At 47.6% G+C, this 251,141-nt stretch overlaps 1 protein-coding gene across 6 annotated transcripts; it reads right to left on the reverse strand.

Annotated features, from left to right (window-relative positions):
- Positions 1 to 3,488: 3,488 nt before the first annotated feature.
- Positions 3,489 to 225,816, reverse strand: TTLL11 (tubulin tyrosine ligase like 11). Of its 6 annotated transcripts, none has more exons than XM_069474610.1 (10): positions 225,585 to 225,659; positions 225,144 to 225,530; positions 184,851 to 184,947; positions 178,160 to 178,293; positions 142,884 to 143,459; positions 131,087 to 131,182; positions 130,198 to 130,313; positions 45,219 to 45,470; positions 35,976 to 36,082; positions 3,489 to 4,405 (listed from the first exon to the last, which is right to left on the reverse strand). In XM_069474610.1, exons 1-10 carry the CDS (start codon positions 225,657 to 225,659, stop codon positions 4,113 to 4,115), a joined length of 2,133 nt encoding a protein of 710 aa, XP_069330711.1. In that variant the 3' UTR covers positions 3,489 to 4,112. The 6 variants fall into 6 exon arrangements, with proteins under 6 accessions (XP_069330711.1, XP_069330713.1, XP_069330714.1 ...); XM_069474611.1 differs by lacking the exon at positions 3,489 to 4,405 and adding an exon at positions 31,803 to 32,052 and having other exon boundaries at positions 225,585 to 225,816; XM_069474612.1 differs by lacking the exon at positions 225,585 to 225,659 and having other exon boundaries at positions 225,144 to 225,581.
- Positions 225,817 to 251,141: the final 25,325 nt, after the last annotated feature.

Here is a 251,141-nt window from a genome sequence, read left to right on the forward strand (position 1 = left end):
GGGAAAGTGGGTCAGACAGCCCCAAGCCATGTACCCAGACCCCACGTACGAGCTGAGCAAACTCCAGCATCTCTGGGAAGAGGGTGTCATGTTGGGGCAGTGGGACGCTGCTGGGAGCGCTGGGGCACCGTGTGGAGCCGTCACCGAGCTGAGAGAGGAGGGTGCGATCTGGACCCTTTCACCAGCCTCAAGGCCTCGGTAAGCCACTCCGGGCATCAGCTCCCCATCTGTGAAGACAGAGTGAGGACAGTGCTCCTGCTGCCCAGGGTCGTTGGGAGGACGGAGGAGAGGACAGCCACTGCAGGGGGAGGCGTTTAGATGCCCGTGACTCATCAGCCGTCCTCAGGCTACAAGGAGAGCGAGTGTGGCGCTGTCCCCTTGCCCGGGGCCTGCCGGACGTTCCTATTATGTCAACAAGCACCTGCTGGGCCCCTGCTCTGTGTCCGAGGGGCCCACGTGGATCCAGCACACACGTGACCCTGAAAGAACTCACAGCCGGTGAGAGCAAATGCTGTGACCCCACCGGCAAGCATGACAGCAAGGGAACTTTCCAGGTTCTCAGAAGTATACGGAGGGAGCTGCTCATTCCTTTTGGGGATTGCCGTGGGAACATTCGAGCTGGACCTCGAAAGCTATCTGCTTGCCACTGGACAGAGGGAGACCGGTGCAGGCAGAGGGGACAGCAAGGCAAGGCTGGGGGCTCAGAGCAGGTCTGCGCCCCAGGGCCCTCCTGCCGTGGCAGGAAGTAGCACATCCTCTTCCTGTCTGAGGACAACACATTCAAAGAGCCCCCGGAGCACGGGGCGGGCTTGGGGCTCAGGGGGTACCGTAGAGCAGAGCCTGACCCTGGGGTGTGGGGCCAGGCGTGGGTTTTGGGATGGAAGGAAAGGAAGGGACTTGATGATGAGGGGCCTTGCTGACAGTTGCTTTCAGTAGAGGTTGGTGTGGCGCTTTGGCTCGCCAAGCTCCCCCCGGGTGGATGGGGAAGGAGGGTGGCTTGGAGGGGTGAGAGGCGGGGAGGCAGGTGAAGCCCTGGCCAGAGGTGGTGAGGGGGAGGCTGGGGCTGCATCCTGAGGGCCCCTTTAAGGAACGGGCTGATCCCGCAGCAGAGCACGGAGACTTCGCTCTGCACGGAGCTCCCTGGCTGTTTCCTCTCCTCTGGGCGGAGGGAACCACCTGCTTTTGCTGTCACTTCAATTGCTCTCTATAAAGTGAGTGGCCAATTACCAAAGGGGGGAAAGGCAGTGGGACTTCCTGTTGGGTACCAAGCAGTGGGGATGGGTCTCTTCTCACCGTGATCACGAAGTGGCCTCTAAATTCTTTCTGTGCAACAGCAAGAGTGTTGGGGGAAGAAAGGCCCCATGTGTCACTACTGGCCTCTCATAAAATGGCAGCCTGGTTCCCCAACATGCACCGCCGAGGCTCTGTGTCCTGCAGGGTATGGGGGCTGCTCAGGGCCCTGTCTGCAGAGGAGGGGGCTCCCCCTAGGGCGGAGGGACACCACGCCTGCCTCCAGATGACAGGACGGGGTGGGAGAGGACCTTCCCCGCCGTGAGAGCTGACATTTCTATATCACCCCAAACAACGTGGCTGGAATTCAACCTCTTGATACATACATATATTTTAAAGTTCAGCATGCTTGGTTGGTTTTAACCTGAAAGTTGCACTCCATTGTGGCCAGTGAGGACTTTCTGAAGACCAAGAAATGGTGTAAAGTTGGAGCTCTGCTTAAAAGACTCTTTGTTGGCTGCTCCCGGCTGGCACGTGTGCCCAGACACATTTCCTTGGGTCTTTCGCTGTGAAATCCATTTGTTCTGCCAAAAGGGGCTGGAAGAGCAGGACTGGGGGCTGCAAACTTTGTTTCTCACCGAGGACCACTTAGGAACACCGATTGCTCTGGCCCATGCCACCAGATGTGACAGTGAGCAGAGCCCTGTAGGACCCCGGACAGCCCCAAGCAGGGTGGGCCTGCCGGGGGTCTGTTCTGGGAGCTGGATTCATGCTCACCCAGCGACATGGGGTCGACAGACAGACCTGGATCGAGTCCTGACTACGTGACCTCCCAGGCCTTGCTGTCCCCATCTGAAGATGAGAACAGCGTTAGGAAGCTGCGAGGGCACCTCTAACAAGCCCCCTTGCAGGTCAGGAGGCTCATCCTGCCCTTCCCGTCTTAGGCCGCCCGTCCTGCTTTCTGCTTGGGAAAATACAGTCCTTACAGGTGTCTGCTGTCACTGAACAGCCTCGGTTCCAGGGCCCCTCCTAACTGGGGAAGGGCAGTGGCTGTGGGGCTCTGCCCGCGGCCTGGCAGGGCAGGGGCACCGCGTGGCAGCCGCACAGGTTTACTCCCCGAGGGACTAGGCTTCTGGCAGGAAGGAGGGTTGGGTGAGGATTAGCAGAGGGGACCTTGCTCTAAAATAGTTAGCCAACAGGTGGAGCGATCTTGGATTAACTACCTTCTCTTTGGGTTTAAAAATACTCCAGGGAGGGCACCGTCGAGCAATTCATTCGGACAGACACCTTTCAAGTCCTTATTATGCGCCAGGCTCTGTGCTGGGCCTTGAGTCAACTGCTCTCTCCAGTCTGCGTGAGGGGGACTTGGATCCGGAGACAGGACAGGGGGTTGGAGGGAAGGAAGGAGAAGACAGAGGTGCAAGTGTCTGAGACACACTTCTGCCTCCCACGCCCCTCCCCTTGCCCTGCCCGGAGGGCATCTCTGAGTCCTACTGTGTGCCAGGCACTGCTCGAGTGCCTCAGAGACATTCGTCCTTGTCACTCAGAGCATGATGATCCGCTCTTCCCTTCAAAGGGACCCTCCAGGAAAGGGCCACATGGACCCCCAAACCCAGCAACGCTCTGGAGAGCTTGGGTTTGCGAGGCCCTGTCCTCAGTGGGCCCTGGACCCTGCCTCGCCCGCAGCCATTTCCAAACTCAGATTCAGCTGCCTCTGAGGCCTCCCCTCCGAGCAGGGGCTGCTGGGGACACAGATGGAGACGAGGAAAAGGTCTCATGGAAGGGAGAAGGTGGGCTCCCCCCTTCCTGACACCAGGTCTAACACCAGAGCTTTGGATATGCGCACTCCTGCTTGCTGCTGTTCTCACCCACGTCTTACTTCCTCCCCTCTGAAGCCCTCTCCCCTCACCTGGGGCCCAGCATAGTGCTGGGCACTCAGGGCCTCTGGCACTGCTTGTTGTGGACTGGCTGACCACATGGCCAGCACGCTACCTATGCAGAGGTCCACTCAGACCCTCTGGTCAGGGAGGCTGAAGATGAGATTCTTTTCTTTCTTTCTTTCTTTTTTTTTTTTTAAGACTAGTCAAGTGTAGTAGTGAGAAGGGGGAAAGTAGTAGAACAAGGAGTTCAATCTGTAACTGTGAACAATCAAGTGAGATAACTCACTACGTTCGGACCAGCCTGAAGATGAGATTCTTGCTTTGAGGTCAAGGTCAAACAAAATCAAACAATAAGATCTCTGAGGCTTCTGCCGGCTCTGAGGCTCTAGGAGCCTTATTTAGTTACTTCTTAATTAATTATTTCTTAATTAATAACAAACCAAACACCGCAGCAACAGGCAAGCTAATGAAGTAAGTGAGGCTAATCTGTTAACTACATCCATGTAGCACATGATTGGGACAGGAGGTTCTCGCACATCTGTGCGATCTTTCCACTTCCTTGTCATGGAAAGGGTGGTAGGAAATAGACATGATATTCTCGGGGGCCTTTAGCCAGTAAGCTCTCTGGGGCCGCGACAGACCCAACGCTTGGCTTCCTCTGCCCAGCCCCGGGCTGGCACTGCTTGTGCCCACGCCCCAAACACGGCAGATTTGCCCCCGTCGGTGCTTCCCATGAGCCCAGAATAGAAGGTGCCATCTGTCACTGTTTAGATGTCATATGTCCACTGATGACTCGCAAACAGGGCGGATCACCCCGAGGCGCTGGGAGGAGGGCAGGCGGGAGCCAGGCGGCCTGGCGAAGCACAGCTCGGCAGGACAAGGACGGTTACCAGGGGTCCCAGCCAGGAAGCTCCGTGGCCAGCTGGTCCCCCACAGGCCGGCCGCCCGCGCTCTCTTCAGCCCTGGAGGGCTCTGTCTTCTTCTGGGAGGACGGAGTGGCCCTCAGGACAGAGTGTGTCTGGGATAGGAGAGCTTGCTGGCGTAGCTCATGGGGGGTAGCACGTTGCCTCCCACCGGCTGGGCCGAGGCCGAGGGCTCCTGGGGAGTGTTGCCGTGAGGGGACCGGCCCTCAAACGGGCCGCTCCGGCCACACACCAGGCGCTTCTCATCCAGCAGGGACAGGTGGTATTCGCACAGGTCGATCAGCGAGGCCACCTGCTCGTGGAGTGGCAGCGTCTTGAACTTCCTCTGAGCCAGGAAGAAGAAAGCCTCCACGAAGGCCTGCAGACACATCCCTGCGAACAGAGAGACCAGGTGAGGGTGCGCACGAGCTGCCCCGGGAAGGCCTGACCCCGAGCCGGCCGTGCCGCTCACCTCTGCGTCCACTCTGGGGACTCACAGAGCGCCCGCCAGGCCCGGGCACCGGCCGGGCATGTTACAGCCGTGTCCAGATTCGATGCCCTGAACAGCCCTGTCGAGTAGGTTCAATTAACCCTATTTTACTGTCTCGGAGAAGTAGAGTAGAAAGTGGTGGGGATGGCATTTAAACATGGCCCAAACCCTCATCCCTCAGCACCATGAGGAAATGTCCCGTTAAAACCCAGCTCCCCAACTTTTACTAATATGAGAAGGGGACAAACTTACAGTGAGGTTCTATATTGTGACAAAGGTGTTGGTTACATAGGGGTGTGCCTTTGTCAAAGCTCAAATTGTATGTTAAAGTTCATGCATTTTGCTGTATGTAAATTTGACCTTGAAAAGTAAAATAAACCCACCCTCTTCTTTCTGGCCAAAATCCTACGCTGGATCGGATGAGCAGCAGTCCCCATGGTGCCCGGGAACGCTCTCCCCTGCTCTGCCTCGTAAGCTCCTGCTCATCTTTGGGATCTGAGCTCAGAATCTCGCGTTCTGTAAAACCCTCCCTGATCCCCAGATTAGATCCGGCCCCTGACACAGGCTTCCAGCACTTTCTTTGCAGGGCCTGCTGCAGCTCCTCAGGGGTGTGTGGTCTCCATCGTCCCTGCTGGACTAGGAGCCCCAGCTCCTCACTGCACCCCCAGGGCCAGGTAAACAGAAGGTGCTCAGTGTAGACATGATGACCACATGAGTGAGTGAGTGAGTGAATGAATGGCTTGATGCTAGGCACTTCACAGACATCGCCGCTAATCCTCACAATACCGTTGCGAGGTCAACATTAACATGCCCCTTCTTATAGATGAGGAAACTGACGCTCAGAGAGGTTGAGTGACTTCCCTAAGGTCGCACAGCCAGAGAATACTGGCCTGGAAATTGAAACTCTGGCTGCTGAGATTTTTAACTAAGTTGTGCTAGCCAAAAGGCTCTGAGTCTTCCCAATGTCCAAGCAAAAGTGAAGCCTGAGATCTAAACCTATGGGACTCCCTGGGCTCCTTGGGGAAGGTGACACTAAGGCCAGACCAAAGGCCACATGGCAGTTTAGATGGGGCTGGCTCTGACTTTGCTAATCCACACCTTCCCTTCACTTGCTCCTGGTCCTGCGGGCAGAGGCCTGGCCTGGAGTGTGTAGATACAGCGTCATCTGTGGGCCCTGGGATCCCAGGGGAACTTGAGCCAAGCAAAGGAGTTGTTTTGTGTCTCCTTCCAAGCCCACCAGAGCGTTTTAGCTCGGCTCCTCTGCACTCAGGATGTCCTGCAAGTCCCCTGCCCCGTTTGGTCCTGACAGGAGGAGCTGATAAGGAGCGCAGTGACCCTGCTGTAGAACCTTTTCAGTGTAAACAGACAAAGACACGGGGACATGGGGGCCGCAGTCTAACTCAGGAGACAGACGTTTCCTAATCACGGAGTCTGGGCCGGTGCTTTCCCAGGCCGTGCGCGTGTGCGTGTGCATGCGCCGTGTGTGTGCATGTGCTGGCGTGTGTGTGTGTGTGTGTGTGTGTGATGGTCAGGTGGGAGGGTCAGATACGCAGAGGGGAACAGACCGGGATCTAAATCCAGAGAAACCCAGTCCAGCCTCCACCTGCCAACTGTGTGGTCCACAGTGCTGCTCTAAGTGCAGTCGGCCGGCAGGGCCAAGCCCACGAACTGTGTCCCTGGGACCTGACAAGATAAGGAGCCTGGGCCAGAATGTAAACCACCCTCTCATCAATCACACTGTTAGCTCTGCTGACAGTGCTCTGCAGCAAGCCCTTCTCTATAAGGCCAGTGGCCGGTGCTGTTTACACCCGGCTCGAGCCTCTTGTCCAGACCGTAAGCGGCAGTCTGCGAGAGGCACCTTCGCGCGGCTCTGACCCCCACAGCCCCCCGACACGACGTGCACTCCAGCCACCGCCAGCCTGTTAAAACTCAGATGCTAGGGCCCACGACACTGCGTTTCTTTTAAATTTTTTTTTTCTTTTTTCCTCTTTTTAGCTTTTGAATAAGATGGTTTGAGACACTGCATTTCTAGAGCTTCCTGGTGGTGCTAATGCCACACGTTGAGTAGCAAGGATCTCGCAATTCACTGCAGGTTTTTACTCAACAAATATCCATTTTGGCCCCTTAGTTGGAGGCAGACTGTGATTAGAGATACAATGCACAGAAAAAATACAATGAGGACCTCGTTGGAGAAAAACCATAGCCAAATCATTGGAAGACGACATTCTAAAATGAGAAGTGGGATTTAAATGGGTTATGCTTAATTTTTTTTGCTTGTCTGCATTTTCTGATTTTCTATAGTAAACATGCATTTAAATTTCAATTTAAAAATATGCGATGGAAAATTCTAGTGCATGGAAAGAGGTGGTAGAGGGCTGCCGCTTTTAATCATGAACCCTTTGCTACTATTTGAATTTTAAGCCAGGTACACATACTACTTTGAAAAAAAGGCAAACTTTCTGTATATATACTCTGCTTTGATAAAAAGTTTACACACACGCACACACACACACACAGAGAAGAGGGAGTGAAGGGGAGGACACTGCTCCAGGCGCTCTGATCCTCTCTCTGATTTCCATTGTGCAGATGAGAAAACTGAGGCCCTCGGGCCCCACACTGGTAAGTGGCGGGGCTGGGATTCGAACCCAGGCCTAGTGTGCTGCTGCTTCTGCACCTTATTTTTGGAACCCCCTCCGAGCATCCCTGCCAGGAGGGTGAGAACACAGGGGTGAAAGACAGAAAGGCTTAGGTGGAAATGGTAGAACCTGCCGGAAACGCTGAAGCCATCGATGTGGAGGGTCTGAGGGGTTGGGGACATTTCAGTGGGGCTTCCAGACTGGGGAGGGCTTTGATGGGCGGAGGTGCGCTGGGGGTGGTGGCTGGGCCCAGGGCAGGGACGAGCAGGGTAGGGAGGTACGTGCAGCCCACGGCACCTGCGGCAGGACGGGCTGGGGAGGAGCCGGATGGGCTGCAGTCGACCCCCCCTGAGTCAGGCTCAGAGCCCTGCCAACTTAGAACCCTGGGGCTCCACGACCAGCACAGCCACCGTCACCTGGGCCCGAGATCCCTTGTCTCGAATTTTTATTTTACCAAAGTAGAGCCACCCACCTCGAGTCACAGTCGGTAACTAATGGAAACAGGACTAGACCCCAGCTCTCCCAACTGGAGCTCAGGGCAGCCTCAAACTGCATCCTTCTCTCCAAGAAACAAAAAATCCCAAACACAAGCACTTCTCTGGCGGGGTTTGGGGAAAAGGGCTGTCTCCACTGGCCTGTAGCCCTGTATACTTCGCTAACCCCACTGAGCAAACCCAGCAAGTCTGGCCTGGGAGGAGGGGGTGCCCCAAACTGCACTCCACGAGCACATGGGCCTCTGCCGCCTACAACGGCCCATTCTAAGGGGCTGTGCGTTTGAGCTGGACTAGAGATTGGCTTTGGTCCTCGTTTCATCAAGGTGGCCCAGGCAATGGTGGCCTGACCCAGGTCAATATTCAGAGACCTTAACCTTTTTAAGGCTTTGAGGCAGTGGGAGGAGGAGGAGAACGGGAGAGAGTCAGTGAGCTCAAAACACCCCAAGCTGTGCGCCGGCCACGGCTGCCTGCCGGGTTTCCACCCGCCAGGCCAGCTCGGCCCAGGGCAAGTGCCCCGGCCGGGGCTCCAGCCTCTCCCAGAGCGCCCACAAGCCGTTGATGTGTTCCATCAGGCAGGACCCGGCCTTCCTCCTTCCTTACTGTTACTCATTGTAAAATATAACGAGAACATTAGCAGGAAGGGTGGCAAAGCTCATGCACTGTCCTCCCTCTGGAACTCACGTGTCCTCACGGACTGAGGACCCCCTTCCACCCGCTCTGTCCACAGGAAGATGTGTTGTCAGAACTTCATTTTGCTTAAAATTATACCATACAGATTTTCATATGTTGCTATGCAGGCTTCGTAGCCATTATTTTGATGGCTGCATAACAGTCCGTCACATTGTTGCCTTCTACGTGGTCTCGCCACCCTGCTCTGCTCAACACTAAGACTATTTACATTCGCTCACTGTCACTGAGAACATTACAATGAACACTTGGTTTATTATTATTCTTATTACTGATTTACTTATTCCCTCACAATAAAACCCTTGGAATCAACAACCCTTGGTGGTGGTTTTAATGTAAGGTTGGCTTGGTAATTATTATAATTTCTTGTTAAAAATATTGAGGCCTTACAGGGCACCCAATAGACAGCGCACGTCCATGGACCACTCACACTCCTCAGGGGGAGGACAGCCACCCAGTCCCCTCGCCATGGGGGGCGGCTGCTCACCAGTCAAACAAAAGTGTAAAGTAATGATAACAGCGCGGTAGTGATGAAATTGTTACCGACTTTTTTTTTTTTTTTGAGACAGAGTCTTGCTCTGTTGCCCAGGCTAGAGTGAGTGCCATGGCGTCAGCCTAGCTCACAGCAACCTCAAACTCCTGGGCTCAAGCAATCCTTCTGCCTCAGCCTCCCAAGTAGCTGGGACTACAGGCATGTGCCACCATGCCCGGCTCATTTTTTCTATATATATTTTTAGTTGTCCATATAATTTCTTTCTATTTTTAGTAGAGACGGGATCTCGCTCTTGCTCAGGCTGGTCTCGAACTCCTGACCTCCAGCGATCCACCCGCCTCGGCCTCCCAGAGTGCTAGGATTACAGGCGTGAGCCACCACGCCCGGCCGTTACCGACTTTTGAAAAGCAATTTGGCAAAAGTTTTTTAGGAGCCATTCAAGTGTTTATATTACTGAAAACAGTGATTGCAATCTTAGGAATTTACTCTAACAAAATATTCCTTCCAAAGGATAACACGGTGTACACAATGACATTATTCATTGCAAGCTAATTTACATAATCAGCAGGGGGCGGGGTTAGTGCTAGACTTATAGGGCATTTTTATTAATATATCCTTTATCCTTTTCTGTATTTTCCAAATAAGACAATGCATGCTCACTGTTGATAATAATTCAGAAATATAGATATTATTTTAAAAATACCCACAACCCAGTGCCTGAGGTCGCTGGGTCTGGGAAGCACATCGTGACCCCTCCCCAGGTGGAGTTAATCTCCCTTGCTTGGCGCTTCCTCGCTTCCTCTTGCTTCTTGTCATACACTGGGATCAATCCATGGGCACGTGGCTGTCTCCCCGTGGGACTCTGTGCTCCTGGAGGCAGGGACCACGTCCCAGTCCTCCCTACAATCCCAGGCCCCGGCACAGCCCGGCTCACAGCAGGAACCAATAAAATAAAGATCCACTTAATCTGCTTGAGAGGACCGTGACCCTTTCAACAATCGTGTGATGCAGGTGTTACTATTCCCATTTTACAGCTGAGGCCCCAGGTAGCCAAGGGGCAAGAGAAAAGGGCAACCGATAGAAACTCTCAGAAGATTTGCAAACTTACGAAAACAAAATGATCCAGACCAGAGGCTCTCAGACTTCGAGACCCCTGGAGAGCTTGCTGAAATACAGATTCAGGGCCCACCCCGGAGTTTCTGATTCGGAGTCGGAGGTGGGGCCTGAGAACGTGCATTTCTAATAAGACCCCCAGGTGAGTCTGAGACCGTTGTTCCAGGAACCCCACTTTGAGAACCCTGCCCCGGCCCCCCTTCTCTCCACTCTGAGTGCTGTCTGTATAGACTTCACTCTGGAAGTCCATCTGCAAAAACAGGCCTGTTTGCAAAAGGACCTGCCCCCAAACTGGGAGAAGCTTGACTTTGGGCTAAAAACATCTACATTCTGATTGAGAGCAAACCAACCGGTTATTTTAAAAAGGCTAACGATGGAGCTGAAAAACCGTGGAATTGTTCCAACTGTGCATTAAGTCCTCTCTTAGTGTCTGAGAAACCACCCAGCCCCGGATTCTTGCAGCGTCGGGAGCAAGGGAGCCCCGCGCCCCCTCCCCGGCCCTGCCCTTCCCTGTCTGCACTGAGGCAGACCCGAAAGGTTCTAGGAAGCAGCCCACAGGGGTCACTGTGGCTGCCTGTGGCGACCAAGTGGTAGGGGGCACATGTGAAAGAGAACGGGAAGATCCGTCTACAGGCTACTGCACTAGTCCCAGCAGGAGCTGACAGGGTGGCTTGGCCCAGCATGGTAGTGACGGGGGTGGTGAGGGACGATCAGATTCTGGATCGGGTTTGAGGGCAGTGCGACGTGATCTGAGATCTGAGATCTGCCCAAGGATGGCATGTCGGGGGCAGGGCACGTCAGGAGTCTCATGAAGGAAGGCCTCTGACACCAGGCCGAGGGGACAGGCCTTCCCCCGAGGCCAGTGGTTTTCAAACGTTTTATGCATAAAATGATCTGGGCACCTTGTCAGAAATGCAGGTTCCTCTTCCCTCCCCCTGGAGACTCTGTCTGCTGGCTGTGAGGCCCCAGAAACCGCACTGGTAACAGCAGCGCTGGGGCTCCGGCACCAGTGGGTGGTCGGGAAACTTGGACTGCACATTCCAACTTGGCCAACGCTTGCTGGGCACTGGAGGCGGCGGTGGAGCACAGAGGTTAAGAGAACGGTCTTTGGGAAACCCAGGCCTGGGCCAGCCCTGCTGTTGGGTGATCAAGGGCCTTTGGGGACACACAGAACAAGCGTTGTTCTCCGAAATCCCACTGCTCACTCGCTGCCCCATGTCTTAGTCTGCTTGGGGCTGCCATAATGAAATGCCATAGCCCAGGGGACTTACATAAGAAGAATTTACTTTCATAGTCCTGGAGGCTGGAAGTCCATCACCAGAGAGCCAGCGTGGTCGGGTTCCGGTGAGGGCTCTCTTCCCAGCTTGCAGATGGCCACCTTCTCACTGTGTCCTCACATGGCACAGAGAGAGAAAGCAAGATGTCTGGCATCCCTTATGAGGACACTAATCCTATTAGATATAAGGGCCCCACCCTTATGAACTTATTTAACTTTAACTACTTCCTTAGGGGCCCCATCTCCAAATACAGCCACACTGAGGGATTAGGGTTTCAACATAGAAATTTTAGAGGGGATACAATTCAGTCCATAGCACCCCCAAACCCTCAGTTCAGCACAGGTGCACCTAGAACTTGGGGACACTCTCCTACCATGACTTAAGTCCCTGAGATGTCCTGAGCCATTTAGAAAAACATATAAGAAACTCTACCCCTCTTCTCGACTCCTCCACCAGCCGCCTGGAACACCCCCCACCGCTCTGACCGGGAGTTGGAAGGATCTTTGGTAACACTGCTTTGATGACCTGTTACCGTAAAAAGTAATGAAAGTCAACAATAATAGTTCATCTCTATTGAGCCCTCGTTATGTGCGAGGCCCCAGGCTAAGGGCTGCCTGTGCATTATTTAACTTAATCATATAAAACCTTATGAAGCAGGTGTTAGGGCCAATCCCATTTGACATTTCAAGAGACTGGCCAAAGTCTCGTGGCTGGTGGATGGCAGACCCCAAGGACCATTCTCTTAACTTCTGTACTCCATCGCTGCTTCGAGCGTCTTCAAAGACATGGCCAAGTTGGCGGGCTAATTCCAGTCATTTAGAACTAAGAAACAATTCCGGCCTTTTGAGGAAGGAGGGAGGGAGCCTCCTCTCTCTCTGCTGGATTGTCAACGAGAAGACGCGGTCAGACCCGCTGGTCTTTGCGGACAGACTTTCCCTCCCTGCCTCGGACACCCAAACATAAGCTTGAGTGTTTTTTGAAACTTCATTTAGGTTGATGGATGTCACTGGAGAAAGCAGCCTTTGAAATATTCCAGTGGCAGCCAGCCACACGTCTCTCACCTGAGACTGTCGCTCGGATGTTGAGATGTGGCCCCCGACCGGCTGTGGCCTCATTCTGTCAATCGGCTGGGCGACAGTGGCCCACTGGCTCCTTCTGGCCCGAAGTCCTCTGCTATGCGCTCCCAGGGAGGAAGCCCTGCTCTCAGGCCTTAATGGAAGGACTGGCGGCTGCTCTCCAGTAATCTCCCCATCTATTCTGGGGCTTAGGGTGGAAGCAGGAATAATACCTTCCGTGCGCACAGCGCTTTCCAATTTACAAAGAATATCCGCTTTCTCCTTTCGTTCGCAGTCATGTTCAGATGAGGACATTAGAACACGTTTCCCTCATTTACCGTTGAGGAACGCAGCCCCAGGGAGGCCAAGGAGCTGGTCAAGGTCACCCTCTGAGTGGACAAGGCAGCGTTTACACCCGTGCCTGTCTGACTCTCAAGCCCACGTCCTTTTTCCTACATTACGCTTTCTTAACATCTGACACTTACGTATTATTTTACAGTTTACAGAGCACATTTGCATGTATGATATAATTAAATTCAAATCATGGTCGACAGCCAGGGATATCATCCTAGACTGAATATGAGATTTTCTCCCCCTACCACCCCCCGAAAAATACCTGAGCTTCCTTGCTAGTAAGTAATTCTATTTCAAGGGATTGGTGTGCTAGGACCGCTCCTCGCCGAGGCCTTCTCTCTCCCCAGCCTCTAAATCTCTTTCTTATTACTCACCTAGAATAGATGTTTCTGTCTCACAGTGAGATTCTAAATGTGTGAGTGTACAAGTTTTCTGTTTGGAATCATTGGAAGGAAATAAAGCTGAATGATCTCCACCAGAATTAGCTTAGTGCTTCCTGCCCGCGCGGTGCAAACCGGCCCCAGAAGAGCGATCTGTGAGGGCGGCGCAGCTCCTGGGCGGTTAATCACAGCAGCCTCAGCCTTCTCGCCACGCAGAGGGCCCCTTGCAGCCCGGCTCGCTGTCTGCTGCATGACCATGGCCTCTCCAGGCCGAGGGCTGGGGCCTCAAAGGACTCCACAAACGGGAGTTCGAACCTAGGCATTTCCTCCAAAAGTTGGCTCTGTTAATAGTGACGGGGGCTCGACTGAGCTGGTCCAGATCCCACTCTGCCACTCACTAGCTGTCAAGGCATATCCTGTCTCTGGGTCTCAGTTTTTTCATCTGTAAAGTGGGGCAGTAATATCTGCCCTGAGTGGCTTTCGTAAGGTACCACCCAGAAAAAGCCCAATATGGTGATTAAAAATTGGCTGTGCTCCTGCTTCCCACCATCTCTCCACTTGGACCTCTGCCCTGTCCCCTGGCTTCTTGGAGTGCCAGCACAACATCGTTTCCATTTCCTTATTGCAGCGGCCGATCACTTGTCTCCTCACCAGACTGATTTTCACGAGGCCAGGGAGCCAGTAGGGCTGGAATCTACAAGGGTCTCTGCCCCTATGTACTGCGTGGCTTTGAGCAGGTCACCTCCCCTCTGTGGGCCTCACTTTTCCCGTCTGTGAAATGAGAGGCCACACTGGGTGACTGCTCAGGATTCTAGAAGTATGGGGAGTGATGGTAGCTTCTGGATGTTTTAAACAGTGGTAATAACTAAAATCATAAACCACATTTATTGAGGACTTTCTGCACTCGAGGACTCCCACTGGGCACCTTCTATGTCCCATGGCCACTCTAAGAGGCTGGGACTGCTAATATTCACAGTGTGCAGAGGACAGTGCTGAACTCCCGGAGGCCCAAGCACTTGCCCAAGGTCACACTCCAACTGCTCAAGGTCACACTGCTGGGATTCCCGCCACTGCTCTACACCGGTTCTCCCTCAGACAGGATGGAAAGCTCCTGGTAGCCCCTCTTTTAAGGAAAGAAGGAAAGAAAGCCTCCCCCTCCCCCAGCTGAGGACCAGAGGCTGCACACGCACAGTCATTGTCTCTAAGCATCACAGCAACAACAAGTCACCATCACCTTTGTCCTTGGCTGGATGGAAAAATTAATAAGCGTCAGGACTAAACCATAAATAGACCTTGCAGACAAATCATTACCCTTAGAAGCCCACAGCACCCAAATAACAAACACAATCAAAGACGAAAGCAACGATTCCATCATTTCATTAATCACAGGTCACACCGCTGGCCGGTGCTCAGTGGCCTGAGGTCCCGGTCCAGTCCCATCCAACGTCACCCCTGATGCCACCACGACACAGACACAAGTTCCTGAGTCACCGTCTGGGCAGATGGGGCCACAGTTCTGGTCACCGCTTCTTGCGATTGCTTCGTGCTATTCCAGACATTTCTCATGAGATTAATGGCTGCAGTGGAACCTTCTGGGGCTCAACAATCATCCCTCAGCAAGAGGGCAAAACCTCCAGCGTAAAAAGGACGCGGAGATACGCAATGCAGCCCCCGCAGGACGGGAACGGCACTGAGAGGAATCAGTAAGACGGTCCGTACGGCACACGCTTCGTGTCGGGCCCTGCGGCGAGGGCGCTGTGCACCTCTTATTTAATCCTCAAAACAAGGTCTGGGTGGGGGATGCTTTTATGACCTCTGCCCCCCATTTTGCCCTTCGGTTGTTCGCCTGTGTTTAACGACATGGCGAAGCTTTGCTTTGGTTCTGTCTGTGAGTTGGGTGTGGGCAGGTAAAGCCCTGGCCCAGGGCCCACAGACGGGAGCTGGTGGGGGGACTGGAACCCAGGCTCGGTGAACCCGCCTTTCAGCACGCCGCCTGCAGGCAGCAGGTTTGCCCAGAGAGGCAGGGAAGAAGCCACAAGGTGCCAATGAGCAGAAAAAGCGTGATTCCTGGTCCTGTCCCTCTGGCTTCCGGGGGCTGCCCTGTGAGATTCTGAAGGGCATGGGTAGCCCTCCCTGACATTGCTGACCCCGCCTGGCTGTCTCCAGCGATGGGGTGCTCATTACCGCCCCAGGAGGCCCCTTCTTGCTGCTGTGCGCTCTCTGCTCTGGCCTGTGCCTAGGAGCCGAAATGTGCAAAATCTCCCACCGGTCCCACGTTAACTCAGAGCAAATCTACCTCTTCTTCCCCGTGACGGCCTTTCCCTATGAGGATTCTTAAGACAGTGACCATTCCACCGACTCTGGGGGACCCTCCCATCATGGGGGTGCAGAGCCGAGCAAGCCTCATCTGACCCGGGGCTGGGGAAGTGGGGAAGGGAGAGGGGCGCCCGACGTGACAGAGGGTGCGCAACCGGGAGTGGGTAGGGTTAGGACCGAGAGGAAGAAGCGAGTCATGGCCTGGAGAGGCAGGAAGGGTACAGAGAGCCCACGCGCCCACGGTGAGAGACACGCAGACAGAGGCCACGTGTGACATCGTACAGGAGGTGGACTTTGGCTGCCTGAGCCTTGAGCTTAAGTCTGCTTACAATACTGAACAAAAAAGCTTGGAAGATGATTAACACCCAGCTTCAGCAGGAGGCAGTTCTGCTTTCTTTAACAGGACGTGGCAAGCAGTGGAGCAGGGTCCGCCCGCCCCAGTTGAAGCCAGCACGAGCTGGTTACTGCCAAGATGAAGCCCGAAGGTGACCACTCATAGACCTTTTGTCTCATTTTAATGCTAAAAATTATGCCCAAGGGTGGAGATTTAGCATGTTAATGAGACATGTGATGTATGAAGACGCATGATCGCCAGATGGGCAACTGCCAAAACTACTCCGCCTCTGCATGCTGTGATTTCAATGCTCGTGTCAAACTTTCGCTACCCTTTGAAAGTTCCCGGCCCTTTGTTTGGAGAGCCAGTCTGGTTGCTCCTTGACCAGCACTGTCTCCCTTTTGTTCTAGCAAAAGCCCCCACCATAAAGCCTTGCCTGTATACATTCCTTTTTCGCTCTTGTGCCAATTTCTATTGACTTGGGGACCAAGAACCATGAGGTAGGTAACATGTGCGTATAATGGAAGTGACAGTCCAGCTGTCCTCTGCCCTGTGTCCTCCAATTCCTGTGCACTAGAAGTGCACAGCGCTTGCAATATCAGGCGTGGATGCACAAAAGTGAAATATATGCATCTCTGTGTGTGTCAATATCCGTATAATTTTGCACACACAGGGGGCCTTATTATACGTATTGTTCACACTTAAAACATTTTAAGCATATCTTGACACCTCTCCATATCAGCATATATGAATCTCTACTGTTTACAGACTATAGGATTCCATTGTATGGATGTACCGTGAGTTTTTAACATCCTTCCCTTACTGATGGACACTTAGGATGTTCTCTTTCTTTCTTTCTTTCTTTCTTTCTTTTCTTTTCTTTTCTTTTCTTTTCTTTTTTCTTTCTTTGATGTTATGAATGATGCTGTAATGAGCATCTTTGTACACATATCAGTACACACTGGAATGAGCAATCACTTCTTTCCAGTGGAACTTCCGGGTGAGCAGTATGTACGTTTTGATAGCTTTTGCCAAACAGTCTCGGGGTTGGATCTTGAAACGTCAGCAGGAGTTTGCTAGTCCGAGCTAGGGAGGAAGATCTTTCTGGGGACAGAAACCAGGTGGTGCAAAATCTTAGTTCTCTGCAACGGCTTTCCTTGCTGCAGGGAACAGAGCCGGTGCTGCGGGCTGGCCTGGCCTGGGAGCCAGAGAGAGGACAGGGAGGTGGTCTGGGGTTGGGGCCTGCAGTGCTCCCAGCGTGTCGGCTTCTCCCCTGCTCCTCAATGCTGCCATCTGCCATCAAGCAGCCCTGGCATCTTGCGTGGTTGAGAAGCCTGCCCAACACCGCGACTCTCCTGCCACCATGCTCTCTCTCTGCTCCCTGCTCAGCCAGACTGCCCCAGAGGGATGTCAGCCAAGGCACTGGCTCCACAGCCTCCCCTCCAGCTCCTGAGAGAGGACCTCTGTCCCCTGCGTCTCCTCCTAAGTGGCTCTTGCCTACAGCCTGGCACCTTCCATTCTTGTCTCTGCTCTGAGTTCTGAGCTCTCTCTGCAGCGTCTGGCTGCGTGGAAGCTTCCCTCCTTGAGTCGCCTCTCCCCACTTCTGTTACAAGCCACTCTCCTCCTTCTCTTTGCATTTTTCTGGAAACTCCTGGCTCAGGCTCCAGGTCTTTTCTGCTGGCTCCTGCCCGCTTTACCTGGCGCAGGGCCCGCAGGGTGTGCAAGCTCTCCTCTCTCTCCTAGTCATTGACTCCCTAGGCTTACACACCTTCAGTGAATCCAAGCCCTCCAAACTGCCATCTCCAGGCCAGCCTGCTTCCTCGCCACTGGGATGTCTCATTAGCATCTCAAAGAGCCTGTTAAAAATGAATCTCTTGGTCTTCCCTTCCCAGTTCTTCTCCTCCAGCCTCACCCATTTCAATAAATGGTATCTCCACCCACCCAGTTGCTCCAGCCAGAAGCCTGGGAACTTTGCTCCAGTCCCCGCCTCCCTCCAGCACCCCCACCTTCCCCAGGATGGTAACCCCTGCGCCCCCTCCCCTCACTGCCTCCACAATTGCCCCGTTCAGACACGGCATCCAGAATGACCTTTTAGAAACACCAACACCAATCAAACCACGCAGTCCCGTCCCTGCCCCCCTTTAAGCTTTAAACTCTTCAAGGACATCCACAAGGAAGCCCACATTCCTCACCCTGCTCTGAGGGCGCTGCAGGGTCTAGCCCCCGCCTGCCTCTGCAGCTGCCTGCATGCCCTTGTTCCTGTCACCCTGATGGCTTTCATGTCCCAGAACCTGCCACACACGTCCCCTCCTACCCCAGGCCTTGTCACTAGCCTCTGCCTGGAACAGCCTCTGTCCCCCATGGGTAAGCTGAGACTCCGCTCAAACATTTCTTCTCCTGACAGCACCCTGACCCACCTCCTAAGATAAACCTCTTAGTTCATTAAAACTTAGTTATTTTATTTCACAGAATTCATCACAACATCTGATCACAGGTTTATTTCTGTGTTTAACGTCTGTCTTTGCTACCAGACGTCACCGGTGTGAGGGCTCTGGTGTTCTATTGGTCCCTGCACATCCGTCCCCGACACGTCTCCCCCCATGCCTGGCATGTGGTAGGCGCTCATTGAACATTTGTTGATCCACATAGGGTGGAAAGAACCCAGGCCTGATATCAGACAGGCCCAAGTTCAAATCCAGGGTCTGCCTCTTACGTGCTGCTGGGTGACCTTGGCCAGCTCACTGCAGGTCTGGGAGCCTCAGCTTCCCCCGACCCTGCCGGGGGGATTCAGTGATAGAACGCAGATGTAAGGGACCCAGCCTGGTGTCTGGCATGTGGAAGACACCCTGTAAAAGTGACCTTCTTTCCTGATTGTCTTTAAGTCAACAGAGGGGCCAAGCTTGGCAGAATAAACAGTCTGCTCCATAGCAGCTTGGAATTCCTGTTCCATTTCAGTTGTCCTTTGTTTCCCAAAGATGAGCAAATTGGGGGAAGTCGGACCTCCCTAACTCACCCACCAAAGGCATCCCCAAGTCCGTCCAACAGTTAACTGGCTGGGCCTTCCGGAATCTACAAAAGACCAAAGCCTCAGCCTTGGGCGGGGAGGGGTCCCCACTCGCCAAGCAGACTGAGCCCTGTCCTCAGCGAGAGGCCCCTCTGAGGAGCTCTTCAGAGCTGGCCTGTCACTTGGAGAGGTGACAGGAGGCAGATCAGTGTCAAAAATAAGACAGAGCAGTGGGTTTCAACTTGACTCACATTAAGAATGTCACATTAGAGCACAAATGAGAGAGAAGAGAAATGCTCTTTTATGCTGGAGTTTATTTTTGTCACTTTGTCAGAGAGAAATTGTAGCCCTGAGGGCATTGGAGCAGCACAGAATTACCCAAAACATTAACATGCAAATTGCCTTCCTTAGAGAAGGTAATTTTATTAGTGCACGAAAATGTTTCTTTCACTGTACTCATGCCTAGGAGCACGGCTGTCTGGGGGCCAGTTAGGGCGACTGATAGTGGAGATTTAGGGGGAGTGATGAACTTGATTGGGATTCCATTATCTCCTCCGCTTGGGACCGCCATGTATCCTCGGATGCACGGAGCATGGCACACTGTGACGCTACGGCTGGCTACTGACTGTGGTCAGCGTGGAGAGGGCAAGTGACTTGTTCAAGATCATGTAGCTTCAGTGGCAGGAGAGGTAGAGCTGACGTCATGTATCCTGTGTCTCAGGTAACCAGGTGAGCAACAGGGACCATCAGTTCCCGGAAGTAGCCGCTCCGAGAATGAAGAGCCCAGGGAGATTCCACCTGCCTAATTGTTCCCTCCCTCCCTCGCTGGCTCGCTCATTCACTGTGCTGGCCCTGGGTTCCAAACAGGAATCAGACACTGGCGTGAGGCACTCAGCCTCCACCGGGGGCTGGCGGAGAGAGAATACAGACATCTGCAAATACTTCCGATCCACCCAGGTACGACTGCGGGAGGGGTGTGCCCAGAACTGACAAAGGACAGAAGAGAGCATGGCTGTGTGGCAGGGAGGGCAGGGAGAAGGGTCTGGAAGCTTCACAAAGGAGGGTCTCGAGTGTGGGCATCATGAGGGCAGTCGAGGCAGGGAAGGGCATTATAGGCCTGGAGACACGTGGGCAGAGGCCCAGAGACCGGAGCACGCTGGCCTGGACCTGAGCAGCCCGTTGTGCCAGGTGCACAGGCATGTGTGTGAAGAGCGGGGTCAGAATGGGGCTGGGGCTGCAGAGGATGGAGATGACACTTTCAAGGACAGTCTCAAAGGCTTAAGAGTTCAGGTGTCCCCTGCAGGGCCTGGCCGGGATAGAACCACATCCTCCATGAGATTTTATAATAGCAGGGAGGGGTTTCCCAGGCCTTAAGGTGCCGGATGACAGGAGGTTGCCTGAGGCTGTGCTTATGTAAGGCTTCCTCCTCCCCCCGCAGATGTGATCAGTGGGGAAGCGTGGGCAGAGACACCCACCTGCTGCCGAGCAGAAAGCACCTCGGTCATGTAAGGTCTCGCCAAACAGCTGAGGGGAGCGCCCTTTCCAAAGAGGCTCCTGGGCCTCCCAGGCTGAGCACACCACCCCTTGCCCTGGGCTGGCTGGCAGCTGCCTCATACGGCCCATGCGGGGCACGAAGAACCGTTACCACGGCCCCAGGAGCTGTCTTTTAGGGAAGCTGAAGGGAAAACGTGGCTTCTGTTGACATTTCGGGCCAGACAGTTCTTTGTCGTGGGGGCTGTCCTGTGCATTACAGGATGTTTAGCAGCGTCCCTGGCCTCTACCCACTAGATGCCAGTATAGCAATGCCACTCCCCTAGCCATGACAACTAAACATGCCTCCAGTCGTGGCCGAATGTCCCCTGGGAGGCAAAATTGCCCCTAGCTGAGAACCACGGGTCCATCTAGACCTCACTCAGGGAAGACTCCTTAGAGGTCAAGGTTGCCCGACTCCAGAAGTGTCTCGAGTCTTCCAGCAAGATGCAAAGCACCAAAGAATACGTGTCTGCCTTCTTTCGACTCCCATGGGGCAAAGGACAGGGTAGGTTTCATCACTTACTTGTGGATTGACTATCTCAAGAAAAAATTGTGTCTAAATTATTCCTAAAAAGATCTGGAAAAAAGAGTAGGCTGGGGAAGTAGAAAGCCAATAGACAGCAGGTGGTTCTTCCAATAACATGCTAGGGCCTCAGGGGCCTTCATCTGTGTTGCAAGAGATGCTCTCCAAGGCCCCTTCTCATTTTAAACACTATCTTTCTATGGCAGTAAGAGGAATACGCACTGAGGATGTTCCCCATGATTCTGAAGGTGGCTGGTGAAAGACGGCGAACAAGGGCTGGACGAGGCTCTGTCTTGGCTAACCTGGCCACTTTCTTGATGACAAAGAACCAGTCAGGTGGCTCGTGAGATTCTCACTGCTTTCTTGGGTTAATTGAGTAAGCCCAGATTTAACCAAGGATTCCATGGAAATCTCTGAAAGGGCCTCTACGGTGAATACTTCCAGAATGCTTGTGATTGGTGCAGTTTCTCAAAGGCCATCCGAATCTGAAGAGCGTCAACTGAAGAACCATGAGGTTCTTAAATTTGCAAAGGAGAGCTTTATTCTATAAAGGGTTGCAGCCTGCAGGCTGGGAAGCGGAGCCTCCAGCAGAAGCTGAGAGCACTTGGAGGGAGGGAAAAATGAGACAGGGACTTATGCTGAACAGGCTGGCTAAGTGTACATATTCAGCAGCCTCTAGGAGGAGCTATGAATATTCACAAGGGGTGGTGCACACATGCGTAGTAAGCAGACACGCATGTTACATGTGGTCCATGTTCTCCTCGGGGTGGAGACTGAACATACCAGTGTATCACAGTAAGGCCCTGCATGTCAGAAGGTGAAGCAGAGGACAGGAAGGCACTCCGTGTGCATCCACCGTAGACTTGCCAGAACCACTCCCTGGCTGGTGATCTCTTATCAGGAAGGAATGCTGGTCAGTTGTGTCAAAACCACAAAAAGGGAGGAGCAGCATTAGGCAGCTGGTTGAAATCAGTGGTGAAGTTGATTTTTGAAAGGGCTTGTTTCTATTTCACTCTCAGGAAAGGAAGTCCAGTGGTGGGTAGTGAGGGGTAGGGTAGTACAAGGCACATCTGACCTCCTATGCCATCATGGCTTGGGGACTCGGGTTTTAAAGTTTCTCTGGGGTCCCCTTGGCCAAGAGGGGTGTCTGTTCATTTGGTTGGGGGGCTTAGGATTTTATTTTTATTTCTCAAGACAAAGAATTTTGGCTCTACCACTCACTAGCTGGGTGACCTTGGGTACATTACTTAACTTCTCTGAGCCTCAACTTTCTTCTTTGTAACCTGGAATACAAAGCTTTACTTTTAGGATTGGCAGGAAATGTATAAAATGCTTACAGAGGACTTCAGTTTCAGCTCCAACATGTAAAGAGCTTAGAAGTCATCACTCCCATCCTCACAACAAGAAAAAAAAAAGCTGAGCAAACTGAAAATCAATGACTTTTCTTAGATCCATTAAAGTACTGAGGTCACGGGGCAAACTGCCACCCTGAAAACCGGAGAGACAGGAAAATGCAGAGAATCACAGTTGTGCTCAGCTTACCTTTCTCAAGAGAAAGATTGGAAAAAATGTCCTCGTGCTTCAGGCAGTGGTGGGAGAAAGCAACCATTTGGAATATGGCTCGAGCACTTTCTTAACAAGGCCTGCCCACGGGGAAACTACTTTAGCAGAGGTTGAGCTGAGCTGGGCGTGGGCAATTAGATAACTCCAGCCTTTCTAGCCTTTGCAGAAAGGGATAGAGGCTTCCTCACACAAGGGGAGGAGAAAAGGGCTAAGAAACACTTCTGAAAGTCACAACCCACTGACTCAAGGCCACTAAGAGACTGAGATTTAATCTTAAGACCATATTAATAGAATGTCTTCTCTCCCAGCACCTTACCACCACATCGACAGGGCTCCTGTGTGATAACAGTGGGTTACAGCTGAGCTGCAGGACAAAGGTTCCATTTAAGGAGGAGTTTTTAGGGAAACCCAAAGACAACAGGGGGAGAAAATAAAACCAAGGAAATTAGAGGAAACCTAAGCCTCTGGCATCATAACTACAGGAAACATTAAACACAGCCCAGCTCTTAGCAAGATAAATATACAACCTCACACTAAAAGCCTGAAGACCTCAGTTCCTATTACCAGATACTTCATGGCTGACTTTCAACAAAAAATGACAAGGCCTGCTGAAAGGCAAGAAAAAACACAGTGTGAAGAGACAAAGCAAACATCATTACCAGGCTCAGGTAGGACACGGATGTTGGGAATATCTGATGGGGAATACAAAATAATGATGATTACTATGTTAAGGGCCCTAATGGAAAAACTAGGAAGAATATATGGGAATGTAAGAAGAGAGATGGAAACTCTGAGAAAGAATCAGAAACAAATGCTAGAAATAAAAAAAACCCACCATAGAATCAGAAACAAATGCTAGAAATAAAAAAAACCCACCATAACAGAAATGAAGAATACCTTCAGTAGGCTCATCAGTGGACTAGATACAGCCAAAGAAAGAATCAGTGAGCTTGAAAATATGTCAATAGAAATTTCCCAAACTGAAATGCGAAGAGAAATAAGAATGAAAAAAAATAAAGGAGACTATCCAGGAATAGTGGGACAATGACAAAAGATATAACATTCGTGTAATGAGACTACCAGAAGGAGAAGAAAGAAGGTAGCAGAAGATATATTTGAAGTAATAATAGCTGAGAATTTTCCAAAATTAATAACAGACATCAAAACCACAGATCCAGGACACTCAGAGAACACTATGCAGGACAAATACCAAAGAACGACACCTAGGTACATCATATTTACATTACAGAAAACTAGAGACAAAGAGAACATCTTGAAGGAAGCCAGATGGAAAAGAATACTTTACCTATAGAGTATCAGAATAAGAATTATGCTGGCCACCTCACCTAAAACCACCAAGCAAGAAGAGAGTTAAGTGAAATATTTAAAGTATTGAAAAAAAGAAACCCTACCAACCTAGAATTTTGTATCCGGTGAAATTATCCTTCAAAAATGAAGGGAAAATATTCTCTCAGACCAAAAAAAAAAAATCAAAAGGGATTTGTTGCCAGTAGACTTGCTTTGTAAGAAATGTTAAAAGAAGTTTTTCAGAGAGAAGAAAAATGATGTAAGTCAGAGACTCAGATCTCATAAAGAAAGGAAGAGCATGAGAGAAGAAATAACTGAAGATAAACGTTTTTTTTTTTTGTTCTTAATTGGTCTAATAGATAATTGTTCAAGGTAATAATAGCAACAATATATTGGGTGATTATAGCCTCGGGGTGAGTGAAATAAAGACAGCAAGGTTATAAGGATGGGAGGGAGGAATTCAAGCTCTCCCCTATAAGGTACCTGCACTATCTGTGAAGTAGCATAGTGTTATTTGAAAATGGACTCAGCTGGAAATGCGTATTGCAAACTCTAGGATAATGACCATTTTTTAAATAAAAAGAAGTATAATTGATATGCTAAAAGAAGAGAGAAAATGGATTCATATAAAGTGCTTTGTTAAAACCAGAGAAAGCAGAAAAAGAGAAGTAAAAAAAGAAATGAAGAAAAAGTGCGATGAACAGAAAACAATTACAGACATGTGGTTAGCAATCCAATTATATCAATAATTACGTTAAATGTGAATGGCTTAAATATAGCAATTAAAAAAACCAGAGACCGTTGAGAGGATAAAAAACAAGACTCAACTATGGTTATAAGAAACCCACTTTAAACATAAAAACATAGATAAAAACTAAAGGGATAAACATATACCATGCTAACACTAACTTTAAGAAAGCTGGAGTAGCTATATTAATCTCAGAAAGAGTGGACTGCAGAACAAGGAAAATTATCAGCATAAAGGTGGTAATAAAGATAAAGGGGTCAATCCACCAAGGAGACATAACAATCCCTAACATGTATGAGCCTAATGATAGAATGTCAAAATAATGTGAGACAAAACTGATAGAACTGAAAAGAAAAATAGATAAATCTACTCTTGTAACTGGAGACTTTAACATCCCACTATCAGTAATTGACAGATCCAGCAGGCAGAAAACTGGTAAGGATACAATTGAACTGAACAGCACCATCAATCAACCGGATCTAACTGACGTGTGTAAAATACTTTATCCAACAAGAGCAGAATATACACTTGTCTTCACGGGGAACATTCACCAAGACAGACTACATCCCAGGCCATAAAATACACCTTAGCAAATTTAAAAGAATAGAAATTGTACAAAGCATGCTTTCAGACCACCAAAGAATTAAATTAAAATTCAATAATAGAAAGATAGTTGGGAAGTCCCCATATATTTGGAGATTAAGTAGCACATGTCTAAAAAACATATGGGCCAAAAAAGAAATCTCAAGAGAAATTTAAAAATATTTTGAACTAAGTGAAAATTAAAATGGAACTTGTTGAAATTTGTGGGATGCAGTGAAAGGAGTGCTTAGAGGGAAACGTAAAGCACTGAATGCATATATTAAGGCAAGAAGAAAGATCTAAAATCAATAATCTAAGCTTCCATTTTCAGAAACTAGGAAAAGAGCAAATTAAATCCCAAATAAGCAGAAGAAAAGAAATAAAAATTAGAACACAAATTAATGAAATTAAAAACAGGAAATCAATAGAGAAAGTCAATGAAACCAAAAGCTGGTCCTTTGAAAAGATCAAAAAATTGATAAACCTCTTTCTAGGCTAACTAAAAAAAGAGAGAGAGAGCAAGAGAGAGGTATTACTAGATTACCAATTAGTAATTACAAATTACTAATATCAGAAATGAGAGATGATCACTACTGATCCCATGGACATTAAAAGGATAATAAAGGAATATTATGAATAAGTGTATGCCCACAGATTTGATTAGATGAAATGTACCAATTCCTTGAATGACACAATTTACCAAAACACACAAAAGGAAAAATACACAATCTGGAGATAAGGAGAGGAAAAAAAAAGAAAAGAAAAGAAAAGAAAAACAGATGGTCTGAATAGGCCTATATCGATTAAAGAAATTGAATGATAATTAATAACTTTCTAAAAAAGAAAGCACAGGCCCTGATAGGTTCACTGGTGAATTCTATCAAATATTTAAGAAAGAAATGATACAAATTCTCTACAATCTCTTCCAGAATATAGAAGCAGAGGAAATACTTCCTAACTCATTCTATGAGGCTAAAATTACCCTAATACCAAAACCAGGTAATGACATTACCAGAAAGAAAAACTACATACCAATATCTCTCATTACCATAGATGCAAAAATCCTCAACAAAATATCATCAAATCAAATCCAACAATGTATAAAAAGAATTATACACCATGACCAATGGGATTTATTCCAGGTATGCAAGGCTGCTTTAACATTCAAAAATCAATTAATCACATCAACAGGCTAAACAAGAAAAGTCATATGATCATGCTGATAGATTAGGAAAAGCATTTGACAAAATCCAATACCCATTCATGATTTTAAAAAGCTTTCAGGCCAGGTGCAGTGGCCCACACCTATAATCTCAGCACTTTGGGAGGCCGAGGTGGGAGGATCACTTGAGGCCAGCAGTTCAAAACCAGCCTGGGTAACATAGCAAAAACTCATCTCTACCAAAAAAAAAAAAAAAAAAGTAAATAAAGTAAAATAAAATAAAAGCTTTCAGCAAACTAGGAAGAGAGGGAAACTTCCTTGATTTGATAAAGAATATCTACAAATAACCTATAGCTTGATGGTGAGAAACTAGATGATTTCCTCCTAAGATCAGGAACAAAGCAAGAATGTCTCCTTTCACTATTCCTGTTCAACATCCTACTGGAAATCCTAGTTAATGCAATATGATAAGAAAATGAAATGGAAGGTATACAGACTGGGAAGGAAGAAATAAAACTTTTTTCTCAGATGACATGACTGTCAACGTAGACAATCTCAATGAATTAAGAGAGAAACATCTGGAAGTAATTAGTGACTATAGTCACTTACAGGTTGTAGGATAAAAAGTTAGTATAGAAAAGTCAATTGTTTTCCTATGTAGTAGTAATGAACAATTGGAATTTGAAATTAAAAACCTAACACCATTTACATTAGCACCACAATAAGATAAAATATTTAGATGTAAACTAACAGAATATGATCATATGATCTATATGAGGAAAACTACAAAATTTGCATGAAAGAAATAAATACTACAAAATTACAAAAGAAATAAATACTACAAAACTACAAAATTTGCATGAAAAAATAAATAAATGAAGAGATATTTCATGTTCATGGCTAGGAAGATCAATATCATTAAGATGCCAGTTCTTCACAACTTTGTGTATGGACTCAACACAATCCAAAGGAAAATCCCAGCAAGTTATTTTATGGATATTGACAAACTGATTCTGAAATTTATTTGGAAAGACAAAAGACCAGAATAGCTAATGTAATACTGAAGAAGAAGACAAAGTCAAAGGACTGACACTCACTACCCAACTTCAAAATTTACTATAAAGCTGTAGTAAACAAAACAGCATGGTATTAGTGAAAGAATAGATAATTAGACTGATGTAACAGAATAGAGAGCCTGGACAGAGCCCCCCAAAATATAGTCAACTGATCTTTGATGAAGGAGCAAATGCAATTCAAAATTCAATGTGAGGATAGCCTTTTCAACAAATGGTGATGGAACAATTGGACATCAATATGCAAAATAAATAAATTAAAATCTAAACACAGACCTTACACCTTTCACAAAAGTAGGACTGCAAACTAGTGCAACCCCTGTGGAAAGCATTATGGAGGTATCTTAAACAGATTCAAGTAGACCTGCCATTTGATCCAGCAATCCCATTATTGGGCATATACCCAAAGGAAAAAAGGTCATTCTGTAACAAAGACACATGTACCCGAATGTTTATAGCAGCACAATTCACAATAGCAAAGATGTGGAAACAACCCAAATGCCCATCAATACATGATTGGGTTAGTAATCTGTGGTATATGTATACCATGGAATATTACTCAGCTATAAGAAATAATGAAGATATGACATCTCTATGGTTCTCCTGGAGAGAGTTGGAACCCATTATATTAAGTGAAGTATCCCAAGAATTGAAAAACAAGCATCACATGTACTCACCAGAAAATTGGTTTCCCTGATCATCACCTAAATACACATCTGGGAACGACACCAATCGGATATCAGACTGAGGTGGGGGGTGGGGGAGGGGATGGGTGTATGCCTACACAATGAGTGCATTGCGCACCGTTTGGGGAATGGTAACGCTTGAAGGTGCTGACTCAGGAAGGGGGGGTGGGGAAGGGAGGGATATATACCTACATGATGGGTGCAATGCGCACTACCTGGGGAACAGCTACGCCTGGAGCTCTGACTTGGGGGGAAAGGCGGTACATGGGCAACGTATGTAACCTGCAATTCTGTATCCCCCATAACAATAAGATGAAATAAAAAAAAAGTTAACTAAAAATGGATCATAGACCTAAGCATAAAATATAAAACTATAAAATTTCTAGACAGCAACATAGGCAAAAATCTAGGTGACCTTTGGTTTGGCCATGAAATTTTAGATACAACACCAAATGCAAGATCCATGAAAGAAAAAATTGTTAAGTTGGACCTTACTAAAGCTAAAAACTTCTGCTCTGAGAAAGATATTATTAAGAAAATGAAGAGATAGGCCACCAACTAGGAGAAAATATTTGCAAAATATGTATCTGATAAAGAACTTGCCTCCAAAATATGCAAAGAACTCTTAAAACATAACAATAAGAAAACAAATAACCCAAGTAACAAATGGGCAAAAGATCTAAACAGATACCTCAGCAAACAAGACATACTGCCCTGATGATAAATAAGCATACGAAAAGATTCTCAACATAAAATGCCTTCAGGGAATTGCAAATTAAAACAACAAAGTAGCACTACACACCTGTTAGAATGGCTAACCCCAAAAAACTGACTATACCAAGTGTTGACGATGATGAACTCTCATTAATTACTGGTGGGAATGCGAAATGGTGCTGCTACTTTGGAAGACGGTTGGGCAGTTTCTTACCAAGCTAAACACAGCCTTACTATACATATTACTTAGATTCTCCAGAGAGACAGAGAGACAGAACCAATAGGACACACACACACACACACACACACACACACACAGTTGTCCCTCAGTATCTGGAAGGAATTGGTTCCAGGAACCCCCATGGATAGCAAATTCTGTGGATGCTCAAGTCCCTGATATAAAATGGCATAGTATTTGCATATAACCCATGTAGTCTTTTCATATATTAAAACTTTAAATTATCTCTAGGTTACTTAAAATATTAATATTTAATACAAGGTCTGCTAGGCAACAAGTGCAAGGAAAGGGAAGGTCTACTTAAAAAATAATTCAGATTTTTCTCTTTTGTCTGTGTTTGGGGAGTGGAGCCAGACAATGGGCAGAGATCCTGTTCTCTCCACCCTCGAGGTGACTGAGGATGAGGAAGGACAGGTGCCTGCCCGACAAAGGGGCCGCAGGTACGAGCGCACGTCACCTGGCGGCACTCCCAGGGGAGAAGTCGGCACGTGGAATGCAGCCTGCACGTCAGCAGGCCCCGGAGACGGGTGTCTGGGCGAGGGAGGGGGAGGACGAGATGGCATTTCTATTGGCTCACTTGCTTTTATTAAAAATAATTCCGACGCCGACTATTCCGTAAGCGTGTGGGGCACCCATCCAGAGAGGCCCATCTGACTGCGAGACAATTTCAAGGCTGAAGAACGTCGTTTGTGCCCGACACCCCGAGTGAGGCGCAGTGTGAAGCTGGCCTACTTATCCTTGGCCTCCCGTCTCAGAGGGGAGGGGGCGATCAATGTTTATGTATACGAGAGGCTTCGCTAAACATTCCAAATAAAAATACTTTTAAATATTTCAGCACATCGTTAACCAAACACATTTCAGAGGGGCTCACTCCGGCTGATGACAGTGCAGGCGTCAGATGACTCGCTTTAGTCGACTGAGGGGACCTGGTGGGAGACGGCAGTGAGACCCAGACACCCACAGGATCAGCAGGCTGTCGGGTCTGACACGTATGGGTTTGCAGAGCACCTACTGTATGCCACGCACAGTGCTGGGACTCATGAGGGTTCCCAGCTCTGTCTTGGGGAGCTCGATCTAAGGCCAGGGGCAGACACTGCCCCTCACTGCAGTGTGTGAGGAGTGCTGTGGTCGCGGGCAGCACGGGGGGCTGTTGGAGCAGGTGAGAGGGCACCGGGCCCAGCCGAGCACCGAGGAGGCTCCTTGGGGACGAGGCCCAGGCAGTGGCGCACGAGGGGAGGGGTTTCTGCAGAAGGCAAGGGCCCGGGGTGGTGGTGGGGGAGGACCTCCGGAGGTGGCCGGCTAGTGTGAGGCTAGTGGTGGCGGAGGACACAGAGGGGACAGGGGACCTGCCTCTATGGCCCTCATCTTTCAGCTGCTCTCCCCTGGGGGTGGGGCCGTGACGCTGCAGGCAGCTGATGTCCCGGCTTCCCACAGCGCTGCAAGTCCTACTGCCCTCCCCGGCCCCACAGGTGCCCAACCCCGTCCCCGTTTTTGCAGGGTGGGATGGCAAGGGCCTGGCACTCTGTCGGCACTGAAGGAGAGTCCTGTCTCTGTCCCCAGCACCTACAGAGCACCTGGCAGGAGGTGCCCAGGAAGCATTTCCTGGGAAAGGAGCGCCGTGAGAGCAATGTGATCACTACAGTGACATTTAGATGCCCCACTCACTGAGCATTTCCTGTGGGCAGACACTGCTCTGAGCACTCTCCATGCTTTGTTTCCTTTCATCCACACCCGGGTTTTTATGAGGCAGGTACCACTATTATCTCCACTTAATGGATGATGAACTTGAGGCTCAGAGGCAGTTACACAACTCGCTTGCGGTCACAGAGCTAGCACGTTATCAAGCCCAGATTTAAAACCAGGTTTGTGTGATTCCAGAGCCCTGGCTTTGAGTCTATTGCCAGCAAACTGAGGCAGTCCCGGGCGGGGACGGGGGTGGGGGCGGGGGGGATGTAACCCAAGAATTCAGCAGGCAGTGGGAGAAATGCTTCTTATTTCGGTCAGAGAGTATGCAGCAAATATCAGACATTAAACTATGCCATTCTCAGATTTCCCTCTCCACACAAGGGTGTTTGTGTGTGTGTGTGTGTGTGTGTGTGTGAGCTCTCATGGGAAGGGGAGGTGAGAAGGGATCCCCAATCCATTTTTTCTTCCCTTGCAATCATGTTTCTGTTGGTTACTGGGAGGGACCTTTAGCTTACATCTTAAAGCAGCAAAACATCTGGCTGCGAAATAAACAAAGGTTCAGAAGCCCCCAGAGATGCGACTCATGTTAGATGGACAAGATGTCCAGGTGCCAGGCTCAGATGTTCCCTTTGCAAGTAAAATGTTTGTCTCTTATAGCTGGTGCCAGTGATACCGCCTTTTCCTGCCTAATCTTGAAGCTCTCCTCCTCTCTTACCATGGAGATGTGAAATTCCACTGTGGAAAGAGTCCAGGGCAAAGTCTCCATGACAAGAAGGAGCTTGTGAGTGCAATTTACATGAAATAAATGCATCTTCACGACAAATTTGTTTCTTCATTTGATTCTGGGCAATAAGAGGGCTGTGACATCCCAGTTTTGCTGATAACATCCTCATTTAGATTTCTGTGTTCTGCTGGAAATTCTAGAATTGGAAATTAAGATCCTTAATTTAAAAAAAAAATGACAATTACATTGGCATGCTGGAGAGCATAAGTCTGCATATTACTAAATTCCAGCAAGCTCCTGAGCAGTCGTTGACACTCTAGCAGGGAGGAGGCAAGCCTATTCAGGGAACCACGAGCACAGGGTGCAGATGAGGGTTCCTTGTGTGGGGAGAGGCGGGGGATGGCGGTATTGGGGGAGAGCCAGCTGCAGGTCATTGCCACGTCCTAACTTTGGTTTTGGGTGGTGAGTTTGCGGATGCTCATTCCATTATTACAAACAGCTGATTTAAAAAGCTAACTAAAATTAGGCTATGCATGGACCATGATGGAAATGTCCCATGAACCGGGATGATGGTTAATCCAATACTATGCACCTGAGGTCCAAGAAAAAACAGAACAAACAATCAAAATCAAACCTATTTAAAGAGATGATTTGAGATTTTGATTTCATAATGTGCATGCTTTTTCTCACCAGTTTTGATTTTTTTCCTCACTAATCTTTTCAAGCACCATTTTTCCTCTCCATCTCAATGGTCGGGTCTCCACGTGTGGGTTATTTTTGTTCATAAAGATCTCAAGCATCGGGGATCTGGTTAAGGCCTCTGGTGGGCACCAAGGTCTCATTCAGGCAGAAGGAAGGTCCGGCCAGCTTCAGGAGAGGGGAGGATGCCTTAGCACTTTGACGCAGCTGGTGCTGGGTGTGGGTGATCCAATGGGCTGGCGTTTTGCACTGGGCATTCAGGGGAGGGAAGGGAGACCCTGCCAATGAGGCCACCTCTGCTGGGAGCCGTGGTTCTCACACTCAGAGCTGAGGACGTAAGGCATCTTTTACAGTAACACTTGGCTACTCATCACTCACTGGGAACTGAGCGAAACGCCTTTGCGTGTTCCGGGGCCCATGTGCTAAACCCTGGAGGATACGGAACACACAGTGGGTGCCTTTTCTGGGTCAGACACCATGCTACATGTGTGTTCTCTCTTCACCCTCAGAAAAACCCTCCTCTGTTCCTTCCCCCATGGTCATAACATTGCAATTGTCCACTGTGCGTGTATTCCTTTGTGTGCATGAGGGACACTGGGTATCAAGGGAAGGAAGGGCAGTGGGCTCTGAAGTCAGACTGGTCTTGGTTCAAATCCCAGGTTTCCCACTGCGATACTTGACACGTCTGTTTAATTCACCCCTTTAAGCTCAGGTCTCTCATCTGCCGAATGGGAATGACGACACTTATCTCACAGGATTGTGTGAGAAGTAGATGAGATAATCCATAACAAGCACTTTTAAAGTTTCTGTTGCAGAGTAAATGCTCTCTATTTTTGTCTTAAGAGAGTAGGATCTGTAAATAATTTATCTTCATATCCCTGCAGGGCCCAATACCCGGTAACACATTCATTAGCCATTTGTTGAATGAATGAAAGAACGGATGGCTGAGTGCATGCTCTTAGAACATGAGCACCCGTGTCCTTCCACTCTTCACAGCCTTCGTTCTGGTCAACCCCACGGCAGGGCCGGCACGGGGCAAGCTGTCTCTCTCCGCACGGCTCTCACAGCCCGGCCAGGACTTAACTGGATCTGAGGGCCTGAGAATCCCTTGGCTCCATGCCGTGGAGGGAAGGCAAGAAGACCCTCTGGTCTTTCTGCTGACACTTGCCAAAAGGAAGAAGAACCACTCAACCGCAAACCTCTTCTTTTGCTGCCCAAAGCTTCCCGGATGGTCCTAAGAAGGTGGCTGGCCCCAGAGGAGGCTCCTGAGACCGGGGGCACAGGCTCCCTATGCCTGGCTTTAATGCCTAGGCCACTTCCCAGCGCCCCCAGACCCTGTTATTTCCTCCCAGGAGGGGTGGAAATTTCAACGATGAGGGAAGGGAGACAGGGCCTGGGGCAGGCACCCCCTCCACTCTAGTTCTGTCTTCCCAGCAGGTCCTGTGCTGGGTGAGTTGATTTTTCACCTCCCTGTTGCTACTGTCTCCCTGACACCAGCCTCATGAGCCCCAGCTCCTGGAGAGCCCCTCACTCAAGCCAACAAGCACCGCTGGGTGTGACCCTGCACTGGGGACATCACCCAGGGAGGAGGCAGTGGGCTTCAGTGCAAATCTTGCCTTTGCTACTCACTGACTACGGGATTTTAGACAAGAGCTTTTGCTCTTGGAACCTCGTGATTCTCATCTGTAAAATGGGACACTATTACCCACCTCCAAGGCCTAGTGTGAGAATTAGCAGTGATATGCGCACATACAACGTCATCTCAAAGGCCACGACCTACCAGAGGCTATCGCTCCCTCTACTCAGGGGCTGATGTATGGCGAAAGGCCTGGTAGATCCCAAGCCCTGGATCCGCTCACCGATATGTGCTAAAAATAAGTATTTTTCTCATTTCCTTAGCTTGGTCAGCAGGATGGAGAGACCCTGGCAGACCCCAGAAAACCTCGCTGGAGCCCAAATTGTGGGCAGCCCCCGTGGATCCCGCTTACGGGCAGCAATTTAAGAGGCAAACAAAACATGACAAGCTACTCAGAATTAACAATGGGCCAGATGGTAATGCTAGTTGGAAGCAATAAAACATGATGAATAGCTTCCTGCTGCTGCACTGATCAATTTCACTATTTAATAATTCCGCCGCCACCCCACCCCCTCTCTCGGCCCCCTCCCCGGGATCCTGCGATGCCTCCCGCATTCAGCTCACAGAGCAAACGTGTCTTCACTTTCTGAAGGCATCAGCAAAAAGTGCCGCCGCTCGATTGTCACACGAGCACACTCAGTCCTCGAAATGATAATTAATCTGCTTACTTCTCCCGAAGACGCCCCATCTCACGCCTCTCCCGGTTGCCGGGGAAGGCTGTAACGGAGCTGCCAACTGCAGACGCCACAGACGCGAGCACCTTGTTGACTCAGTGACTGTTGGTATTCCCTGAGTTTCGCTTTGGAATTAAAGAAAGCGGAGCATCAGGGCGCTCGGTGGTCATCTTGCTCCGGGGTCAATTAGAAGGAGAAAGCAACCCGGAAGGGGGGCCGGGCTGGGTTGGTGTCGGAGCCTTATCTACCAGCCATGTCTCTGAGCCTCAGTTTCCTCCTCCGGACAATGGAGATAATCTCACCTCCTCTAGGAGGATTCTGGCCAGTGCTGCCCATGGCAGGTGCCTGGCAGTGTGCTTGGCATATAGGAAACAGCCAACAACTGGCAGCCAGTGACATCATTAACCAAACACGAAGCCACACAGTGAACGGGGCCTAAGAGCTGGCGCCCTGCAGGAAGGGCCTGCTGCGTCTCTGTGGTCGAGAAGTTTCTAGCCCACGGGGGTGTGGGGCAGGATCTGCCAGGCCAGTCCCAGCTGTCAGAACCCCCCCGCCAGGGTCTGCCCAAGTGGTGTCCACTAATAAGAGTAACTGCCCTGCGCTGTCAGCGAGGACTCCAAGGACCTCAGGGCAGCCCTGGGGAGCAGGTGCTGCGGGTGCCATTTTACAGGCGAGGGACTGGAGATGGGAGGTGAAATGATTTTTCAGGCTGACACCGGATCACTCAACCTCTGCCCCACCAAATTGCAGGAGCAAGCTGCTCCCCCAGGAGCCCCTCATTCCGGGCGCCCCATCCGCAGGGAGGCCACCGCGTGCAGGGCGAGGCAGGGCGCCAGGGTGCTGCGGGCTCACGGTTCCTGTGCAATCTCCGTCACCTGAGCTGCGGTTTACTCGTCTGTGAAATGAGACTCGGTGCCTACTGCACTGGTTCATGGGGACGGTTAATGAGACAACATGCATGAAAGGACGTGGCAGTTTTGTGATGAGCTGTACAAATGCTGGTTACGGCTATTACAATTTTTTAGAAAAACACCCTCTGTGAGGAAAAAGACCAGAAACTCCTCCTGCCGAAGGTGGATTCTTCTAACAGAATCCTTCACTACAGAACCCAGAGGCTCAAGATCCAATTCTCTTGCGCGGCATTCAAGGCTGTGCCGGCTCCTGGAACCCCGTCTCTGCCCCTTCCCACTTCCGTTTTTGCTCCAGCCCATCTGAACTCCTCGGGGTGGCATGAGCCCAGCAGCCTGTCACATGTGACCATGCCAAGGCCGGGCAACACCCTGCCACGAGTCCGTCCATCCCCGTCCTGTCCACCAGCTTACTGGGCACACCTGATGAGGAGTCCTCCCTCCGTGGGGTTCTCTGACAGCTCCTCTGAGCTTCCCTCCACCCTACCCCGCGTCACACTGCCCGGCGCAGGTTTCTCATCTGCCTCCCAGCTCTACGGTGACTTCCTTCAGGGTGAGAGCCAAGCACTGCGCGCTCCAGCCTGCCCAAGGCCTGGAAATGTGGGCCGAGGGATGAGCGAATGAATGGGTATCTCCAGCGTGGACGAATCAAGGCCTTAAGCAGACACAAGGGAGGCTAATGGTGGAATTAGAATTTGGCAGCAGACTGTGCCCCGGTTATTAAATCCAGCTCGATCCCTGGAACGCCGTCTAGATCTGATAGACTCATCTTCCTCCTGTCCCCACCTGGACCCTTGACAAGAAGAAGCAGAAAATGTACCACCCATGCCTTGGGGACCCCCACGGGCTACGGCGAAGGTGGCCGTCAGGTACCTGAGTCCCGCTGGTCCAGGGCCATGGAGTTCCACCTCCGCGTGATGTCGATGTAGAGGATGTCCACGGCGGCCATGGACAGGCTGCTGCTGCTGAGCCTGCAGTTCCTGCCGGAGATGGGAGGGACACGTGTCACTGCGAGACCCAACCCTGTCCTGTCTGTCTCTCCTCCGTGCTGCTATGGACTGGATGTTTGTGTCCCCCTAGAGTTCACAGGTTGAGACCCCAGCGCCCCAGTGTGATGGTGTTAGGAGGTGGGGCCTTGGGGAGGTGAGCAGGTCATGTGGGTGGAGCCCTGGTGAGTGGGGTTAGTGCCCTCATAAGGAGAGACATGGGGAGCTTTCTTCCTCTCCCTGCTCTCCACCACGTGGGGATGCAAGGAGAAGGCGGCGGCTGCAAACCAGTGTGGCCCTCCAGACGCCGGATCTACCAGCACCTGGATCTCAGCCTTCCCGGCCTGCGGAACTGTGAGAAATAAATGTTTGTTCTTAAGCTGCCCAGTCTGTGCCACCTTTGTTCTGGCAGCCTGAGCTGAGACGATGTGTTCCCTGTGTGGAGCGCCCTCCCTTCCCGCAGCTGGAACTACTGAAGGGCGTGTGGCAGGGAACAGGGAGGAGAGAAGGCTGGAAATGTGCATGAGGTTCGGTCCCGTGGGTTCCAGCAAGTTCGGCCGTTTGTTTAGTTAGGAGTCAACGGGCCGGAAAGAGCCAGGACTTTAGGAGAGCAGGTCTCGAGTTGCATTCTGGCTCTGCCACTTGGAAGCTGTGTGGCCCTGGTTAAACCAGTTCACCTTTCCGAGTCTCAGTGGCCGCACCTATAAAACAGGTGGTCTTTATTAAAGTCACTGCGTGTCAGCTTGGCCTTACACAGCAACGTAGGTCCCTGCCTGCTCCAAAAGGGACAGAGAACGCCATATGTCAAAAAATACACCCTGTGTATGCGGCTTCACCTTTCTATCCATCAGTCCCCGGGAGGAGGGGGCAAGCTGGGCCTGCCAGTGTCCAGGTGGCTGACTGTGCCACGCTCAGGTGACCCGATGATGACAGCGCATCACCAGCACAGGCTGAAGCCGTTGCTGCTGTCGAGAAGCAATTTCCCACTGGAAATGCTCCCAGATGAGTCCCTGAGGCCGAATCTACAGACAGGGTCTCAAGGCCTCTGCACTTTACCCATCTTCATCTGTACCTGAAGGCTTCACATAAGCCCGGAATCAGCCACACTAAGCCCACGATTTATAGAGCAGAACAGCCCCTTTGTGTGGGCTGACACAGCAGCACTGGAGAGGTTCCCCGTGCTCATTCCTGACTTCAGAGGAGTCACCTGGAAGTGACAGGAGCCGGGGCAGGCCCCAAGCTTCAGCTGCTCTGCTTGTTTAGGTGCAGGGAGGCCACAGTGACCAGGTTTTCAGTCTGATGTCAGCACTGCTGCTCCCTGTCCAAGCCGTAGATGGGGTGCGGGGTGCTTAGAATCTTCCTCTTGCTTCCACTGCCCTTTTTATTTGCTCTAGAATGTGGGGCGGCATCTGGCAAACTGAAATGAGTATGATTTGGGCAGCAGAGAGATCGGGATTTAAATTCTGACTCTGCTACTTTCTCTAGTTGCGTGTGGGCAATTTCCTTAAACCTCCCGTGCCCTTATTTCCTGGTCTCTAAAATGAAGATAATGATACCTGCCCACACGGTTGTTGAGGGAGTAAGCACACGCCACGGCCCTGGCGTGGTGCCTGCTCCCAGGAGGCCCACTGCAGTTGTCGATTCCCTTCCTGACCTCTCCTCCTCTTTTCCCTTTTCCTCTTCTAGAACCATCTCACCCTGGAGGCTGCCTGAAGCCAACGTTTCAGTGATGACCATGATGACCCTGCCCATTCTGGAGAGACGGAGCTCACCAGGCAGGCTGGACGTGCCCTGGGCATCCTGAAAACTAGACCTCGGGGCCAGCTGTCAGGTTGGCTGAACTACATTCAATGCTGCTTTCAACTTCTCAGATGAATCCACATCCATCGCCCCAGCTGATGATGAAGTGGTTCTTTGATTTCCCATTTGTCATTATCCTGTGTGTGAATAGCTCCGTTAGGAACCGGACAGGGGAGGGGTTGATTGGCAAGCAGGGTTTGGGCATTCAGAGGCTCCTCTCCAAGCCCATGCACACCCCTAACGACGGTGGCTGGGCGTGTGCCCGGCAGGTGCCCAGACGAGGCTGGTGGTCCGTCTGTATAATTCCAGCACACTGGCCCGTCCTCCCTCCTCCCTTCCCTCCTTCCTGCCGTATTTCCCAGGCACATCCTGCCTCCTCCTGGGCTCCTGCTCCATATTTCAATCACAGTCACTGTGGCAGACTTCAAAGCACATCAGTGCACAGTTATTGAGTCCCCGTAACAACATGTCAGTGGACGCAGAGGTTTTCACGTCACCTGTCACCAACATGGCTATCTCTACTGGGTTCTGCTGGGGACGATGTTGCAGTCTCTCCCGAGGTATTCTCACAGCCCACGCTGCTAATTTCCCCAGCTTCATTAGGAATGGCCACAGGTGTTCTCTAATTATCGTATCAGTGTCCTCTGGACTCCCTGCTTCCCCACAAGACGGGAGCAGTCTGCCCGCCTTGCTCTGTGGGTTAATGGAGTATAAAAAGGAAAACCAAACTGACCACTGGAATATAGTGATTTTTCCTCTGACAGGTAGAAAATAGAAGTGTCAAACCTTTAGCAGGAACTGTAATTTACGAAAGAGAATTCTCCATTTATCCCCTTTCCAAGGTAGCTCGGCCTCCCTAGTGGTGCCTGCAAATCCGGTTGATTGCAACATCTGCTACTGGGATGGAGGAAGGATCCATGCTGGCTGCAGTCGACAGGAAAGGCTTCAGAAGAATTTTGATTCTGCAGGCATTTCTTGGGCACCATCTGTATGCCAGGCCTTTTCCTTCTCATCAGCTTTCTGGGGCTTTATAAGCACTCTACGAGGGAGGTATTCCTTGTCCCATTTCTATGAAGGGTAAGTTGAGGCTCAAGAGAAGGGACGTGACTTGCCCAAGATCACACAGTTGGGATTCACTTCCAGTGCTTCCCTGGAGGATAGAGTAGTGGGTTTGGGAGCTGCGGGGAGGTGGCCTGGTCCAGGGCCGCAGGAGGAATTCAGCCAGTGGGGTTGGAGCCTCCAGAATGCTCGGGTTGGGAGCTTTGGGATAGCGGGCTGGGGGTAAGGCAACCAGGACCACTCGGAAATAAGTTTTCCCAGGTTCGTTCCCGTGGTCACCAAACATTCTCAATCAACCCAAACAGGGAATGACTCCAACAATCAAGACATCAAGACTTTGGAATGAAATTTTCAGCCATCTATCCACTCAATACAGAATTTATTTTGTGCTCACTCTGTGTAGGTGTATTCTAGGCCCATGAGCAAGGCAGAGCTGAATGGGTCTTGGATACGGCTCTCAGAAAGTCTAAGGGACCTCAGAGTCTGGGGTAAAGCTGTGAAGCTTTGGTACCTCTTAATCATTGGGAACAGTTTCCTCTTATGCCCTGGGATGCACTTCTTCAAATGACTAATGAATGGAAGGATGGCTTCTTTAGTGGAAGAGAAGTCCAAGAAATACGGTAACACGAGAAGCCAGAAAAATTCCTAGGAAAGGATAGGCTAGAAACATACATGGACAAAACAAGTTCTCAGAGTCAAATGCACATGAGTTTGAATCTTGGTTTTGCCCTGTGACCTTGCACAACTCACGAAAGCTCTCTGCATCTAAATTGCCTCACGTGTGCAGTTTGAATAAGGCTCCTCACCATGCAAGGCTCTTTTAAGGACCAGCCCAGTGCCTGGCCCACACGGGGAAGTGGCAAGTGACAGTTCCCGTTCTTCCTCTCGGATATAGAACCGGTTTGAAGAAGTGTCTTTTTTCTTCCCCCCAGAATCAAAGGAATTTGGGCACATATGATGGGAGAGAATCACAAACCATTCAAGTTCATTAGGAGCCCAAGTAGAGAAAGATTTGAAATGATCATCCTTATTTCCTCGTAACTCCCGACATCTCACGGGAAGCTTAGGCACCGAGTTTTTCCACTCCATAAAATCCTATTTATAGAATTTCTTTTGTGTTCATCCTTCTCTGTGCAGAACAGAAGCTTATTTTTCCTGGAGAGGTGTCTATAAGGTGAAAGTTAAAAAATGATCAATAGTTATTTTAAAAACACAGACTAAACATCCAGGGGGAGGAAGACAACTCCAGGTTGCAATGTATGGATTTTAAAGGCCACTGATATCCGTGGCAGAGACTCTCACGGTATCGCTGGGCAGGGATCATCCCAGAAGGGCGAGATTTTTGAAGTCACTGAGGAGTTAACAACAGAGTGGGAAGCAAGGCCCCTTACACCACTCTTCTAGAACATTCTAACACATCATGTTTCCTCTCCGAGACTGAAACCCCCTGCAGTTACCCACGGTGAAGCATATTAATAGCTCCTTCTGATAAAAGGGACTTGAAGGGAAAAAAAGAAAGAGAGAGAAAGCCATTCTCTAATTCAAAAGGAGACCCAGGATGGGAAGACACGAAGTGGAATAGCCCCGCAGGAAGCAGATGGTCTAGATGCAGAGGAACTGCTACATTTCCTGGAAACAAACCCGGCTTTGGTGAACTGTTTAATTCCCGGGCTGCCGTAACAGCAAACGTGCATATGCACACGGATGTCAGGCTACGTTTGCAAAAAGTGTCCTGAGCGAGTCACTTAGGATGCCCGCAGATTAGTAATACATTGCAAGACGAATAAGAAAAATGCATTTCCCTCAAAGAAAGCTGTCAAGCTGAAGACTCAATCAGATAATTTCTATTTCTTAGAGAAAGAGATGCCTCCACACCCCGGCAATTATTATAGAATAAAATTTCTAAAAAGAAAGAAAAGAGAGGTACTTAATTCACGGTAATATGTGCTACTATTATGTGCCTCCTGAGGAAACGACATGGAAAGCTGGTTAGATAGAGTTAAGTCTAGACAAGAGGACAACAGTTCATTACTTCTCACTTCTTGGTGAAAAAAGAAAAATAGAATATGGCCAGGCTGGCATTAGCATAATTCACTCCGAAAACTGCTGATCTGTGCAGCACGTTATGAGCTACGGACACAGAAAATAAATTCAACTGGGGTGTTTATTATTTCCTTCCCTCTAGTTCTCGTCCAGGAACTCGGAGAGAAGGAGTGGGCAGAACAGATGAAAAGCCAAGTTCAACTTCTGCCGTTTGTGTGGGAGCACTGAGAGGAATGTGCGTCTCACCAGCGACCATGTCTTTTTCAAAGTGCTCCTGAGAAGGGCACTTGGTTCGATTTAACATATGGCATAAATATTATTAATTCATAATGAAGCAAAATTTAAAGCAAAGCGGAAAGGAGAGAGAGAGAATAGTTGTTAGCGAGGGAAAATGCGTGCTGTTAAATTTAGCTGGCAAGACTGAACATACTCAGACAAATCTCAAAGCAGAGAATGTCATCTTTTGCAATTAGGTTGCTGTTGGGGTTTCTTGGTACGTTTTAAAAGGAAAAATCTATTAACAGTTGTGCAATATTTTCTCCATTTCTTCCTGCGTCCTTAAGTACTACGGACATGTGCAGGGACGGGGGTCACTGTCTGAGTCTGGGCTCTGGCTGCCGGGTCCCCACCTGAAGACATGGTTCCTCGGACTCACGCTCACACAGATTAGGAATGATGGCTGCGGGACCTAAGAGTCTCTAATGTCACAAAGATTGGGTTTTCATGCAGATGCCCTTAATTATAGAGAGCAAAAGGACGGAAAGTCATAAAGCGTATCACATGCAGACCGATTTGTAGCGATATTTTTTACATCCCCCACTTCTAGTCCGAGAGCGTTTTAAGGATCTTCTCTTTGCTAGGATCTTCCTCAGTCCTGTTTTCAGGAGTGTGTATAGCTGTGGCAGTCCTCCTGGGAGGACTCATACCAGAGGTCACCCACCAACGGTCTCTCTGAGCAGGCATACTTTGACGGAATCCATGGTGTTTAAAATTATTTTTTGAATTGCTAACATTTATATAGGTGCATTGAGATTTTTAGACAAAAATTGGTATCTCTCTAGCTTCTCTTGAAAACTCAAAAGCTCCGGGGACACTGAGTCCCAGCAGCCCCACCTTTGGACAGGAGACGCGGTCTCCAGCCCTGCCTTCCTGGACCTTGTACATCCAGGCCTCTGCACTCGTTTATGCTTCCTGTCTGCCCACAGGCACTTATCTCCCGCTCTCACTTACGTTTTGATAGGATTTTATTAGGAGGAAAAAGGAACCATTTAAGTCTCTATCATCAATTTAGCCTGGATGCTAAACCTTTTCTGCCTTCTAAACATGGGCCACGCACGCAATCCATTCTCAGGCTCTCCCCGCCTCCTGGACTGCGTGTCCCTCCCTTTCCTGCCTGGCAAACTCCCACTTCTACCAGTCCACGCCCTGCCTCCTCTGGGGGGGCCTGCCTTGATCCCAACGGGCGAACGAAGCACCCCCCATTGTGTCCTTGGAGCACTCTGAACACAGCCCTGCCGGGGAGCCTGTGAGCCGCTGCCCCTCGACTCTGCCAAAGGATAGCATTTAATCATTTGTTCACTGTGAGCTGTTAGACTGAGAGTCCCTTGAGGGCAGGCTGGGTTCCATTATTTATCTTCGAGTGTCCTGTGGCTACCAGGTGCTCTGGAAGAGCTGTTAGGTTGAACCACACACAGTCATTTACAGCATAAGGTCGAGACAGGACAGATCTCACAGGGCCCAGGTTGCTGCAGCTCCCAAGATGTCACCTACGTGAAGCCAAGCCACCCCTTCATTCTCTCTGGTCTTGAGTTGAGTCTTCCGTGCAATGGTGCAGAGGCTGGGAGGGCCCAGAAAGCTCCTGCCTTTGCTCCAGAAGGCCTGGGCCCCAGATGTGTTATGCTGAGAAAAGCAGCCCAGCTTGCTCAACCTCATCATTCCCCAGGGTCCCCAAATGCTTCCACGGTGCAAGTGCCCTCACGACCTGGGGCCTCTCCCCCAAGCTGTTTCCTTAGTTTACAAGGTCCAAGAATCATAAAGCGGCAGAGACTGCCTACCTATCTTTTCCCTTCCTCCTGTCTTTCACTAAAATAGGATAACACTATGCACAGTTATTTCCTGGCTTCCCGTGCAGATGGTGGTAGCCAATAAAATGGAAGGAGAAGTCACTGGATACAGCTTCAGGGAAAGCCTTTTAAAGGGATCTAATTCATCTGGTGAAGGACTTTGTTCTTCCTGCCTTCTTCCTTCTTCTTTCTTGGAACTCAGTCATGATGGCTGGAATCTGAGCAGCCATCTTGTGACATAAGACAACCCTGAAGTTGGAAGCACATTCTTAGGATGGATGAGCAAAAAGACGGTAAGTGGGACATTGATCATATTGTGGAGTCATTAAGCACCCCTAGAACCCCCACTGGGAAAGTTTCTGTTATAGGAGAGAAAATTGCTCTCACCATTTAAGCCATTTGTAGCTGTGTATCTATTTCTGAAAGTCAAATGTACTTCCTAAATGAGTCAGAGGGTGTCATGTTAGGCAGTCTTTTCAGTGCAAATGATAACATGTTCTTGTTGACTTTTTAAAAAATTCCCGCTGCCTAATGGAAATAATGATGACAAGGCTTCCACTGAACAAGCAGCTCCCGTGACCCAGGCATTGGGGCAGGTGCTTAATGACATATTATCCCAACCTCACAGCAAGCCTGCAAGGCAGGAACGACTATTCCTATTTCACAGAAGAGGGAACTGAGACTCGGGGAAGATAAGGGATTTGCCCAAAGCCACACGGATGTTAAATAATGTGCTTGGCCCTGAAGCCAGACCTGTCTGACCCCGAAGCCTGTGCTCTTTCCACTGGACGCTTTCCTCCCCCGCCCTGCCTGCCCCCCGAAACTAAAACAAAGCCCTTCTCAAAATCACCGTGCCAGGACTGCTTCGGGTTTACTGAAATGGCAACAAGTCCTGCCAATACTCCTGGTGACCAGCCTATCAGGAATAGCAGAAGGCTAGAGCTAGAATTGATACAACTTATTTGGAGAAAGCCTTTGACAAAAACGGTTTCCAACTCAAGACTTCTAATAATTTGTTTTAGAGAATAAAACTGTGAAAAGTGTGATTTTGAGGTGCAAGGTAAGGTAGAAATATTAAAACCAATGATGAGAAAAACAACAGCAACATGGAGTGCTAGCAGGTATGTTCTTTGAGGTGTATGTGCTGCAAGTAATTGCTGATGTCGCCTATTCACACTTGTTAAAGAGATCTAGAGTCATTTGCTTAACACACACTTAATGGAAATCTACTTTGTTCCAGACCCCCTGCAAGACCATATGTGTGTGTGTGTGTGTGTGTGTAAATTTTATATAAGTATATATAAAGTTTCACGGAATTCTTTTAACCTTGTAAGAAGAAAATAACATTTGTTGATCACTTACTGCATGCTAGATGTTTCTATGCAATCTTAACTAACCTCACACACACTATCAAAGGGCAGGGCAGATTCATCCCCATTTTGCAGGAGGAAGTCACTGAGTTTCGGGGTGCTCACTAACTCACGCTGGGGTTACTTGCCTTAGAAGCTCGCAAGGGCTTCTGCATTGCCCCAAAGTGCCCCACAGGGTGGAGGCAGATTAAAGAGTAACCTCAGGAAACCAAGTGGCAATTTCTTACCTTGCAGGCAGCAGCAAAAATATAATTTCTTTGTTACCTCATGTTTTATCTTTGAAATTCATGCAAATTTGCACTATATACTCTCCAATATAACCGTGTTATTTTTATATTAGAACAAATGTATTAAAATATTTATCAGCTGAATTATTTAAGTATTCCCTTCTGCAATTGACACTTTGGAAAGATGTGCCTTGTTTCTCGGCTGTGGCTGTCAGCACACAGCCATGTGCCACGGGAGAGCCTTAGCTGAAGCCACACGAGGTCTGCCTGACTCCAAGGGCAATTATTAATATGCATTTTAAGGACCTAGTTCAAAGCAGCACAGAATTGGTTTTGAACCATAACAAAGTTGTGAATGCTGTCACGTCCATAATGTTCATTAGTTCATTCGACAAACAAGAATCTCCTATGTGCCAGGCCCAGTGCCAGCCACTAGGCCAGTCCAGCCTGGGTACTGACCCAGCACGGCAGGCTCTCCCAGGCCAGGGAGATCCGACCAGCCGGATGGGGGCAGGACTCCCCCCTGCCCAAGCCCAAGCCCAAGCCGGAGGGCGCTGGTCTCACTGACCTTATGAAGGTGCGAAAGCCTGTTGGTCCCAACTTCATGGATCCCTTGATTCCCAGGAACCGGATGAACAAGTTTGCCATCCTGTCCACCAGGCGCAGGTAGTTGAACTGCTTTGCGTACTTGGGGAACACCTGCTTGAGGCAGATGGAGGGCAGGTGGGCTTCGGGATTGGCGGTGCCGTCGGGGGCGCTGGTAGCCTCCCTGTCCAAAGGCCCTTCCTTTCCGGCCAGTGGCTTTTCCAGCTGCTGAGACCTGCAGACACAAGGAATTAATGATATCGCACTTTTCCCTGCACGTTCTCGTTTGCTCGAGTTTACAGCAACCTCAGTGGGCAGGTTATCTTTATTTTACAGACCAGAAAACTGACCTGAGAGAAGTGACCCCCCCAGGCTCGCACAGCTAGCGTGTAACAAAGCCAGGACTTGAACCCAGGCCAGAGCCAGGACTGGGAACTTCCGCTTCCTCCGCCCTACCACCCTCCTTTTCCAACATGGAAAACTTCCTCTACTGTACTCGTGCTTCAGGAGAATACTCTATTATGTAGCAGTCTGGGTTTTATTTCAGACTCTTACTTATGGGTAGTAATTGAATAATTAAGAAATATAAAAATCTCATTGAGGCCTGGCAAGAAGCCACAGCACAGTTCAATGAACAATTTGCAAAGATGCATCGGTACCCAATTCCAGGAATAGGAACAATTATGTTTCTGGCTTAACTGTTTTCTTATTTGGAATTCGTGCAAGGAAAAAAATGATCATAGTGTTGTGATTCCTTAGTCTGGACATCCTACTCTGAAATGCTTCTGATCTTGAAGAAACTAGCAGTTAATAACCCTCAAATATCCACCTCCAGCTCGGAAAGTTCTTCTCACCTCAGACTTACATATCATTTCCCCTCCCCCTAAATCTGTGTTCCCCATCTCCTTGAATGTCACCACCATCTGTCAGTTTCCCAGGCAGGAAAAAATAGAATAAATGGCGACTCCTCCTCCCGCTCTGCTTGCACGACTTGTTCTGTCTCCTAAGTCCTGAAGCCCACACCTTGCCTGGGCCTTGTCAACTCTCGCCTGTAGGGTGGCAACAGGTCCTCCGGCCTCCAGCTTTGCCCTTCCATAAATCCGTCTTCCACACTGGCACCCGAGTCACCTCTGCTAAGCCAGCCTGGCCGGGTCACTCACTTGCTAAAATCCCTGAGGACTCCCAAGACCGTGCTGCTCATTCTGGCACTCAAGGCCCTTCCTGATTTCGTCTGAGGCCTCCTCGATTCCAACCACTGCCCCGGCCAGGTGCACTGGGCCCTCCCACCTTGCTGCCCACTGGCCTGCCCTGGGCCCAGAGACTCAGTGCCGCCTGGACACCCAGCTCCCTCCTACTCAAGGTCTCTCTCTGCACCTGCAGTTCAGCTCCCTCTCCCGGCTCCGGTCCTGTCCAGAGCTGAGGCCGGGTGTAACCCTCTCCCACCAGTTGTGTCCATTCCCGGGCATGTGATACACAGTCAATAAACACTGCCCAACTGACTGATTGACCCAGGAAAATTAGAACGATGTCCCAAGCTACTCATTGGTACCAAGGCCACTCTCTTCTCCTGATTAAATGGCCTCGTGCCCAGTGCTCGCACTCCCAAGCAAGCACGCCATCGGTGCCTGGGGCGGGGGCATCTTGGTGCCTTTGTACCTGCTACCGCTGGGACCCAGGTGCCTGGCACACGTCTGCTGCACTTGCAAAGCCAGCCGAGATTCTCCGTGACTTCCATACCCCGTTCCCGTTCCTTGGACTTGCTTCCTTGTCCCCTTGTCATGCCTGCACTGCACTGGTGTCCACACCATCTCTCACTATTTTGCAAGCTCATTGAAGGCATGGGCCACATCTTAGTCAACTCCTGTTTTTGTAGGACCTGGCACATATTAAGTGCTTGGGAATGTTTCATTGAATCTGTTGAATTGGAAAAGTTTGCTCTTCATAGCAACATAAGCCTCAAAATATCAAGGTTATGATGCTCTGTACCCTGTGAGCCCTTTCGAACGTGAAAGAAGTTCAACAGCAAGACGTGCTGGACAGCACTGCCCACGTGGGCCTCTCTTCATAGCAGCCCGGGGAGCCCGGCCTGGGAAAGAGAATGCCCTGGTGTGAACAAAAAGTCACAGCTCCTTCTAACTAGGTCCCGATGCTGGTCTCAGAGCAAGGACAGGCAGAGGGCAGAACCAGAGACGCACCGAGGAAAATCTCTTTTTAGGTTCAACAGTGTGGAGGGTCCTGGGGAGAGAAACGTCCCCTCCTACGAAGAGGAAGGTCCTCATTCCTCGGGAGAGGCGACTGTTCCCACAGGGCTGCGGTTTTCCTTCAGCTCAAATGATTTTGTCATCATCACCTTGAACTTAAGGCAGTAAATAAAAGTCAGGTGGTTACTTTTCAGATGAAATGGAAGTTTTCCCCATTAAGGTTATAGGAAGGAAGATGAGAAAAAAGCGACACTCTTCCCAGAAATTAGCTCTTAAATTACTGGGTAAGTGGCAATCACTGCCTTCATAAGCGCTCGGCGAGTTTTCGTTAAAGGGAAGATTTGAAAATGTACAGTTTGAATACACTCAGTGACAATGGAAACAGCTCGGAAGACTCTTCAATCAGCAGAATTGTCCCACATGTGTGATCTCGTTTGCTCTTCACGCCACTCTGTCACCAGGCTGTTGTCACACCCCTGCTCCCGGTGAAGCACCCAGGCCCAGAAAGGCGCTGCCCCTCCTTGCTCCAGCGGGACCGGAAATCTCTGTCGGTTCTTCCGGTCCGGTGTTTTCTGTCGCAACACCTCTTGCTCCAAGAGCACCTCGTGGTTCACACTGGGGGCTACAGAGTCCTAAGTGCTACTATTTATTTCTTATTTTAAAGACTGTTTTAGATTATAATAGTAATTCATGCTCTTGTAGACATTTTGGGACGTGTATAAAGGAATTAAAATCATTCGTAATCCCACAACTTGGAAAAAAATTAACATTTTGATTTCTTGTCTATATTTATAAAGTTAGGATCACATTACATGTATTTTCTTTTCTTTCTTTACGTATTTTTAAGGGGGTACAGTGTTTTTATTACATGAATATCTTGCATAATGCTTAAGTCAGGGCTTTTGGTGTGCCCGTTGCCAGAATAGTGTTCATTGGACCCAAAAGGTAAATTTTTGTCCTACACCCACCTTCTTGCCCTCCCTGCTTCTCGGTTTCTCACGTCCTCTATGTCACTTTGCACATTACATGTGTTTTTCTTTTTATACCTTTCATCACAAGTATCTTCCCATGGTATTAAATATGTTTTCGTGAGTGTAATTTCTCATGACATGTAATACTCTGTATTAAGCCTGAACCATAATGTAATTAACGATTCCCCCTCAGTTAGACATTCACTGTCACATGGCCTGTCATTTAACTAAATAGTCCAGTGATCAGTCCCCTGAGCGACGTGCTTCCTCTCAGAAGCAGACGCCGTTACAGCTAGAGGTGGCTTTGGAGATTGTTCTCTCCAATGATGTCATTTATTATCTTATTGTAGTATAATATAATAGTGAAGATAAAAGGCACCATTGTAAAGTATGCAACTCAGTGGTGTTTAGTACTTTCACATTATTGTGTAACCATCACTGCTATGTAGTTCCAAGATAAAAGGCACCATTGTAAAGTATGCAACTCAGTGGTGTTTAGTACTTTCACATTATTGTGTAACCATCACTGCTATGTAGTTCCAGAACGTTTTCACAGTGATGTCATTGTAGAGAAGAAATGTAAACCCAGATAGACAGGGACATCGGTGTCAGTGGGTCACTTAATCAACACATCGTCCAGGGTGGTGGCCTTCACTAGGGTTGCCCTGGTCATGGGGACCCCACCACCTCCAGGACCCCTCAGACTGGACAGGTGTTCCCGCTGTCAGCCCAGGATGTCCTTCCCCAGTGTTCACCTCCCGCCCCCAAGGGCCACGGCGAGCAAGCGTGCTTTCTCTTCCACGTGACAGCCCTTCACATTTCTTTCAAAGGTTGCTGTGTTGACGGGACGACTACCATTTCCCGTCCTTCCTGAATCCCAATTAATAACCTCAAGATGCAAAGGGCCTTCAAAGCCACAGATATCATTTTCATGGACTTAACCACAAAGTCAGGGGGAAGCGGTTTTACTCAGCTGGAAGAAGGCACTAAAGATATAGCTGAGATATAAGGGGAAATAAAACAATGAGAAATGGTATCTTTGCTGGAGATAATTCTAATTATCACGTTGAGATCTAAGCCATCACAAATACTGTAAAATCCTGTTTTTACTTAATGGCATTTTAATGGAAATGTCAGGCCTATGAAATAAAAGTGACTGGTAAAGAAAATATAAATCAAGCTTACTAGCCCTTGGGATAATTTTTTTAAAAATTGAATTTAGTGTATCCTTGGTTTATTAAATAGGGGAAAAATTCCAAAATGTTTTATCTGTTAACATTCTTCAAATAAAATGGAATTCTTTTTTAATTAAAACTTGTGAAAAGCCACCTATCTCTATTTTGTCTAGGAAGCTTACTTTTAAAAAAATCACCATTTGTCAGGGACCAACCATATGCCAAGCATGGTGCCAAGCAACTTATCTATATTATCTCATTTATTTTTCATAACAATTCCATGAGGTAGGCAGGCACTACTCCCATTTTACAGATTAGGACACTGAGGCCCAGAGAGGCTTAAATACTTGCCCAAGTTCACTCAATCAATAGTGGAATCAGGACTTATACTTGGGATTGTCTTACAACACACCCCATGCTTAGTGAGAATTCCCAGAAATTAACAAAGTAGAGAGGTAGATCTAGCAAGGTCAAATTCTAGTTTCAGAGAAGTTGCTTGAGTTAACTTCCATCTCTAGTTGAGCATTCCTTCGATCATTTATTCATTCGTGAAACATTTTCCAAGCACTTACAAGCCCCAGGGGCCTTGGATACAAAGGTGAGGTGGACACAGTCCCTGCCAGCCAGAAGCATGTGACCAAGTGGCAGAAGACAAGACCTACACATACACAGTGACCTAGTGTGTGGTGACCAGAGTGCCAGCACGGGTCCAGGTTGTATGGGACCCTGAATGTCAGAGAAGGGTGTTTGGATTCGGTAATGTAGGGGGTCGAGGAGAATGGGGTGGATTTTGCGGAGAAGAGCAGCACGATTAGAACCATGGTGAAGACAAATAAATCTGCCAGCGGTGTGTATTCCGAACCGAGAGGGAAAGAGTGGATGAGATTAGGAAGCTATTAGAATGATCTAGGTCAACAATTCCGAAAGTGTGGTCCCCAGCGGCATCAGTGTCCCCTGAGAACTTGTTAGAAACGCACATTCTTGGATCCTGCCCCAGACCTACTGACTCAGAAACACCGTGAGCCGGCCGGGCGGACTGTTTCTGCCGGCCCTGCGGGCGACTGTGATGCAGGTTAAAGTCTAAAAATCACCGTCTCGGTGACAGAGAATGAGCCCTAAACTAGGGCAGTTGTAGTGGGCCCAGCGGCAGGCAGCTGACGCAAGAGATGCTCTGTACACACAGACGTGGCAACTGCTGCCTGCAAGTGAGGGACAAAGGGGAGAGAACACCCTGGTGCATGTTCCCGGGCAACCGCTTGGCCTGGCAGGAGAGCCCTGTGGCGGTGGAGCTGCGGGGCAAAGGGACGCCAGCAGGTCCTTTCCCCACTGGTGGGCCAAGACATGTCCCCCTTTCAAATGCACACGTACCACGTCAGCATTCCTGAAGAAAATGCTAACCATGCACCAAAGAAGTCCCTTAAATTAGCCCTGCTGCTCACTTAAGGAGTCAGATGAAGTCGCTAAAAATAAGCGTAACTACCACATAGGCCAGCTCTGTCACTTGACACATCTCTGCCATCAGAGGCCCCGTGTGCCTGATGGGCGGGCGATGCTGTGCACTTCGAAGGGAGGGCGGTGGGCTACAAGGCAGGTGGGGCGTGGGCTTCCAGACCCACGAGGAGAAGGACGTCGCGAGGGACCTCTGTCTGACGGTCAAGTCCCTCTCACGCAGACCTGTGCGCGGTCTATTCCCACCTCTTCCCCTCCACGCAACGACCCTTCCTCCGTGAGAACCCTTCCCCGGCTACCTCCACCTCCCTTTCTTCCACGGCAAGATGCAACATCACCGGCAACAAAACACAAGGGTGAAGACACGGATAGCCTGTACTACGCGACAGGAGCGACAGTTTCAACAAATTCGATCTTGATGATATCCTGTGAAGTAGGTGCCATTATTATTCGCAGGTGAGGAAACCGAGGCACAAGGATACAAACCAGCATGTTGTGGATCCAGGACAGAAACCCAGGCAGGCGGGCTCCGGAGTCCTGGTTTCCAACCACTGCGTTACGCAGCCTCCGCACACGGGGCGCTGTGAGGCACTGAGGACCTCCAGGGTCGGGCAGATTATCTGTAACATCTGCTCTGACCCTAGCAATAATCCTATGAATCAGGTATTGTAAGTGGCCCCATTTTACTGATAAGAAAAATGAGCTTCGGAGGTTACCCTGCTTTCCAAAGGTCACTCGCTGTTAAATTTAAACCCAGACTGTCTGAGTTCCAAGCCCAGGCACTTGCCGCTCTATCACACCCAGCTCCGCGTGGTTATGCCGCTTCTCTGAGCTCATTTCCTCCTCCCTGGCAATGGAGCGAAGTCTCTGACTCTATGCGGTAATGTGAGGCTTACGCAGGAGACTAGATGAGAGCCTAAGCCTAGCACGAAACAGTTGTGTTGTTTAGGATTAAAACAGCCTTTCTTCAAAGTGTCAGGACGAATCTGCTCGAGGGGCTTGTAACTGTCCTCAATGTGACTTCCCAGGAGGGGACAGTGCTCACCTGGCTGCTCCGTTTTGTCTGCCAAACAAATCAATCTGTTACTTTACAGTTACCGGGCCCCATGAATTGCTGACTCGTAACATAATGTATGAATTAACAAAGGACCCCGTGGCAACAACAGCAGTCTAGGTCTCTGTCCCTGCTTGAGGATGAATTCCCAGAGCTGCCAGGCCTTGGGTTGCTGTGGGAACATTTCCCCCCCTGGGCCAGGCAACAAATTAACAAAAGGACAAACATAAGGACTTACTCTACTGCCCCAGCTCCTGCAGACCCCGAACTCAGGCTATTTCAGAGCAGGAAAAGGCCTTTTGGGGTCACTGGGCTCAGCCCTCTCATTTTACGGATGGGGAAACTGACAGCTCATTTTATAAAGACCTCCCAATACGCTTCTTTTCCAACAGGGCTCTCTGCCCTGTGCCCCTGAGCACAGAGCAAGTGTCTTTGCCAGCGTCCCTCTTGCTTGCTGCGCCTTGCACCGGGGTCAGAGTCAATGAAACGTTTTGTGCATGCAGAGCAGCCAGGGAGGGCTGTGGGCCTGCTGCTCCAGGGGGTCTGGGTCGGGGGACTGGGGGTAGATCCAGGCACGGTTGTCATCCCAGCTCTGCCACTTGCAAGCTGTGTGACCTCAGGCAAGTCATAAGCTTTAGTTTCCTCTAATATACAACGGTGATAATAATGGTACTTAACCTATAGGACCGATGTGAAGATTAACGGAGGAAATGGACACACGGCAATTAGCACAGCGCCTCCATCCCTGTTAGCCACTTTTGTCATAATGGCCGACATCTTTATCTCAGAGCGTCACCATCTCAAGGGGCTCATGCCCAGTCACCAGCCCTCAGCGGGAGAAGTGGGCACTCGGGAGAATGTGGGGCTTCTGCCCCAGGCCCACCCTGCGCCCAGACACTGGATTGTGCTCCTCCTCGGGGACCCTTCACTTTCCAAGGGCAAATCTGCCTTTGGAGGCAGAGTCCTTTGCCCGCTGTGCGGCACCCACAGGGGTGATGGAAGAGGCAGGCCCGCTTCTCCTGCCTGCCTGTCCAGAGCTTTTAAGATAGAAAAAGAAAGAAGAAGATGGAAAAATAACCCTACACCACTACTGAGCTGAATCTCAGAGAGGCTGAAATTCTGAGTGGGGAGCTTTAGACTCTTCCAGCCACTTGGGCGGGACGGGTGGAGGGTGCTTTTTGCCCAAGGGCTCGGCAGTCCCTCCTTAACCAGCCGAGCAGTGGGCGCCATCTTTCTATGGATAGGGATTTGGCTGGTGCTTAGCTTTTCTCTGGAACCCAGAGAAAGATTTTTCACACGATAAGCCCTGCCTGCCCCGCTGCCCACGGCACGCTGGACGAGGCCCCCGCCCTTGGGTGGGCGCTTGGGGCCTGCGCGGCCTGGTTGCCTCGTCTTCTGCATCCATACCCCTCCCGCCCTTCAGAAAAGCTCGCTCCCAAATCATCCACTTGAAAAACCCTCATCCTTCAAATCTTAGATGCTGTATCACCCTTTCCAAAATGCTTTCCACAGCTCTTAGAGACAGAGTCAGCCATTCCTTTCTACGTAAACTTTCAGACTTTGTATATTGTCATCATCACCATCACTGGGAAACTTACTGAGAAATTGATCTACGTTCTGCACGATGCCACAGCCACAGCACACACTATTTTCCTTCATAGTAGTTATCACACTTAAATGGCTGTTTGCATAGCAGTCTGCTGAATGCTTGATTCTGTTTCTAGACAGAAAGTCCCAGAAAAGCAGGCACCACTATTGCTTAACTTATGGTGATATCTGTAGCCCCAACACTTCTCCTGGCACACAGTAGGTGCTCAAAATACCTGGCAATGAATATGGGTCGTTATTGCCAGGAATTCTCACAACAATCCAATCCCTTGAGTTTACATCTGAGGATACTGAAGCTTAGAGAGGTTAAGTCGGTTACCGAAGTGATAGGCTGGGATCGGGGCCTCGGTGGTCTGCGTCCAGAGGCCACATTTTAACCCTTGTACTGCCGTACCCCTCTCCTCCTGGTTGCCGGGATGAATCTGTCTTCCTCTTTTTCTCCCGCAGGAAGAGCCCATCTATACTCTGGGAGAACAAAGATTTCCTAATGGCAACAGCAAGAGATTGTCTATGTGACAATTGTAATCAGTGGTTGTATTAGCCTCTGTTTTACCACCTCCAAAATTAGCAGAAAAGGCCAACTTGAGCTTTCATTATATAGCTCTGCTAATGAAGGGATCCTTTTAATTACATACTCAGCGCGTATCTGCAACACAAAGCATTTTAGTGTTTAAACACAGTTCTGCACCAAAGTATAGGGCTGTGTGAATACAGACAATAAGTGGGGGGAAAACCATGTGTAGAAGTTATTCTTCGCCTAGACTGTAATTTCTTTTTGGCATCCAGTTTCCTCCAAGCCCAGTTCATTTTCCACGGTAATCCTGATTCTCCTCCGTGCACCGAGACCCAGTGAGCCCTCATCCGGTAATTCGGCATATCCCAGGCCACATCCTCCCACGTCAGATTTCAGATGAAGTCCGCTCGCTTTGTTAATTTCACTCCTCACCGACTGATTTGCCTGGAGGGCTCCCCCCACCCAGCCGTGCTGGCGCAACAGGAGGGGAACACAAAACCAGCTTCACTCCACGCTTGCCAGGAGCTCACGGCATTTGCATCCCACTCACCAAAGCAATTTCTTGTGCTCCGTTCTGTATGGGATTTACACTAATGTGGGTGAGCCCCTGTGGGGCTGATCCCACGGACTTTTCTTGGGCAAGGAGGCCTTGACTTTGCATTTGTAATTTGGTCATGAAAAAAGGCAGGTAACTCTTATCAAGCCTCTTCTAGGGGCCAGGAACTCTACCATGCATTAGTTATCCCAGTCAAACCACAGAGACCTTAAGATGGGGATGCTAACATTCACTCTAGGCCAGAATGCCTGGATTGGGATCCTGTCCCTGTCCCTAACTAGCTGGTAATCTTGGAAAAGTCTCCTAACCTGCTTGTGCCTACATGTCTTTATCCATATAATGGGGATTGGTAACTCTACCTAAGTCCCAGCATTGTTGTGAGAATTAAATGGGCTAATACACATAGAACATTCGGAAGCTTACCCGGCATGTGGTAAGCAGGCAGTAAGTGTTAGCTGTTGTTGTTTAACAAACAAAGCTAAGCTCAGGTTAAATACAGCACTCAAGGTCACACACCTCCCGAACAATATCGTCTGACACTTAAGACCCTGGTCTTTCCAGGCTTCCGGGGAGGCTAGGTCAAGGGGGTTCTCTGCTGCTTCGCTGCTAGGAGACCGCAGTCAGAGCCCTGGCCCACGGGGCGTGACCTAGAGAAAGTCGTTCTGTGTGCGTGATGCCCTCGGCCTCAGGACGAGCACACTGGCTTCTGCGTCCACTGCTCCAAACATGCCGCTCTCTCAGGGGTGACTAAGTACCTCCTAATTGCCACTAATCTTGTTAATCTTTCTCCAGTTCTGCTTCGTCATAGCATTCAGTGCCCCTGACCATTCTCTTCCTGAAACTCTCATTTCCTGGCTTCTGCACCCACGCACTCTCCTGGGCTTTTTCCACCCTCTGTTTTTCTTCCTCTGAGGACCCTGAGTGGCAGGTGGCCCTCTAAGCCTCCATCCTTGACCTGATTCCTGCCCTGCAGTCCTCCTGGGCGATGTCTCCCAGATCCTCGCCTTGGGCCGCATCCCTGCGTCTGGGGTGCGTCTGTCCCGCCCACCCCTTCCCGGACAGCCAGGTCTAATCCTGTTTTATCCTTCAAAGCTCACTTTAGATGCCAGCCCGTGAGCCTTCCCTGATCCTTCCCACTCAGAAATGCTCTCTTCCCGATTCCCCACAGTACCTCATTGTGGAATTTATCATTTTCTAAATTTGCATTACAGCCATTTAAGTGCGTGGCTTCTTTCTGCTGATAGACTGTGAGCTGGCCAGAAATAGAATCCATTTTTGTTCCTCTCACAGTGCTCTGCATCGAATAGGTGATGCCAAAAAAGACGTGCTGATAAATGACCGTGTAAGAAAAGCATTCTTTAAGTCAGATAATGTGAAGCATTTGAGGTAATTTTGCCTGAAGACAAGAACATGGGCAGGGTGACCTCTGGGTGTCATTTTCAGCGTAAGGGTCTATAAAACCATCTTTGGGGATAATACAACAATCGTCATTTATGGAAATAAGAGTCAGGGTCATCCTGGTCCTGCCCCTTACTGACTGCAGGGCCTTAGGAAGCTGCATGACACTCGGCCTCCATTTCTCTTCTGTAAAATGGACAGGGACAACAGAATCCACCCCCAAGGGGTGTTGACGGAGGCAATGGGATGGCAGAAACAGGGGCTGACACCCTGGCTGGAGCACAGGAAGCGGGTAAGCCTCGTTCGACACGTTTACTGAGTGCCCGCTCCGCAGTCGGGGATGTGGGGCAGCTCAGGCCCGGTCTCCTCCAGGAAGATCGCTCTGCCTTCCCCAGCCCCTGACATTCTGTGCCTCAAAGAACTTTGGTCCTCACAAAATTAGATTAAAAAAAATTTGACTAATAAATTAGGCAGGCATATTAGCAATCAGGTCCAGAGAGAAGGTCTAACTTCTTTCTGTATGTAATTTGAATTCCCCTAACATAGACTTGTTGTCAAAATCCATTAAAGTATTTAATTTCTCCTGTCATTGCACAATTCCCCAAGCAGACATCCACATAGTTTGCCGTGGTGTTTCTCACAGAAGTACTAAACGCTTAGTTTCAAGGTACATTTTTTAGATGATGTCTCCCTGATGGCCCCAGAGACTCTGGAGAGACTGTGGAAGTTCAAGTGCAAGGTTAAGGCAGGGGCGGCAGAGTGGCAGGAGTTGTAGGGACTATGAATCAAGCAGGCCTGGGTTTTAGCTCCAACACTGCCACTTACTAGCTGAGTGACCTTGGGGAAGGTCCTTACCCTCTCTGGGCATCAGTTTCCTCATTTGCAAAGTGGTGACAATACCAAACCCACAGAGAGTCAGTGGGTAAGAAGGGGAATGCCAAATGTAAAGAACCTAGTGGTAAGCCAGACGTATGACTGGTCCTCAACACATGACAGCTTAAAAACCTCAGAGATCTGGAGACACACAGACGGGGGTCTAGAGGCTAGGCCCCTACTCACTGCCCCCCCCCCCCAAAGGGACAGCCCTAAGGAGCAGTGTGCTCATCGTGACACTATGACCAGATCCACTGTGTCCTGACTCTTCACATAGCCTCTCCCAAGACCCATTCAAATAAATTGATACCCTACTTGACCGACTTACCCGGTGGGGGCCAAAGGTTTCCATGCCAACAGGAATGTGGTGGGTACCCCACCGGCCAAGAAACAAAACAAGAGAGTCTGTCATTTAGTTTCCCTACTAACAAGCGCAGAGCTGAAAGTCAGAACTTGCCTCTTCCTTGGTTGTCATGGCAACATCTACTGACCTACCCTGTCCTGCCAGACACACATGCAGGTGGGCGGGAGGGAGGGAGGGGGTGTGGGTGGGCGAAGGGGACTTGTGGGAGGTGATGAGGGGCAGCAGAAACACTCCACAACGTTCAGGAGAGAAGTACAAAAACACCTGTTTTTACAAAAAACAAAAAGCCACTGGCAAACGTACACCCCTTGCCAGGGGATGGAGAAATTCCAGTTTTTGTTGAATAGTTCCTTTGGTGATTATGAAGAGATTTAGAGCCTATTGAAAAGGCCCGTTCAGACCTGGAGAGAGAGCAATTATTATGTCCTCAGCCACGACACAGAGAGAGGGGACGCTCTGCTTTCGCCTCTCCGGTCTTGCTCAGCATTTGGGGAAATGTGGCTGATGCAGACACCTGCTGTTCCTTGCCGTGGCCCCAGGCACAATCTGCAGAGCAATTTCCCATCCCTGATCTAACAACCCGAGCAACGGCTTGGGAAGAACAAAGCAGTGTGCCCATTTTGCAGGCAGGAAAATGGAGTGCTGCAATCATGAACCAATGAGTACTTGGCTTTTGTTTTCTCTTTTCCAGTTTGCTCTCTGCCCACAAAACGCTTAACCTGGGACGGCACTTGAATTTGCCCAAACGGATTCAATTCTTTCCCACACTCTTAGGCTCCGTGTAGCTTTTGAAAGTCACCTTCTAAGTGCAATGCCTGCCAGACAAATCCACCCAGATGTCCCACCTGCGTCTCAGTGAGTGCAACATTCCAGGTTGAACACAATTTGTCCCCCGAACCTGCTTCTTACTATTTCCATGTTGTTATTGGAAACTTCGTCCTCCCAGTGAGCCAAGTTCAAAATCCTGAAGTCAGCTTTGCTTCTCCCTCTTTCCCACCCTGGTTTCTGGGGACCTGTACATAAGACCTCTGTTGTCCCTTTTCCATTCAGAGGCTCCGATTGATTCAGATATTTCGGGGCGTCCTAGCCTGTGGAAGGCAGCGAGCACAGTGGTTAACCACAAAGGCGGTGGGTTAGGGTGCTGGGCCCTCGCTGATTGTGCGCCTGCATGCTGAGCCCATTCTCTCGTTTGATCCTCACCGCAACCCTTTCAGGTTATTATTATTCTTAATATGATCCCCAGTTTCCATTTGAGACTGTGTCTCTATGAGACACAGAAGAGTGACATAATTTGCCCAAGGTCACTCAGCTTAGAAGTGGCAAAGCTGGATTAGCAACCTGGATTGGCTCAACTCAAGAGCTCTCGTTCATAACCAACACGCAAAGCTCCTTCCACCCAGCCTGAGTTTCTTAAGCACAGCGGCCGCTTGCTTCCCGTCTGCGTCTCAGCACCGACACCGGGTCGCCTCACAGCGCTGCCCACTGCTACCTGACCACGGAGCCCCTCGGAGAGTCTTAGCTCGTAGCTGGGCAGCCTCGGTTCCACTCCCCACTGAGACCCTGGTCTCACGACGTGACTGGGGAGAAACAGCTAGAGAACGGCTGGACGGCTGCAGTGGGCTCAACGGTGTCCCTCCCCCCAAATATGTCCAAGTCTCAACCCGCAAAACCTGCGAGTGTGACCTTATTTAGAAAAAGAGTCTTTGCGGGTATAATCAAGTTCAGGATCTTGAAACTATCCTGGATTTAGAGAGGGCCCTAAATCTAGTGACAGGTGTCCTTACAAAGAGACAGGCAGGGGAAGTCTGGCTGCAGACAAACACAGAGGCGGCCACGTGGAGACAAGAGCAGAGATTAGAGTGATGCTGACATAAGCCAAGAAATGCCTGGAGCCACCCAAAGCTGAAAGAGGCCAGGGGGGATTATCCTCTAGAGCTCTAGGAGGGAGCACGGCCCTGCCGACACCTCGATTTCAGACTCCTGGCCTCCTCGGCAGTGAGAGAATAAACATAGTTTGGGTCACTTGTTGGGCATCCCCAGAAAACTAACACAAGGTCTCAGTTTCCTCATCTCTGGAATGGGTACCCTCAGGGGGTTGCTGTGAGATAAAGTTCCTGAAAGCAACTAGAATAGTGCCTAGTGCACAGGGCGCCCCCAATAAATGCTGGTCGAACTGAACTGAAATATTCTGAGTCGCTGTCTTGGAAACTCATCTTGGCACACCTGGCTGACTGCCCCGGTCTACACCATCAGGCTTGTAAAATGTTTAACTTCAGAACCCAGGAGCCAGAAGGAGGAGCCACAAGGAGTATCTCCTCTGAGCCCAGACGCATGGGATGATCGGGCAGCCCGCGGAGACACTTGTGTCCTTGTGAGGCTGGTGACTAAGTGCTGGCCCATCTCCAGCCTGTCACGGTGGGTTTCACAAAACATCTGTTTCAGGAACAAGCCTGTTGTTTCAGGCAGGCTCTGGAGATAATAGTATGTTTTTCCTATACACAGCCATGACATGTTCACTGAAGCTGAATATTTCTAAATGTGACCAATTTCTTAAGTGGCAAAAACCCATCAAACTCTTCAAGAACATGTATTGCATGTGGGGGGCGCAAGTGGCTCCCTGTGTCGCTGCAGACCTGAACATGGGCTGCGGCTTGCAAGGAAGTGGTCAGGGCTGGGTGGGGGCCGGGGGTAGCGATTTCTCTGCCATTGGTCCCTCTGAAGGTTGTGCTTAATTCTGCAAGGGAGTCAGGGCCCCAGGCTTCCTGCACATGCACGGCAGCAGTGGTTGAGGGGTGTCCTGCGATTTCGCTTCCCCGAGTTAATCGACTTCGGTTGGCTACTGAGAATTTGACTCCACACGCTGCGCCAGTGCCCATATCAATGAACCTCGGATCCGAATGTGGGTTTGCCGGCCTTCGCTCAATTCCGGCCTGAGATAAGAAAGCTGGAGCGCGGCGTCCCGTGTGAGATGAGCAGACTGTGCCTTGGCATGAGATAGAGAGAGGGCCAGAAGGCAGACCGAAATGCAGAGGGAGCCAGGACACTTTCCCTGTCGTCCCACAGGCGAGGGGAAACTTGGCCTGATGAAGCAGATTCCTCAAGAGCCTCCACGCAGGAAGGTTGTAGGACCAAGCACAAAGGTCGGCCTCTCTCCTTCCTCCTGGGGGTAAGAAAGTGAGCAGAGGGGCTCGTACCCCTCCTGCACACAGATCGCGTCTGCTGGCTAGTGTGCTCCTTGGGAGTCAGGCCTGAACTGCTCGGGGGCACTCAGGGAGCGCAGCCACCCAGCGAGGCTCGAGTGAGTCACGCTTCCTGGCACCCACCTCCCAGTTACCCTGGAGCTGGCCTGGCCATTGGAGCCTCCGCTCCTAATCCCTGCTGTACTCACGCAGGGGGCCACTGGCCTGCAGCCTTCGCCTCCATCCTCACTCCAATCCCCCGCATCCTGGGCTGTGCCTGGGCCTAGCCGGGTCCCAGCATGCCATGGAGTCAAGCCCATCCCGGCTGACCGAGAAGGTTCCAAGGCCAAGTCTATATATATAGCACAGAAGGTGGTGACTCTGGTCCAGCTTCCCCCAATCATCCCATGCCCTGCCGACTGCTTCCAGAGAGCACCGGGGCAGAGGAGTCAACACATTCAGAAAGGAAATAGCTTCACGTGTAGACAGCAGCAAGTTCAAGGTCCTCATTCTGTATGTAGACAAGCTCTGCAGATGGGAAGTGACTTGCCCAGGGTTTCCTGGCACTTAGGTGTTAGCGCTCAGGAGAGAACCCAGGTGTCTTAACTCCTCATACAGTTTGCTGTGACACCACCCTTGGCTCTTCCTTGGGCCAATATCAGCTCTTTGCAGACAGGGGCTGTGTCTGATTCATTTCTGACTCTCCGGCAGCCACCTGGGGCCAGGCCCAGAGTGGGGGCTCAGTAAATGTTAGACTTGGCTGGACCAGCCTCCTATGCAAAACGAATAAATCAGACACAGACGCATTACTGAAGCCAGCACAAGGGTATAATTTCAGGGTCTTCAAACACCTCAGCCACCAGCAGGCAGGGTACTGTTTCTGCCTGTAAAGTGGCACGGAAGTGGAGAAGGCTGTCACATCACTGTGTTAGCTTTTCCCTGCATAGCTGTGATCCTGTGTCCCCACAACTGCAGCTGCTATTTACTGGAGGCCGTGGCACACAGACCTTGCCTGGGGACCTTGGACACGGGGCCTCTTTAGCCCTACCCTCACCCCTGCCAGGCAGGAATTACCAGCCTCTCTTGACAGGTGGAAACGGAGGCTTGGCCAGGTGGAGTGGTTTGCCCGAGGCCACGTAGCTCGCAATCCTGGAGTGTGGGTTTTAATCCAGGTCCGTGCTGTTTTACCTAAGTCGGGTTGTTCTGGCACACAAACAAGGAAAATAACGAACGCGCCTCGAGTTTACTCCGTGGCAGCTGCATGGATTCATTTAACCCTCACAACAACCCTGTGAGGTCTCATCTCACTTTACAGTGGACAGCAACCTCGCCCAGAGATGCAAAGTAACTTTCCCCGGGACCCAGGCCGGTCTGGAAGGCAGGGAACGGCGAGAGACAGAGCGAGCTCAGGCAGGAGGCTGAAGAGGAGCTTTGCAGTAGGGCTGGACTTGCTAGGTATGTGACTTCGGGCAAATTACTTGGAAAAAATTTTTAAACTTTTTGGTATAATATACATAGCACAGAATTTACCATTTTAACTATTTTGAAGTGTACAGTTCAGCAGCATCATGTAAATTCGTTGTTGTACAACCATCGCCACCATCCATCTCCTGAACTTTTTTCATCTTCCCCAGCTGAAACTCTGCCCCCTGACCCCCCCTGGCACCCACCGTTCTACTAGTACCTTCTGTCTCTATAAATTTGACTGTTCTAGGTGCCTCACGGAAGTGGAATCACACAGTGTTTGTCTTTTTGTGAGTGGCTTGTTGCACTCAGCACAATGTCCACACGGTTCATCCACGTTGTGGCAGGTGTTGGAACCTCCTTCCCTTCCAAGGCTGCGTAACATTCCACTGTGTCCAGTACCACATCCTGTGTGTCACTCAGCCGTCGATGGACGCTGGGGGGATCCACCTCTCAGCTACTGTGAACGATGCTGCCATGACCGTGGGTGTACACGGGCCAACTGCTTGCAAACTCTTCATCTTCTACCCCAGACCTGGGCCTCGGCTTTGTCCCGACTCAGAGGAGAGAGTCTTCACCCACCCAGTGTCTGGGCCAGAGAGCAGAGAGATTAATTCTCCCTCTCCCCTCACAGGAGTTGAGCCAGCCAGGTCCTGCCCCTCCTGTCACTGCCGTTCACCCATATCTTTGCCATCACCTGTCACCTCATCGTTGGGTCACCTAAATTCCAACAGCCTTTTCGTCAGCTTCCTGGTTTGCAATCTCCCCTTCCAACACATCCTCCATGCCACAGCCAAAGGGCAGCTCTGCCCTGTCACCCTTGGCCTGAAACCCATCCCTGGCTCACTCCCTCGTTTCCTCCAAGTGCGTGTCCAAATGTCCCCTTCTCAGACAGGCCTCCCCGACCACTCTGCTCACAGTTGCAGCCCACACCCTGCACCACCCTGCACGGCCCCTGCCCGCCTCACTCTTCTCCGCAGCACTCAGCACGCTGACCTTAGTATGGTTTCACTCATTCACTTTGCCGACTGCCCGGCTCCTGCCTTCCCACCCTCCGACCCCCACAAAGAATGTCAGTTCACAAAAGGAAGGGATTTTGGACAGCTGTGTTCACGGCGGACTCATCAGTCCTGGCACATAGTAAGTGCTCAGTAAATACTGGTTGTGTGCATGAATGGCTGGCTCCTCCTTGCCTGCAGGATAAAGTCTAAACTTTAGACCTTAAGCCCTTCCATGCTCTGCTCTGGGTCCCTCTGCAGCCCCATCTCCGACCACATTCTCGTTTGAGCTCCAGCCAGAATGCACTGCTCACCAAGGCCTCCTGTTGCCTGTGGACAAAGCCCCTGGGCCTTTGCACATGCTGCTGCCTCTGCCTGGAATGGCGTTCCTCTCACCTTGCCCCACCCCTCTGCTGTCTGGGGCAGCAACCTTCGCTGTTTTCACCTCTTTCAAAGCCCTTTTCCCACTGTGTTATGACAGCCTTTTAGCTGGTCTGTGGCCATTCTGAACTGCCAGCTCCACGAGGGCAGGGCCGTTTTGCTCACTGCTGGATTCTCTGTGCTGTGCACTGAGCGCACTGCAGATGCACAGGAAATGTCTGTCGCAAAGCATGAGCCGAACTCGTGGGTCTCGGCTGCTTCATCTTGGAACAACGGCAGGGCGGCTCCTGCGGGGATAACCTACGACGTGTGCAATGTCTGCCACCGTGCCTGGCACGGGGCGGGCACTTAACACCTGGCAGCTCAGTGTTAGCCTCTGACGCCATGGCGGGCTCGCAAGCATTCGAGGAGGACCTGCTTCCTTTGTTTAGAAGCCACCGGCTGAAGTCCTCCCATAATTTGTCATCTCTGGGGGCCATGCCTGTAAGTGTCCACCCCAGAAGAGAATTCCTGTCCTTTCCTGTCTTAGCCGTCACATTTTGGCAGCACGTCCACCGAGCACAGAAAACGCCCAAGTTCGCTTTCTTCTCAGAACTGACTGTATTTATCATCACCATGTCACAGGATTGAGACCTTCTAGTGACCTCAGGGACCAACTGTCCGTCCCTCATGTCACACCTGAGGACACAGGTTCAGAGAGGTTGGCTGTTGCTCACGGTCACACAGCTGGTTAGGAATTTCATTTTCTCTTTCCTTAATGCAGATTTTTTATTCTCTCAGGTTGAATCTGTTAGGCCCTAAAGGATTTTGCTTTAGTCTAGAACTCTCACTTGGGCTAAATCCTGACCGCTGTCTTCACTATACGAATAGTTGAAGACAGGATACATTTTTAACTTTCATACCCTTTCAGCCAGCGGCATCAAGTGCATTTCAGATGTTAGAAACCCTCACTGGGGCACCGTCTCTGCCATTCAAACATAAGAAATAGACGTGACTGGACCCTGGACAAGTGGCCTGCCGTCAGCAGAGGGACAGCAATGTCTGCGATGGCCACTGCCACTCTCCGTGGAAGAGGAGCTCCTCCATGGAGACTACCTCTGCCTGCCCGAAAGTGGGTCCCCTTTGCGTGGGCACAGGGGTGCTGTCGTGGCTGCCCTGAGTGGAGGGGGCAGTGGCGGGAGCAATGCTGAGTCTGGAGCTCGGGCTGCAGAAGCAGCAGGGAGGCAAGTGAGAGGTGGCCCCAGCTGGACGAGAACCCAGAACTCCCCTCCCCAGGACGGGAGCTGTGAGTCATTGGCCACCACCTACAGACTAATTCACAACCTCTGGTCCCAGAGGAAGCCATTAGCCCTAATTATTATTATTAGGCGTAATGACTAATTAGTAAAAATAGCTACCATTTCCTGAGTGCCAACTTATGCCTGATACTTAATGCATATTATTTCTTTTTTTCCTCTTGTGCCTTAAAGTTTATTTACTATTTTCCTAATTATAAAGTCAATATATGTTTATGGGGAAAAAAGTTCAAAGATATGAAAAAGCAGAAAAAGTAAAAAAAAATTCAGTTTGTTCCACCACTTGCCTGTAGCTACTGCTAGCATATGGGTGTTTTCTTTCCAGAGTTTCTTCCCTGTCTCCCTATCCTTCTCCACACGTGTGTGTGGGTGCGTGTGCACATGGCACGTGGGATCTAACATCGCTGTGACCACACTTTTACAAAAGATTGCTTCTAACCCTTGCAACGATCCTATGAGTTGGGTATTATTATCTCCATTTTACAGATGAGGAACCCGAGGCTCAGAGAGGATGAATAATTTGTCCAAAGTCACACAGCAGGTGAATGGCTGGACGGGAATTCATATCGAGTGAAATCGTATCCTTTCCCCGACTGCTACGCTCCTCCCTACTCAGTAAGGGAGAACTGGGGACCCTCTCAATCACACCCCTCCTCCTGCCGCCCACTCCTCTGCCCGTGCCCGCTGGACCTCGCGGTCGAGGGGTGCGGCCACAGGTAAAGGAGACGAAGGTTATCCCAGCTACGTCCACTCTACTGGCCAGTACCTGACCACGGAAAGCTTCGAAAGCTTAAGCTTCGACGAAGACATGCTGTCAGAAACTGGAGGGAATCTGGGTTTTCTGTCCATACAGATATCTGGAAAGCTGAAATCAGAAAGCATAAGGAAGTAGTTTTTGCAAGCTGTTTTGCACGAGACGAACACAAGTAACTTCTACATAGCAACTGTGGGTGGCAGGAGAGGCCTGGGGGGCCCAGCCCACATGGCTGGTAAAGGGCTGGGACACCACCAGCCACACCCGTGGGCAGGGAGCAACACACACCTGGAGTCAGTGTTTTGTTGAGGGTTTGAGCAAAGCCGTAAGTACTAAACGTCTTTGCACTGGCACCAAACAGTTGAACATGTGACGCCTCCTCCATGCCAAGCACTGGGCACAGAGGATGTAAAATAAATAAGACAGTGTCCCTGCCCGCAAGGAGCTTACAGTCTGCACGGGAGACACCTAAGAGAATTACACAAATTACACAAGGACATAGTAAGGGCTGAGACAGAGATACAGAAACATTTTTTTGAAAAAAGTCAAGGTCAGATTTCGAAAACCCTTAAGATGGGAAAATTTGCAGTCTACAAGAAAAGTCAGGGGCAGGGCAGGAGGAGGTGGGACCAAGGACAGAAGCAAACTGATCAAAGTCCTTTTGCAGAAGTCCTGTGTTCATCACAGTGAAACAACGAAGACAGAGGACTAAATACAGATATGTCTTTATCTCACTTATCTTAAAGTTAGTAACAACAAGTTGCCACACTTCGCTCCCTAGATGGTTTTCAGGATCTTTCTTCCTTGCAGTTTGAATAAGACGTCTGGGATAGGTTTCGCTGTGCTGCAGGCAGTGTTCACAGTGAACCTCACTGTGTGAGTGTGTTTGTGTATGAGAGCGTGGGTGTGTGTTTGTGTGATTGTGTGTTGGTGTGTCCATGTGTGTTTGTGTGTGTGTATGTGTTTGTGGTTTTGTGAGTTTGTGAGTGTGTGTGCTCCACTATCTAAAGGTTCAGTATCTCTAACTGAATAACCAGTTGTTGGCCTCCACCTCTGGATCCTACTAGAGACAGAGCTGGGAATGCCAGGAATGCTCCTGCCTGCGTCCAGTTCTGTCGAGAGGGGCACTTTCTAGAACCGCCCCCACCAGCCCCTCAGCCTGGTCAGTCACCTTCCTCCTGACTCGCCTGGAGGTCAGTCCCACAGCCCAGTCTGCGGTCCCCCACTCTCCCCATCTCGCCCACGGTCTTGCTACCCAGCCGGCAGAGCAGCCCGTGCAAAGGACCAGAGGCACCAACCAGCCGCCAGGTGCAGACCACCTGAGTCAGCCGTGGGTCTCCGCCTTCCGGCTGCCTCAGCTCCACAGAGCCAGTGTCAACCAAGCAACCAGTCCACAGACTTCACCCGGGCCATATTAATTTGAGTTTGCCCTAACAGTATGGAGCGAATAGACTTATTAAGGAAACTGGAATAACTAAGAATGTCAGACTTCCACACACGCACAGGAAAAAAATCACAGGGGGTCTTTTATGACTGACACCCTCAGAGAGGCCATGTGCTTAGAGTAGTTTTCTTTCCATTAATGAAAAATAAATACTGGTTTTTAACTTAGCTATTATCCGTTGAGTGCTTTTAGTCCCTACAGCAACCCTGCGAGGCAGGAAACTGAGGCCCAGAGAGGGTAAGCACCTCACTTGAGATCACACAGCCAGCACGTGTAGAGCTGGGGTTCAAGCCTGAGCAGCCTGAGCTGGCTCTGCCCTGTGCCCTCCTCCAGCCCCCTAACTGCGGTCCTTCCTTAGGCCCAGTCTCAGGCTCCTCTTTCTCTATCCTCTCTCCAGATGCTCAGCCTTGTCACTACTTCAGCCATCACCTCTATGATGACTCCAAAGTGATCTTTCTAGTTTCCCTTCTCACCAGGCTTCCAGCCAACACTTTACAAATCCCTGCAGAACGCTACCTCTTGGCCACCCCCACATCCCCCATGCCCATTTCCTGGCTGTTCCCCCCAGACACACACACTTCCAACCTAAGCCTCCAGCTGGCCCCAGAACTCTGCTGCATCCTCACTGCAGGGGAGACCTAAGGGCCACCCCTTGGAGGAACTTTCTCTGCCCACACCTCTGCTCTGACCCCAGCCCTGGGTGCCCAGCTCGGCCTGTGTCCCCTCACTTCGCTGGATAGCTTCCCCATCAAATGGGTGGTTTTCCTCCTTCTCTTCTCTCCCCTCCTCTTTCTCCCTCCCTTTCTCCCTCCCTTTCTTCCACTCAGAAAGCCGCCGCCACCCCCAACCCCGCTGTCCCCGAGAGAAGAACTGGGAAAGGTACAAAGGGAGAGAGGGTGACTAAGAAGAAAGGAGGCTCGGGAGCCCTGTTCTCCAGCGAGGGACCGTGAGGCCCTATTGCTGCATCTTTGGGCCCTAAAGAGGGAATGCGGGGGCTTCAGGCAGACAGAGGAGACGGAGGTAACGCCCACCCCGGCTGCAGTGGGGTGGAAGAGGTGGCCGCGGTGGATTAGGGAGCCAGGGCAGGAAACCACGGGCCCACAGGGGCTGACGGCCCTCACAGGTGGGGCTGTCCTGGAAGAGAACATGGCTGGCAGCGTGGGTGCTCTGGCCACTCGGGGGCCTGGCTGTCCTGTCATGGAGCAACCCACACTCAAGTGCTCAGTGGCGTTTGTGTCCTCCGAGGGGTCACACCCAGCAGGCTGAGTGGGCATGGCACTTACTGGGAGAGGGTCACTCCACCTGCAGTGGCAGCTAAAGTTTAGATGTCACTCGACACGTCCATGTGTGTCACTGAAGAACGTGGGGAGATGCGTGCCTGGCCAGCTGCTGGGCAGGGAAGGGGCCATATACAGCTTCTCCTTGTCCCCGTGCCCGCCCCTTCCGTGGGTGCCCCTCCTCCTTGCCCAGCCCCTGACAGCCTGGGGAAACCTGACAATCTTGGCCCGGCACAGGGCCCCTCTCCTGCCCCAGCAGCCCCTGTGCTCTGTCGGGGGGATGTGCCATGTGAAAGGGCTGCTGGCATCACCTCCGCCCAGGCCCCTCTCGCCCAGGCCCTCTGCTGTGCCCTCCTGGCCCCCTTGCTGTTCTGTGAGCTGGCTGGGCACAGTCTGGTCCCAAGGCCTCTGCACTTGCTGGTCCTCCCCGGAGAACTCCTGCGCTCTCACTCGCTCCCTCTCTCCCTGACCCCTAACGTCCTCTGTGCCCTCCCCTGCTTTGTTCCACTCCCCGCAGGACTTATGATCTCTTAACTCATTCTATATTTTTAATTTTTTTCCTCCATTTTCTCCCTCCTTCTATCCCGCCACCACTAGAAGCTAAGTTCCTTCTGAAATTTGGGGTTTTGTCTATTTTGTTCACTGATGCCTTCCCAGAGACTAAATACGGTGCCAAGTGTGAATTACATGCTCAGCAAATATATGCTGAACAAATAAATTACTCTTCTAAATGTCTGTTAGAAGTTTTATGTTGTATCTTATTTAATCCTACCACTAACCCTATGAGGTGGCACAATTTCTGCCCTCCTCCCCGCCTCCCGTATGGAGGAAGAAACGGAAGCCCGTGAGTGACATGAATAGCCCAAGTTCATACACCCAGTGAGTGGGATTCGAACCCAGGACAGGCCATCTCTAATGCCTGTGTTTATGACACTCTCCACATCACACAAGTACCTCCTAATAGCCCCAGGAACCTCTTGCCCTAAATTTAGCATTTTACTAGGGCATCTTGCCTTTACTGGGGGTCTGTCACTCATTGTTCTCAAGGGTCTTTATTTCACCTCTTCTCTTGAGGATAAGTTCACAGGGTATACAGTTCTAAGTTTTCAGTTATTTCTTCTGAGCACTCAAACAGATGTCACTGACTTCTAGATTCTATTGTTTCTGTCGAAAAGTCAGTTGTCAGTCTAATTATCAACATGCTGCAGCACGTAATCTGTCTGTATCTCTGGCTGCTTTTATGATCTTTTCTTTGTCTTTGGTATTTATTTATTTTGCTTGGGATTCAGTGGGATTTTTGAAGCTGATAACTGATATCTTTCATTTCTAATTTTCATTAGAAAATTCTTAGCCTTAATTTCTTTGAATATCAACTGGCTGTATTCTTTCCAACATCTCTTTCTGGGACTCCTATGGAATGTATGTTAGCCTTTCTCACTCTAACCTCCATATTTTCAGTCTCCCATTTTATTTTCCATCTCATTAGTTACCTGTGCTAAATTCTGGGTAATTTCTTCAAATGTATTTTTCAGTTGTCTATCAGTTCTCTAATTTCTTTTCAGCTGGGTCTAATCTGCTATTAAACCCATCTACTGAGTTTCTTTCTTCCTTTTTCTTTTTTTATAGAGATGAGGTCTTGCTATGTTGCCCAGGCTGATCTCAAACTCCTGGCTTCAAGCGATCCTCCCACCTCCACCTCCCAGGTAGCTGTGACTATAGGCATGAGCCACCACATCTGATCTGAGTTTCTATTTTAATCATAATAGTTTTCATTTCTAAAAGTCTTATTTCTTTTTTTTAAATCACCTTACTCTTTTTTTTTAAACAGACTTTGCTAACTTGGTTTTATTTCTGATATTCTCTTGTTTCTTTAAAGATATTAAGTACACTTATCCTACATTTAATACATATATATAAATTTTAATATTTATAGTCATTGTGGGACTAATTCTAAATTTTATTGTTTCTCCTTATTCTTGCTTATGTAGCCCATTTTCCTGTGGGTTTTTTCCTTTATGATTATTTTCTTTTTATTTTGAACCCCTGTTCTCTGGATCTTCATTGTAGGACTTCTTTGAATCCGAGGTTTGCAGTTCATTCTATCAGAGAAAACTGTATTTGCTTTTGCCATGTGTCTGGAAACACCAACAATTTAGAACAGCTTTAAACTAAATTACGAGTATTCTGTTTTTCAAGTCACACAGATAAAGTGAATTCCAACCCCAAACTCCCATACGGGATTGGGCTTATGGACGCTTAAGGAAGACACTGTCTTCCCTTCCCCTAGAGCCAAGGCCAAGACTGGCAAGTCTCCCTATCTTGCCCCATGGGGTGGGTTTCTCCTAGTTCACCCACTACGGAGGGGACCTCTTAGTGGTCCTGGTCTTATGTGGGAGTTTCCAATCTAATTTCTCTTACTGTTTGGGCTCTGGGCTCTCTCTCCCGTCTCCACATGTTGGGCCCAAGCTCTAGGTCACCAGGAGTGCCAGATGCCTGCAGGAAAAGCCCCAGTTCCAGCACTTGCTTACCCCTCTGAAATTACGCTTTCTCATTGCTGCTGGCTTCTGAGAGCTTCCCTGCCAGCTCGTCCATACATGTAAAAAACCCTTTTTTTATACTTATCCAGCATGTACTAGGAGAGTCTCTCCAGATATCTAGTCTGTAATGTTGTTAGAAACAGAAAATCTATGGTGTGATTAAACAAAAAATTACTTTTATTGTTTTTCCTTCTTTATAAAAATAATACATATTCTCTATAGGGAAAAAAATTGAAATCATAGATAATCAAATAAGATGAAAATAAAAACCGTTTCTCAGCCTACAGCCCAGAAATAACCAGTTAACATTTTGGTGCATATACTTCCTTATTTGTACAAAATGGGTCTTCTGTGTTTGCTGTTTTGAAAGTTTTTTCCCCCACTCAAACTATAAGGAATCTCTTTCCCTGGACTTCACTCTTCTTTAAAAACATCATTTTAAGCTACCGGAGTGTCCACAGATGGAGACGCTATTTGAATAAAAGTCTGCCTGACTCCTGAGTGCTTACTTTTTCTATTGTTCTGAGCGAGGCATTTCCCTCCAAGCATTAGCTAGAGCACTGTAGTTAGGAAGCTTGGAGGAAAGAATGTTTCTCACAGTCTGTTTCCATTCCCTGCGTCCCATCCTAGGCTTAGCGTGTCTTTAATTGTGTGCAGCTGGGTTTATGCTTCATCTTTTTAGCCTGGAGTTCCTACTGAGTTGTTTTTTTTTTAAAGGCCCTTAATGGGATGTTGACTGCTCTATCTCACTCTCCTTTTTAGCTCCTGTACTCTGAGCTTGAGTTGAGTCCATGCTTCTTCTCTGGCACAGATGGGAGTTGAACAGCAGACCCAGGGCCACAGGGCTGGGCAGTGGCGTGGTCTCAGCCGTGCCAGGCATGCTCTTTGGACTTCTATTAACGTTTCTTCACTGTACCATGTGTAGGGTCACTCCAGAGCCCTCTCTGTATGGACATTCAGTAAGTGTTTTGTCTCAAGGGGTCAAAGGTTGTCAGACAGAGGGACGTCTGTTGGTTCTGCACTATAGACTATATCATCCACCACTACTCTTGACCAGGGTGAGCCCAGCTGCCTGGGGGCTTTCCTATGGCGACTATAACCATATTTCCCTAACCAGAAGTTCAGACACGGGGTCCGATGACCTCCGTCCAAAGGGAACAACCACGACAGGCCCACTTACAGAGGGCCTCCTACGTACCCGAAACCGCGCTGCATGCTTTGCATACATTATCTCTAATTCTCACACCAGCCCTGCGATGTAAAATAAAACCCTATTATAAAGGATTAAAGGACTAAGGATTGAAGAGATTAGCTTCGACATCACACAACAAGTGGCTGGGAGAGTCAGCGCTGGACCCCAGTCTCACTCTTTCCTGCTATGTTGCCTCTTCCTTTTGGGTTCAGACATAGGTGTACTCCGAGGGGATGTGAAAAACACTCAGGTAAATCTTCAGCAGCCTCCAGGGCTTGGCTGACAAGTACCTACAATAAGTATGACACAGCTGAATGGCATTAGTGAAAACTGGGTTCAAATCCCGACTCTGCCACTTAGATGCTGTGTGACTTTGGGCACGTCACTCAACTCTTCTGGTTCTTTGTTTTCTTATCCTTAAAATGAGGCTAATATCTCCCTTGTAAGGTTGTTGTGAGGATTAGGTGAGATTTTAAACACATATGCATGTGAGAGGTGTACACACAAACACGCATCGCCTAGGTACAAACAATGGCTTGTGTAGGGCAGCCACCACCCTCTCTGGGACTGCCGTGACTATAGCCATAAATCAGTCACAAAGAGTAAATTCGATGGTGCAATTGAAAGGATTAGGTAAATGTAAAGCATTTAAAGGAAATACTGAAGTATATTTTTTCTTCTGTGCTTCAAATGGATTGATATTTATCCTGTTACTTTATAGCTAAGGGGTTGCAGGTTTTCCCAGCACAGCTCAGCGATACCAAATACAACGTGGGTTAAATATACCGGCCAACTTAGCTTCACACAGAGACTAAATCTGACCAGGGAACATAAATTGCTTTAATTCCCACATGCATGATAGAGTTCTCTCGGGAAACAGTATTTTCAACAGTATTTTCTCTTCGCAGAAAATACTAGCAACTAAAAGTACTTCTCCGTTTAATAATGATCATCTCGGGGACATCTGCGGTGGCTTGGCTTTTAGATATTCTTACACATTTAACGTGCTGCCCATCTACAGCTACACCAGCCGGCCTCCCAGCTGGAGTTCTGCAGCGTCCCAAGGCCTCCACCCGCCAACTCAGCCCTGACCAAGCCTTGAGCCAGTCCTGACCTAGCAGGTGGAACCTCAGTCACCTTAGCCCTGGTGGTGTTTTTCTGCCATAAGCCTGGAATCCTCATGCCTAAGAGAAACCTCAGACTCTAGCAGCCACAGACCCCATCCTCGGGGAGGAGACTCAATTCCATCCAGCTGGGCTTCTGCCTCCATGCCTGTTTGGTACCTATTTCCCACTAGGGAGACTATCTGACCTTGATCTCTGCCTATTTGACTGGGTCCCCCCGCCAAGTCCTCGTTCGCTTCTTCTACCAGGGCGGCAGGTGCTATTCCCCAGACGCCTCCATGCGATCTGTGAGTGACAGGTGCTAGCTGGGAGTAACCTGAGCTCCTGAAACCGTGAGGCCAGCAGTGCCTAGGTGCCTGTGTTGACCATGTCTGGGCTTCCATGCTCCTCCTGCCCTCTTGGGCCCACGGCTATGGACCCCCCGCGCCCAAATTCAAGTTTGGTTTGTCATATTCTTTCACTTTGAAAAATTCTTCTAACTTTCTGTCTCATGTTCCCCAAGGCCCTCAAACTTCAGAACATGCTGCCGTATGCTGCACATTCCTACCTAGTGGTCCAAGATGTGGGCATTCCTCTAATATGATGGTCTTAATATTATAATATCATCTTTCTTTGTAGAAGGCACAAAAATATAGAAATAGGCAAGAGAAGAAAACTCTCACATGTAATCTCACTATCGAGAGATTATCAACTTTTACTAGATTAGTAAATTACTTTCCAGTCCTTTTCTATGCATATAATATTTTCACATAGTTGAAATCATACTATACATACAATTTTATAACCTGCTTTTACATGTAACATTTATTACAAGCATTTTGCCAGATTCATGATTTTGGATTATATATTTGGTGCAAATTCCTAGAAGTAAAATTTCTGAGTCAACAGATATTAACATTTTTAAGCCCCTTGATATATAATCTGGCTTTAGTCTATGACCTTGTAAGTTGTCAAGGAATAAATTCATCGTCACCAATTCAAAGCTTTTCCATCTATAATCTTTTGTTTGCCAGAAAGTTAACTACCGAGGTCATGATAAAATAGGGTGATATATTTTTCTTCCAATTTCAACACAAATATGGGTTTAAAAATATTTCACATAGGAGTATGTGAGGCTAGAAGTAATGAGATTAAGCAATATTTTCAAATGGCCTGCAATCACTTTCTTAATAACAGGAAGTAGTCATCGAGATTTGTATCTCTAATTATTTTTTTTAGACTCTTCTTCTCAAAGCCATGAATCTGAGTCTGAGTCAGCAACCTAAACAGCCAGAATTGGAAGCAGTGAACTCTATTTCTGAGTTTCTTGTGTAGAATGTGAACTTCGGATGTCAGCTGCTTGGAATCCATTTATGTAATAAATTTTTTACAATATCTGTCTTCACCGTGAACCCTCCCCCAATTCCTCCAGGCAGAATTAATCACCCTTCCTTCCCCAGCTCATCCCCAGGGCCTCGCTTAACACTTGCTTTGGTCTTTATCATAGCTGAATTATTTGTTCAAGTCTCCCACTAGGCTGGGAGCTCCTGGAAGGCAAAACCTAGTGTGGTTCCCCAGACTTAGCACAGAGATCAACACATAACAAGCACGTAGAAGCAAGAGGAGGATTGTTTTCCAACTTGCCAGTAAGCACAGGGGCTGTGTCTTGCTGGGAATCTGACCTGGGCCGAGTCTGAAAGGGGAAGGTGAATGCCGGCCCAGAGGCTGTACAAAGAGCAATGATTAGAAGACAGCGTTACTTCCAAAATTTCAGTGGTTCCAAAGTGAAAGAAAAATTCTTTCACTATTTCACAGATGTCCATGGAGTGCCTTCCAGGGAGCAGGCCTTGTGCAGGTGATGGGGTCCACATAGAAGTAAGAAGCTCTATCCGCTTTCCCGGAGCTCATGGAGGAATCACCACCATCACCACCACAACAAAATATGGAGGTTTCAGTTATCCTATTAAAAAGGGTATCCATGGATGAGAGAAAACAAGCACGCGAAACCAGATAGGATAAGAGACAGAGTCTGGTCTTCCACTGATCAGAGAGACCAGCCTTCGTCCATGATCTGCAACTCATTCAAGAGTCCGTCAAGCAATCACCACGTCAGCCATCTGCCATGTGTACGTCACGTGCTCACTCATTTCCACTGGGTAGCAGCCTGCCAGAGATAAGTGAGACCTTTGAAAAATCTTATACATACAACTTTCTTGGGGGATTCTCACACCTATGGTGGCTTGCCATGAAAAATGTATTACTTCTAACTAAATGGATATTTAAAACTCTGTTATACATAGTTGGGGGGAAAAGTGGCTAAGGCCCCAGGATTAAAGATTCACTAAGAAAAAGTGTGGAGTGGTGGGAAGTTTTGGAGTTCCCCAGCCGGGATAAATTCCCCCCTCCACTGATCATCCATTATACAGCCTTGGTAAGTTACTTGGCCTTTCTGAAGCTCAGTATTCTCAACTGTAAAATGGGGACAATAGTAGCTACCTCCTAAAGAAGAAAGAAGGAGAAGGAGAGAGAGAGCAGAGATGAGGGCTGTGCAGCTTTGACACAGATATTTAGCACCCAAACAAAGGCATGTGTGATGCATAAGAGAAGTGGGAGGAACCTTCTTCTCGTGGGTGGACGAATGAGCAGGAAGCATCAGGCGACTCCAGAGTCCAGTCCCTGATCCACCCCAAACCAGCCGTGAGACCGAGGGAATCCCATTCCCCTCTAACAACCTCAATTTCCCCATCTGTAAAATGGACAGGTTGGAACAGATGACCTTGGGGCTCCTCCCAGTTCTGACATTTCATCAGACCTCTTTGCTCTCCCTTCTTCTAAAGTGTGTGAACTGGGGGGTGGGGGGCACAGCGAGTCAGGTACGAGCAGTGCCAACGTGGCTTCGAACACGACTCATTCAGGCCTTCCCGTCTCCAGGCTAGAAAGCTGCCAGCCTGGCCCACCAGGCAGAACACTCAGTGTTTATGAAAGATCCTGCCACAGGCTGGTGTTTCACGAGCAATGAAAAGAGATCCAGCTCTGATCTTGACAGTGCTGTACTAGGAATTCAGAAAATATTGAATAACTAATGAAGTCATTTTTCAATTCAACAGTGGTTTTCTCTACTTATCTCTTCATTTGTTTGTCCAGCCAGTTGGTTGATTTCTTCAACTCGTCAGAGCACCTATTATGAGAAACATAAGACAAGTTGCTCGTCTTCTAGGAGCTGGTGATCTAGCCCTCTCTCCTGGCCTTGTAGACGCCTGTCTTCTCCCTCTGTCTTCACATCATCTCTCTATGTGCATCTGCGTCCAAATATTCTCTCCTTATAAGGACACTGGTCTTACTGGATTAGGGCCCACTCTAATGACCTCATTTTAACTTGATTACCTCTGTAAAGACCCTACCTCCAAATAAGGTCACGTTCTGAGTCACTGGGTGTTAGGCGCTTGGCATATGAATTTGGGGGACACAACTCAACCCCTTACAGCTAGTCAACTTATTCATTCATTCCTTCATTCGTTCACGTGTGTTCATTCATGCTCCCGACTGGAATTAAGCAGCTACATTCTAGGCATTGTGTTGGGTACTAGAGAGACAAAGCAGAACAAGGCAGAGGTGGCCACGGAACATGTCACACTTGGCGGAGGCATCACACACATAGACAGGTCACCTAGTGCAATGCAAGTGTAGACCTAGAGGTGGGCGCAGGCGCAATGGAGAGTCCGGGCAAGTTTCCACAGCTAACGTGAGGCAATGGTGCTAGGGCCAAGAGGTGAAAGACTTGGGCAGAGCTGTGAAGGCTCCAGGAGAGAAGAGAGGTGTGCCTGGATTCCAGGCCAAGGAAGCTGCAGGTGGGAACAAAGGGGAGTGTGGAAGTAAAGGCCACTATTCCAGAACTCAAGGAATGTGGATGGAGCCAAGATGCGGTTTGCACCCGTCACCTCACTGCATCCTCAAAGCAACGCTGTAAGGTACGCAAGGCAGAAATTATCACCTCCATGTACAGACAAGGAAACTGAGGCCCAAAAACGGGTAGCTAATTTGTTCACACGATACGGCGATTGAGTGTAAAACCAGAGCTAGAACTGTGGTGTCCTGCACTTTGCAGATACTGAGCACTAGTTCAACAATAGGTGTCTTGGGGAAAACCAGTCTATTTGGTTTTTGCAAATGGCCTTGGGTGAGTCTCTTATATTCTGATTCCTCTCGTGAGGTACATCTGCGATCATTTAGCTATTACTTGGGCCACAGGATGTTACTTTTCTGCAGTGAGCAGCCTGGCTTGATTTCAAATACTCTTCCTCGTAACAATTCTTTAACACTCTGCTACTAGAGAAAACATCCCTGTATTTTGTGAATGCTTTAGAAACTTTCCAGTTCCTTCACAGTTTTCTCTGTCAGCTGAGCGTAACGGTTGAGAACACGGTGGTGCATCACTACAGCTTCCAATCAAACGCCAATTCTAGCTCTCTCCAGCAGCTGTTTTCTGTAGCACACATTTATCATTAAAACAAAGGGTTCTGGGCTTACGGGGAAAGTGACATCTGAGCTGTCAAGACAGCTGAAAATGTTTGGGAAAACACTTTTTTTTTTTTTTTTTTGAGATAATGCATGCTTTGTATTAATGGGTAGGTGCAATTTCAAAAATTTCTTTCCTGTAAATTAACATATTTTGGGTTACATAGGAAAAAGCCTGGAAATCTTTGATTGTCTCAAATATAATTATTATTTTGACTAATAAGTCAGCTTTGCAATAGTAAAAAGGCAAATCACCAAATGTAACTATGTGGTTTATAAATTTCTTTGTATTTTTGAAGGATATAGGCTGGGTTTTGTTAAATGAGAGAGCCAATAATCATGCAGAGATTTTTCTAATGGGTGGGGAGGCTGGTTTTTCAACACTGGTACAGGTTCTAATTGGCGCATGACTGTTTATAACAATAACGATGATGATCACACGCTATATTTGAATAAACGCCAAGACTTTACAAAGTTTGTCCACTCCTGCCATGTCCCGGGTCCTCAGGACAGCCCTGGGAGGAAGGCAGCATAAAGGACGTCACCCCACTGTACAGATGGGACATCAGAGCAGGGACACGGCAAACAGTTACAAGCTTCCACTACGTGACAGGCCCCGGCCTGCCCGGGTGCTCAGAGCTGAATTAGAGGAGCCGCCTCTGCTCCCGGGGGTTATGTGAGGTTGCAGGCAGGTGGATGGAGCAGGGCTGGGCCTCTCACCAAGGGCCTTTTCAACTCTACCACTGGATTCATCTCAAATCTGAAGCTCTCTTAAAGTCAGTGATGGAATTTCCTTTCGGAAGAGGCACCTTCCCAACTGGAGGCCATGCGGCGCCAGCTAGGCCTCTGTGGCCAACCTGAGGAATCATCCAGAACACTTCAAATCCGGGTCCTCTGAGGATGCACAGGCACAGGAAGAGATGCCCCATCCTTGTGATTCTCCTTCCCCGCCCGTCCTCCCTGTCCAAGAAAGCCACCCGCGTCATGATCCTCCAAACACGAAACGTCTCTACGTGCCTCTCTGCCTTTGCATGTCTGACCCTCTGCCCCATAGACCGTGTGCCATTAAGACCTAGCTCAGAGTACACCACTCCCTTCTTGGTGTCACTTCTACATCTTGTACACACTTCCACTGCTGAGCCTGCCAGCCTAAATTGTGTCTGTCTCAATCCCCTACTGGATCCCCGTGAGCATCTTGAAAGTGAGAGGTGTCTTCCCTGACTTTCTAGATGGCTCCGCACTTAGTCCAGAGTCTGGCACATGGCAGACATTCAACAACTATTTCTTAAACACACAAATAATATTAAGCATTCAATGAGCACCTAGAATGTGATGAGTTCCAGGCACTAAGATGACCTCTAATCCTCACAATAACCCTAAGGCAAAGGCATTATTTTCCTCATTTTACAGATTAGGAACCTGAGGCTCGGAGAAATTGAGACTTACCCGAGATCAGATGAATTTCCCTCAAGGCAGTCGCTCCTGCAAAGTTTGATAAAGGACGCGGTGAGCTCTGACTGCCATGCTCACTCTCCACTCACCCGTGCTGCCCCAGACAGAGGCGAAGCGAAGGCGGTTTGGGTTTAGAAGTCTCCCGGTGACTTGCCGTCTACACCTCCCTTTGTGTTTGCTTTATCTATCATAAGAGCACTTCCCACAGCAGGGATCCGAATGACAAGACATTAGGCGCCTTGCTTTTGGTAATCTTGACCTGGAGTTTCACTTTTTAAAATCAGGCTGGTTGCTTCCGAAAATGGTCAAAGACCAAATCTTACCGAGACTAATTATTTCTCTAAAAGGTACAGCCCCATCCGCTGGTGAACAGAAGACCAGGAGGCAGAGTTAAATTACATAGTCCATCACTGTCCCCGGCGCAGTCATCTCTGCCACTCTGTCAGTGTAGGAATTTACAGCAGATATTATCTCTTTGAAGGGGTTCAAGTCCTAGAAAATACAAGCTAAATTTTAAATAGAATTTTAATTTTAATGAAAGCTTCAGGGAATGCTGTTTATGTTGCTTATCTTTCATACCTGGTGATTAAGTTAATTTATGCTTAATGGAAAAGGATATTTCTAATCCCCAGACAGGCTCAACATCTGTCTAGGACTGAGATTTCGGAAGCCTTCAGCTGTTTGCGATGGATGCAATGAAACCAGGACGCGGCTGCACTGACACCTGAAGGCTATGTGCACGGAGGACTGGGGACGTCCTGTCTCTGCCCAGTGCTTGTGCTGAAATCAAATTAAAGGCCCAAGCATTTCATTCTGTCAGCCCTTAAAAATCCTGCCTCCTGCTCTTTCCCGGTATTCCCTGGACAGGGCTGGGGAGAGGAAGCCAAGCTGTAGGGCTGTGGATCTAGCATCACACTTAGTGAAGCCTCACAGTTCTTGAGCCCCGGTGACAGCCATGGGCCACACTAGTTCTCATGAGCAGTTACCATCCCCACTTCACAAGGGGGGAAACTAAGGCTCAGAAATATGGAATAGCTTACCCAGGTGACACGGCTCGGAAGTAATGAAGCAAGTATTTGACACTAAGATAGTCTGCTGTTGCTCTTTCCCCATGGTGTAGGCAGGAGTCGACTGGCCTTTGGATCTAACCAACTTGACATCTGTTTTTGTAAATAAAGTTTTATTGGAACACAGGCACGACTATTTGTTGATGGGCTGTATGCAGCCAATTTCACACAGCGACAGCAGAATTGAGTAGATGACACAGAGACAGCATGGCTGGCAGAGCCTAAGATATGTCCTACCAGGTCTACTACAGGCAAAGTTTGCCAGCCCCAGGTACAGGGCCTACACCACCCAAGGACATTACCTGAGTACATATTACCTACGAGGCCTGGGTTGGGCCAGGGGCATGGACTTAAGGTAAAAGATACAGTCCCCAGTTTCAAGGAACTTAACATCTATAGGCAGGGCCTTGGAATAAAATGGGAAGCCCAAGTGTTTACTATCCCTGTTGCCTGCCGGGTAACAGAGCCAGGGTCCTGCTCTGCTCTCCCACTCCGTAGCAGATCACTGGGGCCCTCCTGGGAGTTCCCCATGAAGAGCCTCAAGAGCACCCACCAACCAGCACCAGCCTCCGTCATCATGCAACATGCTCCTGTCCTTGTCCTCCCGCACAGACTCCCATTCCCACCGCCCACCAAGCTTCTTGGAGAAGCCTCACTTCTGAGCTGGGCCATTTGGAGAACCCCATGCCAGAGGGTCACTCTTCCTGCTCCCTAGGGTTCCAGACCTCAAATGGAGCACGATTCATTCCATGGAGCAATGGGGAGGGCACTGCGGCTGGGAGCCTGGGCCCCTTGCAGTTCCTGGGGTCCTGCTCGTGCCAAGTGTCTCGCAGGTCCTCTTGCCCAGATTCACCCGCTTCTGCCTCTGATCCCTTCTCATCAGGGGCTCAAAACAGCACCAGGGACCCAGGACAGGAACACATGCCATTTCATCTCGTTCCCTCCCCAGCAGATGCTCTTCCAGTGACCAAAACCTTTCTCCATAGACAGTACTGGTGGGGGTGGTGGGAGGGGAAGGCTGGTCAGTGATTTTGCACCAGCAACCCCTGGACATGAGATTAGGTTCACCCATCACAGTGAAATAAAAAAAAGTAAATAAAGGTGTGTGTGTGAGCACACACATGCCATGTGTGAACGTGTGTGAGGCCATTCTTTTGTGAAATGCTGAAAGTACTAAGTGAAACCATACGCAATTGCAGATATTAGACTATTGTGACATACAAAAATGCCATTTCACATGGTTTGAGCCTAATAATTTGCACTTGATTTTAAAAAATGTCCTCACATGGAAAAATAAAATATTGGCTATTTTTTCAAGTTATCTTCACAATTTGTTTTTGGTTTGGGTTTTTTTTGTTGTTGTTGTTGTTTGTTTGTTTTTTAACATTTATTGGCTTATAAAGTCTGAAAGTCTAAAAATTACTTATCTTATACAAGCAGCAGCTGGCCTCAAAACACCCTCATAAACTTTGGCAGTGTCTATCAAAATTTAAAATTACCTATTCCTTGACCCAGCTATTTTATTTCTAAGAGACTGTCCTGCAGATATATTGGCCTGTGGAGACAAAGACACATGTACGTGTACACACGCACAAGTACCCCTCCCACCTACACACACACACACACACACACACACACACATACGGCGAGGGGGTTCCTGGCAGCACTGTTTGAAATGTGGGAAAGTGGGAATAACTTAAGTCCCTATTGTCAAGGGATTGGTTATAAAAATTATGGTAAGGCCCCAAACTGGAATGGCATGCAGGCCACAGAAATGACAATGTCCACATCTGGATCTACGGGCAGGGACAGCAGTCCTTACTGTGCCAACAGACACGTACTATAGTCCATAGTATGAGCCCATTTTTATAAAAATTAATGCAACAAAACCAATTTTCCCCTCTTTGCAGGTTTCAATATCACACAAGACGGTTCGGAAGGATGAAGGCAAATTGTTTATAGCGGTCGTCACGGGGGAGTGGGGTTAGGGTTGAGGGGCAGGCTGAGAGGGAAGATTTGCTTTTCAATTTATAGACTTTATAAATTGTTTGAATTATTTACAAGGAAGATGTATTACTACTTCTATAATTCTTAAAACAAAACAATAAAGAAAAAAAGCCTTGATATATTGTGGCTATTTGTGCAAAGTAAAATGAAAGAGAATACAGAAAAAGAAAAAAATTCATTTTGATTCTGGAGTTCAGGGGAGGCTTTCAGAGGAAGCACTTTCTGAGCTGACTCTTAAAAGATGATCAGAAAGAAGGATAGAGCCAGGTGCTGTGGCGCCTGTACGTAGACCCAGCTACCCAGGGGTTGGATGCGGGACGATCACTTGAGCCCAGGAGTTTGAGGCTACAGTGCACTACGATCGTGCCTGTGAATAGCCACTGCCCTCCAGACTGGGCAACATAGCCAGACCCTGTCTCAAAAAAAAAAGGAAAAAAGAAACAAAGACGAATGGGGTAATGGCACCCAGCTTGAAGAACTCGTGAGCTCATATGAGGATGGCTGACCATGTTAGAGCTTGATTTGTAGCTGACGACAGTCAGACGGTTGAAAACATTGTTATGAAGCTTAATCTTCAGTTAAGATTCTTATTGCTTTGCTCAGACAAACCTCATTTCTCTCCAGGTAAACGTCTCTTACTTGGAACCCAGGCAGGTTTATTCGAGGGTTGGGAAGCTGTTGCGGGCATGATTGATGGCACATCCAAGACTCCTTCCCTTTTCCTAACAGAACTTAAGTTCTGTCTAAGTAGTCACACTCTTCCTCAAGGCCACATGCTTTAGGAGAGGCCGACCCCAGCCCAGGGCCCAGCCTCACCGGTGGGTTCTGATTGGCCTAAGCCAGCGTGGTGGGCCCATTCCCCTTGATAATATTGGTTAATGTGTAGGACTGTGACCCAATTCTGGCTCATGTGATGTGATGGTAAATCTACTAGGGTATCTTCACTCTTTAAAGATACACTTTAAACGGTCTCCTTTCCAAGCTTGAGATGTTACTATTTTGGGATATGATACCTGAAACTGCTGCAGCCATCCTGTGACTATGATGGGACCAAGCCTGAGGACAAAGCCACCATGCTGAGGATGGAAGAATAAAGGGGTAGAAGGCACCCAGGTGCTTAATGATGTCATCAAGCTGCTAAACTAACCAACTTTAGGACTACTTTAGCTTTTGGCATCTTTTTATGGGAGATAATACATTTTCTTATTATTAATGCCTAAATAAGTTGGATTTTTAGTTACCTGAAGCCAAAAGCATTCCAACTAATTCAGAAACATTCTTTCCAGTGACAAGACCCAATCATGTGTTTATTCAAACAAATATTTCCCATTGCATGTCATAAGTCAACTTTAGCCTCAGTAAATATACCTGTGTTTAAAATCCACTAGAACTGATGGTTGTGCAGCACTGGGGATGCACTTAGTGACACCAGAGTGTGTGCTTTAAAATCATGAAAATGGCAAATTTTATGTTATGTATTAATATATTTTATCACAATAAAAAAAAAAAGAAGAGTGAGAGAGAAAAGCAACCCATGGCACCCAGTGAAGTGGACATAAATTAGGGGTAAGAATGAGTATAATCTCTAACTCTTAAATTTAAATTTCTCATTGCTCTACAGGAAATAAATTGCACTTAAAAATCCACTAGAATTAAGTGAAGTCCACATAATAGAATAATACGGGGTCATTCAAAAAGACTAGCATACGTGTCCACTTCGGGCCATGATAGAGTGACGTGACACTCCTGCCCTAAATAACTATAAAACTAGGCAAATCTTTTGAGGAAAGTGTTATTAAGCATTGGACAGCAGGCAGCACCGGCTGTGATCCTTGCAAAAAGGGAAACGTGGAGTGAGCCTCGGTTTACCTGGCTTTCAGCCTGTAGGCTCTGCATGGACCACGGGCCAGGGACGTGGAGAGCATCAGACTCGCCGCCGAGCTGCTGAGGCAGAGATCGCACGGGCAGGTGTTGGGGTGTCTGGAATTCGCCAAGCAGGTTGCCGGAGACAAGTGAGTCTGTGTGTGGTGGGGAGACGCCTCACACCCTAGCAGGCCACGCATGTGCAGGGCGAGACTCACGAGGCCTGACAGAGAGAGGTCACTACAGGGCAGAGCACTGACAGCAGAGACCAGAAGTCACAGAGGGACAGGAAATATTAGAGTGACGGTGGGCAGATCTCTATGCCGCGGGCACATGTGCTCCACAAGGGTAGCAATTGCCATCTGTTGTCATGCCTGATGCACCCCCAGATTCCAAAATAATGCCATGCACATAGCAGATGTTTAATACTTATTTGTTGAATGAATGAATGAATGACTGGTGCCACCCAAGCTAGCATTAGGGACAATGCAGAGGCTGTCCCAGGAGCTCAGATGGGGGAGGGAGTTGGCTCCAGAGGTTTCAAGGCCAAGCCACTTGGGAGTGGAGACACACTATCAGGGATAATTTTCAAAATGCATTTATTCATTCATTTCATTTCTTCTATTATCCATCTTGTTCCCTAAAAGGACATGAAATTATAGTCAAATGCTAGAAATAACCCAAGCCATCAATCATATTATAGAATGTAGAAATAAACTGTGGCACATTCATAAGATATAATTGCATACAACAATGAAAATAAATGAATGTCTACTAAACCCAACAACACAGATGAATTATCACCAACACAACGGTGAGTGTGAAAAGCCGGATACAAAAGAACACTTCCTGTACAACAGTATTAATATGCAAAGTTCAAAAACAGGCAAAAATAGCACATGGTGCTAGAGATCAGGATGGTGGCTACTTGTGGAGAGCACTGAGGGGGTACGTGTGGGCTTTTGGGGGCCTGGCAATGTTCCATTTCTCGTCCTGGATTTGGCTACCCCAGGGTGTTCACTCTATGACAACTCATTGAGCAGGACACATGAATTATACACTTTTCTCTAGAACGTAATGTGTTAATAAAAAAAATAAATGTCAATTAAACTAGCATATTTTACAAAGATCAGAAATTAGACTGAATGATGGAGAAAGTGGGTGCTCATTTCATTAATCATAAATCTGAGTGCCCATTTTTGTGTTTTTAAATAAAGCATTTTAAATGCTTTAAAACAGATCCACATGGAAATAGGAGTAGGGAAGGAGGTGAACAGATCAGGAAGACAAGGCTGAGGATCACTAAACACAAAGAGACGTGTGCCGTTGGGGCTGCTGGGGACATGAACTTGGCTTCAGTCTTCGTGAGAGCCAAAGGAAAGGAGGAAACAGAACAGTTAAAAGATTCACTTTGTCCACGGATGTTATAACACAGAAGACACATCAGCGGCTCAAGAGAAGCCCAGCTCGTCCTGCAACTGAGGTGCAGGAGAAATTTCTCCTGTGGGGAGACAGCAAGTGACGTAGAGCATCATGTCCTCAAGAATAGCCTAACAAGGACACTGACAGCAATGACAATGACGATAACAATAACAGCTAACACTTTAATACTATTTAACTACGTGCCAAACGCTGTTTTAAGTTCTTCACACGTATGATGGTGAATTTAAAATCAATATTTCCCATGACGTCTCCCATTTCAGGGGAGCACAAAAGCAGAGTCAGGAAAGGAGGCTGGAATGGTGCCATACAATCGCAAAGCTCGCTGATGGTTTGGCTTGATCCAATGACCTAAACCAGGTAAACCCCCTGTCCTTCCAGTAAACTCTGATGGATGTCACTAGGAGCAAATCACTGGGTAGTTGATAGCCTACCTTGCAATTTTAGACCTAAGCTATTTTCTTTGATAGTTCATCATACCAAAGGTAGGGCTGACATCCTTTCTAAAGTTGAGGGACCTAGCAAGGCTCGTACCTAAATTGATGGCCACCCCACCTCCACGGGAGGGGGCTGTGGTAGAATCTGCGGACAAGGTCAAAATTTCCCTCTGGAAACTGCTCTGTGTCTGCTCAGACACAGAGACAAGGAGCTCAGATCATAGCCCCAAGTTTTTACCACCAAATATGGCGTGATCATTTCAGTCTCCTGAATGCTATGAACATATGGAGTAGCTTCCACTGCGGGAGAGGAATCATTCCCAAAGAGAATGTGAACCACATAGGACCTAGGACCCCTTTTCCTGGGGAAGCTAAGGAGAGAGAAACAGCACCCAGCTCATGTGCAAACTGCCTGCAATGAATCCTGGTGCTTTTGCATTACTTTGACTTCTGCCAACAAATTTCTAATAATCTTAAAATTAATTAATAAACTTAACTTTTATTAACAGAGGGGTTTACCAAAGGGTAAATTAAGAGGGGCTAACTTGTTTTGAGTCCTTCACTCATTCAAATATTTACTGACCAATAGGAGGGAGATCCTAGTGGGAGACCCTTGCTGATGGTTTGCAAAGAGAGGGGTGAATCAGAGAACGTATCTTTCCTTCAGGGAGTTGAGTCTAATTCACTGGTTTACTAACTAGTTTCTTCTTTCCTTGATTCGACAAACATGAATTTCACACCTTTTTTGTGCCAAGAACTATTTATATCACAAGGCAGGTTGGCAGAGGCACAAGGAACGTCCTGAGGGCGCTTAGATGCAGGAGCCATTAATATGGTGGGGGCAGGGGGAGATGATCTGAGAGAGCTTCAAGAAAGAGGTGACATCAGAGTGTGACCTGGAAGCATCATGAGATTTGTTTTACAAAAAGGCTCGCCATGAGATTCCTCCAAGTAACAATTTTTTCCCTATTGCCTTTCAGTTACCCCCGGACTGATTTACGCCCCTCTTGGAAGCACAGCTGTTGTGTAAATTAAACCTCTGCAATCCCTCCCCAGCGCTGCGTCCCCCTTAGGAGAAATTCTGGCACCTGCTGATTTATTTCTGTGTACTTTTTCAGCACCTTGAGAGTTTCGGCTTTAGTAATCACAAGTTATGAGTCACTCCAGTTGGGAAGAGCTAGACAACGAGGGAGGGGGATTGGAAACAGAATGGGAACAAAGCAGACGGAGGGGGAGGGTAGCGAATCCTGCACGGAAGCCTGGGGCCGGAGGAAGGGAGTGATTCCCAGCTCTAGATGTCCATAGCTGCCTCCTCAGTTAGAGGGAAGAAGAGCTTAGGACGGGATAAGGGAGGCTGATGGTGCGCCCCGGAGAGCTCTTCTCTGAGCCCATGGAGGAACCAGGAAGCCTGACACCGGCACAGTCTGAGTTCTTTTCATCTGCGTTTCAAGGATGATGAGATAACATCTGTAAGGAGTTCAGCACGCTATCTGGCAAACAGCCTTCTCAACATCAGCAGCTGCTGCTGCTCTTCCCCTCCTGCTTTCGGAGGAAATTTCAGGAATCAACCTGTTAGGTTGAACCAGCTGAGTTGGGACAACTCTGTTATTTGTACAAAACAATGCATTGCTGGCCTTTAGGAAATTTCTTTAGACCCCAAGAATCTCCTCTGCTTTTTGTCCTCCTCTGCTTTCATGTGATTGATGCTCTTTTTAAAAGATTGAAAATAAGCATGCTGTTGTCCCATGATTTCTGTGCCTTTGTGAGCATTTATACCTATCAACTCTGGCCCTGGTACCAAGGAACCACCTCGAGTTGTCACTGTTGAGTTTTTAATGTGGCATTTCTCACTAGAGTCCCTGAAGGAATTCTTGGGGTCTGGGAGTTCTCAAGTCTGTGAAATGCTACAATAATAGATTGGCCACCACCTTGGGAGCAGGCTGACCTTGGGCCAGAGGAGACATAAAGCACGCTGTGACACTCCAGTGGCCCTGCAGTCAGTAGAAAGACCCTATGTGTTAACCACAAATGTGACACTCAGTAAGCCTAGAGTGGATTTGTTTTCTCTCTAGGAAGAAGTGACTCCAATTCTGGAAACCCTCTAGCAGCCCCTGCTGTCACCTGTGATAGTGACAGGGAAAGGGCCCCTCTCAGCATGGCTAGGAGGGGATCCAGTCCTGAAGTTAGTGCCCAGACAGGTCCCCATCACCCTCTCCTGTGGGAGCGTGGCAAGCAGGGACTGTAATCCCCTCTGCCTGGTCATATCCCAATAAGGTTTTTCGGGGAAAAGTGTCAATATTTATTTTGAGTGCAGGCGAATGCGTGTGTGCGTGTGTATGTGTGTATCAAACTTCGAAATCCTAATCATTAAATGGACAAGGGATATAAGCAGATAATTTCCAAGTATTACAAAATGAAACATAAACAGTAAACATAAATGGTTATGTGGAAACATGTTCATCCTCATTAATGACCAAAGTCATGTACATTTCAAAACCACCATACACATCCTAAGGTAGCAATTATTTTTGTAAAGGAAACACCTAATGCTTTGCCAGGGAAGAGGAACACACACACATTAGTGGCAGCAAAGATAACAGTTGTAACCCTTCAGAAAAGCAAAATGGCACTTTGCACCAAGATCTTTAAAGATATTCATTCCCCTTGACTCAGTAATTCCAGAGCTGGGTTTTATTTAAAGAAGAACAAAATTGAGCAGCACATAAATGTCCGATGATGGGGGAAAATTATGGTACAACTGCGCCCCAGGTTATTGTCTATTCACTAAGAATGATTATGAGGACTGCATAGCAATGTGGGGAAGTTTATGCCATGAAGTCACTTAAAAGCCAGTAGAATTCGGAAAGCTCATACATTACAAGAAAACATTAAAGCCATATCTGCAGATAGACGGGGTCTAGAGCAGCCTTAAAATTGTTGGTGGAAGTTGGAGAATTTTTTTCAAAATTTTGTTTATAGCATTACCAGTGGAACTTTTAAAATACTTTACTGTTGTTTTTTCCAAAACTGCAAATGGAGTCCTTTAGAAACAGGCGAAATCAATGCTTATTGAGACATCGTCTAAGCCAGGCATTGTTCTAGGTGCTTTGTGACAGTCTCCACCCTTTAATGCTCTCAACAACCTTAGCTGTCAGGCACTTCATTTCACAGGTGCAGAAGCCGGGGTTCGGGGAGAGTAAGTGGCTTTCTCTGCACATAGAGGCTACAAGACACAAAGGTTCCAGCCTTGGTCTGTCTGGCTCTAGCCTGAGCTTTCTTTCCAACATCACTCTGCCTCTCCTTAGCTCTCGGGGAAGTGACACTCTAGTTTTCATCCTCAAATGAAAGAATTCCTCCTTTAGTGGCATTTGCTTTTGCACTAGAGAAATAATTGGCTTTCCACAAAGTCTTCCCAGACACCCCCAGCTGGCGTTAACCTCCATCTCTCTCATGTTCCTGGCACACAGCACAGTGCCTGGCACATAGTAGGTGCTCAGCATGTAGTGATGCCATTAGATTGGAGACGAGGCTGATTCCGTCTAACCAAATGCCGTATCACCAGCACCGGCACAGTGCTCGTTTACAACGGAGGGCAGAGAACGGGGTCAAAGCCCATAGCCCTGGTTGGCTCCACTTCCTGAGTTCTGTACACTGCATCATGTCATGTGCTGGTTGGTTTGTTTTAATCCTAATGTAGATGAAGAGTTAGGAGATGTTAAGAAGCCTTTAAGAGGAAAATGCAGAAGACTTGGCCACGAGAGGCAAGGGGGAAGGGGCAGGTGAGAGTCCTGTGGATGAAGACAAGAAGCTTGAACATGAAGAGAAGATGACAGGTGCAGAGAACAGCTTTGGGAGAGCCTTGATGAAAAGGCAGGGATCAGAGTGAAATTGGGCACTTCCAGAAAGAGAAGAGAAAAAAACAGGCCCAGGCAATTTCCCGCAGAAATACCTGTGGGGATAAGAAGCATTTTTTTTTTTTTTAAACCTGAGCAAAAATCATCAAGCCCAGCTACTTTTATCATCTAAAATTCGTTCCAGAGATTTCCTCCAGCTTGTAAGAAACATCTTAACTCTCCCTGAAATAGTCATTTGTCACAAGGGGCTGGAAGCTAGCCAAAATGTCTGTAAGCAACTGTGGGGGTTCTATATAATAAAACAAATTGAAAAATATTGATTTTGTTTCTTTTCAACCTGTTTTAATCCAACTCTATCGTCTTATTACAAGAATTTTCTCTCATCACGGCAAGGAGAACAGGCTCGGCTGCGGGAGAGGAGGGAGGAGGCGCCGGCCAGTCGCTCTTCATTTCTCCTCTGAAAGGCTCTTTTTCTAGATCTCTGATATCACCACGGAATTTAGCCCCGCTCTTCCACCATGACATTTCTGAAGGGAAGACCGAGGTGCCGAGGAACATGACAAACAGAGGATATGTGCTTTATTCCTAAAGCTGAAGCTTAGGAAAAAAATTTAAAAACCCAGAGAAAGTGACCCCATGTCACTCGGGTGCTATGACACCGCCTTCTGGCTCCTCAGAGCCCACGAGGTGAACCCCGGACTCCCGCCGCCTGGCTCCATGGACTCCCCAGCCTTCCTGCTCCCCTGCCCACCCTGGGTCCTGATGATGTCCCTCACTGTCCCTGGTCACATCGGGCCTGTTCATGACTCCGGGCCTTTGCTCGTGCCCTCCCCGCTGCCTGGGAGTCGCTCTTGCCTCAGCCTCTCATAAACACCTTCTTATCCTTCAAATCCATGTGTTCTCTCCTCCGCCAAGCCCTCTGGACTCTCCCAGGCAGGGTGACGGGGCTTCCTGTGCCACGACTCTTCACAGCCCCCACAGTCAACTCCCGGCTAGACCGCGTGCGCCTCAGGGGCAGGGACCAGCCTTTTGAACCCTCTCTGTGCGCAGAGCCTGGTCCTGTGCCTGGGACAGTGCTCAGGGCAGGTTTGGGGAAGAACGGATGGGGGGCAGCTCCCCACGCCCCTCTCCCACCCTCTCCCTCTGTTCCAGAACATCACCCATCGCGGGGAGAGCGCTGGCGTCCAGACCCTCTAATCTCAGGATGAAAGGCTCAGGCCGGCTCTTTAGAAGATAAAGCATTCATCTTTCCTTCCCACTCTTCTTGTGCCACGGGAGCTCTGAAAATCCTGCCGCGCCAATCTCTTCCAGGTTCTGTGTTCCTCTCAAAAGATACCAGTTTACCCACGTGAAGGCTCTGAGGTTATTTAGTCTCTCGAGGGTTTTTTTTAATCTCTGGAGCCAAAAGAGGATCCTGACACACACTTTGAAGTTTCCCTTCACACGGTGCCTGCCAGGAAGTAGCCACACTGTTTTAGATGTGAAGGGTCTCTGCGCAGAGGGGCCGGGTCTGGGGTGCACAGCCAGGACTGGCCCTGGGTGGGGGAACCTAGGGTCCCCCTGCGCTGCTCACAGACTGTTCCCAACATGCCAGGCATCGGGGCAAAGGGTGCCAGGTGCTTCAAAACTCTCGCTGCTACCCATGTGCCATGCCCACGGGGCCGCCTGGTCCCCGTGGACCCAGGCTTTGTTTAGAATCTGAAAATAACTCCTCCCTTCTCTTGTCCAGTGCCACCAGGTTTACTAAGGAGTTATTCACATTCATTAATTCCTTTCTTTCTCAGAACAACATCAAGATGGGCACAGTGGCAGGTGCCAGGCGCTGGGAAGGACACGTCACAGCCCTCCGAGGTGGGGCTCTTCCCGGCCCTGTGGCACGGACTAGGTCCGAGGAGGAGAGCAGCGTGTGCCATGGCTCGGAGCGGGTCAGCGCAGCGCGGGCCTTCAGGGCCAGCCCTCTGCCAACCGGGCCGTCCCATCTCTCCCCCGTCACATGCTGACACAACATCTCCTTTTGGTCATTCTTTCTACTCGGAGTGGGAGCAGGAGCTCCAGTATCAGACAGACCTGGCTATGGATTCTGCCAATTTAGCTGTATTTTGGCACCCACTTGTCTTCATCCTTTTGGGCTGTTACAACAGAAAATCGTAGACTAGGGGGCTCATAAACAACAGAAATTTATTTCTCCTGCTTCTGGAGGCTGGAAGTCCGAGATCACAGTGCCAGCACAGTCGGCTCTGAGGGGGGCCCTCCTGTAGCTGCAGACCGCTGCCTTCTCCTCGTACCCTCACGTGGGGGAAAGACAGCGAGAGAGTTCTCTGGAGCCCCTTGTATAAGGGCACTCACCCCATTCATGAGGCTCCACCCTTGTGACCTAATCACCCCCCAAAGGCTCCGCACCCTCAGACCAGCACTTTGGGGGTTAGGATATAGACATATAAATCCCAGGGGGACACAAACATTCAGGAATAACTACTTCATGTCTCTAAACATGTCTCCTCGCCCATCAAATGGAGAAATAATAGTAGCAGTGTTGTAAAAATCAATTGCAATAGTGCTTACAAAGCTCTCAGCACAGCGTCTGACGCACAGCACACGCTCTGTGTCTGTATCTATGTAGATGGATAGATGGATGTTTTTATTACCATTACCCTCTCCTAGGCTTTTCATTTTCCCCTGGAATTTGATCTTCATGGTTACTATTTTTGTTCAACAAATATCAGCAACATAATCCTCTACAAACTGCCTCTCCCTGAACTATGCGCCAGCTTTTTGGATCAGTAAATCCTATGAGTGTCAGGCACTCCCAGGTAAAGGCATCTAGGGAGATAGGAGACCCACTTTCTTTGGCCCCCAGGAAGGTGAAACGAGTATGTAAACTGATAAATAATTTTGAAATAAAATAGTAAATATGACAAGAGAAGAGCGCAGAAAGTGGGCGTTTTTGTTTGAGGGAGGAAGGCAGGGAAGACCTCTGGGAGACGTTGTCCCATATAGGATGTTGACAGAGGACCAGGAGTTAGCTGGGCAAAGAGAGGGCCTTCGGGGTGTCCTGAACAGAAGGAAGAGCAGCCACAGTGCTGGGTACTATTCGGTAACACACACAGATCGCTGGGAGGCAGGAGATGGTGGCAAGACCTGGTCATGAAGGATCTTGTATGTTACACGTTATTGGGTTTGGATCTTGCCTAGGAGGCCAATAACCCTCAAACTTCAGTGTGTTTAAGAAATCGGCATAGGAGCTTGTGAAGATGCATATTCCCAACCTCGAGCCCAGAGACTACGGTATTACGCAGCCAGGTGATTTCAGTGGAGGTGCTCCTCCAGGACCGCAATCGTAAATCGCAGAGGTGATGGAGCACCACGGGAGGGGGCGGTTGTAGACAGAACTGGGGGACACAAGGTCATGTCTGTGATTTTGATAAATCAAGAATTCTGTTTCAGAACCACCTCTCAGTCAGCCCCTCCTTGGTAAGGGGTACGGCTTCTAGAAAATCTGATGCTGTCCTTAGTCATTTGTTCATTCATTTCAACAGCTTTATTGGGGTGTCATTGTTATTTAAAAACCTGCACCTATGTAGTGTACGCAATTTGATGGGCCTGGACATACGCACAGAACCATGAAAACCATCTCCACCATCAAGTTAATGCCCATCACCTCCAAAGTTTCCTCCTGCTCCCTTGGGCTTTTTTTTAATGCTATTGATTTATAGTCATGATAGATTATTTTTAAAACTTTTATTTAATTTTGTGTACACACATAACATACATTTGCCACACTGGTATAAAATGGCTCATTTCTTCTCATTTGGACAAAAAATAATCTTCAGCCTACCAGAGACAGGTAAAACTGTAATTTTAAGTAGAACACTCAGTTTTAGACAACTTCAACTTCAAAATATGGCCTTCAAATATGAAGTGAGCCCCAAAGGCCCCAGAACTGCAGAAACTTTCCATAAAAGTCACACATTTTCTTTTAGAAGAGCCAAGGGCATTCGTAGCTCCTCTGTCTGTCAAGGAATATATATGAAAAATGTGGTGGGGGGGGCGGCCCAAACTTTAACAGACACTAGAGCATGCTGAGGCCACCTGGGGGGGCCCCGGAATAGGAGCTCATTTATTCGTTCCTTAAATAGTTTTCTGTGCTCACTCTGTGCTGGTCCTGTGCTGAGAGCGGACACGACACAGGAAAGGCCTCAAGGACAAAAATTCGTTATGACACAAGGGACAAGAAGGAGGCTGACTGGACCAGGAGGCCTGAGGCAGATTCCTGGGTCCCTCACTCTGCCCCTCTCGAGCTGCGTGACCCCCAGACTGGCCACTTTGCTCCTTGGGCATTTGTGGAATAAGGGACGAATCACAGCTCCATACGGTCCTAGGGTTTGATGTTCAGAACAAACCTAAATCATTAAGAGAAAATTTAACATCTGCTGAGTTGAGAAAACAAATATGTGTAAGCTTTTGGAAAGATTTCCAATTTTAAGTGACTAAACTTCTAAATTTTGGTGATTGGTGGAAGAAGTGCCTGTCATTCAAAAAGAATTCAGTTACAGGGGATATTGCAGTCTCCAAAGACAGCAGGCAAAATGACAGGTCAATAAATAGCAAATCACAGACTTTGAGAGCTTGGGGAGTTCCTTAAAGATGACCCAGTTGAATTCCATCATCTGAGCAAACAGAGGTCCAGGAAAACAAAGTCTGACCAGGCAGCAGGTTAGAAGCAAAAGAGAACCGAGCAACGCTCCCAGCCATACCGGAACAAGACCCCCAGCTGCACTGTGTTCCTGTGATTTGTAGATTATGGGGTAAAACATGCAGTATCAGTAACTGGGCCCGAGGGGAGAGAAAAGGGCATTGCATTCTTCAAGGCACTTGACCTGTGACTATTCGCGCTCTCTTTTCCACAAATAGTTTGGGCAGTAAGGGAGTAGCCCAAGCCATCATTTGCCTGGGGAAAATACAGAGACAAATTGGTTCATTTTCTCAGTTACACAATTACTGACACTATGTCCCACATCTTAAGACATGCCATCAAATGACAAAGTCTAATGGCTGGTGAAGAATTAAGCTCCATCCCACGTCATTCAGCACCGGAGAATGCTGGCCTTGCAGATCAGCCACAGCAGGGACAAGAAACGGCTCACCTAGGGCAAGCCAGCCAGCCGGCCACAGTGCCGCAGTCCTGGGCCAAGGATTAGGGGGACGCGGCTGTCCCAGGTCTGCCACTCAGCCAGGTGGCTCTGGTGGTCACCATACCTCTCTACGCTTTGACCTTTGCATCTCACACTATCCACACCTCACAGGGCAGTTGTGAGGAAAAATGTTTAAATGCAAATATCCTAGCAGAGTGTGCTGCATAATAAGTGCCCATTTACGGTTTTTAGTGGATGGGAGTCGTTAATGCTCCAAGTGTCCCAATCCCACGCTGCCCTCCTTCCTCGTAACTGGATCTCTGCTCTGCTGTCCGCGGTGAGGAGGTGCGAGCCACTCGAGCAAGGCGGCGCTGCCAGTGGGTTGGAATCCATCTAATTACTCGTTTCACTTTATTCTACCATTAATTGGTAACACGGCAAGGTTCAAAGCCCTAATGATTAGCATTAGCTCCCCCTGCTCAGTCAGGCCAGCTATCTTCCCAGTCCACCTGGCTCAGCCATTCACGGGGAAATTGCCTGAGCGGCAGCTGTCCCATTTGTCAGAGGCGGAGCGCGCGGTAATGACCTAATGCGCTCGGGGCAGGGAGCGCGTGCTAATGGCACCAGGCCACCGACTTCCTCAGAGCCCCTCGCGGGCATGCAGACCTCTCCCGGATGGAAGGCAAGGAGGAAGCTAAGTGGCGGAAAGGTTAAAATTAGCTGGGCTGCGACTAGACTTCTCACTGGAGCAGCCGTGATACAGTGTCCAGTTTCTTCCTCCCACACCTTCTCGAGAACCTCTGCCTTCCCACACTGCAAGCATCGGCGGGCCCCATTTCAGATAGAACGAAAATGCCCATAACTATTTGGACGACTCGGTGAACGTTGGACACAGACCTTGTGAGACACTAGAGGATCCCCCGGGAAGGCCTTGTCCCAGCCAGCTGGCTTTCCAGAGGGCGCCCACTGGTCCCTCCCCGCTCTCAGCAGAGAAGTTTGGGTACCAACCATAGTTCCTCTCTCCTCCTCCTCCTAATTTATGCCTTTCTCAATGATGTCAGCACGTTCTGACTTCTCTGTGAATTCTTGCAGAATTTATTGTTGAACCACCCGAATCAGACTTGATAATAGATCGTCTCTTTCAGGAAGGCTACCCCCGAGTTCGTCACCACTTCCATCCTCACCCACCACCCCCCCACGCCTGCCCTGCAGCCTCAGGGCATCCTGCTCCATTCTCACCCACTGGACAGCCAATGTCCTGCATATTGACCTTTGGGCTCTAGTGGGCTGTAAATTCTATTTAGCTCCATTACAAGCCTATGAGCTCTTGAGAGTTGACATTTAGACACTCTCCTCATCTGCCTCCACCACACCCCAGGACGTAGCAAGAGCCTGGCAGAGGTGGAGCATTTAATATGTATACATATACCTGTATGTGTATTTAAATAAATATATAGACACACACAGATGTATATTATATATATATATATATATATATATATATATACACACATATAACACAATATCATTCTGTATTGGACTGAAGGTTCTGGTGGATTTAAACATTTTGTTTCTAAGAACACTGTGTTCTTCTTTGGAGACACAGGCTGTGTTTTGTCCTGGGTCTGCAGCCCTCCTTGCTAGCAAGCACAGCCTGGGTACATAACAGGTTCTCCAGGTGCACTTGGATTATAGGGTCTTAGCGTAGGATGAGCTTTCTCGAATATCCAGCCCATTCATTTCACAAATGGGAAAACTAGGTCCGGGGAGGAAAAGAGGCTTGTCCAGGATCATTAGCAGCCAGGAGAAGCCTCATTCCCAGACCTCCTCAGCCGACAGCGCAGACAGCCTGTGCTATTGCAAAGGCTTTCTTAACAGTTCAAAAAGAAAATCTCATCAAACCTTTCCCAGTAGTACGGCAGGCTGATAGATCTAGATAACCCACTTTTTTTTTTTTTTCTTTTTTGCAAAGGCAAATCGAATAATAAGGCTAATTCCCATTGATCCTGAGGCTAGGTGAGGCTTGAGTTTAGATTTCAAGAGGTTGGCGCTCAGAGAAAAGATGATATACCATTAAGATGGGAAGTTTGGCAGATACAAAAAAATAAGTATACACTTCAGGGATTTCCAACTATGAGAGAGAGGAAAATCGGCCTCATTAATGACAAAATGCTTTTCTTCCTGAGCTGAAAAAAAACCACAGAGTAAATTATACCCAATCCTATAAAGAGGCATGTGAGAACCCTCTTAAAAATGTATGAAATTTCAAGGAAAAGATTGATCAACTGGCTCCCTGAGCATTGAAAGTGTCGGTTAGTTTTTCCTCTCTCTTGTGTTGGACAGGTGGTGATTAATACAACAGACAGCAGAGGAGGCGGGACTTGTACAATAGGTACAAAGGGGGAAAAGATCAAGGAGGGACATAATGAGCATTTAAATCTGAAGGTAGAGAACATGCACGAAATATATCAACACGGAGCCTACCTGCAGAAGGGGGAAGTGAGCGTGGATGTGACAGGTACGGGGAGAGGGAAGGCTTTCCTGGGCTGCGACGGTAAGAGTGAGGAGAGGCGAGTAAGAGAATGTTGCGGAATGGGGAGCAAATGGGTTTTCAGCAGAAGAAACTGCGTGTGCAAAGGCCTGGAGGCAGAAGGGAATCGGGCTGGAATAACGGATGGAATAACAGAGAAGGCAGTTTGGGGGAGTTCTGGGAACGTTCGGAGTGATATGAGATGAGGCTGTCTCTACCGTCTTGATCAGTGGGACTCAAAGGCTTTAGGCTCAAGAGTCCTTTATACTCTTGTAATCTATCAATTTCCAAAACAGAGAACTTGAAAAAATATTAATTCATTAAAAATAATAATAAATCCATTATGTGTTAATACAAATAACCTATATTTGAGAAAAAAATATTTTTCCCAAAACAATAAAAAATAGTGAAGAGTCACACTGTTTAACATTTTTGCAAATCTCTTTAATGTCTGGCTTAATGGAGAGAGTTGGATTCTCATATCTGTTTCTGCATTCATTCAGTCTGCTGAGATATGCTGGGGAGTGAAATACGTGAAGAAAAGCTGGCATACGTGAAATCTGGCCAAGGGATGCCTCCTTCAAGGCTAGCTGCGATGTGGAAGCTGAAACTGTGCCAATAAGTTTGTGCTTTCCCATGTCAACATCCATTGGTCTAGCTTGCACTTTGAATGAATCTCTTACCCATGAAAAACCTTATGACATCATGTGGAAAATACTGGTTTATACAGATCTTCTAAAAGTTGTGCATTTCGTTATGCAACATCAGAAAATCACATTCATTAATATCACCACTGAGGTCAATGGAAAAGTCTTTAAATATTGTGCAGCTGTCAAGCTCATGGTGCCAAATACAAGTCTTCTAAAATTCTGATTTTTGCTTAAAAGTTCAAATTTTATCACTGGCAGCAAATGTTGTTGGCTATTTTCCTTAAAGTGAGAAGCTCACCTCTTTCGGTTTCAAGAAAATGGCTGCAAATGCCCAAACGTGAATAACTATAGTTTGTCCGCCAATCATTCTTCCCACAAAAATACTTTCCAATCGTTCCAGGACAAAAGGGGCTCATTCCACCTGCAACCCAGACACTCACGATACCGCGTCGGGCTTCAGGGGCCGCAGAAGTGCTTTCGCCTACTTGCCGTTTTGTCACAAAGAATATTAAAAAGAAGTGTATTCAAGAGCTGAGGTTTAATTAAATTACTCTTATTATTTTTTTACTGTTTCATCAAGGACCTTCTTAAGTGAATCTGGTTTTTTGTTTGTTTTGAACTGCGAGAGAGTACGTGGCAGTGAAGAAGACGATGACTGCTGGTACACTCGGTGTCACTGTCTTAAGCAGTAGCAAGGAGCTAGCAGTTTTACTCGTCACTGCTTTTGCATGATCAGTGCAAAAGTCAATACAATGAAAAAGGCAAATAACGTATAAGCATTTCTATGATGAAAATAGTTTTGACCCCACAAGTGCATTGACAAGCTGTTGGGGAACCCTGGGGGTCCAAGGACCACACTTTGAGAACCACTGGCCTAGATGAGATCGCCTTGTAAGACATTTAAAAACTTTATCTTTGTCTTAAGGGGAAATGAAAAGCCACTGAAGTGTTTTTACCAGGAACTTCATCCAATTAGATCTGAGTTTTGAAAAGATCACTCTGGCTGCTGCAAGGAGAATAAAATGGATGGAGGGAAGAGCAGGTGAGGAGAAAACAGTTACGAGATTTTTAGAGCTATCCGGACTGGAAGGAGGGTGACCTGGACAAGGCTGGCAAAGAGGGAGAGAATGACAGAATCGGGAGATCTTTAGGAACTGAACTCAAGAGACTCACTGGAGTTCATGGAAAACCATGGTTCCTGGCTTAGGTACCTGGATGCACTATGGGAAGCGCTCGAGGACATAACGTGTGTCCCGCACAGACCACAGTGTCTCTCACTCAGCGATCACCCGCTGCCCAGGCCTGGGCAGAGCACAGTCTCAACAGGTCTCCAGGCACGCTGACTTTCCATTGGCCACTTCTGCAAAAACCAGCCTTCGGTCGTAACCTGTATAACACGGTCTAGAAGCGACTGGCTGAGCCTGAGCTAATTAGCACCAAGAAACAATACGAAACACGAAGCGTGGTTTGGCCAACTCAGTTAGATCCTCCCTGCTTGGAGAACGGCAGATGGGAGGATGGAAAGAGGAGGACACAGGACGGTAGAGCATGACAAAAGAATCTCAAACATCCAGCTCTTAGGACATGTACTTCCCACCAAGCCGAAAGAATCAAACTACATTCAATCATTAAAGGCTGACAAGAGGGTGTATAATGAAGACCATTTATGTCAAGTTGGATTGTGGAAAGAAAAGAGACAAGGTTCCACTTCTTTTCTGACCTTGAGGACCCAGACAACCCGTTTCTAAGGACCCCAGCTCCAGCACGTGCCTGTACGCAGGGGTCCCACTGGCACTAGGTCCTCATGCAGGTGCCGGGGGAGGCCCTGGCTCCCTCCTTTCCTTGCCAGAGCAGGCTCGTGGTAGAAACTTGGAATATACAGAAAAGCTTAAAGAAAAAATTAAACTTATCTGTAATCTTACAGGTCAGAGATCATCATGCTTAATATTTTGACGTGTTTCCTTCCAATATATTCTATGCACATAAACCATGCCTTTTAAAATAAAATTGGGGCTACATGCAAATAGTTTTGAAAAATTTTGCCATATCACCATATAGGCTTTGAAAACAGAATAGTAACACTTAAATATTATTGTTAAATGATATTTACAATCCTTTCTCTGCTCCCTCCTTATCTGATACAGACTGCTTCTCTGGGTCTTCTATATAGTTTAAAATTCCTGCAATGACACTTCTAAATGCAGTCAAGAATTTGGGTTTAAACCATCCCAGAGAATGACATTCTTTTCCATTATGGTGTTTTACATTTATCAAAGCCCTTTTACATATATTAATAAAAACCAACATATTTACCATATTTTACTAAATGTTCCCACATGCTCCTGTAACAACACCTGTCAAATGGTAACGATAATCTATCTCATAAAGCACTTGTGAGGATCAAATGGAGAAATGGATGTGAATAATAATGACAGCTATTTTTGTTTGAGTCTATGTGCCAGATACTGTGCTAAGCATTTTATATCACATGTACTCAGATGAATTCTATGAAGTGGATGCTATTATTATCCCTCTTAAAGTGAAGAAGTTAACTTGGGCTTTCAAAAATTAAATAACTTGCTAACTTGCTTATAGTGATTGATAATAGATGGGGCCAGAATTAGAATCCGGATTCATCTGACTCCAAATCCTGGGCTTGGACGCTCGCCCTTATTGCTTTGCTGTGCAGTGGCTTGCAGACAGCAAGCCCTAACTGTATTCACCAAACAATGAGCTCTTGGAGTCCAGAGACTCCCCTTCCCCCCCATGCTACTATATTGGCATGCAGTAGTTGCCTAATAAATGTTTGGTGACCTGATGGCTATGTAAATCAATGGAAGCAAAAGAAAGAGAGTTGGTATGAAAAGAGAGTTGGTATGTTACAGATGTCCCTCTCTAACAAAAGACAAGGCAAACCACAAAATCCTGAAATAAGAATATTCAAAATAACTAAAATTTAAAAGAAAGAACGCCAAATCCTAAGGGAAGAAACATGACTAAGAAAGAAAAAAATAAATTTAAGGAAAGAACTGAAAGAGAATATCTAGAAATAAATCCAGTAAAGTATGAAAAAATAATACATCATTGCCAAGGTTTATCCTAGGATGTCAAGGATGGTAAAAAAAAAATAACCTGATAAAAGATATCTACCAAAAGCCACAGCTGACATCATACTCAATGGTAAAATGCCAAAAGCATTTCCTCTCAAATCAGGAACATGACAAGCATGTCCACAGTCATTAGGGCAATGAGACATACAAAAAGAAATAAAGGGTGTAAGGATTAAAAAGGAAGAAATAAAACTACCATTCTGAGCAAACAAAAACTAAGACTATATAAAACTGAAAACTTCTATTTATCAAAAGGCAAACTAAAACAAGGTAAAAAAAAATTTACAGTCTAAGAGACCATGTATATAACCCATATAACCATCAAAGGGTTTTGTCTAAGATAAGTAGAGCATTTCTAAAAATAAGACATTCTGACAAATTTTCTTTCTTTTTTTTTTTTTTTGAGACAGAGTCTCACTCTGTTGTCCGGGCTAGAGTGAGTGCCGTGGCGTCAGTCTAGCTCACAGCAACCTCAAACTCCTGGGCTCAAGCGATCCTACTGCCTCAGCCTCCCGAGTAGCTGGGACTACAGGCATGCACCACCATGCCCGGCTAATTTTTTGTATATATATATATTTTAGTTGTCCATATAATTTCTTTCTATTTTTAGTAGAGACGGGGTCTCGCTCTTGCTCAGGCTGGTCTCGAACTCCTGACCTCGAGCGATCCACCAGCCTCGGCCTCCCAGAGTGCTAGGATTACAGGCGTGAGCCACCGCGCCCGGCCGACAAATTTTCTTAGAGCATTTCTGCTCTAAGAAAACAGAAATGGCAAAGAACATGAACAGGTAATTCATACAGGAAGAAATCCAAATGGCCAATAAATCTATGAAAAGACAGTCAACCTCATTAATGATCACAGGCATGCAAATTAAAACAATAGGGCACCATTTAATATGCATCAGATCGACAAACATTAATCCATTTCATAACCAGGTGTTGGCAAGAATGTTGGAAATGGACATGCTCACATAAACTGTGGGAGTGTAAGTACAGTCACTCTGGGAAGGAATTTATCAATATTCATTCTTTCAGTAAATGTTTATTGCATATTTTAACAAGGCCCTGTTCTAGGTGCAAGGGATATGGCAGCAAAACAAACAGATAAAGTCTGATATGAGAAGATAACCAGTAAAATAGAAGATGCTCATTTTCCACTGTAGGTGTTGCTCCCAGAGAAACCCTCGTGCGTATGCGTGAGAGACACACTAGGGCACTGCTCGTAATTGCAAAGATGAAGAACAACCCGGCTTTTCCTTAGTAAGAGTAAATGCATAAGGAGGAAATAGATAAATAAGCTGTAGTTTATCCCATGAAATGTTACGCAACAGTTAAAATAAATAATATGAATCCAGCATAGATCCAAATATATCATACTGTATAAATATCAGAAACATGATGTTAAGCAAAAAGGCTGGTTGTGAAAGGATTTATACACATTATTATATCATTTATATAAAAACCGATATATAAAATAACCACACATTTTCTTGATAAATATACACATTGATAGTAAAAGTTAAAGACATTGTGATTCCTCTGGGGGCGGGGGGCGGGTGGAGAAGGAATGCTATGTCTGTAGATGATTTCTTTAAAAAAAAAAGAGAGAGCGAGCCACAGTAAACAAGGCAAAAACTGTTCTCACCTGCAGAATTTTGGTGGGGCGCATATAAATATTCATTATATTGTTTTCTGCAGGTTTGAAATGTTTCATAATAATTTTTTTAATTTTTATAAATTTTTTTGAATTTAGTAAAAGCAAAAACAAGTCAGAGTTTCAGCCCTGAGCGCCGAGGAAGGCACTGGCGCTCAGCGTCCCTGCCTCCTGCACCCAGCCCAGCCTGCAGGCGCACTGGCAGCTCTGCAAAGCGTTGCATCCACAGGATGCTCTGCATTTGCTCAACAAGGAGAGATTAAAGGGAGCAGAAGGCTGCAGGGTGCAGGGAAGTTAGCTAGAATGAGGCTGGGGGAGGGTTGTGGGGATGGGAGGCGAGTGAATCTCTCCTACTACCTGAAAAGGTGGCTTGTCAAGAAGGGAGAAATGCTTCCCTCCTCCTCCGTTCCAAGTGGCCTGGCGTGCCTTCCTTCATTACTGGAACCTGACAACCGGGCTTATTCTTAGGTATTTCAATGGCACAGGTCAAATATTTATCTAGTCTCTCAAAGCACAGCTTACAAGCAAAGGGCTTGTAATAGCTATGTTATATTTTTTTGAACGTGTATTTGACTGATAGTCATAAATCCTCTTTCTGGATTATAAAAAATTGTATGCTTATGGGAAACCTGCTGGCTCTTCCCTGGCCCCTCTTTCTCTAAGAATCCGTCTCTCCCTCCCTTGAGTTCTACCTGCCTGTGATCTACCACCTCCTCTCTCTTTCTTGCATTATCCCTCTCCTTCGCTCGCCTACACCTAATCAGGAGAGGTAAAATACTTCTCAAAACTGTCCCCAAAGATCAGTGCCTTAGTTCAGGTCTCCTCGGCTCTCCCCTGGGACCAATGTAACGTTTTTCCTTCCTGGCTTCCCGTCCAGATCGGCTGTCTCCCCTTTTCTTCCTGGTGTCCTTAAGGCCCACCCCGAAGGTTACCGTCTCTGGGCAGAGTGAGTCACCTTCTCCGCTGAGCTCTGATAGTGCCTTGGACTACACCATTTGTCACCCTGCGTTGACATCATTGGTCCCACTTCTATCTCCAGTTGCAGACCCTGAGCTGCCTGAGGACAGGGACCATTTCTTAGTCCACTCTAAAACTCTGTCTCTAGCTCACTGCAGGACACAGAGCAGTCTCCATAAAACATGTGCTGATCTCTTCTTTTTCTAGTTCGTATAAACTGGAAATATAATTTTAATTAGATTACCAGCTTCTTCAAACATGCTTCAACTCTAATTAAACAAAGAGGTCTGTATCCACCATCCAGCCCAGAAAGGTCGGCTACAGCTAACAGGAAAGAGGCAGGCTCCTCAGAACTCCGGTTGCTGCAGGAACAGGCTATATTTGGGAGCCAATTAATTTCACAATGTTGAAAACGAATGCATTTAAGATTCTGCTGTTCACATCCATTTTTCTCCATTAAAATATTTTAAACCTTGCCGTGCCTGTCATCATCTTACCCAGACCATCCCTAAGAGCTTTCATGCGAGGGGGACCTCAGAATCACTGGATATAACCCGCGGCTTACTCTTCACCTTCTAAAATTGCAGTCAATTTTAAGAAACTTTCAAGTCAAGCCACATCCATCACAAAAGTGAGCCCTGAATACCAGAGCATGCCTTTTGCACTGGCTTCTAGGTGAAGTAGAGGTGGGAGCTGCTTTCATCCTCCGCCCTCTTCCTGGGCTCTGCACACTCTCCCCAGTGGACTTCACCCTCTGCAATGACCTCGACTACTGCTGATGCACTATTGGCTGTGAAATCGACGATGATGATGGCAGCGGTGATGGTAATGGCCAACATTTACTGAGCACTGACATGTACCTTAAAGGCTTCTTTTCTTCCCAGGAAATCTATTCTTCCTGCTACATTCACATAAACCATTTCATTGTCAACCCCATCATCCTCGAGTCCCTCAACTTCTTCACTCCTCAGACCCTGGTGATCCCCTAGGAGCAATGGTCTCTCTGGTCAGCTCCCTTCTCCCCAGCTCCACTGCCTGTTGCCTTTGCTCAGAGAGCTCAGTTCTGGTCTGCCAGCTGGCCCTGAAGCCATCTGGTTCTCACTGATCCTGCCATCCTTGGGGCTGTCCCCCAGGGGTATTTGTGTGGCACAGATCAGCAACTCCTTTGCGTTCCCTGTCTCTACCCAGTCGCACAGGCCCCAATCCTGGGAATATCCTCCATTCCTCTCTCCCTGCCCTCCCCCATCACACCCAGCAGGAGTCCTGCCACCCCATCTCCAAACACACCCTCAACCTGCCCGCCCCCTCCTCTATGCCCACTTCTGCAGAGCTCCTCCAAACCACAGCCACACCACACCTCCCCCAGACTCCCGCAATAACCAGGAAGTCCCCCTGCTGCCATCCCATCCTTCTCCTGTCCAGTCTCCACAGAGCAGCTGAAAAGCAACTCATGTCACCAGGATACCCACTGGGCGAACCGGAACAAAATCTATGCTCCTGCTCTTGCCTCGATGACTCAGCCCTTCATGTCTGGTGGACTTTGAATGCACTTCAAAAGTGTCATCCTGCCTTAGCAGCTCTGCACCAGCTGCTCCTGGTGCCAGGGACACTTCCCCCAGCTCCTTGCATGACGACCTCCTCTTTGACACTCAGGTCTCAACGCCAATGTCACTTCTGCAGAGAGGCCACCTCTGACAGTCCATTCTCAAATAGTTCCCTGGGCACTGTCACATCATCTTAGCACCTTGCACAACCTGAGCCCTTCTTGTTTGCTCATTTGCTCACTTGTGTATGGTCCGTCTCCCCCTGCTAGAGTACCAGCTGTTGGGGAGTGGGCCCTTGTCCATCTTTTTTCTGCTGTGACCCCTGTTCCTCGAAGAGGGCCTGGCACACAGCAGTTGCTCAATACATGTTTGTTGAATGTTGAATGAGTAAGTAGGGATGTTACCCTCCAGTTAAAAACGCTCCATGCCTCCCACCATGGCAGAGTCTGGTCTGAACTCTGAGCCTGACACTCAGGCCCTCACGGTCGGATTCCAACCTGCCAAAATTACTCTCCTACTACTCGCTTCCTCCCCACACTTCTGATCTTTCTTGCCTGTATACAGTGTGTGCTTTCGCACTTTCATGCCTCTGCAAATGTCATTCTCGCTGCCTGATGCCTTCCCTTTCTCTGCCTGATGAGCTTCTCTCATCCTGCCAGATGCAGCTCTAGCATCCTCTCATTCAAGAAGGTGTGCCCAAGTGCTCCCGTATCCTTTCATGCCTGTGGGTCGGACCTGGGATGGTGTACAGCAGACCTTTGGCATGGGCAGTCCTGAAGGTCACGTGGCATGTATGAATAGAGACAATAATCCCGATTATGTGACTGTCACCAGGGTGAAATGAGAGACAAATTTAAAACACCTTGCATGACCTTGGATCACCTCTCCTGAGAGGCAGGTTTGAATTAACGAGTCATTTAGTGAATGAGCCCAGCTGACCAATGAATATGTACATAACAGTAGGTAGTCAATTTAAGGATTCCCAAAGGTCTCTGGTGTCCCTCATGACTGTCAAGGGCCAACTGTATTATAATCATTTATGTATCTTTTTCTCCCTTCTCAAAAACAGGGATTGAGTAGCTCGACTCTTAGGTGTACAGACCATGACAGATACTAAGTTAAAGGTGTGTTGAATGAATAAATGAAATAAGACCCATGTGGATGGATTCTATGATACAGGAAAGACTCACCACTTTCTCCAATTACCTCACCTCCTTGTTGATGCCCAAATTATTTTACCAGGAGACAAATATCTTTTCTTTTATGATGGAAGATAATTGCAAAATCACAAATTGCCACATTTCACAGATCTTCGTGGTGGCTCAAGAATGATCGAAATAGTAAAGGTTAAACCTGCAGATGCCCAGGAGCCAGAGTTTGTATCTATTTGTTGCAGTGTCTGTCCCCCTTCTATAGAGAGAGCACTTCAAGGAAAAGACGATGTCTCATCGCCTACGTCATCACCCCGTCTCCGTGCTTACTAACATTGTCGCACTTTCTTTCTACTCGATCTTTTCTTTCTCTGTGCACTTGAGTAAGGACGACCTGCCTGCTTGGGAATGCAGCTCTGTGCGAATGGACCACATAGGTCAGCTCCACAGCTCTAACTCTGCCCTGGAGAAGCACCACGTACACGGGAGATGCTCAGGAAATGGGTGTGGAATACACGAGTGAATGATTCTGTAAGCCTGCCTGTTTTCCCTTTAGGTCTGATCAAAGCATAAGATTTAATCCTTGTGTTATGAATACCTAACAGTGAAACGGTTAAAAAAAAAAAAACACATTAATGCGATGTTTACAAATCTCTAATCAAAAGTGATTCTAGGCTGGGCACAGGGGCTCACGCCTGTAATCCTAGTACTCTGGGGAGGCCGAGGCGGGAGGATCGTTTGAGCTCAGGAGTTCGAGACCAGCCTGAACAAGAGCAAGACCCCGTCTCTACTAAAAAAGAAAAAATAGAAAGAAACTAGCTGGACAACTAAAAATATATAGAAAAATTAGCCAGGCATGGTGGCGCATGCCTGTAGTCCCAGCTACTTGGGAGGCTGAGGCAGGAGGATCGCTTGAGCCCAGGAGTTTGAGGTTGCTGTGAGTTGATGCCACGGCACTCTAGCCCAGGCAACAGAGGGAGACTCTGTCTCAAAAAAGAAAAAAAAAAGTGAGTCCATACAATTACCATTTTCCTGGAGGGAAGAATGGACTACGACCAAATTAATGAAATGGTAAATATAACCTAGGAAGGCTGGTTACACCATAATTAATCACTGGAAAACCAAACTCCTGCCCTTGGGGTAATTTTAGAATTTGGGACTTCCCTAGTATAGTAAGGAAATGTTGAATTTATTCCTTTAAGTGAACTCAAGTGGGGAGTGACAGTAGTGGTATTTCATATATATCTATAATATACTTAAGCTATATTTTAAAATTATTTTCATTATTTTCCAGATGCTATTTAACTAAAATACAAATTCCTATGTCATAAAACACGGTCAATTAAACACAGGCGAATGGAGAGCAACGAACACGTGACAGTGAAGACGTTGCAGAAGAGAACAAAGACAGGGCCAGTCTGGAGCTGAGCTGGTTTGAGTTCCAGCCTGACCCACACTGGCCGTGTGGCCTTGGGCAGTGACTCTGTTATCCGAGACCATATTTCCTCTGCTGGAAAAACCGTATTTGCAAAGATCCTGTGAGAATTCAACAAGACAATAATATTTGCGAAGCACCCACACTGCTCCGGGCGCCGTAAATAGTAACAGTAACGTGTAACAACAAAAGTCATCTCAGAAAAATGTGGCATCAGCAAAGAACCGGATATGCTTGTTTTCAGAGTGAAAAAAAAATACCATCAGGGTTTCTTCATTGAATAAACTAGTAATTTTAGCAGCACAATCTGGAGGCCTGGGTTTAACAAGCAGCTAATTAGAAACTGGCCCTCCCCAAGCTCTGAGTGACACCTGCTTTTAAACTGCACACACAGAAGGGGGGTCAGGTGCAAGGGACAGTCGCTGGCCAGGCTCTCGCTGGAAAATACAGCTGAAAACAAACCCCAGGTGATCTCTTCTCTGGGGGTTACATGGGTTAATAATACGAACAAAGGAGGTCTTCGGTGGTCCGGCACCACGTGCACCCAGCATCAGACCACTCCTGCCAGGATGGGCTGTGAGACTAATGAAAGCGATAATTGCAAGTCAATTATGCAAACGGCAAGGGCAGGAGCAGGAGACTCAGCGGACGTTCTGAAGGATGAGGGATTTGATCTGATCTGATGAGTGGTTCCATCAGCCACCACAGTGATTTTCTTGCCCGGCCACTGAGTGCCACTGCCACTCCTGCCCTAAAGTGTCCCCGGGTCCTCCCCTGTGCGGGGGACAAATCTAAAGCTCCTTGGCCTGGCATTCAAGGCCTTTTACAATCCAAACCACCACTAATCCTTCCAGGCTCAATCTCTCTGTTCTTATGCCACCCCCTCCGTCCATATCAACCTGCTCACAATTTCCTAAACTCACCCTAACTTTAATGTTTCCATTCAGGACAGCATTGGAGAGAGAATGTATTTTAAAAGTCAATGTCTAAGTCATTTAAAGAAAGTGGCCCACAATTTAAGCATGACTAAGTCTTGCCACGGGAACTGAGTCTCCCTGTGAAATTTCTGGAAATTACAAAAAAAAAAAAATTCCACTTAGTTGGAAAGTCACCCTTTCAGTAAGTTTATCCCTCTAAGTCACAGCCCTGAACAGAGAAGTAAGCTAGAAACACCTCCCACCCACCCATCCCTTCATCCGTCTTTCAAATAAATCAAAAGCCCCGTGTGCCAGCCCTGTGCCAAATGCCAGGGGCACAGAGGTCTGAGTTGTCCCGGGGGCTGTGGCCAACCTCCCGGGAGGCAACAAGGGCTGCATGGAGATGGCTCGGAGCTGGGCTTTGACAGATGCGGCATTGCTAGACGGAAAATGGCTGAGCGTTCTGGGCAGGGGGAAGTGTACGTGCCAAGGCAAAGGGACATGAAAGAGCATGTCTTACGTGGTGGTCTCGACACGCTGGCAATAGGGTCGGGAGGGAGTGGGGGTAGAATCCTAGAATTCTTTGCTCCTGAGCCCCCCGCAGAGCCTCCTCAGTTTCCATCTGACATACACAAAGGTGCAAAACACACCCACAAGCCCTTTGGTTTTGCCACAGTTCATGGCCCACTAGGAAGAGCAAGACAAAGCCGGTGGGGCTTACAGAGGCGGAGGCTTTGACGACAGCAGTGATGCCAGAGGGCCAGCCTTTAAGATTCAGGAAGATAGAACAGTTCCTGTGCAAAGAGCAGCTACCAGGCTGCAGTAGGAGGCCAAGAGGCTACAGAGGGCAGGGAAGGCTATTTAGTAACCCCTGCCATGTGCCACTGAGTTTGGAGGTGACAGGCACACCAGCCATCCGCAGGCATCTGTCAGGACTAGCGGTTCTCAAACTTGGCCTGCACGTTTGACTCACCTGCACACGGGGGAGAGGTGTGTTTTGCTTTTTTAAAACTCTACTCAGGCTCCACCCCCAGAAATTCTGGTTTAATTGGTCTGAAGGAGAGCCCAGTTCCTCCTTGGTGCGAATGTGCAGCCAAGCCTGAGGACCTCTGTTCCAGGTGTTTGCCAGGGTCCCCCACCCAGCCTGCCTCATTCATCACGTCACCTGCTTGGCCCCTGCAGCACTTGAGTTTGGGACCCCTGACCTTTGCCACCTGATCTGGTCGCCACCATTGCCCTTGGTGCAGTCCTTTTGACCTCAGTTTATATAAAGAAACTCAGGTTAAGTATCCTGTCCCAGGTAGCTCAGTGCTCAAGTGGGAAAATAAGGACCGGGGCCAGGTGTGCCCAGGTCTAACAGCCGTGTCCTCTCCACAATGCTACGCTGCTGCCTTGCAGTGGTGAGCTCAAGCTGCCCTTAAATATTAAGGAATCCTTTGAGCTGGTTGTTAAAAAACCATTGACAGCTTGAAATCAGTTGTGGTAGGAATATTTACACCATGGAAATAGCTCGATACTACAAATCAGGAGGTGTTTTGTTTTGTTTTGTTTTATGTTTTGAAAGCCAGTTTACCGGCATACCTCTTAATTTTGATGCGCCAAAAAAAGAGAAAAAAATGTCAAATTATGTTCCTTCAATTTCAGGAAGCAGGTGTATGATGCATTTTAGAAAGATTTCAGCTCCAAACAGTTAACATTGAAAGACTTTCTTGAATTTAGAGAGATAAACCTCAAGCATGTGGAAAATATACATCTGTGATTTTTAATAAGACGCCACATGGGGACAGGTGCATTTTGCATGCTGCTATTGGCTGGGTGCATTTGACTTAAAATCACTTAGTGACAGCGAAAAAGAAAAATACAAGTGTGGAACAAGGGCTCAGGAGGTGCTCCCTGTCTCAGCCACTGGGAACATAATAGAAAATGTTCTCTGAAACAAGCCGCCTGGCAGCCTCTCTCTGCCGTAGGTGCCTCGATGCGTTGAGTTTCAATAGAAGGCTGGACGTGGGCCTCCTATTACAGAATAACAGGAGAGACTAACAGAAGTTACTCCCTCCCCCCTACAACCCCGGGATCTCCAGGACCACCACCGAGCTCAGCTTTAAGTGGTCCCCACTGAACAAAGAACTGTGACATTTCTCCTCCCAGCATGGGTCCTCTGTCAGCACAGCTCGATAGCTATAAAGCCCAGTTATGCTGGTATGGTGCTTTTAGAGGATTGAAGGAGATTGTAAATTGAAAAGGAATAAAGAAAACTACCATTTACTGAGTGCCTACTCTACAACCAGGCACTAGCTAGACACGCTCAGACCTGGCGCTAGAACTGACATTCATGGCACGACTGTTACATGGCAAGCCCTACCCCAGGCCCTTAGCTACATTATCTCATTTAACCCTCTCAATAACCCTACGAAGTAGCTACTGTTACTTCTGTTTTACAGAGGAGAGCATGAGGCATAGGGAGCTGAAGGTTAAACACAACTAGCACGTGGCAGTGCCGGGACCAGAACCAGAGCGATGACCCTGGGGCCATTGTGTCCTGAGAAATGGAAATACTCCTGGTTGCTGGGGAATCGTCACTCACTCATCTCTGCTCTTTGTTTATTCAACCTTTGTCAAAAACCTCACTGGGCACCTCAATATCACAGTGACAGAGAAAATGGTCTCTATGTATGTTTCTGTAATTGGCAAATTAGAGTAATTATATGCAGTAGTTCATGGAGTAATATCTACCATGTCTGAGAACTTGGAAAGTCACTTGATGGTGGTGGTGACCATGTGCCGTTCTCCGAGCTCTTCCACATACCAGGCACTGGACTAAAAATGCATTTAAAACGGATCCTTGACAATAACTGGATGCGGTAGGTATTGTTCCCATTTATAGATATAGAAACTGAGACTTGAAGAACAACTTGCTCAAGGTCACAGAGCTAGAAAGTGGCAGAACCAGGATCTGGGGCTCCAAAGTCCACGTCCCTAACTCTAGTTGCCGAGCCGTGGGCTGCAGCAATGCTTGGGAGCAGGTCAGGACGTCCTGAACGGGTCTGTCTCGGGGCTACTGAGCAGTGAGTGAAGCCCCGTGTTCTGAGTTCACACTGCCTGCATACGTTTAGTGCAGACACAACACAGTACAGGAGGAAGAACACGACCGGACGCAGGGTGACTCCCTTGGGCACAAGTGGACCCAAATGGGAACGTGTCTTCCCCTTTCTAGGGCTAAGCATTTCTCACCAAGAGCATGGCTGCCCCAGAAGTGTGGAACCTCAGAGATAAGAATGGCCCCCAGGCCAGTGGGGCCGGTTTCCCCCCCAACGCTGGCATCACCATTATCACCCTGAGTCACACGCTCTGTCTTTTGGGGCCATCTCACCAGATTGTGTTTAGGATTAAATGAGCTATAAGGAAAGTGCTTAACCCGATGACTACCAGGTTAGTTAATAGCAATTAACATACTTAATCCCTCTCTCATTCATCCACTCAATACCTTGTAAGTTGGAGCCTACTATGTACTAGGCTTGAGTCCATAAGACCCACATTCAAGTATCAGGGCCAGTTTTGGAGGAAAATCAATGATTCATTCATTCATTCATTCATTCAACAAACATTTACTATTATGTGATGGCACTAAGCTAAAAACTCTAGGGAATCCAAGACAAATTAGCTGGATGACTAAGACACGTTCACCAGTAACTACAGTGAAATGACAATGAGCATGATAACTACTAATAACTATTAGTGTGATGGCTCATAGTTTACAAAGCACTTTTGCACTTGTAATTGGATCTTTGCAAGAAATGGAGATTCAGATGAGTCAAGTGCCCTGCCTGGGGTCGCACAGCAAGCACACAAGTCTGATTCAAATCCAGGTCCCTGAGGCCAAAGCCAGGCTCTCTCTCCTCTACCCTCGGCCTTCCCCAATCTGCCTGGGCCCGTCAGTCCATCCTGAGACAGTCTTGTTCCACTTTTAGAAAAGCTGGATTATTAGAAAGTTTTTGCTAATATATATCCAAAAATCTGTCTTCTGGTAAATTCTGTTACTCTTAGCACTTCCCTGCGAGCCATATTGCATGAAAGGACCCCTCCTCTGAGGGAACCTCCCATATGTCGGAGCAGCTGGAGTCTGCCTCAGCCCGTCCCTGGCCCAGGCAGCACGTCTGGGGGTCAGTTCCGCTTCTGACGGAGCTTCCGACCCTTCCCCAGCCTGATCTGTCCGTGTCCATCTAGTCAGCCTCTCCTCATCCTCCCCGACTTAGTGGCAGTTACCTTTTCCTGGGCGCCTTCCAGCGACTCCTCGGCTAAAACTGGACTATGTCCCCTCCCACATGCTCCACACTCGCCAAACGGGGCTGGCGTCACCTGTGTGTCACTCCCAGGCCATGGCGGGTCAGTGGTCACCGTCACACCTCAGGCCTTCTTCCTGAATGCTCGGCGGTGCCAGGCCTGCTCACTACCTCAGCCACGCGAGGTGGGCCCTGTTATTGAATGACCCGCTCCTCCTGCGCCTGGCAAAGGTTCATGAATTTTTTCAGAATTGAACAGAATTGCAATGTAGTCACGTCCTCAAAACCTAGTGTCACGAATGTGGTTTCTCTGCCCAGAGCAGGGGCAGAGTGTGACCTGAGGACAGAGCGTGCGCGGGGGTCTGTCAGAGGACCTCGCCCCTCATGGCCGCGCTCCAGCGCTCACTGCGCAAGGGAGAGGGAGAAATGTTATTTTAAAAACTGGGCCGGGGCTACATATTAGTAGTAATAACTGCCAGGAAAAGGGCAACTCTGCTGTTTAATACCAAATGCCAACGGCAGGACAGCTGCCAGGGCCAGGCAGACCCTCCTCCAGGCTTTGGGAAGCTTGTCACCTGGGATCCAGTGAAGCGAAGACAACGTGGGCTCTGGAATGAGCCGAACCTCGTTCAGACCCTGACCCTGCCCAGGTCCCAGAGTGAAATGAACACAGCAGGGCCTCACAGGGACATGGTAAAAGTTAAACCCAAAAGTACTTGGCCACGGTAACCCTCAGCAAGTGTGCTGATGATGAGGAGGACGGGAGGAGGAGGAAGGGCAGAGGGAAACCACTGCACCCCTCAGCTGCTTCTCCCGTACACTTCAAGGGCTGCCTCTGGCAAACCCAGCTGTCCCTTGAAGCCTGACGGTGGAGTATCGGCTGCAAACGCTCCCGGCCGGTGTCAAATCCCCACTAATGATTTCTCAGCATAAATTAAATGGAGTGAATACTTCCTAATGGCTGCTACAGAATTACATGACAGCTTCCAGGAGAATCTACAAAAATAGCTAGAATCAGAGGCATGGTCATTCTGAGGCCTGCAAGTTTCTCATTAATTTAATTTCTACTCTCCCTCTGGCTTGTGGATCTTCTTTGTAAGAGGCGACAGAAAAGAGATATATAACAAGCCACCAGCTACTCCTTGCCTATTTAGATGAGCCTAAACTGGGAAGGCTAACAGCACGGTATAGCAAGTAGAATTCAGATTGCACTAAAGCCACCACCACAAATAATAATTTTTCTTTATATAAATCTGTATAATTTACCAAGGATATTTGTATATACTATCTTGTTTGACCTTCTATTATTTATCGAGCACTTACCATGTGCCTAGCATTTGAATGTATTATCTCACTTAATTTTTACAACAACAGATTAGATCTCTAGTTCACAGGTGAAGATTAACAAAGTGAAAAGGAATTCCTCTGGGATTGCAGAGCCTGAAAGTGGAGGACTGGGATCCGAACCCAGGTCTGTCAGACCCCAGAGCTTATCCTTTTCAGCTGTTGTTATTCTGCTTCTGTTTGGGAAGGAGGCACCTTTTCCAAACCCCAGTGGTTCTTCCAGTGAAAAGAATACCGTGAACTGTACCCTCCCTGTGCCCCTGGGGAAACAGAGGCTTTTTCTCATTGGTGAGTTTGGAGGGAGGAACTGCCCAAAGGCGGTTCAGCCCCTTCCTCTCCCTGCACTGGGAGCATGTTCCCAGCAGGTCCCATCTTCCTGCCTGGGGGTGGGGACCTGCCTGAGAGTCCCTCTGGACTCAGCCTCAGGAAGCTCATTTGCCCACAGGCTTGACACATTCCCCAACATCACCTTTTGCACAATGAGGTGATATCTTGGCCCTTATCCTGTCGGTTCCTTCGTCTCATTTTCAGTAAGGCAGAACCTGGGTAGCAGGGAGGACTGTTGGCCTCCTTCCAGCATTCTAAGATCGCGATACCCATTTTACAGATAAAGCTTAGAAAGAGCCAGGGCTCTTTCCTAAAGAAAGGAGAGCTTAAACGTGGGCAGATTTGTGATCAATATCCCACTACATTATTGCACTATATGAGTACAATTCCTTTAACTCAGATTAGTACACATGGTTTAAGGGGGAGAAACATGGGGAAATGGAGTGATACCACCAGGAATGACTCAAACATAAAGCAAACTAAAAGAGAAAACACAACTTCAAATGAGCACATCCTAAATCAAGAAGAGGCTACGCCCCCACCAGTTCTGGGATCTGAACCTGAAGTACTGTATAGGGTGACTCGAATGCCAATGAGAGCCCAGAAGAGAAAATTAAGCAAATCATTTCCCGACGACCAAGAAAGTGCCAAGAACCTATTTATGGAGACCACCACCCTTCCCCACAAAACGCCCCACAAAAAATAAACAAACCAAATAACCCAACAAACCCTTATGTGGTTTATAATAAAGCTTGCAAACTCAGCACACTTTTTGGCACCATCTACAGTTTGGAACCCATCCAGAGAGTTACCTTTTGCTGGAGTTCTACCAAAATGGCCACTAAATGACAGGCCTGAGATGTATTACTATTGTCAGTAGTTGAGTTAACAGAATATTAGGACAAAAAGAGTTTTCAGCGGTCAAGCCCAAGCCCCTTGCTGAACAGGTGAAGACAGCTGTGCGGAAGGGCCGTGCTGAGTTACCTGGGCACCACCAGACCAAACACAGCCCCTGGCCACCGCGAGTGGGAATGAAGCAAGTCAGTGGCAGAGCCGGGGCTGGGACCCAGGTCCCCCAGCACTAGTATTCCTTCCTTTTCTTACGGTGCACTGCCCACAGCGACACTTGTCTGTTCACTGATGCCATGTAGTCACACTATTATGTTATTGCAGGCCAAGTCAACAGGCTTCCAAGGCCAGAGGAAAGATTTCTCACAAATGAACAACTGGTAGGATGGTGCAAACATTCAAACCATGGCAGACACGGGGCCATGTCTACCACAGCTAAACACAGAGATGAGCCCCATTCGATCCCCTAATTGCAAGCACTGGTTCGCCAAAGATGCTAGCAATGAACTTGGGCAGAGGATGAATTCAAAACCTTGTAATGTCACCCATAGGAAGCACCCAGATTATACAAATACCAAAAAATGGTCTTCTGTATCTAGAACTATTTGTAGAAACACAATCCTGTTTCTCTTGTTCAAACTCATTAGCGTTCATGACCAGGACTGAAGTGTCTCTTCCCAATGCAGGGGAGAAGCAACCATTCTGGTTGGAAGCAAGAGGCTGGATGGCGAGAGACTGTCAAGAACACATTTAGTGCAAGCACATATACACCCGGTGATCAACACGACTTCCAATTAAGCTGCCCTCAAACATCTGGCACCTAATACTCGGGGGTTTAAAAGCAACTGGCAAAACTTGCAGAGTCTAAGGGTTTTTACAGGATGAAATCTTCCTTTTTATTTTTTATATTTCTCTTTTTAAAGGGAATAAATCACAGGCACTTACAAAGTCGCAGCACTTTTGCACCAGAGCAGTCTCTAGAGATGAACAAACCAAACCACAGCCCAGGCAAGTGTGGGCACTTGCCCAAGGTCAAACTCAGAGCGTGGTGGCAGCGGGGCTGATACTTAGCCCAGGACCTCCACTTCCGGCCAGGTCGTCTCCCATGGTCAGAGCTGCCTTTCCGGGGAAGACTGCTCACACTTAAGGTCCTCATACCCATGGCAGACGAAGAGGAGAAGTTCATGAACATCTGTGGAGCCCATTTTCAATGTGTGGCACAAATTGAAAAATGTTTTACATCAGGGATTATCTTAATTAAACTATTTATATGAGCACTGTTGATTTACTTCAGTCTTGCTGAACTTCATTAAGCTTTCCATTTACTCATATAAATTCTTTTTTTTTTTTTGAGACAGAGTCTCATTCTGTTGCCTAGGCTAGAGTGAGTGCCGTGGCGTCAGCCTAGCTCACAGCAACCTCAAACTCCTGGGCTCAAGGGATCCTCCTGCCTCAGCCTCCCGAGTAGCTGGGACTACAGGCATGCACCACCATGCCCGGCTAATTTTTTCTATATATATTTTTAGCTGTCCATATAATTTCTTTCTATTTTTAGTAGAGATGGGGTCTCGCTCTTACTCAGGCTGGTCTCGAACTCCTGAGCTCAAACGATCCGCCCACCTCGGCCTCCCAGAGTGCTAGGATTACAGGCGTGAGCCACCGCGCCCGGCCTACTCATATAAATTCTTATTTAAAAAAATAAAACACAAATAATTTGCAGGGTAGAAAACTGTATATTTTAATATGTATCCATCTGTAAGAATTGTATTAATGTTAATAATAATAATTGTTACTTCTTGAACTTCAATGTGCTCAGCAATGTGACAGGGACTTAATATTCTATGATAGCAACTATAGGGATAATTATAAAATAACTACCACTTGTTAAATGCTTATCACATTCAGGTAGCACACTGTGTTGCTAAGTATTGTAATTCATCTAATGATCACAATAATCCTGTTAAGGACATTTTACAGATTAAACAACTGAGGCTTTGAGAAGTTAAGTAACTGCCCCAGATTTCACAGAGAGCAAGAGGGAGAGTCAAGATTCAAACCCAGGCCCCTGGGCTTTCGAGCCCTTGGCCTTCTCCACCATACAAGGTTACATCCGCATTTATAAAAGTACTGCTTCGAGTTCCATTTCCAACAAGGACATTTATAGATCCAAGGACAAACTACATGGTGCAAAGATGATCCGTTCCCTATAAATGTCTTGGACTTCTCCATGGTTTGGAACAAAGTAACTCTGCTACCAAATTCCCAGAGGAAAAATAGAGCTCACAGCATCGGGGTAATCAGATAATGCCGAAATATGAAATGGTTCAGAACTACAATGAAATTTGGGAGTGAAATATAATTTGTCTATTGTTCCATTTTCAAATATTCATGAGGCAAGGAAGCATTTCCATATTCAATAATTAAATGGCTAAAATCTGCAACCTGATGTATTTACTGTTCATGAACGAGGCCTTCCCAGAAGGACCTAAGTTCAAATTAGCAGCCCCGCAAGCCGCACTGTGACAGCGTAGAACCAGACAGATGAGACAGAAACGCTGCTGTTGCCCGGAGAAAGCATCTTCCCCACACTTGCTCTGCTGTGGAGAAAGGCTGAGTCGGAACTGAGAACACATCTAGGGCTTGGCCTGCAAACCAGCTGGAAGACAATGAAAAGGGGAAAAAATCTGCAACATTTTCCCTCATTAGAAGAATTGTTTCAAAAGGATTTGATTGTGCCCTAAAGGTTAGATTTCACAATCATTTAATATTTCACTTGTCTCAAGAAACCCGCACAGAAAGGCAAGGAAAGGAAACGTTAATAAAAATGTGAATTTATGAAGTGGCCCTGTTTTGCTTCTTCAGTTCTGTGGTCACAGCAATATAGGCGACACCTATGAGTAGAGTGACATCAAACCGGGCATCTTGTTCCCTATGTTATTGGCAAACTCTATTTCCAAAGGCCTCCTTCGCCGGGGCGTCCTCTGTCTCTGTGCATAAAGATGAGGCTATGGACCACCCTCCTGAGAGCACAGCGCAGACCCTGGGAGGGGTGAAGGGCCACTTCCCAGTATCCTCAGGTGGTTTGGGACACACAGAAGGACGGGGCTGCCAGGCAAGTGGTTCTCGAAGTGTGGGACTTGGACCTGCAGCATCAGCGTCACCTGGAAACATGCTAGAAATGCAACTGAGTCAGAGACTCTGGGGGTGGAGCTCAGCAGTTTGGGCTTTAACAAACCCTCCAGGTGACTCTGACACCCACAGAAGTTTCGGGACCACCGATCTACAGCCTGGGCAGTCTCTCCCCTTCTGCCCCTCCTCAGCTGCAGGCTCTAAGGTTCTACACCCTCAGATCTGCCCCATTCGGTCCTACAGCCTGTGCTGACCTCAGCACGGAGCAGTCAGCAGACTCCCAAGCCCCAGGAGAAGGGGACATGGGAGTGGTCTTGCTGACTCAGCCCAGCATCTGATGCCCAGCTGTGCCACCCCTGCTGCCGTGCTGGCACCACTGACGGTTCTAACAGGGCTGCAGTTCTCTCCTGAAGTCCAGGCTGGATGGCTGAGGCCTGGTCCCTGCTGCTGTCTCCCCCATTCCCAGCCCCACCCCTGGGGCAGGGGCTTGTGCTCTCAGGGCTTCCTCAAACTAGCTGGACAGCCCAGAAGCAGGAGGCCCCTGCGCCACTGCCCAGGGGACTCTTACAGCAACGGCTGGCCATGGGTTCCCTCCACCACGTGGAAGTGAGAACACTGGCCCAGAAGGAAACTTAGCTCAGTATGTCGCTACAGACGTTATAAATTGAGCTGCTGGCCCTGTCCTCATATCCCACCCCTCCCCGCCCCCTCCCCCTTCCTCTGATTTCCTGGCCTTGTACCCTTCCTCTCAGCCTGCCACTGAGGCCCCAGAGTGGCTCACAGCCGAGCACACCCAAGGTGACTTAGCTAAGCACCACCGCTCACAGATCCAGCAGAAAATACTGCACTTACGGCCTGGCAATGTGGCCTCTGCCCTGGGCCCTGCACTTGAGAGGGTCCTTCTCCAGCCCAGCTCTGGAAGGCCCCTTCCCAAGGGGCAACGAGTCCTTGTGGCCAAGGAGACATGTCCACATGAAGCCCATGCCCCACCTCCCCTGGACACCCACTCTGGGTACCCAGGATCCCAGGATTCCCCTCCTAAGCGGCTGGAGCCCATCTTCCCAAAAGCAAATGGTACTTCTGGCACCTTCCCCTAGACCTGAAGGGTGGCCAAGGAGAGCCAGTCGTGGGTGGGGGTCTGTGTGGGCGGAGCTTGGACGTGTGAACTGGAGTGTCTACCCCAGCCCCTTGCAGTGGTGGGTGGAGTCAGGAGTCGAGAGAGAATGGGGCTCTGGCCGGAGGCTGGGACCTCAATCTATATTCTTTCTTGGGCCCCATAAATGTTGGAGGCAGGCCCGTATGCAAACTGATGAAAATTAAATCAGATAACATAAGTCACACACCCAGTAGGATCTCAGTAGATACTTGTGAAATAAGTGTACCCTTTGGTTCCTCATTTGATCCTCACGACCAACGGGCAGTGTAGGCACCATAATGCCCATTGTATAGAGGGGGAAACCAGGACTCCGAGAGGTTAAGAGACTTGCCCAAGATCACACGACCAAGAAATGAACCTGTGTCTGCTTGACCCCAGAGCTGGTGCTCCTTCCCTTTTTAGTCTTGGCTTGATTACTTCCAGCTACATGGAACTCACTACTCCTTTGAGTCAATCCTTATCATTTCAGGCAAAGTAAGTTATTTTTTTTTTTTCTTTCATTGAGCTCAAATCTCTCTGCAAATTTCAGTCATGGTTCTTTGTTCTGCCCATTGGCACCTGTAGAGAGTTTGTCCCCTCTCCCTCACAACCACCTTTCACGCTACAAATGGTACGCCTATCCCCTGGGGCCTATTTTTGTCCAAGCTAACCCTCCCTGGCACCTTCACCCTTTTCCCCATCAGAGGGTTTTCATCACCCTCCCCCTTCCTAATCAGGCCTCTGAGGACAGATGCCTGTCACCCTCCCCTACAGCACTTCACAGAAGTCATGGTGTGCAGAAATACAACCTCTCCGAGGCCTCAGCCATAGATTTGGCACGCAGGTAACCGTTCCCATCCCCGGCAATCTATTCTCCAACACGCAGAGTGCTAAAACCTAAAGCTTGTGCCATGACACGTTGCATAAGTCTTAGTTTCCTTACCTGTAAAATGGGGATAATGATGCATATCCTGCCCATTTTGCATGGTTGGGTGAGCATTATCTAAGACAATTGGTTTGAAATGACTTTGTAAAGTGCAGAGCACACAACAAGCCCTCCACACTCATGTGTGCGTGGGTGCATGTGTGCATTCATTCACGCATTCATTCATTCATGTGTTAGCAGCTTCCCAGGACCGGCCTCCAGTGCCGTAGAGGCACAGTACAGTCTGGAGGAAGAAAATGAAGGCATCCCTCCCCTCCCCCCCCCCCACAGGAAGTGCACACCAGGAAAGCCGGCTCCACAGCAGACCCGGGTGCTGCTGACTCTCACTCATGGCGGGCGCACCCGCAGAGGATGTGGCTGGGGGCGGATCCTACTGCTCTGAGCTGCTCAGATGCCACCCTCTCCCACTCCGCCCCATTAGCCTCTGTGATGAGAGGTGCAAAGGGCTCTTATGCTGCTTAAAGTGAAGGAATAAATGGAAATTGCATAAAAAGAAAAGGAGAGAAAGCAGCTGGAGAATATTACCAACGATTTGGCGTGATCACCAAGGGCTTTCAGATGATTACTAAAACTGGCTTTCATTTTGATCTTTCATTTCTGTTAATCTAGCAGATCATTAGAAGGAAATCAAATCCATCCCACAGCTGAAGATGAACCTATAGCTCTCTTCCCACACACTTGATCAACTCTTCCTTCACACTTTTTTTCCCTTAAAAAAAAATCCAAACCTCCAGTTTACTTATATTGTTCAGTTTATTTAAATGTATTCAGATCGGACGTTTCCCATGACAAATACTCTCTTGGGAATAAGCAACATTTTCCCTCTCTCCAAATTAAGAATTTCTCATTGCTTTGCAGATTTAAAAACATCCAACAGAAAACTCCCTTTTATGGATGTAGAAACCAAAGTACGAAAAAGGGAGGTAACCCTGTACCATTTATGGCTATAAATGGCAGAGCCGGGATTTACCCGCAAGAGTCTGACTGCAGGGGCCCTATTCTCACCTACCCTCCTCTCCCACCTGTGCTCTGAAAATAAGAGTGGGTCTCACTTCCTGCTGCCTCAGGGACCCTCTCTACCCTAAGACAACATTCTAATTGCACACAGAGCTTTAAGTACAAGATGCTGGAAATAAACCACACGTTCACCAACAGGGAAGCAAACAACGGTCCAATCATTGATGAAAATGATGTTTACAGAGAGTTGTTAACAAGAAGGGGGCAATTAGTGTCACATAAAATGGAGAAAAATAAAAGCAGCATACAAAAATGATACAGACAGTATGGCTTCAACGATAAAACAACACAAAAGAAATCTGCACTATTTTTATTTAGCAAAGAGTTGACAAAGTTTAACTCTAGGTGGCTGAATTTGAGGGAGATTTTATCTTATGCATGTTTCAGTATTTTCCAATTTTTCTACAATGAGCACCATTACTTTTATGATGAGGAAAAAAATTTAATAAGAAACGGGGAACACAGAAGCAGCATCTGTCTTTTCTACCCCAAAATGCACCTTTTGGAGGCACAATGGGTGGTCCTGGCCTGCCACGGTGGCTCCCCAACCCCACAAGCCCCTTCGCCGCTTCCCGCCTCCATCTTCCTGTCCTGAGCCCACTTACATTTCCCACCAATCCCAGCCCAGACAAATGTAAGCCCCGCCTCCTTCAACAAGCCCATCTTGAGCACTCCGGGTCAGCTATTAGGCTGAATCATATGAAGTTGCCATTCTTATACTCCAAAACTGGTCTACTATCGGTGATTCCGTATGGTTCAACCTAGTCCTTGGCTCATGCTGCCTTCTTCGGAAACTTCAGCCTGCTGCCCAGCCTGGGACACACAATTGCACACGGTAACTGTCTGCATGGCACTGTCCCCTCCCATCTCACGTGTGCATCCTGCTTTAGGTTGCTGCTGTCTGCACACCGGCTTACGTTTTGTTCATTCTGGCTCTGAACATTATTTAAGCGGCCTCCTTGCTGGCCACGGAGCTTCCTCACTCATAGGCAGCTTCCCGTGTTCTGTGCTTGGCCCTGGAGACAGAGCCACGAGTCCCTGCCCCAAAGCTTACAGTCAGAGAAAGAGCCCTGCAGAGGCACGAACCCGCCCAGGGAACGGTCACACCTTACAGGTGCCCGTCTGTTTAGTGTGCAGAATACTTTCATGTTCATTCTCTCGCAGGGCAAGAGCGGGACAGGCCTGGCTCTAAATCTCAGTCTCTCTGATAAGCAGGGTGGTCTTGGGCACGTCACTCAGCCTCTCCAAGCCTCAGTGTCCTCAGCTGTAAGCAGAAGTAGTCACATGCCCCGCTGCACACGGCTGTGGGGAGGACTGAGTGGGAACACGCGTAAGCACTTCCCACTGCGCTGTCACAGCACTGGAGAGCACTTCCCCGAGAAGCAGGCGGAGCTGCAGCTACTATTCCCTTTTTCTTCCTGATGAGGAAACTGGGCTCAGGAGTCTAGTGACTTGCATGTGGCCAAGTGGATCTGATGCCAAAACCCTGGTCTCCTAAGCCCAGACCTACTGCGTCCTTCCAAGAAGCTAACAACCGCTGATTTTATTAACAAAAGCACACAAACATTTCAGGCTCACTGGTGCAACTCATCAGGAAATTTCCGAGCACGTTTGCTACCCCATCACTACCTGGAACGACTCTAGAAGGGCCCACGCAGAATTCAGCGCTGCCATTTCCCTGTAATGGTGACTGACTGGCCATATGCTCGTTGCGTTTCCCATCTGCTTCCGCGCACGGGCGAGGGGACGAGCGTGCCTACCTGCCGGTGGAGGGACTCGGCTCCTGTCTAATGGCCCTCTGAAATGACAATCTCATGTCAGCTCGGAAATTCCACCTTCCCCATAAGTCTTGGAAATGGTCCCCTCTCAACAGACTTCATGCAAATACGGCTTTTACTGGTTACTTCTGACTTAATGCTTAGACATTTTCAAATGGAAGAGACTTGTCTGGTTTTATTCCTTGCACATAAAGTAATGCACTTACCGTTAGTCATGTGCTGTCTGTTGCCTCACTGGAAAACGCATGCACATGTTTCCAGTTTGCTGACTACTGTCTGGAACCCGGGACCTTTTGAGAGCATAATGTATCTTGGAGCCACCCTGCCTTGACTGTGGATAAGTTCTTGCAGCTTCTTATAGCCTCTACTGATAATAGGACACTTTGGTTCTTAACTTTTTGAAAATACGATGAAACTTCTAGCTTTTTCTCTGGGGAAAATACACATATACACAAAATCTTGGGCAGTTTCTGGGCTCACCGATACCCTTAAGGAATCCATGCATTTCAGATTGCAAACAAGCTCCCATTTCTTTAGCTTGACATTCAAGCCCATCACCTCTGGCCTTTGGGTTTCCGCCGAGCTCCCACCATCCTCGCTGCCGATCCCCTGCACGCACCTGTCTCTCCAGCCTCCTTGAGCTCCTCAAGGGTCCCCCAACGGAGCTGCATGCCTTTGTTGCCTCCACCAGGGACCTCCTTCTTTCATTTTCATGTTTCAAATCCTACTCATCCTTTAAACCTCAGCTCAAGTGCCACCTCCTCATCAGTTTTTTAAAAAAAAACTCTTCCCATCAGGAAATACTCCTTGCACTTTCCTCCCTTGGCAATTTGCCTTTACCTTTGTGGTACTTAGCACTTTCCACCTTACAGATATTTATGGATGGGTCTTGCCTCCTGACTGGCCTGTGAGCTCCTTGCCTTCTGTAGTGTCCCCCCGCCCCATTCACCAACACAAACAAATATCTGTTTCTCTACTCCAAGCGTGGTGCAAATGATACAGAAAATGAATATGCAAATATTCATCTCTCTGCGATCCAGACTTCTTTATGTAAAATCTTCAAAGGTGCTTGGGCTCAGTGTGAGCTGATCAGTAGGGTCTGGCCACAAAAAAACCCTTAGGGATCAGCTGAACCCCAGAATTTCAACCAGAGGTCAGCTACTGGACAGTCAGATGATTCTTCTGGAAGGTTCTGTTTCCAGAAGAATGCTCTCCAGTCAGAAAGAGAATGGTCTATACTTGTGATGGTGTGCTTAGTCTAGATAATGAGGAACCCCTCCTCCCTACTGTGGAGGGGATTTTGATAAGATGTACTGCCATTGTAGAGGGCAGGGTCTGGGTTTAGAGGGTTTCAGATTACTGTGTTTTCTCTAATCTTTGCCTGGAGTGGACAAAGCCACACATATTCCCTGGTCTCACTACAAGACCCGGCCATGAAGCTGAGTCACTGGGAGATTCCTTGTTCTCTATTCCCTCAGAATGTTTCACCTTTATGCTGGATTCTACATAGAATCTACCCAATTTGGGGCTTCATGCGTTGGTTCTAAACATGACACAGGATGCAAGAGGTACACTTGGAGTCAAGGTAAGAGTAAAGCCTGATCTCCCCATAAAACCGTTAGGGGCCAAACATCTCTGAATTAGGACCAAACCTGCTCCTGCAGGCTGATCCTCCCTTTGTGGTTGTTATAGTGACAGGAGGTAAAGGAAACAGAGAGAGGATGGTGAAACATTACTGCGGGAAAAGGGGCTTCTGGGCCTTATGTAAGTCATGTTCCAAATATATACCTTTGAATAAGAGGCAGGCAGTCCCTGGCATCGTGTGGCATCGTGAATTCAATAAGATCCTCTCAGATTTCCCGAAGCCCATCTCTGCCTTCATTTGTATTACTCTGGGGTCCTAAAAGCTTATGTTTCCTAAGCAAGAAGTCCAGTTACCTGAAATATCTATGTTCAGGAAAAGGAGGACAATGCTAGTAAAATGGCTCCCCCAGGGGTAAACTGACCTTCCAAAAATTAATCAATCAATTGATGCAATAATCACCTTGTTTTAAAAATAATCAGGGAATACAGTTTATTCACTTCTGCTTCTGATAGAAGTTTTCTTAAAAAAGAGAAACTTAGCCCACTCAAACACCTTGAGTAAAGCGGACATTTTCTGTTGATTTTCCTTCTTTTTTCCTCTATCTTGAAAGCTAAGCTTTGAGTGTGACGTGGAGCCCGGAGACCAGTGCAGCCACGAGGCAAAGTGTGGGGAGCTCTGGCCCGGAGGTCAGGAGGCCCAGGCCCAGCTTCCACCCTGCCTGGACTGGCTTTGTGACTTGGGACAGGTCACTCGCCCCCTCCTGCTTAGTTCCCTCATGTCTGACTCAGGGGGGCAGAACCATTATGGACACAACTCAAACACGCTGCCCCAGGAGCTGGCGAATTACTTGTTACCATCAGCAAAATTTTGAGGGAAAATCTCATGGACCACTTGGGGACCCTGAGAACTAGCATTTGTCTGATGCTGTTAGATTTCATGAGGTTCTCTCACCTGCGTCATTTCATATCATGACCACGACCATCCAGCCAAGGAGGTACCTTGATTTCTATTTACCGACAAGAACAGAGAACAAAGTGACTTGGCAGAGCTCACAGTACAACGGTCGGAGATTAAGGGCATCACCCAGACCTGGCTGACGCCAAGTCCAGTGTCCTGGCAGGACGCAGCTGCTCCTCTGTCAGGATGCTGACAAGGGAGACTCTCGACCCAGGGAGCTGAGCGGCACGATGACCTCTGAGATCTGTGCTTCTATCCATAAAATGAGGGACTGGATTAAATCGGGGGTTCTAAAAACTTCTTGTAGCGGAAAAGACCCCCTCCCTTCAGATGAAATACAGCGTGCCAAAACATGAAATGGATTAACTTCAGCATCCCTCTGGGTGAAAAAGAGATGGCTTCCCCCCAAATGTACTAAAATGTGGTGTATCTGTATAATGGAATATTATTCCGTGGTAAAAAAGAATGAATGCTGACACATGTTACAAGGGTCAACTTTGAAAACATTATGTGAATTGAAAGAAGCCAATCACAAAAGACTGCATATGGTGGAATTCTATTTACATGAAATATTCGGAATAAGTAAATCCATAGAGACAGAAAGCAGATTAGTAGTTAGCAGGGGCTGGGAGAAGGGGAAACGGCAGGTGACTGCTTCGTGGCTTTCTTACGGAGTAGCGGAACTTTGTGGACCTAGCTAGTGGCGATGTTGCACAACATTGCAAATGCACTAAATGCCACTGAATTGTACACTTTTAAATGACTCATTTTATAATATGTGCATTTTACCTCCATATACATGTTTCCAGTATCCCACCCACAAGCCTCCCCTCTCCTACATCTCTCCACAGCCTGCACAAAACCCCGCATGAAGATCAATTGAGTCACTAAATATTACAAAATGCCACCATAGTCAAGATTGTTCTCATATGACAGCTGTTTTCCTCCTCCAGAAACCAAAGGTGATTTCTCCTAACACACCAAATAAATACGGGCCAGTGACGTCTTGCTCCCTGGAAACAGAACCTTCCACGGATGACCAGCTCCAGTGTCAATTCTAGCCCACAGTAACGGGGCAGCTTCAGTTTTAGGATGTGTCATTGGCGTTAACATCAAAATTCTACTTTAAGTAAAATGTTCCTTGCTTGTTTCACATCCAGTAGATGCTTTTACTGTTGAGTAGTAAGCTAAGCGTGACTAAGTGCCTGCTATATAGTAAAAGTTCCCCTCATTGTTCATTTAAATGTCACTATTCCCATTTTATAGAAAACGATACTGAGGCTCAACACAGCTGTGCAACATCCCCAGGGTCTCACCAGCAGTTATGACGTGACAACAGGGCCAGGATTTGAATCTGCCTCTTCAGCTCAAGAGAAGGTACCAAGACTCTGCCAAGATGGGCATCAGCAGGGTCAAGTTCTTCCCCCACAGGCTCCCTGAGCACTGCTGTCAGCCCCACGGAGGAACTCAGCCCGGGGTGCCAGACCCAGAGCTGTGCACAGATGCGTGAGACACAGATGCCTGTGTCTGAGCCCCAGCCCCTGTCCAGGGTACACCGGGGAGCTGAGGGGTTTGGGACATCCACTTTTTTCCTTCAGTCTGTGCTGGCAAAGTGAAGACTCACTTTAACGGTCTTGCTGACAAACTGTACTCAAGAAGGAACTCATGAGGGACGCTTCAGACCCTCTTTTGCTAAAGAGTTCAAGGGCAAGGTTAGGATACCACTTGTTTTAAAAGGTTTAGGTCAGAGCCTGTGCAAATGCTAGAAACTCTGGCTTCTAAAGTCTATGTGACGTCATTTCATGCAGTTGGAGTGACACGGTCTCTCATTTGGACACCCAGGATTCAGCACTACAACACTGTGCAGTTTCCGTGGGTGTAAATCTGGTGCTTTTTCAAGTTATTCTGAAACATTTCTACACAAAAGAGAATAATTTCAGCCTTTTCCTCTGCATGGTAAAGTTACCAAAATGATACTAATAATCCCTTATGCATAAATGCACTTTACAAAGTGCTTTCATGGATAATCATTGCTGGGTTTAAAAAAATGTGAAATTAAGGAAAAATATCAGTAAATGGCATTTTGCTATGAACATCCACGCTTACATCGTAGGTAAGAAACAGGTGAAGTGAAAGGATTTTTGTTAGAATTAAAGTCAGGTTCTTGAAGTTCTAACTGTTCCTGGTTATCAATAAAAAAAAGTCAATACTATTTAAATTAAAAATGAGGTGCTGCTATTTATGACTTGATAAGTTGTAAAATGCCTTTCCCACCCTTCCCAATGGTCCTGTGCCCCGTTGCTATTAAATTTTAGATCTGCAGCTCATATGGATTACACAGGATACAGCCCATATGGCTCACACAGGGAGAGGCAAAGAAAACTGACCAGAACAAGAAAAAGAAGTTAATTTTGTTGCAACGCCATTCAGTGAAAGTACAGTGGAACCCCTCCATCTTATCATGTTTTGGTGCAGAGTTTAAGAAGGCTCAGATCATACAACACCTTTTGAAATTCCTGTTCCCATCAAAGGAATCAGAATGCTAATGTGTCAAGGTCATCCTAAAAAACCCTCACCACCATGCCACACTGGCATAAATAGTCACCAAAATCTCCCCACAGTGCCATACGGTCCCTTAGGACCTAATCTCTGCTGGTGAGATCGATAACTATTAGAGAATCAGTTTTTGAGGACCAGATTGCAATTCAAATCCATTGCTTTTCCTCAGGGCTGGAGAAAAAAGCAGCCGTGTACACGTGTGTACTAGTGAACACACTATGTGGCCGCCGTCGTGTTTGAGCTGCTCAGAGGACACACTACCGCTTTGAAGCACTGATTGGTGGAAGCCACACCTGGCAGGACTGGCCCGTACAAACTACAGGTGAATATTCTCAGCTGAGTCTTGCCTACAACTGCAACTGGGCCTTTCACGGTGGAGAACTCAGCCGGGCGGGCGCCATCCAGCCTGACTCAGGGTTATAACAAATGCTCCTTCGGGGTAATGTTTTGTGCCCGGCAGTGGCGCTCAACCTGGGCTGCACAGTACAACCCGTCACCTAGGGAACGAGCAAGCTGTCTGTGGCCAGCCCTCCAGCCCAGCTAATTAAAATCAGCATCCCTAGAAGTGAGGGCCCCAGTACTGGGTATTTTTGAAAGCTCCCCAGATGGCTCTAATGTGCAGCCGAAGGTGAGAAGCACTAATGTGGGGCGATGCTACCAATACTGGGGCTTCAGCCCAGCTGGTGAGGAGCCTCAGTGGAGGAACCTGCACAGCCCACTTGCTTAGGGAAGTTAGTGCTCCTGCTAGTCTTGCACCACTGCTGACAAGCACTTTATCTGGCCGGGAGCATTGGGTCAACCTGACCTGTCAGGGGGTCTGAGAAGTGCTATGTGAGATGCCTGTCTTCGATTTTTCTGCCTAAAACGTAGGCACAATGATACAGACTCAACCCTTAATTCGTGAAAGCCTGGAACTTGGTAAAAGCAAAGCAAAAAACACACCCAAGTGAAATATCGTTCATTTCTGGGGTGAGTCCGTGGAGGGAGCACATACCCCCCAGCAATATCCCGGTGGAATGTCCCACTGGGTAGGTGGGGATGGAGAAGAATTATATCTGTTGCAAATATGATAGAACTGTCCTTAAATTGGCACTGCAAATTTTGAAACTAAAAGCTTATACTGCAAGAGTGTAAACATCATGAAGAAAATAAAAAGGAAGCAGCTCCTACCATGTCCACGTTCCCTGCGGCCCTCTTCTCCTGCACTGTGTTTGATTTTTCCTGTGCTTGCTGAGGAAGAGAAGCCCTATGTGAATAATGATGGGCAGGTGGAGCTCCCATCCCTAAGGGAAAATGGGTTCTTAGAAAAGACTTCCCAGATCCGAGTAACAATCACTCAGAAATTCATCAGCTGAGCCCCATCTGCCAGATTCTGAGCCACTAGTTGCTTGGGGGCTGATATTAACACAATGAAAATATGATCTATTAGATCGTTTCATAGGTAAATCTCACTCACGATGTTAACAGGTTCCAAGAACTTAACTTACCTGCTCAGGACACAAAGCAGAGTTAGGAGGCAGAGTTGTTAGAAACAAATGACATCAAAGATACTTACTGGCTCTCTCTTTTCTTCTTAAGTGGGTCCATGAGGCGCAGAGTGTCTCTGATCACAGCCACCTTCACTTCTTCATCAACAAGGCTGGGGACATTTTCAAACACCCCTGGAGAAAGCTTGAATGGGTAAGGGTTCTGTGTCACCGTGGAGACCAGGACTGAGTGCCAAGTGGCTATCAGCCTCGAGTCCTCCAGCTAGCTCAAGGGGTTGCAGTAATAAATTTTGCCTATGCTAATCTACAGAAGAGAATTTTTAAACGATCCCTTTATACTACCTTAAAAAGATCAATTTCCTTTTACAAATCAACAAAATATGTGAAAAGGAAAAATAGCACTATGCTTTTCTGACTATCAAAATGATACATGCTCACTGCAGAAAATTAAGACGTAAAGAAAGGGGTTAAGAAGATTCAAAGAATCCAAATAATCCCCCCAAACCCAATGTTAATATTTGTTATATTTCCTTTCAGTTTTTTAAAATACATTTTGGCGGAGGTGGGGAGAGGAAGATATAACCACTGTTAAATGTACTATTTATCTTAGTGATTCAAGCATGTCGACATGGCTAAATCATATTCACAGAATTTCAATTAGTTCATCTCCTGAGGCTAACTAATTAGTTCTTGACAAAACTGATGGGAAGGCTCAGCTGCTTCGAAGTTTCTAGACCTTAAAAACAGGAAGAGTGGCATGCTGGGAAATCACCATAGGTCAGATAGGTCTTATATTAATAGACAGTGTGCAGAACACAGCAAAGCTAACGTTATTTGACTGGAGCAGAACTTTGCTGTGAAGAGTTGAGGACGATGAAGCTTGTTTGGCTCAGTGAACGCGAGAGTAGGAACATGCAGCTGTACGGTGATAGAGTCAGAGATGCTCAAAATACTTACTTCGTGCTCGTGCTCGATTCTCATGCTGGGGTTTGCATTTACTTCAAGTAGCATAGGCTTCAGGTTTTTCATTAGCAGAATGTCAAAGCCTAAAATCTGGACAGGATAAACATAATTCAGAGTTACGTCCTCTAGCCGCAATTTCTATTCGGGAATTGAGTATGGTATTAGGGTCATTAAGGTGGAAATAAATTCAAACTCAGCCCCCAGCTGTGACCCTGACCATGGCTTCCCTTGCCCACAGCCCCTCTTCCTCTGGGGGTGCTTGTCAGACCACACGGACGCAGAGGATTGTACGGGAACCTTGGTAATGGGCTGAGTTCCCAGAGTGCATTTCTGCGCTGTGTTGTCTGAAGTGCCATGAGATGCTGACCTCTTTCTTCCCTCACAGGTTTTTCATTATGTTGAAGGTGAGCACTAGTCCATCAATTTCTCCCTCTGCCTTTTCTTCTGCTCTCCTCTATTAACTTGCGTCTTAGCTAGATCTCTGAACACCTAAGGCCGCTTTTCTTGTCCTGGGGTCGACATCAGTACCACACAAGGACCCCTATCAAAGCCACTGCCTCCCCCAGCCCACACCGACCAAATCAGAAGCTCTCAGGGCGGAACCCAAGCAAATACATTTTGAGAAAAACAAATCCCCCAGGTGATTCTGATATAACCTCTTGGTTAAGGAGAAGGAAATACTGATTAGGCACCTACTAGGCACCAATTACCATACAACATACTGATTATACAGAATCTCATCTAACCCTTGGGATGGTGTATGTGGGGAGGGGTCGTGCCCTCCATTCCACAGAAACAGAAACTGAATCTCAGAAAGACCCCAAAGTCTTGGGGCCAAAGCAAATTGCCCCCAAGACTGCCTAGCTAATAAGTGACAGAGCTGGATTTTACACCCAAGCAGGACTGACTGCATAATTTGTGTGACCCAGTGCAAGACGAAAATTCAGGGATCTTTGTTCAAAAAGTCTTAAAAATTTTATGCTGCTAACAACAGAGCACGAAGCCAAGCTCAGAGCCCTTCTGAGCACGGGGCGTGCGCGACTGACCTGCACTGGCGGCTACTCCAGCCCCGTTTGCTGGACGCCGACTCCCAAACCCAGCATCCTGCCCCAGCTCCGGCTCTGCCTTCCAGCCCCTCTGGTTTCTCTCAATTCCTCACAAACCCCACGATCAGGCATCTTGTTCTCTCTGCCCGAAACAATCCTTCACCTGGGTAACTTCTCATCCTTGAGCTCGCTGCTCCTAATTAGATTCAGATTCAGACTACAAGGACTTAGGGTTCTCAGGAGGACTCTTGTTATCTCTACAGAAGAGATAACGTAGAAAGTTTCTAACATAACGATAGCACCCCAAAGTCACAAAACAAATAATGTGGAGAATAAAAGAGAAAAAGGAAAAGATATGGTTGTACACTTCCCTTCCCTGTGGATTCAAGGAGAAAAGATGAGGGAAATCCATTCACTTGTCTGGATAGAATATGCCTCAGTTAAATGATAATTATTGAACTGTAGCTTCATCCTTATTAATGAAATCAGAGCCCGAATGACCATTTTGGGGGATGACTCAAGATGAAGTTATTTTTCAGTGAAGGGCAATAAGGATGAGAAGTTGGGAGAAGTCATCCTTGCTCTATTTTTCTTTCCCTGGTCATGAAAAGAAAGGAATGGAAATTCGGTAGACAATGTCACATGTGTGACAGATCTGCTTAATAATATATGACAAGGGGATGTGAGTGATGAGGGCTCTCAGGGACTCTGGTGACATCATCAGTCTAACTTCAGACCTGGCCCGAGACATGTGCTGCTGAAAGACCGCAGAGAGTGGCAGGCTGCAGGGCCCACGTTTACCATTCCCAGTCACCAACTCGCACTTTTTGCTGCGGCTTAGAAGTTTCGACTTGTGCTTTCTCAGCCTGGTGGACTCTTCCCGGCCCAAGGCCCAGGGGTTTCATGCATGTAAAGCCGTAGGGATGCCGGGAGCTGGAGCAGGGGCGGTGACGCCTCATCAGCCGTATTGGCCCGCCCCACCGAGGTATAATATAAGAGCTTCCAGAACCTAAACTTGGGAGCATGTTTTTGAACACACTGGGTCTGGTACACGAATACTTTGGAGCCAGAAAGCCCTGGGCTCCAATCCCAGCTCAGTCTCTTACACAAGCTGGGTGACGTTAGGTAAGGTGCTTAGCCTGTCTGAGCCTCAACAACCTCATCTGACAAGTGAGATTACAGCTGCCTTTCAGGGCTGTTGGTAACAGGTGAAAAGCAGAACCTAGGACTGTGCTCCCATACGAAATGTATTCAGTAGGTGCCAGCTCCCTTTCTAGCTTCCTGCCAATTCCACCCACAAGAAACGGCATTAGTGTGCTTTGGAGTCAAGAGGAGCTATCTTAGTTCTGCCTGTGACTTGCGTGACTATAGGCAAGTCACTCAGCAGCTGTAAGCCCAAGTTGCCGCATCTGTAAAATGGAAATATGAATGGTACCTACTTACCTTGGTTCATTCATTCATAAAATATTTATTGAAAACCTTCTATGTCCCAAGAACTACTCTGGCTGCTGGAAATATAATAGTGAACTAGACAAAGTCCCTGTCCTCTTGGAGCTTACACTCTAGTAGGGGAGGCAGAATCAAATAAACACAATGCAATGCAAACTAGTTGACACAGGGCTTGATGCTTAGCGTTTAATGAAGCCCAGGTTTATTATATATATATATATATATATATATATATATATATTTTTTTTTTTTAAAGTGCAAGGAAATATGAATTATTTTCAAAAGTTCAATGAACTGTGTAGCACCAATGGATCTCAGGAAACAGAATCACGGAACTGGGAGGAGCTTAGAGTTGATCTTGTCATAAAATCCCAGAATGTCCCAGCCAGCAATTTCCCAGTCAGGAATTTGCTTGGTCCTGTGTTTTTCAAAATGGGGTTCTTTACGGCAGGCCCAAGGGAAACACCAGCCAGATCAGATCAACGTTAACCTATTTTATGGACTGGGGTTTCTAGGGAAAAGGTTTTACATTTTTTTTAAATCACTGATCTAATCTAACATCCACTTTGTGCAGACCAGGAAGCTGCAGCGTAGAAAGGGGAACACCTCTCTCCAAATCCCTCCAACAGCTGGTGGCAGAGCAGGGATTGCCAGACGGAGAGACAGCTCTTCAATCACGTGACACTCTGCCTTCCCTAAGTAATTCAATCAGCATTGCGCAATGAGCGCCTCCTACGTGAGGGGTTCCCTGGGGGACTTAAAGATAACGGTCCTTCATCCCTGACCTTTAGAAGCTTCAAATCAATTTGGGGAGAAAGGGCCCTGAGCTGTTAATTATTAATATAGATTCATGCAGAGGCTCCAAGCTACATCCCAATGAGGGGGTCTCTCCTGAGCCCCAGACACACTCATCCATCTGCACCAGCGTATTCCCCATCAGGAAGTCCCGGGCTCCTCAAATTCACACATCCAAACTCCCTATCTGTGGCCAGCCGTCTCTGAGATGGTCCCAGTGGTCCTCACCTCCTTGTACTCATGCCTCTGTGTGTCACCCCCTCACACACCCTGGCGTGTAGGCTGCACGTAGTGACTTGTTTCTAACAAATAGAATAGGGCAGAAACAATGGGATGTCACTTCCAACAGTAGGCTCTAAAAAGATGGTGGCTTCCATCTTGGGGCTCTTTCTCCCACTCTCTCGCTCGCTCACTCTGAGGGAGCCACCTGCCTTGGAGTGAGCCGTCCTGTGGAGAGGCCCGGGTGGCCAGGAACTGATCTCTCCAGCCACCAGCTGGGGGACCTGAGGCCTGCCAACAGCCATGTGAGTGAGCCTGGAGGAGGGTCTTTCCCCAGTCAAGCCTTGAGCCGACTGCAGCCCCGGCCGACATGTGGACTGCAGCCTTGCCGGAGCCTCTGAGCCAGAGGCAGTCTGCTCAGCCTGCATTCCTGAGCCACGGAAACTGAGGAAATGATGCTTGTTGTTTTAAGCTGCTAAGTTTGGGGATAATTTGTTATACAGCAAAAGCTAGCTAATACAGGCCAGGTGCCGTGGCTCACGCCTGCAATCCTAGCACTCTGGGAGGCTGAGATGGGAGGATGGCTCGAGGCCAGGAGTTTGAGACCAGCCTGGGAAAGAGCAAGACCCCATCTCTACAAAAAATAGAAAAAACTAGCCAGGCGTGGTGGCACCTATAGTCCCAGCTACCCAGGAGGCTGAGGCAGGAGGATTGCTGGAGCCCAGGAGTTTGAGGTTGCTGTGCGCTATAATGACGCCACTGCATTCCAGCCTGAGCAGCAGAGTGAGACTCTATCTCAAAAAAAAAAAAAAAAAGAAAAGAAAAGAAAAGAAAAGAAAAGACAGCTAATACACCATTTCTCTAAAACCAGCTTTGCCTCCTATACTTCTTATCCACCCAGTCACCCACGTCGAAATGTCTCCCGTCACCCCTTACATCTAGCTGGTCACCAACTCCTGCACGCTCTACCTCCTAAAGAGCTTTCTAGATCTGGGCCATCCTCACTCCTACTCTCCCTCCAGTCTCTCACCTTTTCCCTGCTCTCAAACTCGCCCCTCTAATTCATCCAGCACAATGGGCTGCCAGCATCATTTTTCTAAAATGCAAGTAGAATATTAACACTCCTCTGCCTAAACTCTCCGCCGGCAGAATGAAGCCCAAGCTCCCCGCATGTCCTGCAAATTGCTCCACCCCTGACGCCTGGCTCGGGGCTCCAGTGTGGTCTCCCGCACTCGCAGCTGCACGTGTTGGGCTCTGATTGTGCTGAACCCTTCGTAGATCTAGGATGCATCGCTGCTCCCCACCTTCATGCCCTTCAGCCTGGAGGTATTATTTACGTTGTCAAATGTTTATTGAGCACCTACTAAATGCCAGACACCGTCCTAGGCACTGGGGATAAAGCAGTGAGCAGGACAAAGCTCCGCCCTCCTGGAGCTCGCGCCCGTAGAGGGAGGGAGACCACGAGCAAGTTAATGATTAAAGCAAAGAAGAGCCCAGAGCGAGACGGTGGGGGGAGGAGAGGGTTTGGGGATCTAGACAGGAGGGCCAGGGAAGCCTTCCTAAGGAGGTGACACTTGCCATTCCATTGTCTTCTGGCTAGCACAGTCTCTGATGAGAACTTTGTGGATATTCTTTGTTCTTCTGAATATATGGTGTCTTTCTCTCTGGCTGCTTTAAGATTTTCTTATCGTCACTGGTTTTCTACCATCTGATTATAAGCTTTGGCGGGGAGGGGATGTGTACCCTACTTGGGATTTCTTGAGCTTCTTGGATTGTGGGTTTATAGTTTTTATCAAATTTGGAAAAGTTAGGCCAATATTTCTTCGATATTTTTCTGTACCTTTCCTCTCACTTTTGCCCTGGGACGTCAGTGACACATGTTAGATCCCCTGACATTGTACCATCGTTCATGGGGGGGCTGTCTTTTCCCTTCCCTTGTTATTTTCCTCTTTCTTTAATTTTGGATAGATTCTGTCACTACGTCTTCAAGTTCACCGATGAGTTTTTCTTCAGTGTCTAATTTGCTGTTAATCCCATCCAGTGAGATTTTCATTTCAGAGATTATATTTTCTTCTCCAGAAGTTCCATGTGTGTATCCTACTTATGTACATATTTCTTTTTAGTAGTTTCCACGTCTGTCTTCATTAAACTCATATTTTCCTTAAAATTTTTGTACGGAACTATAATAGCTATTTTAACATTCTTTTCCTACTAGTTCCATCATTTCTAATATTTTTGGAGCTGTTTCTATTAAATGATCCTCCCCATTTGGATAGGGTACCTCTTCCTGCTTTGTGGAAGGTTTAGTGACTTTTCTTTTGAATGCTGGACATTGTGACGTTACAGTGCTGAGTTTCTGGATTTTGTCTTCCTTTTAAAGTGCTGGACTTTGTTTCAGCTTCAGTTATTTGCGTATTAGGCCAATATCTTCAAAGTCTGTTGTTTAAGGTGAATAGGATGGGTCTAGCATAACCCACATTCCAGGGAAGATTCAACTCGACCCATTAAGCAGAATTTCTTGGGAATCTCCCCCAAATGCTCTCAGTCATCAGTAAGGACTTGCCTCTCCCACCTCCCTGCCCTCTGTGACCCCTGGAAGTTGTTCAGCTTATCAGTTTCCGGGTCATTCTCTGCCCAGCTTTGTGCATTCCCACTCCACACGTGCATGGCCTAGGACTCCACAAAGACTCTTCGGGACCCCATGCAGATTTCTGGAGCTTCCTTCCTGCTCAGCTCTTTCCTTTCCATAGCTCTACACTACACCTTCCAGCCACCTCGGCCTTCCCACACTTCAATCTCTAGCTCCTCAGCTCACTGAGGTCACAAGGCTCTGTTTAGGTTCACCTGCCCTGTGTCCATCTTCCAAAAATTGTCTCTAGACAGAAAGCTGAGGCAAACACAGGACTCCCTGTCATTTTTCCCCCTCTTTTCTCAGTGTTCACAGTGCTGAGCTTTCTGCTGTCCAAAGCCTGAGAACACTTATTTCATCTACACACTCACATACATTTCGGGTAGTCTAGTTGTTTGTAAAAGGATCATGCCCAGAAGCTGAAGTCTCAGGAGGCGACATACGGACAGGGACCGAATGACGTGAGAGAATAAGTTGTTTTTGAAGAGCTGGGGAAGAGTGTTCCAGGCAGAGGGAACAGCAAGAACAAAGGCCACTTTTGAAGAACAGCAAGGTGTGAGTGAGAGGGAGCATGGAAAGAGATGAGCAAGAGGGAGCGTGGAAAGAGATGAGGTCAGATAGAAAAACAGGGACAGATTGGGTAGCATCTTGTAGACCATGATAAGGAACTGGGATTTTAAGTGCAATAAAAAAAAACCACTGGAGGGTTTGAGCAAGGGAAGTGACTGGATCCAACTCATGTTTTAAAAGCATCTCTTTGATGCTGGGCATGGTGGCACACATCTGTGGTCCCAGCTACTCAGGAGGCTGAGGCGGGAGGATCACTTGAGTCTAAGACTAGCCTGGGCAACATAGCAAGACCCTGTCTCAAAAGAAAAAAAAAAAAAAGCATCTCTTTGGCTACAGTGAGAAAAATAGGATATAGGCAGGAAGGGCGGGAAAAGGGACCTCACTCAGGAGGCCAATGCAGTAGTCCCAGTGGGAGGTGATGGCTGCCTAGGCTGGGATGGCAGCAGTGGAATTGGCTAGAAGTGGTTACATTTGGGAGATGTCTTAAAGTGTATTTACAAGAGCTGCTTATGGATTGGATCTAGGAAGGACGGGAATAGAAGAAAGAAGGATGACTCAGGTGTTTGGTCCTGAGTCAATTAATTACTTAATTGATTGAATGCTATTCATTTATTGAAACAGGAAAGATGACAGAGAATAGTTCTGGGAGGGCACTCAAGAGTTGGATTTTGGACATGTTAAGTGTGTGATGCCCACTAGCCATCCAGGTAGGAAATTAAAGCGGGCACTGGGATATACCAGTCTGGAGCTCAAGGAGAGGTCACAACTGGAAATACAAATTTAGAAGCTTAGGCCAAGTGTGGTGGCTCACGCCTGTGATCCTAGCACTTTGGGAGGCCAAGGCAGGAGGATCGCTTGAGGCCAGGAGTTGGAGACCAGCCTGGGCAACAGTGAGACCCCATCTCTACAAAAAAAATTTTTTTTTTAAATTAGCTGGTTGTGGTGGTACACACCTGTAGTCCCAGCTTCTTGGGAGGCTAAGCAAGGAGGATACCTTGAGCCCAGGAGTTTGAGGTTGCAATGAGCTATGATGATGCCACTGTACTCCAGTCCTGGTGACAGAGTGAGACCTTGTCACAAAACAGAAAATACCAAAAAACAAATTTAGGAGTCAGCAGTGTGTAGCTGGTGTGTGAAGCCATGGGTCCGGGTGAGATCCTTTAGGGAGTGGTTGTGGATAGGACAAATTTCCAAGGATTGGGCTGGGGATCTCCAACAATGACAGGTGCAGAAGAGGAGGCTGAGACGCAGCAGCCAGTGAAGAAGGAGGGAAGCCGGGTGAGTATGTGTCCCTCGCCTTCTGCTTGGCAAATCCTTTGTCATGCCTTAAGCTCCAGCCTAAGCAGCTCCTCTTCCAGGAAGCCTTCCCCGACTGGGTTAGGCGGAGTTAACCACCCCCTTTTCTATTCCCAGCACTCTGTGAGCCCCCTCACAGTATTTCTTACAAGGAACTGCAATTCTCACACATGCACTGTGCACCCCTTAGGTGCAGGGACCCTGTCTTCTCCATGACCACATGCCCACAGCTAGCTCAGAGCTCAGCTCAGTGGGTGCCAGGGAATGTGTTAGAGTCCAAAGGAAGAAAAAGCTTAAATATCACAAGTGGTTCAGGAAGACATCACAGAGAAGGTGGGACTCGAGCAGTACCCTGGAAGGCCTTGAATTTAAAAAAGCAGTGAGCTCGGGAGAGAGCATGCCAGGGTGGCCAAGACAGAGGAGAGCAAAAAGGCAGAATTGGGAAAGCACAAGTTACGTCCAAGAGACACGAATCAAATCTGTTTTGCAGGACTGCAGGGCTCACGGAGGGTACGGGGAAGCTAGACTGGGGCCAGGTTAGGAGGTGACAAATGCCAGGCGAAGGACTCAGTTTTCAAACTATGCTCCTTGGAACACTAGTGTTTCGGTTAAGTTTAAAGTGTGAATATGTCATGGTTTCCTATAACCTCACGGCTCTTCATCATAGACAAATTTGAGAACTATTAATACAAATAACAATGTAATAATCATAAAAACTGCCATTTATTAAGTGATTTCTATGTGCTAGGTGCTGTGCTAAATGTTCCACATAGCTTTCCCTCATTTGAGCTTACAACTCTGTAAGGTAGTTACAAATACGATTTCTGTTTGCAGATAAGGAAACTGAGGCTGAGAAAGGCTAACTTGCCAAGTGCACCAGCTAGAGTTTCTAGAAGGAGGAGCTGGGATTGGCTCAAACCCAGAGTGTCTGACAACCAGATCCCAACCCTTGGCCACAACATGGCTCCTTGGCCTCCTCCGGTTGGGGTGTCTGGGCTGAAGGGCACGGAGCAGGTCAAAAGGAACAAAGAAGAAAGAGGAGAAACATCTTAGGATTGAGGAACGGTGTCTCCTCCAGACATCTAAGGGAAAGTAGCACGGGCCGAGGAGAGAATTAGCACAGAAAGCTAGAAGTAAACACAGACCAAGCGATGGAATTGGGAAAGAGTGTTCGCGAAAGCTGAGCTGAAACCCTTTCCTCTGCATGTGTATTTCTGCCCGATGAATCATCTACACCCAGATGGACCTTGCTGTTTAAGACAGGGTCACACTGGTGCCCTCAGGAAGACTGACATGAGAATATATTGCTGGGGGCTGCCTGGGCAATGACAAGGGACAGGGTGGAATGACAGGGCAGCCATGTTCCTAGGCAACAGATTACAGGAAATCTGCCCGCAGCCTGAGCAATGCCAGCAGCTGCTCCGGGCCATCACAATTTCCCAAGTAGTTATTGTGGCTATGATTGGAAAGGGGTCACAGTCACATGTTTAAGATAAATGTAATTTTTTTGGCTCAAGCATATGTTCTGGAATGCTGCAATCTGAGCCAAGCCCAGGCTAAAAGCAAGAGGGGCTGCATGGCAAAGAAATAATTTATCGCATCTGCATAGAACATTACGGTTTGCAAAGCCCTTCACAATCTTTATCTCATTGGAGTTGGACAACCACCCAGTGAGGTGGGTGAGGAAACTGAGGCACAGAGAAGTTAAGTGACTTATGCAAGATCACACAGCAAGTCGATAGCAGAACCATCCTGTGTCCCTAAATCTTTGGGTTCCAAGTCAGTTCAGGTTGATCCAAACTAACCCAAACTGACAACTGTTCCAACAAGTCATAAGAACAAAGAAACCAAGAGAAGACTCCAAGGAGAAAAGGATACTCTTTTCCTCACTCAATCACTGTGTATCTGGAATGTACAGTAAAACAAATTCCAAACACTTGACACTGTATACCTTGCCAAAGCATTTTCACCTACGTGACTTCACTAAAAAGGCAGGCAGGGAAGTGAAAGTGGGCCATTTGCACAGGGAAAGACAGAGGCTGGGGGTGGTGAAGACATTGCCCAGGTCACACGGCTAGAAGAGGAAGAGCTATTCCTTGAACTTTCCCCCCAGCCCTGCGCTCCCCCTCTGGTCCCAGGCCTGGAAGCGTTTAGTGCACTGGAGCAGTGGGAAGCGGTCACAAGGCTGTGGTTCCATTTGCTAGACACGATCTGTCCAAACCAGTGGCCTCCGTCTGCCCTCCAGATCCACCCGACGCTGCCCATGCGGCCTGTCCACAGCAAGACGCGTAGCAAAACAACCGTCTCGGCCCTCCACCCTGCCACTCCGACAGTGCCAGGGCTCTGTGGCTTGGCCATGCGTGCTGGGCCCACATGACACTCCTGGAATAGCTGTCACTGTCAAACAGATGTGGCCACACAGTCCCCCAGGATGACCCCTGGATGCGTCCACATTGCAACTGTCTCCTCTGCTCTAACTTTTTGATGGCTCGGGTCAGGACTTGTTTTCTCTGGTCCTACCACTCTGTTCTGCCCACTTATCTCTTCCGATGTTTTAAACCATCTATCTGCCGGCTGAGCTGGACATTTGCCTGAGAACCGAAGGCCTGGGGTCGAAGTGCCTAAGGATAGATCTCTGGATGACAGTCACCCCTCTTGGTGCTGATCACTGTCTGAATTCTCTCCCAAAGGGTTCCGCCAGCCTGCCTGGAAATCGCGCTGGCAGGGGCCCCGCCCCCGGGGTAGCCTCTCTGGGTTTGGGGCTGCACTTTGGGACCAGCTCGCTCTTCTACTGTCGAATGAACACCCCGTCCATTAGAGACACCGCCCCGTTCCCGCCCCTCTTGCTTCTTGCTCCATGAGAGCTGTTACCCTCCTGCCATAGACAGAAACAACCCAAATGATAGGTAAAGTGTGCGTATTTACAATGGAACGCACAACAGTGCAAATGAAACACACCAGCGACCCCATCGACATGCGTGGACCTCTGAACCATTTGCATGTAGTGCAAAAGAATGTTGCAGAAGACATCATACTTTATAACAGCATTTTTATAAAACTCAAAAACAGGCAAAACGATACAATTATTGTTTAGGGATACAGTCACACATTTAAAAAGTACTTTTTAAAGCAGGAAATGATAAACATAAAATTCAGGGTAACGGTTACCCCGGGATCGAGCAGGGAACTGGGCTGCGGACGAGCATTCCCTGGGAATCTTGGGTTCGGAGCTGGGTTTGGGATAATCATTTTGTCATTTTGCCATATTGCTTCTTGGCTTACAAATATGTTCCATGCATTCTTTATTTTATTTATCAACTGCTACAAAATAGCTTTAAGGATTAGGTGGAGAGGGTCCCAGAGGTGCCCCTTCTTCTCCTCTCCTCCCATTCCTAGTGGCAGGAAGATGTGTGCCCACCGAGTGTCTGGCCTCCATGTCCCCACCACCCCCACCGTCACAGTGAAGGGTGGTAAAGGGTGTTGAATGAATGAATGAATGAATGGCTGGCACTCTGCTTTACATGTTATCTCATTTAATTCTTACAAGCATCCTTTAAGGTAGGTACTATTAGTCTCATTTTACAGGTGGCAGAAGGGAAGGAACATGCCCCAAATCACACAGCTAGCAAGTAGAAATCTGAAAGTTGGACCCAGGTTTAACACCAAAGCCCACAGCACAACCACCCGTCCGCTCCTCTGGCCATCCCACCCCCGTCGCCCCCCGCCCCCCACGAGGCCGGGGAGCCCTCTCGAGGTCCGGTCAAGGCCGGGAACTGGCGATGGTTACCTGGAAGCACGTGGGGCCCGGCCTCCCGGTGGGGATGTCCGACTGGTAGAAGACTTTGAGCTCTGGAGTCAGGGCGATGACAGTCTTGATCACCACGGAGATGATGTCAGACCAGACCTTCTTGATGTCAACGCCCTTGGAAGACAACCTGCAAAGGATGCTGGAGAAAGTCCGTTTGCTGCCCGTGCTCGCGCTGTCCGAATGCACGAAGTTCCCGCTGTGGATGTTCAGGGAATAGTTGGTTAAGTGCATGAAGACGTGGTGCAGGTTTTTGGGGCTGGGCTCCTGATAGGGCTCGGTACAGAATCTCGAGAGTCCGTCTTTGGCGATGTAAATCTCTAAGGGCTCCAGGGACTTCAGTAGGACATACAGACGGATATCGAACTTGAGCTTGTCGATAAGGAGAGGTTTGCAGATGTACTCCTGGACCACCGCCGGCCTGCTCTGGAGGGTCCCTGTCAGGCGGATGTCACTGGGGTCTTTAATGAGGTAGATTCCGTCACCCTGACAACCACCATCAGGTTTCACAATAAATGTGGGCTTCCAGGAGGGGTCGCCGTCTTTCACCATTCGAACCTGGCAGGGGGAGAAAGAATGATCAGTGTTATGTGTTTTCCCTCTCTGGATCCCCGACACAGAGCAGGGTTTTGGCAAATGTTTGGTGAATGAGTGAAAAAATGGTCCCTGCCTATCTGAGTACTCACTGCGTATCCGCCAGGGAGACGACACTGTACAAGGTTCAGACATAGTGACACAAGCATTGTCCTCAACCTTGTGCTCTGGAGCAAGATGGAGAGTGCGGTGGATTGGCAGCCACGAGACCTGGGTTCAAATCCTGTTCTGCCAGTTATTTATTAACTACGACCTTGAACAAGTCATGTAACCAATAATAATGCTGAGAACAATAACGATGGTGATCTAATATTTATGAGTACCTGCGATGTGCCGGGCACCGTTAGGCACTTAGATGAGTTATCTCATTTAACTTCCACAGGAAATATGGTGTTTCCCTTTCATGTAGGGAACAGAGACGGCGCAGCAGTCGTTAAGCGTGTGGGTGTCCAGTCGGACGGCCCGGGCTCCGACGCTGGCCCTGCTACTTACTCTGTGACCCCGGGCAAGTGACTTAAGTTATCTGCGCCCTCCTCATCTGGGAATAGGAGTAAGATTGTTCTGAGGATGAAATGCGATGACAAGTGCAAAGGGCCGACCAAGCACACAGAACCTGACACGCAAGACAGCCCCGAAGCCTCGCTGTGGCTATTTTTAAAAGATGAAGTAACTTTCCAGATAACCGGGGGGGGGGGGGGGGGGGGGGGGGGCAGAATCGGGACTGGAATCTAGACTGACTCACCAGCCCTCGCACCTTCCCCTAGACTACCATGTCTCCATTTCCTCTTTTTAAAAATCAGGATGTGAACCCTACCCTCACCGGATCATTGTCAAGATGAAATAAGCTAAAATATGCAAAGGGCCAAACACAATAATACCGAACACAGAGCTAGTACACAGGAAATGTTTGTCTTATCATTTACATCTGTTCTTAAGTTCATCCAGCAGACCTGGCCCATCCTTCGGTCTGTTGAGATCTTCTTGAGACTAGATTCTGTCATCTGCAATATCTGCTCTCCTCCCAGCTCCAGGTCGGCAGGACACTCGCATAATTAATTATCCCGGCACTTGGCCAGTCCATATAGTCCGTGTGGACCTGTGAGTCATCTGGGCCCCACTGCCCCAGACACCTGTGAGGTGTTTTGTGCAGCTATGGAGAGTGGATGGACTGAAACGGCAGAAGAGGAGGTTTTCACCGGGAGAGAGGAGCTGGAGGAAAGGTAAGGTGAGTTTGAAAGACAGAGCCATGCTCTCTTCGGCTTCTAGCTTGAAAGTTCCCTTCTGAACTCTGCACCTGATAGCAGTGCCCGGCAGGCCGAGCTGGGGGCAGAACCTCCACCTTTGCCGCACAAGCCCACCCCAGGACGTCTGCACTTTGAGTCGTACTTATCTCTTGACCAGGCTATATTTCTAAATGAAGCTTTTGCCAATTCCTTGAGGACTATCAGCTATTCCAGGCTTGTAAAAGATCTTTAACAATGGAGAAACACTTAAAGCTTTAATAATGGTCCACATCAATTGTTTCCCCTTGTCAGCAGGATTCGAGAATGGAACTTCACAAGAGATCAATGCGAGCCTCCCAGGGCCTTCCACTGAGCCTTTCCTGCAACCGTGACCTTGGCGTTTATGTAGTTATTTAATATTCATCCAAAGCCTTCATGCACCTGGCCGTTTACAGCACACACAAGCAAGCCGGACAAATGGCAGCGAGGGATCAGGAAGTGAAAAATGTCAGGTTTGCCCTGATAGGCGATTTTTCTCTCTGAAAAGCTGTTGCTATGCCAGAGATACTAACAGTTCAATATATTATCAGGGGCAATATTTTCTCCGTTGAGTTCAGTGTAGATGCCTTAAATAAATTAAACCACATGGTCAATAGTCTCTGTCATTCATTGCATTACTGAATATTTCTTCTGCTCTTTGTCAGAGTAGAGCCATACAAATCAAGATTATTAATGCTAATCGAATCATGGAATTTTTAGAACTGGAAGGATTCTGGGAGCTCTCCATCTTCCAGTCCTTTCACACTTCAAAGGGGAAGCTGAGGCTCAGGGAGGCGACATGACTGGGGTCCCCTAACTGGCCAGTGGGATGGTTAGGACAAGAACTGGGCCCTCCTGACCTCCCCTCAGGTTCGATGAACCATTTTTACCTCTCCTAAGATAAAACTAAAGGTCCCTTTTTCCTGTTTTTACTATAGGAAAGGTGCTCTTAATGTACCAGACAGCCCTGGCATCTGAGCTCTGGCCTCGCACTAGAGTTTGGTCCCCGATGACCTGAGCAGGGTCGTTTGGAACTGTGTCCATAGTCTTCGTGTTGGCTAGGACAGCTCCGGTTTCACATCTTCCCTCTGGGTTCCCAGCTTGTTAAAACACAGGTACGATCTGTAGGAAAACCTCACAGTCGTTCAGAATGTGGTTCCCATAGCTACCAGACCCTTCAGCCACTTCTACTTTAAAAAGAAAAAAAGATTTTTCAGAATTCATATGCACTCTCCTCTGAGCTTTTACTCAAGAGCGACCCTTTCCCCTTAGTTATTAAAGTTTAGAACTAATGCACCGGTTGTTAAAAAAGAAGTCATGCACTGGAATGAAGATATCGGCCCCAGCAATAGAAATTCTGATTTAATCGATATGCATGAGACCTGGGCGTGTGTGTTTTAGAAAAAGCACCATGAGTGATTCTGATGTACACTCTGTCTGAGAATCGCCGGGCTAATGTGGATTAAATAAAAATACAAACTGAAACCGAGATATGGAATGAAGTTTTATGCTTTCGTGGGCGCCGGAGTGTGAGGGAGACTTGCACTTAGGCTACAACTGATGGTATCTCTAGTTTTACCCAAACCTGCTGTTGGACGTGAAATCCATTATCTTGTATCTGTAGACATGGATGGCTGAGAGAGATACAGGATGTAGGGGCCGGATTGCCTGGCACGCCTCCTGCCTGGTGAAAAATTTATGTGTCTTTTACTGCCCTCTAGTGGATGTTTAGGAACTGCGCCCAGGAAAGTCACCCCATTCAAAACCCCAACACTACTTAGCAGTGAGACACTCTATCAAGATGTTACCACTGCATCACTACAAATGGAATCTTATTCAGCCTTAAGAGGGAAGTGAATTCTGACACATGCTACAACATGGATGTATCTTGAGGACATTGTGCTAAGTGAAATAAGCCAAAGACAAAAAGACAAATACGGTATGATTCCACTTACGTGAGCCACCAAGAGCAGTCCAATTCAAACAGAAAGTGGAATGGTGTCTGCCAGGGGCTGAGGGAGGGGGAATGGGGGCGTTAGTGTTTAATGGGTACAGAGTTTCAGTTTTGCAAGATACAAGTTCAGGGATGGATGGGGGTGAGGGTTGCAAAGCGATGTGAATTGACTTAACGCCACTGAACCCTTAACATACACACGATGTGCACTTAACGATGGCCAGTCTCATAAATTTTGTTATGCATATTTTACCACAATTTCTAATTAAAACTTTAAAAAAAAGAAATAGCTTTTGGTGAGTTAGAAAAAAAGTACTGAAGTAAAAACAGGAAATCTGGATTTCAGTCCCAATCTAGCCAGGTCATTGCTGACTGGGTGACCTTGAGAAAGTCACCTAACCTCTGCGGCTTTGCTGTCCCCACCCATGAAAGAAAGGGGTCACGCTAAGGTTCAGCTGACAAGCTCTGCACAGTGATTTATCCTGGCGTCGCCACCGCTGAAGGCCGTGTTACAAACACACCAGTGGCATTAATCACACCAGAGGTTACTGTTGTGCTGTTGTGATCAGCACTTTGGGATGAACTATAAGAGCAGGAGGTTCGGAGGGGAGATTTATGACGCACTCGAGGACGTCAGCTGGGCATGTGGGGGACGCAAGCTAAAAGATTTGGAGGGGGAAACTCGAAAAACTCAGCTACAAAATGTTCTTAGCAATGAGGGGCAGGTAAGAGGACAATTTCTGAGGAAATACCGTGTCTGCAATCCCCGGGAAGTCAAAGCCAGTTAGAGCAGTCCTTTGTCACTCAGACGGATTTGCATTCAATCTTAGCAACTCAGACCCTTGGTGTCACAGGCGCATGCTGCAGATCTTAAGCACAAACGAGCCTCTGGTGGACAAAATCAGTGTCACAAAGTGCAGGCTGGACAGGATGCAGGGACCAGCCCCTGCCAGCGTCAGGGCTGAGCGTGGTACCCAGGGCCAGTTCCTGTGCTCGGTGTTGAAGGCAGTGTCCGAGTCCAGCCAAGACTGAGGCAGTCTGGAAGGGTCCCTGGGGACAGATGGGAGGGGCATGGGGGGCAGAGCGGGAGGTAGAACAGTGAGGCCGAGAGAGAGAGAACTTGAGCAGGTAACTAACTTGCTGCTGCGGTGGGGTTTTATGAAGGCAGGAGAGAGCAGGAGACCTCTGGGGAACTGCAAATAGTTCCGACGGCTGGAGAACAGAACGGGGGTGCAGTGGGGAGCCCACGTGGAAATCCTGCTTGTGAGACTGGCAGGGGCCAGATAACAGCGACGACGTAACAGGAACATTAGCACACACTTACTATGGGCCAGGCACTGCTGCACGCACTTCACGTGCATTATCTCAGTTAATCCTCACAACAATCCCATTTTGCAGATAAGGACATGTAGGCCCAGGGATGTCAAGTAACCAGCCAAAGGTTACACAGCCAGTAGGTCGTGGAGCCAGGATTGAACCCAGGCAGTCAAGGTTCCAGGGCCCATGTCCAGAATGAAAGAGGGATGCATGTGAGGAAGGGAATGAAAGACAAGCGTGGGTAGGAGGCAGGGGCCTGTTAGGAAAAGGCCTTGACTATCATTTTAGGGAGTTTGGACAACGTCCTGCAGGGCTGGGGACCCGCTGGAGGGTTTCGAGAAGGAAGCAGCTTAACTAGCTGCGCACAGTGGGAAGGCCCTCTGGCTGCTGCCTGGAAAGTATACCGGAGCGGCGGGTGGTCGGTGACAGAGAGGAAAAGCCTGAACTGAGGCTGGCCGTGGAGCTGGGGGCAGGAGGGAGGCCCGAGACATATTTGGAAGGTAAAATCGGCAAACAGGGTGACTAGGTGAGGGAGACAGGAGCGTGCAGCATAACCTCCAAACGGCGAGGTAGATGGCAGTTACGGTCACAGGGAATATAAGGTTTGGGGGGTGCAGGGAAGGGGAGCCAGAGGGACGACCCTCACACACATGCAGCTGGAGAGGTTCTGTAGTCACCTGGAAATGTGTGTCTGGGGCTTGGGAGAGGGACCTGGGGTCAGCAGGCCCCTGGCGATGGCTGAGGCCTTGGCGACGGCCCAGGTTGCCCAGGGCAGGTGTGAGAGAGGAGATCACGCCTGGGAACCAGAGGCTGGAACGGGCAGAAAAGATCACAAAACACCTTGCATTGTACTTGCTGGACTTTCAGCTGGCGAGTGGCACACGCCCTTATCTCCAGGACACCCACAAGGAGGACGGTTTGGCAGGAAGGGGTCCAGAGGCAGGAAGAGCCCGAGGTTGCCAAAGTCCTGAAGGCCTGAGCTGGGGCAGGGACCATGGGGCTGAAGCAGAGAGACAAGATAGAGAAGAGGCGGAATCAGGGATCAGGCTACCAGACGGATGTGACGGGGCAGAGAGGGAGAAAGGGGCCGCTGAGGACCTCAGGGTTTGGGGCTTCAGTAATTTGGGGGGGGGGTGATGGTACCATTTACAGATTTCGGGACTACAGGAAGAAGAGCAGGTCCCGTTCAGTGAAAGTGGGGAGGCGAGATGAGGAATTCATGTCATCGAATGGTGTCATTTGTGCAACTGCAGCCACAGAGCTAACTCGGGCCTTTGTCATCTCATTCCTCAAGCCCTTTACTGCTCACTGGAACGAGACCACGTTGTCCAGTGTCTCCTAGAGATGGCTCATTTTGATAGGACAACTCTCCCAGTCTTAGAAAGAATAAGGACTGCTGTCCGGCAGGGGCGAGACTCAGATTTCATGCTCGGATGTGGCCTATCTTGAACGGGGGGAGGGTGTCCCAGTGAACCCTCAGCTCCACAGTTGGCTGGGGGCCCTGGCCACGTGCAGAGGGGCCGTCCCCGCCACTGCAGAGTCGAACATTCTCACCACCCTCTGGCTTCTGAAGCGGTCCCGTTAAGAAAACCTAGGTGGCAAAAAAGCAACCCTGTTCTGTTTACCACTGACGAGTACCCTGAGTTTACTCGGCAGTTTGAAAGAAGTAGCGTCGATTATTCCCGAGGAGGCGGAGCCACCACCTGCGTGCAGCACCTTGGCGGTCCGAGAGCCCCGTCTTCCTTGGTGGCCCAGCTCCAGCTCCCCAGCGGCCTCGGTCCTGCCTCCCACCCCGCCCCCTCCTCCCACACCGCACGCCCTGGCACAGGCTTCCCGAGGCCCCCACCGGCCTCTTTGTCTGTAGGGCTCCTACCCATCCTCTACAGCCCAGCTCAGAAGTTCCCTCAGAGAATCCTTTCCTGACCTGCAACCTCCACACAGAGATCTTTTCCTTTCCTTCACAGTCAGCGCTTTGCGGCCCGGGGAGGAATCATCGCTGCAAACGCGCGCGCGAGCGCGCGCGCACACACACACACACACACACACACACACTCACACACACGCACACAAACACACAGGCCCAGGAGCAAGGAGGCCTCCCAAGGCCACACCGCCAGTGACAGAGCCAGCACTAAACCATAAAATCGCCAGATTTCCAACCCAAACTTCTTTCTACCATAATTAATGCAGGCACCTGAAGAAGCCTTTCAGAAGAAACCTTGGAATAAGTACTTTCTCCTCCTTCTGAATAATAACATAACATTTGTTTGGTGGTATTATAATTTTTGACCCTTTGCAGAGATAGTACTTTATTGAATCTTCCATTCTACGGAAAATGAGGAAACTGAGGCCCGGAGAGTCTAGCAAGAGGCTACGGACATCCGGCTGGAAGGTGCCCCAGCTGCCCTTTCTCTGAAGACGGTCTCGGATTCACTGGGGAGGCAGACACAGCACCACACACGGCTGCTCAGGGAGGCCGGTGCTTCTGCCTGGAAAAGCAGGGGGCCAGGAGCAGCCCCTCCACCTGCTGTAGCCCAGATCCAGCCGTTGCTTGTGCAATTTAATGGGTCCCCCTCTTGGGGAACAGCAACGCCCTATGGGCCGTATCTGCCTGTCATTAGTGAGCAATCAAAAGCCACTCTAGGACACACTTGGGACAATGAAACTTGCTGGCTAGGAAGGAACCAGTCATCTCGTGAGACTCCATTTTCCTCCCAGGTCTCTTCTCAACACCGGCCCTCACTGCTGGAGCTGAGGGGGCGAGGACACAGCCAGGTGAGGCAGCCCCTGCCCGGCCTCCCCCACCCTTTGCCCATGGGCAGGTCCCAGCCTCTATCCAACCCTTCCCAGTGCCCCTCACAAGCGGGTCCTAAGCTGGGTTGCGTGGCCTGAAGCCCAGCATCCTAAGGGTCCTGGGTGGTCCCTGACACACAGGGACCTCCACCGAGTCCACAAGTCTGGGTGTCTGTGAGGAGCAGCAGAGGGCAGGGGCTCTGGAGTCAGACAGACCTGGGTTCAAGTCTAAGCTCAGCCACTTCCTAGCAGGAGGACCCTGGCCAAGCTACGTACTCTGTCTGTATCTCAGTGCCCTCACCTGTAAAACAGGTGTGCTAGTGCATACTACCTACGGTTCTGTGAGGATGAATTAATGTCTTGCATTTGTGTCTAATACAGTACTGTTTCTTATTATTTTGTTTGTTTGTACTAGTCCACCTTGGTTTCCTGATCATCCTCTAGATTCCTGATTGAGGCTAACCCCCACCTACGTGGCTAGAGTCTAAACACCTGCCTGTGCTACCCTACAGTGCTCTTCCTGGGGTGACTGGGACCTGCCTTCTGAGTCTCAGCTGTTTCCTGGGTCCCCTTGGATGCCAGCCTCACGTTTGCCTTGGTCCTTGGGGCCACCCTGTCACAGTCCAGCCCAAGCCTGGCTCGTCTCCCGGCCCCGGCCTCACGCTCCTTCCCCACCGTCTCCTCCTGAGAGCCCAGAAGGCATCACAGCTGAGCCCACCCGGAATACAACCCTGCATTGCTGAGTCAGCTCCCCTTCCAGCTAAAATCGTTTTTCCAGTAGTGAGGGTTTCCTGCTGATGAACTGGCTAAATAATCCTTAGCTCACTTCCAAATGCATATAGCTCGGTTACAGTTGAAAGCGCTTCACGTCACCGGTCTTGGTTTTCCTGCTTCCCGACACTACAGTCCTATGTCTTTTCATTCCTGCCATAATTGACAAGCGAAACTTTTTAAAAATGCAAGAATATCAACGTCATACTTTGCAACACTCAAACCAGGTGCCCCCCTCCCAGTGCTCTTCTGGCTACACGAGCAGTATTGATCAGCTGCAGTAACGATCAGCGCCAGGCTGGGCCGGGCTTGACGACAGGTGTATGTGAGATGCAATCCTGCAAGATTAGTAACACCATTTCCATTTTTAGACTTTGCAACTGGAGGTTTCTCCCCACGCTTGAAGACCCTACATAAAAGAGGCGGTGCTAACTAAATATTTCCCTCACACTGATTCTCCCGCCCGCTCTGTCCCCACCCTGCACAGGACGAGCCTGATGGGGTGGGACTCAGCAAATGCTTCCTGGAACCCGAGACTCACTCTGTTCAGAGCCGTCACATTTTATCCCGGGTCACAGGTAACAACTCCGCATGCCGGGTGCCTCCAACCACTCCTTGGACTCGGTTAAAGTATGTCCTGAATGCGAACAAGTCCCCGCTCTCAATTTCTGACACACGCTTCTCAGGGGCTACCGACTCGTATAATAAGACATGTCAAACTTAACATGTCCAGAACTAAACTCATGGTCTTTTCCCTCAAATCTATTTCTCCTATGTTCCCTCTGTCAGTAAACATTGCCACCATCTACCCATGGCCCCAGGCCAGAAATCTGGGATCACTTCCACATCACTCAACCCCACTTGGCCACCAAATCCTGCCATTTCTACATCTTAACACACCTACAGCCGTCTAATCCTCTTCCCATATTTATTCTCAGTTATGATAAGCAAACCTAAGAGGTAGGTGTTAAAGGGTGGGCCAGATGGAATGGCCATTTTTATAGGTCAAAACCAGCTATACACACACACACACACACACACACACACAATTTAATGTGGTTCAACCTAACACTATTACTATTCCCCTGTCACAGGCGAGGAAACTGGGACTTAAAGGTTGGCAAGGTCACAGAGTTTGTCACTAAGGAGCCAGACTCTGAGCACAGGTGTGTGTCCAAATTCCCAAAGGCCAGACTTTTTCTGCCAAATCATGTCATCTTTCAGGGTCCATATACCAGTTCCCAGAGGAATGCTCACAGCTTTAAATACATTATTTAAAGTATTCATACATCTTAATACTTAAAAATATAATTAATAATACTATATAACAACTACCATTTATGAGCACCTACAACGTGCCTTACATTAGTTATTTTACTAATCCTCACGGCCACGCCATGAGAAATCTACTGATATTGGAGTTTTTTTCATTTTTAAAGTTTTGTTTTGTTTGGTTTCATTCTTCAGTTGTGTATGTGTACGTGTGTGTGTGTGTGTGTGTGTGTGTGAGATATTGTTTTGATAATGTTATAAAGAAGGCATCTCAGGCTCAGAGAAGTCCGGTGACCGGAGAACCACGGTTAGGAAGTGGAGAGCCCAAAGGCGAGGCAGGAAAGTCAGATGACTCAGGGGCCACGGCCATGAATCTGGACACTCTCCCTGAGCGCAGCCTGCGGTTGGGTGTCCCTGGCTCCTGGCCCCAGGGTGGGCTGGACAGCAGTGCCGAGCTGGGGCTTCTGGGCAAGAGCTCCCGCCTCTCACGGCGAAGCACTGGCTGGAAACCGCCGAACCAAGAAGACAGTGTTAGACACACACCAATCTGCTCCGAGAACCCCGCCGGGGCAGCCAAGTGCCTGCCCGGGAACTAGACAGTTGGCCTGATCGTTTGCACCAGGAGAGTGAGAACAGCTCTCCTGCAAGCCCCCGGATTTCAACTGCGGGTTTAAATTTCAAGAAGAAGCACGAAGGTGTTGACATGTAAGGAATTACTTGAACATGCCTTTGATCACCCTGAAGCTCTGGGGTGTTCTAAATGAGCGGGCTGGTTGGAAGCCAAGCTGAGCTGAGTTTTACAAAGGAACTCCCACTGTGCCACTGAAGGCCAGCTACAGAAGCCACTTTTCCTTAAATAAATACTGTCTGTTTCCCCTCCTTTCATTCCAACGTAGCAGGTGGCCACTGGACAGGCGGGCCTGCGGCTGAGCTCTCTCCCATGGGCTCACAGGAAACGTTGGTCCAGCACCCGCTCCTGACCTCTGGCCAGTCCCTTAACCTCGGTGGTCATCTGTAAGGACGCCTCTCTGCTTCCTTAATAAATCAAAGAGGGGCAATGGAGGCCATCTCTCTGTGTGAGAAGAGACTCTCCGACTGTTTCCCAAATTTCCCTTCCCTTTGGGGATATCTCACTAGCCACTGCCACCACCACAATGGGGTTAGGACAGGGAGGGGAGTTGGGATCCCCTTTAATGCTCTGGACCAAGGCCAGGCTCCAGCTCTTCCTTAGTTCCCAATAGCCACGGACCAAGCTTTGAAAAGATGTTATTAACGATTCGAGGAGAGCAGAAGGGAAATAAACCGAGAGAAGAGCAGGAAACTAGATAATGGTGTTTACAAGACACTCTCACCTCAGCAGGTCAGGGCTCTTAAGTGTGCCCTTGGATGGCAGGGGACGATGTGTTCCCTGCCCTGGGAGCACATCTGCATTCCCTGGAGGCTTACCTCTAAGAGATCCCCTGCCTGGCTCTCCGGGCTTCCCTGCCGACTGACATTGGAAAGTCCTCCTTCTTTTGGGAGACCTCACCTATGAACCAAATGACACGACAGCTATGCCACAGACTCAACAGGACAGCCACTTCAGGATAGGATACCATGAAGTCAATAGCCACAGAAAAAATGTGCACAAGAAATAGTAAGGTATTTGCTATCTAACAGCATCAATATCTTTATCTGTCAAATGGAGATTAGAATAAAACCTCTCTGGTCCAGCATTTCCCAGACTTGCATGGCTAGGGAACACTTTTAAAATTATAATGTACTCAGGGAACACCAATGGGGGCTCACATATATTCAGATTAATAATGTGGACTGATTATAATCTCAACATATAAGATCTGATGATATGGTGATATTAGTCAATGGTGACATTAGTCAATATATATTTAACATTACAGCAGTTAATCTGTGAGACCACTTACTTTTTTGCCTTCAACTTTAATCCAAATATGCATGAGCTCCTTGTTTGTGTTTTGCCCATATAATTTTTAAAGTATCTCCTGGTTATCTAACCGAAGGGTGAAATCCAAGGGCAGTTGAGATAAGTCTGGCTGATTTTACTCTGAAAAATCATTTGTGAGCCTTAAGCCCTTTCTGGAGGATGCTTCAAACATGTCACACTGGGGGAAGGAAAGAGAAAGAGACAGAAACTAACATTCATTGAGCATCGCAGTGCTGGGTGCTTTATGGCAATACTCCATTTCTTGTTCATGCTTCCAGCGCCCTGGGAGACAGTCATTATTTGAGTTTTATAGAGACTGAAGGTAACACTGCAAGGCCACATAGGTAGCTGTGGATGGAATCAAATGCAGGTCTGGCCAGCTCCAGGGCCCGGGTTCCTCCTTCACACTGGTGAAGGAGGCAGAGCCAGTGCCCTCGGCGTACGTGTTCATGCTTATGTGGTCTGCGCCTTCCTACTACAACAAAACTCCATGAAAGCAAGAACCACGTCAGGTTTGTTCATCACAAGAATCTCAGTGCCAAGTACAAGGCCAGAGACGGTAGCCAGGAAAGCTCAGGAGACCTGGATGCAATTTTTTGAAATTTTGGAAGGATTATCATAGGATCCACGGGGAACATGCATGTTCATGGGACCCAGAGGGCCAAACCACATCCAGAGGAGGGATGAGATACAGGGAGAAAGGTCTCAACTCAAGAGTATTTTAAAAGTTAGAACAGTCCCACTGTGTGATGAATTACCTTGAGAAATATCAAATTACTCATTTCTGATCAAGTACAGGCTGGAGCCCAGCAGTCCATCCAGGTGTGGAGGGGATTCAACCAGGGCAGGGGTTGGTGGGTGGGGTGGGAGTGGCCTGGATGGTCTCCCGGGTACTTTCCAATCCCTAAGATTTGTTTATTCTTTGATACTGATTTCTTCAACTCCAAGTCTAATTAGTATCTCTGATTCGCTGTGTGACTCAGTCAAGTCTCTCTCCCTCTCTGGGCCTCAGTTTCCTCATCTATACCATGGAGGCATTTGTTTGATGACCCCATTGAGAATTCTTCTGCTTAGGGCTTCCAAGATCCTGCAAGCTTTCTGGAAAACAAGGGTTATGACAAGACTGCCTGCAGGATGTTGTCATGCTATGAGAGGTCGTGAACCTTCCTGTGGGTGCCCTGTCTGTGTATACGCTCTGGTCACCCAGGCAGTGACTTCAGGCTGCTTCCTCACCCAGGCAGGGAGACAGACCAGGTTCATCCTGACTCAGAAAGTAAAGTGGGAATCAGGCAAACCCACAACGTTAGACGTAATTCTGGAATGTGTTAAAAGTTAAATGCCTTCAAGCAATATAACCGTGTTTATGTTTTTTAAGGAAGAGAGATGAAAATGCTTCTGTTCCATGTATCAACAGATCCATCTGTGGCTCTCAATGAGGCTGGCACTGCCACCTAGGGAGGGTTTTGGAAATATCTCGGGGTGTTCTTCATTGTCATGGTGAATGAAGGGTGTTACTGGGCAGAGGCCTGGAATGCCCAGACTGCAGCACACCGGGCAGTCCTGCCACACCTCCATGAAGTTGAAAGATCTATCTATATAGAACATGAAGATAGCCTAGAGGCTCACCCCATGTTACATATGAATAGAAAGTATTTTTATATGGTTTAAATTGAGTATCACAATTTTCCAGGAAATGTCAAAACCAAGTAAATAGAAGGAAAATTACACTTTGCCTTTTTTTCCTGGAGTTTTATCAAGTCCATTTAATACTTCAGGAATATCACATCACTGATGGTACAGTGCTCATGGTAGCTGAGTCACCCATACAACACCCAATGAATGGGTGTGAAAATAGTTTACAATGTCAAATATGAAGAAATATTATAGAAAGAGAAAGACTATAAAATTTAATCAAATGTTGTTTCACTTTTCTTATGTCCAAACTTATTCACTATAGGTAGGTGCAGGCATCTGACCACTTTGTTGGGCCATATAGCATAACAGTGCCAAAGCATTTACTCATTGCAATGGAAAGTATTGTACATTACAAAGAATTTTCCTTATTTTTCTGCTTTAGAGAACATTTAGGGTAGGTTTTTTAAAAAACAGCTGTGTGTATAGGTTTATTATATTTCATCTTGGGATAGTATTTTGATCAAAAGCAGGGGCAGGAGAGCACTGGAATGATGACACCTCTGTAGCAATGAGCACACGTAATACCTTGAAATGAAACCAGGACTTCTTAGAGATTGGCTGATTCCAAGACAGGGGCAAGGAAAACACAAGAAAAGCTTGGAACACCTTGTTGTGGCAAAAGAGCATGCTCAAACACTAACAGGGACTCATAAAAGGACTCAGGGCTTTACTGGCCAAATCTTGGACAAATCTGAGCACCAAAACATTACAGTAAAAGATTGTAACCCACCGAATAAAACAAGACTCCGTGAGTCCACACTAACACGTATGCATACACATATAGATAACTAAATGAGAAGGCAAAGTTCTTCCTTGCAGTAGAAACTCGGCTAACAAATGGAGAAGGAATGAGGGGGTTAGATAATTACTATTTGGCAACATGGCAACAATAACTGATTGAGGCAGGAATCGTTAATAGAGATGAAAACGAGAGGGTGAAAGTTTGAGGGGTAACAGGACATTGCATAGCTTCAACTATCTTCCCACAAGATACTTATTAATTAGAAAAAGGAAGATAGTAACTTTTTAGTGAAAATCAGGAAGACACCACCTTACCCAAATGATTAAAGTTGACATCACCAGTAGTAAGACACCTTGACATCATGTGTCTCCAGATACCATGCCCCCAAGAAAAACACTGCACTGCTTCTGTGGTATTCCTGCCAAAAATGCATATCCGGACTCTCGCAATGAGGAAACCCCAGGCAAACCCAAACTGAGGGGCGCTCTGCTAAACAACTAGCCTGTACTCATCAAAAATGCCAATGTCATGAAACACAAAGAAAGACTAAGAAACATTTCCAGATTAAAGGAGACTAATGAGAGGATACAATTGAGTGTAACGCGAGTGTTCCAGGAGACCTTTTTTGCTATATGTTATTGAGATAATTGTCAAAATCTGAACAGGAAACAATCGACAGAGTGAAGAGACAATCTATGGAATGGGAGAAAATATGTGCAAACCACACATCCGATAAGGGGTTAATATCCAAAATATAGAAGGAATCTAGAAAGACAAATACTGCATGATCTCATTTATATGTAGAATCTAAATTCCTTATGTATTTCAACTCGATAGTATGAAAACAAATAACCCTATTTAAAAATGGACGAAGGATCTAATAGACATTTTTTAAAAGAAAACATACAAATGGCCAATAGGTATATGAAAAAATGCTCAAAATCATTAATCATGAGAGAAATGCAAATTAAAAACACCATGAGATATCGGTTCACACCTATTAGAGTGGCTACTATCAAAAAGACAAAAGATAACAAGTGTTGGAGAGGAGGTGGAGGAAAGGGAAACTGCATACTATTGAGGGGGAATGTAAATTAGTACAGCCACTATGGAAAATGGTATGGAGTTTCCTCAGATCATTAAAACTAGAACTACCATATGATGCAGCAATCCCACATCTGGGTATATAGCCAAAGGAAATGAAATCAGTATGTTGAAGAGACATCTGCAATCCCTTGTTTATTGCAGCATTATTCACAAAATAGCCAAGAAATGGAATCAACCTAAGTATCCATCAATGGAGGGATGGATAAAGAAAATGTGGCATCTATACAGAATGGACTACCATTCTGCCCTAAAAAAGAAGGAAATCCTGTCATTCGCAACAACTTGGATGAATCCGGAGGACATTATGTCAAGTGAAATAAGCCCAGCACAGAAAGACAAATACTGCGTGATCTCACTTACATGTGGAATCTAAAAAAGCTGAACACAGAGTTCAACTTTTTGATGGTAGAATGATGGTTACTGGGGCTGGGACGTGGTGGGCTTCGGGAGATACTGGTCAAAGGATGCAAAATTTCAGTTAGGTAATTGTATAACATGGTGACTATAGTTAATAACAATGTATTGTATTCTTGAAAATTGCTAACAGCAGATTTTAAGTGTTCTCACCACAAAAAAATAAGTATGTGAGGTAATCCATATGTTAATTAGCTTGACTTAGCCATTCCATAATGTGTATATATTTTAAAACAACACGTTGTACAAATATACATAATTTTCATTTATCAATTAAAATTTTATTTTAAAATAACAAAACAATAACAATAAAACAAAAATAGAAAATTTAAAAATCTATTCACTTGTCTTCATTAAAGTATTTTTGGTATTACTTTGTTATATTACCTTGGTTGTAGAAATTTAATGAGATAAATGATACATAAATGTTTGTTATCTGTATATTATAGTTCTTTATTCTCTGTATAGTATATATGTAGATATATTATATAATATATCTGTGTATGTACTACACATACTAGATATACACTATATATGTACACATAAACACTATATTTACTATATAAACACTATATATGAGTATATATTATATATACATTGTACAGATATGTACACATGCATATACACACTGTATATACTATACAGAGAAAAGAGAATAGTAAGTAATATACACTCACACATATATATATGACTGTATATATACACACACACACATATGGTTATTTTGGTGTCTGCTTCATAAAACTATAGAGTGGCAGAGCTGTAAGTAATTTTAAGAGGTTATATGTGTCTATTCCATGATTTCGAATAGCTGAAAATCTAAATCCCTGAAGGTTGGTCTATTTTCTTCTTTGCTATCTCTGGAGTTGGCTACTATACAGAAATAAATAATTTTAATAAATAATCAAATAATTTCCCATAAAGTAAATAAATTTAATTCTCCAACATTTCTTTTCTTTTACTTTTTTTTAATCTTTGTATTTCTCCAATAAGCCTTGCATATTGGGTGGTCATTAAATATGTATAGATTGACTGATACTTTTACTCTGATTCTTCTAAAGATTATTTTGTGTAGCAATATTGCTTCTGAAGTGCCTTCCAGTGTTTAGTCAGTCTGACACTTAGGACACTCTTTCTTATGAATTACTTTTATCATTTTACATAAGTCCCTTTCTTCTTAATCATCCATTTGATACAACTGACTGCAAAAATGAAACCCATGTGCACTCCCTCTCTTTATAAAAATGAGATTCAGGTATGGCTTAAAATTAAAATACATCTGTTTTTTTCTTGCTTGCAAGTGTTGCACCCTCTAGAGACTCCTCGATGAAACGAGATTACTTTAGCCTCTAACACAGGGGTTGGCAAGCTTTGGACCACGGTCCAAATCCACCTCTGCTTGTTTTGTAAATAAAGTTTTCTTGGAACACATCCACACTCATTATTTTATGTATTGTCTTTTACACTACAACGGCAGAGTTGAGTAATTGTGACAGAAACTCCATGACCCACAAAGCTGAAAGTAGTCACTATCAGGCCTTTAAAGTTTGCCAACCTCTGCACATAGATGGGCATTTACACCATTAATTATGCTGCTATGAAAACAAGCCTTCACATATAGTATTGTTAGCTGTATTAATAAATGCATCCAACTGAGGGACAGTTTTCAATGTGCGTTTGAATATTCCACATCATACATGTTTACATTTACTTGCCTGTTTCCAAGATAATTCTCTCTAGACCTGAAATCTGCCAAAATTTCCTCAAAATCAGAGTTCTATTGTCTAGCCTTTGGCTCACAGAAATATGAGTTTACATGACAGTTAAAAACCTGGCTTGCAGTGTTTAATAAGCCATGTTCAAAACAAGATCTGCCACTTAGTGGCTGTTAGTACCTGCTAAGTACCTAGAGTGGAACACCTACCTTTGGGCGCGTCACTTGAACTCTCTAAGTCTTATTTTCTTTATTTATAAAGTGGAGGTAATAAGAGTATCATCTCATAGGTTTAATGTGAGAATTAAATTAGAAAAAAAGTATATAATATATTCATGGATTACAGCCAGAGCACATATTTGCCCCATAAGTAATCAGTATGTGTTTTTTAGAATCTAAGTAACTGTACAATAAAATAATTATAATAAAAAATCTGAATAAATTCTGAATATGATTAGATTAGATAATAAATAGTACTGAGTCAATGTTAATTTCATGATTTGATAATTACATTGTGGTTATGAAAGAAAATACTCTTGTATGTAGGAAATACAGAATTGTTTAGGGGTATATATAGGAATGTAGATAAACACAACTTACAAAAAGGAAAGAGAGCAAATATGGTAAAATGTTAACATTTAGGGTTCAGTGAAGGGTTTGTAGAAATCATTTATACTATATTCCTATAATTTCTCAGTAAGTCTGAAATTATGTCAAAATAAAAAGCTAAAAGAAAATGGTAAGAGGTCATTAGGTCCAAAAGCATAGTGAAGCACTGTTATAGATCTATTCTAACCAAACACATCCTTTTATCTTACTCTTCCAACTCTCCCATAAAATGAATGGGAAGGTGGGAGAAGCGGGTGCATGTTTGGGTGGGAAGAAAGGACAAGAGAATCCTTTCATTAACAAGGCCAGAAAATTGGATCGCACCAACTTTCTAAATTCAAGTCTCTGCTTTGCTTTGTCTTTCATTAGAAGCCCCCACAAGAAGCAATCACACAGAAAAGAAGCTGAACAAGAAACAGAATAGGAGAGACTTCTTTCTTTGGAGATGAGGAAAGAGGGAAAAGCAGGGCAATTTTCATAATTTCCTTTTGAAACAGGCACTGAAGTCAAGATTGGCTCTACTATTTTCTTGTAGAAAATTAGACATCTCTAGTCAAGTGACTCAGGCGACATCACTAAGAACTTTTGCAAAACGAAATGAAAGGACAAAAATTGAAGGGTGAAAAATGACCTTTTACTCGCTTTGAGGAAGCCAGGTTTTCTTGACCTTTAAAACAGTCTCTCCCAGAAAAATGTTTACCTCTTTCACTTTTTCTTTTTAAAAACTTGCCATTAGGGAAAGGGAAAAAAAGCACATTAAAAGCAGTGGCCCTCTAATGATCACATTCATCTCACCATTCCGCAAAATAAATCCGTACTGCAAAGTAGCAAGATTATAACAGTTATGATTTAAAATAATAAATGCATTTGGGAGCAAATTAAAGTTTAGAAAATTAAACAATAAGCTCCTACCATTAGAAGTGTTATCACGAGGGCTGTCTCTAGGGGGGAAAAACATCTACACCAAGTTAAACCAAACTGGGGTGCAGTTCAGTCAAAGAAAAGTCTTAGCTCGTTTCCTCTCTTAAATGACCTATCATCAAATAATGAGTTAATTAGTCTCAAGATTATATTTTTATTAAAAATTAAAATAAGTCCATTTCCACGTTTCCAAAAAGCCAGAAACACCCAGAATACTTTGTCTAAGCATTCTCAGCTCCAGCTTAAACCTCCATTTAAAACTGCAAAACCTTTTTCAATATTCACTCATTTCACACATATGCCTGCGGGTCCCCTCTGTGTTGGGCACGAGGGAGACAGAAATGAATTGACCAGGTTCCAGCTCCCCTAAGGGGAGCAGGTAAGTACATGTCATTCACCGAGGGGATGCAGTGTGACCCTCACAGCAAGCTTCTGATGCTACAGATGAGGAAACAGAGGCTCAGAATAATTAAGCAACTTACCCAAGGTGCACACTTAGAAAGTAATGAAGAAAGGATTTCAGCCTAGGTCTGTAATGATGCTAAACCCTTGCCTCACTGTCTGTCAACCTGGAACACTGCAAGTACAATGTTCTAGGGTCCTGTGATTGAGAAAGAGTACAGGACTGGGGCCAAAGGACAGAGTGGTCAACTGCCCAGAGGTAAAGTCAGCAAGGAAGTAGTGGGTAGAAGGGGGAGGAGGTATCAGAAAAGGTCTTCATAGCTTTGGGGACGTCAGCTCTGACACAAGGAGATTCTGTAAGAGTTTGGCTGGTGGAGAAGTGCAGAAAGGGTCTGCCCCGCAGAAGAAACGGTGGCGTGGGCAACAGTCAAGAAGTGTTGAGAATCTTGGTAGACAAGAATTTTTCTGAATGGCTTCTAGACGGAACCCACAGGAAGGAGGCCTTGGCTGAGCCAGTATCTGATAGTCTTGGCCAATCGCATCACAGGAAAGCCAGGCAAGAAATGTGCAGACACAGCTTCAGTAGCTGGCGTGGGAACGGGTGGGGCAGAGGTAAGGGGATTGCAATTGCCGGGTTGCCACAGCCGGCCACCGTGCACTTCCAGATGCAGCCGTGTTGCAGCCTTCATTGTCGGCTGCTGTGCTAAGCCCCAGGCTACACCGGCCCCAGCACCAGCAAGAGGATGATTGATTGCATAAGGCCCTTTGTGCTCTGACTGAAACTTTGGCAGCAGAAATTTGTGCAGAATTTTAACTCTAGTGGAGAGTTTTGTGGAAGTCCAGGAAAGCCAAACCCATAGAATCATAAAAAATTAGAAGGAAGGGATCTTAGTGACAATCTACAATGTTCTCCTTTTGCAGAAGAAGCACTGAAGCCTTGAGGGGAGGGGGAAGGTCAGGGGACTTAGCCAGGGTCCTAAACTCAGTGAAGAGGCGGAGTCAGGACTTGAACCCAGGTCTCCTGACTGCGGTTCGTGTTTCATTTCACATTAAATGACTGCATAGGAGCTTTTCTGATTTCTCCATTTCCCCGTCTTTCCCACTCCATGTTACTCTGGCTCCCACAGTGCCTGTGCTTACTTCCATCTCAGCTTGTGCCATCTGTCTCCCCTGGGCCAGCTCTCTCCTCTGCTAAGAGGTACCCTCCCTCATAAGCAGAGACCACAGCTTTTGTCTGGCTCCCCAGTCAACCAGTGCTGGACATGTACAAGGCACTCTGTAAATATTTGTTGATACTAAAGAAAACTGGGACAGTCAGAAGATCCTAGTCCTGGCTACATGAACCTATAAGCCATGGGACTCTGGGTAACATACTTAACTGTCTGAATTTCAGCTTCCTCATCTATAGGTGGTGAATAAGAACAAGATGTAGTGGAAAGACAACAGGATCAACAGCCTATAAACGTCCAACTGAATGAATGAATGAATGATCATCCTTCTATACCAGACACCTTGCGGGCAAGGAGATTTCTAACTTGTTTTGTATCCCCAGCACTTCGCACTTACTACATCTCCAGAAACGATTGCACAAAACCAAGCGAGGAGAATACCTGCATACACCAGCAGCTGTATAACCACATATAAGCAGGAGCGAGTACCTGCAATTCTGAACCTCTATTTCCTCATCTGTGAATTGGAGATAATGATACCTTCTCAAGTTGAGCGAGGATAAAAGAGGTCATGTATATAAAAAGGACTTGGTTAGCTGTGAAGCATGACACAGATGTCAGTTGTCACTTGGGCTGTTGGAAAGGACTTCCTGATGAATAGGACCTAAGTACGTTTTCCAGGGAGGAGCAGCATCTTGAATTTCGGATGATATCATTTTCCCGGTGAACAAACTGAACTGTGAAGCCAGGGGCGCAGGAACAGCATGATATATCTAAGCAGGAGGTGAGGCTCTATTTTTGGCAACAAAGGAAATAAGACTTAAAGCAGACAAGGAGGTGAAACCATGGCTCCTACAGAGCCCCTGCCAGCGGCGCTGAATCATCTGCCTTCTCCTGACAGCTGGAGTCCCCTCGCTTCTGTCTTCAGTCTTTCACTAGTTATGTGCCAGAACCCGGAGCCGTCACGTGGGCCTCCAGGGATGTGATGCTTCGTAAGCGGAGGCTTTCTGTTCTCCCTGTCGGGTCCCTAGCTTGCTGCAGATGTGTAAGAGCGACGTGCGTGGGCAGAGGCTGGGGCGTCGCCAGGGGGAGGATGGCGGCGACCACCTGGAACTCTTGCTGGACGCATCACTTTGGTAAGTTTCTCATGGTTGAGACTGGCCACCCTCTCGTGGACCGACAGGCTGGGTCCCGCTGATGCCCTGGGCCTCAGAGAAGCCAACTTTTGATGACGAAACTCATAAGAGACAAACATTTTAAACCACGGCATCTGTGTATTAATTGGCAACTCAATTTGGCAAATACACTTGCCTGCCTACTGTGTGCCAGGCGCTGTGATAGGCACGGGGGATACAATGAGGAATAAGACCCACCCGGCACGGCCCCTGTGGAACTGACAGGAGGAGAGGAAGGTGACCAAACACGCGGTCACTAGCGGTGTAATAAGCATAAGTACCGGGAAGAGAGAAAAACAACAGGTGCTACTGGGGACTTGCCCCAGAGGTGGGGATGGAGTAGGCTTTATCGAGAAAGGAAAAGCTAAGCAGGGGTCTGGAGAATGAGCCAAAGTGGTCGGGTGAAGGCAGGCAGCCTTGCAGGTGGAGGACACAAAGAGCGAAGCCAGTTGCTCCGAGCAAAAGGAAAGGCAGGCGGAGGTAAGAGAGCGCGTGGTGCCACCAAGTGCCTAAAAACAGTGACTTTGGAAGGATCCCAGAGGAAGAAGTTGGGAATGGGGAGGGGTGCGGCTGCAGAGGTGGACAGGGGCATTAAAAGCCAAGGTTAGGAGTTTAAACTGCATCTTTTTGCTAAGCCATTGGGTTACCCAAAGTCAGCCAAATCAGCGTATTGTCTGTATGAAGAATGATGCAAGTAATCACCTCACCGGACGCTTACTGGTAAGTGTGGAACCGGGACAAAGAACATGTACTTCACATTGCAGGTTTCCTTTCTGCCTTGACCCATTTAAAACTCCACATTTTCCTAGTTTCTAAACCCAGTAGAGAGCATTGTTCTCTGGGGTTTTTGCAAATAATGCACTTCATTCAGCCTTAAGGAGCTGAATCAATAAAAGCTAACTCAGGATGGTAACTGGAGAGGAAAATGGAAGCACCCATGCTTGCTGGCTCCCTCCAAGAAACTGCAAAAGATTATTGAACAGGTTTTTGGCTTTACTTACTGAAAAATTCTTCTGCTGAGAAATACAAACTCTTTCACCATAATAAATACTGTTTTGATAACAAAACTGTACTTTTCTCAAATACCCAGATGGAAGACCATATGCAAAATAAATTCCAAGGAAATTTTTTATTGGCCATCTGCTAAAATTGGAAAGAAAGCCTGCATCCTCCTCTAGTCTCCACAGAAATTTCCGCCGAGAATCCTATTTGTTTCCGCCTGGTGCCACCTGCTGATCATATCTGGGTACCAATTTTGCAAATGGATAGCGGGGGGATGTGGGTCTCCTCCTTTCTTTTTTTTTTTTTTTTCTTTTTCTATTTTTGAGACAGGGTCTCGCTCTGTCACCCAGGCTAGAGTGCAGTGGCGTCATCACAGTTCACTGCAGCCACACCCCTCCCCATTCCTGACCTCTTTCTCTGGGATCCTTCCATAGTCACTATTTTTAGGTACTTAGTGGCACCACGACCTCTCTTACCTCCGCCTGCCTTTTCTTTTGCTCGGAGCAACTGGCTTTGCTCTTTGTGTCCTCCACCTCCAAGGCTGCCTGCTTCAACCTTACCACTCTGTTGCCCTGGGTAGAGTGCCATGGAGTCATCATAGCTCACTGCAACCTCCAACTCCTGGGCTCAAGTGATCCTCCTGCCGAGTAGCTGGGACTATCAGCTCGTGCCTGGCTAATGGATCTCCCCCTTTCTTTAAATGAAATAAACTTAATCCTGATTAATCTAAGAAATAACCTACAAAATGTCGGGTTTTACAGTAACTCACATCTTCTCCTATTGCTGCCAGGAGTCACAAGCAAAGCCCACGCACACACACCTCTGAGAGCTCACTTCTGAGGCACTGTCAAGACACTGTCTACCCTCATAATTAGGGGAACCATCTCTGATAAAGCCTTGTGTTTGGCTGCACCTGTGAAAAATGTCAATGCAAATATATCCTTTAGTACATCGAGTTCCACACTGACATCTATCCGAAGGAAATGCTGGAACAGGTGTAGAAAGACACCTATATGAGGGTGTTCCATTCAGTATCATTTGTTGAACCAAAAAATATGAGGACTGACTAAATATTCATCCACAGGGTGGTATTTTTAAAAGTTAAGATGCATCCACACCATGGAATACCATGCAGCACTGACACAGAAAGATATTTACAACATGTTTAGTGGGGAGAAATGAAGGCCAAAGGAGAAATGTATAATATAATCCCATTTTTAAAGGGAAAAAGCTATGTGTGTTACAGTGTGTATTAGTTTACAAATAGGAAAAGGTTGGAAGGATACACACTGAAATGTTAACGCGATTTCTTAGAAGTGGGAACTTTTTTTCCACTTTCTACTTTACACAGCCCTATTTTGTTTGAATTCTTAATGTCAATGCATTGTATTAAAATAAAGGGGCTATTAAAATATTAATAATAACACCACATGGCTTTTTTTAAAAATCAGGTTTGCAGCTAGTCAAACATTTCATCATCAAATACTCACTGGGTGCCCACACTCACTGTGAGGTTAGGATCATGGCCCACTTAAGAGATGAAGAAACAGGGCTGAGAAGAGAGGATACTCGCTGGAGATCCTATAAGGAACAGGTGAGAGTGCCAGGGCACTCTAGCAGACGACCGTGGGGTTTTATGGTCTTATTCTGCACATGCCAGGCCCTACATCAGCAGACCTTAAGTTAATTCCATTATATGGACAAAGAAATCCTCCTTCGTATTAGAGGACTATCCAGTGCTAAGGACTTTCAGCATCAATCAAATGGGCTTTGAAATTTCAGGGCTTAGAATATTAAAACAAGAAGAGAATGGAGCCATCACCTAACTCAACCCCCCATTTCACCGATGAGAAAAGAGTCTCCCCAAATGGCTAAAATCAGACAGTCAACGGTTAAGCAACCGGCGCTCGCTCCTCTCTGAGGACTTAACTTTCCGTGAACTAAAAATAAAATCCTAAACCCCCCACTAACTGAACAGACCCCTCTTGGCCAAGGGGACCCCAGAAAAAAACCTTAAAACTAAGTTCCCATCCATGACAGGATGGGAGGCATAAAGCACAATTATACATGGGTGTTTTCTCTTCATAAATATTCATGACTCCTCCTATAGCTTGTTAAACGTGTATATTTAGCCACCCCGCTCACTAGAAAATCCTGTTCCCTTTTCTCTCTCCCCGGAAACATGTGTTCCTGGCTTGTGGCTGGAGCAGTGTGTCCCAGCTTGCCAGAATGGCCACTGCAAGCTGAGAACCCCTCATGAGAAATGAAGCTATTTCCAAAGCATAAACCTCGTGTTTCTTTGTTTGGTTAACACTTTCCTTCTCCACTAAACCTGCTCCTCCGCTTGGGTTTCCCATCTTGGCGAACGGTACTCCACCAGACTCTTGAAAGCGTCAGTGTGCCTTCCTCCTCCTCCGCAGTGCCATCTGTCTCTGAGTCCTGTTGACACCACATGCCAAATAGTCCTCCCCTCGGACCCTTTTCTGTGCAAGGCTCCCGTCTGAACGTCTTCATACAACCTTCAGCTTTTCTTTTGCCTACACAAGCAGGACATCCTTCCTAATAGGTCTCCTCTGCCCTGCCCGATCTACTGTTACCCTCTGCCAACAGACCACCTTTCTAATACTAAAACCTGACCATGCACCTCCCCACCGTCTACTTGAAACCCTGCAAGGCTGCCCTTTGTTAAGCAATTTAACCTGGCATTTGAGCCCTGCCGTGATCTAGCCTCTACTTCTTACACTTCATCTACTGGCAAATGCTCTTCTTTTAAACTCCAGTGACACCAAACTGCTCCTCATTGCAATATGCCGTGCTATTTCATAACTTGGTGCATCTGCACCAGCTAGTATTGGTTTTAGCTGGAATGCTCTTCTGCCAAGTAAACTCATGACTGCAAAATCAGGTCAAGTGTCACCTCTACCAGGAAGCCTTCTCTCTCCCTTTATTCCATCTGCCCCCTGCCCTGCTCACCCCTGCCAGCAAAGTTTTATTCCTTTCTCTGGAGTATTTTTGTACCTTATACACACATCTATCCAAATATCCTCCCACATGATTGGCTCTGAAGCCACTCTTCCAAACTGTGTTACCTTGGCCAAATTACTTAACCTCCTTATGCCTCTGGTTCATCTCTTTGAATAATAGAAGGCTCCATTAGGGTTGCTGAAGAATTCTAAATTAAGTAATTGTTATGGACTGTATGGTTATGTCCTCCCCCGACTCCATCCACGAATTCCTACATTGAAACCCTAGCCCCAATGGGGTGGTATCAGGAGTTGTGGTCTTTGAAGGGTAATTAGGCCATGAGGGTGGAGCTCCCATGACGCGACCAGTGTCATGAGCAGAGGAGGAGAGCCAGCCCTCTTTCTACCCAGTAAGCACACAATGAGAAGAGACCAACCTGCAGACCAGGAAGAGAGCTCTCACCTGAACCCAATCATGCTGGCACCCTGATTTGGGGTTTCTAGCCTCCAGAACTGTGAAAAATAAATGTTTGTTGTTTAAGTCACCCAGTCTATGGTATTCTTCTATAGCGACACAAACGGACTAAGACAGTAATCTAGATACAAACACTCCATAAATGTTGCTATTGTTATTGGTATGTATTCATGCATTCAGAGGACTTCCACTCTAGCCAAGCTGTAATAACAGGAAGTGGATTTACTCTCCCCGTGCCCCCTCCCCCACATGCCTGAATGGACAAAATACATTAAACAGCAGTCTTGAAGCACTGGACATGAGGCAACAAGGAACGGTGATTCCTGAGAGACTGGAATCAAATGTGAGCCCTGTGATTACCCCACTTTACTGCCTTGAAAAGGATTCCAAGCTGTAGTGCAGAGCGGGGCTGAGGGACTTTGGCGGAACCCAGTGGGCTCCTGAGTTGAGAAAAGGGAACCGTGATTCAGGAGAGACTAAGATAGCTAGAGTTCTCAGCACAGAGTACTGGAAAGGAGATTGCTACACAGAGGGGAACTCTGGGGATCCACAGAGGGTCTCCCTTGAATATTTGGCTAAATACAGATCGGTGCATGCATGTGAGAAACTACCTGAGGCCAAGGAAAGAACCACTCAAAAGGATTAGAGGCAGCAAAGCCTGGTGCCCACACAGAGCCAGGAATAATGTCTGTTCTCACTAGACTAGAAAACAGCATGATTCATGGAGCATTGGGTAGAGCAAAAATGAGATTCCTGCCTCAGTAGTGAGGATTAGTTAGTCTGACATGGAACACTGCTCCAGCCATGACTAACATATCTTGAAAACAAGACCTGAAATCTATTTCCAAGTAACTTAACTGGATCCTATAACAAAGTTCCAGAATATGTACAGGAATACAGAAATACCCAATATTCAAATAAGGGAAGATTCACCATGTCTGATATCCAGCTAAAAATTACCAGGCATGAATAGAAGCATGGAAATATGAGCCATAATGAAGTGAAAAAAATCAAAACCAACTCAGAAGGGACAGAGTTAGAATTATTGGATGACGACATTAGGACAATGATCATAATGCATTTCATATGTTCAAAAAGTTAAGTCGAAATATGGGAGATATGAGAAAAGAGCCAAATCTAACTTTTAGAAATAAAAACTACAATGTACGAAATGAAAAGGAGACTGAATGGCATTAACAGCATGTTATATAATAAAGAAAAAAATGAGTGAACATGAAGACAAAACAATAGAAACTCTCTAAAATGAAAGAGGTTTAAAAGAAAAAAAGAGCATCAGTAAACTGTGGGACACCTTCAAATGGCCTAATATGTGTGCAATTGAATCAAATTAGAGGAGGTAGGGAGGGACAGAAAAACATATCTGAAGAAATAATGGGCAAATATTTTCCAAATTTTATGAATATTATTAACCCACAGTTCCAAAGATTCAATGAACCCCAAACATGAGAAACATGAAAAAAAGTTACACCAAGACACATCATAATCAAATTGTTCAAAACCAATGATAAAGAGAAAATATTAAGAGCAGTCAGAGAAAAAGAACAGGTTATATACAAAAGATCAAAGATAAGGATGAAAACAGATATGTTCTCAGAAACAACAAAAGCAAAAAGACAGAAGAGCAATATATGAAAAGTGCTAAAAGGAAAAGTCAACCTAGAATTTTATACCTAGAGAAAATATCCAAACCAAATGTAAAATTAATTTTAAGAAATATAAAAGTTGAAGGAATTCATCACCAAAAAGCTCTCACTATATGAAATGCTAAAGAAATTTCTTTAGGTAAAAAAAAATGATACCAGACAGAAATGTGGATCTATACAAAGGGATAGAGAACATTGCAAATGGTAACTGTAGGAGTAAATACATGAGATTTTTTCTTCTTGTTATTTAAATCTTTTTAAAATATAATTGATTGTTTAATTAAAATAATAACAATGTAGCATGGGGTGTATAACAAATATAAAAGTAAAATGTATGAAAATGATAGCACAAAAGCCAGGTGTGGGAAAATGGAATTACTGTAGGGTATTATAATGTTCTCATACTTTAAGTAAAATGGTATAACTTGAAAGGTAGATTGTGGTAAATTTAAGATGTATACTATAACCCCTAAAAGAACTACTAAAAAACCCAAAGAAAACAAAACAAAGAATTATAGCTATTAAGCCAACAAATGGAATTGATAAAATTGACAAACTTCTACCCAGACTGATGGAGGGGGGAAGAATAAAAGAAAGAACACAGATTACAAATGTTAGGGACTAAGCACAGTGGCTCACACTTGTAATCCTAGCACTTTGGGAAGCCAAAGCAGGAGGATCACTGGAGTTCAGGAGTTCAAGACCAGCCTGGGCAACATAGCAAGACCCTATCTTTACAAAAAATAAAAATACCAGCCTGAGCAAGAGTGAGACCCCATCTCTATCAAAAATAGAAAAAAATAGCCAGGCATAGTGGCAAACTCCTGTAGTCCCAGTTACTCAGTAGGCTGAGGCAGGAGGATCACTTGAACCCAGGAGCTGGAGGTTACAGTGAGCTATGGTGACACCACAGCACTCTAGCCCAGGCAACACAGTGAAACTCTGTCTAAAAAAAAAAAAAATAGCCAGGTGTGGTGACACACAACTATAGTCCTAGGTACTCAGGAGGTTGAGCCAGGAGGATCGCTTGAACCTGGGAGTTGGAGGTTGCAGTGGGCTATGATGATGCCACTGCGCTCTAGCCTGGGCAACAGAGCAAGACCCTATCTCAAAAACAAAAAAATCCACCAATGTTAGGAATGAGAGGTGATATAAGAAAGATTCTACAGATATTAAAAGGATATAATGAATAATTTTATGCCAATAAAAGTGACAACTTAGAAAAATGGACAAATTTGTTAAAAGACACAAACTACCAAAGCTCATTCAAGAAGAATTAAATAATATGAATAGTTTATATCTGCTAAAGAAATTGAATTTGTAATTAAAACCTTTCCATAAAGAAAACACTTCACCAGTGAATTTTACCAAACATTCAAAGAAGAAATAATATCAGTTCTACACAAACTCTTCTAGAAAATTTAAAAGTAGAGAATACTGTACAATTCATTCTATGTGACCAGCATTATTTTGACAATAAAATCAAAAACATTGCAAAAAAGAGAAAACTACAAACCAATATCCTTCATGAATATAGATACAAGCATTCTAAAGAAAATTTTAGTAACCCAAATCCAAAAATATATAAAAACAATAATATGTTAATATCATGATCAGGTGAGGTTTTATCTTGGGGATGCAAGGTTTGTTTAGTGTTTAAAAATCAATGAATATAATTCACTCTGTTAACAAACTAAAAAAGAAAATCCGTATGATCATCTCAATAGACTCAGGAAAAATATGCAACAAAATCCAATATCCATTCCTAATTTAAAAAAAAGCAAAATTCATAGAAACAAGAAATAAAAGGAAACTTCATCAATCTAATAAACAGCATCCATAAGAAACCTATAACTGGGCCAAGCGCGGTGGCTCACGCTCGTAATCCTAGCACTCTGGGAGGCCGAGGCGGGAGGATCACTCGAGGTCAGGAGTTTGAGACCAGCCTGAGCAAGAGTGAGACTCCTGTCTCTACTACAAATAGAAAGAAATTAGCTGGACAACTAAAAATATATAGAAAAAATTGGCCGAGCATGGTGGCACATGCCTATAGTCCCAGCTATTTGGGAGGCTGAGGCAGGAGGATCACTTCAGCCCAGGAGTTTGAGGTTGCTGTGAGCTAGGCTGATGCCACGGCACTCTAGCCCAAGCAACAGAGTGAGACTCTGTCTCAAAAATAAATAAGTAAATAAATAAACACTTGTATTCAAAACATATAAAGTACTCTCAAAACTCAATAAAAATTAACGACCCAATTTTTTCAAAAATAGGCAAAATATGTGAATAGATTATATCAAAGATTATACCTGGATGACAAATAAGTGCATGAACACAATGTCCCACATCATTAGTCATTAGGGAAATGCAAAATAAAACCAGTGAGAGGCCAATACATACCTATTAGAATGGCTAAAATTAAAAAGACTGACCATTACCAAGTTCTGGCAAAGATGTGGAGGAAGTGGAATGTTCATACATTCCTGATGGGAATATAAAATAGCACAACCACTTTGGAAAACAATAAATAGTTTCTTTAAAATTAACTATATACCTACTACCTGATCCAGCCATTCTACTCCTAAGCATTTGCCCAAGAGAAATGAAAACATCCACACAAAGACTTATACACAGATGTTGACAGTATCTTTTATTTGTCATAGCCAAAAACTGGAATCAAGTCCAACATCCAGCAGCAGGTGAAGGCTAAGCAAATTGCAGCCTAAACATTCAATGGGACACTCCTTAGCAATAAAAGAAATGAATTACTGATACATACGACCATATGGCTGAATCTCAAAATAATTATGTTGAGAAAAAGAAGCCAGACCCCCCCTCCAAAAGAGGCATGCTTGCTGTATGATTCCATTTATATAAAATTCTAGAACGTGCAAAGTATTCTTGACAGAAAACAGATCCATGATGGCCTGGTGATGTGGGGAGGGAGGGGAAAAGGGAAAGATTCCCAAGGGACATGAAGAAACATTTCAGGGTGATGAATATGCTCATTAGCTTGATCCTGGTAATGGTTTCATGGGTTTTTACGTATATCAAAATGTATCAAACTGTATCTTTTAAATATCTGCAGCTTATTGTACATTATATCTCAATGAAGCTGTCTCTTGAAAAGTGTGAGAAAAATAGGCTATCTGCAAAGTCTCAAAATATCTCCTCACCAGGCACTTAATGATTACAAAGGGAAAAAATAGTAACTTTATAATAGAGAAATCTAGCAGACGTTACTTTAAGCGATCAAAGTTAACATCTCCAGAAACAAGACATTGTGACCTCGTGACCTCCTGACATCATGACACCACATACCTCCTGATGTGCTGCCCTGAGAAGGCCACAACAGCACTTTTGTGGTATTCTTGCCAAAAATGTGTCATCTGTCATGAGAAAAAATCAGACAAATCCAAATTTAAAGTCATTCTTAAAAAAAGAAATAACTAGCCAGTACTCTTCAGAAGAGTCAAAGTCATAAAAGACAAGGACAGACTGAGGAACAGTTGCAGCTCAGAGAAGACTAAGGAGAAATGACAACTAAATGCAATAAGGGATCATGCAGTGAATCCTATACCAGAAAAAGGACATTCGTAGGAAAATAGGCAAAATTCAAATAAGGTGTGCAGATTCCTTAATAATATTAAATCAATGTTCATTTCTCAGTTTCAGTGATTGTACAAGATGTTAATAGTAGGGGAAGCTAGATGAAGGGTCTGGGGGTACTGTCTCTGTACTATTTTTGCAACTTTTTTATAAGTCTAAAATTATTTCAAAACAGTTTAAAAACTCAAGGCAAAATAAAGACATTTTCAGACAAACAAAAGCCGAGGGAATTTGTCACCAGCAGACCTTCACTACGAGGAATGTGTTAAAGGAAATTCTTGGGACCAAAGGAAAATAATACCAGATGGAATTCCAGAGCTACACAAAGGAATAAAGAGCGTTGGGAATGGTAAATACATGGGAGAGTATAAAAGACAAATATGCTCATTTTTTAATTTCTTTATAAGATAATTGACTTTTCAAAGCAAAAATAATAACAATGTATTGTGGGGTTTATAACATAGTTAGAGGTGAAACAGATCACAGTAGCACAAAGGATGGGTGGGAATAGAAGCAGACCTTGGTAAGGTGCTAACATTTTACTTGAAGTATGCAATATTTAAAGGCAAATGTTATAAGTTAAAGATACATTGTAAACTCTAGATTCTAGGGCTAAGACAAAAACTGAAAACATTTTTAAAGCAGGTATATCTAATAAACCTAAAGAGGAGATAAAATAAAACACTAAAAATATTAAATTAATCCAAACAGGATAAATATTAATAGAAAAGAACCAGCAAGATGGTAGACTTGAATTCAACATGATATTACACAGTAAGATTAAATGGACCAAAGACACTTACAAAAGGCAGAGATTGTCAAACTGGATAAAAGATCATAACCCAATTACATGCTGTCAAAAAGAAGCACTTTTTAAAAATGCTGATAGGTTAAAAGTAAAAAAATGGTAAAAGATATACCATGTAAATACTAAGCCAAAGAAAGCTGGAGATGCTATATTAGTGTCAGATGAAGTAGACTTCAGGACAAGGAAAGTTACCTTATAAAGGAGTCAAATCATCAAGCTATTAACAAAGCTTCAAAATGCATGAAGAAAAAACTGACAGAACTAAAAGGAGAAGCAGACAATCCACAATTAAAGTTGGAAACTTCAACATTAACTCAGTAATACTTGATAGAACAAGTAGGGAGTAAGCTAGGAAGGAAGACACGATCACGACCAAGTACCAACTTGACCTAACTGCCATTTATAGGATGCAGCACAAAGAACTCCACAATACGTGTTATTTTCAGGTGCCCTTGAAACTTCACCAAGACAGACGACGTATGAGCCACAAGAAAATTCTCAGTAAATTTAAAGGGATTGAGATAATACAGATAATACTCTCTGGTGTCAATAAAATTAAGTTAGAAATCAATAACAAAAGATTCTTGGAAAATCCAAAAATTATTTAAAAATTAACACATTTCTAAATAACCACGGGCAAAGGAGAAATCCCAAGGGAAATCAGAGACTATTTTGAACTGAATGATAATGAAAATGGAATACACAAAAATTTCTGAGATGCAGCCAGAGTAGTGCCTAGAAGGAAATGTGTTGCTTTAAGGTTTGAAAATTAGTGATCTCAGGTTTGTAACACAGCACATTACTCACGTGTTTGTAGTGATGCTGGTGTGAACAAACCTACACACAATATGTGAGGAAAGAAATTTTTTAAATAAATTTAGCGTAGCCTAAGAGTACAGTGTGTATAAAGTCTACAGTAGTATACAGTAGTCTACAGTAGTGCACAGCAGTGCACAGTAACGTCCTAGGACTTCACATTCCTTCACGACTCACTCACTTCCAGTCTTGCAAGCTCCACTTGTGGTAAGTGTCCCACACAGGTATACTATTTTTTATCTTTTATATTGTATTTTTATGGTATTTCTACCTTTTCTATGTTTAGATGCACAAATACTTACCAGTACTCGGTACGGAAACATGCTGTGTGGGTTTGCAGCCCAGCAGTGACAGGCTACGCCACGTACCCTAGGTGTGTAGCAGGCTAGGCCAGCTAGGTTTGTGTGAGTTCACTCTATGATGTTTGCACAGTGACGAAATCACCTAATGACACCTTTCTCAGAACGTGTGCCAGTCACTGGTGACGCGCGACTGCAGTTAGATACAGAGGCACAGAGCGGCAAGGAAAGGCATTCCACGCAGCCACAGGAGTGGGGAACTGGGGGGAACAGCTGATGGTTATTTCTTAAAATTAACTTCATTGATGCATAATTCGCAAACATAAAGTGAACCCATTTTAAGTTAATAGTTCGATGAATTTTGAGAAATGTATACGAACCCATATGACCACCATCTTGTGGAGAGCTTCCTTTTAGAAATTATCACTTCGAGCTGTTTTTGTGTTTAGTAAATCATAATTTTATTATAATGTTTATAATTCAGTCTTAAAACCACAACAATACAGAGGCGATGACAGGGACTATAAAAAGCAGAGGCCTTGGAATCAGCTCTAGGTTTAAACCCTACTTCTCAAGCAAGTCAATTTCTCAAAGCCTCAGTTCCTCATCCATAAAATGGGGATAATAAAAAAACCAACTTCACAGGACTGCTGTGAGGATTAAAAGAAATAACGTTGGCCGGGCGCAGTGGCTCATGCCTATAATCCTAACACTCTGGGAGGCAGAGGCGGGAGGATCACTCGAGGTCAGGAGTTCAAGACCAGCCTGAGCAAGAGCCAGACCCCATCTCTACTAAAAATAGAAAGAATTTATATGGACAGCTAAAATATATATATTATAGAAAAAATTAGCTGGGCATGGTGGCACATGCCTGTAGTCCCAGCTACTCGGGAGGCTGAGGCAGGAGGATTGCTTGAGCCCAGGAGTTTGAGGTTGCTCTGAGCTAGGCTGATGCCACGGCACTCTAGCCCGGGCAACAGAGTGAGACTCTGTCTCAAAAAAAAGAAAAGAAATAATCTCAAGCTTCTAGCAAAATGCCTGCAACACGGCAAGACCGATAAACAGTGTTAACCTGATCACGATTAGACAGGCCTTTGTTGTAGAGTCACCCTCAGAGGTATGGTGCGGACTCTGGGACTTGCTGGCAAAGGTTTGAAATGGTCCTAAAGGCTAACTACGATGGCAATTCAGTTCTGCTTCCCTGCTGGCTCTATCTCACAATCCGTGGTGAAGGCTCCGGTGTATTTCATGCTCAAACATACTGCTTTGAGATGAAATGGGTCATTTGAGAATTGATTCTGGAACAAAGTGAAAGCAGGACACTTAAAGGGCTTCCCCCTTAGTTGTTCGGTCCTGCTCCCTGGCCTTTAAACAGAGCCCAACCGCCCAGGTTTCAGACGACGGGACACTGGGGAGGCCACACCTCTAGGATTCCCCAAGTGGCCCGGTCCCACCTGTGGGCTCAGCCACCTGCTCCAGCTCCGGCTCCAGCTCCCCAGCGCCCTGACTCCATGATCCCGCTCTAGTATCAGCCCAGACCTGTCTGCTCGTGTCAAGACCCACTTCTTCACTTTATCTACCTGTCACCCCACCCATTCAACTCTGCCAGCTGCCTTGATTGCTGCCAACGCCTACTGCGTACGCTTGAGGTGCTCCCTTAGTCAGCCTCAGCTTCCTGGGGACCCCCTGCCCCAACTCCCAGCACACAGGACCCGGGACACAGTCGCAACCATGATATCGTTCGAGGGCCACGGGGACGGAGTGCCATCTACCTGAGCAACAAAGAGCTGGAACTCGTCAGGCAGAATCCACGAGCGAGGGTAGAAGTTGTACTCCTCAGGAAAGAGATTCTGCATGATTCTCACTGCTCTGCTCAGGGTAATTTTACGCACCATCTCCGTCATGCCTGGGGAGAAGAGACGCTGTGAGGTTTTAACAACAGTGGGCCACCAGCTATAAAGTAGCCATTATTTGGGACTTTAAAAACCACCCACCCGACATATTCACTTTTTCCGGCAGGATAGAGAAAAAAAAAAAAAGGTATGAGTTGCTTCCCACAGCAGTGACTCCTGGTTTGGAAAAACCCACCAAATTCATGAAAACTATTACTTAAGGTAATAGTTGGATGTTTTCTTCTCGTAAAAATGAAACATCAGTTTGAAAGAAAGAATGTTCACCTAGCTTATTATTCTAGTCTTTGTCATCCCCGTAGGTAGTGAATACAGAAGCATTTATATCTTGCACTTAAAACTTAACACCCTCTTTAATTTGGGGCCACCATACATACTGCGGGGCTCCCTTCCATCGTGTACCCTAGAGAATATCATCCAGGACTCTGGTTACACTAGGAGAAGCTTGATTAAGTTGCTTTGTTTTAATCTGTCATGAGTATTAAAGGCACAAAATAGAAAATTTCACACCTTTCAGTGTAAAATCTGTCTCCTTGAATCAAGGACAGGAAGTGGGAAGGATACCCTAACATGATTTATCGTTTAAGAGAAAAAAAATGCAATCTGTAGGAGTCCTTCAGTTTTAAGGACCGACACTGACATTGATCATATCTCACTAATTTGCCCAGAGAGGATTGAAATGTCTCACTTTTATAAAACATTTTAAAAGAATGGTAGATTTTTTTTTTTTTTTTGCAACACTGTTAGTAACTCTGGCAAGAGACTGAGTACCATGTATCTTAGCAAATTTTAAGCAAATAGGTAAAACTTATTATAAATTTTAGCACGTTTATACCTTAAGACAAATATCACTGCTAAAAATGGAGATTAAAAAATGGACTTCACCCTGAAAGAGACTAAACAGTTGCATTACTGACACTAGAAATTTGCTTAGCAAAGCTATTTTTCATAGAAAATACAAAGTTCCATGTCGTCTTGGCGTGCCCAAATGATCACACATTCCACATGGGCACAGTGAGAATGAATGAGGTTTCTCTAAACTCCCATGTTCAGAGAGCAAAGGGTGAACCTCCGAGAAGGAAACTTTGAAAACCTCAGCGTCTTAAAAAGAGATATAAATCTAAAGATCCCAGCTTCAAGATGTCAATGCCCAGGTCTCAGTTGTTGTTTGGAAGGATACAGGGAAGGATTAGGTAAGAAATAAAGGAGCTTGAAAAGCACTAATAGGCCGGGCGCGGTGGCTCACGCCTGTAATCCTAGCTCTCTGGGAGGCCGAGGTGGGCGGATCGTTTGAGCTCAGGAGTTCGAGACCAGCCTGAGCAAGAGCGAGACCCCATCTCTACTAAAAATAGAAAGAAATTATATGGACAGCTAAAAATATATACATAGAAAAAAAAAAATTAGCCGGGCATGGTGGTGCATGCCTGTAGTCCCAGCTACTCGGAGGCTGAGACAGGAGGATCCCTTGAGCTCAGGAGTTTGAGGTTGCTGTGAGCTAGGCTGACGCCACGGCACTCACTCTAGCCTGGGCAACAAAGTGAGACTCTGTCTCAAAAAAAAAAAAAAAAAGCACTAATAAACTGCGCTCGCATGTGGCACCTTCAATATTTAAGAAAGCTCACTGAGGACGCTGTTCTGAGCTTCCCAAGAAACGAGTCTGGGAAATTACAGCTCTGTCCTTGGAAGCCCCACAAAGTTAGAATTTTTGAGTTATAAATGCTAGAGCTGAACATAAAGCAAACAAAACAAAATTTCAACTTTTCCGAATCTTTTGACCTGTATTTGACTACCATTCTAGTGACAGTGTTATACCGAAAGCCGCCATAGCTAACCGTAACACAGCACCTTAGTCCAAGTCAACGGTGCCTCCTGACCAAACAGAGCCCTGGCATTTTCTGCATTTTAATGGTGTTGTGCCAGGGGCGGGTTCCCTTTCAGAAACCCCTCAGCAGGTCAGAGGGACCCACACCACACAGACAGAAGAACTGGGGGTACACAAGGGCTCTTGATGCTCCAGGAAAGTTCTGTGAAAATTGATGTCCAATAAATTGAGCAAATATTCATTTTACAGCTGCAGTGGCTCCGTTTGTAACACGCATCGTCGGTCCCCACGCCAGCTGACAGGTCTGTTGCCACGTTTACCCTTGTGTCTCCAGGCAGCTCTCCACGGAAAGCAGCCAACCTACGCAGCGCCTCTACAAGCCAACGGCTGCTGTTCCCCACACACTGGTGGCTCACCGTCAGGGTACAGCCTGCCCGAATGCAGACCTCTCTCAGTCCACTTTCCACCAAAACCTCTGTCCCTGCCCCATAGCTACGCTGTATTCCCGGCCAGTGCTGCCAGAGAGTCTCCGGCCCCTCGTGGAAGCTGCTGGCATCCCCGCCTCGAGAGGCAGCTCAGAGACAGGTGTGGGGAGTGGCATCTCCTCTCACTGTGACCCTGACAGGAGTAGCTGGGTTTCTAGCTGAGCCAGGGCACATATTCCCTGACTCAACACGGTGAAAGGGAGGTCACAGCCCGTCCTGCTGGCCCCAGACTGCGCCTTCCTTCCCTAAGCAGCTGCAGCACCTGACGCCTCCCTGCCTGTGACCCCTCCCTGGGCTCTGGGACCCATTCTGACCTGCGGTGGCAGCTCTAGCTCTAACCCTCAGCTCCCTCTGCTGAAAGTGTGACCTCAACTTTGTAGTCCATTTAGATAAGGAGGCTTTTACCTGTTTTTTTGAGGTACCACTGCTTGTCCCCCAATTTTGGGAACCTATCTTTTGCTCCTGGTGCCTGAGTGGCTGCCTTGGCAACGCGCAGAGCTGAGGCCTCTGCCTTGTTCTCTCCGATGCCCTCCTCTCTCCCTGCTCTCCTCCGTGCCGCAAGCCTCCCCTGCAAGGGCCGGAGTCCTCCTGTCTGTGACGTTAGCCCAGTGTCTGGGGTCCTGCTGCCTACTAACAGGCTCTTTTTGAGGCTGACTGCCTACTTAGGTTTCTCAATAAGGTCTAACCCCAGATGTCCCTATGGTGACAGTTCCCCTATCGATCGGGAAAGCCCCCTAACTCGGGTGGCGGCTTCTGGCACCAAGGGCTTGCCTGCTGCCACTTCCGAGGCCTGGATCTTCTGTCTGCTGCACTGGAGTCTCAGGCCCGGTGCTTCCCACTGGCGCTAACCAAGAGCACGACAGTGCCCTCCTCAGGCTGCCCACGCAGCCCACCTAACCCAATTAAAACAAAACAAAAACAAACTGAGCTATATTCAGAGCACTATTCAATCCAAATACTATTTATAGCACTAATTCTTGGTGAAAACAAATCACAACCACCAAACAACAAACAAATACTGTCAGATCCGTCCTGTTCTCTCCACTCCCATCGCCACCGATCGGTTCATCTCTTGTCTAGATGCCGTGGCGGCCTCTTAGCTGAATCGCAGTTTCTTCCCTCAGCCCTTCCATCCACTTCCAGCGTGGCCCTCCGGCCGATCTTCCTAAAATGCGAGCTAGCCCATGTCACCCTCTGGCTGAACAATCTCTCAGTGGCTCCCATGACCATCAGGCTGTAACGATGCTGTGCGCAGGTCCCTGCCCATCACCTCTCCGCTGTCCCACGCACTCGACCGGCTCTAACCCTCAGGGGCCACTGCCCTGTGGTCAGTGAGCAGCATGCTCCCTGCATTCTGTGGCTCTGCACCTGCTCTGCTCCCTTGATTGGCACGGGGATTGAGCCCATCCCTCTCCTCCAGGATCTGCCGCCCTGCCTGCTGCCCCAGCAAACCTGGGTTAGGTTACAAGCCCTCGCTTCAAACTCCCACGGCACTCCAAGCTTCCTCTAGCACAGAGCTTAGTTGTATTCTACATCTCTCTTTACACGCCTTTCTCCTTGACTTTGTATCCCCGGAGCCCAGACCAGTGCTTGACAGATGGCCACGCCCCACAGATCCTCACTGCAGCCCCTCCTCATGGTGGGCCCTTGGGTAGCACCTGCCACGGGCTGCCATACATCTCAGACCCTGAAACTCAGCAAAGAGCTTGTGCATAAGCTAAGAACAGACAGTTCTGGACTTTCTTAAAGCAAAGCCATATCTAAATCAGATTATTTTTATAGAAAGTCTTAATTCATCAGTTAAGATATAATAAAGTATTTTAAAAAAGGAAATTGCCCATAGAAAAATGACTAAAATCCAGTGTGCTGATACCAACAAAATAAATTATTCCATCTGAGTATATCCAAACATTTGCAGTTTATTCAGCACATAAAGTGTTTATTCTTGCCTGGCACACCGGCTAGAACCTACGCTAAGTAATATACGAAGCAAAGGGAATGCACTTTAGAACAATGGGATGTATGAGGGACAGTGTTAAGGCTCGACACAAACTGGAGTCACCCCACTGCTGAGAATGACTGTCTTTCACAGAGCGGAGGGTGTGGCCGCACCGTTCCTCTGCCCACAGGGTCGAGAGCCTGCTTTGTCACTGGGGCTAATTAATTGCTGTTAGTAAAGTGGGAAACCATATGTTCTAATCACTGGCACGTGGAATATCAGACGGGGGAAAACTAGTCCTTTAAGGGTACTTCTTTCTATATTTCTATCTGTGTCCCAAATGTACATCCGTAGATGCTGCTTTCCTACTCTCAGCGCTGGAAGGGGCAGGAGCACATGCGGAAATGCAGATGAAACCTCGCTTGATGCCTCCTGTCTTAGGGACTCTGTCCTCATTCAAAGGGGTGTTCTCTGCCAAATTGTGTTCTCCCAATATCCCAGTAAGTCCTTTTAGTGGTATCAAAAAATATCCTTTTCTGAGTAGCAAGACAGAGAAAATAATAGCTCTCCCATTAAACTGGTGTGCAAGAACTCTGGCCGTAAGAGTCAGTCTTGGTCTGTAACAAAACCCTTTCTTCTTCTTTAAGGACAAATCTGGTTTGGGGTTAACTTTCTATCTCTGTTCCCCTGGAAACCAATAAAAGTGGAATGTTAACTGCATCGGGAGACAACAAAACATGTGGTTGAAATGATCCCTGATTGGAAAATTGCATAAATACCTGGTAGGAAGCCATAGCTGTAGGCTGTCCTGAGTGTGGTGATTCTTGTAACTTAACATGGCCTTGTGGGGACCTTGGAAGCCATGCTATGGAGTAGTTGCAAGAGATACTGGCTCCTGTGGGGCATCCAAGCCAAGACAGACTCACATCCACCAATGTGGATCTTGTCTCCTTGCACCCGAGCTTTCACTGGAGGAGCCAGAGACCAGCCCCTGGGACTCTTGACAGATTCTCCCCTGAAGAGAGATGCTTGACGTGGACTGGCCGGCAAGCTGTTTCCTGCCCTATATCCTTCTAAGTGAATCTGAGCCAAGTGTGGCCTATGGTAGTGACCCTGTAAGTCTGCATGCTTAGGTGAAAAGTCCTGGTGGATGTGGCATAACTAGCCAGTGTATAATGGAGGCATATTGGGTTTTCTTTCAGGTGTTTTCTTAAAGATGTGGGATAGAATATAAAAAACAAAGTAAATTGATTCTCCCTTTAAAATAAGTACAAGTGATATAATACTAAGAGAAAATATCTTTATATTCGGGCAACTACACTCTGACTGCAACCATGCAAAAATAATAACTAAACATGGTTAAAGTTTGGGAGGAAATGTAGAAATATTCACACTGTTATTTTGTTAAACAAGGGATGAAATTCCAGGTGATGGTCTTTTAAAAAAATTTTATTATAGTATTATAATATGGTTTGTGCACTACATTAACATTTTTTCAAATAAGTGGCTGATCCTTTGGCTGTATCACACCCAGCTTAATCCATTGCTGCCTCTCCCTAAGCAGTGCCGGCATCCTTGGCCACCCTCTCATTCGGCCACTGAAAATAATGAAGAATAGTCATCACAACAGAAGAAGGTGGTAGAGATTAAAAAACAAAATAAGAAGGTATTTGGGAGGCTGGGAGTGGAGTGAGGGGGCTTCTTAACATGTTGGCTTTGACACTTTTCTGGCACTAAGAGTCCTCCTTGCGGGGTAAGTCTCACTGAAATGACGTCATTAGGTAAAAAGCAGAGGCTGCCTGCAGCCGACAGTACTTAGCATGGAGATGGTGTATTTGGTTGTAAAAAAAAATGGTACCTCCAAATATGGTACTTAAAGAAAGCTGATATCCCATTTCTGTAATATATCCCTATTTTAGTACTTTCGTTTCCTGCAAGTTAAATGTTCTATTTTTTTTTTTTTTTTTCATTTTGAGAATGCAGTCCCCTCATTAGAGGGGGATTATATTATTTCCATAACCCCAAAAGTGGAAATCATGCTTTTCCACCAGTGGAATTAGAGCAAGAAACCTGTCTTTAAATCTTTAAAAGCCTGTCTCCAATCTTTAACCCCTTAGTGGTTTAAGTCCTGATGATCTCTGCGCTAACTTCCTTCCCACGGTATAGCCCAGCAGCAGAGTATGGGCAGCAATTCCCAATTAAGAGTCCTCAAGTTTGATCTCAAAATATTGTCATGTTTTTGTAGAAAAGTGTACCTGAGACTCGGCCCTAGAAACACTTTTAAATGCCAACAATAACAGCAGATACCTGGAAACTTGTTCACTTGACCGCAGAATATGTCACTGTCGTGAAATGAAACTCCATGCCAGTAGATGTCACAAGGCAAGCGCCGGCCAAATGGAAACTGGAAGAGAAAACATGTGATTAAGAACAAGAAGACCAGTGACCACACTTAGTGCGTGTTATGCATAAATTCCTGACACTCTGGCGTACGTCACACAATTCAATCCTCATAATAGGCACGTGAGGCAGGTGATGTTCTTTCCCATTTTACAGATGAAGAAACAGATTGGGGTTTCTGTTTAATAGATGTAACAGGTTGGACAACTTGGTCAGAGTGGCAGAGCTCTGATCACACAGTGGCAGAGACTCTACTATGGCTTTATAGGCACCGTTTCTCTTTAATCCTCATAACTACTCTATAAAGAGTTATTCCCATTTTACTGATTCAAAACTTGGGACTGAGAGAGGTGATTTAACATGCCAAAGGTCACACAGAGCTGGTATAGGGAGGAATCAGGATTTGAATCCAGGTCTATCCAAAGTCCAAGCCCATACATCCCTTTCCCTGAAAATTGCAACCCTCGACCCAGCCCCAAAAGAACAAGCTTTCAGAGTCCTTTTCCCTCTCCCCCTCTGTCTTTGTCACTCTGTCTCTCTCCTCTCTCTCTCTCTCTGTCTCTATCTCTCTGTCTATCTCTCTCTCTGTGTCTCTCTGTTCCTCTCTCTCTTCCCCCGACCCCGCCACAGGCTCCACCAGGCCAGGATGTATTCCCAGTGCCCAAAACATTTCTTGGAACTCAATAAAGACCTTTTGAATTAATAAATGAACAAACTGGGAGTGGTCATCTGACTCCAGATGAGATAAGCAGATTTTCTCTTCCAGGAATTTGGAAATCAGAGATGCCAGGCAGCCTCTGCTGGCCCTTGAACTGCGAGAGATAAAAAGCCAGAATGGACAGCTGCGCTTGGCTGTGTGCAGGGAGAGCAGAGATAGCACCAGTCTGCGCCACAGAAAAAAGGAGCAGGTGGGGAGAGAAAAGCGGAGCTGGGACCACGCAGCCCTGGAAGCACAGACTGCGTGGCCGCAGACCCCCACAGGGCCGGCTGCCTCTCCTGCCCCTGGACCCTGTGAGATAGGCTCGAATCCTGAGAATAACTTTTTGATATTCTAAAATCTTCTTTGGCACAAGCTGTAGGGTTTCAATTATTTGCAGCCAGAAAATCCCTCATTGAGACAAAAGGACCTGTTCTTTCCATGACATCCTGCTGCCTCTCAAAGTTACCAACAAGTTCTGAATTTACAGAACATATTTTTAAAATCTGTAACTCAGATGACCTTGTTAAAGGACAAAAGTCAGGATATGTTAGTTCATATTCAGGACTCGATTGTTAAAAGTCCAAAGGAATAGAAATGCCAACGCATTAAAAAAACTCATTTGATTTTCCCATTCTAAGACTATAGGTAATCAGAATTTTTATCTGCTCTGAGTCAAGGGGGCCAAGGCCCACTGGAAGAACATAGCATGACTAATGAACTGGCTGTGACTCAACGCTTTCCAACCATTCCAAATTAGAACGAAGACAAACAGACTCCAGCCCTTTAAATCAGTCACATTCTCTCAACGCTGCGCCAGAGTGAGACATATGTTGCACACTCTTTGCATTAACAACGTCCACCCACAATTTATAGCATTTCACTCATTTTCTTTGCACGCAATGGACTGTAAGTTATTGATTCAGTAGTTATAAATACAAATAGATACAACATATGTTATTTTCTTCTAGCTGTTAAGTGCTATTATAGAGAAGGGAGAAACACCTTAACCAGAGAGGTTTCTCTAAAAAGCAGTCTATTCAAGCAGAGTGTACCAAGATCAAGGTGGCTTTGTTGCGTAAAATGAGGGACCAACACCTGCTCCTTGTCAGTGGACAGCCCGATGACCCTTTATCACCCTTAGCTCATGTCAGTCCTCACGGCCCTCGTGAATACCAAATCACCCCTCCATTCACAAGCATCTTTAGCTCATCCAGTTTAAGAAACTACCATTTTAAAAAATGTATCTATTCCTTCCATAATCATTATATGCCAGACACTGTGCTCAGCCCTGGGACTACAGAGGAACACAACTGCCAGTAAGTCCAGGATGTCATAATCCTACCACTTTTTAACCTCTTTTTAAAAACTGCTAACATCATACTCGATGGTAAAATACTGAAAGCTTCTTCTCTAAGACAGGAATAAGACAAGGACGCCCACTTTCACCACTTCTATTCAACATAGTTATTAGAAATTCTAGCCAGAGCAATAGGCAAGAGAAAGAAATAAAAGGCATCCATAAGAAGTAAAATTATCTCTGTTTGCAGATGACATGTAGAAAACTATATGTAGAAAACTCTAAAGATTCCACAAAAAATTGTTAAAAATAACGTACACATTCAGCAGAGTTACAGGATACAAAATCAATACATAAAAATCAGTTGTGCTTTATACACTGACAATGAACAATCTAAAAAGGAAATTAAAAAACAATTCCATTTACAGTAGCATCAAAAAGAAAAAAAAAATACTCAGGAATTAACCAAGGAGGTGAGAGATTTGTACACTAAAAACCACAAAATGTTTCTGAAAGAAATTAAAGAAGACATAAATAAATGGAAAGACATCCTGCATTCATAGGTTAGAAGAATTAATATTGTTAAGATGTCAAAACTACCCAAAATGATCTACAGATCCAATGCACTCTCTACCAAAATCCCAATGACTTTTTTCCTCAGAAATAGAAAAATCCATCCTTAAATTCATATGGAATTACAAGGGACCCCAAGTAGCCAAAACAATCTTAAAAAAGAACAAAGTTGGAGGTCTCATACTTCCTGATGTTAAAACTTGTAACAAAGGTACAATAATCAAACAGTGTGTAAAACAACATTGAGATACCACCACATACCTCTTAGAATGGCCAAAATCCAAAACACTGACACCACCAAATGCTGGCAAGGATATGGAGCAACAGAAACTCTCATTCCTTTCCGGTGGGAATGCAAGAAGGTCCAGCCACTTTGGAAGATGATTGGGTGGTTTCTTACAATACTAAACACACTCTTGCCATACGATCCCACAGTTAGTTCTCCTTGGTATTTACCCAAGCCGTCTGAGAAAGAGGGACCTGAGATTCACCATGCACTCCTCCCTCTTTAACATCCAGCTGGTCAGCGAGTCCTTTGGTTTATCTCAATTTATTTTGAAATTTCCCCTCTTTCTTTAATCTCCACTGCCATTGCCTTAGCTCCGGGCCTCATCTCTCACCTGGGTGAGGACTACACCGTCTCCCTTCCTCCAGGTCCACCCTTAGTCTACCTAACAGACAGCAGTCAGAGGGAATTTTATTTAAACACAGCTTGCACCATGTCACTCCTTTGCTTACAACTCTTCAGTGCCTTCCCCTGGACCACGGGATCCAGTCTAAGCTCCAAGCTTGGCCTGAAAGACATTCCACAGACTCCCCTGCTGACCTGCCCACTTACACCTTGGGCTCTTGCACTGTCACTGTCTGACGACTCTTGACGCTTAAGGACACAGCACTTCGCTGTTTTGTGGCCTGGTTGCTACATATTATTCCTTCCGCCCCCAATCTTCTGACTCAGCTTGCCACCCACTCCCACCTCCGCGAAGCTGTCCCCCAGCTGTCCTTCTCTGTGGTCTCTTGATGCTGGAACCAGCACAGGCCACTCCGCAACACCCTGTGAGTCTGTCTGCCTCACCACTTCACGAACTCTTTGAGGGTGAGGGCTGTGTGACAATCATCTGTGTGTCCCCAACACCAAGGCTTCAGCACCCTGCAGCCTTTGTTTTCAACCTTTTTGGAGTCATGGATCCCTTTGAGAATCTCCCCAGAAAAGCACACATGTGCACAAAATTTTCCACATGAGTTTAGGAGATTCAAAGACTCCCTAAAGCTCCTAGCTGTCCTCAGTTACCATTATTAGCAACATCTGCAGTAATGTCTCATGAATAAATGAACTTACCAATAGCAGCCACTCAAATACACATCATCATCATCACTACAGTTAGCATTTATGTGATGCTTACTCCTATGTCTAAGTGTTAAACACTTTACATGGATGATCTCATTTAACCCTCACCTTATGAGAAAGGTGGTACTATTAACCCTGTGCACAAACAAAGACACCAAATCTTTAAGGGAGGGAAATAACTTTCCCACGGCCACAGAGCTAATAAGAGCAGAGTCAGGATCAACTCTGGGTCTACCTGATTCCAAAGCCCATGCACTTAATCACTACAGTTGTATTTATTAGTCACAAATGAATTATTGCAACTCACCTACTCTCACCCAACATGCTACCGTCTTTGTCACAAAGAAACTTCCTCCCTCAGCGTATACAACTGGGTGGACCCAAAAGCCTTTTCCTTCATGAGCAGAAGGACTAAAACCAAACCTGCAAAATAGCCACGTTCAGACAAGGACTGAAGCCATTAAATATCCTTTGAGCATATTTGTGCTTAAGGAATTGACGTTTGGGTCCCTCTTCTAATGGCCCGGAGAGCAAGTTCAAACCCCCCTGGGGGTTTTGCAAAATGAAATTTCACAGTGAATGCTGATAAAAAGCGCAATTCACATTTCTATACTTTGTGAATGATTTTCTTCATAAAGCTTCTTCATGAACAGAAAGTCTTTCAAGGGACTGGGGATAAAAGTGGCAAATAAGCTTTGATGTGGGCCAGGATGTGTGTAAAGCATCTATGGGGGAATGATACAAAGTGCTGCTTTAAAATGAGGGGCCCAAGGTACTCTAGGGGGACACAAGGAGGGTGTGGTGGCCAAAACACCAGGCTTGGACTAGGGAGACCCTGGCTCAAGCCCGACCCACACGGCCCCCTCCAAGACCCTGACACAGCGACACGGCCCCCTCCAAGCTTCCATCTATAACTGAAGAAAACAATAGCAGTAAAACCACCTCCTATGGCTGTTATGTGGACTGGGGTGGTGCTGGGAAAGCACTTTGTAAATAGTACATTGCTGTTATATAGCACAGGTTATTATTTTTAATGTCCAAGGAAATCACCTCAACAAGTAACTTCAATTTAAAAAGACACCCATCAAATATCGCGCGTCATTAGGAGAACCCTTGAGGAAGGACACCACGGTGCACCTGCACTTCCGTGATGCCCTCGGGCAGGTAACAGAGTTCTCGCCAGTGCTCCCCTGTGCTCTGTGGCTGCCGTGAGCACAGCTGCTACCTTGCAGGGCACTTATGTGTACATGACTGCCTCCCCAGCAGGCAGGAGGCTTCAGGGTAGAGACGTGTTACTCTTCCCCCGACCTGTGGTCAGCAGCTTTAGAGATGGTCTCCAATGTTCCCCGTTCCTGGAATGGATACCCTTGCGTGTCCTCTCCCACCTTGTCGCGGGCTTGGTCTATGTGACCAACAGCATGCAGCAGAAGTGATGGATGTCACTTCTGATATTAGGATATCTCCACAAAGATACTGCGGCTTCTGTCTTGGTCTCCCCTGGGCCCCCAACACACAACTTGCTTTGGGAACATCCAGGGAGGAAGCCCCTGGCTAACAGTGTCACTGCAGCCTCATAAAAGAGCCTAAGCCAAAGCCACCCAGCGAAGCCACCCTCAGACTCCTGGCCCTCAGGAATGGTGTGTGATAAGGATGCTTATTGTTTTAAGCTGCTAAGTTTTGAGGACATTTGTTACACGACAGCAGAGAAAGAATGCACCATTTCAATTTCAGAACAAGGTCACAGAGAAAGAAATCATTCTGAGAATGAAGGAATTTAAGACTAATATGCCCTTATAATGAATATAATAATTACTATTTATTGAGTATTTAACTATGGGCCAGATATCTTACATATGTGCTTCCGTTTTACAGATGAAGAAGTACAATCCCATTGCTATCAAGTGGCTACCCAGAACCTGAGGCCACGTGGGTCAAGCTCCAAAGACGATGCTCTTTCAACCCCACTAGGCTGGATGGATGGATGGAAAATCTGTGGGAAAAACTGAGCACCTAGAGCAGAGTGTTGTGGTTAACACTGCAAGGAAGGCGTCATAAACTTGTTTAACATACCCCACGGGTATGCTGCCTCGGGATCCGTTCCTCAGCCTGACCCAAGTCACTTGAAACCTAGCCATGCCACATCGCCTTTGGCCTAGTTATTAATAAAACTTCCCCTCTGTGGGGTCGGTTGTGATGTAACCTGCCAGTTGTTCATCCACTGACCCACAACCCAACACGCCCACAGCCGCAGACCAGCATGAAACCCAATGGTCAGCGCCAGAGTCAGTAGATAAGCTCCCCTTCTCGCATGTTTTCTTTAAGCCAGCCACGCCACAGCCCTCAGGAAGGCCCGAAGGACACCATGACCTTGAATGCACAGTCTCATAGGCCCTCTCTGTCATTCTCCCTCTCTGGCTCTCGCTCACTCTCTACTCCCCACCCACTGGTGGAGCTCCCTGTCCCCTGCAGACTTCCTGCTGGCCCCACTGGGCACCCCTAACCTCTCTGGAGCCTGAGTCATCAATTTCTTTCATTTCATGCATTTTGGTTTCACTTCCTGGCATACACACCCAAACCTGACTTTCCCCCTGGCCAGGGCTCTCCTAGAGAGTGGCAATCCTGGCTTGTGGCCACACTCAACAGAGAGACCACAAGACCAAGGAAGAAGGAAACCACAATAATAAAAATAATGACAAAAAAATGTGGCAAAGTCCAGAGAAGGCCAATTAAGACAAGGAAACAACTGCCGTTCAAGGGGGGATAAGAAATCAATGTAGCACTCTTCTTCAATCAAGCAAGCAAGCAGACTAAGAAAATACTGGTAGAATTATCAAATCCTGAGGGTGTGACTAGATGGAACACAGCTCTGTCTGCCAAATGTGAGCGCACTGGAAGAAGGTGAGTCCCTTTCAAGACTCAAAGAGGGAGGCCAGCACCCTCCTCTTCCTCGTTGCTCACACCTCGTTGCTCACACCTCAGCTAAGAGCACTGCTATCCTCCCAGACAGACGAGAAGAACCAACCACCAACCATGGGGCCACAGGAAAATTCCAGGCTCCCTCTTGCCTACGGAAAATGGAGCTGGTGAGAAGAGTTCTCCCCACGCTGGTGAGGGGCTTCCTAACTGCAGTGTCTTTGGATGGGGCTGCTGGGGAAGCCATTCATGGAGCATCTCTGAGCTTGTTTCTGCTAGGGGAGCAATAACGTCAACTTGACTGGGTTACTATAAGGATTAAGAATGTGCGCGAACCTCCTACCACTGTGCCTGGCATACAATGCTGGATGCACAGTTGGTGTTCAAAACATGCTGGTTTCCTTCTCTTCCATTCTTTCCCATCACTCTTCACCCCATGCTTATTAGCTGATAAGATTTAAAAAAAAAAAAAAAACCCTCCCCCCATGCCCATCTCTCTGTTATCCAAAGGAGCTGGGAGATGGGTGTCTTCCAGGACTAACCTAAGTTTAAATATGCACAAGGTACATTCAGGGTATTAAAGCTAAGAAGGCCTCAGTGGGTGGACATCTAACCTCTGGGGGAGCCCACACTTGGAGAACAGCTCCTTGCCTAGAGTTCAAGAACCTGGATTCAAATCTCAGCCCTGCCAACTATTAAGGGCCTTGGTTTCATCATCTAAGAAAGATGAGTAACAAAGCCTCCCTCACAGGGGATGTTGTAAAGCTGAAAACAACCACATGGGTGAATGTGTTTGTGAAGGGCCTGGTACGTAGTAGGAGTTAATTAGTCCAATTAGGGAGTACTGAGAGCCAGTCTCCTGGATTGTTCTTCACCTAATTAAGTCCCTTGGTGAGAAAGGCAGAGAGGAAGAGTCCCCAGACATGCCCAATGGCAGAGACAGCAGGGGCTGGCCCTCCACAAATCCACCTTGGGAAAAACAGCGGTGCATCAAACAGGCCTCCAGTCCCCCAGGGAGCCAGGAGCCAGGCTGGGATGGGGGCAGATGTGTGGACAGATATGCAAATGCGTTCTGCATGCCAAAGTGCTGTGGGAGGGCCCAGAAGGAGCAGCCATCCTTTCTGGCCACGGTGAGAAAAGTTTAACTGAGGAGGGGCCACAGAGCCGGGTGTGCAGCAGGTCTTTGCCAGGAGGAGAAGAAGGGAAATCCGGCAGAGGGAACCACGTGCGCCAAGTGGGGAGTCGGGGACAGCAGAGAAGTTCCACGTGCCCAGAGCCGGGCGGAGGCAGGGGGACAAAGCTGGAGAGGTCCCCACGGCTCACACAGATCATGAAGGGCTCAGAGGGCCCGCTGAGGACCTGGACCTGACTCTGCAGGTGGCGGAAAGCGAGGAAAGTGCTCCAGCAGGGAGAGAGGACGGGCGTGTAGAGAGAGACTGAGGGCAGCCAGGCCTGGGAGGAAGCCCACCACGGCTGGGGAAACGGGGAGGGGCACCGGTGGTGACTGGACCCAGAGAAAAGTGTGCGCTGGGAGCAGGGGCGGGGGAGGCACGGAGGAGTAAGAGCAGTCACGGCTCCGCGAGCCAGGATGCCTCTGCCAGTCAAGGCACTTCAGAGGCCCCTTTCCCTCATGCTCATGGGCTGACATTCCTGTCTCACCTCCGCCAGGTTCCTGGTCACTGGGACCCCGAAGGGACAGGGTCCCACAGGAATAACCAGCACTCCGAGTGCCTCCCAATTTAATAAAGGCGCTATCTGGCTCCAGTGGGTTTCCCAGGAACACAATAATTACTCATCCTTTAATAGAGCCAATAAATATAGCAAGAGGATAAGTAATTAACAACCTTTTGCTGGAAAGTAGCAATTCTCGTGATCTATGAAGTTTCCTTTTCCTGTTCACTACTTCTTCGTTATTGCAAATATGATACCCTGGGTAAGCGTGCCATTCATCGTTCACTGAGTTAATCACCAAAGCTTGCTGTATTTTTATTAAATCCATTCATTATAATTGACTCATATGAATGAAAGCCGGAAGAGCTGCAGTGAGGCCTGGCATCCACCGTGCTTCTGCTTCTGATCGCAATACTTCTAATGAGATCAAAATTGTTACCAAACAATTTAATGATGGGAAAAAAGAAACACGTTACCAGGAGGGGAAGATAACCTTGCCCCTTTCATAATTTCGGTGCACTATAGCAATCTCTGCCAGTTATTTATTCTGGTGTCTAATTTCCCACCTGTACAGAATCTTTATTAGTGGTAATTATATTAGGCAAAAGAAAAACTTCACAAACTTCTAAAGTGATTTACTTCTTGGCTTGCAGTTTTAATTAAAATTCCAGTTTATTTAGCAAATAGCTCTGAAAAGATTAGATACCAATTTAGCACTATGTTCTCTTTCCACGATCCAATTCATAAGGGTGACACAAACAACAAAATAATCTCTTTCAATGACTCTTACTCCATTCCATCATAATTCAGCCCATGCAAAAGAGCTCCAATATCAATTATAAATTATAAATTAGCTCCATTATGCTCTGCAAAATTATCAGCAGTAATCTCCCTGTTCTCCACTTCCTCATAGTCACTAAGTTATATCAATTTGCTACTAGGCCTCAAATTACCCAGTCTCTTCCACATCAAAACCTCAAATGTGTTTATTAGCTGAAATGGAAACAAAGCAAATCAGGTTTCCATTTCAGCAACGCCTTCCTCCCACCCAGGATAGCAAACAACTTTATCCAAAGACACATCTGACACCTCTCAGGGCAACTCATCTGCCAGTTAACCAGAAACCCCGGCCAATTCAGCGCTTTCCCCAGTGGCAAGTCCCACCAGAAAGCCAGTCTACAGGCTCCATGGTTTAGCCATCCCACCAAGTCACTCACACCACACAGAAGCAAGGCGAGCCTCTGAGCCAGGCAGTCTGCCCAGGGAAGGCTGGGAAGTCCCTCCCACAGGAGCGGAGGCCCAGATGTGGGAGACAAAGCTGAAGAGATGAAAATGAACAAAGCACTCCTTATAAGTCAGACAAATGACGCCCGCAGTCACCACCTTACTGAGCATCTCCTATATGCCTGCCTCAGGGCCAAGCTCCTTCCCCACTGTCAAATTTCCAATCAAGTCTCCAGGCAACCTTGCAAATAGCTGTCATTAGCCCCATTTCACGGAAGAGGCAATGGAGGCCCAGAGCGGTAGCGGACGTTTGAGCTGACTCCTGATGAGCAAGAGGGAAGCTGCCATGAGGACTGGGGGAGTTCCCACAGGTGGAAGCAAACAGCACGTGCAGAGACTGAGCAAGCGGCAACCAAGAGCCTGGAGATCCAGTCGTCCCCTGTCTGCGGCCACCAACTTGCTGAGCCTTTGCCGGACCTCTTCAGGCTGTTTCCCCACCTGCCACTCCGTGTTTCCCATTCTGCAATTCTACAGGGGCCTGCTTTTCTTTTCCAGCAATTGGCTGTGATTTGCGCAGAGCATAAAGCACCCAGTGCTGTCAAAATAATGTGCGCAAGGGAGAGAGGAGAGGTTTCCCAGAGGACTAACCAGATAAGGTGGATGGGCTCTGCCCCAAATGCATCTGCTCCTCCTGACTCCCAAAACCAGAGAAGTTTCAGAGACATGCCACTGCCATGCGATCCTCAAGTCATACAATCACATATTAAGAAGAATTAATATTATTGTCCAAATAATTCCTATATTATTAATAAAAATAGTGGCTACTAGTCACTGAGTTCATATTATATGCTATGTACATTACATGTGGCCATCTCAATTCACCCTCACAGCAATACTACTAAGTAGGTAGTTATATTATTTCCAGTTTACTGATGAAAAACCAAAACTCAGAGCAATTAGATGACTTAGTCTCTGGTGGTATATCCAGTAAGGGGTAGAGTAAGAACTAGAACCCAGCCCCATTAGACCCTTAGTCCCCACAGAACTAAGCCTAGGAGAAATGGATGAGGTTCCCCTAACGACCACAGAATTCCAGTGATGACGGGATGTATACTGAGTCCCTAGGGTGATTTTCGGGGAGAAGAGGCAGGCGAGAAACCCTGGGCCCTGCCGGGGAGCTCTCCAGAGTGCTGAACAGCCTCCGCCAGAGCACCCTGACGCGGAGCACGTCCAGCTCTGCCTGGGTGCCTCTGCCTGTCCCAAGCCTCGCCTCCTGATCCCAGCGCCCGGGAGAGCCACTGATGGAACAGAGTGTGGGGGATGGGAGTACATCTGGGAGAGAAAGCTAACTTTTAGAAGTACTGAGCTTGAGCAGACAATAGGACGTTGAGTTGGAGGTATCCTGCAAGGGACTGGAAATACAAGGATGGGAGGAGAGAAAAACCAAAGCAAGAAGTGCAAACAGGAGTTGTAGAGGAGAGAACTGATGAATGCGGAATGGGTTCTTGGAGGGATTTCTGAGAAAGAAGAGCTAAGGCTAGAGCCAGAGAGGGCAGGGGACTCCTTCCAGCCACCCTAGACAGTGGGTCCCAAGAACAAATAACTAAACTCTCTAACCCCACTACAGCATTGAAAGGTGTTCAGGAGGACAGCGTTTTTATTGCCTGTATATTTGAATCTGTGAACAAATAACCACCACCATGCCTCAACCCCCCAAAAAGAAAGAATAAGAAATGATAAAGTATTCGAGGGAAAAACAGAAATTGGTCTGCCCTGGGTGACATGATTCAAGCTACTCAAGGTCATATACACTCTTACTTGAAGTAAAAACATCTTATAAATTTGAGAGGTCACTCGGAAAGGCCCCATGCTTCTCTTTGGCTTTCAGAACATAGAACCTAAAGGCTTACATAATGGGATATTTATAAACACATCTCTCCCTCTGGTGGTAAAAGAGATATTAGAAAAGCACATTTATTCTCAGGCTCCATCCCCACCTCCACCCTCCATCCTCCTACACACCTTGCATAAGAATTATTATGCCCTTTTATTAACTTAGTCTTTCATTCAAGCAAACATTATTATGCATCAACTCAATGTCAGGCACTGGGGGATTCAGAGAAGAACAAGGCACAGTCCTTGTCTTTAGGATGGTGAACCTGGAAACAAATCATAACGCAAAATGGCAAATGTTCTGGCAGACGAGGGCCAAAGGGCTAAGGGAGCAGAGGGCAGACGGTGAGTTATTCCACTGGGGGGGAAAGGTGAGTTGGAATTTGCCAAGTCCAGATGCCAGGAAGGCAGTCTAGGCTGGAGGAGCAAAAGCTTGGGAGCAGGAGGGAGCATGATTGCGTTCCCTTGAGGCAGGAACATCTTAACGATCTCCACATTGCTGGTGCCTTGCTCAGCGCCTGGGAGTGGGTAGGCTGGAACATCTTAACGATCTCCACATTGCTGGTGTCTTGCCCAGCGCCTGGGAGTGGGTAGGCTGGTTACAGATGCTGGAGGAACGAATGGCATGTAGCTCGGTGTGGAAGGAGTAAGGCGCGCCGATGGGGCCTTCCAACAGATGGGGAACTGAGTGGAGCCAGAATCCAGAAGGCTCAAAACAAATCTGAATGTCAAACTGCTCAGGTGTGCCGCAGTCACGCGTAGGTCTGGTCATTCGTTTCTCTGGCCAAGGGTTTGATCATAACTGACGTGTCCATCTCCCCACAGGGGAACAAGGCCGCTGTGGGAAAGGACACGTGTGGCCACGACGTGGGCCAGTTCAAGAATGATGGGCCAGTTCCCAGCTGCAAGAGAGTCCACGCCATAATTTTAAAGGAACTATCAGCAATAACAGTCCAAATGTGATGAGAGAGAGCACTAGAGATTATGGCCATCCTTATCAAATGTTGGAGTCTCCTTTTGTTTCTGATGTTGAGCATATTATATGTTCCAAATCTTCTCATTTTTCACAGCTCAACACAGCCCATAGCTGTGGCTAAATCCACTGCCTTCACTAGCTCCTTGAAAAGAGAGCTGTTATTCCTCTATTACGTATTTAAGCAATACCTTGTAATATACTTAATGAACTCAGAACAAACTGACTGCAGGCCCAGCTCGGTTGGCAATGACAGCTGGCACTTCCCTGATGACCAGACAATGGGTCAACCACATTAAGTGTGTGTCACCCTGATCAGCAGATGTGGTCTGTCGGCTCCCACAGCAGGCCGGCCTTTGAACACTCTGGTACCAGTCTAAACACTTCTGTGTTTCCACACTGTGATCAATCTGGTATCCGCCTGGTGCACCTTGAAGAAATTGGGCCAGTAAAGTTAGCTTTGGAAAAACATGTATTCTGTTCCAAATAATGATTAGTAGAAACATTGCAGGATTAAGAATCAGGAGACCAAGATTCTGGTCCTAATTAATTAATTCATCCAGTGAATACTTTCAAGATTCATATATGATCACATCAGTTCTACTGTTGATGTTTAACTGGAAAAAATGTCAAAATTGAACTATTCACATCAGTGAAAATGGTTAACGCTATAAAATGGGCCACATAAATTGGCTAGCTACAGCCATTCAGGTGCAGGAAAGATAGGATTTGGTTTTAAAACACACCACCATTCATTTCTAAATCACTGCCATTGAGTTCAAAAATAGTGCAAAAGAAATTATATTTATTTAAGACCACCTGTGCCTAGTTTAGTGGCTTTAAAAGCAAAATTAATTGTCAAAAACTTTCACAAAATTTTTTTAAAAGACAATATTAACTTCTTGTGTTTCCTATATTTCTTAAAACAACAAAAAGTCATGCTAATGCTTCCATCACTGTTGCTCCGATCCCTTCAACAAGCTACTCTGTGCAGTGGGTAGGATGGCCAAGCAATTCATCCCAATTTGCCCAGGACTGTCCTGTCTTTAAAATTTAGGAACCCCTTCAGTCCTGGGCAAACCACGACAGTCGGTCACACTATCACCGGGGCAGCTTCCTTTTACCAACATATGGAAGAAAAGGTCTGTCTATAGCAAATCCTTCTCATATACTTTACATCTGAATGGCAGTCATACATCCGAAAGGTATTCTTAACAGGGCAGGGAAACAACATTAAACTCTGAATTTAGTTCACTTAATAATATCAGCCCGGATTTTACAAAGGATTAGAGGGAATCTTCACAAGTCAATGTTCTTATTCTCTTCTAAAGAATTCCAGGAAAAGAGAGATTCCATAAAGCTACCTTTGAAACCCACTCTACCATCCATAATCTTTTTAAAATATTAAGTTCAATATATAATTATATCATTTTCATTTTCAGCACCAAAATGAATAAAGAAATCTTAAAGATATGCTATCCACAGGAAAGCAGGCAAAATTATTAAAGACCTCAAATGGGTCACCAGAACAAAGTTAAAAAACCAATGGAGGACAGTCTTTTCATTGGGGGGAGGGGAGGCTAAATTCTAAAACTTTAAGAATACTGGAAACTTTTTAGAATAGAGGCCTTAAAGCCTTGGTTATATTCTATTCGGTACAATAACCATAAGTGGGTTCTCCAAAAGGTGGCCAAAACTAACATTTATTAAATGCCTACTATATATCGGTTGCTCTCGTGCTCACTGTTTTAATCTCCCTATGTCCATATTGATCAATAGCATTTATCCATTTTACAGATGAGAAAAAAAGACTCAGAGTTCATTCACACTGTACTGTGCCAGGTGTTGGGCGTGCGATGATAAACATGGCCCCTGATTTCGTGGAGCTTAGAGTCCAGTGGGGAACGACAGAACAAACACTGAAAAGCTCATTACAAAAACCTTGGAGGGAGTCGGAATGCTTCCCTGAGAGCTGAAGAAGAAGACGAAGGAGAGGAGAAGAGGTAGGGAGAGAAAGGAAAACAGTTTTCTGTTTCTAGGCAGAGGAAATGGCAGGCAGAGGTCTTGAGATCAAAACACTCACTTAGGCCCCCAAGATAACCCAATTTGTAAGTGGCCAGATTGGGGTTTTAAATCCTATGTTTTCTGACTCCGCAATCCATGCTCCCCCCACTACAGTACAGTGGGGCCAGCTGTGCTTCACATCTAAAGGGCATCAAATTCCCAGTAATGACACTCAGTGTTTCCCAAACTAGTCTGATCACAAGAATCACCTTATGGGGCTTGTTAAAGAAAATGAATATTCCCCAGGTCCCACCCTTACTGGGAAATCCAGCTCTAACAAATGCCCCAGGTGATTCTTATGATCAGACAAGTTTGGGAGACGCTAAGTTACAGCTTCAGAAAACCTAAAACCCAACGCAATAGGAGTTCACTTAACTGCAATCTCCTGGTCATTTTAAAGAACCTGGTGGTAATTTAGCCTTCCAAGAAGAAAAGGAATGAAGAAAAAATAAAAAGCTTCCAGAGATCAATCAGCCAGCCAGTCAAATAAAAATGGTGCCCCTCCTTTCTTCCGGGTTTCCTGTGGATTTGACCGTCTCTCATTCTGGATTAAGTAATGTCTACTCGCTATACATTATATGACTGCTGTCAAAATAAAACCCATTCCCGCACCAGGAGGCTCAGGAACATGCTACTAATTTGGAGTCATCGCTAATTAAGGTGTTGAGTAGAGTAACACAAGCAGCAAGATAATAAGAAACTGTAAGCTTTGGCTTTCAGCTGGGAGAGGTTATGGATTTAGAATCCAAGCAACTTGGGTTCAAAGCCCAGCCCTACCACTTACAAGATGAAACACAGACAAATTAATGAACCTCTCTGAGCCTCATGTTCCCCAGCTGTAAAGGGGGCTAATGTGATAATACCTCCTTGGCAGAGTTATTCTGAGGAATAGGTGAGATAAAGGAGGTGGTGGCCTGACTCTACCAGCCCCTTAACAAATGTTTGTCAATAAATAATAAAACAAGAGTGAATTTATAGCCCAGGAAGAGAGGGATTGTGCTAATATGGAACCAGCAGTTAATAAAGATATATTAAATTTTAAAAAGAGAGATTCACAGGCACAAAGTGCTGATCTTAAGCTATATTGTGGAAAAACAGGCCCTTCCCAGTACACAGTGCATTGAATTGCAATTTGGCTCTCTGGATATGATGTTCTAAAATGGGGGTGGAGAGGTGGGAGGGGAACTTTAATGTGCTAATTTTTGTTCTTAGGTAATAGATTTCCTGGGAGCTGAGAACCGAACCGGGTTCCAGAAAGGAGAGCAGACTACAGACTGAGGGGACACCAGCTCAAAGGCTGGAGAACAGGGGAGTGAGTGGTGGTAGTGGTAGAGTTTGTAGGTCCCGTTAGCAATAATAATGCCACACAATTTAGAAAGTGCTTTAAATGATTTTCCTGTAGTAAGAAACAGAAGATACAGTAAGAAGAGAAGTTTGTTGAAAAGTGTGGGGGGTGGGGCGGAGGACACCAGGAAAGGACACCGATCACCGAGCCAGAGCCCAGGGCCACACGGAGAGCAGTCCTGCCGTAGGACTGAGGCGTGGAGACGGGAGGATGGAAACCAGTAGAGCTGACAGGGAAGAGTGGACCAGTCGCCTGAGAGCTGCTGGATTAATGACATAAGGTCTGGACATGCCAAAACCCGAGCTCGGGGCTGTTACAGACATGACCCTCTTTCTCCAGTAAGCTTGTAGAGGCTACAGAATCTTTAAGAGGCACTGCTAATCGGCAAATGTTTACTCAAAAGTTAAACCTTATTTGATATGCAGGGAAGTTCTACCGAATTCCCTAATTAAGAATAAATGAGGCCCACAGAGTGGAATAGACATCAAGACTTGAGTTCAAATCCTGCTTCTGTATGACCTTGGGCAAGTAACCTAACCTTTTCGACCCCATCCCTTGCTTTGTCTGGAAAACAGAGATAATAATTACACCTCAAAGGATTTGCAAGGATGAAATGAAATAACCTATCAAAATTTCCTAACACAGGAAAAGCACTCGCCAGTGCTTGCTGCTCTGCCACTCAAAACAAAACAAAAACAAAGAACGGACTTTGTTTCTATCGTGGTAAACCTAACTTCTTTGATAGGTGCAGGGTTCAGAAAGCTGGTAGACAACTTGCGTATGTGGGAAGACATACTTGAAATTAAGAGATTATAAATCTGCCAAATACGACTCTGCTGCAGTATCTGTATCCAAGGCATCGTGGGAAGAGGATACAAAGTCTGTGTGAGCAAAGGCTTTTAAAAGTAAACAACGTGCTTTATCCCCCACTTTCTCATGACGTGACATGACAAGCCAAATCTCTTAAATCCCAATTCTTTCTCTCTACAAGTTACCAGAGAGAAAGCATCCCAAATGTTAAAGCCTAGTTTTGAAGTATGGCATGGCTCCTAGACAAATATGCTTACACAAGTGCACAAAGACAGACATCCAAGGATACGGTCATTGCAGCTTCATACAGAGTGGCAACACCCTGCAAACAGTGACATGCGAGTCAGTGGGACACCATGAGGTAGGTGACGGTACACTCATACCATGCAGCCATGAAAACAAGATGCACTAACTCAATATATAATGACACGAGACAATAGCCAAGTTCTATTATTACATTAAATAAAAGGTACAGAATAGAGTGGATTATATGAAAACACTGGGTAAATAGAAAGGGCTATTTACACAATGGATGCCTACGTATGCATGTCTCTGGAAATACACCAAGAAACTGCTAAAGGTGGTTGCCTTTGAGGAAGGGAACTACAGGTGGGATGGATGGGAGACATATTTTTCAATGTTTATATTTTTATACTATGTAAATTTTTTACCATGGACATGTTATTAAATTTTTAATCAATAAAATTGAGATATATGGTAATAATAAAGATAATTATTACTACAGTAGTAATAGTCGAAATTTGGTAGATGCCTATCGTGTACCACTGGGCTTTCCCAACATCACCATCGCTCAGTCATCCTCCAAGGTGGGGGTTTCTATCCCCCATTATTCAGCTGCGGAAACTAAGGCTCGAAGAGGTTGAATGACTTATCCAAACCCACAGGCTAGCAGGGAGAGAGAGCCTGGATTTGAAGCTGGTTTTGGCAGACTCGAAATCCTGCCCCTTTTTTACACTGCACTGTGGCAGAGACAGCACGCTGGTCACCAAAATCCATCTCCTCTTCTTCCTGGACACAGCACTAGGCTCCATTTCCCAGCCTCCCATGCAGTTAAGTGTGACCATGTGCCTGAGTTCCAGCCAATGGGAGGGGGACAGAGTGATATGTGCCACTCCCAGGACTCCCCTAAAAAAATCTGCTGCGTGTGTCCCTCCATGCTGTCCACTTCTGCTGCCTGGCTGGTGGCGATGCAGAGACCCTAGGGAATGGCAGAGCCACAGACGGAAGGATCCTGGGCCCCTGAATCATGCCCCACCGAACTGAATAACACTGCCTAGGCTGTTAGAAGGGCAAGAAATAGACCACCCTTGTGTTGAGCCCTTACATATTTCGGTCTACTTGTGACAACTGGTAAGCCTCCTCAAATGAATGCACACAGTGAACAAAGCAAAGACCAAGAAGTGCAAAGCCACTCTGTGTTCAACAAACAATTCTTGAGTTACCTCCTGTGAGTCAGGCACTGTTCTAGGGGCTGGGAATACAGAGATTAATAAGATAGTCCCTGCCCGTGCAGTGGGCAGACTGCCACGTGTTTGAACCCTGTCTCCTAAGGCTGGGTCAGAGACAGTTCCAAGCAAGGGGAGCACAGCCAGTTTTCACTTGCTTGCTCCTAGTCAGCCAGGGTTTCAGGACAGAAGACAGGGGAGGCTGGAAGGGATGGGGGAGGCGTCCAGTCACTCTCCCAGATGAAGGCAGGCAAGAGACCCCTGCCGGACAGCCCCAGAGAAGGCCCAGCAGCGTGACTCCCCAGACAGAAGCAGCCGTTCTTGGCGGGAAACCAAAGCACAGAGAGAGCAGAGTTATAGGAGCGGACTCGCTTCCTCACGTAACGCATCTCTGTCCCCGTCTGCAGCTGAGGCCAGCACGGGCACACTTCCTCACATTCTTCCAGGTCACACTCCCTTCCTTAGCACCTGCGCTAGGCCAGGCACACACAATAGGACACTAACTCTGTCCTCAAACTGCTCAGGGTTTACTGAGAGACACAGCCCGTAAGCAAACCATTATTGCCCCATAAAAAGCAACATATATATATAGAGAGAGAGAGAGAGAGAGAGAGAGAGACACACCAAGTGCTCTGACGACACAGGCAGAAGTGGCTACTTCTGCAGGGAGCATGAGGCTTCATGATGGAGCTCGTCATTGAGCAGGACATTGAAAGGGGCTCCAAGTTCGGCCAGCTGGGAGTGGGGGCAGCAAAAGCTATTCCAAGCCAAGAGCTGGGTGTGAGCAAGGCCAGCGGCGGCGGCACACAGCCAACCTGGGCTGTCGGACACAGCAGAGCGGGGACGGCAGGGGCAGGGGGCGCCTGGCAGGGCTGAGGCTGACGAGCAAGCAGAGGGCGATTTTAAGTGCTGTGGTTGCTCTGCCAGGATGTGAGTAAGGACTTCGAGTGTGAGAACACGGACTCCACACCCTCATCCCACCAGAGGCGCCTCCAGCCCTTCAGCTCTTGCAGACGATGCCGTCATCCAAAGTCTCCTTTTAAATGTGACACCCGAGGAAGAATCACAACTGAATTCTCCATCGACTTGCTCATTACTTCCCAGCAAAGGTCTTAGGATGGATTCGAAAAACTATCTTCAAGTAGGGCCAGACAAGTGTCTCTGCGGGGGCACAGGAGTGGAGGAGAGGGAAGGACAGACGAAAGGACAAGTGATGAGAGGGTGGCAGAGGGCCAGCGACCCCCTCCTCAGCGCAGAACGAACCTCCCGGCCTTCACCCGGGCGCACATGCCAGGACACGGGGGCAAGCAGAGGGTTCCTGCCTTCGGGAGTGTGTGGGCTGCCTGGGCACAGGCTGCTGACCTCCCCACTGTTCATCCTGGGCACAAAGAGGACGGACTCTCGGGGGGCAGCACTGTCTAGGGGAAGGAGCAGGCTCCGTGGGATCAGAGAGCCAGGACGGAGAGTCTAGCTCCACGTACCCGGCTGGTGTCTCGGCACTCCATTGCCTCACCTATAAAAGCGTCAGCACAGCCTCTGCTTGTCAGCAGTGCTGGAAGAATTAAGTAAGAAAACCCAGGCAAGAGCTTCCAAGCCGTGTCTGGCTGAGAGCGACCTGGATGCGGGTTTGTTCCCTTTCCTCTCTCCTTAGGAAGAAGGCCATGCATGTGAATAGCCTCTTTATTATTTTATTTCCACATGGTCTGAATTTGATTTAACTCTGCATCTTCCTCCACAATGAGGCTGAAATATATCATTGGTTACTTAATGGCCCTTCAAGCAAGGAGGCCTTTATTAAATAGCAGCGTGATACCCGGGCGATGAGGACGCGAGCGGCACACAAATCTCTCCCTGCTGCTTTGGCAAAGACAGCTCTCAGCTGCCCCCTGGGCCTCCATCGCTCTCTGCCAGGAAAGGGGGCACCACTGCCTGGAGGGGACACATGAGATGGCGCCCCGTAACTGGAAGCCTGGAGATGCCTCTTTTGGCCCCTCCGTTGTCAGAGAGGAAGACAGCGAGTCCTGGAGAGAAGAGAGGCCAGTGAGCCATTGTGTCCCCAGCACTGCCACCCACCGGCCCAGCCCCTAGGTGCAGCACGGGCTGGAGGAGAAGGTGCTTGACTTGACATCAGCAAAGACCTGGTTTGAATTCTGGCTTTGCCACTTTCAAACTGTGTGACTGGGGACAAGCCCTTTGTTCCGTCCGGGCCTCGGGTACCTGGTCTGAGAAGTGGACCTAATGCTAAATGCCCTGCTTGCTACAGAGAGCTGCTGGGAGGCTCAGTAAAGCCATAGCGGTGATTCCGCTGTCACTGTGCAGTGAGGGATTATGAGTCAGACCCTGCTGGTCTCCCGCATCGACTCAGTCACGAAGTATCACTGCAGTGCTCGCTAGACACCAGCCACTGGCCAGATGTTAGAGGTTGAGGAAGCGATTCCCCCTGCCCTCAGGGAGGCTTCCCCTACTTCAAGTCCACACTCCAGCCCCTAAATACACTCTCCACCACAGCCAGGGGCTCTTTCTAATGTTCAAATCTGGTCTTTCATATACACACACATGCGCACGCACACATACACCCCTGTTTACAACCTTCCACGGGCCCCCCAAAGCTCTCCGCTTGCAGCTTGGCCCTGCGTACCTCTCAGATCCGTCCCCATTCCTCTCCTCCCACATCCTGTGCCCAACCAGAGTTAAATGTTTGCAGACCCCTGAATGCCCCGTGCTGTAGCTTGCCACCATGCCACGATACACTGAGCCCATCTGAATGCTTTTCCTGCCCTCGCCCCTGAAACCCCACTCACCCCTCATCCTCCAGACTCAGCTCAGAGGCCCCTCCTGGAGGAGCCCTCCCTGAACCCCGAACCCGAGCCAGCTGCCCCTCCCCCTCTGTCAACACTGCACTTCCTACACTGGACTGGAACGAGCAGAGAGGAAGCTTCGTGAGAGGAGGGACCCACAGGGTGTCATTTATTTGTTCAGTGTGCAGCAGGATCCGTGGCACAAAATAAGGGCTCAGGCAATGTTTGAGGAATGAATGAAAAAACGATTTCAGGCAATATAGTAACTTGATTATATATATAGTATGTCAGGCATTGTGCACTGGAGTACGAGGATCCAATAATAAACAACAATAAAAGAGACAAATGGGGCCTCACACTAGTTGAATTTAAAATCTAGTGGGAAAGAAAGAAATCAAACAAGAAATATCAATAAAGTTGGCCGGTACAGTGGCTCACGTCTGTAATCCCAGCATTCTAGGGGGCCCAGGCAGGAGGATTGCTTGAGCCCAGGAGTTTGAGGTTATAGTGGGCTATGATCGGGCCACTGCACTGCAGCCTGGGCAGCAGAGCAAGACCCTGCTTAAAAAAAAAAAAAAAAAAAAAGCCAATTCATGCTCCCATGGGGGCTTTGGGAGCAGAAAGGATGAGCAGCTAACCAAGCTGGGGAAGGAAGGAGCAGAGAAGGCTTCTTAGAGAAAGTGAGGTTTAAATTTAGACCTGAAGACAGAAGAAGTTGCAGGCAGGTGGAAAGATCGACATAGTCTATCTAAAAATAGAAACACCTCACCAATCTGGAACACTACTATCTCACCTACCCAGAAAGTAGCAGGAACCCAGAAAGGAGGATCAAAGGCTACTTAATAGCCAAAATATTTCAAAAAGGCTATGCACATTACTTGCCTGGGAGCCTCTCACTCACACAACCCTTTCTCAGTAGCCCCCCCGCCCCCCCACCCCAGGCTGACCTTGTCTTGCCTCCCACCACGTTTTGGACACACTCCTGATAGAACTCCTGACAGCCCACATGGGACTCATCAGCTATGTCTGCTCTCCCCAAGATTGGGGCCTCCAAGGGCACCAAGGGTGGCTTTTTAAGTCACGCACAAGAGTGTCATGATGCTGTTCACAAGTAGGCATCTTTCACATTTGGAATATTTTTATAATTATATCTTCAACTCTACAACAAATGGACTATTCACTATGGCAAATATGAGTTAATGCATAATATTTACATATTGTCATCATGAAAGTACTTGTTGATTTAAACTAGGAATCAAGAAATATTCTGGTTCGGTAAACAAACATCAGACGATTTTATATTTGGGTGATTTTATATTTATGATGAGAATTTTCTAGCAGATGGCAGTCACGTGTCTTATTTTAACAAGCCAATATGTATTGTTCCCCTTTGAAAAATTTGATAATCAAAAGACCTTGTTGAACTAATCATATCTAAAATACCCTGTGTTTCTAAACAGGGATCTGCTTTTACATCTGACGGATGATTGGTGAATTACTTTAAATTTTTTTTTTTAAATCTCTCGCTGGCATTAGTGCACTGGTTAAATATGAAGTTTATATTGCAATTCAATCATCTGATATTTGTTTACTGTACCAGAATACTTCTGAAGTCCAAGTTCAAATCAACAAATACTTCACTATGTTACTATGTAAATATTATTTAATAACTAATATTCATTTACCATTAATTGTCCATTGTTATAACAAATTTGCCATCGATATATACATAGTATATTGACTAATTTGATATTTTTTCCTTGAGGAGGGGGCACCTTTTTCTAATTCACACAAAAGGACAGGAAGGGCCAGTAGTGGCCCTGGTTCAAGGACAGGGATGGTGTCTGATAATGTCTTTATTACCAGTGCCTTGCACAGCCCTTGGGCATAGTAGACATTCAACACATATTTGTTGAATAAATAATAAAGACCTCCCAGGCCTCAAGACTTAAAATCATATATGTATGCTCACCGTACTTTCTAGAAATACTTCTGCACATTCTAATGAAATAGTATTGTATAAACTGCTAGAACAACAATTCTTAGTGACCAGCTGAAGCCTATTAAACTGTCACACAGCAGGGACCATGTGCCTCTCGCTTCATTCCCTAGACACAGAGCACTTTTTCCGAGAACACCTTCGAAGTTTTCACAGCTATAACATATCATTAGAGGAACATCTTTGCAATCTGCCTAGAGAGTCATAAAGTTTGGTAATTTCTGAGAAAATGTCACAAAAATCCAGTGAGATGGTAAGGCTTTGTGTAAGTAGTCTCAAACAGAGCCTGAGACTCCTTAAGAAATGAGTAAGTGCACAGGCTAAAGAAAGCTGTGTCATCTTGGAAAACAAACCCTGCCAAAACCTGAAGCTTTCAGGGCTTACAAACAACTGGCTCTCTATTTCTGGCTGGAGCCTTGCAATGCCAGAGACAGGGACGAGTTCACTGCCTGGAATCCCTTCAGGTCATTTCCCTTTAGAAAATAGACACTTTGAAGGCAGATCAAAAAAAAAAAAAAAAACAGTACTAGAACCATAATTGATTCCACGGTTCAATTCCATCAGCATTAGTGAATGCCTTCTCCATGCCAGATACTGGAAGACTCAAAGATGACTAAGACAAGCTTCCTGCAACTGAATACTTTACAGTCTATGGGAAGAGACAGACCATCTCAATCCATTACCTTCCCCACCCACCACCATCCTGTCTGTCCTGGGGGTCTACAGCATCCTAACTTGCCTCTCTGCCTCTACTCTTAAAACCCTCTGTAATCCATTCTCCAGAGGGCAACTAGAGCGATGTGTTTAAAAGGCAAGTGTAATTATCTTGTCCACAGCACATTTAAGCAATGGTCTGGCCCCTGCATGTGATCTGGTTCTTGAACGCTTGCCAGCAAGGCAAGAGTCAGATTGGAAACTCCATACCAAGCCAGGCCCTCTGAATGGCCACATCCCCAGTGGGTGAACTAGAAGAAAACATTCTTTGTCTTCGCCTTGTTTCAGGAAAGGCAAAATAAAAGGACAAAAGGTCTACCCTCAGAATGTCTAAGCATAATACCTTCCTAATGCAAGTCTGCAGTCAGAATTCATATTACACTATAACCTAAAAAGCCTAATACCAAAAAACTTAAGTATCTTGGGTTAGTAGAGCCCTCTGACGCATCAGCACAAGATGAAGAACCCCACTTTAAACCCACGCCTCAAAGAATTATCAGAGATTAAAGTCCCAAAGAACATGAGCTCACCACAAAAAAAAAGGTCTAACATCTAAATCATAACTCCGAAAAGGGATGAGAAAGATTGGATGAGAGATAATATTGAAAGAGAAAATGGATGAGAACTTTCCAGAATTGATAAAAGATACCAAACCTGAGAGGTAACAATCCCAACAAATCCTAAGCAGAATAAAAAGAAATCCACACCTAGAAATGTCTTAGTGACACCAAAGATATCTAAGACAAAGAGAAGATTTTAAAAGCAGCCAGAAAGACACTTTACTAGCAAAAGAAAAAGTTAGACTGATAGCTGACTTCTCAACAGCAAAAATGGAAATGAGAAAACAATGGCATATCTTCAAAGTGCTGAGATCACAGAACTATCAACTTATAACTGTATGCACAGTTTTCAAGAATGAGGACAAAATGAAGGTAATTTTGAACAAATACAAGCTAATAGAGTTTACTACAAATAGTATCTCACTAAAGGAATGTCTAAAAGATTACTTCCAGGAGAAAAAAAGATGATCCCAGAAGGAAGGTCTGGGTTGCAAAACAGCATAAGAAAAGAAAATGGCAAATGTGGCCAGGCATGGTAGCACAAACCTGTAATTCAGTGCTTTAGGAGGCTGAGGCAGAAGGATCGCTTGAAGCAAGGAGTTCAGAACAAGCCTGGGCAACACAGTGAGACCCCGTCTCTACAAAAAATAGAAAAATTAGCCAGGCGTGGTGGCACACAGCTGTAGTCCTAGCTACTCGGAAGGTCAAGGCGGAAGGATCACTTGAGCCCAGGAATTTGAAGTTACAGTGAGCTATGATCGTACCACTACACTCCAGCCTGGACAATAAAGCCAGATCCTGCCTCAAAAAAAAAAAAAAAAAAAAACAAGGCCGGGCGCGGTGGCTCACACTTGTAATCCTAGCACTCTGGGAGGCTGAGGCGGGTGGATCGCTCGAGGTCAGGAGTTCGAGACCAGCCTGAGCAAGAGCGAGACCCCTTCTCTACTAAAAATAGAAAGACATTATACGGACAACTAAAAATCTATATAGAAAAAATTAGCCGGGCATAGTGGCGCATGCCTGTAGTCCCAGCTACTCGGGAGGCTGAGGCAGTAGGATCGCTTAAGCCGAGGAGTCTGAGGTTGCTGTGAGCTAAGCTGATGCCACGGCACTCACTCTAGCCTGGGCAACAAAGTGAGACTCTGTCTCAACAACAAAAAAAAAAAAAAAAAACAAAGAAAGAAAGAAAGAAAACGAAAAATGTGGATAAATCTAAAAGACACTGAGACTATATAAAATAATAATAATGTCCAATTTATGAAGTTAAAAAAGCATAAAATAAGATAGAACTAAAATATTGGGGAAAAAAACATACAAGTCAGAGGGATGTGGTCAAAATGAAAAAGCATCCTTAGATCTTGTGTTGTTAAGAGAATAAAGATACTAACTTTAGACTTTGTGAAATTATACACACATATTAGATTTTCTAGGGTTATCACTAGAAGAATACAAATAGAAGGTAAAACTTCCAGGCTAGTACACAGAGAAAACGGAAAAAGAAAAAAGATAAATTAAAAAAGATATGAGGCCGGGCGCGGTGGCTCACGCCTGTAATCCTAGCACTCTGGGAGGCCGAGGTGGGTGGATTGCTCAAGGTCAGGAGTTCGAGACCAGCCTGAGCGAGACCCCGTCTCTACTAAAAACAGAAAGACATTATATGGACACCTAAAAATCTATATAGAAAAAATTAGCCGGGCATAGTGGCGCATGCCTGTAGTCCCAGCTACTCGGGAGGCTGAGGCAGTAGGATCGCTTGAGCCCAGGAGTTTGAGGTTGCTGTGAGCTAAGCTGACGCCACGGCACTCACTCTAGCCTGGGCAACAAAGTGAGACTCTGTCTCAACAAAAAAAAAAAAAAAAAAAAAAAAAAGATATGAAATCCACAATCATAGACGGAAACATTAACATAATTCTTCAATTAATAGATTAGACCAAAATTTGGGGCTATAAAATTCATATAATGTGATTCACAAGGTCACGTAATGTATATATATAAAATATTACATTCAATAATTAGAGAATGCACATTCTTTCCAAGCACACATGGAACATTTTGCAAAAACTGACCATGTTAGGCCATAAAGCAAACAAATTACAAAAAAAAAAATGAAGGGAGGGAGGGAGGACACAGGATAGGAAGGAGGAAAAAAAGAAAGAAGGAAAAAAAGAAAGGACATCTAACCACAATGCAATTAAGTTATCAATCAATAACAAAAAAGTATTTAGAAATTTTAAAAAATACAAAAATCTAAATAACCCATGGGTCAAAAAAGAAATCTTCATGAAAATGTAAAATCCATAGAACTACAAGGTGATTTGAAAACACTGCACAATAAAACTTGTGGGCATAGCTAAAGCAGTAGTTAGCGGCAAGTTTATAGTCTTGAATGCTTTCATGCTAATGAAAGCATCCTATTTAATGTTATGGAAAGAATAATAAAATGAACTGCAAAAAGTAACAGAAAAAAATAATAAAGAGCAGAAAATTATGAAGTAAAAAAAAAAACATGCAATAAAGTAAAAAATTGCTTCTTTGAAAAAGCTAACCATGGCCAGGCATGGTGGCCCATGCCTATAATCCTAGCACTTTGGGAGGCTGAGACAGGAGAATTGTTTGCGGCCAGGAGTTTGAGACAAGCCTGAGAGCAAGAGTGAGAACCTGTCTCTACAAAAAATAGAAAAATGAGCCAGGCATGGTGGTATGTGCCTGTAGTCTCAGCTACTCGGGAGGCTGAAGCAGGAGGATCACTGGAGCCCAGGAGTTGGAGGTTGCAGTGAACTATTAATATGATGACGCCACTGTACTCTAGCCTGGCCAACAGAATGAGACCCTGTCTCAAAAAGAAAAAGCTAATCGAATTGAGATATGTATTAATATAAAATACTCTAAGTGACAAAGGTAGGGGACTTAGCCTGGGGGAAGGAGGGGTGTGTGGGAGTCAGGGAAGACTTATGAGGGAAAACATGAACCATGAGCTGATTCTTGAAGGATGTGTAAAAGTTAGCCAAATAGGCGGTGGCTCACGCCTGTAATCCTAGCACTCTGGGAGGCCAAGGTGGATGGATTGTTTGAGCTCAGGAGTTCGAGACCAGCCTGAGCAAGAGCGAGACCCTGTCTCTACTAAAAATAGAAAGAAATTATATGGACAGCTAAAAATATATATATATAAAAAAAATTAGCCGGGCATGGTGGCGCATGCCTGTAGTCCCAGCTACTCGGGAGGCTGAGACAGGAGGATCACTTGAGCCCAGGAGTTTGAGGTTGCTGTGAGTTGTTGCCACAGCACTCTAGCCCAGGCAACAGAGGGAGACTCTATTTCAAAAAAGAAAAAAAAAAAAAAAAAAAGTTAGCCAAAGAAAGGGAGGGAGCACTCCAAGGAGAAAGAAAAACCTGAGCAAAGGCGAAGAGGAATGGTACAGCATGAAGGCTCAAGAAAATCACATGCAGTGTGGTGTCATTAGTGCATAAAGTTCCAGGCAGGGAACAGGGGAAGTAAGTCTAGAGAAGTTTAGGGCCAGACATTAATAAAAAACAAAAAATTCAACTGAGTCTTCACTATGTATTAGGCTTTACAGGCTAAGTGCTTTATATTACTATATCTTTTTACGCTGGCAACAAACAACTCCATGAAGTATGGTTATATTATGCCCATTTTATAGATAAATAAACTGAGGTTCTGAGTAAAATATGCCAAAAGTTACATAGTGAGTTGTTTCAAACCCATATCTTGAGGGTCCAAAATCCGTGCTTTCAACCACCATGATATACTGCATCTCAGGTCATGGAAAACTTCATATGGGCCCTTCATAAGGAGTCTGAACTTTATTCTTCAGGCAAATATTCAAAATTTCCCCCGAAAAAACCAAGATTCATTCTTATGAAAAAGGTCTGGAGCGCTGCTACAGCTGCAGCCAGACAGCATACTACCTTATGCAACCAGCCCAGGATTTCGTTAGCTCCAAGCGTCCAAGGAGTCAGAATACCAGTAACAGGCGATATTGCAATGCAAAATTAACAGGTGACACTGAACTTACTTCATTCCCTGAAGCATGGTTCCAATGACTACCTAGGAAACAAGTACTGTTCAATGACAAGAACGGGATGAGCATATGACAGTTTTTAACAGCTTTACTGAAATATAATTCCCAGCCCATACAATGCACCCATTCAAAATGTACAATTCAATGGTTTTTAGTATATTCAGAGTTGTGCCATCAACACTGCAATCAATTTTAGGACATTTTCATCATCCCAAAAAGAAATCCTGTACCCACTAGCAATCACCCCCGATTTCCCACACCAAAATCCTCCCCTACCCTTAGCTCTAAGCAACCACTAATTTACTCTCTGTCTCTCTATGGAGTTCCCTATTCTGAATATTTCATATATTAATAAATGAAATTACATAATATGTGGTCTTTTGTGCCTGGATTTTTTTACTTAGCATAATATTTTCAAGGTCCATCCATGTTGTAGTGTGTGTCAGTACCTCATTCCTTTTTATGGTCAAATAATATTCCACTGTCTGGATATACCACATTTTACTGATGGATATGTGGATTGTTTCCACTTTTTGGCTATTGTAAATAATGCTACTATGAACGCTAGTGTACAGGTTTTTGTGTGGAGATATGTTTTCATTTTAATTGGGTATATATGAGGAGTGAATTGCTAGGATGTGGTAATTCCATGTTTAACATTGGAGGAACTGCCCAGCTGTTTTTCAAGATGGACGCACCATTCTCCACACCCTCACCAACACGTACTTTCTGTCTCATTTGTTATAGATATCCTAGTAGGTATGAAGTGGTATTTCACTGTGGATTTGATTTTCATTTGCCTAATGGTTAATAATGGCATATGACATTTTAATACAGCTCTTAATGTACCCCCTTTTTTTTACACCAGAGATATTTTGACAAAACCTAAGAAATAACCTGTTGAAATTTTGAGCAGTTTTATGGCCCAAGTGTTAAATGCTTAAGCCTTACCCCATGGTAAAAGATCAGGGATGAGCTAAGGAGTTAGAGGTGGCGAGGTCAAGGATGGAGAATAAGTCAAACATGTCTATTGAATACATGATTTGACTATTAAAAAGAGTAACCTTACATTTTGACATGGCTATTTTAATTTAGACACAGTGGCTACACCGAAAGAGTCATATCAAAATGCCCTGATTTGAACTATGCACTGATGATTAGAATTAAGTATTTGGTGAAGACAGGACCCATAGGTTGGAGAAGATCCATTTGTTTCACTCCCTTCTTCATTATTTATCATTATATTCTTCAAAAGTAAGTACTTATAGGAACCCTCACACAGTAAGAGTTGAATACAAACTACTAAAACTCTTTTGGAAAGCAGTTTGGCAGTACATTCCAAAAGCCTTAAAATGTACATGCCTACATGATGAGTGCAATGCGCACTGTCTGGGGAATGGACACGCCTGGAGCTCTGACTTGGGGGGATGGGCGGTACATGGGCAACGTATGCAACCTGAACTTTTGTACCCCCCACAATAAGCTGAAATAGAAAAAAATGTACATGCCCTGTGACCCAATTATTTCATTTTTGGAAAGTTATCTCAAAAAATAATATGAAATATAGGAAAGAAACACTCTAGAACAATTTTTGATAAAGGACTCAATCTAAACATTTAATAACAGGAAAATAAATAATGAAATACATCCCACTGAGTGAGATATAGTGTAGAAATTAAAACGACATTTATGAAAAGTTGTATAGCAAGGAAAAATGTTTAAATTATAATGTGGGCATTAATGTTAATGATATAATAAAATTATATCAGCTTTGCAAAACATAAAAATATATGCCCAGAAGACATACTGGAAAGAAATGCTTCAAAGCAAAAATAGTCATTGCATCTCAATGGTGGAACTATAAATTTTTTTCAAATATTTTTCTATATTTTTAATATTTTAAGCAATGTACAAGGATTATTTATATAAGAGAGGAATATGCTTTTAAATAAAACTAACATCGAGGCTCAAAGCCCAGTCCTGCACTGAAGGACTCACACAAACACTAACTTCCACTGGTCTTACTTCTAACAGGCCAGGAACCCATGCTCTCTTCAGACGGGCAGTACAGTCCCCTGGAACAAGACCTGACTCGAGAGCCGGGAGAGCCAACCTCTAGCTCTACGCTGTCTGTCTCTTCACAGAGCAAACACTGACTGCAAACTGACCTTGCCATACACGTTACGTATGATTAAAATGGGACAGCAAACCCATAAGTATCACGATGCCCCATGTGACAGAACTAATAAGCAGTGGGGATTCAAATCCAAATCTGACCCTATATTGCACTGACATTTGTCAACCAGAAATAATGAAATCTACCCTACTTACTGCACAAAGGAAAACTCAAGTTAGATAAATGCATGTTAAAGTTCCAAATACAATATCCAATTCCATGAAAATGTAAATAAGACTTTCAGGCTCTCCATGAAGCCTGTTAACTAGACGTTTCATAGCACCTGGAGGAAGAATTGTGTTTCTGCTGCCTTCTTAAGCTAACAAGTCAATAACAATTAAAAACTGTTTTTAGTAAATGGGAAGAAAGAAAATTTAATTATAGTAATGTAGACCATGCAAGGCAAATGATTATCTGTTAGATGTTTAAACAACCAACAGGGAAAAATATTTACAATACACGTAAGATAAAAAGCAACTATCCGTAACATTTATAAACCAATAAGAAAAAACATAAATGTAAACAAACAAAACCCAAAAGATGAATGACCAAAAACTATTTCAGTCATTTCACAGATGAAGCAATGCACACGACTTATAAACTTATGCAAAAATCTGAACCTTATTGATAATCAGAGAAATGTAAATTAAAAAAACATATTTTTACCTATCATTTTGGCAAAGATTTAGAAGATTATTAATATACAGTATTAGAGAGGATATGAGAAGACAGGCAGTCTCAAACACTCCTGATGGCAATTTGATAGTAATCATCAAAATACAAAGTGTATATACACCCTTTGACCCAACAATTCCTAGGAATTTATCCTACAGAGGTATTTACACAAATACACACTTAAAATGTCTGAATAATGATGTTCACTGTATCACTTTTTGTAACAGAAAAGAAAAATATGGAAATCATATCTGTTAATAAACTATAGTACATCCATAAAATGGACTATTAGGTTATTAAAATGAAATGAATCTATACGTACTAACAGAGACAGACATCCACAGGGTACTGATAAAAAAGCAGTTGCCAAACACTATATACATGGTACAAGTGCTGCATTTTAAAAATACAATAAAATATGTATATTCACATTTAAATACAATATATATTTTGTATGTATACACATATGTATATATACACATATTAATATTGTGGTGGTCATTAGCATAGTTTACCAAACACTGTGATTCTCTTTCTCCCTCATGGTGGGAGACCCAGCCCCTCTGAGGCCCCAGCCCCTCTGAGGTCAGCCATGGCCATGTATCTTGCTTTGGTGAAGGTAATGTGAGCAGAAGTGATGTGTCACTTCTGGGTAGAGGTTTCAAAAGCCAGTGCAAATTTACCAGGTGCCCTTCCTCTCAGTGACTCAGGGAAGCAAGTGTCACAGTGGAAGCCTGGGTCTCTGAATAACCACGATGATGAGGCCCCTCTCTCCCAACCCCCACTGAACCCACAACGTGAGCAAGAAACAAACTTTCCTTGTATTAAGCCACTGCTATTTTGTGGTTCTTGCTACTATAGCACAATTTAGCTAGCCTGACACATACAAGAAAAAGAAAAAAATCTGTAAAGACAGATATCAAACTGTAATCCTGGTGTTACCTCTAAAGAGCAGAATTGGAGGGGAAGAGAGAAAGAGTGAAGAGGGGAAGGGAGGGGATTGGGGGATGGAGATTTTCAGTTTTTATTTTATATGCTTAGGAACTGTATAAATTTTTATAATCACGTACTGTTTCTGGAATTTCAATAAAGGTATTTGTATATAATCTAAGATGTCCAGAAAAGTGTCCATTGTTGCTTTTTAAAATCCCAGTAAACCATAGTTCTGACACAGTGAGAAATAAAATCTCCCTATGAGCATGGAGAACAAAATATGAAAACCGGCCTTCATCAGAGTTCTAGGCAGAAGCGCGAAAGGACTTATTGGAAAAATAAAACTCTACCCAGGGAAGACTACACGGGAGATAAACTGCTTCCACGTCTAGCTTCATCAAAGACAGGAAGGTTTTACTGAGATGACAGAGAGGCAGATGGGAGAAGGGAAGGATCTGGCAGAAATGCCTGCTAGGACTTACAAAGCATTTATAAAAATTACTAAATAATGGTTCAAAAACACCAAGGGAAACAAATGTGTATACAAATGGCAGCGGAGGCAGCTGTCAAGGCAAGGCACGGTTTGATGTGAGCAGGGAGAGATACCAATACACCTGGAATAGAGAAACACGATAATTGTTCTCTGCAGGAAAACAATAGCCTTTGTGGAAGAATCTCAGGGACAGGACTCAGCTCCAGAGGAGCAACCACGAGGAAAGGAGCTCACAACTAATCAAAGCAACGGCATGCTTATCTGCCTCTCACACCATCGATTTTTTGGTTATAAAATTTAATTAAAATGTCATAGAACTTCATCAGAGGGAAAGCCAAACCTACGTGGATTCTTAAAGTGCCAGGCACTTTAAAGATTTGCTGACCTGATCCTCACAACAACCCCGGCAAGTATTTTATGCTCTTTCTTAGAGATGAGGAACCTGTGGCAACTTGTCCAGTGTCACCGCGTGACAGAGCCAAGACTCAAACCCGTGCCCGGCTGTGGTCTTTCCAGGATCACTGGGAGGGCTGCCTACGGATGAAAGCAAACAGCAACGAAATCAGCCCAGGAAATTGGTCTCTTTTCCACGCAGCCGATGGCAATGTCCATTTACAACCACCTCGGATTATTTCAACCCGTGAAACAGTCACCTCATTTGTTTTGTGAACCCAAAGTCAGGATACTCATGTCACTCAAATAGACAAAATGAGTGTCCTATGGTGATGTATATAATCAATACACCAAAGTATGAGACAGGCACCAGCTCCAGAATGGAAACTTTAAAATATTTAATTAAACTCATCAAACTTTAAAAGTATAATAGATTTAAAAAGAAAAAAAGCTGTCAGTATTAAAGATTTTAAACCTAGAGGACACCCAGTTGACATTCACCCAAATGTAACTGTCCCTTATCCCACAGCCATCTTCATGTGTTTTTGTCATCTGCTGTATCACAAGTGCCCAAACACAACCTGGCACAAAGTAGGTCTCAAAATATTTATTAGATGAATCAAATAAGCTGGTCATGTCTGTTCTGGTTAACCAGTAATCTATATATATGCAGAAAAAATTCTATAATAGTTTCTCCCCTATTTAAAAAAATATATATTAACAGATCAAATAACCAATGTCTGTAATTACCCAATAGAAGGTAGAAGGAAAAGAATCAACACTAACTGAATACCTACAGTGTGCCAAGCACTGGGTTAAGGCAATTTACATACATTCCTTCATTTAATCTCACAAAAGTTCTGCAAGATGGGTGTCACTAATCCACTGTCACAGCTGGAGAAACTGAGGTTCTGTATTTAGTACACGACCAGTTTAGCCACACAGCAATTAGAGGCGAGGATTTTAACCCACATCTGTCTGACTTCAAAGCCTGTGCTAACTCCAGAACACAACACCTCCTCCTTAAAGAAGCCTCTTAAATAGTGGCTGATTACTTTTACAATATGTTCTTTTCAAGGAATAGATTTGAAAGAAAAATGAAACATATGACTGAATTGTTGCATTCAACTTCTGCTGATACAAAACCAGAATCTAAAACATTACCAAAATTCAGGCACAATACACGGTATATGCTTTATAATAAACAAAGCAGCCTAGGAATTACAACACCTGCTTTAAAAAACACCAAAATTTTAATTTGTAGTAGTTATAGAACTTGAATATGAGCCCTTGGAATTTATTGTCTTTCAAAGGACTGTTTAAGGAGTTAGTGTGGATTCATGAAGCTATTACATGTACTGTATTGTTCAAATAACAGTGGTGGTGAATTGTGATTTTTATGTTATGACAAGTTTAACTTGCAAAGGAAAAATTCCGGTGGATTAGACATTAAAATAACATGTCTGTTGAAGGGGAACATTTGATGGAGTAGGGCATAAACCGTTCTTAAATGGAATGCTGTTTTCAAAAAATGGCAAGTAAATTGCAATGACTATCATTGAAACTAGAAAGGGAGGGAAGGTTAAACTATCCAATTTTTCATTTTATACTCTGCTTTCTTCCAGAAGGAATCTGCGATGGAGGGAGTCAAATAGCAGGCTCACATTCCGCGGGGGAGGACGGCAACTCGGCTAGTCAAATGGCACAGGAATCGCGCCTCCTCTGTGGGCAGCGGCAAGACAGGGCTTGGCAGACACGAAGTGCTCCCTCTGCCAGGCGGGATGTATATTTCAACGTGCTGTATTTTAAGTCCTATTTGCATCATTGCTGTCCTGGTTCTGAGTGACAGATGAGGAATGGGAGGGTTAAGAAGTGGATAATTATAAAACATACCTAAAAGTGGGCTTTGGAACCAGACAGACTACCCTGTGAACGCCGACTCTCTCACTTGCTGTGCCCACCTCCGTTTCTTCAATAGTTATCTGGGAATGATGATGATGATGATGACAACAATAGAATAACTCCTTGCAGCACAGTTGTTATTAATAGCAAAGACGACACTATAGGATTGAAAACTGGCCACAAGCGCAGGCCCTGGACAGCTCTGCCACTTGTTACCTGAGTGGACCTCGGGCTAGCCCTGTACCAACCCGTCTCCAAACATCGGCTCCCTCATCTGTAAGTTGAAAACGATAATGGCGTCTATTTCAGAGGACTGCTGGGAGGATTAAATAACCTACAGTAAATGCTCAGTGTAGTTTTAATGAGCATGAAGCACTTAGTACAATGCTTAGCATATAATATTAATAGATATTTAATAAGCAGTAACTAATATTATACAAGTTGTAAGTAGGACAATATAGTAAGTGTATACATGTTCTGAAGAAAGGCTAGATAAATTTCAGAAAACAATGCATGATTTGGAGTCTCTGAAAAACAGAACTCAGACTGTAACAGATCCCAGGACAGGGGCTGATGCAAACTGTCACCAACAAAGCTCCCACTGTCGAATCTCTCAGAGCCCTCATTCATGGCAGCTGGTGCCCATGGCACCACTGTGCACATATACACAACCTATATCTCCAAGGAGGGCAGCTCACAACAAAAGTGGCATTTATTCTCTTTGGTGTCTTTCCTCTAAGGTTTTCATTACTGACAGTGGCAAAGTGACAAAGGAATATGCAGGGGATGGGCAGAGAAGTTTGCAAGACTGGAAGGGGCCCATACAGTTCCGTAAATATTGAGCAACTGCCATGAGCCGGGCACCATCCCTCTCTTTCATATTGCAGCTTCAGTGGTGATTCTGTAAACATGGTTTTGCTATTGGAGCAAAACTTCAGTCTTATCTACAAGTTTACAGAACTAACATCTGTGAATTTTCCCTTTCAGAAGCAAATTCAACATTGCGGACACAGTTAAATTAGACCTAACCAGAATGGATACGACTGAAAACTGAATCATCCGAGAGTTGGCGTGGCTCACTTGGGACTGAAGGAGAGTGGGCAAGGGAGGCCGGGGCTATATATGGCGAGCAATCTGTGATCAGATTCCGTCAGAAGCACAAGCTTCTTGGCATGCCCTTCAACGTGCTCCGCGATCTGGCTCCTTCTTCATCTCTCTCCACTCCCCAGCATGCCCCTCAAACCTCCATCACCCCACCCTGCATAGAAAACCTGGTCTGTACTCCCTGCTTTGTTCCTACTCTGCAGGAAATGCCCTTGACCCACTCACCTCCCAGATTGGACTGGAACTCTGTGTTTGCAGGACTGTAACTGTGTGTCTGCAGGACTGGGAGCTCCCGGAGGCCAAGGAGGCCAAGGAGTATATACTGTTCCCATCTACATCTGCAACCCCTAACCCAGGGTCTGCCAACAGAGAACACAGAACTGAAGCCTGGTTTCAAATAGAATACCTATTTCAAATGCTTGCTCTGCCTCTTTTTAGCTGTATGACCTTGGATAAGTTAACCACTGTGTACTAGAATTTTCTCATCTGTGAAATGGACACAATAAGGCACTTACTTCACTGGGTTGTTGGGAGAATCAAATGCTTGTATATATGTAAAGCACTTCAAACAGCACCTGGTACAGAGTCAGCTTTATAAAGGTTTATTATCCTAATCATCGTCGTCGTTAAATGCATGTGGAATAAGGAAAAGTGGAAAAAGAAGGGAGACTGTGTGCCCTGCAGCCGAGCAAACTTCTGAATTCACATGCTGGCTCCGCGCCACCCTGTTAAGTGGACCATGTTACACAGCTCCTCACAACGCACCCGCAAAAGGAGCCAGAGCTTTCACTCTGGTTAGTATTCATGACCTTATTTCTTACCTGGGCTACTCACCCACTCCTGCCAAAGCCAGCCAGCTAGGTCCTCCCAAACCCTGCAGCAGCAACACAGCATGACATGGAAGGGACACTGTGGCTCAATCCCTCGCACCCCACCCCCCAGGAGAAGTTCCCAATCCTAGAACGTCAGTGCTGGGAGTTAAGAGATTATCTTATGCAACATCGCCCCCATAACAGATGGGGAAGCACAGGCCTAGACAGGTCTTTTGTTTGCACTTTGTCAGTCCCAGGTTTATATATATGTTACTTTTCACGCAGTCAACTTTGTAGGAGGTACTGAGAATACCATAATCATAATTTAAAGCAGGATGGAACTTTAAAGTTTATCTACTCTGGCACTTTTCAAAAGCCACATTCTAGGGTGTCAAGAGGAGATGTGAGATGTTGCAAGCATTCCATCATTCCTTTGATGAATATTTATTGAGCATCTACAATGTGCTGTGCAGCAGGGACACAAGTCAGACACCACCGCTGCCTTCAGAACCTCACGGACTAACGGAGAAGAGTGACATTAAGGAAATAATCATACATGTGTAGTAAAGTCTTATTGTTGTGAGTGGATTATGTTTTAAAATATACTAGACTGAGCATTTCCACCTACATGCCAATATGCTTTATGAGTGGGAGAAAAAGGCAGGGTTGGGGTGAAGGGGGCGGTTAGAGATGGTGCCCTGGAAGCCACCCACCCCACTGGGTTGACCAGTGCCAAGGTCTCAGGCAGATTAACATTACCATTATGTGGCTGCTGCAGTAGAGAGACTGGGACCCACTCAACTAGTTCTACCCACCCCCATTTTACAGATAAGCAAACTGAGGCCTGAACAGTTTAACTCACTTGCCCAAACTAGCACAGCTAGTACCTGGAAAAACCTTAAAATTCTGTGATGGCTCACACAGCCTTCCTTCCCAAAACAGGTCCAGCTCCCATAGTGTGGCACATGATCTGACCCCGCTCATTCTGCAGCCTCGGCTCTCACCATTTCACCTCCCACTCTTTGATCCAGACGTACCGAAATACATGCAAAGCCCCGAACGGATCTCTGCTTTCCCCAAACCACTCCCTCTACCAGCGACCCAAAGTCCACAGCCCCTAAATAACTCCAGCTCATCTTCAGCACTCAGGACTCAGCTCCAGTTTGTCTCCTCCAGGAAGCCCTTCTGGGCTGCCCCTCCTCTACCTCCCACAGCACAGATACCTTCACATAGAGAAACACTCATCACATAATGTATTCATCCATTCAACAAATATTTATTGAGTAACTTCTATGTGCCAAGCACCTGCTGGTACAGCAGTAAACAAAACAAAGCCCCTGCCCTCATGGAGCTTACATTCTAGTGAGAGAAACAGACAATAAACTAATAATACATAATAACAAATAATAAAATGCCAGGTGGAGTTTAGTGCTATGAAAAAAAAAGACGATCAAGGGCTGGGGACTGGTGGGGATCACTGAGGAAGGTCTCTCTGGGGAGGTGGCATTTGATCAGAGATCTGAAGAAGTGACAGAGTAAGCTGCACAGATAACTGAGAAGGGAACATTTCAGAAAGCAGAAGCAATGGCCCTGTAATTACTATTAATAAAATTATTTCTTGACTTGTGTTTTATTCTCTATTTAACTATAAGGTTCTTGAGGGCAAGGGTCACATCTTAAGCATGCTTGCTTCCCAGGGCCCGGCACAGAACTTGGCACCTCCATAGTGGACATTTACAGAATGAGTGAATGAACCTGGGCTGGGATGTATGAGTCCACCTAACCCCATCTCTCCTAATGAACACGATCCTGTTTCATGTCTCTCTCTTCCACAGAGTTAAGCTAAGCACAGGCCCCGCTTGGGCCAATCTTTCTAGCCTGACTCTGTGGCCTGGTTTCAGTCACGGGGTTCTCTTTTCATTAGGACCATGGCACTGACCAGTTGTTCAGTTTTACCCTGTCTGGGCCTCATATCCCTGGCCCGGATGTGGAACCCCATCTAGAAATCCGGACACCCTAGGACTGGGAGTCTACCCCAGGTTTCCCCAGGATGAAAGTCCTCCCCTGAATTCCAAGCCCCCAAGCTGGGGGCCCTGACCCCTGGAGAGTGATTTCCCCAGTGGCTAACTCCACCCACCTGGAAGTTGCCCTGCCTTGATGCTTAACTTCCCTCCAAACCAAATGACTCACGTCAACACTGTGACCACATCAATCCTTTCTGTGGTCAGCTCTCTGCATGCTTCAACTTCAAAAAGCCATTACTGAATGTCTACCATCCCAAGGCACAGGACTAAGTGCCTGAGTCCTCAGGTTGCCTGCTGCAGATCCCTGCTACCATCAACAGACCATCTGGGTCTAAGTGTCCACACTCGGCTACCCTGAATCAAAATCCTAGCACTTCCGAAAGCACATTAAATAACCCATACGTTACAAATAAAGTAAATGGCTTTATCCACTCGGCCAACTCACTGGTGCTTCCTCCTAGCCCCCGTCTGCCTAAAATGGGCCCAGGGATGAATAACTCGTCTCTTCCTTCACCCTTTCATCCACCACTTACTGACGCCTGCTATATGTCAAGCCTTGGAACATAAAACACAGTGCCTGCACCGATGATGATGATGGTGATGAAGATGATGTGGTGGTGGTAATGGTGATCATGACGACGGTGGAGGAAGAAAGGATACGATGGTAAGATAAGTTACTATTTATTGCATACTTGTGCTACAAAACACTAAGCAGTGAGTTTTCTAATATTAAAATGATGAGATAGGTATTATTGTCCTCAACTTACAGAGGAGGTAATGGGCTTATGAGGCAAAGCGACTTGCTCAAGGTGACACAGTTAAATACCAGGATGGAGTGAGACCCTAGGTCTGTTTGCCTCCAAAATACAAACTGTTACACTGACCAAGAGTCACACGGTAAGTGCCAAACACTTAACTTCAATGAGGAAGTGAAAGAGAGGAGAGTCCCAGGCCCCAGGGACTCACAAGCTGGTGGAGGAGACAGACAAGTGAACAACTATCTACAGCATGCAGAGGTGAGTACTGAGTGAGAGCTGGCGACATAAAAAGAGCTGTAGGGGAGCCAGAGGAGAGGGTGGCTAACTTGACCTGCAGGGGTCAAGGAAGCCTTCCTGGAGGAAGTGACTTTGGGGCTAGGCCTTGAAGGATGAGCAGTTTGTTGCAGCGGACAAGAAGCCTCCAGGGTGGCACCGCGGGAGCTCGGCCCTCGCCAGCCAGCCGACCTGGCCTGGGCCGTGCCAGGTCCTCTGAGGCCGTCCTGTCCACCCCCCTGCGCCCACGCGGCCGGGCCGGGCCTCACCTCCTTCCACTTGAGCTGGCGAATGCTGATCTTTAGGGCGTCCAGGGAGGTCCTGGCCTTGGAGCTGTCCACGGTGACGGGCCGCTGAGAGCCATACTCCTCGGAACGGTGGCCCGAGCTCCGCTTACAGCTTCGGTCCTTGCTCTTGGGCTTCCCGTGCGGGCAGAGGCCCCGCGCCGGCGCTGACTTCGGGTTGGCCGGGGGCAGCGTGGGCAGTGGCCGCGCGGGGACACGAGCGTCCCCCTCCTCGGGCGCGCGGGGCTGCGCCCGGGCTGCGGCCTTGGGCTGCTCCTCCCTCACCTTGCGCTCGGGCTCCCCGGCCGCGCCCGCGTCCACACGGACCTGCTCCGCCGCCGCCTCCGCTTTGGCCTCCGCCTCCGCTTTGGCCTCCGCCTCCGCTTTGGCCTCCGCCTCCGCTTTGGCCTCTGCCTCTGCTTTGGCCGCCGCTTTGGCAGCGGCCACCGCCTCTGCCTCCCACCGGGCCGCCAGCTCCCTCTCGGAGCTGCCCCGCCGCATGGCGCTCAGGGCCGGGGCCAGTGCCAGTGCCGCCGCCGCCGCCGCCGCTCCGCCGCCCCGGCCCGCGACCAAACGGCAGCCGCTGCCGCCGCCGCCAAGCGCTCCCCGCCCGAGCCCGTTGCCATGATCGCTCAGGCTCGGGTTGACAGGGGCAGTCGCCGCCTCGAGACGGGGTCCGGGAAGGGACAATCGCCAACCAAGCCCCAGCGACCTCATAGGCGAGGGTGTCCACGTGACCAGGCCTGTCACAGAGGCCTCGGCGGCCATCTTGGAAGAGGGCAAAAAGCCGCTTTGGCGCGCGCACCTGGAGAACCTGCCAAGTGTCGGAGCGCGTAGAGAGTGGAGAGGAGAGGTCGCAGGTGAGATCGGGGACGGAGAGCTGTTGCGCACACAGGGGCTCCTGAGCGTGGGGACTCGGGGGAAGAGACATCCATCTCAAACAAGAGGCTCCCCCACACCCACCGGCGTAACTCCCGGTCCGACGGGGAGGCACCGCCACCCCGCGACCCGCGCGCGGGAACCTCTCCAGTCTGAGGATGGCTATCGCAAGCCCGGGCCCTACGGGAGCGGCGAGTGTTCCGTTGGAAGAAAACCTTTTCCGATCCTTCGAGAGCCCCCAGACTGAGAGGAATCACCTTCCCCTGCGCTCGGGGAGCTCCCGCTGGGAGGCGCGAGCCCTGCAGATTCCCAGTCGAGGTGAGGACATAACCACTGCTTCTTGTTAGGGCACTTTTTTATTGTGGCAAAATACACATAACAAAATGCACCATTTTAACCACTTTTAGTGGACAGTTCAGTGGCATTCAGTACATTCACACTGTTGTGCAACCGTCATCACTATCCCTCTGCAGAACTTTTCACGCTCCCATTTGTGCCGGTTAAACATTAACCACCCATTCCCCTCTCCCTCAGCCCGTGGCAGCCACCGTTCCACTCCCTGCCTTTATGAATTTGACTGCTCTGAGCACCTCATAGAAGTGGAATCATACAATATTTGTCCTTTAGTGTCTGGTTTATGTCACTTAGCATGTCTTCCTGGTTCATCCATGTTGCAGCATGTGTCAGAATTTCACTCCTTTTTAAGGCTGAATAATTTTCCATCGTGTGCATACACCACGTTGTGTTCATGCATTCATCCGTGAATGGACATTTGGGTTGTTTGCACCTTTTGGCTATTGTGAATAATGTTGCTGTTAACATTGGTAAACAAATATCTGTTCGAGTCCCTGCTTTCAGTGCCTTGGGTTTGCCATATATTTTTTAAGCTAAACCAGGGAGAGGGCTCTCCCCTCCCACCCGAAGGAGCCACATTTGTTTTTTTAGGGAACGGGGTTGGGAAGGTGTAACGGCATCCCAGACTGATGAGTGACCATGACTGCACACAGTGAGCTTTGCCACGCTTTACGCTATAGGGTGAAAGGAACACAGAAGTTATCGAGGGAGGTGGCCCCTCCTTCTCTCTCATCTCTCCAGACGTCTTGTTTCTTTGCTTTGGCCCCGAGTTTCACTGGTGAATAAACTAAACTGCCTTGAAATGACCAAGTCTTAAACTCAGGAGGTCCAAACCTCCTTCTTAGCAGCAGATGGCGCTCTCACCTGTTCCCTTGGAGCCCACCGCGGTTTTATGTCCGTGTTTCTGGAAGTGTGGATACACCATGCTGTTACTTACACCTGCATCAGAGCAACCTGGGGTGCTTATGTAGAATTCAGGCTCCTGAAGCCCACCCCACCCTTGGAGACTTTGATGCAGAGCATCTGAGTGGGCCTGGGAGTCTGCATGTTGAATTGGCACCTCTGCTGATCCTAAGGCAGCCAAGATCAAGAATGACTGGACTCTATTTCAAGGCCTCTGAAGATTCTTGGAGCTGTCTGCGGTACCAATAAGAAGCCCTCACGGCACCCCCCCCCCCCATCTCTCTTCACCACTCTATCCCCAAATCCTCCTGGTGCCACTGGTCTCAGCAAGTGGCGCCACCTTCATTCAGTCATCCATGCTTGCAAATTGCCAAGTCTTAACCCTCTCCCTGGCCTCCTGAAACTAGTCTGTCACCAGGTATTACATGTTCTACATTGACCGTCTTTCCTCTCTTATCTGTCCCTTTCATCACTACCCCAACTCAGGCTTCTGCCCTTGGCCTGGGCCTCTGCAGTGCGCGCGCGCGCGCGCACACACACACACACACACACACACGCACACCCCAGTCTCCCTGGCTCCAGTCTCTGCCCCTGTCCATTCTCCGCACTGCAGCCAGACCTGCCACTCTCCTGCTTAGACACCTCCCCTGTTTTCCTGCCACTTACAGATAAAGTCCAAGCACATTAATTGTCCTAACAGACCCTTCCTGATTACCATTTTTTTTTTTCAGAGACAGGGTCTCACTCTGTCACTCAGGCTAGAGTGCAGTGGTGTGATCATAGCTCGCTACAGCCTCAAACTCCTGGGTTCAAGCAATCCTCCTGTCTCAGCCTCCCAAGTAGCAAGGACTACAGGCACATGCCACCAAGCCTGGCTAATTTTTTTTACTTTTTATAGACATAGGGTCTCGATATGTTGTCCAGGCTGGTGTCAAACTCCTGTTCTCAAGTGATCCTCCCACCTCAGCCTCCCAAAGTGCTGGGATTACAGGCCTGAGCCACTGCACCCAGCCCTGATTACCATTTCTGAAATCGCCTCCCGCCCTGCCTCCATGCCTTTGTACACACCGTTCCCTCTGCTTGGACTTCCCCTTCCTCTGTGTCTCTACCTGGCAAACTCAGACTCAGCTTGGGTGTCATCTTGGATAAGCTTTTCTCAGTGCCCCAAATAATTACTCTTTCTACTCTTCTAATGACACCCATTGATACCTCTCCTGTGGTCTGTCACACTATAGAGAAATCATCTCAGCCTCCCCATTAGCCTGAGTAGGAACAAATCTGGTCTGATTCATCTCTGTGTCCCCGTCTCCTAGGGCTTGAACACAGTGGCCCTCAGAAAGTGATATGAATGTATTAATTAATGAGTTATTTTCAACTTTATTTGTCCAATCTGGAAAGACTATCCCACATGGAGATATTCATGTTTGCTTTGCATCCCAGTACCTATTCTGCCTCAGGGCCTTTGCACATGGCCTTCCCTCTGCCTAGAACACACTTTTTCTAGGTCTCTGCCTACTTCTCCTTCCAGGTTCAGTGTACATGATACATCTGCAGAGATGCCTCTGATCTCTCCGTCTAAATCAGACTTCTTCAGATGAAATAATGACACAAGAGAGGAAAACAATAGGAATCACAAGGCAGTCCACAATTAAATGCCAAACAAGGCAAAGGGTAAAAAATAAAAATTATTTAGGCATTTGAGGAATGGAGAATTTACTGTGAATTACAAAGCCAGATCAGACTTCATGTAAGAGGAGCCTTCGAGGTGGAGTAAGAACCCAGTGGACAGGAAGTTAGGTGGTGTCACTCAGAGCTGTGGGCAGGGCTGCCGCAGTCATGCAAGGTGCGTCATAAGGGTCAAAACCCAGTGTGTGTGCTCTGCCCACCACGCCCCACGCACCCGTTGAGGCTTTGTGCACCAGAGGGGGGCGCTATTGCCGATTGGGTCACAGGCTCCCAGGGCTGCCGGCGGTCCTGTGCTGAGAGGGGAGATGCGGAGAAGGTGCAGCACAAGCAGAGTTAAGAAGAGGATCATCGTCAGCCTCTTCCAGGGGGCAGAGGGCAGGGGGCAGACTGGACCGGTTTAAGCACAGCCTTGGAGGAAGGAAGAATAGGAAACAAGTCCCAGTTGTCAGGGCTCTGAACACCACAGCACCCTCTCCCTTCTCAGGAAACTCTAAAATGTGTTAGTGGAAAATCCCACCCCATACGAGACGCCCCCAGGAGAAGCTTAAGGTGTGGCTACTGAGGAGCAAAGGGCAGGTTAGAATTAGGGAGGAGGATTCCTTCCCCAGATACACAAACGTGTAAATAAAGGAGCTCTCTGCAGGAGCTCTGTCCTTTTCCTTCGTGCCACTCACCACAGCCACTGGGGCTGCCAGCGGTCGTTAGAGCGTTACTTGTGTGTCTGCGTGTTGTGGGCTGTCTCGCCAGCCCCAGTGCAGGTGCCAGAGTGAGGGGTGCATGGCTCTTGTTGACCAAAACGTCCCGATACCTAGTTCCGTGCCTGGCAGAGAGCAGGCACTCGGTGACTATTTCTTGAATGAATGAACGAATGAATGAATGAAAAACTAAACTGGCCAGATATTCAACAATAAGGAAATAGTTAAGCGAATTATGGCGAACGCTGTCAATGACAGTTTTAGCCGCCCAGGAAAATGTCGATGATGTAACACTAGGGGAACTGGCGCAAGCATTGTAATTACGACGCTTCAAAACTGCTCTGCATAAACAGGGCCTGGAAGAATGCGGAGGAAAATGAGAACAGCTGCGGCGCCGGAGACAGGCGATCCTGCTTGAAATTTTCCCCTCAATTTTGGCAAACCGTAGCAACCTGATGCGTGGCCCTTCCAGTCCTTGAACCCAGCAATCAATCCCACTTCTAGAGCTTGCTGCCGAGAATCAGAAAGACAAAGCTTCACGCAGGAAGCTCTCACTGGCCAGTAACCTCTGCGTGCCAGGCACTGTACCAAACGTTTTGGCTGCGTCATGCCATTTCATCTCCACAGCAGCGCTGGGATGGGGCCCATTGTTGAGCACATTTTACAGATGGTGAAGGAAATCGCTGCTCACAGAATCGCTTGCCCAAGTCACACAGCGAGTGGCGGCAAAAACGGAATCCAAACTCAGAAGGGTCTGACGCCAGCACCTGGCTCCCAACACACACACCAACTCCCACACCGAGCCTTTGTCCGCAAAAACACTCAACATACATTTAAACATCATGAGTCATAGGTATGTAAATATACATCAATATATACACACACTAATCCTCAGCCATGTGAAAATTCTGTGCAGAGAAAAACGCTAGAAGCAAATGTGCCAAAATGTTAGTAGTGGTTACTCTGGGTGACAGAATTAAGGGTGACATTTTCTTCTTCATTCTTTTCTATATTTTCCGAATTTTCTACAATAAACATGCATTGCTTTGATAAATGGAAAATTAATGTAATTGTTAAATTAAAAATTTACCTTAGTTGTTGTTATACCACTTTTACAGCAAATCCATTTGTGGGGAAAGAGGACGGGACCGTCGGGGGTTGGGGGCAGAGGGATGTGCGCAGCTTTTACTCCAGCGGCTCTTTTCTGCCCTGTTGGTATCAGGGGTCGCCACCAGGTGGCGCCCGAGGTCCACCTTTTAAGCGTTGGCGAAGGCGTGGGGAAGGTCCCAAGGTGCATGCGTCGGGGCAGCTCCCGCCTGGCTGTCTGCAAACACACGTTCTTTTGCACCTGTGAGCTTTCTCTACTGTTGCTCCCTCTGCCTGGTGCGCCCCACACCACCTGACCCCCTGTCTGCTCAGCGGATCCTTCAGGCCCAGACGAAACGTCTTTCTCTTCTCAGATAGCGGGTGACAGAGCACCCTGGCGCACCCAGGTTCCTGGAAAGCCGGTGATCACTCTTGAATGAGCAGAAAGCTTCACGTGCAGTTTCAGGCTATCGTTTCCTCGAATAGGTTGTTTCTTTTTGAATGACAATTACAGTCCTCGTTCATTGAGCACATCTGTGTGCCAAGCCCTGCTGTGTAACAGGGCGTTTAACTTCTCTTCCCGCAAGACAGCTGGGCACGGAGGTGCAACTTAAGTTCTGAAGCTGACTGCCTGGGTCCAAGTCTCCCCTCTCCCACCTCCTGGCTGCTTCTGTGTTAACATAAGTAGGTGACCTGGCCCTGCCGGGACTCTTCTCAGCTGTAAAAAGGTGAAAATGATAGTACCTACCTCCCAGCATTACCGTTACTTTGAGGATTAAATTAGCCACCATATGGAAAAGCGTTTAGGACAGAAACAGAAGCCCTCAGTAACCTGCTAATTGCTGTTATGTCCCTACATCCCTCTGGACTACGTGTTTCCTTCCCTAGGAGGCAGCCTGCCATTCCGTCCTCTCTGACCCGCTTCTCTGGCCCCCTCTCAAGCTGGGCCACACTTCTCTGTCCCCACTGGACCAGGAGCTCCTCCAGGACTGGTCTGTGAACGATTCAGTCCCTGGGTCCCCAGCACAGGGCCTGGCACAGAATAGGTTGTGTTTATGGAGTTGGACTACTTAGCCCAGGGATTGTTGCCTCAGGATTTACAGTTCTGTATCTACAGTTCTGCCAAGGCTGTAGGGATGAAGGAGGAATTTATAAAAAAAAAAAAAAAAAAATGGAGTTTTGAAATTTTTGAAACTTTTAATGAATAATATACATATAGAAAAGTTCGATGGATTTTCATACACTGAACACAGCCATGAAACCAACACCCAGATCAAGAATCAGAACATTCCTGGCATTCTGGAAGCCCCACCCTAGGGCAACCACTTTTCTGACTTCTAATAGCCTGGATTAATTTTGTTTAAAATAAAATAAACTTTAACCGACTCCACTCTTAAGAAGCCATGCCGCACATGATCTGCTTGGCGTGGAGAGGCATTTGCAAACACAACGGGAGACTGGGGCATCCACAGCAAACACCACGTGACGTCTGTGAAATGAGCACCCTCCCCACTCTGCCCACCACGTAGCCACACTGTGCGTGGGAGTTCGGGAGGGAAGCCCCGGGGAATGGGACAGAGATCGGAGCGGGGAGCCTGGCAGAGCCTACAGCTTGAGGAAAGGTCCAGTGTGGTGAGCCCAGGAGTAGAAGGGGCTGCTGGGGTGTGGGCGGGGTGGAGGCGGTAAAGCCTGGTGAGGCTGACACTGGCAAGGTCAGTGTCAAAACAAGCCCTCCTAGTAGCCGTGGGGTTTCCTGGGGGGGGGGGGGAGGGCTGTAAGCAGAGGACTGACATGATCAGATTTCTATTTCAGAAAGAACTCTCTGAGCCTTGAGAAATAAAACAACATTTATTGAGCTAGACACTTTACATGGATTACTTAGTTTAGCGCTCACGGCAACCAAGGAGGTAGATAGCATTGGTATCCCCCAGTTTACAGACCAGGAAACAGTGCAAGGAAAGCCAGTGTGTTCCCAAAGTCACACGGCTGGAGGGCAGGAGCCCATGTGCCAACCAGCTGTGGCCCAGAGCCTGGCCCTCGAGTTTGTTCTGGGGTGGTTAGGTAGCCAAGGGGTGGCAGGTGGGGGCAGTGGGAAGGGAGTGAGGTGGGCAGGAGCTGGGGGCCTTCCTGCTTCTTGGGGCACATCAATGTTTCCCTGTCTTTAGGCACGAGGGACTCAGTCTGCACTCCTCTCTCACCAGCCGCCACTGCCGCCGCCGCCTCCTTCTCCTCCTCCTCTCTCACCGGCCTCCTCCTCCTCCCTCACCCAAAAGACTCATTCTTTCAATGCTTTCATTCAGTCGAGGAAGACACTTGGGAGAGGGCAGTGAGTCTGGGGTACCACAGCCCTGGTCTCTGCTCTGAGGCTCCCGACCCTCTGTGGGAGGGTCTCTGGAAGCCTTGGGGACCCTGGCCCCTCTAGTTATCATCCCAGAGATGAGTGGGGGTGACCCCAGCCGTCTCCAGCCTCCTTCCCTTCCAGCGTACCCTCTTCTGGGGAGATTAGCTTGAAGCTGCCGTCAACCTCGAGGCTGGCACCCCTCATCTCACGTGGGTGAATGGCCACTAGGAGACCTCCAGACTAGCAACACCTCCCAGGGAGCCCCTGTCCTAGGAAGCCACCTGGAGAAGGCTGGTGGCAGACAGAGGTGCTGCGGGCAGCCACACCTGGCAAACAGGCACACCTGGAGGGGTGGGCCACAGAGAGGAGAAGAGAGGTGCTCCAGGGAGAAAACCAAGCTGCGGACAGACAGAGGCCAGATCTTGTCTGCTCCAAGAAAAAGCCCTAGGAAAGAAAGAGAGGGATGAGAGAGGGAAGGAGGAAACTAACATTTGCTTAGCACTTCCAATATATTGGGAACTTGACCTTCCCAGCAAACATTATAAGGCTTCATAGTTTAGAGCAGGAATCAACAAACTGTTTCTGTAAAGGCCAAATAGTAAATATTTTAGGCTTCGCAGATTCTGCCGCCACTACCCAACTCTGTCACTGTAGCGAGAAAACAGCCTTAGACAACATGTAAATGAAGGAGTTAGCATGGCTGTGTTCCAAACTTTATTTACAAAAACAAGCAGAAAAGATACTCAACGTCATTAGCCATCAGGGAAATGCAAATCAAAACCGCAATGAGATACTGCTTCACATCCCCTGGGATGGCTGGAATAAAACAGACAGCAAGTGCTAGGAAGGATGTGGAGAAATTGGAACCCTCCAACACTGCTGGGGGAAATGGAAAACGGTGCAGCTGCTTCGTTAAACAGCCTGGCAATTCCTTAAATGGTGAAACGTAGCGTTGCCATACGACCCGTTCCACTCCCAGGTAGAATGAAAACCCAAGAGAAACGAAAACGTGTGTCGACACAGAAACTTGTACACAGATATGCACAGCAGCACTACTCATACTAGCCCCAACGTGGAAACAACCCAAATGTACATCACCTGATAAATGGATTTAAAAAGGGAGGTATATCCATTCAGTGAAATATATTTGGGAATAAAAAAGGAATGAAGTAATGGAAAATACAAGAAATCACTCAGCATATAATGAAATCAATCTCCAACTTGAACAGGCCCACTGTGTACCCAGCTTAATGAATAAAAAAGGTGCCTACCATCTCACATCACTTTAAATTATAGTGCACTGGCAAAGAGAAGATCCTAAACGTTTCCACAGAGAGAAAGTAGGAGGGAAAGTGAAAGCACAAGGAATGGGAAACAGAATGGCATAAGTGTTCCCAACAACAACACAGGAATGTGAAAGACAGTAGAGCAGCGCCTTCAAAATTGTGAGTCAAAGTGCTAGAGAATTCTATACCCAACCAAACTATCAAGTGTGAAGCTAGACTAATACTTTGAGGCATTCTAGGCCTCAAAAAGTTACATTCTAAGCGCCCTTTCTTTTTTTTTTTTTTTTTTTATTCATGATAAATTATTAAGTGAACAGTGCAAGTTAAAAACAATAGTTTCATATTTTTTCCCCACCCCCCCTTTCCCGAGTCAGCACCTTCAAGTGTTACCACTCCCCAAACAGTGCGCAATGCACTCATTGTGTAGGCATACACCCATCCCCTCCCCCACCCCCCACCTCAGTCTGATGTCCAATTGGTGTCGTTCCCAGATTTGTATTTAGGTGATGATCAGGGGAACCAATTTTCTGGTGAGTACATGTGATGCATGTTTTTCCATTCTTGGGATACTTCACTTAATATAATGGGTTCCAACTCTCTCCAGGAGAACCATAGAGATGTCGTATCTTCATCATTCCTTATAGCTGAGTAATATTCCATGGTATACATATACCACAGATTACTAATCCAATCATGTATTGATGGACATTTGGGTTGTTTCCACATCTTTGCTATTGTGAATTGTCTAAGCGCCCTTTCTATGGAACTACTGAGAATGTAATCTACCAAAATGAGGGAGTAAAACAAAAAAGGAAGACGAGATTCAGAGGACAATGTTTGTAGCAAACATGGATTTTAAAAAAAAGGAAGAAAGAAAAGAAAGTACTGATACATGAACCTGGAAAACATGATGCTAAGTGGAAGAAGTCAGACACAAAAGACCACACATTCTATGATTCTGTTCCTACAAAACGTCCAGAATAGGCAAATCTATAGAAAGTAGATTCATGGTTTTCTAGGGCTGGGAGGCATGGGGGTGGGAAGAGAGGTACAAGGTTTTTTTTTAGGATGATGAAAATTGATTGTGGTGGTGGATACACAACTCTGAATATACTAAGAACCAATGAATTGTACACCTTAAAGACATGCATTGTATGGTACATGAATTATATCTCAATAAATCTGTTTAAAAAACAAAACAGGCAGCGGGCCAGATGTGGTCCACCTGCCATAGTTTGCTGACCCCTGATGTGGAGCAGAGCAGTCAGGCTGCCTGGGTTGGAGTCTGCACTCTTCTTTGTGGCCTTGGGCAAGTTTTATAAGTGCTTTCGTCATCTAAGAAGTGGAGTAATAGTAACAGTATCTCAGAGCGTCGTTGTGCAGACCGAGTTGAACCACGAAAGTGCTCTGTCAACACTGGTGATTCTTAGGGGTCCCATTTTAGAGATGGGGAAACCGAGGCTGAGGCAAAGGGAGGCTTTTATCCAGAGTCCCACAGTGAGTAAGTGAAAGAGTTGAAGTTCAGGCTTCAGTCCAGTCCAGTGCTATGTCCTTGTTCTTTCCTTCCTGCCACTCTGTCCTGCCGGTACCTGCTGGCCACGTCCCAACTCACTGAGACCCTGGCCTGGCCCTGCACCCTCGGGGCTTCCATTTCCCTATGCCAAGTAAGGTTTGGCCAGACTCCCCTTAGGAACTGTTTCCTCGATGACATTTTACAAATCGGTGGAGAAGATGGTGTGGGAATGCTGGCTGTGACAGGCTCCATGCGCCGTGGATCCTCGTGCCGTTGTCATCAAGCCTAGAGGATGGGTTTCCCACCTCCCTTGCTGAACTCCCTGGCCAGCCCCCGGGAGCAGAGGAGGCGAGTAATACTCCAGTGACTGGTAACAGAGTAACGGCCAGGCTTGTGAAGCAGTGAGCTGGAAATAAAATAACTGACAACACGATACCACCTTGGATTCTCCAAGCACTCTGTGAAGGCAGAGAATAAACACCAAATTTCAAATTGCTTTTCCTAAAAGGTCAAGAGAAATTGAAAGCCACCGCACTCTCCGAACAACAGGCTCCTCTCTTGGAGAGCTGTCAGGGTTTAAAAATATTTTACAAAGCAATCATCTGTATGCAATCAAGAGAGATGCCTCACCCAGGTCAAGAAGCAGGGGCTGTTGAAATGTATCCATGGAGTTGTGCTAGAAAAAAGAGAAAAACACCACTGACGGCTCAATTTGAGCCTAACTTTGGAAAGCAAGTTAAAAAATAAACAAAGAAAAATCAATCCCAAGTGTTCCCAAGTGGCCCAATTGGAGAATAAATCCTTTTCTTTGTTGGTTTAAGGGGTGAATTGAAGGAGATGATTTGCTCCTCCTTTGGGATACCTGGTCCCTCCATTCCCCCCGCCCCGCTCCAACCAGGTAGCCACCAAGACCCATAGTGGCTTCTACTGCAATTTACCTATAGATTTTGAGACACTTTGAAGAATGTCTTGCCATTTTCCAGAAAGGCTGGTTATGAGGGCCAGACAGGTGGTTCCAGCAGCCCTGCGAACTTGAACATGTGTGTCATTCAGGATGGGCCCTGCTACACTGCAGTGACAGACATTCCCCAAATCTCAACAACTCAACAGAAAAGTCTATTTCTCACTCACGCTACCCACACAGGACAGGAGCCTCCACACGCAGTAATCACTCAGGGCCACAGAGGCTCCGTTTCAGTGTGACCACCATGGTGGGAAGAAAGGAGACACAGTGAATCACACTGGGCCTTAAGGCTTCACTCAGAAGTGATGCATGACTGTTCTGCTTCTAGAGCACTGACAGAGCAAGTTTAACGTCGCAGCCAGAGGACGGGCAGTCCCACCGTATGAAGAAGCAGAAGAGCCAGAATGTCGAGTGAACTCACTCCTGCCACCCACAGTGCTCCCCAGGAACCAAGCATCGGGGGCAGGAGTGTGAGACTCAGGGAGCCCAGCAGCGTCCGGGGACGGCTAGGTGAAGCAGGTAAAGTGCCCAGTGTGTGCCTGGGACGTGGTAGGTGCTTAGTCACCACGGCATTGCCTGGCCCTAAAGGGCAGCGACAGAGGAAGAGATGAGGGATTCAGAAGGGATCTGAAAGGTCATTTAGCCAAAGTCCTGAATCAGAAATGGAAAAAAGAGAAAGCGAAATGAGGAAAGGACAGATGGGAACTGGGGACGTGGAGGAAAGGTTCTTCTCACCTGCCCTCTCCAAGCAACAGCCCTACCATTTAGGGTGGAACATCTCTTGATGCTCTCTCTCTCTCTCTTTTTTTTTTCCTTTGGTAGAAAGCAAAGAGTACCATTCCCTCTTCTGCTGCCTGTAGTGACAGGTGTCCCATGAGAGGGCGCTGTTCTCAAAGACCCAGCTCCCCAAGGGATAAGGTTCATGCTTGACACACAGGGTTTCCCTTCTGCCCCCCCCGCCCCCCCGCACACCCGGCCTTGGTTAGTGAGACAAAGCCGCACCATGGCTGGCCTTTGGTTGGAAGCGACGGGATCAGAGGCCACTTCAAACTGCCCGTGACTCACCTGCCCTCGCCCTGACAGGTGGGGAACATGCTCAGTTGTGCTCAGGGTGATTTCTAAAGAAGGAAACTGACCATGGTCCACAGTTCCCCAATAGCTCTTAATGCGCCACCCCCCAACCCCAGTAGTGACCGTGCGACTTTCTTTGGCCCACGGAACATTGGCAATGACACAAGCAAAGGCCTTAAAAGCCATGCACGAGGACATGTCCTCTGGGGACGTTCCCTTGCGGAAGCCAGACACCAGGCTCTAAGACGCTCAGGCGAGACTGCAGAATGACCAGAGACCATCAGGAATGAGAAGTTCCAGCCCCAGCTGAGCTCCCAGCTGAACGAATGTCCCAGCAGCCACATGAGTGACCTCAGCTGTCTCACGTGGAGCAGAACTTCCCAGGAGAGCCCAGACAACCCGCTGCAGTGAGAAATAATGCATCGCCATTGGTTTACGCAGCTCCATTTTAAGGTCGTCTATTGTGCATCAATAAATAACTGAAGCAGTGACCTTCTTTGGGCCAAGAGAGACGTGCAGGACGCATGCTCCCACACTGGACGTGGCCGTCCACGTGCCCCAGGCTTAGCCGACACTGAGGAACCCCCTTCATTCCTGCCTTCTGAGCCAAGGCCTGTGCTGGGAGCGCCACACAGAGGTGCATAAGACAAGGCCCCTGGGGTCTGGGCCGCTCTCCGTCCATGGAGAAGCCAGACACACCCACAAATGACAGCAGCGCTTGCCGTGCTATCATAGAGAGACATTCAAGGTGCTCACATTGGGCGTCTTAACCAGGTGGCCTTTGAACGGGTTCCTAAAGCACGGATAGTTCACCAGGCAGGTGGCGGGGGTTGGGGAGGCCTTCCAGCCAGAGGGACCGGCATGTGCAAGGACAGACATGTGAGTTAGCCCGGTGCGGTCGGCCGCCTATGAGAACCATGTTATGGCTGGAACATCTATATATAGCGCAGCGTGGAGACCGGAGGCTGGGGAGGCGGCAGGGCCAGGCTGTTCAGGGTCCTGCAAGCCAGGAGGGGGGATTTGAACACAGTCCTGAGCTCACTGGGGGATGAGGGTCTGGAACCAGAGCAGCGGAGATTAGATTGATACTTTCCAACATGTCACTCTGGCTATGAGTAGAGAAGGGACAGGAGGGGGGAGTCTGGATGCAGCCGGCAAGAGCCTGAACTGCACATTCATCCGTTCGACACGTTTTCACTGAACACCCACTGGGTGCCGGGCACTGTTCTGGGTGTTGGGCACAGTTTGGAGTAGTGGGACGGAGAGGAGGGGGCAGACTGAGGGCTGTCTGGGAGGTGGTGTGGGAGGCGAGTGACATGTAGAAGTCCAGGGTCACTCCCTGGAGGGCCGAGGGATGGATGGAGGTGTCATTTGCTAAAATGGAACCAGCAGGAGAATCAGGTTTGGGGACACAGTGAGTTCAGTCTTGGACATGTCTAGTTTGAGACGTCTGTGGAGCCACTGAAGGCCTCTCCCAGCCTGGCTGTTGGGGTCACCAAATATCGCCCCACCTGCGACTTTTCCTGGTCTGTGTTTCTTCTCCCTGGCACAGCCCTTTGATGGCAGGTGTGAGAAAGGGGATACCAGGGGCTCCGGGGTGTGCACCACCCGGGGGCTAGGAGAAGCCTGTGGGGATTGGGGTGTTCAGAGGACACAGGATGGGGGAGAGGGGACACCAGGTGTGGCTGAGGAACCCGGGGGAGGTGGGGGGACTCTGCCAGCCTCGATGTTCTGTCTCTAGATGGGATTGATAAAATTGTTGAAGATTAAACCAGACAACTCAGGGAAGATTCTCAGCAAGAGGCCAGGCCTGATGATAACTGATCACTACGCGACGGACGTGTTTGTTTTTATTAGCTCGTTAGAGGCCTGGAGCAGAGCCAGGGCCCAAGCACAGAGGCTTGGGGGTGCCCCTCCAGCTCGAGGCCAGGGAGAGTCTCACGGGGCCAGGTGCCCAGGAGGGAGCCCAGGTGGAGGGAGTGGAGTCAGGGAGACGGCTGAGAGCAGAGGGGTGGAGGAGAGAAGGGGCCCTGGGGACAGGCAGTGGCCTCCTGGGCCCATCCAGATCTGCTTCACACCCGCCAGCCCCAGCCCCCTACGCCTGGTGCAGGGAGGGTGTGGGGGGGTGAGGAGGCACCAAGGCTGGCAAGAGGACCTCAAGGGGACTCTGCGAGCACGGGGACAGCCTGGGCACCCTAGGGGCGAAGGCCCCGTCTTTGCGCCAGGAGGAAGATGTCCAGTGGTGAACCTGCTGGGAGGCCAAGGCCTGCCCACCTGGCCCGGCCCCCGCCTAGCCCTTAGGCAGTCTGCCCTTGGGCAGCGAGGAACTGGCTAATCCCCGGCACCACCACCTTCAGGGACACCCAGCCCCGGAGTCCCAGAAGGTAGCCCAGGTCAGCAACACCTCCACCTCAAAATACAGCGTTTCCAAGAAAACCACCCCAAACTGGGAACTCAGGGCAGGTCGCCAACAGGTGGATAGACCTGTCCCCAGCTCCCTGGGCTGGGCATTGGCCAGGTCGTGGGGACGTGGTACTTGGGGGTGGGGGTCTCTACCCAGCCCTTTGTTGTTACCCACCTGCCCCTCCCCCTGCCTGGGGAATACCCCTGCCAAAGGGGCACCGTGTCTCTCCCTAACGCCGCTCCCTCTCTCCACTCCCCTGCTCTCATCCTACTTCTGACCTGAAGGTGAAGGTCAAATCTGTTTGGAGGCCAAGGTGATGCAGCACAGGGACCTTTCAGGTTCCTTCCAACATGTCAGGTTTCATTCAGCAAGTGCACTCTGATGCCAGCCAGAGCCAGGACTTGGGACACAAATCCCCTCACCCACACTGGCCCCCAGAGCACCACAGTTCAGTTTTCCCCTGGGATGCCTCCACCAATGTCTACCTGTGGTATCCCACCCATCCCTCAAGGCTGCCACCTCCAGAAAGTCGACCCTGACTGCACTTCCTCTTCTCTCCCTGCGTTTACCTGAGCCACAACGACGCTTCCTCCTCCTGACTCCCACAGCCCTTTCTCTGGCCCCGTCTCAGGTTTGCTCCAGGCAGGGCAGCCTCCCCCAAGAGGCCAAGAGCTCCTGAGAGCAATCCCGGGTCTGAGTCCTGGTGAGGCTTTTTGACACGCGCTGGGTGCCAGGTGCTGTGCTTAATGCACGGCCCGCTCTATCTCACTGAATCTCCGCTCAAGCCTGTGATGTGGGCACTGAGACCCCGACTTCACCGATAGGGAAACTAGGCTAGGATGTGACGGGCCGGTCATGGGAGCAGGGACCTTATCTGCCCGGCCGAGAGGAGATCAGGAGTGGGCGGGGCTGCCAGCCTCTGCCCAGAGCCCACTCTGCGGCCCCCGGCTCTGTTCCACCTGCTGTTCCAAGCTTCCACCCCCACTTTCTGAAGGCCCCCTGGCCAGCTGGGGACCTCGCCCAGGGCATGGTATGACCTGGGCTTCCTCTGAGCTGAGGCTCTCAGTGGCTGGGTCTGGGGGTCTCATCCAGGACCCAGCTGACCTGTCCCATGGTGGCCCAGGTGGCTGGCCAGGCTGCACCCCTGCCCACAGCCCTGCCCTGGGGCTGCCACCTGCTCTCAGCCTTCAAACGGCTTGTGCTTTGAGGTCCCCAAGCTCAGTTAATCACATCCCTGGTCCCCAGAAACACCTCAGCATGGCCCACAGGCCCTGGACGACTGGCCCCACCCCACCACGCCTCACTCTCCCAGCCATTACCCCAGGCACCTGTTCCTCCCGCATACTGAAATCTCTCTCCTCAAGGTCACGGCACACGCAGTTTCCTCTTCCAGGTCAACTCCAGTTCCCCTCAATAAACACTTACAATCATAGTTAGAGCGCATGCACGGAGAGTTGGCAGAAAGCAAACTTTTTTTTTTAAATAAGAAACAGGGTCTCGCTATGTTGCCCAGACTGGACTCGAACTCCTGGGCACAAGCGACCCTCCTGCCCCAGCCTCCCTAGTAGCTGGTGTGCCACCACGCCTGGCTCAAAAAGTGAGCTTTGATCTCAGCCACAGCTACCTGGGAAGGTAGAATTACTACTGCCCCTAATTAACAGGTGAGAAACTCAAGGTTCCATTCATTCACTCCTCCCCAAGGGCTGGGGATGCAATGGGGACCATGGATCAGGACCGATGCCCGTGGGGGCCCCGGGGCACTGTGTGAGTCATTCCAGGGGGAAGAAGAGGAGGAAAGGGGGTCTTGGGAGTGTAGACCGTGGGGAGGGGGCAGAGACCTGGAGGAAGCGGGGGTGGCAGCCAGATAAAGACAGATCAGGATGGAGAAGAAGGACAAGTTAGTAATTTGCCCAACTGCTAGTCAGAACCACGACTGGAACCCAGTGGACTCCACGCCCAGTGCTCTTCCCACAACATCATGCTGCCATACTGTCTGCCCACACGGCCATGCCCTGTCCTGGGCACTGGGGAGAAGGACATGTCCACACCATGCAGTGAGTGCTGCAGCGTGGACACCGCTATGGGAGCCCAGAGGAGGGGGGTTGCCTTGGGAGAGCATGAAGGCCTGGGAGGGCTTCCCAGAGGAGGTGACATGAAGTTGGACTTGGAAAGGTGGGTAGGAGTTTGCCAGACAGAAGAGGCCTGTTCATTAAGAAGGAGTAGGGTGTGCAAAAGCTCAGAGATGAGAATGTGATAGGGGCTTGGGGGCCTCTCCGTGGGGAGCCGAGTGAAGGAGGGGCACGTGGGGACCGGCCCTCGATGCCTCGGCTCCATCAGGACGTGAGGAAATCAGGCAGGAGGAGGAAGAACTGGAACTGAGGAGGAGAGCTGGGAGCCGGGCCCTGCCACGTGGGGAGGGGACCAGCTGCCAGTAATTGAGGCGCTGTGGGCTCCTCCATTCACTGCCGCCTCTCTCGGATGCTGATTAGCAATTGTTCCTCCAGCTTCTTAAGAGGCCAGGGGATTGCAGGGAGGGGCGAGGCGCTTGGAGAAGCTGCCAGGCTTCCACGCGGAAGGACACAGTTTGGGGACACAGGCGGCTCAGCCTCAGACGCCTACACCCCTCTGTCCCCCGTGCTCCCTCTTTCCAACCAAACCTGGCAGATGGGTAACGAAAAAGTGCCTAAAAATACCGAGACACGAGCACCTCCTGAGTCAGAGGCATTTGAAACCACGGAGTCAGGGCGTGAATCGGGAAATGGAAAAAAAATCCTTGGATCATGAGGCAAGCCCCAGTTTGAGGTTTATCTCAGGGCATACTTGCTGTGTGCCCCAGGCCAGCAGCATAACCTCTCTGAGCCTCAGGTTTCTGGTTAAGGTTGTTGAGAAGGTTTAAGAAGGCAATGTTGGCACAGAGGTTAACAAACAGTAGGTGCTCAACAAATGCACGATCGACAAGACTCGGGGAACTCAATGTCCATCTCCATTTCCACATCTCGGTGGGGATGTCCCGGAGAGAGAGGGGCCCGATGAGGGGGAGGCAGGCAGGGAGCCAGGGCCTGGCCGGGTGGTGCAGAGAGGAGAGGGCAGCCCCTCACCACGCCCAGCACACTCAGGTGCAAAGGCCCCGGCAGGGTCTCTAGTCACCCTGCAGGGTCAGCACCCTGGGCGTGACACACACCTGCGCTGGCGGGTGACCAAGCAGCAGCCACGCCTCTCCTGCCTCTCTCTGCGGCGTCTCCATGGCCATCCTTGTCCCCATGTCTGTCTCTCCCTCTGGCCACATCTCTGTGTCTCTGTGTGTGTCGCACTGTTTCTACCTACTTGTCTTTCTCACTGTGTCGCTCTGTCTCTGTCTTTGTTTCTGCCTCAGATCCTCTGTTTCTCTCTCATTCTTCCTCTTGTCTCTCTTTGTCACCTTCTGTCCAGCCCAAAACAGAGACTGCCTGAATCTAAGCATTGGAAAACCACCACTTTCTCCAAAATGTCCCAAGGCCCCCCGACCCCAAGTCCCGGTCATGGTGGTGCCTCTGATGTTGGGGGGAGGGTGAGCCCTGCACCCCCCTGCCATGGAACGGGCCTTGTAAACGCAGAGGCAGCCCTCCTAGCCATGACCGTCTCCTGCACGGCCACCATGTGCCGACAGAGAGAGGCGTCCTCAGCTGCCCTCCTCCCTTGCTGCGGCTTGGGTCATGAGGCCCTATGAACTTGAACTCAGCTCTCCTCTTCCTGCCCTTGCCTGGGTCCAGGCCCATCCTCTCAGCCTGATGTGCGGTGCTGGCCTCCTCACCGCCCTGCTGGCCTGAGGTTGGTGCCTCCCACCCACCTCCCCCTCCCTCCATCACAGGGTGAGCTTCTGACCTGCCCTTCCTGCTCTAGAACCTCCTGTGGCTCCACCTCCTTTAAGATAAGCCCACACCTGCTCACTGGACTCTTCTGCCGCCCCTGCCTCCTAGCTGCCCGCTCTGTGTGGCCATCACCGCCTTCCACTGTGCCCAAGCACACACCACTCTCTCCTGACCCTCGTCTTGGCATTTGCTGTTCCTTCCAGCTGGCATTTCTGCTCCATGGCCTCTTCTTGTCCCTCAAAGCCAGCTCCAGTGGCCTCTCCTCAGGAAAACCTGGGTCATTCTCAGCTCCGTGCTCCCCGGACCCTGGCCGTCCTCTGCGTAATCCTGCCACTCCGGCTCACTCCCGTCACACCGTGAGCTCCCTGTGTCTGGGGCTGCACAGTGGAGGCCCCGGTGCCTGGGCAGAGGAGCCCGTCAGACCCTGGGTGGGGGGCTGTCTGCAGCCCCTCTGGCCAGCCAGCCCCAGACAGAAGCTTCGTGCCAGGCCAGTTCTCCTCTGCCAGCCCCACAGGCACCTGGCCCAGGCTCCCTGGGGGATGAAGACATCTTCTCCCTGGCAGCCGCCCAGCCAGCGCCCCCAGGGCTGCTATCTGGTGAGCAGCAATTCCGGCTCCTTCAGAGTCAACCCACACCCCTAAAGGGGCCCCTGAATCTGTGAGCCTGCAGGAAAAGTGCCACTGTTGTTGTGCAAAGCATCACCCTCCAAGTGATTTGGCTTGAGGTGCAGGGTGCAAGGAGAGGGTTTGCTGAGAATGGGGACGCCCGTGCATGCCATGAGCCTCTGCTCCCTGGTGCCGGCTGGTCACGGTGAGAGGCAGGGGCTACTGGGGAAAGGGTGGGCGGGGAGGTCCCAGAGCTGGGTCCAGTCTTGGCTGGGCTCCTGACCTTGGGCTGTGTGACCTTCTTTCAGAGCTCCATTTCTCCATGGTCTCACAAGGGGCTGGACCCACTGGTCTCTCTGATACTGCAGCTCCCCCAGAGTCTGCCCTTTGGTTGACAATCAACCCTAAATAGCCACCTTCTGCCTCACTAAAGCCCCTGTGTGCAGGAGCAATGCGTGTGGGTGAGGACTAACGCTGCGGTTCCGTGACTCTACCCCACTCTGCCAGGAGCCGGCGCTCAGCCCCGGGCAGTGCTGGCCCTGCCGGGACTCACCCAGAGGGAGATGCCGAGGGCTGCAGAGCACAGTGTCGGAGCCCCCAGCTTGGGCTCCCACCCTGATTCTGTCACTTTTCAGTTGAGTTACCTTAGACCTGGGCTTCGCGACCTCAGCACTGGTGACATTCTGGGTTGGGTAATTCTGCGTTGTGGGGGTGTCCTGTGCATCATAGGGTGTTTAGCAGCATCCCTGTAGCACCCCCCAAGATGCGACAGCCACAAATGTCTCCAAACATTGACAGATGCCTCCCGGGGAGTAAAATTCCCTGGTTGAGAATCACTGCCTAAGGTAAGTCGCTTAGTTTTCTTTGGCTTCAGTTTCCCCATCAGTAAAGTGGGAATTATTAATAATAGTGACAAGGACAAAAGCTAATTTGTAGCATTTGCTGAATGTGAGAAATTGTTCTAAGTGTTTTACGTGTTTAATGTTTTAATTCATCGTATCTTTACCTCCGCACTAAAGGTGGGTATCATGGGTATCATTCTCCCCATTTCCTTCCAGGGGAGGAAACAGAGACATTCGGAAGTTGAGTGACGCCCAAGGTCCTGCAGCTAGGAAGAGGCAGATTCAAGCAAGGGCTGGGGCAGGCTGCTGCAGAGGACTGAGAATGCAGAGGTGTGGAGGATGCTCTCACGCCCTCTCCCCTCCATTATTCAGATGGGCCCTGAGGCCCAGGGAGGGCAGGGGCATGAACATGCCACACAGAGGGTTAGCAGTGGGCAGTGCAAGGAGCCCAGGCTCTGCCTCTCAGCGGGCACTCTGCCCATGGCACGGACAGAAGGGGCAGAGAACAGGCACCCCACCCCAACACTCCCCATCAAAGGAAGCCAGAGCCACCTTCAGAGACTGTCGTTACAGACAGGTTTAACCCAAGCCCATGGGATCAACTGGTCTGCACTCAGCCGACCTGGCACAGGCTGGGGGCTCCCTCGGGTCAGCATTCTGTGTTCTCGCTCACGTTCTGTGTCTACACTGCTCACTTTACACACTCACTGTGGTCAACTGGGGGACTGTCACACTGGGCTGGGTAGGGGGACACAAAATGAAGGGGACCCCCAACAGGGCCCAAGAGAATATGGTGTCTAACTGCTCCACTTTGCAGGGAAAGAAACTGAGGCCCAGGGAGCCCAAGGACGCATCGCAGATGAAAACAGCACCTGAAGTCCAGTCCTTAGATGCAGGAGCCGGGGCCAAGGCATGACCTGTTCTCATGCTGCCCTCCTGTGGTCAGAGGGGGAATTGCCGCCCAGCAGCCCGGCGGCTCCCCTGCCTGCGGTCCGCGGACAGATTGGTCTCCTTTTCTCCTTCCTGGTTCAGATCGCCTCAGCCCCTCCCCAGGGCCCTATCCCCTGCCTGTTCTCAGTCCCGAGGATTCTCACCGCCACAGGGCACCAGGCTGACCCCACCCAAGGCTGGCCCCCGTGGGCAGGGACACATAGAGGGGTGACCAGCTTTGTGTCGCTGAGCGAACACCTGTACCAGGGCCCACCTGGCAGCCCCGTGGCCACATCCGGGCACTGACTTCAGTCCTCACCTCCTTGCCGGCTCTGGTGCTCTACGTGATCAATCACATCCCCTTTCTTGAAACTGACTTTCCTTGGCCCCCGTGGCACTGCACTCTCTGGTTTTCCTCCTACCTCCCGACTGTTCCTTCTCAGACTTTTGTGTGCTTCTTGCCCCCCTCTGTCCCTGACTGTTGGTGTTGCAGAGCCTTTGACCTCCCTGCAATTGCCTGGATTTGGAGCCCAGTCACCTGGCAGGCAGGAAGACAGTTAGAGCCTTTGGGTGCAAGGAAGATGGGGAGGAAAATGTTGGTTTCTGTGAACCCATCCATTTGGTGATAACAAAATTTTCATAATACATGTAAATGTTACACTTTGCAATTCACTCTCCTTGCTGACTCACAGAGGTGGGGTGAGCACTGTCACCTTTTCAGTGCTCAGGGCTCCCAAGGTCCCTGCCTGGGTGACCTCACCTGCTCGCTGCCTTTGACCATCTGTCAATCAACTGCCTCCCAGATGCCTCCCCAGATGTCCCCTGGCTCTCAGGCTCCACGAGCCAACTCCACCCTCCTCCAACCCCCCTCGCCGGGACCAGCTTCCCCTGGGTAACTTCACCGTCAGGCTCGCTCCTCTGGCTCCCCACCATCACTGCCAAGCCCTCCCCACCGCCTCAGTCCTCTCAGCCAATCCCCTTACTAGCTCTGGGATCAGCGCCCTTCTCGCTACCCCACTCCTGCCCCTGCCCTAGTCCAGGCCACCGTTGTCCCTCCCGTCTGGCCCTCCTGCCTCAGTCTCTTCTCCTTAGGCAGGGCTCACATGCCCACCTGACCGTGCTGCTGCCGCGTCTGAGGCTGTTCCCGATCCCTGTCCCCACGAATAAAGTCCATGCTCCTCAGACTGGCCTTAAGGACCCCCAAGGGGTGGCCTGGCCTCATCTGCCACCACCCCGATCTCACACTGGCGCTCCAGGCACGAGATGCCCTCACAGATTGATGGCTGACGAATAAACCACACAGGAGGGTAGTCGGCCTGGGGTGGGGGAGGAGAAGGCTGGACGTGCCTCCCAGGGCTCTTCAAGCTGGTGGTGGTCTCGCGGCTGCCTACTCTGCCACCAAAAGGCCACCAATTTGCGAGTGATCCCAGCCCAGCTGGTATCCCACAGTGGGGAGCTCCAGCCCTCTCACCATTCCTGGACTGGTCCTACTGTGAGCAGGTTCTAAGTAGAACTCGAAAGATCCTCGTCCCCAGGGACACATATTCCCTTTCCTCCCTGAAACCACACCCCTGGGGGGTCTCAGGTCCCGGGTCTGGGTCGCGAAGCCCCCGCTGCGGCTCTAGGAAGCCAGTCTGGGCCTGACCGAGACGTTGCCGGAACAGCCGCCAGAGGGCGGTGCTGCCCCACACATGCCCCTGGCACAGCCTGTCTTTGTGTCTCCCACTGTGTGGGTCTTTCAAGCAGAATCTGTTTGTGTGTATGTGACTATGTGAGCGCATTGCTTTACATGTCTCTGGGTGGGGGCGTTTGTCTAGGCCAGTTGATGTATGTGGTGGTCTATTTTTGCTCATATCTTGGTCCCCCAATTCGCATCCCAGCAAGGGGTGTCCTGGTCACTCGGGGGGGGGGGCTGCAGGGAAGGAAGGAAAGTAGCACAGCGTCACCCTCTGAGAAGCCCCCACCACTGTCACCCCCACCAGGAGCCTCTCTAGCCACACCTGGGCCCGAGGCACCTGTCGATTACGGCAACGACCCAGGGAGAAGGACCAGTCGTCCTCGTCGCAGGGCCAGTCCTGGCCTGTGGGGTCCATGTGGGCTGGAGGCCCTCGAGACCCTCCCTCCGGCCTCACTTCCCCTCCTGCCCACCAACACCATACAAAAAGGATGAGAAGACGCCAGCCCCATATCACAGAAGAGGTTAGTTTGATCAGCCTGAGCTGGACATCAGGGGTCCCTGGTGACTCAGCTCCAGCCCCCAGCCCTCACAGGTCCAGCAGGAGAAGGACAGGAGAGTCCTCTGCCCACTGCTGTGACCTCAGGGCATGGCTGGAAACCAGGGTGCTCAGGACAGGGAGCTGCCCTGTTGCCTGGGGTGGCGAGAAGAGAAAAGAGGGCTTTGTAGAGCTGTACTTGGGATGGGTCGGGAAGACGGGAAGGGTGTGCCAGAGAGAGAACAGCATGTGCAGGGGCAGGGAGGTGCGAGGCAGCGCAGCGCGGGCAGCCAGGGTGCCTGGGCCAGGCTGCGTGGGGCTGATGGCAGGCGCAGGCCAGAGGCCGCGGGCAGGGAGGAGCCTTTCTCCCACGCAGCCTGGTCCTGGGCTTAGCCAAGACACCCACCCTCCCAGCCAAGGCAGGCGTCCTCGGATCTGCCTCATCTCGCCGTGGCCTCCACGGAGCAGACAAGCCCCCGTCACTGCCCCTGCTGTCCCCAGGGACCCAGGATCGCAGGGAGCCTCTGCAGCTGGAGGGGGAGGGACAGACGGCTGAGATCCCTCCGTGCGGTCCACGTCCTAGACCTGACAACGCTGGGACGTGTCAGACGCGCGGAGAAAGGAAAAGAGACACAGGAGAAAGAGAAAGAGGAGAGAGACAGAGATGGGGAGACGGGGCGATGGGCGGGGGGCGGGTAGCGCGGAGAGAGAGCAGGGGTGCGGGGAGGGGTGCGGGAGAACTTTCTCGGCCTCCCGGCTCGCGCCCTCGCGGGCAATCAGGCCGGCGGGAGGCAGGTGGTCGGGGCAGACAATGGCGCGGAGGATGCGGAACCTGGGACTAAATTTGGCGTTGCCTTTGCAGGGCGCGGGGCGCCCGTTCATCTCCATGCAAAGGAGAGACGAAATGAATATGCAGCGCGGGCTGTAATTGGGCCGCCGCGGCCGCCGCCGCCGCCGCCGCACTATAATTTTCCAAACAGGATCTTGCAATCAGGGCCTTATTCATTAGCGCATAAACAATTTTGTTTCTCGGCACTCGAGCCTGTCAATCACGCGGAGAGGGAACATCTTGGCCCTAGGCGCGGGCCGCCTCGAGCGCCGCCAAGTGGCTTTGTGCCCGCGAAGCCCTTAGGTGTAGGGGGGCCGGGGCATGCTTGGGTCCCCAGCCCGGCAGGTGGGGAGTGGGCGGCAGGGAGAACGCGGGTTTGGGGGCGCACCGCCTGGCTATGCCCTTGGCGCTCCCCTCCTCCCTCCCAGCCCCCTGCGCCCACGTTGCAGAACTAGAGGGCCACTGTGGAACAGAGGAGGGCTAGGGCTCTGGGTGCTGGGGGGGGGAGGGAGGATTCTGGGGGTGCTGGGCAGCCATCTAGTTCCTTTTATCAGGCTTATTATCAGGGGCCCACGCCTGCCACCCTACCCCACGCCCAGGGTAGGCTCCTGTGACACTGTCTATGAGGACTCAAAGTGGTTCTGCAAGAGCTAGGCACAGCCCTGGCTCCCCTGCACCCTGGGGCCTGCATGCCCCTGTGAGCTCCCTGCTGGCAGCAGGAGCCCAGCATGTCCCTGGGCACCTATGACCCTACAAGCCAGTATGTGACTGTGCCACAGCCTTTGTGCCTGCGTGTGGTTGTGTCCACTGTGTGTGTGTGTACCCACCCAAGCCTGTCTGCAAATTCGCCTGTGTGCGTGGGACGGGGCTGTGACTGTGTTGACGGTTGCTTGGCTCCTGGTGAGGGATGAGCTGAGAGTGGCTGCCTAGCTGTGGCTGGGTGACAAGGACCGAGGGTGGCTTGTGAGCAGAGCTCTGTGACTGTGTGTGTGTGCACACGTGTGCACAAGGCTGTGACTATGGGGTCTCTGGGGCCCAGGTGAGCTGTCAGGACCATGGTGGGGAGGAACACGGAGGGGCTGTTCCTTTTGGGACAGACCACAGTTCTATCCTCCCTGCCTCCTCCCTGGCCACCCCTCCATCAGCCCCACGCCCCCAGCACCGTCCACCAGGGTGCCCAGGCTGGGGAGAGGAGCAGCCTGGCTTTGCCCATCTGCTAGGCTCTTCAGTGGGGAGGGTTCACCTTCCCAGCCTCTTGGACCCCCAACCCCAGCTCCTTCAGTGTCCCCCTCAGATGGTCCTGAGACTCAGCCCGGCTCCTCCCTCCATTAGGAGATCCCCAAGGCCTCTGGAATTTCAAGGCCAAATGTTGTAAACAGCTCAACTTTACATAGATCATAGCGTGTCGGAGCTGGACAGACCCATTACGTGGATGGAGAAATAGAGGCCCAGGACAGGAACTGGTAAAGACTGAGATCCCCACAAGGGGGGAGCAGAGCCAGGATTTGAACTCCTATCTGTCTGGCCTCAAAGC

Source organism: Eulemur rufifrons, chromosome 7 (assembly GCF_041146395.1).
Source record: "Eulemur rufifrons isolate Redbay chromosome 7, OSU_ERuf_1, whole genome shotgun sequence".
NCBI classification, from domain to species: Eukaryota; Metazoa; Chordata; class Mammalia; order Primates; family Lemuridae; genus Eulemur; species Eulemur rufifrons.

Coding starts and splice junctions, on each gene's coding strand:
- TTLL11 (XM_069474610.1), bottom strand. CDS start 225,659: ATGCGGCGGGGCAGCTCCGAGAGGGAGCTGGCGGCCCGGTGGGAGGCA. Junction 225,531..225,584: donor TGGCCGCTGCCAAAGCGGCG/GCCAAAGCAGAG, acceptor GCGGAGGCGGAG/GCCAAAGCGGAGGCGGAGGC. Junction 131,183..142,883: donor CGGGCCCCACGTGCTTCCAG/GTAACCATCGCC, acceptor TATCCTGTCCAG/ATTTTAGGCTTTGACATTCT.